Raw genomic sequence first — 265,818 nt, 5'->3', positions numbered from 1 at the left:
AACAAAGCGACTGAGAAAAATTGTGATTTGTTAGACCTACTGTGGTTATCAGACTCTTTTTTTATAGTCTGATTCTTCATGCTTTACAGTCAAAGCATTACGATGACTGTTTTAATAACAACCTCGGAGCCGTGAAAAGTTTAACTACCAACCATCTTCACATAAATACATGGTCCTACTCATGTTACATATAGTCAGAAAGTCAAATGAGTTGAAAAGCAGCAACTCCAGACTCTGCCAAAACACTAGCTTACGGTCCTCTTTCCTGAAATGTCCCACAGCTACATTTGGAACAGCTGAAAAGCTTCTGTGCGGTTGTGTGTGCATGGACATGAATACCAACAAACAGAACAGAGTGAGAGAAAGACAGACAGACACACACACGTTTTTGTGTTTTCATGTTTCATTTTCATGTTTTATGGGGACATTTATTCAATAAACATAATGATTTTTATACTGTACAAACTGTATATTCTATCCCCTTACACAACACACACACACAGAGGAAAAGAGAGCTTTGATCAAGTGTAAATAGGACATATTCTTCATACATAAATATAACTGTTTTATTGCCTTTAAACAATATCTCTTTTCAAATTTTACACTTAAAAAAAAAAAACTTTTTAAAATTATTATTTTAATATTTAATAGGCATATCATACCCTGAGACGAGTCTCTCAAAATTGTATTGTCCACAAGTCAAAATCTAATTTAAACCTGGGTACAAATATCATTTTATGATTAAAAATGAAAGAATAAAATATAAAAATGCATAGGTTGAGAAAAAAAAAAAATATTTACACATGCGACCTGTGCAAGGGATAATGCAATGTGCTGAAGAGGTGTACAGGTGATATGAATAAATAAGAGTGATTTTAAACATCTGATGAAACATTGTTATGTAAGATACAAAATGTAAAATATATTTAAAACGAATATAATTTTTTTTTAAGATTTTGTACAGCATAGGTATTGGAGATTTCGAATCCAGTTTTATATACCTCATAGTGGTATTCATTAATTCTGTGATCTAATTTTACACACATTCCAAGTCAAAATCTCAATCGGTTTAGTGTTCAGATCTCTATGGTTTTAGCACAGATCAGTTTAGCGTTACATAATCTTTAGGTGATTATTTTTGGCTTGGGGTCGGATAGGTTGGATTTAATCCAGTCCTTGACAACTACATCACCTCTCGCTTTTGCCGCCACACAAGACAGAATGTCAGTGGGGATTTATAACTAAAGCTTTGATGAGAAAGCAGTCTGTTGGTATGATTGGCTGTGCAAATAGACACCATTAAAATAGGTGCGAAAAATGTCATGAGGTGTATGTACCTTTGAGTTTGAGTGATTTAGCTTTTGTGGAGCATGCAAGGGATTCAATTTCCACATAAAAAAAGAAATATATACATACACTATTGTCAAAAGTTTTGGGACGTCTGCCTTTACATGCACATGAACTTTAATGACATCCCATTCTCAATCCGAAGGGTTTAATATGGTGTTGGCCCACCCTTTGCAGCTGTAACAGCTTCAACTCTTCTGGGAAGGCTGTCCAGAAGGTTTAGGAGTGTTTTTATGGGAATTTTTGACCATTCTTCTAGAAGCGCATTTGTGAGGTCAGGCACTGATATTGGACGAGAAGGCCTGGCTCAAAGTCTCCACTCTAATTCATCCCAAAGGTGTTCTATCGGGTTGAGGTCAGGACTCTGTGCCTCCACACCAAACTCGCTCATCCATGTCTTTATGGACCTTGCTGTGTGCACTGGTGCGCAGTCATGTTGGAACAGGAAGGGACCATCCCCAAACTGTTCCCACAAAGCATTAAGAGATCCTTTCACTGGAACTGAGGGGCCCAAGCCCAACCGCTGAAAAACAACCCCACACCATAATCCCCCCTCCACCAAACTTTACACTTGGCACAATGCAGTCAGGCAAGTACCGTTCTCCTGGCAACCGCCAAACCCAGATTCATCCATCAGATTGCCAGACAGAGAAGCGTGATTCATCACTCCAGAGAACACGTCTCCACTGCTCCAGTGGTGGCGTGCTTTACACCACTGCATCCGACGCTTTGCATTGCACTTGGTGATGTAAGGCTTGGATGCAGCTGCTCGGCCATGGAAACTCATTCCATGAAGCTCTCTACGCACTGTTCTTGAGCTAATATGAAGGCCACACAAAGTTTGGAGGTCTGTAGCTATTGACTCTGCAGAAAGTTGGCGACTTCTGCGCACTGTGCGCCTCAGCATGCGCTGACTCCGCTCTGAGATTTTACGTGGCCTACCACTTCGTGGCTGAGTTGCTGTTGTTCCCAATTGCTTCCACTTTGTTATAATACCTCTAACAGTTGGCCGTGGAATATTTATTAGTGAGGAAATTTCTCGAATGGACTTATTGCATAGGTGGCAACCTATCACGGTACCACGCTTTAATTCACTGAGCTCCTGAGAGCCACCCATTCTTTCACAAATGTTTGTAGAAGCAGTCTGCATGCTAGGTGCTTGATTTTATACAACTGTGGCCATGGAAGTGATTGGAACACCTGAATTCAATTATTTGGAGGGGTGTCCCAATACTTTTGGCTAATATAGTGTATACACTCACCTAAAGGATTATTAGGAACACCTGTTCAATTTCTCATTAATGCAATTATCTAATCAACCAATCACATGGCAGTTGCTTCAATGCATTTAGGGGTGTGGTCCTGGTCAAGACAATCTCCTGAACTCCAAACTGAATGTCAGAATGGGAAAGAAAGGTGATTTAAGCAATTTTGAGCGTGGCATGGTTGTTGGTGCCAGACGGGCCGGTCTGAGTATTTCACAATCTGCTCAGTTACTGGGATTTTCACGCACAACCATTTCTAGGGTTTACAAAGAATGGTGTGAAAAGGGAAAAACATCCAGTATGCGGCAGTCCTGTGGGCGAAAATGCCTTGTTGATGCTAGAGGTCAGAGGAGAATGGGCCGACTGATTCAAGCTGATAGAAGAGCAACTTTGACTGAAATAACCACTCGTTACAACCGAGGTATGCAGCAAAGCATTTGTGAAGCCACAACACGCACAACCTTGAGGCGGATGGGCTACAACAGCAGAAGACCCCACACCGGGTACCACTCATCTCCACTACAAATAGGAAAAAGAGGCTACAATTTGCACGAGCGCACCAAAATTGGACAGTTGAAGACTGGAAAAATGTTGCCTGGTCTGATGAGTCTCGATTTCTGTTGAGACATTCATATGGTAGAGTCAGAATTTGGAGTAAACAGAATGAGAACATGGATCCATCATGCCTTGTTACCACTGTGCAGGCTGGTGGTGGTGGTGTAATGGTGTGGGGGATGTTTTCTTGGCACACTTTAGGCCCCTTAGTGCCAATTGGGCATCGTTTAAATGCCACGGCCTACCTGAGCATTGTTTCTGACCATGTCCATCCCTTTATGACAACCATGTACCCATCCTCTGATGGCTACTTCCAGCAGGATAATGCACCATGTCACAAAGCTCGAATCATTTCAAATTGGTTTCTTGAACATGACAATGAGTTCACTGTACTAAAATGGCCCCCACAGTCACCAGATCTCAACCCAATAGAGCATCTTTGGGATGTGGTGGAACGGGAGCTTCGTGCCCTGGATGTGCATCCCACAAATCTCCATCAACTGCAAGATGCTATCCTATCAATATGGGCCAACATTTCTAAAGAATGCTTTCAGCACCTTGTTGAATCAATGCCACGTAGAATTAAGGCAGTTCTGAAGGCGAAAGGGGGTCAAACACAGTATTAGTATGGTGTTCCTAATAATCCTTTAGGTGAGTGTATAAATGTATACAGTATATGTAAACATTATGAGATATATGAGCATTAACCTTATCAGTGTTATTTCAGTGTCCATTAGGGCTCAATGCTAAACAAACACTTTTAAAAACGACTAACAACCACAAAGGTAGAAAACAACAAAACTTTAATTAACACAACGCCCTGATTTCTCCCCCCGATTCAGTCTCTGAAGCATCCCATTCAAGGGATGCGACATCGTCGTTCCTCTTCAGTTTCTACAGGAAACACAAGTTTGCAAGAAACTTATGCTGAAGCCAATATGGGTACATAAACACACCGAAAACAACAAACTGATATTGATCAGCGAGAAAACAGTAGTGAAGTCCAGCAGTGTGGAAATAACTTGGATGTTTGTCTTTTTCAGTATTTCCAGATAAATGGATATGAGTATGTATTACAAAGGTTCAGTCAAGCAAAGCCATCCTTTTGGTTATTGATCCAGTCAAACTTCAATCTTATTTCAAAAGGTGATTTAACCCATGGGAATGCACAGGTAATTACATTGAAAAGCACAACAAAACCAAACGTTGCTTATAGTGGTCTCTCTTTTAAAAAAATAAGAAAAAGTATTTCTAACATCAGTGTTTCAAATGTTTAAAAAAAATGAGAAATGCTCTTTGATTTAATTTTGGCAGTTTAAGTCAAGTGAATGCTTCTGAACATGATATGAAAAGTGTTTGCGTTAGTTTGATAACGGAGAGTAAATGAATCCTTGGCATATTTGATATTTTCAGCTTAATACATTTCCTAAATGAAACGGAGCACCTTACATAATATGACAGACTCATATGAGTGTGAATTGTCAGACTGAATGCCACCATATTACAAAGCAAAGCAATTATAGCCACACATTTGTAATACAAGTAATACAAATTCCTAATTCAATCAAAAACAAAAAATGTCACCTGACCTCCAGTCAGATCTAAGAGATATGATTATGAAAGAGAATATGAAAACTATTTTTTTTAAGACAGTGTGGTCTGTTATGCAAAGTAAGTGTTTAACAAAAATTATTCTCTGTGGTGATAATGCACTCCAGTAAGTTCTTTAAGCACTATACATGCATTATTTCTGATCATGGGCACTCATCACTGGTTTAGAAATTGAAACTCTGACTCATTGTTATTCGCTTACATCACTGGCTTCTGATGCTCATAGATCTGTAAATACATTAGGGGCCAATTTCTTCAAAATACTCTCAAAATATTAGCAAAAGGTTCAATATTCAACTTTGCTTTGGTCAAGATTCTGACTTTTGGAATGTTGTCAACTGACTATTTAGCATCTGCTCCCAACATCAGCACCAATGTATGATGTTCATTAAATCTGCTGCTCTTGGTACAATAAGATAAAGACTTTCCATCCCTAAATGGAAAATATTTCATTACCTCATTTTAGCTGGCAAATCGCATTATGCTAGTCCAGCTACTCAGTTTTGTTTCCATGCGACTATCTTGCATTAATCTATGATCCTTTCATTCAGATGCAAACTTATTCTACGATGTAAATCAATCGGCATATCACAAACATGCATTTTAGCAGAGTATCACATCCTCGTAATGGCCCTTTAAATGGTCCTTACTTGAAACGATGTACAACTTTTTTTTTGTCTTTGGAAACCCTGTCTTCAAACTCAAAGAACGGTCTTAAAAATAGAAATAAATAAAAATGTGAAAAGGTGTTTTAGACTGCTTCCTGCTTTCACTCGAAGACACAAAGAAAACCTGCGTAACACATCTGCAATTACAAAACTACACTTCGGTATTGACTAACTGAACAAGAAGTTTTATACCCAGTTTTGTCATTTGTTTTGGAGCACTGCAGATCAAATGTTCATGTTTTTTTTTAATCCTACCAAATGTAATCTAATTTTAGAATATAATCCATCCCGTTCCCTCTTTTTCTTCATGGGCATCCTCTATGAAAGAAGAGCACAGTGACCACTGGACCAAGATCTCTCCCGCCGTCCAAAGGTGATCTTGAACCTCTTGAAAGCTTTGAAACTTCACTGGGTGGATTCCAAATGGGTAAAACTATGTGTGTGTGTGTGTGTGTGTGTTGATATGATTGTCTGTGAATGAGTGTGTTTAAGTCTTAAATAAATTAGATGCATCATTTATTAATAAATATCCTGCAGTTTCTCGCTGTCCCATTCCAACGAGCTTAAGTTCAAATGTCAAACGAATCAAGCTGGCGGGCATTTCAGTGCATAACTGGCATCAAACTTGAGGGTGCGTGTTAATGTCAGTCGATACGGTTACCGCAGATAGTAAAGCGGTCAATCTCCAGCAAGTCTTTTTTGGGCGCCCTGTGTGTAAGCTCAGTATCGTCCTGAATAAGGCTTTTATCTTCTGATTCATCTGGTGTTGTGAGGAACTGATCTGATTCGCTGGTGGGGATCTGAGGGGCGGGGCATTCATCCCTTTGGGTGGGTTGAGCGGTGACTGATGCAGACATGCCCTCCTCCGCTGGTTCACCTTCAGAGGGGGACACAATTAGTCAGAGAGAACAAAACCTTTATAAGACTTTCAAACTATTTTCTCTCTGTTTTCAAGGTTTCTTGTGTTACCTGGTGGTTCTCGTGTGTGTTTGGTCCGGTTTGCTCTGCTGGACACTCTGCTGGGAGTTGCAGAGGGGGGATTTTGAAACAGCTTCTCCTCCATATTTGCCTCTTTCACATACATACAGGATTTCCCCAATAACAATATACTGTTCAGCACCTTCAGGGTGATCATTCTGAATAAACGCACAGAAACACACAGACTCAGTGCAACATTTGGATTTGATACATTACTGTTCAAAAGTGTGCGAAACAAAATCCTTTGGGGTCCAATTTTCACGATTGCTATATCTAGTTGCTTATTAGCATGCATATTACTAGGATATTGGCTGTTTATTAGTACTTATAAAGCACATATTAATGCCTTATTCTGCATGCTCATATTCTACCCAATACCTACACTTAACTGCCTTTCTAACTATTAGCATAATAAGCAATAATTAAGAGTTTATTGAGGCAAAAGTCATAGTTAATAGTTTTTTTAATAGTGAGAATTGGACCCTAAACTAAAGTGTGACCCTGCCTTTATTTGATCAAAAATACAGTAATATTGTGAAATATTAGTTTACACTTTATTTAAAGGCGAGCTTGTTATAGTGTAATTATTAAACATTTAAATACTGAGTAATAATAATGTACTTACCATAGGGTTATAATTAGGGTTTAGTTTAGTTGCATGTAATTATGCATAATTTATAGTTATTACAACAGTAACTACATGTAACGTGTAACAAGGACACTGTAAAATAAAGTGTTATCAAATATTATTACAATTTAAAATAATTTTCTTGTATTTTAATATAAGTAATTTATTCCTATGGTGGAAAAGCTGAATTTTCAGCATCACTACTCCAGTTTTCAACGTCAAATGATCCTCCAGAAATCTGTCTAATATACAGATTTGGTGCTCAAGAACCATTTATTATTACTATGACAGTTGGAAATGGTTGTGCTGTGTAATGAAGCGTGGAAATATTGTTTCCTTTGAGGAACAGAAAGTATGAAGAACAGTATTTATTTGAAATAGAAATATTTTGTAACATTATAAATGTCTTTAGTGTTCTTCTGAATAAAAGTATAATTTAAAAAAATAAAAAGAAAAATAATTGATCCCAAAAATATATTAAATTAAATTGAATACATTTAGAAACTGTTAAAACAAGAAAATATTATTTATTAAAAATTAATGTATATATTTATTAAAATATAATTGATTCAAAAAAACTACTTTTGAACTGAAATAATGTAAACTCATACCCCAGGTAGAAGAGCACGACACATACAATGGACAGAGAGCCCTGGATCTTCACAGAACTGGTCACCACCCGGATCAACTGTCAATCACATATCATGAGTATAACTAATAACAGTTACTACACATCACAGTACCTTCACTGTTAATGGCTTTCAAAGTACTGAAAAATACAACTTGTGTAAGTGAATACAGTGCAGTCTACATAAGTCACTTTAAGTGATAAAAACAACACAATAAGGTATATTAACAAGAGCTGTGCAACAACATGACAAATTGTAAATGAATGCAAACATTGTAAAGGATTTATGTTCTTGCTTTTACATTGTACTGTGTGACAGATGTGGTATTGTGATTAAATAAAGACGAGGCAGGTTACCAGTAAAGCAAGAGGAAGAGGAATGAAGCCCATCCTCCTGGACACACTGTCACTGTAGTCTGTGTATGCCTGGAAAACACACATATTTCAGTATTTGATTAATAAAGCTGGACGAACATCATTCCTCTCAATTAAAATAATCGATCATCTTTGATACATGATTTGATATACACTTGGCTAAACGTTCGGAAGATTACAGTCTTGCTTAAAAAGGGTCTCTGATATGATAAATGCACTTACATTTTTCTGTCTGCTGCTGACCAGATCAAAGGCCAAGCTCGCTCTGTATTCACTGTAGACCTGCACAAACACACGCACGCACACACACACAGTTACAAGGAATTATGACTTGCGATTCAGTAACAAAGTCAAATATAAAATCAGTAAACTAAAAAGGCACATTAGAATGATTCCATCAAATAACTTTTTTTAACCTTTTTTAAAGGGTTAGTTCACCAATGTTAGTATAAACATTCATCAACGCACACATCAGTCTTGGTAAACAGAAGCTCAAGCATGCTTGCTTGACGTACGAGAACCAAACGGTTCAATTCACGTTTAATACGTTTTAAAATGTTATTTATTTCTATGACAGCAAAGCTGAATTTTCAATCTAGTGTGCTGACCTGGTGCTCAAGAAACATTTCTCATTATCAAACATGTTGAAAACAGTTGCGCTGCTCAATATTTTTTGTGGAAATTGTGAAACATTTTTGATTAGAAAGAACAGCATTTATTTAAAATAGAAATCTTTTGTAACGTTGTAAATGTCACTTTTGATCCATTTAATGCGAACTTGCTGAATAAAAGTATTAACTTGCTGAATAAAGTAAATAAACTTTTGTGTAATTGGTAACAATTAAGCGTTTGGCTAAAATGCTGGTTCTGATTAAAAAAATCAATTTGAGCCATTTAATAAAAAATACATAAACATTAAATTGTATATTGAATATGAATTATTCCAACTTGTTTATTTTGGCTAGTGTCCACCTCTAGGAAAAATACAGTACAGGAGAGAGAGAAAAGTGTGCACGTATGTGCTGTGACACTAATCTTCCTGCCTAAACTAAGCAGATCTGTCTCTAATCCCTGCCAGTAACTACACTCCTCTTTCTGTTATTACATATCGCCCCCCCCCCCCCGCCCCCCGCCACATTGTATTTTTCCTGCTTAACCCCTATTTTGTTCATCTGTTCCCTCTATTTTTCCTCTTTCAGACACTTGTTAAGGGACAGTTTAGTTTGTAGTATCACTGATCCTTCATTTGATGAGTATCTCAACAGCAGAGGGGCTCTACACTGGACAGACGCTGAGCTCTGTGTGTGCTGATAGATTTGGGTCAGTGGGTCTGTCAGGGTTACCCAAGACACTGAGAGCGGTGCTGATTTTCAGACACAGCCCCAAAGGAAACCTGTATCTCTTTGTAAAGGCTTCTTCACGACTGAGACAGAGGTTTTTGTTTTTTTAGACAAGAAGGAACAGTCTAGAATATGTGCATAAGGAAACCCTTTGACTTAATTAGGTCATGTCACAGTTCTCATGTTCTGTTTTTCTTTAGTTTATTCTAGATAAAAGTTAGATGGATACATGTATCACTAATACTTATTGTCATTTCAGTAGCGTTAGGTCACCCTAAAAAAAAACCTTCTCTTTGCTCTAGACCTACTTCCCAAGTTACTGTAGTTCACTTGTAGGTGATCCAGTGTTCATATAATCTACCTATAGTGTTTCATATTTAAACTACTGTCTTCTCAAAATATTAATGGCAGAATTTACCCAAAATTGAAAATGATCCCTTTAATCACAACCACAACAACATGATACCAGCAGAAGTATCATGATATCAATTAGTATGATGATACAAGGCCAACTCATGTTGTATGAAGGCAAATCTTTTAGCTCTGACAGAAAGTGGTGTGTATTGCTTTTAGGGTTTGTTATTAAATATTATATTATTTATTTGTATTTAACATTACACAATTACATAATTATTATTATATTTGAATATTAACTATACTACAAAATGATTATATATTTGCTATTTTGGTAAAAAATATTAAAAATGTATATTTCACTGATGCCAAATTAATTAACCTTTTAATCTTTTGTCAGGATAACAAGCACATCAGCATATTTTATTAATATGTTTTTATGTTTATATATGTATTTGTAATATGTCTAACATATAATCTATTTTATGATTACCGTCTAAGGAATACTTTGGCGCTGCCAGTATTTTAAGCCTGATATACAGTGCAACAATAATTTGAACTCACATCTGCTGTGATGTCGTTAAACTTGGTGATGAAGGCATGTTTGACAACGTCCACTGCAATCTCTGAGGCGATTACCATACAGACATCAGGAAACAACACCCACAGGTGATCTATGAGCAATAATCAATGATTAATACACACATCGATGTTGCGTATACACAAATTCTGAGATGTGTCAGTTGTTAACCAGATACCTGGATTCCAGGAGAACTGCTCCATGTTTCTGAGACAGACGATTAGTAAGAGTGTGTAGTTTGTAAATCTTTCTTTAATGTCTGTAATGAGAAAGACAGATAGGAACACTGAGACAATTCATCAGTGACAGTTTGAGAAGACTTTATTTACATGGACCTACCACTATTGGACATCTGGAAGAGGTTGTTTTTCTCAAATTTCTTGAATACGCTTCCTTTGATCTCAACAAACTACATAAAGAAAAACATACATTAATATAAACCCTACAAAAGAAGGTGCGAAAGTATGTGCTGCTGTATAATGTAATATACAGAGACAAATGTAGAGACTAAAGTCATTTGTAGTGTATTTAATTTAACAAACTAACTGTGCACGCACTCACATTATTAGACATCATGATGGTGAGCAGTGACTTGTTATGTGAATTGAAAGCCACGTTCAGTGTGGTGGCCTGAACCATAATTAGAATGGCATGTAGGACTGCATTATTAATTAAGGAAAGTTATAACTTATGACAGATTGCAATATGACAACTGTGACACAAAACTTGATTTAAATTAAATCGTAAAAATTCATAAAAATACAACAGAGCAGTTTCAGTGTAGTTAAAGACACCTTGTGGTGAAAATCAAGCTTTTAATGTTGTTTATATGTTTATGTGGTGTTTTTAATGTGCTTTAAAGGAGAACTCCGGACAATTTTAACATTGAGCTAATTTTTTTGTACATTTGGAGTGCTGCCAGTACAGAGAACAACGACAAAAATCGGGGTTGACTACACCGTGTTATCCTCTTTTTAAAATTTGCACCCTGTTGACTTCAATGGGGCAAGTTTTAAACCTGCTTTTAGCCTCTTAACATCCTTGATGTGTCATTACAAGTGCACAGGTCATGTGAGTGATTCCTTCTGAGTGAACGCGGGTGAATCTGACTGCAGTAGATGTGAAAGAAATATATAAAAAATGATGTTTATTCAGCCAGCGCACATACCTGTATTTACATCCTGTTTTCGGTCGAAGTCCACAGTAGTCGATTGTCGAGTTCACGCGCGTGATCATAGGTACTAAACCTATGCGCGTGAACTCGACAATTGACTACTGTGGACTTCGACCGAAAACAGGATGTAAATACAGGTATGTGTGCTGGCTGAATAAACATCATTTTTATTAATATCTTTCACATCTACTGCAGTCAGATTCACCCGCGTTCACTCCGAAGGAATCACTCACATGACCTGTGCACTTGTAATGACACATCAAGGATGTTAAGAGGCTAAAAGCAGGTTTAAAACTTGCCCCATTGAAGTCAACAGGGTGCAAATTTTAAAAAGAGGATAACACGGTGTAGTCAACCCCGATTTTTGTCGTTGTTCTCTGTACTGACAGCACTCCAAATGTACAAAAAAATGAGCTCAATGTCAAAACTGACCGGAGTTCTCCTTTAAGACAAACCATGTGTAAATTCATAAGTCAACATCATTGCTGAGTATTTTCTCCTTAAAACTGCAGTGAACCAAAGACAGTCTCAAAAACACGGTTTGAAATCGCGGGTGAGTGAGTGGAGGCTAATTTGCATATTCATAGAATTGCTTATACTAAATGAGGCAAGGGTGTACATTCAAGCTATATGAAGAGTTTTTACAGGGGGACTTCAAATATATTTCGTACAGAACTTGTAACTGTAGTTGTGATTACTAACTTGTTAGTTCTGTATTTTTGTATTAATTTTACTATTACACACTATATATTAAATAGCAGAGCTTGAGAATTTATTCAGATCTACATAAAATTGTCATTATATCCAAATATGACTATGTGACATTTAAAACAAAGCTGGTGTGAAGGATACAGACGTAGAGAACAGCCATGAAGAAATGTGGGATGACTCCTATATGAGCTCTCTTTCTCTCTTTTGGTTCAGTGGCAGTCCAGTACAAAGCATCCAAAATATCCTGACCGAAAGACGAAAACAAGCGATCTGCCACCTAGAGGAGAAACACAGAGTGTGTGTCAATTCACCTACTACTGTTAATATAATAGTAACAAATGTGAGTGTTGTGATACTGTACCTCCAGCATGTTGTAGATGATGTAGAGTTTTATGACAGACTGACCCCGGATAAGGTGGTACATCATGGAATAATCCACATAATGCATCATGAAATAACACAGAACCATGATAAAACCCTTCAGAACATCACACACCTGAGCGGGCTGCAAGATACGAGATCCACTGCACACACACACACACACACACACACGCATAGACAAGACAAAACATTTTCTGGTTAAATTGGTTCCATAGACATCTGGAATTACCTAATGGAAGAGTAGCTGATTATAATCACAAAGTTCTGTTGGTAAGATCTTCCACACACACACACAGCCACTGGGTTAGTGATCACGAGTCACACTCTCAGTGGTTCATGCGTCATGCTAAAGATTTTACAACACATGACTTGTGCTGGGGGAAGATCAGCAGTGTAAACGTACCCAAAAACATCAAATAAAGCTGTTATAAAACATTTATTAACATTATTCTAAAACACAGCATTAAAATATTTAGTATTTTAATCCTATCCTAATTAAAGGCGAAAACGGCAAAAATTCATTTCATTAAATTAGTTACTTTATTAATTTTCACTTTAAACTGAGCTAATTTAACTATAATTTAAATATTAACAAAATGTAAATATTTGCTGTAACAAAAATTCCATAATGAGTTTTACTTAATGACCCGATGCATCATTATAGGGTTCTAATTCTATCATCATTTACTCATCCTCAAGTTGTTCCAAACCTGTATGAATTTCTCTCTTCTGCTGAAAACAAAAGAAGAACGTTGGGAACTAACACTATTTTTATTTTCCTACTATGGAAGTCAATGTGGTACATCAACTGTTTGGCTACCGACATTCTTCAAAATATCTTCTTTTGTGTTCAGCAGAAGAAAGAAATTCATACAGGTATGGAACAAAATGAGGGCGAGTAAATAATGACTTGGGTGAACTAAAAGATTTTTGGGTGAACTATCCCTTTAAATATGAAACTTGTCACAATTCATGAATGATTGTTTCAGTGTGACTCATAATTATTTACATAAATATGCTTAAATCATAAAATGTAATTAGAAAGCCTAATGGTAGGAAATAGGAATCCACTGTAGTGGATTACTGATAAGAACAATATAACAAGTTTTACTTTCACATGCTCAAGAATTGTATTAGTTAAGTGACTATTTGCTGCAGATGTAAACGGCACCTGCACTTGCACATAGAACAGGATTATGCACATCAATAATACAAATTTGATGTTGTCAAAGTACCAGGCAGTTACAGCATTTTTTGTGTAAATGACCTGAGCTCTTAAAAAATGCATTATAATAGTACATACGACTACCGTTCAAAAGTTTGGGGTTAGTAAGAGTTTTTGTTTTTAAACACAAATTAATTATTTTATTCAACCAGGACACTTTAAACTGATCAAAAATGACAGTAAATGAATTAATAATGTTACAAAAGATTTAAAAATGTTCTATTGTCATGGTTTCCACAAAAGTATGAATCAATAAAACACTGATAATAAGAAGAAATGTTTCTTGAGCATCAAATCAGCAAGATTTCTTAAGGATCACGTGACACTGAAGACTGGAGTAATGCCTGCTGAAAATACAGCTTTGCCATCACAGGAAAAATGACATTTTAAAATATATTCAAATAGAAAACTGTTATTTTAAATAACTGTATTTTTGATCAAATAAATGCATCGTTGGTGAACATAAGATACATCTTTCAAGGACATTAAAAAAATCCCCAAAACCTCAAACGGCAATGCATATTGATATACTATTATAAAAGTTTGTTTCTAGATAAAATGCACATTGTTAGTATTTACACTGAGGTGCTAACATTCCTTTACACATAATAGGCTTTGCCCAATTATATTTTAAGAAATTAATTGTACGTAATACATGCACTGAATTTCCATCATCAGATGCATTTTACAACCCTAATAATAACATATTACATTAATTTATTGCATTAATCATTTGTTTCTCCTTTGCTTGTTTACTGTGATCACACTGCCATCCTGTGACTGATCATGCAAGTACACCCTAAAGACAGAAAGAACAACATGGCCGTTCTGAGAATGATCCCAGCTGATTTTAGTATTCCAGTGTGAAATCAAAGCACAACAGTGCAAAATTAGACAGCTATGGCAATGGAAGCGAGTGAAAGAGAGTGTGTGTATGAATGTGTGTTTGAACACAGCCGCTGCAATCATACCAGCACGGGTGTGTGTGCTTAAAGCAGCTGCAGTCATTTTTTCTGCATACCTGCTCTTTTTGCAGTAGGGACATATACTAGCTCTGCAGGCAGAAGAATATATGCACAATCATTTTGGGTTTAAGTGTGTGTAGTTGTGTGTGTGTGTGTGTGTGTGTGTCTGTAATAACACTGTGAAAGAAAAAAAGTAGAGCGCTCAGATGTTTCAACCTGTTGGTTTATCAGAATCGTATTACAGTCCTACTTTTGGGAACATTGCTCTGAGCATATCCTGAGTACAGTGTGTGTATTACCTGAGGCCACAGCAGGGCAGTGTCAGCAGTCTGATCAGGGCCAGAAGCACTCTGAGGGGCAGCAGAGTGAACACGTACAGAAACACATCCAGACACAGGAAAAACCCAAAGATCATCAGCTACAGAGAGAGAGAGAGAGAGAGAGAGAGAGAGAGAGAGAGAGAGATCAGTGGTAGTCCTGGATGTGGTATAACTTACTTCAAAGGCTCAGTCTGTCAACCTCCAAAATTACAAAAAAAGCACCATAAATTTCATTAAAGTAGTAGATAAAACTTGTGCGCTTATTGCAAATATTCTTGTAGCTATTTGATAGCTTTGTGTAAAGAACAGACCTTTAGATGCATCATGTCAGGTTTGACAAAAATGTCACATGACTGATCCGTTCCTTCAATTTGAAAACAAAATTCTTGAATAATGTTTCAAATATTTATTTGGTAACACTTTAAAATAAGGTTTAATTTGTTAACTTCAACTAACCATGAGCAATACATTTGTTAAACTTTTGTAAATTTTAGTTAATAAAAATACAGCTATTGATTGTTTGTTCATGTTACTTCACAGTGCATTAACTAATGATAACAAATACCACTTTTGATTTTAATAATGTATTTGTAAATGCTGCAATTAACATTAGCAAAAATTAATAAATGCTGTAGAAGTGCAGTTCATTATTAGTTCATGTTAACTAATGTAGTTAACTTATGTTAACCAATGAAACCCTACTGTAAAGTATTACCATTTATTTGTATATTTATGTACAAATTTAGAAAATACATTATTTTTTATAATAAAAATCTATTTATAAAATATAACACGTTATTATGTTTTAATAAACAGTTAAAAAACTACATTATATTTATAATGAACTTTTTTATAAATAAGACAAGAGTAAATCATTAATTTAATTAAATGTTTAATTTAATTAAGCTTAATTATTTCTACCCATAAAAAAAAAAAAAAACATAAATGTAAACACTGAGAAGAAATCAACATGACATAACCACCACCAAGGGAGTGAGTTTGGGACACATCTGTTTTCAGATGAGGGGAGTGTTAGGAACATATTCTAACATTAATAATATTATTTCATTATAATACATCATTATGGTTTTAATTCTTTTGGTTGGCAGATAAATAAAACAACGCACAGTGTGATGAATGATACTGTACTGAATAGTTATTTCATTGAGTAGTTTGTGCCGATGTGTTTGGTACCTTCTCCAGTTCTTTTGGAATACGCAGGCAGGTGTAAACCTTCTCTCTCCGCTCGGTGTATTTGGCCTCATTGTGTTCCAGAAAATATCCTCTGGTCAACTCAGCACTAATAAACCTCACCAGAGAGAGATCTGCACACAGACACACAAGTAAACACACACATGAATGTGTAGTCACATGCATCCAGCACAATGAAACCATTTTCCTCATTATTTAGCACTATACTGTACACACAGAGAAGTGCAGAGGATGGAAGCTCAAAATGTTCCTGTGTGTGTGAAAGGAGGATGAATAAACAAGTGCACCAGCATCTCTCCATCTCTCTCAAATATGAACCATTATTAAAAAAAATAGTCCACTTGTGAAAATGCCGTTATGGTTTTAGAATTCAGTTTTCCAGTATTGGATTTTGTTTTCCAATTTAGGATTTTAGATCATTTACTAATTAAAATTAATGTCAATTTTATTTGCAAATACATTATTTCTTTAAAACTTTGTGAGTTGTGGATTGTGGGTCTTATATAGTAGTGATGTTGTTTGCATTGCAACAGCGAAATAATTCAGTTGTTTTTAGCAACCTGTAATAATGCTGAAAGGTTAAAACAACAAAACAAAACAAAACAAAAAGTTGGATGCAAAAAATGACCAATAAGCCCTTCGAGTATTTCATTTTTGTGCATAATGATTAATTTCTTTGTTTTACATTTTTAAAAACTCTAACGATTAAATCGTTAAAAGATCATGATCTCGATTAAAACACCCATGCAATCTTATCCCTAAATGACAACGATTCAGTCATGTCTATTAAACCTTTGACGAGTACGATCACAGCGAACTGTTGTTGATCCAGAGAGAGCAGTTGTCAAGTGTTGGTATGAAACAGCTTCACTGTCTTTTTAACCATACTCTATAATTATTTCTGTGTTAAATATTCAAATTGTCACAGAAGTACTCCGATAAAAGTTGACAGTCCGGATATAAACGCTGATGTCTATGGTAGCAATAAAAAAAAAAAGGAGTAAATCACCTCTTGAAAGTAACTTACCTTTACAAGATTGTATCGATTACATTGTTACACCAGTAGGTGGTGACAAGTGACTGTTAACAAATGTACTTGTCATTGAATTATTCATTAAGAGATTCGTTCGAAAACGCTGATTCATCCAGTAATAAAACAAGTGAAGTCTTAATAAGCGAGTCAGTGAATCATTCATTCAAACCGATTTTTTGATTTTTTTATTAACTGAATATTTTTTTTAATAGAATGCTCCAATTCACATTTTTTTCAGAACGTCTAGTAAATGACATGTTATTTTGTTAAGCTGTCTATTCAGAATAATTGGAGAATCATGATCTCTATTTTAAACAAAAATAGAGAAAAATGCGATTCTCAATTCATCCCGAATCGTACAGACTTGAATAGCAATCTTCAAACAAAGCCACAATAAGCAACTTTTTATTATGTTTTCATATCACAGCAGTAAAGGTTTCGTGATTTAATCAGGAACATTGTTGACACAGTTGCTGTGTGACGGTGGTTCTCACACTCGATCTACAGCAGAGCAGATCAGTGACATAAAAGTTCAATTTAAGTGGAACAGAAAGTCCCCGGACTGTTTTTAGTGCATGTTTATGTTGACCTAAGGCCAAACGTGTTGTGATAAGGGCAAGAAAGCGTCCTGAGTTGAACGGCACACATTGCAAATGTGTTCTGTTGCCAACACACACACAGTACTTTCTATTTTTAACGGTAATAGAGAAGGATAAACTTGAGGATGAACACAGTGGAGAGAAAGAGCGAGAGAGAGCCATGATACCGGATTCTCCTCTGTGTGTGAGTGTCTTATAAGTTACATGATAAAATATAAGTACATTTATCATCCAACAAACACCTGTCATCCATTTTGCTCTCTGAGCTCATGACACAACCTCTAAAAGCTTTCTAAAAGAAAAGCACAGAAAAGATGCCCTCGGTTTCATATATTCCATCCATCTAAAAGGTTGAGGAGTTTTTTGGATCAACTTCGGCTTCATGCGTTCTGTTCCAACTCAGGGATTCCCAAAACTTTTTTGGTAAGACAAACATTGCTGCAAAAATAATTAGCCTACTTGAAGTAAGATTTTAAGTTAATTTTAGTCATTTAACAATGCATTCACAAGTTCAGTTTCTATGTCTGATGTTTGCAGATAACTAATACAATCAGGAATGAATAAAATTAGGCTAGAGTGTTATTTTTATCATTTTTATACTATTTATAGGCCTAATTAATTATTAGCATCAACTCACAAACGCTTCACCACAAAAGCCTCTGCAATTCTAGTAGCATTATCCTTGCTTCTTACATAGCCTAAACAAACAACCACACTAAAATCCCAGCACTAATGATAACTATATAAAGACTGTTTTATTTTATGAACATGAAGCAATTCATTTCCTTATTCATTTCCATGAATTTTCCAGGCAGGGAAAAAACTGTTTGGACCCACTTTAAATGGTCTATATACTACTATGTAGTATAATAGCACTTATTGTGTAGCCTAGATACATGTTTTTTTTTTACATAGTTTAGGCTATATTTTTTTTATATGTATTTGTAATTCTATCTATTACAATGTTGACCCTTCCCTTACACATTAACCCACCTAAACCTTACCATACCACCAAACCTGTCCCTAACCTTACCCATATCCCACCGCAATAGCAGCAAGTGTTCTGCAATACAACATGAAAACAATACATTGTACCTAACAATTGTTTTTTACACAAGTACTAAGACACGTAACATAAAGTGGGACTTTTAAATTTCCTGCAGAAATCTTGCTTCATAATAACTTCGATTAATAACCATTAACATATCAGCGATTCATGTGCATTCAAGTATGAATATAAATGATGATGCAACGTTAGGTGATAATTTTGATTATGCATGTTTCCACTAATTATTGCATTACATAATGTTAATACTAAGAGTTACTGTTCCTAAGCAACCTCGTGTAAACAGATCTATAACATCAGGTCGTTACATCTTCACACCTGATCGGCTGTCTTGATCCTTGTGCTTCTAAAGTTAAGTTAGTCTCATTATGCAAGAGGCTGAATGTGTCACATGAGCAACACTGGTAATTGCGGTACCTTAAATAAACAAATGGATGTCGAACTATCTGATCTTGTTAAAGGTAAACAAACTGTAGTAACTGATAATGCTGCAGACAGTAAGTTAGATAGATGCAATGCATTATGGTTGTGGCTGTTGTGTGTGGCAGGTTCAAAAACTGCCTAGCTTCCTAACGTTACCTAGACAGTATTTTGCCGCGTTGTAACGTTTAAATCAAACATTGCTTACCTAGATCTTTGTGACGTGCTTATGATGCTGATGCATACAGTCTATGTAGACAGCTCACTAGATTGAAAATAATGTGTGTTTAGCGCACAGAGCCGCTGTCTGTCACTCTTACCTGACACATTGCTCTTTCTCTCTTTGCATTTCGCCTTCCTCTCGTAAAACCCCAGAGTTTCTGTAACGTCTGACGCAGCGGCTTGCTTCTCCGTCTTTTTGACGCCGCTGAAGAGTCGTTTCTCCTTCTCCTTATCCTCATTTTCAGTCTCATTTTCGTCTCCAAGCCCCGCCGCTACTGAGTCCGCCATCTTCCCCACAGACACAACATTCAGGCGTCACTGCCTACGTCACTACACATGACTACAATTCCCATAATGCAGCTGGACAAATACATACACACACAAGCAAATCCTCTAGTCTAAACCATGTTTTAATGACTTTATTCTTCTTAAATCAGTTATAACAGTTCTTAATTCGGATTAGTATGTGTTCAGACGTTAAATTTCATATGACTCGGATTATGTGAAAAACACAAAAAATGAACAGAATGCTCGTGCACACTCTTCCTTTTCCCTCGAGCTCAGCTGAACGAAATAGCAAGAGCAGAATCAATATATAAATACATATTGTCAATATAATGAAAAATATATCACAAATGTTAAAGGGATGTTAAAGCAATTTTGCATTGCTAAGCTCATCAAGATGGCACATCGATGTTTATATGTGAATAAAATCTTAAATTCAATCTGTTTATCATAAGTCTCTTCAGAAAATGTGAACTAAACCGCTCAATTCATATGGATTAGTTTTACGATCTCTTTATGAACTGTTTGAAGCGTAAAAGTTTTGTAGCTGTCAATGGCTAAACAGAAAGCTCTGATTTAATCAAAAAGATCTCCATTTGTGTGTTCCGAAAATGCACGAAAATCTTATGGGTTTGCTTCTATACTCTTTGGTGAGGGTCAGTATTATTTTTGGGTAAACTAACCCTTTAAGTGCTGTGCATGTGCCACATTTCTTTAACCACTAGAGGGGGCAATAGATTTAGAGATTACTTCGTATTAGCATCATAGAATTACTATTCTCTATATTTAAGATTCATTTCTTTGTAACTTTTTGGATTATTACAATGAAAATCTCTAAAAAAAATTACATTAATATCAATAACCAAACACACAGAATCTGATATCATAACCAAACACATTTTATTAATGCAAATTATTGAAAACCATACATAAAATACACAACTACAGCACAAATATGAATGTTTTTTACAATATGCATTAAACTTTAGAGCAATAAAGATATCTGCGTTTAGGCTGAAAATGCTATAGCGTTCACAATGGGACTTTTTTCATCAAGTTGTAGAGAAACCAAACCATTGTGGTACAGAATGAAGCCAACACATCCACTGAGCTTTAAAAAAAGGGTTGAAAAATGTTGATATGAAATGAATTAATATCTGTATATTTACAAGGCTTGCAGTGTTTTGTTTTTGTTTTGAATACATAAAATGGTTGAAGCTGTATGTCTCAAGTATGGAATACTGTAACATAAACGCAAGCATGCAAACACACACACACACGCACACACGCACGCACACACACACACACACACACACACACCTTCTCTCCAGCAATGTCTCCTTTACAGTTGAAAATACCCCCATCCCTTGACAGCACCGTTACCATAGCTACCCACTGTCAGATCACATTACTCCAACTGCTGCGTTGCCATGGTATCAGGCTTACTGTCCTGGTTGCTAGGGTGCTGGCCATTCCAGGAGCTGCCGTTTCCAAGTGTCGGTGAGTTGGCGAAGTCATGGAGACCGTCATCATGGAGACCGTTGACAGGGTCGAATTGTTCATTCTCTAGGCGTGTGATCAAACGCTCGTCCACGTCACCCAACTCCCCTCCCATTAGAGAGGGCTCCCCTACCAACATCACATCCTGCAGCGAGAGAGAGAGAGAGAGAGAGAGTTGACGTAAACAGAGACGCAGGGGGTCGAGAGAGAGAGGGGGAGAGAGAATGGCGGGGGTGTAGAAAGAGAGAGAAGCAGAATCATTTATTGCTGTTATTCTTGCAATAGGGCTAATGCAAGCATACGGTAAAAATGTGCAGAACTACAAAAAAAAAGGAAATGTGTATGATAATGTATTTATGTACTTTATACATACATAGAAGAATGTGGCGTACCAACGCTTTGTTAAATACGCAGTCATACACACACACACACACACATATATGCACACAAACTCATCTCCAGACACTAGCTCTTTGGTCTTTAATTAGATTTTTTTTTTCAGATAGAGAACACCTAAATAACAACATATGTGCTAATTAAGCAAATTTGCATTGCTAAGTAGCTCGTTAAGACAGCACATGCTGCGTGATAACTGTCTGCATGTGTCACTCACCTACCTAAGCTCCGCCTCCAGCCACCCGCCACCCCTCGTTTCCCCGGCGACACGTTTAGGCTGGGGACCAGAGACGGACAATACTAATTATCATCAAATCAATTTCCGGCTAATTAGTCTCAATTACAAACAAATGAATCAGAATAGACAAATGACTATATATTAAAAAAAATACTCTAACATTACAAATTACAAGCACACTGGAAACTGATTGTTAAACTTATTTATAAACAATACAAACAATATAATTCAGGTATTGATTTGTAATATAAATGTTGGAATAAATAATACATTGCATGAAATATTACAGTATGGAAAAAAATAAGATGGGTTAAATTATTAAGCTGCTCTCTCTGTCCTTCCCTTTCTATACGGCTTATTCTTTATGATATGTCTTTACACACACACACTCTCACACACACTCACACACACACACACACACACACACACACACACACACACACACACACGCACACGCACACACACACACTCACACACACACACGTACAAACATCCAGACACTCTCCATATATTTTAAAATATATCCATATTATATATATATTTATCCATATACATTTTAGTAGATCTCTCCTATATGATCCATTCAGTGTGGACCACTGCTTCTCTGCAAGTGTGCATTTGACTGTTCAGAATAGAATACTTGCTTAATACGTACTGATACTGTTCATTATATACTTCATTTTAAAAATAGTAAGTGAAGCGAGAGGAGTCATAAATGTTTCAAACAGACACTACAATTCTCACGTAACCTCTTAATGTGTAATTCAATTAAAGTTGCTCCAAGTATTGTGGCATTTAAAAATTAGAAATGAGTTTATTTCAATGTATTCATCTAACATAAACACATATACACACATATATTATATAAACAAACTTTCAGTCGATTTACCATGTTCCATGTACCAATTAATCGATTTGACAGCACTATATATATATATATTAGTGCTGTCAAATTGATTACTTGCGCATCTAACATAAAAGTTTGTTTATATAATATGTGTATATATATATATATATTTTGTGTGTATATACTGTATACACATATACACATATATTCATACATATTTACAGTATGTGTGACATGCACACACACACATCTATAATTCTAATATAGATATTTATATATACACACACATATATTATATAAACACAAACTTTTGTTAGATTTGACAACTCTAATATATATATATTTATATACACACACAATTAATTGCATCTATATATATGAACATTTCATATATTTATAGAAAATTAGCATGCTGTCCATATAAATACTATATACTGCAACAATTGTAAGGGTAGTATGGTAGTATGCTATATACATTCCGAACCTAGGCTTCGAGTTAGCATATGTGTGTGTGTGTGATGTACCTGTGAGGGTAGGCTGAAGTTATTGGCTGGACTGCGCTTCTTGCTGTTTCCTGTGCTGTTATTAGATGCGCTACCAGCTGAGTTCCTCCTCCTCCTTCTCTTTGCTGCTGGTTTGGCTGGCTCTGCTGTCAATCACAACATAAAAGCAGCATAATGCAAATGGAATCAACATTGCTTTCCGTAAAAAGTTCTGAAAACAGAGTGAACCTGATTAAAAATGAGTGGTTAGTCAGGTGTGAATACACAGCATACTGTATCTCTGCTTTAAAACACTAATCAGTAATGCAAATGAAATCAGCAAGAGTGGTGGTGAAGGAATAAGCAAAAGTCAAGATGATATTCTAATGATATTCTTTACGATTTATGGAGAACAGAAAAAAATCCCTGACGGAAATGCCAGTGCTTGCAACAGCAGCATAAGAATAGTGTTCATTTTATATTTTAGGCTTCAGTTTTTACTAAATGAAACTCAAGACACTGATCGCAGCATCTCATTTTTCAGTCAGCTGCACACAGTAATCAACACAAAGGCTGAATTAGGAATAGCATAGTACTCTTAATAATGCTAAGAGTAGTATGGTATGTTATTGGAATTCAACCATAGTGCCGTGCATTGCGCAGTGAAAATATGGCTTTACAGTTAAATTTATGCAAGAACTGTAAGATCAATCACAATTCAGTACACAAACAGATGTAAGAACGAAGACCAATCACAATATACTGTAGTATGTAAATATTACATAATGTCTGTTGGCAACATTTTCAATGCAGAACATTCTAGCATCTATATATATATATATACACAAAAAATAATATTTAATATTTAGAGTTATGAGTTTAGAACACACCCTAATTAGAATGTTTAAGGTGATAACAGACATACATACATTTTTTGGAATTAGTGGGAAATATTTCTGTCTTGAAGTTTGGTGAGGGTCCAACTGAAATGAAAGAAATTAATAACAGTTAAAAGACACCACCATGCCATTATTCAGAAACCAACATTACCATATAATTCAGTAAATAATAATGAGGACGCAAAACATTAAAGAAGAAAAATTGAGGAACATAGAAAGAGAGAGAGTTGCCTGAAAATAACATTAATATTATAGTTCAGGCAAAGTGAAGGAATTATTGTCAAAGAACAGCAGGAGGTAGTTATTCTTTTTAAAGAGCAGTAAAATAATACATAAATAACAACGCAAGGTCAAAGTCTTCATTAATTACTGCAGATCACAAAACCCTTAACAGCATGTGCTCAGTACTTTGAAATGTTAATAAGGAATATGAAATATGTTTACAATGTATGAAACAAACTACTGTAAATTTAATGACATTCTGTAGCTCTTAAAGAGGAGAACAACAGAAAGAAATTAAACGCTGGGGGGGGAAGAGTAGCTAAACAATGCTGGTGTTACTGTATTAATCTTTCATGACAGACTTTATTTAAAAGAGAAAGCCAGCTAAGAGGAGCCATGAAACGAGAACTAATGAAGAATGTTGGAGCCAGGGCTGATATAGTTAACTAAAACTAAATCCTAAAAACGATTTTTGCTACTTGAAATAAACGTTACTGAAAATTAGTTTTTCATTTAGTTTAACTTGATGTACTAAAATAATTAAAAAATAAAACGTAAAAAAAAAAATGAACTAAGAAAAATTACACAACATTACTCAAATGTTAACTAAAATTAAGATATACATATAAACAAATTCAAAATATTAATAAAAATTATAATAGTAAATTAGTAGTAATAGTAATATAACTAAAATAACACTGGAGAGACCGTGAGGCTTGTTTGTGTGTGTGTGTGTGTGTGCGGTCCTGGTAAACCCTACAATATGGGGACAAAATGTCCCACACAAAGATGGCAATATCTAAATTCCTTGTGCTTATGGGGACATTTTTTGGTCCCCATGAGGAAAACAGCTCATGATGTGATGTTTTTGGAAAATTTTGGCAGAAAGTTTTCTATGATTGGTAAGTTTAGGGTTAGGGGATAGAATATACTCATTTTTTCTATAGAAAGTCCCCATGAAACATGAAAACCCAACGTGTGTGTGTGTGCGTGTGTGAGACCTGGTGGTGTTGTCATCCTCTGCCACTGGTGAAAGAGGCAGGTCTTCAGACAGTCTCTGGGACTCAGTCCATATGTCTTATGCCTAGACATGAGCTCCTGCATCGGCTCTAGAATCACACACAACTGCACACAAACAAAATAATCTTTTCACTCAGTTGTTTAACGCAATTTAAAGACCATTCGTAAGAGAGTGAGTGCATTTAAATGTGTTTATATGTGATTGAAACATACTCTGAGGTAGTTCAGTGTGAGGTTGGTAAGTCCCACTCGACTGATGTTTTTGGACAGTTGTTCCAGAGCTCCAGGGTCTTGTGCCTGATAAAGACACACACGCACACACGGACACACAAGTCCATTTATTCTCTCTCTTATTTTGTGCTCCATCCAGATAGAGCTCTAATTCATTACATGATATGTTTCCATAGCAACATCCTGACAGCTTAGCTAAAAGGTTTGGATGCTTTCACCTTGATTGATAAAAAAAGGGCTGAAATACATTTTGTTGTACCGTAAACTGCTACACGTGAACATTTGCTAACATGCCAGACAAATGCAGGGTGAACATAACATGAAAGGAAATTGGATTATCTAGAATACAACTAATTCGTTTTTGATTGAAAGTGATGTGTTGTGAATGTTATATATGTAAAATGTTATTTACATTTAAACATTTAGCTAAAAGCTAGCACAACAACACTGCATTCAAATAAGCTGTACTTGGCTCATGTAAAGAGAAACTGACTAGTGAGAATAATATTTAACATACAGTGTCAGAAATAGTATAGTAAAAAAGTAAAAGTATTTGACTTTTACATTTAGCAAAGACACTTTTTTTGCAGCATACATTGCACTCAAGATGTAAAATGAATTATTAACATATACTAGCATCTAGTTGCTAGCATCATGCTCTACTGTTTGAGCTACTGCTTCTCCACTATTTCTCCACTTAATATTCAGCAAAATTGCTGATCTGAATGCACTGACACTATAGGATAAGAACTCAACGTAGCTGGATGAAGACATCACGGTTTTCTGCAGAGCTGCTTTATAGCTGAATTTTCATGTCCAGCTAATTAGCTAATTATAGCTAATTTCATAATTGATGTACTTTACATAGATATTGAACTGAAATTAATCACTGAACTGATTTCAACTGAATAATGACTGTTTACTATTTTCTTTACAGCAGAATTGAAATCTGTTTGCATCAACTGTAAAGCTGCGTTGAAACAATCTATATTGTATAAAGCTCTATGTAAATAAAGGTGACTATCTGAGTTGCAGTTTGAGTTACTACCGTGAAAACTGTATACTGCATATTGTTTTTAAAAATAGGATGTGAAACAGTGTGCAGCATGCAACAATAAACATTTCAAATTTGTTGCTTGCTGCCAAATGACCTCACATTTACATCACTGAGAGGAGGCCAGTTATCGCCGAAAACAAAAATAATAATTAAATTTACATTTTTAATCTAGTTTAGTAAATATTTCCTTAAGTTTGGATGTCTAATCAAATAAAAAATCACAAGCATGGAACAAAATCACCTTTGCCATCACAGGTATAAATTGCATTTTTAAATGTATTATAATAGAAAACAATTTTTATAAATTGTAAAACTATTTTAAAATATTACTGTTTTCAATGTATCTGTGATCAAATAAATGTAGCCTTGTTGAGCATAAGAGACTTCTTCCAAAAGAAGACCCCAAACTTTTGAACAGTAGTGTATGTGACAGAATGCATTATGAAACGATAAATATTTTAAATATTATTATGCTACATTGTAGTGCATGTGCAAGTTTAATTCTAATAAACAATCAGAGTGGTGTCCCTTTATCATCTCGAAAACAAGCGTAAAAATGTGTTTTTGGACTCTTGGCAGTCCATTTCAATCTTAAATGTAATTTTATTTCATTTTAATAATCAAGCTGTTAAAATTGTTGTTGCTATTACTTCTGCTTCATTTGCAGCAATGGAAATCAAAGGTCAAGTCTAGCACATCGTATTAGGATAAAGAAGAATAGTGTGCTCTGTTAAAAGCTGAACATTTTGGCCAGTGTAGATGGTCATCCAAGTCATCTTGTATGAGAAATATTTAGGACGATTAATTGATTCATTGAACTCACATTAACAGCCAAGACACTGCGGGGAATGAGCTCACTGTAGTGTGTGATAGTGAAGTGCCATGTTTTGATTCTCATGAGGTCATCAAAGGTGAACACAAGAATCAGACGACCTTCTGTACAGACCTGTGAAAAAAAAGCAGGAAGAGAATCAGGTCTGTGTTGTGCGACTGTCCCCTCACACCATTCGGTTTGCGTAAAATTTAAATAACTTTTCTTTTTTTTTACTTTCAGGATGCAATAAGACAGATACCACACAAAGAACATAGACATAATCTTCCAGTCTTTGTTAACAATTAACGTGAATTCCGAAATCATAACACCGACTTGACCGGAGAAAAACATGCGAGAGAATTACATCTAATGACTTTTTGTTTTTCATTAATTTAAAGCGAATCAAATTACACGGTTCTCTCATTAAAGCAGTATTTTCAGCACAAGCAGAATTCTGTGTGGAACTCTGAACCCCAACATTCTGTTGCCGGGGGAACGGAGGGTAGCTGCGAGGTTGGCATAGCAACGGGAGGGATGTAATCCCAGCAGACACGCTCTGATCAATGCCTCCAGTACACACACACACACACACTCACACACACACACACACACACACTTGGGAACTGTATCTGTATAACTTAGCTACAACATACAGTCTTCCAAATCAATATTTAATTCACAAATGTTCATTTACTAAAAAGCGAAGTTGGACAAAACTCTCTCTCTCTAATTGAAAACTGAGAGATTCTGCGTCCTATAGTGGCGCACCATATGAATATCGCATAGGACGCTCAGGAAATCACACGTTGCACTGGTCTTATTAACATGACAGCTTTTGGGAACAAAGTATTTATGTCATCTGATACAAATTATAGAGGCAAGAGCATTTAATGAACATCATTGAAATATATAAGAGGTCTCAGAATAGTGCAACTAGCAGACTTTTCTATTAAGATCATATCATTTTAAAACATAAACCTATAGGATAGGGGAAAAAAGAGAAGCTTTTTTGAGAGAGGCAGAACGAGGGAGGGAGGGCGAGAGAGAGTGAGGAAGAAGCCGAGAAAGAGCAGGAGCGGGAGGGAGAGAGGGAAAGAGTGGGGGTTATATTTTCCTTTTTTGTTTTGTGCAGTTCCAGCCCAGAATTCACAATGAGGAATACATTAGTGCTGAAAATGAGGAAGCAAAGACTCACTGAGCCAGACTGGTGCGAGTGCGTGCAGTACCTTAGTGAATGTAGGTTTGCCATGTTGTGTTGTCATTGTACAGTGATGAGAGTCAACAGTAATAGTTGAGTTGTTGAATGACTCCTTTGTTTGTTTCAGCTCAAAAAACAACTCATAGACTCCTCCTTCGAACAGAGAACTGAAGTAACGAGGGATCAGGGTGCGCCCGATGGCTGGGGAAGGAGGAATGAGAGTGAGAGAAACATATGTGCAGAGGAAAATTTCAGTTGCATTCGCTGATTGCAGAACGGAAGGAAAAGAATGGTATGGACTCCGTGCCCAAGCGTTTATTTATTTATGCCCATATGATGAAAGAGACTCGAAGTTAGGCGGCACACTGGTCGAACACCTGAACTGGAAACCATAAATGTGTGTGTGTCTCTGTGTGTGGTCCCCTAAGAGTTAGAAACAAACAGGCTACTGAATGCCGCAGGCATTAAAGTCCAGCAGGCTGTGCGAGCGCACAGAACAGTTAGTGCTCTGAAGCTGTCAATCACTGCAGTAGAAGTGTGTGAAGTCTGCAGGCCCATATTTATTATACACCCCAGACCTGTCAATCAAATCTCACCACATACACAGTGAATAAGGAATGAATGAGAATAAGTGAAATCCAGCACAACTGTGTCCTTGTTTAAATCTGAACAAGCTGAAATTAATCGACATTCAAACTCTACCCTGGAAAGAGAACGAGAGACAGGCAGATAAGAGTGAGCGGGAGATAAAAAGAAAGTGTAGCCTGTAGATTATTTTAATATATATATATAAAAAACTGTTTTATGAGTAATACGCTCAAACAAAAATATGCTCACAGATCTTATTCTCATTTATTTGATTATTAATAATTAGTATGTACACCATGACTTCATAATATTTTGATGTTTACAAGATTTACAGACAAAAACTCAAGGACATGACTGGCTCAATGTCCTTAAAAAGCTAGTATAAAACGTATGGGTAACATAGCATCCTTGTAGTTTACTATATTAACTATAAATTATGCATAATTACATGCAACTAACCCTAAACCAAACTTAAACCTAAACATAAACCTACACTGCAATAAGCAGATGTAATTAGTTAACATTACTAACAATGAGTCTTTAAAATAAAGTGTAACCAAAATATGAGCCAAGTTCTTACTTGGCCATGAATACTATTTATAGTGGTTTTGTCTTTTATACCGTTTTCAATAAAAGTTTTAATTTAATTCATTTTAAATTAACACATGTACACATTTTAATCATTATTTTTTATACATTTTTAAATATATTTCACAAGGTAAAGGTATTTTTGTATAAATGGCATAATGTTTTTGCAATCTTGCATGCCATAAAAAATTCTAAATAGCTGACTTACTGACCTTGACACAAAATCATGAGGGTCTGCAGAGGTCTTATGATTTTGTTGTTTGCACCACAAATATTAATAAGCAGGTCAGCAGTTTTGTTCAAATATTTTCCAAAGAAATAATAATACAAGAATATGCTAAAGAACAAAATTCTATTTTTTTCTTTATTACGATATTAGGACAGATGTATGTCATTTTTTTTACTTCGTGCATCAAAATTAATTTTACATCAAAAATGAAAAACATTAGTCATTAAATGCATTTTAATGTATTTTTAATAAATTAATAAATGCAAAAGAGACAAAAAACAAGCATCACCGACCCAACCCAACCTAAATATTTAAATAAATATAAGACTCTACTATTGAAATGTACCATTTATGATATGAATATTGAGGCGGTTATGGCTCTGCACACACTTACTGTATGTCTTGGGTCCCTCCTCCAGGCAAAATGAGAGAGTCAGCGTGGCATCTTCTTCAAAGAACTCCGTGCAGAACGCATCCCACCACAGAATATCACAGTCCTGTGGGATCACACATTAACACACATTTAACACTGAGCGAGACAGAGGAGAGGCACAGAAGTACTTGGCCCCTGAATGACCCAAAATGACCATAATTAGGCCTGGCACAGTGATTATCATTTCAAAAGCTTACTGTTTATTATAAACACACACTCAAGTTGACTCGCCCCATTAAGGGCAGCAATTTACACCACAAATCCAGCCAACTACCGCTGGCTAACTATTGAGATTCAATTGATTATATTGGACATGATTATACCAGCCCATAAAGCCACAATAAACTGTATTGTGACAGCTCTTGCACTTCAGTCTTTGTGTGTTACAAACGTGTGAAAGAGAATTATTAGACTGTGAGAAATGGGTGTTTCTATAGGTCATTATTGCTATAGTTCAGTCTCTCTTAGCGCTAACCGTCAAATTATTATGTCCAGGTGTGTTGAACAGCATTTTACCTCTGCTGAAACATTTTATTTTCCCCCATTTATTCGCATTCCCTTTTTCTGAGTAGAGGCAATATTCTAAAAGTACAATTTATTATGGATTATTTTTGTACATACACCGACGGCATCAGGAGAAGCAGCACAGTTTGCACTGCAGTTTACATTGGGACCTAGTGAGGAGAAGAATTATGTTTTTTAAATACAGTGTGTCATACATGATGGTACAGCAATACTGGTCACATTGTACTGTTTGTCCGTTCTCTGTCTTATAGCGAGTTCTATAATAAATCGCACTGCTACATAAACATCACAGAACATCACCTTGCTGTTTGTGTTCCTGAAAAAAAAAAAAAAAAAAAAAAAACACACCACGTAATCCATAGTGCATTTGGTATTAAGTCCTTGAATAAGTTCAGTTTGTAACATAACAAAGGAATAAATAGATTTTTAGGAAATTTATTCAATTATGAGATCTTGAAACTTACTGAAATTATGTGTCATCTATTTTAAGACGTGCCTGTGTGGAACATGTCGGATAATAAAGATCTGATCATGGCTTTGGCAACCTTTAAGTGCACTTTTGGTATGTGATATTTCAGTTTTTAGAGATAGTAGTAGTCAATTAATTTATCCATTCATTTAAATAACCGTGACAAAAACAAACAAACAAAAAAAACATTAAAATTGATTAAAATTATGATCTTCTGCTATCCTAGCAGAGATGTGCTTCACTGTTCACTTATTATTTCTATCATATTCAATTATTAACATATATTTTGAAAATTGTTCTCTAAAACGTTATGGAAACGACAGCAGTATTTTGGAACAGATTTTAAGTCCTTTTTGGGAAAACAGAAATTCCGATTTGAACACTTTTTCATCATTTTATCACAAAAGTAATTTTGAAGGGAAATGTTTTTTCACCTTTAAAATCCTCTTAGTGGACAGAAAAGTTGTCCTTAGATTGCGCGATGAATCTATTGATCTATAATCTATTAGCTTATCTAAAATGAATGTTTAGAGGTTGTAAGATTTATACTTTATAAAGGACGTATATAAAATTGCTAAATGCGAAGTCCTGATCTATTGTTTTATGTTTGGTGATCACTCACCTCAGGCCGGGACTGGAGCCGTTTGTTGAGCTCGTGCATCCGGTACTCCGGCTGCACCGGGTAGGGCGCGTGTCTCCGGTAAAACGGACCGAACGGAGAGGAGTAGAAGGGGTCGCGCGGCGCGCCGGTCATGGTTTCTGTTACCGACAGCGCGCGAGGAGCGCATCCACACGCCGCACGTGGAGCACGACGATCGTAAACATACACACACACACGCGCGCGCTCGCGGACACAAGGAGAGATGCGACTGTCAAATCACACGCGTGCTCTGCTGTGAGAGGAGAGCAGGAGAGAAGGAGAGGGGGAGGGAGGACTTTACGAAGGGAAGGGGGGATACGAGGGAGGGGTGGAGGAAAGGACATACGCTTCTGTAATTGGAGGGTCTTTCCTTACTGTACAGTCTGACTAGTTGGCCAATTAGAGCAAAATCCAATGGAATGCAATCACTGTTTGCTTTTATTATGTTTGCTCGGATAAAATCCCCAATACATGTCATCAATATCTACTGTAGTTTGTGCTACTGTAGGTTATTGTAGGTAATAGTTTACTAATGTGCAAATAAACCGCGCACAGCATATCACATATTTAATGCAGAACTGCAACTACAGTGTGTGTGTGTGTGTGTGCGCGCGCGCTTTTCTAGCTACTTGTATTTTTCCATCTCGCTTTCTTTATGACTCACACAAGAGACTTGCTCTCCCACATACATAGAGACACACACACATTCTCTCTCTGATTTTCCCTGTCTCTCACTCTCTCCCATTGTTTGGACATATAGGCTACACATGTTTTTTTAATTTGTTTATTTTAAGATAATTTACTCTTTCTTTAAATGTCCCACTCATTTTCAATAAACAATTATCTTATACAATGATAGAAAGAGATACAGATATGACAGACATGTAGAGAGAGAGTGAGTCCATATGGATTCTATTACTCTCTTGTTTTAGGGGGGAAGCAGGGCCCCAAAAGTTCACCTCCTTTACTTTACTTTCTTTTTTTCCTCTCGGTCTCTCTTTCTCATGCCCAAAATCAAGAAACTCCCAGTGTAGAGTGTAGAGAAACACACATGCACACATATACACAGTGCCTGTTGCTTCATTTTGTGCATGTGTGATTGATAGTTCAATGCTTATGTGGCTTCACAATGCAAACCGTAGGTATACTAGTAAAGAGGATCAGAGGTTCACACACACACACACACACACACACACACACACACACACACACACACACCCCTCCCCCTTCAGGTCAGTTAATAAGAGTGGTTGCTGGGCTCTTTGTGAGCGTTGTGTCTCATGGGGAAAGGCGGGGAGGGAGAAGGGGGTCTAAAGGAATGAAATTTACCCACTCCACTGCAGTAAATGGAGAGAGAGAGTGAACAGGATAATGAGAGGGCTCTCTATCCATGTCTTTGTGTTTATCAATTTTGCTCCCATCTCTATGACGACTTGATCAAAGATGACCACAAGATGTCACTCTCTGATTTCTCTTTAGTTAATAGTAAACGGCAGAAGGATTGAGAGTAGCAGAACTATTAGGAAGGCCAAGGACTGTTTCTTGAACAGGAGAGCACACACATTTTTTTTTCTTTTCTTTTTTTTTTTTTTTACAGTGGGATTCAAACGCCTGATGCCACATTAAAAATAAGAGATAAACAGAAATTAATAAACAGAATGTTTTAAAATGTAAAAAGTTATGATGTAAAATTAATACAAAATATGTAAGGGGCTCTGCACAATTTCTCTATCACTTGCTTCATTTCCTTCCACACAAAACACTCTTTGAGAGATTCTATAATCATGCTGGACAACATGATCATTAGGATTTGTATGAATTCATGCAGCTTGAGTGCTGCTTGCTATGAGTGCTGTGAAACGTATTAAAAATGTATTTTGTCTTGTTCCAATAGCAGGAAACCCTACGGAAAACAACCCCATACTAGATTTTTTATATATGAAATGCCAAGAAAATAAGGATTTTGAGTTAGTATTTCTATTCAATGTTTCAGTTCAATTTTATTATAATATAATGTGTAATAAAAAAGTAAAAAAATACAAATAAAAAAAGTGGTAAACACAAATGTTTGAAATTAAATATGACAATGTGGGGTCCTCATTTAAAAAAAAAAAAAACATTCCATAGTATAGGTAAATTCCAGATAGATGAAGATCATAAAGAATATCAAAAGATGTTGCTCATCATTTAGAGTAGACATGCGCTCTCTGACCCTGCACAAGCAATTCCACTAAGTAGCATGTGTGAGTGTGTTTTCTTGTGCAATTACTGCATGCCTACCCCCCAACACACACACATACAGTATGCATGTATACTGTCTGTCTGCATAAATAAAGAGAAAGAAAAATGGAGAAAGACTGAGTCAGAAAGTGAGAGATCCTCATGGATTTTATTGTTGAATCCTTTGATTAAATATTAATGCAACCTCAGAGATTCTCTAAAAAAGAATCCACAGACACTACAATATATAGGAGGGAATATACGCACACACAGGATCTAGTGAAGAAACTCATACTCATCACAGCCCCAACTGTTTCTCCCCATCTTACACACCAAGACACTCCACACACTGAAAAAAATGTTCAAACTAACACTGAAGCAGTCCACTCAACCAGCTGCAAAAATTGTATTCTTTATCAATTTATTTGTCTTGCTTTACAGTAGAAATATACATTTTTAAAACATGGTTTTACCAGAGAAACAAACTGTACAACATATGAAGACTTTAGAGGACACATTTTAAAAATAAAAATGTATTTTGTTGTGTTCCATTGCATGGCAGTTTGTCTTTTATACAGAAATCAACCCCCACATTAGATTTCATTCTTTTTTTTGCAGATGCCAAACTATATAATGTCATGGTGCAGGCAAGGTAAGAGGAGCAGAGAATCTAAATTGCAGCAGGAAACATGGGAACCAAAGGAAACACAACATTAGATTCCACAAACTGAACATAACCAATACAGTACTCCCCCCATCCTGGAAGGCGCATCCTTGCACCAGAACTAGTCTAACAGCGGAGAGAGGATGGGGTTTTTGGAGGTGGGGCAGGAGTAATAGACAGCAATACCCTGGAGCACCTGGCAGAGGGTGACACTAAGGTGGAGCCGATGAAGGGAGGAGCCAGGGTGCCAACCAGAGCAGAGTCATTAGGATGAAGGCCCATGGCGGAACCAATGGATGGAGAAGCCAGGGTGGAGCTATAGGAATCTGATCGACTGAAGTGGAGCCAGGAGAGGTGGAGACCCAGGTGGAGTCAAGGGGATGAAGACCCTGGGGGACACCGATAGAATGGAGGGCCAAGGAGGAAGTGCAGTCTTGCTGGACCGAGCAGATCAGGGCAGAGCCAGTGGGAGTGAGGACAATGGTGGAGCCTGAAGAAAGGAGGAGCCTGGTGGAGTCGAAGGGGTGGAGAGACGAGGCATAGCCAGAGGCCCGGAAGTCCGTGGAACCGGAGGGATGAGGGAGCAAGACAGAGCCTGAGGGATGACGGACCACGGTGGAGCCAAGGGAGCGTGGAGCCAAGCTGGAGATGATGGGTTGATATGCTGAGGTGGAGTCCAGGGCTTGTAGGCCCAAGGTGGAGCCAGGATAACCTTTCACCTTAGCCGAGCTGGTATCCGGAAAGCCAGAGGTGGATCCAGGCTGAGAAGGAGGGCTTGATGGGACCAGCGAAGGTGGTGGAGGAAGGAGTTGGAGGCTGGGCAGGACCAGTGTTGATGAAGAAGACTTGAGGCTTGGCGGAACCAGCAGCAACTAAGGAGATTTGGGGACCAGTGGCAGAGACAGGGCTTGAAAGGGAATCCAGGTGTTTGCACGGAAAGGAATAGATTTCAGGGTTAGGAGCAGGGTTGGGAACAGAGAATCAGTTCTTATCCAGAACCGGTAGTGTTTTTTGAAAAATACCGGAACCATGCGAAATTCCTAAGTTTCGGTTCTGAAAACCATTCTGGTGCAATGTGTGGGCGAAGTGCTGGGAGCTTATCCTTTAATAGCGACGTCTCACCTCATGAATATTAAAATAGTAATAAATGCACTGAAAAGCCGCATATATAGCCAATTGGTTATAAATGTATTAATTTATGAATTTTACATATGTTAAAACATAATGTTTTATAATATCATATATATATATATATATATAATACAGTATATAGTAGCCTTATATATGATATAATATATTTTATATATATATAGATAGATAGATAGATAGATAGATAGATAGATAGATAGATAGATAGATAGATAGATAGATAGATAGATAGATAGACATCATCTTATTATAATAATACTATTATATGTTGTATATTTATAAATATAACTGTCTGGGGCGTCTTAAGAGAATAGGCGACCTGGGGAAGTTTAGCTTCAGTGCCACTCACCACACACACACACACACACACACACACACCCCACACATAAAAACTGTTGTTTAGTTCAAATGAATACAAACTCGTTTGTTTTGAGTTTTATGGGAATAGTCGGCCTGGGGAAGTTTGTCTTCAGTGCTACTCATACACAAACACACACACATATACTATATAAACTGTATTTGTTTTTGGTTTGGTTAATAATTTGGTTAAAAATGGGCAGAAATTCTGTTGAATGTTATTCTGCTTCTGGTTTGAATTAAATGCTCAAGTTCTTTATATTTGTCACCTCATTCTTTGTAACTATAGCATCTGTGCCAACCAAGTTGGCACAAGTGCACAACATCACTTTAATGATGAATAAAACATTTTTAGGAATCATTTGTGAACATTAAATGTATCTGTTGAGTAGCTGAGATCTTAACCTTTCAGTTGTTACTGGTTAGACTATTTTAACATATAGCATGACTGAGAAATATGACAGAGAGTGAAAAGTGTGCCAACCAACCCCGCTCTACCCTACATCATGAATGCATTTTCCAAACTGTGTCTTATCCTGTCTTATCCTTTGTCTTATCCTGAATCACTACGGTAAGCCTATAGTAAGTGTTTATATTCAGTCTACTTTGGACCGGTCGGGTCGGCAGTGCTACGGAGTAGCCCAGTACCTGCATAACTCGGCATAGACATAAACAGAGAGTAGCTTTAACTCTTTACTAGAGAGCTCTGGCTACAATGTTCTTCTGCAAGACGCATGCAGTTCTGTTTATTAACAACTAGAGCTCTGATTCATCCAGTAATGAAACAAGTGAAGTCTTTATGAATCTGTTTCACCTGTCTGGATCTGAAAATCTACCACCAACACCCCCCCAAGGATGAACATAAATACCGGTTCATACACCTGAGCCATTTTTCAACAGTCGTGCCAAACATTTCTGCGAACAGTAAGGAATGGTTCCAGTTATATTTCCACTTGAGCCTGGTTCGGCACGGCACTATTACAAACTATTCTCTGACCAGAATTCTCAGCATGGTTAGCCAACCATTCTGGTAGAATGTGTGTAGTGCCGTCGCCACTCAGGATTGGTCACATGTCTGTTTCCTGGCTGCCAGTTTCTCTGTAGCGAAGTACACACAAGTTAATAATAGAATTAAAAGAAATATCTGATAATCAGTCGCTAATTTACATCTCATACCGTCTGTAAACTCTTGCGTTACCAAGGCAACTACTGACACCACAGCAACAACTGACATCTTCAGCACCACAGTGGAAAATTTAACTATATCCATAACGGCTGGGCCAGATCGGCAGGGAATGGAAAGGTTAAGCAATGAGAAGGCTTGGCCCAATGGTGGAAAAGCATCAACAATTGATGGGTAAGCACATTCTAACCAAAGGAGAATGGCTTCTTGCCACGTAGGATTCCCTATGTCCGGTAAATCCAGTGGGCCATAATATTTAGCTCCCACCCCCAAAAATAGATTTTAATGTAGCATTATGTAGGAACGCTGGGCCAACTCACAGAACCTGGCAGAGTATTCCAACAAAGGAAGACCTTCTCAGGTGAGTGCAATGAAGGCAGCTTCTAGATCAATGTTTGATCCTGCATTCTGTCACAGTGCAGGCAAGGGAACAATAGCAGAGAATCTATATTGCAGCAGTATTTTTTATTTTTTTATTTACAAAACAAAGAAGGCAATCCAGTGGGGGAAGAATCAACATAACAGCATCACACATGTAAAGACAATGCAGGACAAAGATAAGAACTAAACTGAGAACTTAAATACACAGCTAAATAAGGAACCAAACAACACACAGGTGAACATAATCAATTAACCAATGAGTAACCATAGAAACAAACTAGCAACGCAATAACTAAACACAGGAAGGAAACACTGGAACCTTAAGAAACAACATTTTATACGTATATATATATATATATATATATATATATATATATATCGTGCAGCAAGATGTCGCGATACTGAAGCATGACACTATTTCTCGTAGAGGTGAAAAGATTTCTTATGATATCAGAATTGAGTTTGTGGCAAAGCCTTTTCAAGTGCTTGCATTATCTTGTTCTGTCTGTTACTGCATATGATGAATCATACTCTGAAGTTAGAACTGAAGTGAAATTCATTACAAGATGACTATTTAAAACCTGCATTGTTTTGCATTTTGTGACTTAAGTTGAATAAAAGACTATTTTCCAGTCATATATTTCATCATTGAAGTTTTCTTACAAATGTCTTAAAATATCGTCTTGTAAGCTCTCTCTCAACATACATACATATACACACACACACACGTTGGGTTTCCATGACATGTACAAACTGTATCCACTACCCCTAAACGCAACCCTAACAGACAATTTTATGCATTTTTACATTACAGTTTAAAAATGGGGACATTTAAGAAATGGTACTCGCATTGCAAGCGTACACAGACAGAAATGATTAATGAAATGATCATTAAGAGTTATTCACATCTAATTAGCAGCCACGATTCTAACTAACCAAAATCAGGTTATTTAAGAGTAAACCGTGGTAAAGAAAGAACAAATAATGGCAGGATTTCATCAACTCAGGAGTAACACAAACACAACTTCAGCTTTGCTTGCTCCTACCATTCACTATTCTTTAGATGTGACGTTGCCATAGCAACCTCAACTCAGTGACCTCGTTCTTTCAGCTCTAAAATTATGGGCTGCCGGGCCTGATAACAGGCACAGAGAAAAAGAGAGACCATTTTCCCCTAGTTTATCTTGCCTTTGCTGCAATACGATGACATACTGTAATTTCTGAAATTATGAAATAATCATTTCATTATCAATCAAGATTCAGCTCAGGCTTGTGGTGAATGTTTTCTTGGACCTCAATCAACCCCTTAATACCAACTCCAGCATAATTTGAAAACTGTTTCAGAACGTGTACAACCATGTACGGCCAAAGCCTGAGTGCACTCAGATGCACAGTCGCAATAGATCCAAAAGCAAACATCATCTGACATCACATGACATTCACTCCAGTGCAGTGTCCTCAGATCTTAATTCAGAAGGACTGAATGAGGTAGAATGGGAGGTTTTTTGAAGGCCTGCAAGGTGCACAAAATCCAGCAGCAAACAAACCTGCTCATGAATGTTTTGAAAGGGTTCTTAGTTGTTGCATCATGCGGAATCTCATTATATTAATAAACCTCCAGAAACACTCACTGCGCAATCGTGTAACATTTTACATTGTATCATTATGCACCACAGTCATTTAATTTACATTTACAAAGATGAAAGTGAAAAACCGATCAACATTCATGTTGCAGAACACTTAAAAGAGATGTTAGGCAGAATGTTCATGCTGCTTTATTCCATTTAATGGTGATATGGGGCTGTCAAGCTCTAAAGATGACCATTATAAAACAAAATAAGCCACACAATTTATTTGTGTTTATGTACATCTTCCAATATGATTTATATAATATAGGTCTAGACTTTTGACAAGTCTATAAATATAGTTCAGTTTATTGTATATAGATATTTTTTAACAATAGCATGCACTGTACAAAGGTCATAGATTGCATTACATTTTCAAAACAACTTTCACAACTCGTTTACAGTGTTTTTGTCTACTGAAATTGTTTTGGAAAGATGCTTCATCAGCCGAACATTTGACATGTTGTTAAACTACAGTACAATCCATTAAACACACTGTACTGCTATCCATATAGCCTCATTTTCATTTGTCCAATGTTAAATATGGTGCTACCGGACTAAAGACTATTGGTTTTTTGGGTATTCATTGGAAAAGAAAAAACAGGTGCAAAAACTATAAACCTCACATGGAATCTTTCAGAATTATTTATCTATGATAATGTTATTTAATAAACATACTATAGATCAATGTGAATTCATACTCATTCATTATACATTAACCAATGTTAATTTATACAAATTAAAATGTTATACGTTTTATAATATATGCAGAAATAACATTAACCTAGATTAATACACGCTATAAAGGTATTATTCGTTGTTACTTCTTTTACACACATTATTAATACATAATAAATTAATGTATTATGTTGCCATAATGTTAAAAATGTTTTAAAAATGCTGCTAGTTAAAAGATTAAAAAAAAGTGAGTTTTTTTTTTAATGCAAAAAGTGTGTTAATTGCCATTCACTAGCATTCTTGTTCTGGTGTGTCTGGTTGTGACACTAAATATGATCGCATGAATAAAATGAGGGCATTTCCAGTAAATACATTTGAGTTTTTCCTTCACATACCTATCATATGGCTTGAAGTATAGAGTAAGTCACATTCACTAATATTATGAATTTTTGTATTTATGAATACATTTTTATTTATTTTTTGTGTGGTAATTTTTCATAAAAAATTTTTTTTTTTCATTTTCATGGTAATTTTGTGCTTTTCTGGGTAATTTTTAAGGCTTTGTCAGCCACTGATCACAAGTAAAAAAAATTATAGAAAAGAGCAGCATGAAAAATTTTTAAAGTTCCTTTTGTGTTTCACACAAGACAGCGGTTTGAGACAACATAAGAGTGAGTAAATTACAGACTTTTTTAATTTATGACAAAAATTAGAGTGTGTCTTGATTTTTCTGCACTCCAACACTCATCTGGATGTGTAGTATAGATTTAAAGAGAAAGGTACACTAAATTAAAAAAACACAATATATTCTTTCCTGGAATAGCATTCTTAAGTGACATTAGGCTATACATTATGCAAGGCAACAGGAAAATACATCTCTGTTCTCATTTGTCATGGTATTATAGTGATTTTGTGAGTGTTATGTTAAAGACCCTCTGAAGTGCTTTGAAAAACACAGCACTATTCAATGTGTTAACATAATTTCCACTGAAAAAGGGCAGGGTACTTAGACATAGATCAAACAGCTTCTCCCCTTTTTTAAAATAGCCAATGGCACTTTGTTTATACATCACAGCTCGGCCAAAGCCGTTGAGCTAGGTAAAGTCGCAGTTTCATCCTAATCTCTAACTGTTTCTCCTCCTAATCTCCTCCATATCGCTTTAAAATAAATATAGCATTCTGTGCAGAATTCAAATGGGTCCGATGTTTTCTGGTATGCGTAGACTTGCAGATCATTTCCCATCCCCTATATAGTGCACTATGTGCCATTCACCATGCTGAAAATAGTAAATGTGTTAAGAGTATGAAGGTAAAAGAGTAGCAAAACTCAAGAGCACGTAGTCGTAGATGTGAATTTGAGAACTTGTGCAATAAATATTCGTACTTGTACCTGAACATTTACACTCACAGCTCCAATGTGAAAACTTGTAAAATTAAAATCTGAAGTTAAATGTTAAAATTTGCACTCGCAGACAATAGTCACAAACCTGTATTCTGAATTTGAAGCTGCAGACAAGTAGTCACAAATGTGTAAAATGCCATTCACAGAAATAAAATGACAGACACAAACTTGTTATTATTATTTGCATTTAATCTTACATTCACATTCGCAGTACAGCCTCAATTAGGCACTTGCAACTTCTCAAATCTGTAACTGCAATTTCAAATTTTGCGCCTTGACTTTTGCTACTCTTTTCGTGATATATTAGGTGCAAAACTAATTTATGCACTTGAAACTCAGTGGCGGCGAGAGAGAAAGGGGGGCGGGAGCGGGGGAGTTCAAACGAGCCGTTTTATTGGTTGGCGCCTAGCCAATGAAATGGGACTCCTATTTATCGCGATGATTAGATTAGATTAGATTAGATTCAATTTATTGTCATTACACAAGTACAGGTACAAGGCAACGAAATGCAATTTAGGACCGACCTGAAATTAGTAAGAATACAGCATAACATGAGGAGAGTTGAGGAGAAAAAAAGGCAACCCCCAGACTATGCTCCAATAGGGAGTACAGTTTGGGGACAGTAAAACACCTCAGCAATTTGCACATAATCAGTACACAACATGAACACACAAGACTTGCAACAGGGGACGGGTGAGGGGGGAGGGGGGAGGGGAAATGGGGTTGGAGGTAATCCAGCAAAGGCAGGCAGCCATCCGGTCCTGCAGCCATTTCGGCGCTGGTCACAGACCCGCCTGACAAACTGGTGGTAAAAAGCGTCGAAGGCGTGGGATGGGGGGTGGGGGAGGGTGATTGCATATCTGTATCTATGTAAGAGTTCGTGTATGTGTAGGCCTGAAGAGTCGCTTTGCCTGACATCCCAATCTAGGTGCCTCAGTCCGCAGGATGTCATAGCGAAACACAGCAATTGCCATGGAGACAACCTTGATCAGGTCCCAGACAGAGTCAACAATCAGCAGGTGTCAGTGTGGAGTCGGGGAAGGAACGAGGGCGTCTCGCTGCAGTGCTCTCTCCAGAGGGAGTTGTTGTTCCAGCAGCGGCCTCGGCCAAGGCCAGTGCTGATAGAGGGGGGCCAAAAGATAAGATTGTGGTTGTTTGGTCTTGGGACGAGTAGCCGCATTCCAATTTACACAGCTCCTGGTCCGTTTGGGTCTCCGAAACGATCAATTTGCCTTTGCAAAGCTGTGAGCTTCTCCATGATGTTATCCATATTGTGGTTCATAGTCACAGTCTGAGTGCCAACAGCTCTGCCCACTGCTTCAATCATAACGGGCAGCCTTGTGGGGCTTTGGACAGCTGTCACCGTCTTCTTAATTCCTCGATAAACCAGGGCAATGCCTAATCCAAACAGCAGAAAACCTGTTATCATGGTTCCGAATAGGTAGATATCTTCAACGTCCTCCACGGAAAGAGCCGCCAGACACACGACCCGCCACTTCGCCCATGCGTCCATCGTGTAGCCAGCTGCGAACGTTCCGTCAGGGCAGTTAGGTTCCCCCGAACCCAAGCTTCTCGTCGAGAAGATGGTGTCAATTGCGTTGAGAGACCAGTTGATCAAATCCATAATTTCTTAATTTGTAGAGTAGTGCGGAGAGAGTCTCTCAAAGTACAAGACAGTAGACGAGACGAGAGGAGCAAAGCAGGGAAGATAAGGGAGAGGAGGGTAGAAAAATGCGACCGCCTTCGTTGAGAGCCAAAGCAAGAAAATGAAGATGATGTCACGAAACCCGCATCCTCAGGGATGCTCTGAAACGCTAACACTGCTTAATGCATAAGACTGATATTAAAAGAAAAAAATTATATTAATCAAACTCAGTAAACACCATACTAATAATGCATACTACAGAAAAGCAGATAAGCAGAATGATGTCATCAAAATCAAATCAAGAAGTGAGAGACTAAGTTTTGAATGCTTATATCTTCTAAATGTGAGATTCGTTATTGTTTTGGAGCACACTAGCTTATAGATAACAGTAAGGCTAACATACTAAAAGCCAAAATACTGACATATGGGGTTCGCTCTTGGGAGCCCCAATCACCTCTGGGAATATCAGATAAGGCCAATGAAATTGGCATTCAGAATTTGCATGCCAGGCCAAGCCCCGCACATACTGGTATATAAGCTGGCAGGCGTGCAAGTGTACTCCAGTTTTGTTCTGAGGAGCCGAGGTAGCGTCTCGGCCACTTCAGCGGTCAGTACAGAGTTGTGGCATGAGGGACACGTCATTGTTCCCTCCATCAGGGAACGAGGGTTACCATACATAACCGAGACGTTACCTTTCTGTCAGTCACTTCGACGTGTGCATATGGGGTCCCTATACTAAACGCCACAACAACTGTACCGTATTATGAGATAATGCAGTGCAAATGTAGGCAGGTCTGTGCGTGCCAACGACAACTGCAGCAACACTGCAGCAACCTTCCAACACCCAGGGTAAATTAACTCAGGTATCCGACAAGGACTGCTACTCACCTTTCAAAGAGGCCACGCACCTGAGGCAATAAGCTTAAGCTTAGAAAAAGAACAGCTGTGTACACCTGGTTGTTAACGTTGGGAAGCGTTCTCTTCCCCAGAAGGACAGGAATGCTACGGAGACCACATCCTACCTGAAGAGGAGGTACCCATATGGAAAATACATCCTAAGGACTCCCCAGTGGGGAGTACTACATGGAGAAGTTTCTGGGGTAGGCTCCACCATAGGGGAGGCTACCTATCCCACAGTGACCGGAGACAGAGCTAGCTCTGTTGAGGTGAAGACAGGTTCGCCAACAGGGAAACTGAATAGTGGAAAATGCATTGTATGTGGTGCCCATTAGGGAAACCACTACATACGGAGCACAAGCCAGATTACAAGGTCTCACCTGAAAAAGGGCAGCTCACCAGCAATGGGCCTGGAAGTGAGTTCCTCCACTGAACTCAACTTCTGCAAGGGTGCTAGAATGATGGATAGAGGCAGCCTAGGGTTCACCGTTCCTGGGGAACTGAACTAGACCTAAGAACGTACCTTATCACCTCGGAGAGGGAAAAGGTACTAATGCAAGCACTACACCCAGCCAATTCGTAGAGACTTACCTGGTATCACCAAAAACTCAAGACGAAACTGGCTCCATTCGAAGATTATAGAATCTCACGAAGGTGTTGGGTGTAGCCCAGCCCGCAGCTCTGTCTGCTAGTGAAACACTGTGTGCCAAGGCCAAGGCCAAGGCCAAAGTGGCAGCGACACTTTGAGTGGAGTGAGCTCTCACTCCCAGCGGACACGGCCCACCTTGGGCCAGATACACCCGGAGAATGGCATCTACAATCCAGTGGGCCATTCTCTGTTTGGAGACAGCCTTCCCCTTCAGCTGTCCTCCAAAGCAGACAAAGAGCTGTTAACTGTGTTTGGTTCAGATATATGCGCAAACGCACACTGGACACAACAGAGATGAGGCTTGGTTACCCTCATCAGGAGGGAATGCTTGCAGGTTCAACACTTGGTCCCTAAAGGGAGTTGTGGGAACTTTGGTCACATATCCAGGCCGGGGCCTAAGGATAACGTGAGAGTAGTAGTATCCCAAACTATTCACTAACTGAAAGGGCTTGTAGGTCCCCCACCCTCTTGAGAGATGTGAGCACAATCAGGAGGGCCATCTTTATAGAGAGGGCAGTAAGCTCCACTGACTGCAAGGGCTCAAACAGATCTTTCTGTAGGGCCTGCAAGAGCAGAGAAACATCCCAAAAGGGAATGACACGCGGTCTCTGGGGATTCAACCTCTGATTGTCTCTCAGGAACCTAACTTTCAGGTTGTGCTTTCCTAAAGACCTGCCATCCACAGTATCGTGGTAAGCTGCTATTTCAGCCACATACACTTTCAAAGTGGAGGCAGAAAGGTGCCTCTCGAGGCCCTGCTGTAGGAAGGAAAGCACTGAACTGAGGCCATATCTCTGTGGGTCCTCACCTCAGGAGGAACAACACGTTGTGAAAATGCGCCACTTCAGGGCGTATAGCTGCCTAATAGTGGGGGCTCTAGCCTGAGAGATAGTATCTATCACCGCTGGTGATAGTCCCCAGAGTTCCTCGCCCCGTCCAGAGACCAGACGTGGAGGTTCCAGAGATCTGGGCGTGGGTGCCAGATTATGACCTGGTTTTGGTTGGGCCAATAAGGGGCAACTATTGGAACTTATTTCTCATCCTCCCTGACCTTGCACAGTGTCTGTGCAATGAGGCTCACTGGGGGAAACGCATACTTGCGCAGGCTCTGGGGCCAGCTGTGCGCTAGTGCATCCGTGCCGAGGGGGCCTTGGTCAGGGAATACCACAGAGCGCAATGGGAGGATTTCTGGGAGGTAAACAGGTCCACCTGTGCCTCGCCGAATTGACTCCATGTCAGCTGGACCATCTGGGGATAGAGTCTCCATTTTCCACAGTGTGTGACCTGTTGTGAGAGCGCATCAGCTGTGAGAATGAGGTTGCCCGGAATATGAAATGGCACGCAGTGATTTCAGTCATTGCTGACTCTAGAGGAGAAGATGGTGGCTGAGTTGTGACGTGCGACGAGAGTGTATCCCGCCCTGGCGATTTATATACCTGGATCAACGTCCAATGAATCCTCAGGGCCAATAACACAGCCAGCAACTCTAGGCAGTTGATGTGCCAATGCAGATGGGGTCCTGTCCAGGATTCCGAAACTTCATGCCCGTTGCACACGGTACCCCAGCCTGTCTTGGAGGTGTCTGTTGTGACAACTACAAGCCTGGACACTTGACCCAGTCGGGCTAGGTGCCGAAGGACCTGGTCCCCGTGTTCGCAGACCAACTCCTGTGACTGAGATAAAATAAGCCAGTCGTCAAGGCCTCCGCAACCTTTGTGAAGATGAGAGGAGACAGGGACTGCCCAAAAGGGAGGACCTTGTACTGGTATGCTCATCCTTCGAAGGCAAACCAAAGAAGCAGTTTGTGCCGAGAAAGGATCGAGACAAGAAAGTATGCGTCCTTCAGGTCTATCATCGCGAACCAACCCCGATGTCTGACACGTGAGCATGTTTTTTGACTGTGAGCATCTTGAATGGGAGCCTGTGCAGGGCCTAATTAGTAGTGGAGGGTGGAGGTAGCCTGGCCAGCAGCAGTGTAAGCCCACGCCATCAGAGACGAGGTAAACTAAAGGCCAATGCTCATGGCAGTCCGGGCAAGCATGGCACAACTGAAGTACCCGGATGAACACTTTCGCACTTATTCGTGCACAATGAGAGGACTGCTGAACGTGCCGTATTTCCAGCAGTGACGAGGTGATTGGAATGCTTCTCACTGTTCCCAGACGAGACGCACTGTTTCGGCTCTGAAGAACAAAGCTGGAGTGCACTTGTACGCCGGCCGGCTTATATACCCGTATGTACGGGGCGTGGTCTGGCATGAAAATTTAAAGAACATCTTTGCTGGATCTAAAAATCAGGAACTGATTTCAAATTACCCTTCTCTTTGTTTGTTTTTTTATCATCAGGTGCATCTCTTTTCAAGTAGGTCAGGATCCCATTTTCATGTTTCCATTTTATCAAAATTACCGGAAATTTTAAGCCCATTTTAATAAGATAAGGCACCTACTTCACTACCTCTAAATTAATATCGAAGTTCCATAACTTAAATGCACATTTTTTCAATGCTGACTCACTATTCTAGTCTGATCATAATCCCTTTGTATGGACTCAAATGAGAACCTGTAATTAAATTAATCATCAGCGCCACCCAATGGTGAGAAACAGACTGTGACTGTCAAATAATATTTGATAGAGACAAAAAAAAGAAAAAAAGACAGAAACAAAATTCATCAGAATAAAACAGTTTCATTTGCCATTGCATTTACAAAACAATATCTTTCACATTTTAGAAGACCTAGGATTTATTTACAGTAATTTGATGTTTACATGTAAACAAAAAGTCAGTAAGATACAAAGTATTACTAATGCAGAGACTGTTGAGTTATTGGCTTGGTTTGAAGGGTTTTGATTACCATAGATCATATTGATCATAACATCGGCGTAGTTTCGGTTTTTCCATCTGCAGTAACGAGCTGCATCAGAGTACCTGAAGGGGGTCTGTTCTCTCCTGTAGTCCACTTATAGAACAGCCTAGAATGTAGAAAATGCATCATGGCTTTATCCACACACACACCTAAAAATACAGATGCTCTCAAGTATACAATACATACTTACTCCGTTATGTACTCTAGTGATGTCCAGGAACTGACATCACCATCTGGCATGAACTTTCTATTCATGGGTGTATCCAAAGTCACTCTAAAAGGAGTAATTAATAGTCGTCTTTAAAAACAGAAATTTGCATGGATGTAAATTAGTTACTTGGCATTTTGTTGTTCCTTACGGGAGAATTGCTACTGCAGAAGATCCTGGAGGAAGACCACTATTTGGCCCGCTCAGACTTTGGCACAACTGATGTACTGCTGCCTTAGCCATACCATAACCAATGCATCCTACAATGACAATGAGATCGAATTATACTGATACTGCTATATACATGCAAAATACAAATCCAAAAAAGTTGGGACATTTTGTAAAATGTAATAAAATCAAGATTCTGTGATGTGCAATTCTCTTTAGCTAACTTGCTTTGTGCTGTGAACTTTTTGTCATGCTGAGAGACAAGCATTTGTATGCATGTGAGGAAATATTATATATTATGTTAAAATTTGTATGATACAGGTCATGAGAACAGTATGTATATATAATTAAGCGAAACTAATTTTTTAAGCTAATCTAAAGGTCAGGGAGTAAATACAAGCATACATACCTGCTGTTGGACCCAGTGCTGCTTTAGCCCCCGCCAGTGTGAGCAATCCCCCCTCTCTCAGGTGTTTCGTTGCTAGGTGACTGCAAATTGTGGAGGTCCACACACTCTGCTTCCACATCAGATCAGCATTCTTATACAGAGCTGAGGCATATAGAACACATTCATATGAAGTATAAACTGATATAATTATATACCTGTTCACTTCTAAGACAGAATTAGACTTAAGAGATTAGCGCCCCCTTGTGACAATACTGAGAATGCAATACATTTCAGAAAGCGATAACAAAAGATTCATTTTGCATAGCAGCTAGAATGTCTATGCAGTTGTGAAGAGTGTTTTGGGCTTCTGTGACAAAGTTCTTGACTCGAGATTTACTGTGCAATAAATCTGGTGTTTTCAACCAGGGGGAAGGGGCACACTAGGGAGCCTCAGCAAACTTCCAAAGGGTCCGCAGAATGATTTAAAACGATAGATAATAATAATATATAAATATATAACATTTATATAGCGCTTTTCTCTGCACTCAAAGTGCTTTACATGGAAGGAGAAATCTTCTCTACCACCACCAATGTGCAGCATCCACCTGGATGATGTGACAGCAGCCATACTGCGCCAGAACACCCACCACACACCAGCTTATTGGTTGAGAGGAGAGAGTGATTAAGCCAATTAGTGTACATATGGGGATGATTAGGAGGTGATGATGATGGACAGAGACCAACAGGCAAATTTGGGCAGGATGCCGGGGTTACCCCTACACCTTTTTCATCCTGACATCCTGTTTTTTTTAAATGACCACAGAGAGTAAAACATGTGACAGACGGATAGATGGACAGACGGAAAGATAGACAGATAGACAGACAGACAGACGGACAGATAGTCTGAAAACCTCTGCTATAGATTTTGTGTGGCCTCTGTGTGTACATGTACTAATAAGTATGTACTAACTTTTGGCCTTGGCGCTGCCCCCTGCCCAACCTCCGGCCACACACAAGATGGCATCAACTTTATCTTCACCTAACAGCTCACCGACATCAGCTGTCACCTAACAAAAATAAAAAATAAAGACAGAGATGTAACATGTTTGAATATAACACACAATATTACAAATCAAAAGTATGTTGATCTTTGAATACAGACAGGCAAATAATGACATGAAACACATGAATATCAGCATCGGTCGATAATCACGCCCATTAAGTCAATTAAAAGAAATGGTAGTTACAAAATCTTAAAGCCTTGTTAAGAGACAACTCCGTGAAGGTCCTTGAGTGGTCCAGAGCCAAAAATCTCTGGAGAAACCCGAAAATGTCTGTCCATCGACAGTCCCTATCCAACTTGACAGAGCTTGAGAAGATCCGAGAAGAAGAACGGCAGAAAATCGCCAAATGCAGATGTGCAAAGCTTGTCACGTCATACCAAAAAAAGACTTGAGGCTGTAAAGGTGCTTTAACTAAGTACTGAGTTAAGGATTTGAATACTTATGCAATGTACTTATTTCAGCTTTTCCTTTTTACAGATCTGCTTTTTGCTTTGTCATTATGGTGTATGGAGTGTAGATTGATGTGACAAAAAAGTAATTTAAAGTATTTTAACATAAGGCAGCAACATAAAATGTGAATACATAAAATACTTTCGCAAGGCACTGTATATATAAAATGTCTTTATCAAGTTATTTTATCTTGATGTTGCTAGCGCCATGCTTCATAATCTTCACACATTAAATATCTTTTTGTACCTGGCTGGCTTGCTCAGTGAAGGATTCAGTCATCTTAACTGTAACATTGGCATTGGCTTCTTCATTGGCATTGAGATCTATAGAGGCAACCCACTGTAAATTACAAAACACAGAGCTGAAATTACATTATTAACATATCACAGGCAACAAGAAATGCAACTTATAGGTATATTTAATAAGAAATGCATGACACTGGTAGCTGTGACAAATTAATTAATAATTAACACCATTATCACTTAAACACATGTAGCATGTCTGATGGCACAATGAAAAAGCAATTCATTTTCAATTAGGTGAGCTGTCTTTTGGGTTGAGACAACTTACCCAGTTTTTAGCTCTGAAATATTGCACACATGCAGAGCCCAGAGCTCCTTTTCCGCCGTAAACAATCACTTTATGGGCTTCTGTAGCAGCCATGCTGTTTCTTTCTTTAGAAGCACATAAGAGGCCGTGTTATGCAAAAAATGAAAAATCACACGCGCCCCCTACTGGAAAATATGAGAGGAGCAACCGGAATTGTACTAGAGTTGGTTGTTCAAACACTTTAAGATGTTTTTATGAATTTATCATCCATAAAAAATAAAAATAAAAATAAAATCCCCAATTGAATGCTTGGAAATATTTTACTAAGACTAATTATGTCAAATTCGAACAGCGCAACATATGTAATATTCGGTTTGACCATCAGGTGTCAGACGACGTCTTTGCGAACAACAATTAAAAACAAAGAAGAAGAAGGTCGCCTTTTCCGCAGGAAATTCATGTTAGTCGTGTAGCGTCGCTAGCATTCTTTGACAAGCTTCTCATTTAGCTTTATCACTACGTTGACAGCATATGGTCGCTTCAAATAATAATTAATCTTTATCTGAACTGTTTCTCTCTTTGAGAGAAGGCAGTGAAACATTCAGGTAATTCTTCATTAGTTACTTCTTCATTAATTTGTGAATGATTTGCTGCATGTTTTATGCAATAAGGTGTTTCTGGTTAATTTATTAGTTGTGGTTATTATGGTATTTTATTGCTATATTAAATATCTTACGAACTATGAAAGTTTAAACGTGTTAGATATGTACTGTCCCGCTGGCTGTAAATTAGTCATTTATCTCAGTATGTTAGATATTGCTAAACTTGAATCTTCCTCAAATATTTCTACCAGAGTAATGTACATTAGATTGTCTCTCATCTCTAGATGAGAGATGAAATAATTTTTTGTGTATTAACCACTATGTGTGTAGAATAAACAACTAGGCTAGTAAACAACACATTTCTTGACAAAAGAAAGTGTTTTTGGTTTGTTTGTTTTGACCAGATACTGAATGAAAAGCAGCCAACGTATTTACTGCACACATGCGACCTGTCTTATTGTGATTATGATTATTCTTGTGTTCTTATTCTTAAGTGTAAATAATAATAATAAGGAATAAGAGCGTCCCAACGTTTGACTGGTAGCGTATAACCACAACATCTACTGAGAAGATGTATGTTCAGTTAATAGTTTATATTTTAATAATGCACTGATTTATAGTTGTATTTTGTATTGTTTTCAGTTGTTGGTTTAATAGTGCTCTGATTCATAGTTTTGACTTACACCATACCAGTCAAACAAGCCAAACCCGTTATAGAATTTGTGTAGTTACATAGAGCCTTAATTTTTTATTTTATGGTTTTTTTACATTTCCAGCCTCATTTATAATGTCATTGGTCAAAATAATGTATATACATTTCTAACCACTCGGTCAGTCGAATAATTAACTGTATTGTATGTGTTGTGATATGTGTAGGATGGATCCAGCTCTGCTGAAAGAGCGAGAGCTCTTTAAAAAGAGAGCTCTATCTAATCCTACAGTTGAGAAGAGACCAGCGACCTCTGAGGCCTCCGGATCCTCCAAGAAGAAAAAGAGCAAACCAGACAAAGATGCATCATCCTCCAAAAACAACACAGGTCAGAAAGTACATGCAAGTTTATGGAATCTTTGCAATTGACTCACTCCTCAATAACTCTCTGGCTGTATGTCATTAAATTGTTATCGTTCAAAAGTTTGAAAAAAAAAAAAAACCTTGTTATGGGTTCCACAAAAATATAAAACAACTGTTTTCAACTTTTATAAAGGTCATGTGACTGAAATGGCTGCTGAAAAATATATTATAGGGTAACTCTCACCAAATTGCAGCCTAGGCTGTTTTTGTTAATCTACCCGAGTCAAACATTCGTGTAAAAGCATAATTAGAACGGAAACGCCACTTTTAAAGGGATAATCTTTTTGTACCATGAGTGCAGCAGGCGTAATGATATGACGCAGCGCCTGAAAATCTGTCTAATAGGTTAGACAAACTTAGTCCCGGTCACGTTGGAAGCTGGGGACTATTTTCAGGCGCTGCGTCATATCATTACGCCTGCTGCACTCATGGTACGGCAGCAAATTTTCTTGATTATTACGCAGGAATGAGAGTATAGTTCCTAGCCATATCAGGCTAGAAAATCGCAACTTTACATTTTCCGTCGGTCTTAGTACACGATGTAACTACAGAAGAGTCAAGTTTTAAATAGGAAAAATATCGAAACTCTTTGGTCATTTTTTTGAGAGAGATGCTAATGGTCCTGTCCGATTCAATGATCTATGCTAAGCTATGCTAAAAGTGGTACCGCCAGACCCGGAGATCGGCTGAATGGATTCGAAAACGGTAAAAACTCAACTGTTTAACTCTGGGGGAGTTGTAAAATGAGCCTATTTCCAAAAAAAGTGGAGCATCCCTTTAAGATTGACTGTATTTTCGTTTTTTGGTCAAAATGCCTTTTGAATGGGAGTGCTAGGGGCACTACAGTTATAGCATCAAAATCTCTATTTTTAAAACACTAAGGAGGCTCGACACAACATAAAACTGAGCTTGAAGTAATACGGTCAATCTTAAAAGTGGCGTTTCCTTTCTAATTATGCTTTTACACGAATGTTTGACTCGGGTAGATTAACAAAAATAGCCTAGGTTGCAATTTGGCCAGAGTTACCCTTTAAAATGGAAAAGAGTTTTTTTTAAATTGTACTAATATTTTGCAATATTACTCTTTTTACTGTAGTTTTAAACTTTTGATCAAATACATGCAGCCTTGGTGAGACTTCTTTCAAGAACATTACCAACCCCAAGCTTTTGAACAGTAGTGCATGTTGACCTCTTTTATCAAATGAAGATATTCAGTGTATTGACATTTTATCCGTATTCAAATGGCCTTGGCATATCTAAAGCATTATAAGCTTATGTTCTGGGAAATGCTCAAAACCAACATTAGCCTGAATTATTTTTCAATCTGAATATTTTCAGAGAAAAATATTTTTCTAGAATTAAAATATCTGCATCAGCTTGCAGTGGCAAAGAAACAGCAACCTTCTCTTTCTGTTTAAGTTTTTTAATACCAGTGACAATAGTTAGAATAGCACTGAGGATTCTTAATTTTATGTCAGTGAGCCTAACATCTCTAACATCACGGGCCTCTCGGCTGGTGTCTGGTCAACCTTGGTTTGTGAGAGTTACCCAAGTTGGTAGTTATGAAAATTCCTACACAGTCTTTCAGCAAAATATGAAGATCCATAGACTGGCATGTACAGTTTGATTTAATTTAAGTGTTTTTGCAATCTGAATATTTTGCAGTGTTTGTTCTGGGCCTTGCATTCAGAGTTACATATAAGTTATTTTAAAAGTTGAGCAATGATCCAAACAATATATTTAATAAGTAATTATACTTGTGAATATAGTTTATTTAGAGACCTACCAAAAGGTAAAATTTTTCGGTACTCGTGATATTAAAGAACCAATAATATGCTAATTGTGAATATCAGTAAAAAAACAAAACAATCAGATCATCTCTAGCTCTCGTGATGACTTGTTCTAGACATTTATTGAAGTCATTTAAATGTACTTTTAGCAGCAGCTGATGATATCTTCTGTGACCCTAATGTGAACCACACATTTTTTTTGTGCTTATATGATTTTTATTATATAATTTTAAATACACAATTTTAAGGCATTTGCAAAGATGCAACAATTGGCCTTTAGTGTGCTTTTTGATGAAGAACTATTATTATACATAACAATTATTCACATATTAATGTCACCTAACAGGGAATTTCAACATACACACATAGATCATTCCCTTTACTCCAACTGTAGTGAATGTTTGCTTTAGGTAGTCAATTAATACTGTATTTAGCTTATGAATTGCACAATGCTGACATGTACATTTTGTCATCCCGCACAAAGGCAAAGATTCATGTAAACACATCTCAGAATGTTAAACAGTTTTATATAGTCGACTCATTAAACAATAGTACTGGAATACTGACTGTATGCAAAGGAAACAATGACGTGCACACACAAGCAAATTTTTCCTTTCTTTCTGGTGTAAACCTCATTTAATATTTTAAGCCGTCGAGATGCCTGTGCTGTGTATTGCTGTTGGAGCAAGTGGGAGTAGAGTGCTTCTGTCTCTGTACATGTTTGACGTGTTTTTAAAGGACTCCATTGTGGCGTAGAGCTCTGTCCGAATTTGCAGCCTTTTCCACCAATCTACCGTCGTGGTATCTTTGGAGACCGTGTCCGCTGTCACCATGGTTACAACTAAACCACCTCTTCGTGCTGGCGGCGCAAGTCACGAACGGTTTTGGTCTTGGTGAAGCATCCGCAGTCCAGCAGCTCGTAGAGGAACGCCACTGTGGCGAGGGAGAGGATGGTGAGAATGAAGAGGAGGAGAATGATGAAACAGGCAACGTTCCAGCCATCGTGGAAGGGATAGATTTGCTGGATCAGAGCAGAACTGCTGGATATATTCATACTGCAGAGAGACCTATGAAAACAGTCAGTTATTAAAGAGAAAGATGAGGAAGGGTAAAATAATTAGTGTGGGTACAAACAGCGATCAAAATCAGCTAGAGGCAGAGTGATTGACGGATTTGAATGGCAGTTTCTATATGCAAATTTATATAGTGTATTTTTCGGTGTTGATGAGAAAAAGAGCATCATCAAAGGCACAGTGTTTTTTTCATACTGTACTTTAGCTGTCAGTCAGGCATCTTAAGTCGTTGCTTTGCATCTCATTGTTTTTGAGTATCTTGCAGCATGTGTAGGGTTCACTACACCTGCATGTGAGATTTAGCTTACTACTCCTAAGAAACGCATCTTATTGGGATTAGGTAACCCAAAATCATAACTGTTATTCAGGAATTACGTCAGATTTATTATTCGACTAGTTGTTTACCAATTAGTCGCCTTGGAAAAACATGTAGATTTGCATGTATTAAGACATTAAGTACGGTTTGTGTTCATGCTAAAACATTTTATTATTATTATTATTATTATTATTAATAATTATTATTATTTCAGTATTAGTTACTTTTAGGCTCATACATTTACTCTTACGCTCACTAAGGCTGCATTTATTTGATAAACAATACAGTAAAAACAGTAATATCAAGAAATATTACAATTCATAATAGCTGTTTTTTTAATATAGTTCAAAATGTTTTTGTTTTTTTCTTTGATGGCTAAGCAAAATTTTCAGCATCATTACTCCAGTCTTCAGTGTCACATGATCCTTTTATCCTTTTAAAATAATTTTAATATGATGATTTGTTGCTCATGTAACACTTATTATCTCTGTTGAACACTGTTGTGCTGCTTAATGTTTTTGTGGAAACATGATGCATTTTTTTCAGGATTCTATTATGAATAGAAAGTTCAAAAGAGCAGCATTTAGTTGTAATAAAAAAAAATTTGTAACAATGTAAAAGTCTTTTGTTAATTATGATCAATTTAATGCACTTTTGCTGAATAAAAGTCTTATTTAAAAAATAATAATAATAATCGTACTGACTCCAAACTTTTGAACGGTAGTTTATAGGGCTGCACAATGTTGGAAATATCTGACGTTTCGATATTTTGTTTTGCTGCAATATATATTGTGATATGAACAAATTAAATCACTAGATGACTTTAAATAGCTCTATTTGGAAAGAATTGCATATGCATATATAAATACAATAGAACAAAGATGTAAATTAAATAAACAGTGCTTTAAGTATTCAGGTACAGAAATTGAAAAATCAAATGTAAAATACTATATAAATTAAGTGTAATTCATCTTTGTTACGGCTTCAAAAGTGATTTTCTCTTTGTATTTTGTTTGATTAACATTAATGACACAGACACAAAGCAGTAGGAATATTAGGCTGCTGTCACTTTAAGACCGAATGAACGGATCCTATATAATGATATGCATCTGTTTTCTTTTTCAATTGTTTACGTTCACGTAAGCTGTAAGCGACTGTGTTTAAGAAGATACTAGCCAAGATGGGCATTTTGACATAATTTTGTCTGTATGTGTCCGTTCAAGTACAAACGATCCCTATGCTTGACATCACACATCCTGCATTGTGACTATCGCGGATGCGTACATCGCAGTATCGATGCTAAAACGATATGCCGTGCAGCCCTAGTAGTGTACTTTGATTCAGCCCAAAAAGCATGTACAAATGCATGCTTTGAAAATCCACTGGAAGTATTGTATACCATCCAGGCAGCTTCAGCATACTATTTTCAATGTACTTTGGTTTGGGTTGGACTAATCCTAATCTTGCATGTTATGTAGGACAAATAACATGCAAAATGGGATGGAGCCATACTAGAGACATGAATTGAGATGAATCAGCTGACCTAGTTTGGTTGAGTGGTCATTGTGTTGTGTAGGTTTAGAGCAGAGTGGAAGCTGAAAAATGATCCGTTCCATTAAGCTTTTGGATTTCAATTGCAACATTTCACAGATAATTCGATTTACGGATATGGTGTTAAAAGTTCAATCTTATGATTTTTTTCAAAGGTTTTCTGTATTGCATATATCACCAAAGCAAGATCTGTACATGTAAGGAATGTAATTAGGAACTGAAAGCATTTCCCACGCGTGTCTGATTGTGCACATACGCTGCAGGGATACAGCTTCACTTTCAATTCAACCATGACTCAGAAGAATCCCATATCTCCAAAAGGGATTTAAACTTTTCACGTTCATTTGTTACCAATGTTTCACAGGATTTATTTTATTCTTATAAAGCTTCATTTCGGAGACCTGGTCCTGTGACATTAGTTTAACTATTGTAGACACTAGGGATGGGAACGACACGGGATTTGGGAAATCGACTGTCGAGGACCATGTGTCGACTTTTTGTCGGATTGTCGGCCTTTCTTTTCTATTTTTTTTAAAGGGGGGGGGGGGGGTGAAATGCTCATTTTCACGCAATCTCCTGTTAATCTTGAGTACCTATAGAGTAGTATTGCATCCTTCATATCTCCAAAGAGTCTTTAATTTTATCATATTTATAAAAGACAGATAGGCTGTCCCGAGTCTTTCCGCAAAAAAACGAGCGTCTGGAGGCGGGCCGTGTGCTATAACGTTAGCTGTGCTAACCGAGCTAACAACACAGACATTTTTTTAAGCAGTTTACTCACCGAATGCGATCGCGAACCTTTATCATTGTGACTGCTCGATCCGCATTAGACGATCTGCAAATCCGTCGATCTGGGCTTTGTTTCTAAAACAATCATTGTCAAAATGCAGGGAACAAACAGTCTTACACAGCTCCGTTGATGCTCTGAAAAAACAAACTCCATCGACTGGTCCACTTAACGCTGGGTTCTTTGGGAATCTGTGCAGGGTTGTCTTGCCCTGGCATACAAAAACACACTTCTTTGGTGACATTGACTTCCAAAACCCGAGCACACAGCGCTTTGATGGCGTACTGCTTTCGCTATCTTGCTCTGGTCTACGAGTGCGCGCGCGCGTCTTTCCGGGAGAAGTGGGGTCAACGGTCAAGTGGCGATTCCATTTAGAAAAAATTGATTGTTTTATTTAAAATGTTTTATTTCATTATGGGAAAAGTGCCACTTTATGATGTGTATTTGAATAGGAAATGTAATAAATTAAAAGCCAAAAAAAAAAAAAAATGCAATTTGGAAATCCCACAAGCCCCGCCCCCTCGACATGTCGACACTCTATTTTTTTTGTCGAGTGGAGCATGTGTCGAATGTCGGTCGTTTTGTCGACAAAAAGTCCCATCCCTAGTAGACACACACACACACACACACACACACACACACATACCTAGTCTTGTCTGATACAGACAGATGGCTTCTGCTTCTCCTGGCCTCCAGAGACCCCCACCCCAAGCATCCCTTAGTGCTGTGCTACCATTTCTTTCAAGCTCTTTTCTGGTGTTTGTCCTCTTTTTAGAATTGTAGGTGCTAATGGATGAGTTTTTCTTGTTAAATATTCAGTACGCAATCAGTTTGATGCTGTCTAGTCTAGTGTAATGATTTAGAATTGCACAGTCAGCTTCAGCTGTCTGGATCCTGCTATATCTGTGTGCTTGTATGTATATGTATTACGTACACTCATGACCAAGATCCGATGTCTGAATTTCATTTTGTGTTTGTGACACAATATATGCATTTATTATTGATTTGCAGTTTAGTTCGTATGGCTGCATGCCTTGGTGATGCATATTCTCAATATGAAGAGTCAATTACTAAAGGAATCCTTTGAAATTTGTAGAAAACTAAGATGATGTTTTAGTCTGTGTAGTATTTCAGTGTTAGATGCATTGTGTTGTTCGATATAAAAGCAGGACGTACCTGGGTGTTAGTGTCTGGGATGCAGGGTGATGGAGCAGCCTCTTGCTTCTCTCTGTGTTGTCTTTCTTGCCGTTCACGTTCTCTCTCTCTCTCTCCCTGCCCTACCTTAATATGTAACCGTATATTGCACTGGCTGTTCTTAGTCTCTGGTTTGACGCCATTGGCTGGTTGTCCTGTCTTTCTAAGCATCAGCCATCCAACCTACTGTAATGCATCTGCTCTCAGCATTAGGTCCCGCCCACACGATGAATCATTCATGAGTCAATGCCAAGATGCGTCTGAGACTGGCTGTGCTCCCGTTGCCAGGGGTTGAGAGCAGGGTGTGGAGAAGGAAGAGGATGTGATGCTAGAGCTACATGCTACAGAGGAAATGATTCCTTTTACCAGTTACAAGGAGCTTGAGATGGTGAAAATTAGTTTGGAAATAGGATGAGCAACGACAAAAAAAATCAAAAATCAAATCTGAGAAATATGACATCATTGTTCCATTTTGGCCCAGTGATGATGCATTAGATTCAGGGTATGTTTTTTTTTTTTTTTTTTTTCATTCTGTAAATACATACCTGTACATGATGGATTAGAACAAAACGGACAAATTTTATTTTCAGCACTTATTTTCTCAGCCTCTTAAATAAACCAAAAGTTTTCCCATCTGAATAAACACATTAAAGTCATGAAACGGAAGTTGCAGTAGTCTTTTCTTCCTTATTGTGACGTTTATCTGAGTGAAACTTAATTTGTCAAATTTCACTGGACTATTTACACAGGGGATGAAATGCTTTGTGAAATACTGGTCTTTTTTTTTAACATATAAACTTTTGGTTAATCAGGAAAGGTAAACCCTTATTAAGTTATGTTGTGCATATGCACAGATGAGCCAAAACTTTATGACCACCTAATATGCGCAGTTGTTCCTCTGTATGCTCCCAAAACAGCGCTGGCCCGCCAAGTAATGCACTCTACAAGACACCTGAACGTGTCCTGTGGTATGATGTTCCTCAAACCATTACTGAACAATGTTTGTGCAGTGTAGCAGGGGTGCATTATCCTGCTGAAAGTGGCCACTTCCACCAGGGAACACTTTGGTCTGCAACAATTTTTAGGTAGGCGGCACATGTCAAATTTCTGTCCACATGAATGGCCTTTCAACGGTGGACAGGGGTCATCACAGGCACTTTTGTCTGCAGCTACACATCCCTATGTTTTGTGACACATTCCTGCCGTAACCATCATTAACATTTTGTGTGACTTGTGCCACAGTAGACCTTCTGTTGGCTCGGAACAGACGGGATATCTTTTGTTACCCTCTTGCATCGATGAGCCTTGGGTGTGCGATATATATCGTCTGTGATTTAATATCGTAATTGTTGTTTTAACAATGTGCGATTTGACATTATCGAGTATAGCTTATCCCTCACACACACCCAGAGAGTGCATGCATACTCTCAGGGTTTTTCCTGGGTCAAAATTGGTCTTCGGTGGTGGCTGACCGACATGGTCATCCACACACAGCAAAGAGTCCTCTAGTACCCACATGATCCGCAAGCCCAATATTGACAATAAATGTTAAATTTAAAATAAATACAAAGAAACAGTTTGTGATTTTTTTTCTTAAAGAAAAGAAAGTAATTAAATGAACAAATATGAAAATAAAACAAAACATAGACTTCACTGTATAAATTATACATTGATACTTATTAAAGCTAAAGTTATCAGTGAAGAGCAGTGAGTGATTTTTCTCTTTGCATTTTGTTGTCTTATTAGGGATAGTTCTCCTAAAAATTCTAATTATCATAATTTACTCTCTCAAGTTGTTTTAAACTCGAATAAGTTTCTTTCTTCTGTTGAAAATAAAAGTTATTTGGAAGATTGTGGGTAACCAAACAGTTGATGAACCCCAGTGACTTCCATAGTATATTTTTCTCCTATGAAAGTCAATGGGGATCAGCTACTGTTTGGATAGCCACATTCTTCAAAATATTAATATTAGAAAAATATTAGAAAATATTAGAAGGAAATTAATAGAGGATTGGAACAACATTAGAGTGCATTAATGATGAGATCATTTTTATTTTTGGGTGAACTATCCCTTTAAGGACAAGCGGCAGCGTGTTTACTATTGCTACTGTTTCTTTAAGAGTTGCGCGCGACGCGTCTAATATACACGCATTTGACAAGCAGATTTTCTCTCAATTTTCTCAAGTTTGCTTTCACTTTAGACATAACCGACTCTGTTTATATAAACCTTGTGTGTATTTAACAGTATAAGCACAATAAGACTCGAAAGATAACTTAGTCCAGTATCCAGGCGCTGGTAGACTTTTAGTGCATGTGAGCTTCACAGCACACGTCAGAACAGCGCGTCAGAACAGCGCATCAGCACGCGAATTAAATGTTTAACCGACAAGGCATTAAAGCACATGCAAATTATGAACTGCAGTGTCCCGTTCCGCTGCGTTAACATTTATGTGAACATACGTCGCGTTGTTTAGTATGTTGGGAGGCGCCAGAACAGATATAGTGCACGATTCTACAATATTTCTTCAAAAGCAGATCGTGGAGACGTTTTAATCGTCCACGATCAAAAATCGTCATATCGCACACCCCTAAAAAAAACACTTCAAACTGGATAGATTTTTTTTTTTTGCGTTTATTTAAAGTTATGTCAGCTGCATGTGCGGAATGCTTGTCACAAGCTATAAGAGAAGATAAGGCAACTTTTTTTGACTGCAATTTACACCCAGCGCTAATTCAGCAAAAATATTCTCCGAATGCCCCACGTGAAACATGGATTCGGTCTTCCGCCCTTTATGATCAGTTGATTTTGATGCGAGGGAGAGAGCAAAGACAGAACTGAAGACGGAGAGTGCCCGCGCGGGGGTGGGGCGCTGTGATCGTTCTCTCCGTCACTCCATCAGTAGCCTGCTTCACTCACAAAACCCAATTACTGATCAAATAAGGCTTTGGCGGGACAAAAAATCATTTTGGCGGCCGCCAAAAAATTTTCAATGTAGGAAAAACCCTGTGATGTAGTCTTGTAGATTAGACTAATGCGGGTGTGCATTTAGAGTGCACGCTTTCATTGTGTGATTTAGTCTTTATTTATATCATTTAGTAATAAATATCACAAGTGCAATTATCAGCATAGCAAATGTGATATTGCTTTTATACAAGTTTAATAAACAAGAAGTTAATATTAAGTGACTTATATTTTAGACACCATATTGCTTGTTTTTGCTCTATTTCGCCATCAAAGTAAAGCCACACACGGAGACTACTTACCCAGACATTAATATGCGGCCTTGTTAGGAGATGATCAACGATCTTTGCTTCACCTGTGACTGGTCATAATTTTTTGGATCATCAGTGTGTGTGGATGTGTATTAATTCAGCGAACTTACTATTGAGAGCAAAAACCCTTATTTCTGTGGATTTGGCCATTCATAATGAAACGTCTTCAGTAGCATTTAGCGCACAGGAATGCTACAATCATAACTTTAACAGAAATTAAGCGGAGCCAAATAAAGCAGAGCGGGAGCAGTATGCGCCCATTTTGCAGTGTTTGTCACATGCAGCTGAACTGCAGCTTGTGTACAACAAATACAGATGATTATCATCCAATCTTTCACCTTTTGACTGTTTTCCTCCGACCACTGTCTGTCACATGCTTTGATTGGGCAGCATACTCTGCTGCGATGCGACCGTGTTCTTCTACTGTCCCACACATATAACATGTAGTATGTATGTAGTATACATGATAAAAGTAATCTTAAAGGTAACCCTTGTGTATCCTTATGGACATTTTTGTCTTATTTGAGTTTTTCTTTGCCTGTGTTAATGCTAACTGCATAAAATCTGGCACAGGTCTGTATTTTTATTGGAATTTTACTATTTCACCCCCATTTCCACTAGGTACACAAAATACTTCCTCTCAGCGCCTTTTGGTCAAAAATGTCCGCATTGAAACCCATTAAAACTGCAATTTTTTATCCCAGGGTCATTTAACTATAAAATGATGCAATCTTTGTTAAGAGGCTTTCATTCTGTTGGCAAGGCTTCAAAATTAAACATTTAAAAAAAAAAAAAATCAGTTTTGGCCTATTACATTGTACTTATTTTTCGATGCAAGTACATAGTACTTAAAGCCACTTAATATAAAGTGGGACCAAATGGAAATATAATATAATGTTAATGTAGACATTGATCAAAATAATTTATGCTGGGATGTGTAGGTTGTGCGGTGACCTGTAACTCGAAACTATTTAAAGGAAATCTATTTAAATGTGTGTTTTTTTTTTGTGTGTGTGTTTTTTTTAAAGCACATCTCCTGCTCAATGGTGTTTTTAGCCCCCAATGGCTCCTTCCAGGCAGCTAACCCTAACCTCAACCTCAACCTACCCATCCCCTCGCTGCCTGGAAGGCGCCGTTGGGGGCATAAAACACCAAACACCACATCTCCTTACCCTGGAGTTGGCTCACCCTCTGCCTATGTTCAGAGAATTCATATTTAACGCATTATTACTCAAAATGGAACTTGAAACATGGTTATATTTATAAATGACTAATTGGCTAACACTCGGAAACCTGCCGCCTTCAACAATTTACATCTTTTTACGACTATTAAGAATGCATAAATAACTGGAATATTCCACATTGCGAACAGATGTTGATATATTTATACTATTCTTGCCTAGAAAAAAAAAATTCAACATCTTATTATTATTTATCTTTGTTATTGTCATTATACTGTTATAAATTCCTATCTCACACTATCATTACATACATGTTTTTAATTTGATTGCCCCCGTTTAGAACAGGTGGGTTGTCTGGTGAATTGTAGGCATGCAGATGAAATCTGTTTTTATCAGAGGTTTTATCCATGTTTATCCATGTTTTCAAATGGATTATATAAAAGGAATAAATTAAGGCTTCTGACTGGCCAGAGCGCTTTTTCACTTTACACTGGGTCAAAATAGACCTTGTTGTAATTTTCTTTTCATTTTACTCTTGGTTTCTGGTGTGTCTCTTTAGGATGAAATTGCCTGCTGGCAGCAGAGAGAATTGTAAATGGTGTGGAATATACCTGGCAGAAACTAACTTTGTGTTTGAACACAACGTGTGTTATTATTTGTTGTCGTTTGAGAGGGTTGGTAATAGTAGTTCTACATTAATAGCCTAGTAGTTGCTGCACTTACTTATTATAGTCTGTTATCTCTTCTTCTCCTCATTGTCCTCCTTTCATCTTTCAGATCCCAGTAATGGCTCCTTCAATCTCAAAGCACTTTCCGGGAGTTCAGGATATAGATTTGGAGTTTTGGCCCGAATTGTCAACTACATGAAGGTAATACAAAAATTAGCACATTTTCTAACATTTCCAAAGTCCAATAGTCAACAAACAGAAATTTGCTGCAGTGTCTGTTATCTGTCATTTTCTTGCTGCTTTATGATCAATTTCTTCTTGCATTCGTGCACATCATAGGCTGAATTATTGTAATTTTTTTAGTAAAAAGGTTTATTTTAACTCAGAAGGAGACTTCTGCAATTCAGAATACCTAGAGAATGACACATGGAGAATTAAATTATCCTGAGCTGAGCAATCCACACTGTCATTAAACACATGCTCCCTCCATCAGATGCCATGGGAAATGTCTTCCAAACTCAGCTCATCTATTGCCAGTCTTGTATTAGTACCAATATTGTGATCTATAATGAAGGTTTCTTCTGTTCATTTGTGAAGGTTTTCATATTGTCTGCTTGAAAAACAGTCCCTTGCTCTCCTAACAAGTCTCTCCATTTGACGTAATTAAACATTGTGTGAAATTTCTTACTAATATGACTAATACACATTGTCAGAGTAATTTTATAGTTGTTTTATATTATCGTAAGCAGTCTTTTTTTTATTTGTTTTTTTATCAGGCTTGGCAGTTCCCCACAGTGAAATTATGTACTCTCTAACATGACAGTAATTGAAGGCTGTCAGCCTGTAATCCACAGATGTAGATGTAGCTGTGACACATTTAAACTCTTTTTACATCTCTTTGTCTTTCTCTCTCTCTTTCTTTCTCAGACAAGACACCAGAGAGGAGATACTTATCATCTGAGTCTAGATGAAATTCTGGATGAGACCAAGCTGCTGGACATTGGCATGAAGCAGAAACAGTGGCTTATGAGCGAGGTGTGTGTGCATAAGAGGAAGACATTGGGTCTCATTCACTAATTATTGCGTAGATTATTCGTATTTATATGCACAGAAGAACTTCTCATGAAAAAATTATATTTCACAGCACAACATATTTCACAAAAGTTGTTCTTAACTTTGAATTTTGGAGTATTGTAAATGAGTGACTGCATGTCCAAGGTTAGTAATTTGCATAAAATACATCCATATAAGGAGTTTTTGCACAGCCTTTCATCACTCTCAGCAAACATAAAACGCTCTATAAATATGCACTCTTGCCTGAGATTTTTCCATAAATTTTAGTAGGGCTTGGTTAAAAATCGTTTCTCATGTTGATGAACCTATATCGATTATCAAACCCGATCTGTTCAAGAATCGATCTTTTGGTCTGTGCTGTTTTCAGTTGATGAATGAACAAAACTTTGTAGCGTGCCTCCCAACCAATATATGGGAACTGAACTGATCTCTTCCTCTTTACTGTTAGTTACAGCATTAATTAAACATGAATGAACATCAGAAGGTATGTTGAAAGATATAGAACGACTTACTGAAATGTATCTTGTCTCATGTAATCGCTTAATCAGTGTTTCAGCTGCAGAAAGATGTCAATAAAACAGCTTGTAAACAATGTCACGTAACATTACATTTACCTTAGAAAAGTCATTCGATTTCCTTAAACTCGTTAGTCAGCAAAAAAAAAAAAAAAACTCTAGAGAGGAGCATTTTGATAAATATAGCACTATTGCATATTCATTTTATTTTTTACTTAACCTGTTCGTCAATATTATGTTTGAACAAATTGGTCATGTTTTTATGATAGCCACCATTCAAATGTTTATATTTTCAAAAAACGAATAGAAACAAATGTCATTATCATAACATTATTATTATTATTATTATTATTTAACTTTAACTTATTATTATTTTAACTTTATTATTATTATTTATTAAACTTTCTTATGCAATTTAAATGTGAGCAGCCTATACAAATCACTTCATTTTAACCTTTAATATTAGAGTAATGTACCAACTGGGGTTTCCTGTATAGTTTACAGCATTAGTTGAGCGATATTTATTTTCCTTGAGAAAATTTGTCATAATACCTGATATGTGCCCCAATGAATCAATATCGAATTGAATCAAATATAAATTGGAATTTAATTTAATTGCGAGCTTGTCAAAATCGGATCGTGACCCTGATATCACACACACAATTAGTGAATGACACCCAATGTTCCCTTGTTAAAGGAACATTGGAGGTTATTTTATGCTTAATGTACATTATTTGAACAGCTTGTATATATCATACTGCTAATTACTACTGACTGTGTCTACAGCACACCATACATACATACATTCATAGATAGTAGCTTGAAAATAAGAGATAATGTACAGACAACCAGTCATTATCATTAAATTTCAACTTGAATCAAATTAATTTCTGAACACCCTGCCAGGTTTATTTCATGATGTGAGAAGAGACTGTAAAGATTTAACTAATAGTTTTGTGAGAAATCATTTGCATGGGACAACATTCAATTATATGGTTTAGCCATCTATTTATATATATATAAAATTTTAATCAGTTGTAATAATTAAAATGATTACATGATATGCTAATCACAATTAGTCACACACATCATGTTTGCCGAGAAAAGTCAGCAGAGAACGATAATTCAATGACATTGCTGTGGCAGTTGAATGAAGCATTGAATAGACAAAACAGCTTTAAAGGGATACTCCACTTTTTTTGGAAATAGGCTCATTTTACAACTCCCCCAGAGTTAAACAGTTGAGTTTTACCGTTTTCGAATCCATTCAGCTGATCTCCGGGTCTGGCAGTACCACTTTTAGCATAGCTTAGCATAGATCATTGAATCGGATCATCACTCTCAAAAAAATGACCAAAGAGTTTCGATATTTTTCCTATTTAAAACTTGACTCTTCTGTAGTTACATCGTGTACTAAGACTGATGGAAAATGATATGACGCAGCGCCTGAAAATAGTCCCCAGCTCGGTAGACTATAGGGTCGACTATTTTCAGGCGCTGTGTCATATCATTACGCCTGCTGGACTCATGGTACGGCAGCAAAGTTTCTTGATTATTACGCAGGAATGAGAGTATAGTTCCTAGCCATATCGCAACTTTTCATTTTCCGTCGGTCTTCATACACGATGTAACTACAGAAGAGTCAAGTTTTAAATAGGAAAAATATCGAAACTCTTTGGTCATTTTTTTGAGAGAGATGCTAATGGTCTTGTCCAATTCAATGATCTATGCTAAGCTATGTTAAAAGTGGTACCGCCAGACCCGGAGATCGGCTGAATGGATTCGAAAACGGTAAAACTCAACTGTTTAACTCTGGGGGAGTTGTAAAATGAGCCTATTTCCAAAAAAATATGGAGTATCCCTTTAAAGCATAAAGGCCCGTTTACACCAAGAACGATAACTATAAGCGTCCACACCAGCGGAAAATATCCTTCTGTTTATTCTAAGCGTGTGTCTGTCACTTTAAATGCTCAAGCTCATTACACCAGGATGGATTCTGATTGGATGTCTATGTTTTTATCATTCATCAGCTGGATAAAATCATTCTTAAAGTGATTCCAGTGATATCGTTTCTCTGTGCCATTATTGTTATAGCTGTGGTGTGGCTCTGTTACTCTTTAATATGGAGAACGATTTTTAGAGCTATATCTTTATCTTTATAGTTCTCATCCTTGGTGTGAATACTAACTTAAAGGGTTAGTTCACCCAAAAATGAAAATTCTGTCAGTAATTACTCACCCTAATGTTGTTCCAACCCCGTAAGACTTTTGTAGATCTTCGGAACACAAATTAAGATATTTTTGATGAAATCTGAGAGCTGGCTCACTCCTTCATAGGCTGCTAGGTAAGTGATATCTGCCAGCCCAAGTGACTACAGTGGCTCAACCTTAAGTTTATCAAGCGACGAGAATACTTTTTGTATTTTTTTTGTATTGTATTGTATGTATTTATTTATTTATTCATTTGTTTTTTGATAAAAAAATAATAATAAATAGTTTGCTTTAAAGTGTGGTATTGATGCATGTTCCCTTAAGTAGCAGCTGGACGTGCACTGATTGCTAAATTTGCAAAAATATGCTTTGTAATTTGGTTGCTCTTTAATTGCTTGGGTGGTGGGAAAATTTCTTATTTGAATTTACTTACTTTTTTATTTAATTTTTTTTATTTTACTTTATTCTTTTTCATTTTTCATTACAAATTTTTTACCGCAGAATACCAATCAAAATCATATGTTCCATAGAGCCTTGTAATAACACAGCATATTCCTTTTCAAGGGAAAGAGATACATTCAAACCAAAATAGTAAATCTAACCTCTCCCTCTCTCCAGGCATTATCAAGTAATCCTAAGATTGATGTGCGGGAAGGGAAATATGCCTTTAAACCCAAGTATCATCTGAAGGATAAGAAAGCTCTGCTAAGACTACTGGACAAACACGATCAGCTGGGACTAGGAGGAGTGTTACTGGATGATGTTGAAGAGGGTCTTCCAAACTCTGCCAAGGCTATTAAAGTAACGCACTAATGTCACTCCTTAGAAAAAATAGGTGGATAGAATCTAGACCATTCATTTAAATAATCAGTAGCACAGAAACTTCAAAATGTATCGGGACATCGTTGAACAGACACACTGTGATTATTTTATTTTATTTTATTTTTTTAGATTTTCAAATACTCCTTTTGTTTTAGCACTTAATTTGGATATAATATTTATTTGGAAATAATTAATTAACTCACAACATTGTGTATTTAATGTGTAGGTTTTGATTAGAAAGCAGCAGATGAGCTTTTTTTAATATTTGAAATATTACTATTATTTATTTATTTATTTGTTTATTTATTTTATTTTATTTTTTTGTTCAGGCACTTGGAGATCAGATTATATTTGTGACCAGGCCAGATAAGAAGAAGATTCTATTCTACAATGACAAACACTGCCAGTTTGTTGTTGATGAAGGTGTGTGATGATTATCATAATTAAAGAGTGATTAATATTGACTTAATCCAGAATTGTCTGTTAGAAGAGTTCTGGTGATGTGGGTTGAGCTTCTCTATCGTGACGTCAGTATCATTCGTTCTCCAGAGTTCCAAAAGCTGTGGCGCAGCGTTCCTGTTGATTCCATAGATGAGGAAAAGATCGAAGAGTATCTGAAGAAACAGGGCATATCATCCATGCAGGAGACAGGACCAAAGAAAATGGTGCGTTCTATCTCTCACATATTCAGATAAACATTTACACACAGAGATACAAACACACACTCTCCAGATTGGCTGGTTCATGCATATTTGTGTGGAAGTGAACGGTTGCCGTGAGGTTGACGTGATTTGTGATTGGCTGTTACAGACGCCCATTCAGAAGAGGAAGAAACCTGGAACACAGAGAAAGAGACGGTTTAAGACTCATAATGATCATCTGAATGGAGTACTGGAGGACTACTCTGAGGGAGTTCCCTCCAAGAAGTGACACACACACACACACACACACACACACGGCTGAAAAGACTGATATTTGTGTGATGTTTGTATATCCGATCTAACGTCTTATTGCCAAAACCATAAAGACATGCTCATGCAGACACACACACACACACACACACACACACACACACACACACACACACACACACACACACACACCTTAGAACTGTACTGAGTGACACAAATGTGAACAGACTGTAAATATTTTGTTTTACTTTTTGCTAGTGCTTTAAGCAATGACTATTAAGCTCTTCTTTTTTTTAGAATTAATGATTAAACAAGAGCAATCAAACCACATCTATTGTTTTCTTTCAAAGTCATTCATCATATTTAAAAATGCCTTTATATATTCACATACAAAGTGTCTTGAAATGTAGCGTGTGTGTATATAATATATACTACCATTCAAAAGGTTGGGGCCTTGTAAGAATTTTTTTTTTTTTTTTTATGAAATCAAATTTCAAATCAATGCTTTTATTTTGAATTCTAGAATCCTGAAAAAATGTCTAGTGGTTTCCCTGAAATATATTAAGCAACACAACTGTGCAATAACAATAAGAAATGTTTCTTAAGCACAAATTATATTTCACAATATTAGTATTTTTACTGTAATTTTTTTCGCCCAATTTTGGCTTCAAAAATGCTCTTCAGAAACCTACGGGTGACGTCATGGACACTACGTTTATTTTTTTTTATTTTTTTTTTACAGTGTATGATTATAACCCAGCAAATTAGACAGTTATAGAACACTGTTGTAAGAATTAAGGACTTTCAAGTACTTCACACAACTTTTTCCAGCACTTCAAAGCTCAAAAGTCTGAATATTATTCCATTTAAATGTTATTTTTAATGTGATGACCAAAAAAAAAGTGTTCATCCTTCAAAGATTGTCCGAATTTGTCAAACTAAAAGTTTCACGATGTAGGAAAATTAACACTTGGTGAAATACAAACACATTTATTTATAATATAATCAGTAGATGAGGAGTACTTATTGGCAGATTAGCCATTTCCTCTTCCTAACACTTTTTTTTTTTTTTTTACAAGTTTTGCTTTTTAATTTATTTTTAGAGATTATCAAAGCACTATTATAACATTTAAAACAATCTGTTTTTGTCTTTTTTTTGGCACTTTTTGTACTGAAGTGTGAAGTATATATTTGTAGGAAAGGTCACAAAGTCTCATGAAAAACTAAAACTTTTCTTAAAATTGCAAAAAAAAAAGTATTAATTTAATTATTTTCAGCAGAAATCCCAGTAATTGGCTACAATACTTAACGCTGCAAAATCGTGTTGTAAATAGACACATTTGCAGCACCAATTATGTATAATTTACTTGATTTTCTCTTTTAAACAATTACAAATTATATGTTATAGTAATTTAACTCCTTGTCATTGTAATATTTCATTGCATTGACCACCTGACCAGGAAGCTGAGGTATGGCAGCCGCCTTACCCTTCCCTTTTTTTTTTTTTTTTTTTGCACAACTTATATTTAGTTGTTTTTTTCTTATGTCGTAACAATGTATTAAGGCAGTGTTCACAAAACAATCATGAGATTTTAATTATAATTATGATTATTTCATTGTTTAAGATCCCTAATATTTTAGTTTGAATCATAATGTCTGCTTTATAGGTTTAACAATGCAAAAACAAAGTCAATTTCCCCCTGGAACCTGCTTAAATACCCCTGATTGGGATCTCTGTTATAGAGAATTAATTGTATTGAAATTGCACAAACAAAATTCCAGTTCTAATCTAAAGAACCCATGGCTATGAAAAACAAATTATCTTACACAAAAGCGGTTCTAGCACTACGCAGACTCGCACAAAGAAAGTGTTTTCCAATGAATAGATGCACTTGATCAGAACACTGAGTGTTGAACGTCAGAAGGTTCTTAACAGTGGTTTTGATGGCATGTTATACGGCTATGCAAGGGTTCTGCTTTTTGTCAAATTGATTATGTGTTTGTTGGCTGAAAGGTTTCATATAATACAGTGTCTTCATTTTCAAGGCCCAGGCTCAATGGAAAAAGCATAATTGCTTTGCAGGCTGATGTTTTGTTTTGAATGTTTTGTCCCAAAATTCGCCGGGAAGAAAATAAATGCTATTAAAGGCAATTTATTGTAATTCAACTGTTAAAAGCTGACTTTCATGTGGAAATTCAAAATATTCTAGTCAAATATTTCTCACTGCTTGCAACAATATAGCAGTCTCCTTAGAATTATGGAAATGAATCTCCAGTTTATTAAATGTAATTTCAGATTTAATGAATGAAAAAGCAATCTTCATAAAATACTGCAAGTTCTTTGTGTTTGCTGAATAAAATGTCTGTTGGATTCCTGTATTTACAAGGGGTTTACCAAGGGGAACATTAACATGACTAAAACTTAGTGTGCCTTGGTGCTTCCTGATCCCTGATGGATTTTGAAGCCTTGTTTGTGGATCTGGTCTTGACAATGAATGCATTAGTTGGAGTTATGTTTCTCCATCTGTAAGGAGACTTTCCTCATGTATTGCAGTTGTGTTTAAGGATATCTAAGGATGTTGTCATTATGTGAAGAATATTTACAAGGTTATCTGACACAAAACAGGGTAGAGTATGGATGTGTGAGTATTCCTTTTGTTTTTAAATGCTTGTCTGTCTTATTCAGTTCTTTCAAAAAGGGACATTTGCGTTCAAGAGTTGGTTCTACACAAAGGCAACTTGAAAGAATGACAGCTCTTTCAGCAAATATGCAGTACGCTTTTTAAGTTATAGATTTTTAATGAAAAAATACCTATCTATCGAGATTTTAATTATTTACATTAAAAAAACGAAATCTTTTCCTCATCTGGAAATTCCTCATTCCTCATCACTCACGTGTGTTCCCAGTCAAGATGAGGTAAAGATGTTAAAAAATGTCTGAGTGAGTGTGAGTGTGTGTGTGTGTGTGTGTGTGTGAGAGATTTTGTCCACTCAATTGCAAAAAGACATAAACGAGAGCTTAGTTTACGATTCGCGCGCTGTCTGATGTGTGGGTGCGCGCTTCAGATGTGTGTCCACACAAAACTTTCCATGCAGAGCGCGAGTAATGAAACGTCTTGTCAAAGTTTAAACTTTCTTTACGATCAAGCTCTGGTCAGTCAACTGTTCCGAGCGTCGTTCACGTTTGTTCACGTTCATGCATTATTAGAACTGATACAAATTTTATAGGCAAACTGACAGGGTTTCATACACCACTTGGCAGTGTTAATTTTAGGCCCGCGCGAATAGGCCTACTAAACTGAGCTCTCGTTTATGTCTTCTTGCAATTGAGTGGACAAATTCACACAAAATTGTCAAAAAAGCGAGTATCCCTGTAAAGAAAGTCGGTTATGTCTTGTATGTGCATTCGCTCTTAAAGTGACAGCAGCCCAATAGTCGTGCTGCTGTCTGTGTTTTTAATGTTAATCAAACAACAAAGGAGTGGACAAAGAAAAAATCACTCTTTGCTCTTGACTGAATAACTGTAACTTTATTAACGATTAATTAATAAGGATGTTTTATCTACAGTGAAGACTATACAGTGTTATTTTACATTTGCGTAGGCCTACTTTATTAAATTTCTCTAGGCCTATAGGCATACATGAACTCAGACCTCCCTGAAAAACGTACTCGGTTACCAAAGGTGGGCATACACTGTGCGATGTCTGTGCGATTTCAACGTAAACATAGGCTATATTCTCGTTGATGTTGTTGTTCATTAAAGCTTATAAAGTAGAGTATTGTGAGAGATCGAGTAAGCGAGTGTCAACATTCACAGTAGGTCAAGGACCATTTTTTTCCAGCGGAAGGAAGACTTTTAGTGATTTTACTTCATGAAAGTTGCATAGATGACATTACATATTTTTCGGCTTTAATGTTTGTATTGTGTGATCATCGTTTTATAAAAGCAATAAGGTACTCGAGGCTAGTGCTGTATCGTGAATAAGTCACGGCTGAAGGGATTGTAGGCACTCCCTTATTGCTTTACTTAAATTGAAGCAAAAACATTCTACAATTTATTTTAGCTTTACATTCATCACACACCGTCACATCAGCACAATCCTCAGTTTGCCTCTGGCGGACCTTGGACCTTTGGGAAAATTGAACTTTGTAAGAACAGTTGTTGAATCCACTTTCATTTTTTGGCTCGTCTGAATTTTCACTTCAATTTCAATCTCACGCTAGTTTTTCTGATTCTGAGATCATTGAGTGAAATGGAAACTTGACTTCCTTTTTGTTGTCAGTGGTATCATTTCACAGAGGTCATTTTCCATTACCCCAGCCTTTCAATGATGTAATCATGTTCAGTTGTGAACCGTCCTCATGTTTTGAAGCTCGAAATCAAATAATAATACAAGGCTATACAAATATTAAATTGTTTTTATATGATGCACATGTTTGTAATTTTTGTAATTTGGCACCTAGGCCTATCTGAATTCTTGAGCATTTTTTAATTAATTCTAACAGTTTCTACAGACCCTTTCCAAAAAATGTGAATATCATGGAAAAGTTTATTTATTTCCATAATTCCATTCAAAACGTTAACCTTCCATAGATTATAGATTCAGGGCCCACAACTTAAACGATTTCAAGTATTTAGTTGTTTATTTGTACATAATTTGGGCTTCCAGCTCATAAAACCCACGAAAACAGGATTTCAAAAAAATTTGAATATTACATGAAATCACACAGTAATTACACAGTGATACCATGGTCACTGAACCAGGTTTTGGTTATGTTGGCAGTGTGGGCAGGTGCAAATCCTGCTGGAAAATGAAGGAAGCATGAAGTGCTCTGAAAATGTCCTGGTAGACGGCTGCGTTGAGTGGACAGCACAGTGGACCAACACCAGCCGATGACATGGCTCCCCAAACCAACACAGACTGTGGAAACTTCAAGCATCTTGGATTGTGTGCCTCTCCATTTTTCCTCCAGACTCTGGGACCTTGGTTTCCAAATGAGATGCAAAATTTGCTCTCATCAGAAAAGAGGACTTTGGTCCACTGTGCTTTATTAAATCTGAGTCAACGCAGCCGTCTACCAGGACATTTTCAGAGCACTTCATGCTTCCTTCATTTTCCAGCAGGATTTGCACCTGCCCACACTGCCAACATAACCAAAACCTGGTTCAATGACCATGGTATCACTGTGTAATTACTGTGTGATTTCATGTAATATTCTAATTTTTTGAAATCCTGTTTTCGTGGGTTTTATGAGCTGGAAGCCCACATTATGTACAAATAAACAACTAAATACTTGAAATCGTTTAAAATGTGGGCCCTGAATCTATAATCTATGGAACTTTAACGTTTTGAATGGAATTATGGAAATAAATAAACTTTTCCATGATATTCTAATTTTTTGGAAAGGGTCTGTATATCAGAATGATCATTGCTGCTGAAAGACACATGTGAAGTCTTTCAGCAACAAAGAATATAAAAAATATTGTCAGTACTGGGTCTCATCCTCATTAGTCACCATGCCAACAGTCTCACAGCTGATTAACCCAAAATACTGGGGCAAAGCACCGGTAATCACTACAGCAACGTTACCAGCATAGCAATGCAGCCACACACACACACACACACACACACACACACACACACACAGGATCATACGCGCGCACACACAAAAGCAAACCACAGGTGTCTTCATCTTTTAAAAGAAAAAAATATATATCTTTAAGAGTCTGTCGGTAATGACAATGGCCTAATAAACTTAACTGATGAATAATTTATGGTGGGTCGCTTTTTAATATGCTGAATGATAACGCATATTGGCTACATCATTTTGCAACAGTGACAGTTTGATTAATGGATATATTTGATAGTGCTTTCGTGAAGATTGGATGTTTTGAAATTAATAGTTCTGCCAAATAATTGTGATTTGTGCTATAGCCTACAGCTCGCTGATATAAAAAGAAATGTTTTATTTGATTTAATCCCACAAATTGTCCTATTACCAGACAAATAAAAATACATAGGCCTATATATAGCCTACATAGGCCTATATAGCCTACATAGGCCTAAAGCACATGTTAAAAACATAATTTCGGCGTAATTTCAACCCAAGCAGCTTTCTGGTGGTCAACGAGGCGAATTCGAGTGACCAACTTAAATACGAGCGAAATGTGCGCGGGGAACTTTTTCTCTCTCCAGCGAAACTCACTTTGAAATCCGCTACTGCCTCAAGCCTGGTTTATACTTGACGCGTCCGCACGAGCGCGAAGGTGCGCGCGGCAAAAATGACGTCATCGCGGAGTGGGCGGTCGCGCGCGTTGGGTGCGCAAGGGCCCATTTCGCCTGGCGGTGTGCACGGCAGATTTTGTAACAACGCGCGCGGCGCCGCATCCGAAGATGAACGACTTCGAACCGAATCTGGCCGAGCTCGAACTTCTCACCACACTGGCACCCAGTTTGCACGTCTAAATGAGTTGCTTACATTTTAAAAATGAGCATATAATAGCATAAAAAGTATTTTTAAAGAACATAAAGGTCCATGTTTAATAAAAATGTTCACGAAACTTAATGAAATGTTTAGTGAAATTAGAAAATATGTAAGAGATCGTTAATTTAGTTATGTTGTATACACATTCTCATATCCATATATTTTGTTTTATTGTCACTAGCAATAATCTCAGGGTTTACTGGGTTTTACACGATTCTTTTTGTAGTGTGGTATTGGTGGCCATGTACTAAAATAAACATTGTCACGTGTGTATAGCTTTCTTCTTCTCATCGCTGATTCCTGATGGTTAGAGGATAATTACTGGAGTCGCCCCCTATCGTTTCAAAGAATAGTACAACGGCGAGCGCGTCGAGTATAAACGCCTCGTCCGTTTGGGGAGGTGCGCGCGCAGTCTGCGGAGACTCGCGCTGCGGAGCCGGGCGAAAGTATAAACAAGGCTTCAGTTCACCCGGTAAAATTCGCCCAACACCGGTAAACGTGACCGCGCCTTAACGAGGGAATATATAGCCTACGTCATTCAGAATGTGGGGAGAAACGGAGAAACTCACACGCTTTAACTAAGCTTAAATTACTCTTCTTTAAGTTTGGGTGGATTAAACACCTGCATCATGGTTGTGTGTCAACAAAAGAACAATATCATTTACATATAATGGCTGTTTTATTTATTTATTAGGCCAGGTGTTTCCTATTTAACCTTTCACACGCAACTTGACCCCTTCAAAACATAGATACAGCTCTATTCTCTCCACTGAAACGCTTCACATGTCTGTAGCCTATGTTCCTTCCTGTTTTAGGATATGCTGTTAGACATAATGGACTAATAATAAATCCCATATAAACAGTGGAAATGGTTTTATGAGTTATGACATCCGGCTGATTGTGACCTGCTCTAATCTACAAGCGTCAAACTGCCCGATACAATGTCATACTTGAAAACCAAACTATTGCAAATCTGTTTAGCTAGCCTATATAAAAACCTGATATCGCTTTTAAAGCACTTGTTGCCATTTCATTTCAAGCCTGACCGCAACCACACTGCACATTGTGTCCACTTGGTGGCAGTGTTGCTGTTAAATTTCTTGCGTTTGGTGCAAATGAGGGACTAACACTAACAGCCAATAGTAAATTGATTAAAAAGAGATTAATTCAAAGTTACATAATTATTAAATTGGTTAAATTTCTGACCTATTTTGTTAATCAGATCCAGGAAACCTGTGTGCGCTCGTTACTTTAGAGGTGTTGTCGAAGTTCAGGCTGGCCACTTCTTGAATGCTTTTCGTTCATATGCTCCAAATTAATTAATTAAAGTAAACACAACAACAAATGTAGTTTTTATAAAGGACATGCAGAATTATTCACGCATAGACAAAAATGTTATGTTTTTCCACAAAACCAGTTTCAAACATTTAAGGATGTAAGTCTTCAGACCAGAAGGCCTTTTTAAGATTATGAAACATTCAAAAACTTTTGACTGGTCGTGTAAATAAAGAAATATATATATTTTAAATCCTACATTCCCAAGTGTTTGATGTACAGTTGCTAGTAACACTGACAACGGCTGTGATTTGGAAATGTATTTATAAATATTAAATAATATATAGGCCCAACATAAATATTTGATTTCTGTTAAACCTGGGGTTTCATCATGCCAGTGAAAGCGAAACAGTAGCATAAAATAGGATACGTTTGTGCTTTCTTCTCAGTGTATCATGAAAAGAAAAGAAAAATTGTGTGTGTATATATATATATATACACACACACTATATATATATATATATATATATATGAAGAGTTCAGATGCAAAAGCCTCTAAGTGCCATCTGAAATTTTCTTCTAGAATGATCATTTTTATCAAGCTTGTATATTTAAGTTCAGTAATTTCACTTAAATGATCATTTTCATTGCTATTTAAGTGAAATGACTGAACTTAAATGTACGAGCTTGATAAAAATGATCATTCTAGAAGAAAATTTCAGATGGCACTTAGAGGCTTTTGCATCTGAACTCTTCATATATACTGTGTATATATATAAACTTTTTTTCTCACAGTCACAGAAAACACTCATTAAGTTCTGTAAAATTGGATCCATGACATCCCAAGAGTTTTGATAGGATCCCCTGACCCTGTCTAATCCAGATTCATTATGAAGATCTCTTAGCAGCAGGAAGCCCACCCGGACACATGTGACCTTTCTGAATATGATGCCATGAGAGGCAAATACTCTGACCCACGGCCGCCCTGCTGTGTTTATCTTTGTGTCTTTCATTTCATAGCATACGCTTTTAGGTGCACATGGGAGTGAGTCTGAATGGAATAGCAGGGTCCTTTCATATATTCAGAAAACGCGTTGTGTTTCCTGTTCTCTTTCTCTTTTTCTCTGTCAAACTGCAGCAGAACATATGCCGTGGGAATGCCTCAGCACACACTAGTGCAGATGTTGCTTATTGTTTTCCTTACAAGACAAAATTATTTTATATAGCCTAGCATTTTCTGTCATAGTGCACCTCTCGTACATTTTAGGACCCATTTTGTAACTGACAAACTCAATATACTTGACCTGACATTGGCTGACAGCAGGACACACAAGCATGGCTTTGCAGATGTAATAGCCCCTCAAAACTGGTTTCAATGAAAATCAGAAAACGGATGCTTGTGAAGGCTTAGGAAAGTTTTAAAAATAGACCTTACCCATTTACTTTCTTAATACATGGTTCCTGGTCTTAAAGTCACCATGAACTCAAAATTGACAGAGTTTTTTTTTTTTTTTTTTTATGCAATATTGCAGTGTTTATTATAAAGGATTTATCTGTGCTCAATCATTGTATTTTTGTATTTTTGTTTTTTTATTTGTTTTATTCATGTGCCCTTGTAATCTTTAATCAAATCTTCCCATCCCCCTCACAACAACATCTGATGAAGGGCTGAGCGATCTTTTTTTTTTTTTTTTTTTTTTTCTCCAGCAACCTGTTACTCATATGAAATCACAGCAATTAGCAAACAACGATCCAATCATCTCCCTCTTGGACAAAATCAAGTCCCGTCCTACATTCTTGTTTTCTTGTTCAAGAAGCCATTTTCATCACAAAGAAAGGATTATCACAATTTCCATTTCATGCCGACTTTAAAGGGCGTTCACATTGACAGTGATTTGCAGCAAGAAAAGAAACAAGACATCTTTCATTTTCAGAGCTGGCAATCTGGTGTACAAGATTCTACCCCCCCCCCCCCCCCCCCCCCTATACTATACTAAGCTAATAGACTGAGCTGTTTGCGTACTAATTGAAGGCTAACTGAAACCACAATGTACTAGAACTTATTATTTTGACTTTTTTTAGCTTTAAAGGTTGTATCAGTGATTTCAGGCCCCAAAAAAAGAGATCACATTCATCTAATCTTTCCTAACGATCCGCTAGCTGCCCGCCCCATAAGTATGCCGTCAAAAAAACGCGTCTCTGTAGGCAGCCTAGGCTCTGAGATCTGCACACAAAAACAATTGGTTTCACCAACCACTCAAAACCAAAACAAATAGTGTTCCAACCAATCACCATTAGGGGGAGGGTGTTGTGAGGTTTTGTGCTCGTGCACGGCTGCACGCGAAGTCGGAGCTGAAGAAGAAGCTGGCTCAAAACCTCACAAGAGTCACAACACCCTCCCCCTGTCGGTGATTGGTTGGAACACTATTTGTTTTGGTTTTGAGTGGTTGGTGAAACCAATTGTTTTTGTGTGATACATTTTTTTTTCAGCCTGAAATCACTGATACAAACTGTAATGTCATATGTACTACTTTTAAGACATTAACATTTTGTCATGATTAATACTAAATACAGGAAAAGCAATTTACTATTTATAATGGTGGTAGCATTGCAGTAGGCTAGTGTAACCTTGGTGTAGATTGTTTAAAACGTTAGCTTTTAAACTTCTGCCAAATGTGTTTAGGTGTTAAACCTTCATTTGTGAAGTTTGTCTTGATGAACAAAACGTAAGAATCACAAACTGGTTTTTGTTAAGGGAGCAGGGTAATGCTAACTTCCAGGTTGGCCTACAAAAATATGTCATCCCTGCAGCACTCTATTCAGTGCAGAATCATTTATTTATGTTATTATGAGCATTTACGTATATTTAAAAGAATATAACATATGGCATGCTTTGCAAGCTAACTGCTGCATATAAGCGGGGCACAGCCTAGTTGTAACACACTTGTTTTAAATACTTCCACAAAAGCTAGCATGACAAAACTTAGTGTATTTACTAGTTGCCATATCAACACTATATAGAGAAAAACATGCACCAAAATTCAGAAATCTTTGGAAGATATCGCTGAACATTTATTTAACCATAGCAAATGTTAATTTCTTACGTGTTAATTTTTCATCTAAAATTTTTTTCATCAAAATTTGAGAAATCTCATATTATTTTAAATCCCAATCTGTTATTTACCAGTTGAGAGTTCTTTAATGCTTCGCTAACTAGCAGAAGACACTGGCCAGGTTTAAATCCCAGTTGTGCAGGTGGGGCATGTACAAAAACACGTACAATGTGCCCCTAATAGAACTATTCTGTGATGTTAGCGATATAATTCACATTAACAACGTTTATGAATTCTTTTAAGAAACCATAAAAAGAGGTGAAAAAAGACTGAGAATCAATGTTTAGAAATTATTAATTATTATGATGTTTTGTATGTTGTACCCTGTGTGTCCGTTGTCAAATTCAAAAATTAGTTTTTTTTTAATTATTAAAATATGCCATTATTTTATATGAAAAAGTAAATGATTGTATTTTATTGAGAAAATATTTTAGTTTGTCTTTTTTTTTGTTTAGATCAGATAACATTTTAAGCTGTCATATGGTTATGTTACAATGTGCCCCTCACATGTTACAACGTACCTGTGGGGCATGTTGTCACATTTCACTTCCATTATTTTGGGGTAAATCAAGAAAAAAGTATACATGTATTAATGAAACAAAAACAAAAAATTGTACTATGTGTGAAATGAATGCGGTAAAAAATAAATACACTGAACCCTAAGTAGGTTTATACAAACTGAGCAAGTCAAAAAGCGTTAGGTTGTGCCCCGCTCTCCCCTACTTGCTTAGCATATTGCTAGCACAGTATAGCATGCTAGCTTAGCCTATACCCTTAACATACCCAACACATAATTATAACAGTCCTTACGGCTTTTAAGGCATTGCAAATGGCTACCCCCATGGGGTCCTAGGCAGACTCGACTCATTGGGCTGACAGAATGGACGGACTTATCTGTGGCATAAGTGACATTTTTTGCAAATCTGCATTTATACAATGTAGCAACTACTAATGAGAGTGCAGACAGTTATTCGCCAGAAACCAACAGCTCAGCGACCTCCAGAGATTAAATCACTGTCAGTTTGAACAGCTTTATTCATTGGTGCATGTTATTCAAAAAAAAAAAAAAAAAAAAAAGAGGGAAAAAAGTATAAACTTTTCAGCTGATGTCATTGATATTATTCAACCCCCTGTCTCCAGCCATCTGGCTCCATCTTAGTATGTAACGCCCACTTTTTACAATCCAATCAATTCCTGATGGATAAAATCAAGTCCCACTTAATGTTTTTCTTATCTTGTATATATGTTTTACTCAGCTCAGAAGTACATCAGATTAACGAAGTGAAATGGTCCTGAACACTTTTCCATGAATTAAAAAATTGAAGGCAATCTTTCGATCTTGTTTCAATCAAACACATACCAAAGATTATTTAGGGGATATTTTTCTTCCAAAGCAACATATAAGACATCAATGACAGGGGCAGTTGGCCTGGAGCAGTGTAAGTTAAGTGCCTCACTCAAGGGCGCAATAGAGATAAAGATCCTTTAGTAATGCTCTAATTCACATGTCCTGCTATCTGGGATCAAACCTGTGACATTTGAATTACTGTCCCAGAGCCTAAACCAGTAAGCTACAAGCACCAGCTGACCTGCCCACTGACCCACTGACGCAAGCCTCCATCCCAGCCGTCAGTCAAACACATTTATATAAAAGTCCTCAGTGGTTTTCATTTAACAAAGGGTTAACGGAATAAAAATGTTTGTGAGGTGACATGTACGAGACGCTTGAAGAGATTGAGTTTGATGAGCTGAAAAAAGAAAATCTGCTTTACACAAGCTGCCAACTGCAGAAACAGAACACACACTCATATACACACACGGGCTGCCAACTGTGATATGGAGACAAAATCGTCTCTCACACTGAGTTGTTTTTGCCTGTAGGCACATCAATACTTAAACACAACATGTTTATATCTCAATCTTTACACAAATAGACACTTTAAAAAAGCATTAGCAAAAAAACATTATTTTATGGGCACGCATGGCACATTGGCATTTGCGCACTGCCACACTTTAAGGCTTTGCTTGTTATTTTCTAACGCTGGCTCAGGCAGTCACCTTTGACCTCTTGAAAGCTCTTCTGACAAACGGAAACCACGACAACAGGTGAATAAAATAATCACCATGGAAACCAGAAGCATATTAAACCCTTCACTTTGGAGGAGGCTAATTCTTTATTTTCGAGAGGCTGTGCTCTATGGTCACATTAAGAATTCTGCATGTGTATGTGTGCCAGATGTCAGCACATGGGTCCACACTGCAGGCCTCGTGATAATAAATGGCACTTTCTACAAATTTAGTGTAAACTATTACACGCGTTAGACAGAAAACATAACCTTAGATAACATAACATATAACATAACCCTGTTACTGATTTTCACCCATGCATTACAAAAAAAGTAATAAAGTAAAAAAAAATATTGTGACCCCCAAGAAGGCTCTTTCAACTTGTCATTTAATTATTTTTATTTTTTTTACACGACTGACTGAATTCATCACGTGCAAGCATTTTTCTGTAATTTATGGGAACTTTTTATCAATACTTCTACAAACTAACTAGCTAGCTCCTGAACTGATCTTGATCCTGCTCCGCCGTTGTCCTCACTCCCACAGGCTCCACCCTGATCCTTTGGTTTCACCACACTCCCACAGGCTCCACCCCGATCCTTTGGTTTCACCACACTCCCACAGGCTCCACCCCGATCCTTTGGTTTCACCATTGTCCTCACTCCAACAAGCTCCACCCCGATCCTTCGGCTCCACCATTGTCCACACTCCCACAGGCTCCATTCCGTTTCTCCGGCTTCTCAGTTGTCCTCACTCCCACAGGCTCCACCCCGATCCTTCGACTCCTCCATTGTCCTCACTCCCACAGGCTCCACCCCGATCCTTCGACTCCTCCATTGTCCTCACTCCCACAGGCTCTACTCCGGTCCTTCGACTCCACCATTGTCCTCACTCCCACAGGCTCTACTCCGATCCTTCAACTCCACCATTGTCCTCACTCCCACAGGCTCCACCCCGATCCTTCGACTCCACCATTGTCCTCACTCCCACAGGCTCCACCCCCATCCTCTGGTTCCACCATTGTCCTCTCTCCCACAGGTTCCACCCCATCCTCTGGTTCCACCATTGTCCTCACTCCCCCAGGCTCCATCCCGATCCTCCGGCTCCACCATTGTCCTCACTCCCACAGGCTCTACTCTGATCCTCCGGCTTCTCAGTTGTCCTCACTCCCACAGGCTCCACCCCCATCCTCTGGTTCCACCATTGTCCTCATTCCCACAGGCTCTACTCCGATCCTTCAACTCCACCATTGTCCTCACTCCCACAGGCTCTACTCCGATCCTTCAACTCCACCATTGTCCTCACTCCCACAGGCTCTACTCCGATCCTCCGGCTTCTCAGTTGTCCTCACTCCCACAGGCTCCACCCCATCCTCTGGTTCCACCATTGTCCTCACTCCCCCAGGCTCCATCCCGATCCTCCGGCTCCACCATTGTCCTCACTCCCACAGGCTCTACTCTGATCCTCCGGCTTCTCAGTTGTCCTCAATCCCCCAGGCTCCATCCCGATCCTCCGGCTCCACCATTGTCCTCACTCCCACAGGCTCCACTCCGATCCTCTGGCCCCACTGCTGTCCTCACTCCCACAAGCGAGTGTTTTCATTTGACAGTTGTCTGCTGTTCCTTACCAGCAGCCATATCACCCTGTAGCCCAAGACTGGTTGCCCACTGAAGCTAAGCAGGGCTGAGCCTGGTTAGTACCTGGATGGGAGACCTCCTGAGAAAACCAGGTTGCTGCTGGAAGAGGTGTTAGTGAGGCCAGCAGGGGGTGCTCACCCTGTGGTCTGTGTGGGTCCTAACGCCCCAGTGTAGTGACAGGGACACTATACTGTCAAAAAAGAGCACCGTCCTTCGGAAGAGACGTTAAACCGAGGTCCTGACTCTCTGTGGTCATTAAAAATCCCATGGCATTTCTCGTAAAGAGTAGGGGTGTAACCCCGGTGTCCTGGCCACATTCCACCATTGGCCCTTACCAATCATGGCCTCCTAATAATCCCCTTACATTGAATTGGCTCTATCACTCTCTCTCCTCTCTCCACCTATAGCTGGTGTGTGGTGAGCGCACTGGCGCCGTTGTACTGTGGCTGCCGTCGCATCATCCAAGTGGATGCTGCACACTGGTGGTGGTTGAGGAGAGATCCCCTGATATGATTGTAAAGTGCTTTGGGTGTACAGTAGTACATATGAAAGCGCTATATAAATGCCCGATTCTATTCTATTCTATTCTTGTCATTAATCAATCTGTGTTAATGGAGTCAAATTATTGTTTACCCACTGAAGGACTGGAAAAGTTATGTCTGTGATGTGACTTCATTTGGCTATTCTCCGAATCCTTTGTCTGAAGTAGAACTTAATATACATATATTTATTTATTTTATTTTCCTTACTTTCAGGTGACGCATGAGAATAATCAACTATCATTGGAGGATGTGGAGAAGATAATAAAAAGCATTGTATAATTTTAGAAAAGTGTATTGAGAAATATTCTCCATGTGAGCCTTTCCTTTTTCATTATGTTAATAGATGTTGCCTGTTAAAGGCCTGCTAAGCAATGTCACACATTTTTTAGGCTGAAACATTTTTAGTCACAAACAGCAAACATCTCCTCACTATGCGCTAGCTGCCTGTCCCCTGAACACACTGTAAAATTAACACGGTCTCTGTAGACAGCCCAGGCTCCACAAACGGCAACAAAAACAAACTGGGCCAACCTGCACCACGAAACATAACAAACAGTGTTCCAGCCAATAACCGACAAGAATGATTTGGGGGTGGGGGTTGGGGGGTTAGTGCGCGTGCACATGAAGGGGGGTGTGGGGAGTGGAGGAGAGAGAAGCATGAAGAGGGAAGTTAGCTAGAGGAGAGATGTCCTAGACAACGACTAACGTTAGAATTATATTTTCTTGAATTTTGATATGGCCGACACACGACCAAAGAGACGACGTTCCGATGAACAAATAGCAAAGAAGAGGGAAAAGGAGAAGGAACACGCAAAGTCCCGAATTCATGACTGTTTCAGGGAGCACGGAAGGGAGGGGGAGGGGACGGGATGAGGAGGAGGGAAGGTCGAGCTACCCTCCGTTTTGTTTGACAATACTTCGAACGTCAACAAGAAGTGACGTCACCCAACATTGCTTAGAGCACTTTTAAAGACCACTTGTTAAATGAGGAGCAGTGCTTTTGTGCAGCTACTGAAAAGGGTCAAGGAGGTATTCACAGGGTTTGGTTGACTTATTTACAAAAACTTTGATGGACATTCTGTGCTTTAACCTTTATGATTCAAGATAATGGATGCACAGTAGCAGTATGGGGTGTGATACTGTGTTTATGTGCTTGTTCTCAATAAAATGCTCTCATACCAAAAACAATACCTTGCAGCTAGGGCTGTTGTTTTATGAGCAGACAACTATTTGAACAATTGCATTTGGCAGAGTTTATTAAGCATACTTTACAGTTGGTGAAAATATTAAATATGCTAGCCTCAAATTACCAGCCCTACTTTATTATACCTTATTAAAATACTGTACAGGTTTCTGTTTAGGCAAGTGCTAGAAAGTCCTGTACTTCGTGTGTAAACATGGTTGGTGCATCTTTTATTCAGTGTATGTACATCTGTGTTTAAAAAAAAAGCAGTTTCACCAAAGTATTTATTTAATGAGCTGTTTTCAGTCATATTAGACAATTATGTCTAAATAAAAATGTGGGTTTTTTATGATGTGACCATCAGTGGTGGAATGTAACGAAGTACAAATAGTTCGTTACTTTACTTAAGTACATTTTTCACGTATCTGTACTTTACTTAAGTAGAATCAATAGTGCATACTTTTGACTTTTACTTCGTTACTTTTTGCAGCAATTATTATACTTTCTACTCTACACTACATTTCTACAACGTTTCGTTACATTTTCGTTACATTTTCTGATCAGTTTTTCCCCTGCCAAAACAGGGATTGAAAGAAATCTCCATGTTTTCGGTGCTGTCACAAAGAACCGGCAAAAGTAATGAATATGTCAAATATAGCAAGGAGACATTTTAATTGTTTATTAATAAACAAGTGTTTTCTGTGTCGGCTGCAAAGATGAAGTTGACGATACTGATACACGATCTTCGCAGTAGTGAACGCGCCAGAGAGAAATGCGCATTTCATACGGATTACATAAGCAGAGAGCAGTCTGTTTTCTTTCGTTTTCAATTGTTCTGTTTAAAAGTACACATTTAAAGCTGTCTAAATATATATTTATCAGGTCTGTGAGGCAAGTAGGTTACCTTATACGCTGAGTTTCGGTTCATTTATGAGACGCGCTTCAGTTCACACACCGGCGCCTACGTGTTGTGATTATCTATTTTCTACTATATTTACTTCTTATTCATTAAATCCTGGCAATTGTTTGATGAAACATTGATTAAAATTAAGATACAATTAATACAAAACGAAATTCACTTTAAAAAAAGGCTTTGTGCTTTCTGTTTGAGGTCTCTGTGAAAGTTTTAAAGCAGTCTTTTAGTGCCACTTTCAGAGCGGTCACGTCTGTAACATCGTTTTTTCCTCATAAATGCGAACACGAAAAATAAAATAAAATGAATATTTTATGTTCTGTGGAGAGCCAACCCTTCTTCATCCGGTGGGTATTACTTTTGGTTTGCGCAGTGTAATTCACAGAATTACTAAAAAATATTTTGCTACCTAAAAGTTAAAGATTTTTTGTGTCCCGTAACGCATGTGTAGCCTAGGCTATTTCCCTCATATTAAATATAAAACGCATACTGATATTTTTCAATATGTATTAAATGCATTTTCTGAGAATTTATATTTCAAGTTTTTACTGCAAATGTCCCGTCCATAACGCTGGAATTGCCCAATATTAAATCATTTATCCTCAACTAGTTTTGTGGTGTAGGTCTACGTATTGTATAATGTTAACTTCAAAAAAGGGGTGTGGCGCGATTCTGCCTTCTCACACCGCGACACAGGTTCGTAGATCTGAGTGTAGCGATGTCGGATTCATATTGCATATTGGTTCAGCCCTAATTATTAGAATATAGACATTAAGAGAATAAATTGTTATGCAAGTACTTTTACTTTTAATACTTAAAGTACATTTAAAATCAGGAACTTTTTACTTTTTACTTAAGTAGGGTTTTCATTGTGGTACTTCTACTTTTACTAAAGTAAATATATCTCTGGTTATTTGTACTTTTACTTAAGTACTGAGATTCAGTACTTCCTCCACCACTGGTGACCATAAATACAAAGTTCTGTCATGAAACGTCTAGATGGTTCAGGCTAATAGGTCCATAACTCAACATATAGGGCACAGCTGAAGGCCAATAGCTCACATGCTCAATCTTCAAATACTTGGTTAGCATTTGCCTTAGCAGTGCAGCGCCCTTTCAGAAACCATCTATCCTCCCCAGCTCCACCTGTATAGATCTGCTATGGGAATTCACCAACGCTATATTGTACAGCAGCAGCAGCATGTCTTACTTGCTCATAGCAGCGTGTTGTGTATGTAATGGCAGTAGCAAGTACCAGATCTACTCCACCCAGACCAAATATATCAACACTGTCATCCCCATTGCCATGCCAACCACTCCGAAAGTTGTCATGACAGAACTTCCCTTTCACCAAACAAATATATGTTTGATAATTATGTAGCTCATATAATGTGGTTTTACATACATGTTTTAGAGTATTTATTTTTTAATATGATTTTCACAATTTCACATTCACTGATTGTTCAGTTTAGAAATATCGAACATGGACAAATGTGCAGAATATGTGGGACCTGTTGAGGCGCTTAAGTGGATTGGCCTGAGATGTTAGTATGATGTCTTGTTCTAGTTTTGCAGCATGTCGTGTCTTAATTCCTTAATTGAATTTCTCAGGTTATATTATGAATTCAGCTCAATATTGTATAACTGTTGAAGTACAGTAGCTGATAATCAGACCATTGTTTATGGCCAGATGTGTAACACCATTAATAAGAATTTTGGTGTGTAGTAATATTTTCACATAATTGTATGTTTAGGCATATCTCATGTTAACAGTTGAACTTGTCCTGATAGATGATTTCCATCATAGTGTGCTCCAGTTTTAGGCACAAGTCCTGCTATTTAAAACGAATTTTTTTCTTGTTTGAGAAGCCTTTTCCCTTGGATTTATAATCCACAATAGAGAAGAAAAGACTATAGCAACTTCTGATTCATGCTGATTTAAAGATTAGATCTTTACATCTTTCCATTTCTTAGAAAAAAAAATGCTTGAAATGGGTTCATTATACTTAATGAAAAACACAACACCAATAAAACAGTATAATGACAACAGTGTGTTGTGTGTGTGTGTGTGTGTGTGTGTGTGTGTGTGTGTGTGTGTGTGTGTGTGTGTGTGTGTGTGTGTGTGTGTGAAATTAATACAAAATGTATTTAATTTTTTTTTCAAATTATTCACAAGTCATTGCTAATGGTGCCTATTTGTTTTAAATACATAAGTTTTATCTATAGTACTGAATACTGTTTCTTACAACAACACACACTGCATGATACATTCACTCAGCTAAAGACCTGCTGTGATGATTTATGATTTATATGAAATGATTTATACTGTCAACCTTTAATGATCAAATTTTTTTAATGCCTTAAAAAAACTTTTTTAAGGCATTGTACTCTGTGTATATACAAATGAATCATTTTCTGTGACATTTATCATTAAGACTTATCCAGAATCTTTATTTTTAGTTATTGGTTATCCACGATCAAATCTCAGTTTATTCATTGTCACTTCACATGGAAAAAATGACTCATTTATGAAAAGTTTCATTTCATTTCAGAGGAAAACCATATAACTATGTAGAGATGGACAAAGTACACAACTTCCTTACTTGTGTGAAAGTAGAGTACAGATACTACTGGTCAAATATTACTCCATTACAAGCAAATGTTGAAAAGACAGATTTTTACTTAAGTAAAATACAGAAGTAGCCTACTTGTTTTTAAAGGTACTTGAATATCAAAAGTAAAAAAATAAATGTCAATGCATTGTTTTATTATTGTTGCATTGTTACAGTACCTTATGCCTCTGAAGCAACCTAGTGAATACACTGACCAGTTTGTAGTAATTGTGGAATTAAGAACTTTTAGCATGTTAAAAAACCTATAGAAATTAAACAACTGAATTGATAAAAAAGACGGCCATAATCATCTTCATTTTTTATTTATTTAACACTCCTACCACCCCCACAAAATAAGTACATATCTATGTGTATCCATTCATGCACATTTGAATCAAGTGGTCTGTAAATACAGACTGATCAGAAAAATAACCCAGCTACACAACCATAGCTGTATAACTGCCCAACAGCAATAATGCTTTAACAAAGAGGAAAACAGAAATACTTATTTGCCATGAAAAAAAAAAACATTTCAAACCATTAGTTGACATGACCATACAAGAGTGTTTACTGATAGGCTGTATGTCACCCGCAAAAAGCCAATCACGTTTTAGAGACGAAAAAAATCATGCCCTGACAAACATAACTACTTTCTACTCAAGGACCTTGACAGAAATGTAGTGGAGTAAAAACTACGATATTTGTCTTTCAAATAGTGAAGTTAAAGTAACAAGTTTCCAGAAAAAATAATACTAAGTAAAGTACAGATAGTCAAAAAGTGTACTTACAGTACTCAAGTAAATGTACTGTCCACCTCTGTGTAGATCTATACTGAGGAAAAGGTGTTTCAGATTCAAGTTTCATTTAGCCAAATCACATAACAGGTTTCCCATAATTTGGTCATAATTAATTTAGCTGACAAATTTAATTCTTGCAAAATGGGTCCAATTACTTCTAACTTAAATGTAAAAAAGATTGAATGCCTTCCCGGTCCACATGAAGTTGACTCATTAGTCACCATATATAAAAGATAAATGTTCATTCTTGAAAAAAATCAAGTACATGATTTAATAAAATATGAGACCATAATATGAGAGCACTTTCATGGTTTCTAATGCCAAGCCACTTATTTATAGCAATATAACACTCACCGGCCACTTTATTAGGTACACCTGTTCACTCATTAATGCAAATATCGAATCAGCCAATTACATGGCAGCAACTCAATGCATTTAAGTCTGTAGAGAAGTTCAAACTGAGCATCAGAATGGTGAAGAAAGGTGATTTAAGTGATTTAAGTGGTTGTTGGTGCCATGATGTCTGAGTATTTCAGAAACTGCTGATCTACTGGGAATTTCACGCACAACCATCTCTAGGCTTTTCAGAGGATCGTCTGAAAAATATCCAGTGAGCGGCAGTTCTGTGGGTGAAAATGCCTTGATGATGCCAGAGGTCAAGTGTAGAATGGCCAGACTGGTTTGAGCTGATAGAAAGGCAACAGTAACTTAATCGCTTGTTACAACCGAGGTATGCAGAACAGTATCTCTGAACGTATAATACGTTGAACCTTCAAGATGGGCAACAGCAGCGGAAGACACACCGGTGCCAAACCTGTCTGCTAAGAAAAGGGAACTGAGGCTAGAGTTCGCACAGACTACCCAAAGAATATTTGAAAAAAGTTGCCTGGTCTGATGAGCCTCGATTTCTGCTGCAACATTCAGATGGAAGGGTCAGAATTTGCCATGTCACAAAGCTCAAATCACTTCAAAGTTGTTTCTTGAACATGATAGTGATAGTGAGTTTACTATACTCAAATGGCCTCCACAGTCACCAGATCTCAATCCAATACAGCACCATTGGGTCATGGATGTGCAGCTGACAAATCTGCAGCAACTGTGTGAGGCTGTCATGTCAATATGGACCAAAATTTGAGGAATGTTTCCAACACCTTGTTGAATCTATGCCGCAAAGAATTAAGGCAGTTCTAAAGGCAAAAGGGGGTCCAGCCTGGTACTAGTAAGGTGTACCTAATAAAATGGCTGGTGAGTGTGTGTATATAGCATAGTAAACTAAATAGCAAAATATATAGATTTGGTGCTTTGTATCTAAACAAGACCTAAGAAAAATGATCAATTATTTAAAGTATGATTTTAAAGTGCCATTGTTCATGCATTACTTGATGGTCTTAAAGGCAGGGTAGGTGATTTTTTCCAGAAAAAATGTTTGTTATGCTAAGTTAAGTGATCTGAATAGTCTGTGGAATGGCCTGGACCAAAAAATGTTCGTCCAGTCAATGCATTTGGTCTGAATGCAATGATACGATGTCCTACCTGCCTGTCAGTATATGTATTTCCCTACCTCCACGCTCCCTGCTCGCACAGACGTCACAAGTCATCAGCGCGTTTCATGCTATGCAGGGTTAGACAGACGTCAGTCACCAAGCACCGCAACAACCTTTTACATTTACTCCTGAACCAAAACAATGAGCTAATGCTGCATTCACGCCATAACTACCGTAATTTGGAAGAGAAACACATGCTGTTATATTCAGAGCGGTTCGTGACTTGAATTTATGTTTCAGTAGTGAACACTATCAACGGCGAAATGATTCTGCAGCAGTCAGGTGCTACAGTGCTCTTTAAGTTGTTTATGTTCTTTATTATTGTAATGTCATGTGCTTTGAGACATGAGGTAGTTAAACACCGTCTCTCGTGACACTTTTGTTTGCTCCTTGCTGTACACTTTCATGTGTTATGGAGGAGGCGTGGCTTTGTAGAGCGCTCTGAAGGGAGGGTGGGATCTTATGCTTTCAAATCTTATGCGCTAGCTCAATATTGCTAGCCTCTTTGAAAATTACCTACCCTAGCTTTAAATGATTTTAAACTTAACTTATTTCTCTTTTTATTTTTGTTGTAAAGCATTTTAATTGCCATTATGTGTGAAATATAACATAAACTTGTCTTGCCTGTCTGTTTTGGTTCCTTTCTAACTCATGATGATGATGATGATTGATGGTTGAAAGTAGATAAAACAAATTGTTTCCACTGAGAGCAGCAGATGAAGGAGATGAGAAAGAGATGCTTTCACACTGTGGTCTTGAATACAACTTAATGCTTTGCCGATTTTCTTACGCTATTTAAAATGTATTTGAAAAGTTATTGGACCATAAACTCGAGTGCCACTGATATCCATAGCTTTTGTACCCTTGTCTAAGACACTTCACTAAAGGGGGATTTTGATGGCAACTGCTGACATGTCTTGATCACAATCTCATCTTGTCATTTCCTGTTCATTGACACTGTCAAAAAACTGCAAAAAAAGTATTAGATCCACCCAGCAGAACTGTGGTTTTCATATTGCAACACGTGTGCTAATTTGGATTCGTCACTGGAGTTGTTTAACTGTGTTGTTATAATTGGAATGCAGCAGCGTTCCGTACTACTGTGTTCAATTTACGTTTTCTGCGGTCGAAAAAATGCAGTCCTTTTTTTGTAAGGGTGTGGACACGAGCGTAGGAATGTTAGAGTGCATAAGTGATGCTAAGAACTCTGTTATCTCAGTAAGACTCCTGTTCCTTCCTTTGTTGTTCCTTTACCCAGAATCCCTGCTCTCTGTCTCCGTCTCTCTCTCTCTCTCTCTCTCTCTCTCTCTCTCTCTCTCTCTCTCTCACACACACACACACACACACACACCATTCTTAACTCTGCTGGCTGCGAGAGCTCTAGCAGCACTGTTATGATTCTGCCTCTGATATCCTGCTGTTGGCGTTTCCATGGTTACTCTGCATTTCCTAAATCCTAAAGAGAATGAAAAATGGAAGTTAGATAAAGTTTAATAAGCGAGAGATAGCATAGGGAGAGAATTAGGTATAGCTCACCCCCATCAGCATTTACAATAAAGCTTGTTGACCCTTTGTGCTCACAGAACACTCCCCGCATGCCTTTGCACCTGTTCAGAAAGACCGGAGGCTAGTTTAAGGTACTAATGTCCTCTGTGCTAATATTGGTTGATAACCATAATATAGAACTAGACGTCTGAGAATTTGCACATTTACAGTCACTTGTCCAACCTGAAATATTTTTTTGAACTAAAGCAATGATTTTTTTTGCCCGATTTCATTGGTGATTTGACAGATTTTAACCTAAGCCCTATTCGGAGAGGATTAATTTTACAAGGGTAGATGGAGTAATATAATTTTACCACAGGACGTCTGTAATATTAATGGCCAATTCGCACGGGATAAGAGATCTCAGTAAAACTAACAGAAGTGGGAGGGGTAACTCGATTCCTTCCAGTCGTCATGTGCGTATTACGTTGCTTACTGATATCATGAGCGCAAACACATATAACCTATATTTCTATATATAAAACTGTTAGGTCCGGTCGAACTTTGTACTGTATTAATTCAATTCAGATTGGATTATGTTGGTAATAGGCACTTACCTAACGCTAAAAGAAGTTTCATGCCTCTAACAAGTGCTTTCGACCTTCTTTTTGATCTGAATGGTTTGTGGAAAACACTTGAGTTTTGCCACAGACTTTTCCCACCACCTAGAACGCAACTGAATCATTTTTAAAGTGCTTCCATACCGAGGAAAACTACTTTTAAACAGTAAAAGACTGAATATTTACGTATATTTACAGCGGGTCTATTTGCATGGGATTAGTATTACCTGAGGTAATTTTTCCTGACCTTTTTACAGAAAGTATAAAAATCACCGTAATCTTTACTGACATTGTCCATAATGATTACTGAGATGGCATATTCGGATGGGACTAAAATTACAGAGAAGCTCTGGTAATAATTACTTTACCCTAACAAATCCCATCCGAATAGGGCTCTAGACACCATCAGTCCTGTAACCTGGGGTCATCGGGTGTTCCGGGTTTTTCAACATCATACACCCTCACCCTCACCCTCGCCCAGGCGACCCAGCGATCAGTCCTTGACTTGTGTCTAGGTAGCTTGTGGGGTCCACGGATCATCCCTTTTGATCCACAGCCATCTAGATGCCTTCTCAGCAGGATCTGTGATGTTCCTGATGGCTTTCTTGTACAGTCCCTGATTCCCAGTAGCTTGAGTACTATGCAGAGTGACTGGCCAGTAAACCCTCGGCAGCCAACCTTAATGGGGAGGCAGCGGGTCTTCTATCCCCTGCTACGGCAGTCAACTGCCAACTCCTCTTACTTGGCCCTCTTCTGTTCAAACGCCTCTTCCATTTGGTCTTCCCAGGGCACAGTCAATTCCAGTAGGACCACCTGCCTTGATGATTCTGAAAGAAGAACCATGTCAGGCCTAAGCGTGGTCTTGGAGATGGTTTCTGAGAATTTGAGCTGCCTGCCCAGGTCGACCTTTAGCTGCCAGTCCCGGGCTGTTGCCAGAAGTCCCCCTGCTGGGTTCTTGCTCCATGGTGGTTTCTCTCCAGTCTTAATAAATGCGATTGAGCGCTGTGCTGGCTGCTGGTGCCTGCTGAGAGAGAACCCTATGCTGATGGCTTCTGTGATGACCCTTAGCACCTGGTCGTGTCGCCACAGATAACGTCCCTCCCCCAGGGCTTTAGGGCAGCAGCTTAATATGTGCTCCAGGAATCCTCTTTTTAGGCATAGGGGGCATGCAGGGGTGTCTATCAGGCCCCAGGAGAAGAGGTTGGTTGGGCTGGGGAGGACATCGTAGACTGATTGGATAAGGAACTGGATCCGGTGTGGCTCCGCTTTCCACAACTCAGACCACGAGATCTTACAGTTCGTCACCTGTTCCCATCGAGTCAACAACGAGGGAGACCCAACCACCTAAGCAAAGAATGGCTGTTCTTCCTCTCAAAGCCCTTGACGGTGGTTATGGGGATGTTCCTGGCAGCCCTGACTTGTCCACTGCAGCAATCCAGCAACTCTTTTCCGGTTTCATAAAGTGTCCCTATATATATATATATATATATACAGTACTGAGAAAAAGTAAGTACACCCCATGAAAGATTTTGTCCTTGTGATAGTGTTATTTTCTAGCAAAAGATAAATAATTTATATACATTCAATGAAATGTAGGAAATGAATAAACTAGAATGGGTGTATTGTGTATTTGGCCTAATTTAAGCTGTCACTCGGTAGGGGTTTGCTACTTTGTGATCAAATGCTGGTTTGAAGTTAGTGATAAACTTATATTTTCCAAAAATTAAATACAATGTATAAGTTTAATGATAAAATTTGGAGAAACTAGAATGAGATTATTTGCCTAATGAATGACTTTGCTGTAGAAAAATTGATACACACCATGACTAAATACAATTTATAATTATAATAAAAAAATAAATAAAATAAAAATAGAATGGGGAACAGAGTTGTGAATTTAGTGAAATTTAAGCGGTCACTATAGGTGTTTGCTAGTTTGGGACCAAATGTTGGTTTAAAGATAGTGATTAAGTAGGCACTGGAAGTTTATTTTTACATTATTGATTGGTGAAGGTTCAACAAAAATAAATGGTATTTTGTGGGATTTCCCCTTTTGGCAGAAACAAATTCTTCAAATTTCTTCAAATAATCTTAAAGTCTCTTACTTCATTTTTTTCCATGCAGAAGTCCTTAAAGTGTTTGATATTGTTAAAGTTTCCTCCATGTTTAGGTGCCGGCATTTAGATTCAGAACTTGATTTTCAGTTTTTCAGGTCTGCGTATGTGTCAGGATACAGGCAAGGAGACAGAGGGAAGTGAATCCAAACACAGCTTTATTCAAGTTGACGAGTGCAAAGTGAGTATTCGGTGAGTTCAGGTGCAGATTCAGTGAAGATCACTCACCTTTCTCTTTCAGATGCAGTCGATAGCAAGCAAGCTCGGAAGCACTGGAAGCTCGGGAGAACACAGGATCACAGGTAACATGGAATCGAACAGGATTTCTGGAGACAGCAGAACAATGACACTGAGGTTAGTGTTTCACAGGTAAGTATACGTTACGTCTCGGAATCTTGATGCATCAGAGGCTCAGGAGACAACAGATTATGGTCTGGTTCTGTTGGAGGCTTGACAATGAACTGAGCTGATGGTGAACAGGTGCGGGTGATTAGTAATCCGGGGACAGTGATCGTTGTGTGGTGGATGGGACCGAGCTTGATTGGTCCCTGACATTACCCCCCCCCAGTTGTCCAGGTTGGTAGTTAGGAGTCGGGCGGCGATGGGTATCTGCAAAGTGCTGTTGGCGATTTACAGCTTGCTGAAGGTGATGGTGTGCTTGATTCCACACTCTTTTACTGTCTTGGAACCATGTGTTGACCGCGGGTACCTGACGGCTCACCGAACCAGGGAAAGAGTGGTGGCTGGTAACCCAGGACACATTGGAATGGTGTAAGGTTTGTGGATGCTTGCCGGAGGGAGTTTTGGGCATACTCCGCCCAAAGTAAATATTGTTTCCAGATGTTTTGGTTGGAATGGCAGAATGTGCGAAGGAAACGGCTGACATCCTGGATCTTCCGTTCCATTTGACCGTTTGACTGCGGGTGGTAATCTGAAGTTAAGCTGACTGTTACATTTTGTAGAGCAAAGAACGTTCGCCACACTCTGGAAATGAACTGGGGCCCTCTGTCAGACACGATATCCTCTGGAATACCGAAATTACGAAAGACATGTTCCATTAATAATTCTGCGGTGTCAAAGGCTGTGGGTAATTTCTTGAGGGGAATCAACTTGCAGGCTTTAGAGAAACGATCAATGGCTACAAGGATGCAGGTATAGCCATCAGAGGCTGGAAGATCCGTGACGTAATCTACCCCGACATGGGACCAGGGCCGATGTGGGACGGGTAGTGGTAATAGTTTTCCAGTAGGCAGATGATGTGGGACTTTAGTCATGGCGCAGAGAGTGCATCCTTGAATAAATCTCGTGATGTCGGGTTGCATGTTTGGCCACCAGTATTTTTGTTGGAGACTTGAGTACGTTTTCATGATACCTGGGTGACCTGATCCAACGGACGAATGGGCGGAGGAGATTAGAGCAGTGCGGAAATCTTCTGGTACATAGATCTTACCAGCGGGACATTCTGGAGGACCAGGGATGCGCTGTGATAATTCGAGGAGTTGTTCGTCGAGGTCCCACTGGATGGGATTAACAAATAGTTTCGCTGGTAGGATTGATTCAGGTTCTTCCTGGGATGCTTCAAGGGCATGGAGACGTGACAGGGCATCTGCTCTGATGTTCTTTGAGCCTGGACGGTAAGATATCTGGAAATGGAAATGAGTAAAGAATAGAGCCCATCTAGCTTGACGTGGGTTGAGTCTCTTGGCTTCCTTCAAATATTGGAGGTTTTTGTGGTCTGTGAGGACGATGAACGGATGCTTAGCCCCCTCAAGCCAGTGCCTCCATTCTTCCAGGGCAAGCTAAACGGCCAGGAGTTCTCGATTGCCGATGTCATAGTTAATGCACATGGCAGGGGTTTGGAAGAGTGTTCTGAGCATTATGACAGGATTGCTCCTACCCCAGTAGTAGAAGCATCAACCTCGACCAGGAATACCTTTTCTGGATCTGGGTGACGAAGCAAGGGTGCAGTGGTGAATGCGGTCTTGAGAGACATAAAGGCGTGTTCGGCGTCAGAGTTCCAAAGCAGGGTCTTTGGTTTTCCCTTTAGGAGAGAGGTTAATGGAGCTGTCAGCATGCTATAATTGTTGATGAACCTTCGGTAAAAGTTTGAGAAGCCTAGGAATCTTTGCAGCTCTTTTACTGACTGAGGAGTGGGCCAGGAGTTGATGACTTTGGTCTTTCGGTCATCCATCTCAACTCCTTGTTCGTTGAGGTGGTACGCTGGTGGATGGGACCGAGCTTGATTGGTCCCTGACAGTATGGTTCAGCTTCAGCTTTTATTTAATTTTTTTACAGATGGCCTTATGTTCTCCTCATGCTCTCTTTGGTATAATGTGGACTTTATAGTTGGTATTATAATGGCAAGTTTGTCTGGCCCTGAAGCAGTCAAACACCCCCAAACCATAACACTCCCATCGTGCTTCACAGTTGGTATGAGGTCTCAAATGCATGCACAAATGTTTGGTTTTCAAGAAACACACTGTAACATTTGAAACTGTGGCCAAACAACTACACCTTTGACTCAATGTCTATAACACATGTAGGTGTTGGATCACATTGGATTTTTTGATAGCAGAGGCTTCTTCCGTGCTGACCAGACATACACAGTTTCTCTTTCTAATGCTTGATGTGCATATTGATTGTTTCCAGAGTTGCCTGTGGATCCTTTGACAAGCTGGAGCTTTCTGAAACTTTCTGAAGCATCTTGCATTTTTTAGGGTGTTGACTGTTTCGCATTATGGATATTTTATAGTGTTTGGCACTTCATTTCTGCGTATTTGTGCTCTGTATTGTTGCTGATTTATTGAATTTTTTTTTTACATTATTTTTAAAGTAGCCTATATTGATTTTGTTTCCTCATTTTGTCAGACTAACATACAACCAGATATCATTTCAGTTTATTTTCGTTTGTTTGTAGAGCTATCAAGTGTCAACAAAGTCAAGTCTCATGCCATTTAGAGGAAGGGAACTTTATTAGACCCCAACAGTGCATTAGGGTTAAGTGTTGACTCAGTAATGGTTTGCTAGTTTGAGACCAAATGTTGGTTTGTAGATGGTGATAAACACATTATCCATAAATTAAATTAAATATTAGTTTGATGACTTGGGTAACAGGGTTGATTGTGAGTCTGATAAATGCAGTCAAAACAATTTTTGTAAAAATAAAATTAAAATATTTAATAAATTGTTATGCAGTAGAAAGTGTTTCTTGATTGGTATCACAATTTTAAGTAATGGCTTGATAATTGGATAATATTACCCCCCCCCCCCCCCCCATCCCCCCCTTTTAACTATCCAGTTTTCATATCCACCATGTATATTTACAATATGCGTAGATTTATTTTGTGACAATTATATTTTCCCAGCACACTGAGGGTATTTTTATTTCATATTCGTGTCTAGTGCACTGTGACAGGAATGGGCTTGTGTGGTTAAAACACTTTTGATGTTAGATTGGGCAGCATGGGTAAAAATATCACAGGCATCACTAAGTGAACACAGAGCCCATGCTGTGATCCGGCCCACATCTTCTCCAGTCTCATTTAATTACCCTAAGACCAAGGCGAGAGAGAAGGAGGAGAAGAAGAAGACTGCAGTCTCTGCCATCTGTCTAGATCAGTGGCTCTCAACCGGGGGCAGGGGCCCACTGGGGGGCTTCAGCAAACCATTCAAGGGGGCCACGGGATGACTACAAAATTATTATATGTATATAAAAAAAAATTGAAAAGCATTTGAATTCAGTTCTTTTTAAATAAATAAATTGTTACATAAATAAACATTTTAAAATTAAATGTAATTAAATATAATTAAATTAATTCTATTATTTAATTCTATTTTAAAAACTAACTTAATTCAAATACAAATAAATTTGAATTTTTCTTTTAATTGAAAATTATACCAAATCAGAATCTCCTGGAATTACAGAATGAATTGTGGTCAGTTATTTTTAATATACCAAAGTTTGAGGAAGTATATCGGAGGAAATATATTGCGTGTGGGGGGGTGGTGGCCTTTGAATATTGTGTTGGACCAATGAAGGACCTTTAAGTCAAAAAGGTTGAGAACCTCTAGTTTAGATCATTTTCCTCCTCACCCTCTAGTAACCAAACTTTTAGATTTCCTCTTCTCAATTTGGGTGGTATGTAGGCTGTAGGTGGTTAAAAGTTTATTTAGTAAAAAAACAACTTTTCAATCTCATAGAGAACGAACACACACACACACACACACACACACACACGTCAAAGACAAGACAGGGCTCTAGAGTATGGAGCTATAAGTATGGAGTATGGAGATGGGGCTGCATCTTTCCTTCATTTCAAAATGCTCAAGTGCCTGTCAAAATGGCTTATAAATATTCATGAAGGTGGTAACATTTGGCAGAGCGAACTCTCCCTGACACTCTCACACGCGCAGACTGTCTGACATTTGGGTGTGTTTGCAGACGGACATGTGTCTGTTTGCATGGAAAGACATGAAAATCAATAGGTCGTAATTACACTGTTTGTGCTGGCGCTCTTCTCAGATGTGCATAATTAATTGGTACCGCGTTCGTTTGATTGGTTCCGGTACCGAAACTGGGTCAGTGAAGAACGACTGACTGTTAAAGTCTTCCGGCTGGTTTCCCAGACAGAGATTAAGTCTAGTCCAAAAGGATTTTCAACAGAGAATCACAATCCACAGTACAATTTACTCCATGACAATCCTTCCCTGAAAAACTGCCCAGAGGAGTCATGACCATTCCTCGTCCTGTTGAAAGTGTCAGTCTATAAGTGAAAAAAGTGAATTAAAAAGCAAAAAAAGAAGCAGAAACTCACACCTCTACCCTGTGAAATATTGTAAATATTAATTCAGTCATTTTATTTGTTGGCAAACAACTTTCACTGTTACAACAAATATTAGTAATGAGTTCATTCAGTTTAGAATGCATATGAAAAGAATAAATAATAATTTCATTGATATTGTAATAATAATAATAATATTGATGATAATAACAATAAAAAAATGTCTCAGTGCCGATCCGATTCTTTTCCAGACGCTCTCTAAGATCCTACATTTCTGATCTGTTGGAAAATAAAAAATAAAAAACCGAGACTGAATCACAGGAATAAATATGCAGTCAATTTTCTGAGGGTGGGTTAACAAGGGATAGATGTGCAAGCTACAGGGAGTCTCAGTTTGAGAACAAGTAAACAGTAGTTTCAGAAACCGACCTTTACAAGGTTGTTTCCATCTTCCAAACCACTCCATTAAAATCCTATTCCTTTACATTGTATATGCTCCACACATGATTTTTAATCATGATTCCCACACTTTCATTTGTGACTTGGCCTCGACTCTGACCTTTTCCAATTCACATCCCGCAAGCCTTTCTTACAGTTCTTAATTAAACTGTTAAAAACAGACTTGATATGTAAAATCATCACAATAATAGACAATAATTAGAGATCTTTTAGCCTGAGAACAATTTTAGCTGTGTCAACACGTACGACTGGAATCTTCAACCTGCTTCCAATGGGCGATTTCTGCTCTTACACGTTAAAGATGAGGCGTTCAAGGGTAAACGCTCTAGAACTCATGACATGACGACATCCCAGCACCATTGGGATCCCATCTGCAGTAGCTGTCATTCACACAACAGTCAGTTCCCCAGAGTCTCTTGGATATCATCGACACAGTGAGAATTAGAATGATGAAGTGTTGCATTTGGAAAAAAGGAGGAAGCCATGGTCATGCTTCCAAACGAGAGCGTGTATGCGTGTATATGTAGGTATGTGTGCATGTGTGTGTGCTGTGCGGTACTAAGGGATAGTATTTTGGAGGACCAGCACAGCATTGTGGGATTGCTCTAGTCTACAAAAACACATACAAGGGGCAAAATATCTCAAAAAACATGAAACGCATACGATCATATGCAATATATCGGGAATCTGTACATTTTACATGGAAAACTGTTCCATTTCTTTGTAATTAGTGAAGATTACCTTTCCCATAACTGAGAATATTACTGAAAAACAAACGTAAGAAAACAAGATGCGTCCTCAGTCTTTAAGATTAGATGCGCCTTTTGTGATTTCACGCTCAAGAAACGAGATCGGTGCTAAACGAGAAGGAATGTGTGCAGCAGAGAATCATAGAGAAGTCTAGAGACTTGTGGGTGTAATGCAGTTCAGTACGACAGAAGAGTTCAGAGTCTGGGTCGGTGGTCTCATTATCATACACGGTCATCTAAAATGGCAGCTAGTTTTCCACAGTCAGTTCACACGCTCTCCACAATCCGTGGTGAGTTTCCAGGAGAATCAGACAGCCATTGGATGAAGGTTTTCGTCAAGGAGAGCTATGCAAATGATCAAGGGAGCAAAAGTTTGTCCACGTCTCCAAACTGACTATCCACAAGAGTTTTTACTCAGCAGATCGGAAAGAAAAAAGTCCACGAGACCTACCTACACGCGGTAGTCCTTGTTCTAGCATAGGAATGGATTACTAGTTCTGGTTATTGGTTCTAACTGGAGCAGGATTTTGGTGACGGGATACTTGTATGTACTGAAATCGGGGGGCTATCTGGGATCAGTCTCTCTAGGGGCTTCCTATCAGTGCAGTAGGTAGTGTATCCCATGCCTTGTGCATTGTGTCACACACACAAACACGCTAACTGAGAATGTGTGTGTGTGTCGGTGTCTATAGGCTGGTGACCAGCTGTGAGGGGTCTGGTGGCTGTTCTTCAGGTGACGAGTCTTCTTTCTCAGGCGGGCCGATGAACCCGTCACTGCCACCGCGTCCCATCTGATAGTAGCTCTCCAGTTCCTGTATGTGGTTCCTGGAGCCCAGGTTCGGCATGCTTTTGTAGTACACGTCGTCCGCCTCCATGACGACCCCTTTGCCGTTGGCCAGGTGCAGCTCGCTGCCCTCTTCCTCCTCGCCGTCGTCATCCTCATCGTCTTCGTCGTCATGGAGACCGTTGATGAGGTCATCGGTGCCGTGAGGGAGGTCAGTGAGCGTGGGCATGCTGGTATAGATCGAGTCTCTGAGGGGCGAGTGCGAGTGCGTGTGTGTGCGGGGAGTGTGTGTGTGCGAAGAGTGCGTGTCGTTGGGGAGCAGCGGGAAGAAGCTCTCGCTGTTCTCCTGCGGCAGGCGCCGATGGGCTGAGAACGTGTGCATGGGGGCGTGGTTTTCCGGAGGGGGCGGTCTCGGTGGGAGGAGCGGCGCTTGTGACTCCTCCCTAATGAGCTCCAGGCTTAACCCGCCCCCGTCGTCATGCCGATGAAACGCTCCGGGGTTGTCGAGCACCATGACGTCATCCTTTGCGATGGATGAGGACCCCGCGACCCCTCCGTTGGCCAGGTGGTTGTTGAGTTTATTGGTCAATGTCCCCTGGTGGGATTTCCCTTGTCGCTCCTGGGTGTTCAGGTACGATGGGGCGTAGTTTGCCGTCAGCTCTTTCAAGATCTTTTTCTCAAGCGTGGTCGGCGGCTCACTGCCACGAGAACTGTAGGTAAGGTAATCGCCTGCTGCCACACCGTAGCTGTTGCCGTGGTTACCGTTAAGCGGCAGCGTATCCATGACACTGGAGTCTCGTGCGTTGTTTAGAATGCCCTCTGCAATGCAAGAAATAGTACAAAATTACACAGAATCACACACATAACCTCATTTACAATTGACATTTTGGTACATAGGCACTAATATTCTTTTATATATAGTGTTTATGATTGTTGGTAATATGAATTGGTTCATTTACAGTATGCTTTATGAAAGATGATATCAAATAGGATATTATATTTTATTAAAAAGAACAAAACATGAATACAGGTGGAATGTGGATTTAGTGGGGGAAGGAGAAGAGAAAGGAATGGGAGGGATGAGGAAAGAGAGAAGATTAAAGAAGAGAGAAGCAAAGGAGAATATATTATAAACATGGAGCTGTTGTGAAAGTAAATGAATCATACTTGAATCTCTGTAGGAGGCTGCAGACCCGCGTGAAAGGAGAGACAGAGAGAGAGAGAGAGAATGATTACACACATAAATGCTTATGGAACATGTCCACAGAGAGAGAGAGAGAGAGAGAGAGAGAGAGCTCTAGAAGAAAGAAAGAGAAGTATTATATTCAGTTCAGACTGTGACAGGCATTAGTGACTGAATGCTAACCTGCTGAGTTTAGGACAGATGCTAGGCTGAAATGTTCTTATACCACCAAATTATTAAACAGAACAGATGGACATAGAAACAACATAAACAAGCTCATTAAACAGACACGAGAAGTTTGTATGCAGGATATCACTGCTAACTCAGGACACAGAATAGTTTTTCAAATGTGAATTTTTGTTTGTGTGTGTGTGTGTGTGTGTGTGTGTGTATACATATATATATATATATATATATATATATACAAATCCAAAACAATTAATTTCAGCAGAGATTTTAATTTTCTTATACTGCACCATAAAATTATCACTGCATAAATAATACATTAATCAAAACGATAGGATTATAGGTAATTAAAGAGTTTTCTAAAATAAAAGTTAATGTATTAAATATAATCAAATTAAATTTCAATTACATATTGTTTTTTAATAGATGGCATTTTAAATACTAATTAATATATTTAATATTTCTAGAAATACACCATATGTTTGTGTGCAAGATGTTAATCAGTAAATCATACTAAATTAAAACATTTATTAATATGAATTATTATTATTATTATTAAGAACATAAAATAAAAAAACTAATTCTACATAAATATACATTAATATAAAATGTATATTTGTAAAAATGTATATAAATCTAAATAATTTAATAATTATAAAAACATTATTAAAAAGGCAAATTATAGCCGAATTTTAGCTTGACAGTGTCTGTCCCACTTCACTTTCATTGTATGGAAATGAGCAGTGTGAATATTCTGCCTAACATCTCCTTGTGTGGTAAGGGGGGGAAATAATCATACAGTTTGAGTAAATGATGACAGAATTTTCATCTTTGGGGTAACCTAATACTTTTAATTGCAATAATGAACACTTTTTTTTTTTTCAAGGAGGAGCCCTGTCAATTTTCCATTGCAGTTGTCACCCTGAGAGACAATTAGTACCGCCCGAAAAGTGCTAAAGTTTGTAAATGTGTATGTGAGAGGCAAACCTTGCGTGTTGAACATGTTGGCAGTAGGGTTATTGTACACAGCAGACTCTCCCAGTAGTGTGTTATAAGGATTAGTGCCATGAGGACGTAACAAAGCATTGGAGATGAGATGGTTAGCCATGGTACCTACAGACCCACAAACAGAGAGAGAGAGAGAGAGAGAGAGAGAGAGAGAGAGAGAGAGAGAGAGAGAGAGAGAGAGAGAGAGAGAGAGAGAGAGAGAGAGAGAGAGAGAGAGAGAGAGAGAGAGAGAGAGAGAGAGAGAGAGAGAGAGAGAGAGAGAGAGAGAGAGACAGATATGGAGTTGAGAGAAGACAGAAGGAAGGAGCAACAAAGAGACAGAAAAAATATGTACAATAAACAGTTAGAATGATGCAGACAAGAAGTCAGTAAACTTGTGTTTAAACAGCTTTAAACAAAAGCAGTCGCAGCATGTTAGTTCGAGTGGACAGGAATGTAAAACCTCCCACGTGATATCAGTACAGAGCTCCGCATAGATGATGTTTATGTTGGACAGCTGTTGATGTTTGACATTTTGTCTTGCCAGTGTGACTTGATTGGGAGCGTTTTTCCATGGCTTCAGCTCTGATGTCGCTGGAAGACTTTTAAAAGCTCACATTCTTGTTTACACAGGACAGAGAAGACAAAGGAGCTCAGAGGAGCAAATCATATTAACGTTTGGACATAACAGAGGCAGGCAGGGTTTGAGAATGAGCAGAACATGAGCACACACACAGATGTCTGATCCATTTGGACTCCAGGGTCAGAAAGTTGGAGGACTTCTCTGTTTCGCTCCAGATTCTTCTGCAGTCTCTCTTTTTTCTCTCTCTCTCTCTCATGAAACAAACATACACTCAGACAATTCATTATCTTTTGCCACTTTTGTCTTTGTGAACTCTTTTAAAATACTTTTCACACTCTCACTAGTTTATTTTATTTGTCTACTAACAAAGTCCAACAGTGGACACACACGCATAACAGGAAAATTCTGAACGTCATGAACATTTCCACCACAGTGTCATTTCCAATTGTGTTTTGTGTTTAATTGGATTCTGTGGTGTAAATAACAGTGATGGAAATGACATTTGCAACATTATTGGATACACCCACACACACACTTTTTGATTGGACATTTTGTCCACATAACCTACGGTTTACCAGGACCACACATATACACACACACACCAACACACAAAAACTATTGTCAGTTTTTGCAAAGCTTGATCGGAAATGAAGCGCATTAAAAAGTTGTGTTTATATTCACCATAATTGTTTTCTTCACATATCACATGTCAAGCATACTCTTCACTGACAATTTTGCTTCTTCGGTAAAACAAGCACTCTATCCAATTTATTAGTGGCAAAAATATTGGTATTGATAGAAATGACAAGGGAGAATTGCTGTGTAAAAATGTGCATAAATCCTTTCCACACAATGAATATTGAAATGGTTTATCTTTTTATCATTCTTTGCTTAGATTTTCTTAGTTTTTAAAATGTAATAATTCATATTTTTATGATGGATTTGAAAAATCTAGCTCAATGACAGGTAAAACAATAAAACCTATACATTAAAGGCACTCAAGTACAGCAGAAAATAAATGATGAAGGCCTGGTTTTTGAAATGTTGAAAGGCAAAAATAATGTCCACGGAACAAAAAAAACAATCTCTATTTTCAGGGTAAACTTTTGTTTTTTTGCCATGGCAAAGTTCATTGGTCAGAATTAATCTCTAGGTGTCAAATGATAATTGAACTGGTTTCTGTTCCACTTTTCTCATATCAGATCCAAACAACGTGTTTGTATATATGAAACAGTTTCTGTCAATATGTGAATGAATACGGTGTACATGTGTACACATGGGTGCATGTTTGTGTGTGTGTGTGTGTGTTGGCTTTACCTCTATTGAGAGTCGCTGAACTGTTCATGTCAGCGGTGATGAAAGATGACTCCGACTGCTTCCTGACAGTGTCATTCCACATCCTACGAATACGACTCTGACAACAGAGGAAGAGAGGGGGTCGATTTTTAGATTCTGAGCAAAGAAATTGTGCAATGTATCAGTAATAGTGTAATGCAGCTCACTTATTTTACATACTCTATCTTATATCATGCATATTACAGACATCCCATTATTGAGGTTGGTTTTGTTTCCTTTTTTGTCTACAGTTTGGCACTGAACTGTTGATTGTAAAATGGTACTGAAAACCTTTCTGATTATATTCACAAACAGTAAGGTGAGCAGAATGCTGAGTGCACCGTTTAAAATAAGGCTGAATGTGAAATTGGGTCATGTGGGACTGTATTTACCCATGAATGAGAAAACGCCAGCGCTAAAGTGCTTTCTGTGCAAAGAAATAACAAGCCGATGAAAGCATCGACCACTGACAGCTTCAACATTCACTGGCCTAGAAAAATCACTTGAGATGGATTTGGAGGATCCCCTCCAGGTGTGTGTACGGTGTTTGCATGATACCTGTGAGTTGGTGGAATAGCGTCCAGGTGTGCGGGCCGTACTGGTCTTTGTTGAAGTGGAGATGGTTGACTCCACACTCTTCCCACTGCAGCAGTGTGTGCGGAGACATCGGCCATACTCCTTACGCACCTGCAAAGAAACACACAGACAGTTTGGTTAACCAAGGTTTAGGGGAAGTGAGAAATGCTTCAGTTAACAATTACATTGAATTGAATTAAATCTCAATTTAATTTTGTACAAATATATATAAAAAATGTGTGCTATCAAATCGATTAATCGCGATTAACACACATCTAACACTCACACACTCACACATATATATATATATATATATATATATATATATAAATATATACAAACTTATGTTAGCTGTGATTAAATGTGATTAATCAATCATACATACATAGATACATTAAGTACTGATCAAAAGTTTGGAAACATTACTATTTTGACCCTCTTGAAGATTGACACTGAAGACTGGAGTAATGGTTGATGAAAATTTAGCTTTGCATCACAGAAATAAATTATAGTTTAAAGTATATTGAAAAAGAAAACCATTATTTTAAATTGTAATAATATTTCACAATATTACTGCTTTTTCTGTATTTTTGATTAAAAAAAAGCAGGCTTGATGAGCATAAGATACTATTTTCAAAAACATTAGTAATAGTAATGTTTCCATTTTTTGACCGGTACTGTATATACACACACACACACACACACAAATACAAATGCAGTTGATACATGGCTTGAATGAACCTCTTCTATGATAAGCATGTTTTTTTTATTTATGAATGAATTTAAGTTTTTTTTGGTTAGTTCAGGTTGAAAAATGTCATGTGGTACAACTCCCTAAAACCCAATGATATTTATGGATTAATAATATGTGATATTGACTAACACAAACATGTTTTAAGGAAATATGTTATTATTTTCTAATTGTCAGAAACATTAAGCCTTCATTTTCTCAGCAAATATCGATGTATGTGATTAATTGCGATTTGATTACTTGGTCAGCATTTCTTGTACTGTAATTAGATTGCATTTTTTTTAATCGATTGGCCATTCCTTGTGTCCTTGTGTTAAAGAGTTCACTCAGTTTATCTCAGTTCCAGCAGGTTCCAGCATGTCTGTGTGAGCGCATTTGTGTGCTTGCGAACAGCAAAGTGAACTTTCGTGTGCATGGCAGGAACTTTCATATCATTTTCATGACCTCAATAGTTAGCATGCTGGACGACCTTCCTAACGCTGTAATCTTAATCAGGAAAAACACACATATACATTCAACATCACGACCTTTACCTCAATTCTCAAACAACAAGGAACAAAACTTGTATTGCTCCATCCAAAAATCTAGACATAATAACAATAATGACCAATATCAGTACAAAATTCCCCATTGTATCAGCAATAATACAGCTATAATTGCTTTTTAATGTTGTTAACATGGATGCCGTGTTATTGTTTGCGCAGCTGTTGAAAGAAAACTCTCTAAGATCGGCCAAATAAAATCTCAATGGATGACTGCACACCCAACTCCTCAAAGACCTCAACCAAACAGGACTTACGGCTTTAGATTTATATCACTGCTGTCTCCACAAAACCCAAATAAGCCTAGATCAGTCCCTCGTATTGTAAAAACAGCTTTGTGTGGGTCTTTGAGAGAATATATACTACGTCAAGAAGATCCATTAGGTATTTAGTCCAATTTATTAGTTAAAAATGTTATGAAATCATTCACTTTCGGCTTAGAAGTTGCCTGCACGCACATGTATTTAATGCGAAAGAAACATGATAAATTGGCATTTCAGCTTCAAGGTTGGCCAGCGCAATACATAATCAATTTTAACAACAGTCCAATTATTCTGTCCGTCAATACCTAAGAAAATTCATACATGCACATATTATTTTTCTCTGATCGATATCTGTTTCCTTCTACAGCTAAAATTCACCGGTGTAATGTGTACTTGTACATGAGCATTTTCATGCTAAATGACTCTGGAAGCTATCCATCGGTCGGCCATCAGATAATTAAAAGGTTTAAAATCTATCATGAGCTAAATAAATCTGATGAGCTGAGGGTCTCTAATTGAGCATGCATGTGACAGAAGGGTTGATTAATGAGATCATTACTAATGAGAGGCCAGTAAACCCTCAGTAAAAATGCCCAGGAAAGAGGTCAATTGAGCCTCAGTATGAGTGTGTGCACGTGATTGCAATACTGCAGATGTTTGCATAACATACAGTACATGGGTGATTCTTCAAGTTAGGGGGACTTTTCTGTCAGCTAGGATGATTTAATGGAAAAGAAAATGCTTTAAAAAAAACTTTCAGAGGAGAGATTAAATTAAAATAACAATTTTATTTATTCTACATTTATTAAGAAAATCAAGGGAATTCTACTTCCACATTTCCAAGACCTTCGGTCGGTGTGATATACGGTGTGATTCGGTCGGAAATATATTTTTTATGTTTTTGAAAGAATATTGAAAATCTTAAGATGCAAAGAGAAAAAGCTCTCGAGTAGTCAAAAGTGCCCCTAATTGAAGAATCACCCTTATGTGTATGTGTGTTTGTGTGTGTGTCACCTTCTTCTGCAGGATGCAGTGAAATATGAAGATGAACATTCCCTGCAGCGAGTTAAAGACGGTAAAGAGGTAGGCCATGATGACTGTACTCTCGTTGATATACATCAATCCAAACGCCCAGGTCAACCCCAGCAGACACAGCAGAGCTATGGCACCTATAACCCAGGACCTAAGAGAGAGAGAGAGATAGAGAGAGAGAAAGATAAATTAAACAGATAAAGTGCATAACTCTCACTCGAGCACAGTTGACACACTTCCATTTATGACCTTAGCCAGTTTATATTATCCAAGTTTATTAAAATGTTATAAGTCTGTGTATGTTTCCTCAGTTCAACAATAGTAGGATGAAAATAGAAACTGTCTCAGAGAAAGGCATTATTCTACAGCAGTCAAATGTCAAGCTGGCTCCAGCCATAATGTCTACTAGTCTGTACTTAGCACTGAGCCTCACACTCATTTAGTGATGTCATTTACTCTTTGGGGTCACACACACACACACACACACACTTAGACTCACATAATCAGCTTGCAACCCATTTATAGTGTGAACTGAGCTAATGTGACAGGCTAATGTTTGGCACCGAAACAAGATCATTAGAAAGTATGAGAGAGAGAGAGAGAGAGAGAGAGAGAGAGAGGAAGAGGGAGGGAGGAAGACATACAGACAGACAGACAGACAGACAGATGGGGAAACCTTTGAGACGATATACAGAGAGACAGTCAATATTAATTATTGTTTCCATCAGAGACAATAATAATTAAAAAATAATGGCGGATCAAGGTGGCAAGACAGACAGACAGACAGACAGAAGTGTTGATTTTGAACCAACTCGGGACTGATGCAGTAAGAGAACACGCACTCATGAAGAATTATAATGACATTGTTCATTTCAAAGAGCCACGTTGCAGAATTGATGAATCACTTAAATAATTTTAACATTCAGAGAAGCAATCAAACAGTGGAAGAACTACACAGCTAAACACTCCAATCAGAATGCATGATTCAGAAAACTGGCACTCTGATTGGCTGGAGACCCTTACCAGTGACTATCCATAACAAGCCATGCCTCAACAGAATGCTGAAATGTAAAACAGAAAAAAAGGATGGAAAAGGAAACAAAGAAAAAAGACAGATGAGGCTGATGAATGATTCATAAACATCATAAATAAAACAAAACAAACTCAAGAGTTGGAAAACACAAACAAATAAAATGAAAACTTTTTATGATGATGATGAGGATTATGAAATATGGTTGAATTTTCGCAGTCAACACAGTTGTCTGCCAGTAAATTTAGGAGTACCTTGTACCTTGTGATATTTCAAAGTGAGAACTGCGATGGTGGGTGGAGTTAAGCTCTCAGAAGCCAATCACTTCACTGGAGCCAAGATAATCTATTCTATGCACGCCAACTTCAGGACTTCAGATGGAATTTGAGCTGAGGCAAAATTTCTAACTTTCTAACTTTAAATTTAGAGAGAGATACAATGTAATAAATCAGCCATGTATCCTGTGCTTGTAGAGCCATTTGTCTCTGCTCTTTTTTTTGTTACTGATTTGGTGACAAAGAGACTAAGGCCCCGATCAGACAGAACACGTTTTTTTGCAGTGAGAGGATCCATTTTTAAATTGTTTTCTATTGGCAGTGAGCGTTTTGCGCGCTGTTTATGCGCCCCTGGGTGCATTTTTTTTCAAGAACTTTATTGAACAATATAAACAACCATAAGCCGCCTGCTGTGCCTCGCATTTTTGTAGGAGTGCTCTGAGCGGCTGAAGTTAAACATTTTTTTTTATCTCTGAGCAGAAAAGCGCCAGACGTCATTCACACTTTTTTTTTTCCATTGTCCAATCGAATGAATGGAGAAGCGGGCCTTCCGTTGTGGTGACGGAAATGTACATTTGCTTGTCTTTGGTCCAGAGACTGCAATAGTGGAGGAGAAACTTGTGGTGGCTGTCGTGGGTTACGCGGAACAGTATGACTTCACGAGCCCTCTGCTTGTCCATTTTTTTGTCCAAGTTGCTGCTAATATGACAGTTTACTTAAAGGTATAGCGGAGGATTTTCCCGAATTTTAGAAAAGAACCGCCCTCTCCACTTTTTGAAAAAATGCACATGCGCAACACTCTACCTGCTCCCGAGAGGGAACGCCTATTAAACGTGTGCACGAGAGAGCATGCACGAGCTAATCATAGCTTACATTAACTTTTACTAGCAGTGATTTTAAATGGATTTCTCCAAATAGCATGCCAAACTTTACCTGTCAAGTAGAAACTTCGCGACTGAGGCATCAGTGGGAAGCCCAACCTGTGTTTTGAGCGCACGCCATCGTGTGAATCGTGTGCACGAGCACGTACGACGGCCTTACGTAAACATATCACCAGAATGATTGACACTCAGGAGGACCAATAGTCTTGATGATCCACCCGGAAAAAGAAAATCCTCCGTTATACCTTTAACTTACTTAACTTTACTTGCGCTATAATCCTTGATTAGACTGACTAGGTGCTAGGTGGTTGCTAGGTGGTTGCCACAGCACACTGCTATTTTCTAAATTTAAGTCAACCAAAAAAAAGGCAGTGCGATGCGCCTCGCGTTTTCAAACCTGAAAAACATGTTATGTCTGATCGGGGCCTAAATAGTGCAAAGGTTAGGGTTAGATAATAACACACACTAGGACTTTGTAACAATGCTTATATGTGATTATTATCAAACAAATATTATCAACGATTATGTAGTATAGTATGTATGCTGAGTACACAGTTGCCATAGATAAATACCTAAATGCCTAAATACTTAAATTATATATATTTGCACTATTTGAAAGAAATTTTTACTTTTATTCAGCAAGTATGAATTAAATTGATCAAAAGCACTGTAACAATGTTACAAAAATATTTCTTTTGAATATTCATCAAAGAATCCTGAAAGAAGTATCACAATATTGATAATAAGAAATGTTTCTTGAGTACCAAATCAACACATTAGAGTGATTTCTGTAGGATGAAACTGCTGAAAATGTCAGATTTGCCATCACAAGAATAAATAAAATTTTTCTTAAATTTTTTAATTAAAATAAAAAGCATTTTTTTTAATTGTAATATTTCACAATGGTACTGTTTTTACAGCTTACAAACCTATAGTTTTGTTTATTGTTTCCTATATGTTTGTTATTATGGTGTTGGCAAACATTGTTAAATCAAAGACACATTAACACATATTTGTCCATTAATATCTGACCGTTAATTAGAGGTGTTTAAATGACAACTGGTTTTTATTATCTAATGTACTGACATACATTTTTAAGTGTGGTTTAAAAAATTCTGGTGGCAAATTACTTTTGGTAGCTGTTAAAATAAAGTTTTGTAAACTTATAAATATGGCAAGCAGTTATGTTAACTGTTAACTCTTGAAGTTTATATTTAGTAGTGATTTCAGGCACAATACTGGCAGTTACATTGTCTATTTTTGCTACTCCAATGAAAATAGTTTCAAGTAGAAATGATGAAAAACAAACTAATAAAAATGATGAAAACACATAAAATGACTAAAATATCAACTAAAATTAAAATGAAAACTGAAAATATAAACATAAAAGATCATTCAAAATAAAATAGCTAAATAATACTAAAAGACCACAGGTTTGTTCATGGATAAATCAGTTTTTTAACAATTGGGTTAAGTAAATGATTCAATGACTCACTTAAAAAGACTGTAGGTGTGTTCGACTTGAAGGGGTGCTGCGCAGACCGACTGGTGCATGACATCAGAGTATAGCAAGAGCGATTCGAAAGCATACGGAGCCATCTGCTCTCTAATCGCTCTTGCCGTACTGTGATGTCATACATCGATCGGCCTGCGCAGTGCCGCTTCAAGTCGAACACACTTAGGCTGCATCCGAAATTGCATACTTCCCATTATACTATATTCCCTACTATATAGTAGGCGAAAAACAGAATGTGACAAAAGAAGGATGTCCGAATTCACAGTATTCATAAAAGAGAACGCAAAAAGTCCCTGGATGATCTACTACTTCCAGCGAGATTCTGAAGTGCGCATTCGATGGTCACTTTACTATCCCATGAAGCCACGGGAGGGTATTTATGAATGGAGGTGAAGCGACGCAACTGACGCTGGTAGGTCACATGATAATGACAACATGGCGAATGTAGTACGTCCAGATTACATTCATACTACACACATTCATACTATTTAGAACATACAGTACCTTTTTAGAGGTCGTGAAGTAATAAGTACTTATTCAAAATAAATACGGTTTTGGACAGCAGCCCTAATCTCGTTTCGTTCCTGAATGAAACAATGTTTTGAACCATTCCTTTGTGTGAATGAGTCAATGACTCACTCATAAAGCAGTCACTTGCTGCCACCTACTGGCATATCGATGTAACCTACAGAAACCCCCACCACTAATGCACAAACTGACATTTCGGAACATCCCAGTGCTGTTGTATGTATCAGCAGTTTTGGAACAGCGCTTGTCCAATCATGTAAGAGTACTGTAACTGTTGTATAACATGAACATCTGTTCAGAACACTAGAACTACAGCAGAAAATCTGCATTTGGGTCACAGATTTGAACAGTGACTCCTCTGCCTGTGTTCTGAACATCAAAAAGAATAATCAATTACTGGAATATGCTAACTAACCTAGATTCAGCATGTACTGTCTGCCAATGGGCTGCTGTGTATAGATGAGCCATACTACACGCTGTGCACTGCACAGTTTCTGATCCCCCACATTACTGGCTGTGTTTTAATACACCCTAATATGCCAGCCCCTTGTGTCCTAGCACTCTTAAAGATGATGCTAACTTAATTTGAATAAATAGCACAGGGAATGTGATTTATGTCAAGTTTTTTTTATTTAATCATTACAGATTCTGTCCCATGAGAACTCAAACTTCAAGGAGAAAGTGGCAGATGAAGACACTTTAAACTGCGTCTAACTTTAGATATGCAGTAGAACATTCTTCTCATTTAAACACCTCTAAGGAGCGGTTTGAAATTAAAGGACAATTGTGTGTATAGTGAAAATGAAGACAGTTGCAGTGCAAGCAAGAAAAGCAATAAAGTACACACACACACATTGAAACACAGAATAAATGCCTTACTTGATGTTGTCCAGGCAACCAGAATCAGGTTTGAGAATCGCAGTATGGTGAAACATCTTATATAGCGCAATGCCCAGGAAAATAACATTTAGCTGCAACACAAAATCATAAAATGCATGAAATAATATAAAAGAAGACTCTAACATCATTAATTAACCAATGCATTTCCAAGACTTTGCTATTCATTTGTAATCGGTGGATACGGATATTTGAAATCCTTACTGGGCATATTTTCATTTGTATGTCAGGAATGAATAAACAGATTTAAATGAATAAAATAAAGCAGAATCGCTCAATGGAGGATTCATCTTTCTTGCACGCTCATTTTCATGCCTTTACGAACCCTGGAAATCAGTTTTATAATGGGAAATACTAATGCACCAAAATGAACTTTCTTGGCAAAATCTGAAGCTACTGGAACTGAAAACCCTAATTTTAAAGACTTTGTTAGAAATAATAATGTTTAAACAGCATTTATGCATGTGTCAGTGTTGATGAATGGGATGTTGCCTATACCAAACAGAGATCTTGCTTTTTTGACACATTATTATGACCAAAACTGATGTTTTTTTTTTCAATACAAGCACATCCTTACCCTACAGTATAATAATATAGCAGCATAAGATTTGTATAACGCATGTACAAGACAAGTGCATGTGTGCAACCTGTTCGAGAAAAGAAAACCTCTGGATTAAACATCTAATATCCAAGGGGAACATCTTGGAAAATGCAAGCACATATATACGTTACATTTTTTGGTTTTAATATTTTATTATTACAATGGTGTTTGAATTGTCTCACACATTGTGTGTGCACAGTTAGAAAAAAACTAACAAATGTAAACTGCATTCATGTTTGAAATTTTGTCTGCGTACATTTCATCATGAGTTTCATGGTAGAATATCAGTAGCTGATGTTTATATGACAGGTATGATTCTTCTCCATGTCAAACATCTGGTTATCTGATAAAAAAGTTTTCTCATAAAATGTCAGTACATGCCTAATAAGAACCCTTTTGGGAATGTTAGGTTTTCATGTTTTATGGGGACTTTCCACAGACATTTATACTGTACAAAAAGTATATTCTATACCCTAACCCTAAACCTACCCATCACAGAAAACTTTCTGCCATTTTTACATTTTCAAAAACATCACTTAGTATGATTTATAAGCTGTTTTCCTCATCTGGACCAAAATAATTCCCCAGAAGGACAAGGATTTCAGATATTCCCATTTTGGGTGGGACATTTTGCCCACATAATGTAGGGTTTACCTGAACGAACACACACATGCACGCACACACATATCCCTCTTTCTCTATATATAGCAGTTGGGTTGCTCAGCTTGTTTTGAAGGGTGACTGTGACTTTCCCGTAATTGGGAAAATGCCCTCGACACACTATTATCTGAACCCCCCATGTGGGAGTGTGTGTGTGCGCGCCAATGTGGAATTGGCTTTGCTCTATCATTCTCCAAACCCCCAGCGTGTGTGTTTCTGTGTGTTAAACTCACCATGATGATGAGAGTAGCAGGCCCAATGAAACTCCAGATAAAGTAAGTATCTAACCTGAGCCAGCACCTATACAGAAAAAGAGAGCAAGAGAGAGATTTCCAAATGAAACTGGTCTCCAACCCCTTCCAATTAAGAACAAAGCAGGTTTAAGTTTCAGGAAGGAATGTTAATATGTAATGTTCTGATGTTTGGTTGATCATCGCATTCAGAAAGGGCTCATCGCCCACATAACATTCGGAACCTCAAGGGGTGATTGACAACCCAGAGCTGAATTATTAAACTCTTCATCTCTGCTATACTGAAATCACATCTAAAGCCCAGCAGGAGTGGAACATATACACACACTGTTTGAGTGTGTTTATGTATGTGTGTGTGTGTGTTCCAGGCCACCAAGTCAGACATGCTCCCTCTTTAAAGAACAGATACCATATGCTAGAGAATGCAGAAACCAAATAGGATTATAAATATTTTAGGAACTTCAATTCATGTACGCTGGGATTAGGCCAAGCATACATGCTCTTTGTGCTGTATTTTAGCTCTTACCAGCCTGGCACTGATTTCACCAACCATCTGCCATGACAACACCTTAATTTATGCTCCTCTCCACCATGGGGACATGGTCTTTAAGGTTTGTGTGGAGTTTAGGAATAATACGAAAGTGTGGGAGACACATTAAGGTTTGAAAAGCACTGATTATCTGCCAAAAACTGGGGGGACGAATGCTCTAAAAGTGGCATGGCCACGTTCCCCCTGCATAAGGATCCCTACTCCCCTGTTTAGATATCCACTGTTGGCTTATGTTAACAGGATCTGCAGTAAAATAGTGTTCTTCTCCTTCCCTCCCTCCCTCGCATTCAATTCTTGTTTTTAAATGAGTGTGACCTAATTCTGCGGTCTGGTGAGACTGTGTGCTTGAGTGACCACCACTTATTCATATGCCACATTCAGCATCTCATCTTTAAATGATGATTTTTGCTGAAATATTTATCTGAGTGAACATCCCTCATGGCTGTGTCTGGCCACTAACTGCAGTAATGCCAGCTGAACAGTTTTCTTTATGAATATGAATTAGGGCAATTTCACCAGTTTGCCCATTTCAGAACTCGTGAACACACAAGCGACTTTAAGCACAACCTAATCTGATGTGCTTGGCACTTGCAAAACATTTAGCTGGAGTAGACAGCATTAGAGGGATTTCTGATCTCCTACACTCACTGATCAGAAGTCATTTTGTGGCTTATTGCTTTCAAAGAGAGGAGCATGTTTTGACTGTGTATTTGTAAACTTTATTTATATTTGGTGTACTTACATTAATGTTCAAAAGTTTGGGGTGGGTAAGATTTTTTTTAAAGTCTTACTGTATGTATTTGATCAAAAATACAGTAAAAACAACAAAATATTGTGAAAGATTTGTACAATTTGAAATAACTGTTTCCTATTTTAATATATTTTAAAATAGAATTTATTCCTGTCTTGGCAAAGCTTTGATGAATAGAAAGTTTATTTGAAACTAAAAACCTTTTGTAACAAGTCTTTACTGTCACGTTCTTGCTGAGTAAAAGTATTAACATATATATTTTTTTTACTCCTTGGAGTTTAAAACTTTTGGACCCCATTGACTTTCATTGTTTGTACGAAAACAGCCGAACATCCTTGGTTTAGAATGGCATGAGGGTAAGCATATGATAAAGGAATTTTCATTTATCAGTGAACTACAATATCTCTTTAATGAAATCATTATATATGATTTGAGTCAGGTTATTTGTGCTCATGAAGTCATTTGCCACAAAGCAGCCGTGTTTTTATCCAAAGTGACTTTCAGGGCACTAATTGCAAAGCCATTCCCTCTTGAGCAGTCTGGTGTGATGTGTCTTGCTCAAGGGCACAGTGCTAATAGAGCAGGTCTGTGATCTCAGTAACTCTTTTCCTGTGTCACTAATTCCTGAGATTGGACCTGAAATCCTCCTTAACCATTAGGGAACACTGCTAGTAAGAAAGCAACTGGGTCTTTGCAAGCAAAACTGGAATGGAAGCCGACAGACGCCTTTTGGACATCACACTAGTGATAGACCAATACATTGGCCAGACAGATTCATTGGCTGATAGTTGTGTCCGCTTGGCCAATTCAAGTGTTACCTCCCCCTTATGTTTGTTCCAAAATCTACAGAGAGCTGTCAATGAATAATAAGTGATATGTTTTTTGTTGTTGTTTTTTTTCTAGTGGATTTTGAGTAAATATTGTGTGGAATAATTGTGTAAGATTTTATTTGAATTATGTAGGGGAGACTCTGTAACTAAAAGGTTTTGATTTTAAAGTCCTATTACATAAATGTGTTTTCTTTCAAAAATTGACTTCAATTAAAATATTTGTATGAATTTTGTTCTTAAAACTAAAATTTCAATATCATATTTTTGTAAGAGCTTTTGGATAAACAAGTGAACACAACAAAACCACCCTGGCATACATTCAGGCAACTATAGGGGCAAGTTGTCACATTTTATACTGAAAGTAAAAAAATAAAATAAAAATAAAGTATATATATATATTTATATAAATATATATTGCTAACATGTGTTCAATTTAACTAAAAAGGTTGTTTAATGGCACACACTTACACACATGCTGCATGTTGAATAAAAAAAAATTTATGTGCGTGTTCAGTCAACTGTATCTTTTTTCCTGGGCAACAATGGTGCAAATGTTTAAAAAGAGTAACAACTAACCCCTTTATGCGCATTTTATATTAGCAATTGCCCACCATGCACCCTGTATGTGCCATATACATACACTCTTTCAGTTCCATAGCTGCGATAATCCACGGCTGCAGAAACAGCCACTATAACAGCAGGCACTCCGTATCCAGTGAGATAGAAGTACTTGGTGCGCGAATACTCGCTTTCGAACACTTCCACCAGCATGATGTACAGCTGTACGCCTTCCAGAAACATCCATGTAAACGCAGCCAAGAAGAAGAAATGCAGCAGGGCCGCAAACACCGCACAGACGATCTGTAACAAAGACACACACTGAGCACAAACGGTGTTGAAATTATCCACCCAGTATCTGTGTGATCTGAGCTGCTCTGAGTATTAACCGTCTGTTCTGTTATCACTTCAGAAATTTCCCGACGGATTTTCAGTACTTTATCTTTGTCATTTTCCATTTGTCTTTGCTTATATTCTCCTCTCTCACTCTAAGGACACAATGAGGTTTTTTTTTTTATTAACGAGAGGTCAAAGACCCACTCTATTTCTGTAATTAACAAGAGTCAGGTGCCCAACTTGGCGACTTAAGGAATTGTGTGTGTGTTCTGCAATAAATCTAAGTCCATCAAGTGTGTATATGTGGGCCTTTTCATGTGGAGCAGGTGTGTGTGTGTGTGTATCGTACGGGCTGGTCTGCACGGTTGATCCCGGTGAGGAAGAGCGTTTCAGCGATAAAGAGGGAGATGCAGAGGTTCTTATGGATGGTGTTCCTGTCGCTTTGGAGACCACGGAAGAAACAGAAGGTGAAGATGCAGATGAGCAGACAGACCAGTGACAGCAGGATCCCCACCCACGTTATGACGTCCAACAGCAGCTCATGCACCTGGTCTGCTTTCTGAGAAGCAGAGAGAGTGGGAAGAGGGAATGATGTTAGACAAGATCCATATAAGAATTTACAACATTCAGTAACTGTTACCCGTGCTGGCAAAATGAGTCACAATGAGCAAATTTTCAAATATGAGTTATCGTTATTTTCACATTCTATTAAAAACCTTCAAAATGATATATAATTTGTTGGAATCAGACAAAAAATGACTGAGCCACAGAGTCAGCAAAGTCAATTTTGAGAAAATCTAGTTTTCTGAAGGTTCCAAAACAAAATCACCTAGCAACCCATACCTTAAAATAATATCTATAGGAAAAATATATATTCAACTTTTTTTTCCCATGATACCACAATTGTTTGATTTAAATTAATGAAACAGACAGCCTTTATATTAAAACCTACTGTACCGCACAATCTAATATAATATTACACATCAATGTTTCCCCAACAGTTAACCCAACGTTCACTTAAGACATATCAGAAAATGTTTGCGTGAATAGTCTGCAAGACAGATGTGTACACTGGGATTGCGCACTGTCTGTCTTTGTGCACACGCTTTGGATCTGTCAGTCAGTGCGCGTAAGATCATGTTGTTTACATCAGCATGAGTTTGAAAATCACATTTAATTGGTTCAGACTCATGCCATCGAAGATTCGCTATAAGAGAATATTCACAAAGTTGGAATGCTGCGTTTTAAAACGATACGAAACTTGTGCTGAGGGGAAGCGCCAGACGTCGAGAAGCGAGCAGAGAGGTACTCCTCTCAGAATACGCACAAATAAAGATACTTTTAGTAATATTATGAAATAATGTATATGTAAGCTTGACTACAAAATTTCTCAACAAGCCTATTCCTAGTATGGAAGTTCCTTGCTGGTAGAGTTCAGACAAGATGCAGAACTTGATCGGTCAAAGGCCAGGGGGAATATGCAGACCTTTTTATTATTATTATATTATTTTTTTTAATTTTCTGCACTGATTTTGGAGGAAGATCTGCAAAATGGACTTAAACATGGTCAAATTTGTTAAAAAGAGCTGATACTGCAGTACTCTTTTTTGCGGCTGAAAGCATTATAAAATACATACAAATATTTAATAATTGAACATAATGTTACACTTCTTAAATGGTGAGCATTCAATTTTTGCAGAGTCACAGATTGTGGGCCTGGGTTTGTCGGAATGATCCATTCATTTCAGCGGTAGAGTGAGAAATTTGCCACTGACAAGACTCAGTGTTCAGTGAATGTGTGCAGTCAGGCCTGAACACACAGAAGTATACACACACTAAATGGTTTTATTAATCATTCATACATATACGCAACATCCATTAATGCAGCCTCAAGGGTGTGGGTCCAAATGGTGTGTGTGTGTGTGTGTGTGTGTGTGTGTGTGTGTGTGTGTGTGTGTGTGTGTGTGTGTGTGTGTGTGTGTGTGTGTGTGTGTGTGTGTGTGTGTGTGTGTGTGTGTGTGTGTGAATGTTTAAGGTCACTCCTCCCCTCTGCACACAACATTTACATTTATGTATATCCTGACCTTTTGCCTTTACGTTCTGTGCATAAATCATTTCGGCAGTCTTCTATTGACACACACATGCATACACCTCATGACATGTTCATGCATGTTCAATTCATTAGTCTACACTATATTTGGACTTTCCACATCTGTTTTGTCCATGTATTACTGTTTGCATGTGTGTGTTTGTGTGCAGTGAGAGAGAGATGAGTGTCCTCTCTGAGATACTGTAACACACATTACACAGTCTTATAGCCCAAGGCAAGAGCCGAGTGGCTTCAGGAGACCTGTGAGGTCCCTCCTAGTGGTGGATAACGTAACCTATTGCAGTGCCAGTGAGTGCAGTTAACATTTTTATACTGGGTCTGGTTGTAAATCTCAGGTTAGCTGTAAAGTATTCCATTCTCAACCGAATTACTAGAATACAGCATCAAATTCAATGACCACCACTTCACCAACCAATAATCAACTTATGCTTACTGTGGCCACATAAATTACTATGGATGAAACTCAACATGACATTCACTGCCCAACAGCTCCAAGTCCTCAACCAGCTCAATCAGTTCCCCACCATTAAAGCAATGGTGGTCCACCAGCTCAAACTAGGTTGATCAAGATGGTACCAGGTCAACGTCTGCTCCGCCATAGCCTGTCTAGCTGGGAAACCACTTAACTAGTCTGGACTAGCTAATAATGACCAACTTTGACCAATTGGAAACTTATAGAGTTACCTTAAATTAATTTAAGCTGGGTTTTCAGTTATATGAAGTCATGGGTATATAGTTTGTATAGTTTAAATCTATAGTGGGCACTGTTAGTTTTTTAAGCTTTGTCTTTTGATGAAAATGAACTTTAAATGTAGTTAATATTTTGTCATGTCATTTTCATTCATTTTAGCCCTTTATACAAGGCATATACATTTGATTCATTTTGATATATATTTTTTTGACAACAACATTTCAGCTGATGATAATGAGCAAATCAGTGTTGATATTAACTAAAACAAAATATGTATATATGTATATATATATAAAACGTTCCATTTATTGAAATAAAGCTAAAATAAAGCAAAGTAAAATATAAATATTAGATGAATTTAAAAAAATTAAAATAACTTGAAATGTTGCCTTGGCAACTAACTAAAATAAAAAAGTTTAAGACTAAAGTTGACTAATGTTAACTAAAACTAGATTAAAAAAAAAAGAAAGCTAAATAGATAAACTAAAAAAACATTAGCATATAACAAAATTAAAAGGAAAAGAAAAACAACAACATTAAAAGGAAAATTAAAAATAAATTGAAAATATAGATAAATGTAATAGTATATAAATAATGCTAAAATAACATTGGTGCTTGAAAATGTGTTAATCTGTAAGAGACATTCTGATTAGCAAGTACCTTTTTTTCAAATTCACCTGTTAATAGCTTGCAGTGTCTTCTTGCTAATTAAAATTGTTTAATTACTTTCCATCTTTTTGTCTAATTTTCTTTCATTGTCACTGAACAAATCAAGAAATCATTTGTTAATATACAGTATACATTTTCATTAGTAATTTAATTAATGAGATTAGTACTGATAACGTAACAGACATACCTTGACCTCCACGTGGGCCATGAGCACGGCAAAGTTCGTGAGGTGTGTGCAAGAACAGGACGTGTGAGTGCGGTTGGTGCCTAGTAGTCTGCAGTCCTGAGTGGACCAGTATCCGGTCATGGTGCGTTTGGAGTAACTCCAAAAGGAGCAGTTCGGATTGAAGTTCTCGTCCGACTGCTGGAATAAGGAGATGCACATCATACACTCCATTATAGTGACAGAAATCACTAGAAGGCAGAAAAACTCAAAAAAGAAAGATGAAAATGTAAGTGTATAAAATACCTGTATGTGTCTGACAGTGAAGAACACAGGTTCAGAAAGGTAGACCTTGTTACTGTCTTTATTAATAGCTGCAGTAATAACAGGTGAGTTGACTATAAGTGAATAGTTTGGATAGGCCGCTTCACTGCCGAGCCGCACGCTAGCATTCTCCGTAGACAGGTACTGGCCGAGGTTCTTATAGAGAACCAGAGCCAAACGGATCTCACCTGAGGAATAGAAAATACAGAAGCGGTCAGTCTGGGAAGTGTCAGATTGTGAATTAAAAAGAGGCAAATGGACAATGACAGATTACCGTTGCGTCCTTGCTGTTTGAGTGTGTTGGCTGAGAGATGAATGGAGTTGCCGGATAATCCAGTTTGAGGGAAGGTTAGATCAGCCAGATTAACATCTGTACTTAGACGCGCCACCTCCAGTTCTGCAAAACATAAACATGTTCATAATAAGATGCTGCTGTTATCAGGCACGAGGGGAACTGTAAGTTTAGCTCTTTTCTATTAGAAGTCCTGTGTTTTCAGAAAGCACAAAACCGAATTTTATGAAAAGATACTGATAAAACATTGCCAGTCTATGTAAAATTATGACACACGGACACGGTACCCAGAGATGATGCACTGTATTTGTACCCTTTTCATAGTATTGAGAGGTTCACGCTATGGATTAAACTCTGTCTCACCCCTCATTTTAAAATGAATATATTTGAGTGCACATCAGTAAGAACACCCACATTTGCTTCAAGGTAAATTAATGGTAATAACATAATGTTAATTCATTTACGTATGGATTCAGGTCACATTAGAGGTGACAGCTACTAAAAAGCTCACAGTACCGTAGATGTGTGAAGCAGTTCTGTTCGCTTACGCTAATGTTATCATTTGTAATCGATTTCAAATGAGGCTTCTCTCTTTTCAGTTGACTGCGATAAGCGCTTTTCTTTCTCTTCTCGAGTCAGTTTTCAATTTAACAATTTCTTTAAAGAAAGACAAAAGATGTTTTGCAATCTCACACTTCATTAGATTACAAAGAATAATACAAGCATATTATACTGAAAAATTAATTCCTATGGGATGTTCTATAAGGCTAGTTTGAGCCAGAGCCGCTGAAAAACAAAGTTGCGACATGCTTTAATCTCGCCGCCACGCTGTCACGTGGTTCATGGAGCTCCCAATAGTTCCAAAAAACTCTGTGCTGTCAATCTGTTTGAATGGGTTTAAGCAGGATAGACAGAAGTTTCACTATATTTGCAGCAATTCCTTGAATATGCATTGATTGTGCATTGATTATATGCTGACAGTAGCATTTTCTTCTGGGGAGAGATAAAGAAACAACATTAATATGCTTTTCATGAGTTTAGGTATTCCTTCGAGGGTTACACTCATACTCCTTAAAGGGATACTCCACTTTTTTTGGAAATAGGCTCATTTTACAACTCCCCCAGAGTTAAACAGTTGAGTTTTACCGTTTTCGAATCCATTCAGCCGATCTCCGGGTCTGCACTTTTAGCATAGCTTAGCATAATGAATTGAACCGGACAAGACCATTAGCATCTCTCTCAAAAAAATGAACAAAGAGTTTCGATATTTTTCCTATTTAAAACTTGACTCTTCTGTAGTTACATCGTGTACTAAGACCGACGGAAAAGGAAAAGTTGCGATATGGCTAGGAACTATACTCTCATTCCTGCGTAATAATCAAGAAACTTTGCTGCAGTACCATGGGTGAAGCAGGCGTAATGATATGACGCAGCACCTGATAATAGTCCCCAGCTCAGTAGCCTATTATCAGGCGGCATGCGCTGTGTCATATCATTACGCCAAAGTTTCTTGATTATTACGCAGGAATGAGAGTATAGTTCCTAGCCATATCGCAACTTTTCCTTTTCCGTCGGTCTTAGTACACGATGTAACTACAGAAGAGTCAAGTTTTAAATAGGAAAAATACCGAAACTCTTTGTTCATTTTTTTGAGAGAGATGCTAATGGTCTTGTCCGATTCAATGATCTATGCTAAGCTATGCTAAAAGTGGGACCCCCCCAGACCCGGAGATCGGCTGAATGGATTCGAAAACGGTAAAACTCAACTGTTTAACTCTGGGGGAGTTGTAAAATGAGCCTAAATTTCCAAAAGAAGTGGAGTATCCCTTTAAGTGTAACTTTTTATCTTTTTGGTACTAAATAATATTTGTGCAAATAATTATGATCCATTAATGACCATTTAAAATAATATCATTTTTTTCTAATATGTTTATTATTCATGTTACAATTAGTGTTGTATTTAAGGTTAAAATAGAGAAAAAGTTCTAATGCACATTAGAGGCATCTGCTGGCCAGAAAGATAATATTAATATATAATGCTATGGTTAACCATTAGATGCCTCTATGGTTCTTTAATAAATATACATGTATATCGCTCTGGTCTAGTTGCTCAAAACTCAAGAGGGTTTTGTATTTGAATATATATTTAGACATGATCAAACACTAGATTTTTTAAGTTTAGATTTTTCTGTTACATTTAAAAGGTTAATTATTCACATCCTAATGTTTTTTTTTATACTCACAGTATACACAACAAGTGAATATTAATGAATGCAAGCAAATACTGAATTTAACCCATGAAAGAAGTTTAAAATACTGTTAACAAAACCAATTTATTACAAACAAAACTCTTTATTAGGCTATATACTATATCCAGTGAGGCACTAAAGTTATTTCTTGAATGGGCAGTCTTCATAGAAACTCATTCAACCTCCTACAGGGAGAGAAAGATTGTACATTATCTAACCGCAATTAGAGTCTAACTATCTGTTATGTAACGATAAACATTAAAGTGCTTCATAAAATACCACTACTTTCTACATTCCTGAGAGCTCAACTAATGTGTTAAAATGTAAAAGAAAAAAAAGTTTACCAGTGAGTGCGCTTGAGAGACACTGAAATCAATGGGGTTCAATGCTGGAGCTACAGTATTGGTTGTTTGAACTATTGCTTGCTCCACGACATGCGTTGCTTCCACATTCCTCAATTCCTATGGAAATCTTTGGGAGTGTCGCAACTCTGTTTTTTTAAAGGCTCTGATATGACCTGGCAACAGTGACAAAGGGGGTGGGGCTTAGCAAAGGGTCGGTAACACCCGTCACAGTAGGTATAGGACTTTCTGCATTAGGTTAATGTGAGGAATAGAAATTCACATGTTATTTACATCAAATATGCAAATGTGTTGTATAAATTTTTTAACACATATGTAGAAAAATATTTTTGAAGAATTAAAGTCATTTCCCCATCGAAACATGCAGACAGCCTTGGGATTTAAAGATGTATGTTTTTTTTTTTAAATTACATGAAAAAGGAAAAACATGTCCGCATTCACAAATCAGTGTTTCTGTAGAAACTCATAAATCTATCAAAGACCATCTATAAATCAGTTTATTGATTGTCCAGTATGGGCTTAAGACACTGCATTGCAAACAATGTTTATTTATTGAGTAAAGATGAAAGACACCTTTGGCTGGCCAAAGAGCTTTATAAATTCACTCTGAGACATGAAAGTATGTGCCTGCATGTGCGAGTGCGGTATATCACATCAGCGTGTGAAGTCTACAGTTCCCTAGAGGAGCGATGAGTTATACAACAGGCGTGTGATGAAGTTATACATCTTTAAATCACATCTGAATCTGTGTGTATGTGTGTGTGTGTGTGAGCATTATTAAAATCATTTCCCTCGTATCTGCAGGTGGTCTCTAGGCCAAGCTACAGGCGGTTTATGTAATTTTCTGCCCAGGTTTGTAATATAAAGTAAAAAAAAATACAGCTCTGTATGTGTCTGTTCATGCACAAGTGTGCGTTTTATGAAATACAGATTTCTGTTGCATCTTAAACTAGATAAAATCCTTATTAAAGGCAAAATGTAACACCCTTCTGATCTCATTTAACAGATGATACTTTTATGTCATCATTACATACATTTATTTACAGACTACATCACATTACACCTCTCTAATAATCAAAATCTAATAATCACAATGATGTTCCTGGAATGAGTTCTAATTATGCAAGTCAGATGGTGCAAATTTTCTCAGTAGTTTTCGGATGAGATGTAACATATTGTATACCCTCATCTACAGATGACTGAATCAATGAGCTTGTGACAGATTTGGAGTGCTTTTACCCTCCTCAGACCTGTCTTAGAGCTGAACGCACCATGGATTACCTGTTTGACACTTTTTTTTTTCTGGTCTGACATATAAGAAAGGATATTTTCAGGTGGAAAGTGAGATACTTGCAGAGAAAACACAAAGAAAACCTGAAGTAATAAACTCACACTCCCCAGGGTAATGATCAGAGGGATATGGTGTGTGTGTGCGTGTGTGTGTGTGAGAGAGAGAGAGAGAGAGAGAGAGAGAGAGAGAGAGAGAGAGAGAGAGAGAGAGAGAGAGAGAGAGAGAGAGAGAGAGAGAGAGAGAGAGAGAGAGAGAGATCCATAAGAAACAGAACAGCCCAGTTATATAAAGCACTTCAAGCACTGCACAGCAGATATGATGCCTTCAAAGCAGACACACGCACATGCACACGCACACACACACACACACACGCACACACACGCACACACACACACACACACAGGCTGCAGGGGTGCTCACACTGTGCTAACCTAATTAGCTGAATCTAGTCTTCACAGAAAACTAGCACTGAAACACACAAGCGTAATCTATAAGCATGCTCTATTCAAACCAGACAAGTCATTTGGATCGTTTTTCTGGTATTCTGTTTTAAAAAGATTTAGAGAGCATATTTTTCTCCTAAAAATGACAATATCTGCATTCAGTCTCTAAAAAAAAGCAATTTCCCACATATTCTTCGCTCTTTAGTGTACACATTAATTTAACAAGAACAGCTCACAGCATACAGAAAGCCTTAAAGTAGGATGAATGGAGAGAGGGAGAGAGAATAAGAGGAGGAATAAGTTTCTCATTTGAATAAACGGATAATGGTAGGAGATTTTGTCTGCGAGATTTAGATTAGCTTTCGGCTAAGATTTGAGATTGAAGATCAAAAAGGAAGAATATAATGATAAAAACACTATTTTATTTTTACTGAAAGGCTTGTGTATGCAAAAAAGGATTTGGGCTCACTGCTGAAAAGCATCTAAGAAGTTCTGCATATTCATTTCTTGATTAAGTCTTATGTAAAATACATAAAACACATCAGATATGTATGGTTGCATAAATCCATGTTTCATGACTGATTTTTTAGCACCCCATCCACAACAAGTTTCCAGTCTGTCTTCAGTACACATTAGAAACGAACATGCTGAACAAAACGGCACAATCACATAAAATCAGAAGTTATTTGATGTTTAATGTACAGTTACGTGGAAAGGAATTTTGGAACAATGAGATGGCAAAATGGAAAGAGAAAACAAGCAATTTACAAAATGTTTTCACAGCCAATGGGTCAAAAGAAAGTTTAGCTGATTAGCATGGTTAGACGCAGTACAGTTTGCTCTGATCTACACTGTAAAAAGTGAACATGTGCAGTTGTTGTTTTAAGGAGATATTTCTACCTGAATCTAACTATAAAATCTAATTTTGTAGTTGCAACCTGATCCAAACCGGTTTTGGGAAAAAATACAACAAGGGAATGTAATTGAGTTACATTGACCCAATATACAATTTCCAATAAAGCTCAGGATGGACACGTTCGACACATGCGCACTAAAACCACACCAGACCTATAGAGGGCAGTATAACCGTAACTCATGTCAGCTACAAGACATCTGCTCTGAAGGACAGATAAGAAGAAAAGGTTTGTGTTTGGCGGCTCCTTGCTGATCTGCGAATTTTACTTCAAAGATAAATTGAGATTTGACGTTATTATACACATTATGTTGCATCAAAGTGAAAATCACAATTGACATAAAATGAATATACACAAAAAATATGTTGTTATTTAAAATGAGCTAAGGTAACACAATTTAACATTTGTCACAACTTACTTTCATTGTGTTCAATCCACCCAATATATTTAAAAGTGAAGTTTACTTAATTCATTTGTGTTGAAACTATGTGAATATTTTTTTTGACATAACTAACTGGGCAGTTGATCTGTTCCCAACATGCTTTGCATTAGGAGAGTAAATTTAGGGATTCATATAGGGTTATTTTATGTTTTTCAGTAAAGAGAAAGATGTTGGTAGTTTATGTTAATGTTTAATGTTCAGTTATGTTGGACATTTAGAGGAGTTTCTGTTATTGAATTTTATGATTACCATTGTGCTGAAGAGTAGCGCTTGTGGGCGCTCAATGTCGGTACTGATACCTATCTTCTCTTATTGGTTCATTATATATAATGATGAACAACACTACTTGTTTGAAACTTAAGCCTCAGTAAATTAATAAAAAAAAATGAGGTTGGATCACCATAAAAAATTAAGTTTGACTAAAAGTTAAGTTAAACATACTAGAGTAAATCAATTTGACCTAAACCAACTAAATTGTGTTGACCCAAATAAACTGATTTATTTTGAATTAACTAAATTAAATTGTTTAAACATTTCTTCCATTAAATTAAGTAAGGGTAATGAATTGATTTTTGAGAGTATTTATATCAGGGTGGAAAAGGACTTGCAACATATACATCAAAAAAAGATTATATCAAACTTATTTTACCTTGCTGGAGAAATCAGGTTATATCTATACTGACAGTTATGCTTCAGTAAAATCTTGTTTTTTTCAGGTTGGTTGAATTCAGTTATAATCAGTAATGAAACAAAACACCACATGGAGTTGAACAGACAAAACATTTGTTCTTCGGTGTAGGATCCCAAAGTGATTCTATTGGCTCAAAGAACTTTTAATTGGCATTCTGTTGAGTGTCTGATTAAAAATCGTACAAAATCACTTGATGTTGTATGTCGTCAGAACTATGTTATGTCTTTCAAATTGTTAATAAACTGAAACTATAGACAGTGAAATAAAAACAAATCGTATTACTTATTTATTTAACTTACATTTTGCAAGCTAACCGCAGCGTACTAGCTTATCACACTGCTAGTCGATTATTATGTTAGCTTAGTCTATACCAGTGTTATTTTAGTATTATTTTCAAACTATTAGTATTTATAATTATTTTAAATTAGCTTTGTTTTTTGTAATTTAGTACTTCAAGTTCAACTTATTTTATTTTAATTAGTTGGCAAGGCAACATTTTTTGTTAATTTTTTCATCTAATATTTAAATTTTATTTTAGTTCAGCTTTATTTCAAGTAAAAAACATATTTTTTAATGTTTTTAACATTTTCAAATGTTTTATACAGTTTTATACATTTTTGTTTGATCAAGCATTGCAAATGGTTAGGCAGACTCAACAAGTCCAATTTCATATTATTACAGTTAATGTTTTACCAGTGCCAAATTTTGTTATAGAAAGCTCTTAAACGCCTGAAATGGATTTAGATTTTTCCCTGTCTGGTGTCTTTCGCATCCCAGCCAATGATAACACTAGTGATTGGTTTGGAACTGTGCACATTCTCGAGATGCATCAGCCAATCAACATTGTAATAAAGTAATTTTCCTCTGGCTTTCAGAGTGAATAGTTACAGTACACGCCATTTATGGCTCAGGTGATTGGCTCCAAACAATTTGACAGCAGAACTAAGTGCAAATGAGCAAAGACTGCCCACCTCTTAGGGATCCAGCACAAGCCAAGCAACTACCATCGAGATGAATTGCCATAGTGTGATATTTTAATTCCTTTCTATATAAAGCACTTTGAATTGCCATAGTGTATGAAATGTGCTATATAAATAAACTTGCCTTGCCTTGAATGGGAATGCTAACAGTTATCTTTTTAGGAGTTTTTGATGTTGCTTATCCTTTAATGAAACCCTCTAAAACAACCCTGTAAAACATCAAGGCCAAACAAGTAAAGCAGATGATCAGATGCAACAACAAAAAAAGTGATGAAATACGCAGAGAGAAGGGGGGGAAAAGACAGGCTAGAGGGCAATCCCATGGAGAGCTATTTTTCTCAAACGAGATGCATGTGAACTGGCCTTGAGTGGTGGAATGGCGGATAAATTGTTTGCCAGGAACGATAAATTTCCCCCTTTGCACTGTGTGAAAGCACTGGAGCAGAATAGAGCGGTTAGCATGGATCCCTGAGCACCATCCCCCCGCCTCGATTTCTCTCATTTTTATATTTTTGTTTTCTTTCATTTATTCTATTCCTCTCTATTTCATCCTCTCTTTTCCACTCTCTGTCTCACTCTTTCTGTCTCCGGTAATGTTCCGTTAATTCTGTCTCCTCCTTAGTATTGTTCTTCCAGCTGTTCTCATGTCCCCCCTTATTACGTTTCGAATCTTTGCCACCGGCTCCCTCACTTTCTTCCCCTCTATTCTTTCTCTGTAACTGCGAACTGTAAAAATTTGAGGAACAGTTAATCAAAAAATGAAAATGCTGTCAACATTTACTCAACCTCATGTCACTCCAAACCTGCATGACTGGAAATACAGGAAAAAAGTATGAAGATGGTATTGATCACTTATTACAATGATCAGGAACTGAAGCTTTCAAGCTTTAAAAATGCCCACAAAAGAATAAAATAAAGTAACATAAAAGTGGCCCATACAACTTTTGCACATGCAACTTTAGCAAACTCATGAGCAAAGTGGATTTTGAAAATAAAATAAATAAAATAAAATGCAGGTGGCTATCAAGTTAAGTTGCAATTGATAGAAAGAACTGCTAGGTTGTTAAGTCATGTCTTATCTGACCTGGCAAGGACCGCACTTTCAGAATGAACATGTGCATGTCACCCCTGCTTAAAATTGGTTTCCTCTGTAAAAAACAACAACAAAAACAGTTGTTTTCCTGTGGGTCATAGTGTCACTCACAGCATCTCACAAAAAAATGTCACCACTCACAAAAAAACTGAGATCGTGAAGATTTAGATTTTGTTCTTATTGTTCTTGTGGTGGCTAATGTCATAATTTTGTTTCTACATGAACGCATTAAGTTAAATTAAGTTCTGGGGTTATTATGACAATAAAAAAAGTATTCCAGTAAATATTGGTCTCTCAACAGTCACTGATCATAGCTTAAATAGAAATAATCATGCATTATTCTGCAGTTCCTAGAAAAGTAACAGGCCAACTGGCTGTCATTTATTTGTCAAATCCAATTTTTAGTTGCATTTGGTGAATGTTAATTTTAAACCCTGTCTGTAAACCTTGTGTGTGTGTGCATGAGCTCATGGTTTTGAGTGATTGTTGCAGCTATACAATTTCAGCACAGTGTTTTGATTAATGTCATGGTTATAGGTGTGTGTGTGCACATGAATAAGAAAACCTGTCAGTGTATTTGTGTATGAACGACATTTTTTATGTTTTTTTATTTATGAGATTTTTGCTTTTTATTAGGACAATGGGTCTTATTCACTAAGCATACGTATGCACTAATTTATGCATGAAATCTACATTTTCACTAACAAATCATAATTCATCAATAGGTTTAGCTCATTTAGAACACTCCGAATTCATAAACATAGAACAAGGTTAAGACTAATTAATGTGCGTATACGCACGTGTGTGTGAATTAGGCAGAACGTTTTTGTGAGAAGTTCAAATGTGCGTATAAATACGAATAGCATACACAATGTTTAGAGAATGAGACCAAATGAAAGAGGAAATCTCATTAGTATTAATTGTTATTACATTTCGGCTGAGTAAATAAGGGTGCAATTGACACTGTAAACCCCCAAGGTACTCCTGTCCACTCTTTCTGACTTGTGCATCCAAGGTACGGCACTTTGGTTACTTCAGTCTTACCTCACAGGCAGATCTTTCAAGAATTCATGGAGAGGAGGGGTGTCTGAGTCACATCAGCTAATCACTGGGGTGCTTCAAGGTTCAGTGCTCGGTTCTCTTCTTTTCTCCATACACACAACCTCAGTGGGCACGATCATAAAGGCACATTGCTTCCTACCACTACTATGCAGAGGATTCACAGCTCTATCTGTCGTTTCAACCTGATGACACCACTATCTAAGCTTGTATCTCTGCTTCGGCTTGGACGAAGGAGCATCTTCTCCAGCTCAACCTTGTGAAGATAGAGCTTCTTGGAATCCCTGCAAACCCATCAGTTGATCATCACTGTTCAACTGTACACTAAAAGTACATTTAGTTTTGGCTTAAATTTTTCTTGCATCAACCTTTTTTTAAAGAATCTAGTGAAATAATGTTCAACCATCAAACTACACAGAGTTAGAGGAACTTACTTTGCGACATAAACACACGTTTTTAAATTGATTACAAAAAAAAAAAAAACTGGAACTAATTATTCTTATCTACTTCAGTTTAAATTAACAGCTAACATAGCACATACTAAATGTAACTTATTTAAATTTGAAAGCAAGTAAGATATTACTTGGCACTGGCATTAGCACAGTCATGGTCATTGCTCATATGGTCAAAGTAGTGTTAACCTTCATGGAGCCACCCAGCTCCGGAGCAAAGTTTCATAACTCCGGGTAAAAATCGGTGCTAACCTTGCTTCTTAATTACACGCGTGAAACGTTCCTCTACATGGGTTAAAGCGATGTTTAGAACAACGATAGCCTAGGATTAAGCGCATTGTGAAAAGCCCTTTGGTGGTCCTATGACAAATAGAGTACCACACTTCATCAAGAAGCACCAGCTTATCGTCGCTGTTGGGAGGAAACCCCATATCTCCATATTTTTTTTTCATAAATAATTTTTATTGGTCAGCCTTTACATATGTTTGTGGGTTTTGCAAATATTTAACCAGTGAAAAGTATTAAAAAGAGCTTGTGACTAAACCTCGTAACTCCACTGGATCCTCAAACTGTCAGTAAAACCTCATAACTCTACCCCGCCTCTATCGTGTACGAAGTGTTGCATGCAGTTTGGACCATCTCTGCTTGTTTGCAATGCAAGGATAAATAAAGAATTGGTTCTTTGAATAAGTACAGCATTTTCTTTACTCAAGAAACACTATCAATCGCTTAAGCCTAGTCTCAGACATGCATGTTTGAACTGTTTTAACTGAAAGTAACTTGCACTGACATATATTTCACGAGTTTGTTTGCCCATATAATCTTTAAGCTATTAAGGTTAAACGCATCTGGCTTGCTGTCAGCAGTGGAGGGGCTCGAGGAAGCAGCTTCAACTCAAGCTTACATATACCCCCCAGTGGGACTAATAATGCTTGGATGATGAGTGTGGTAGCAAGATGCCTAAATTATGTTGGTGGAGTTGGGGAGGTGAAGGGATGCCAAAACAGCTGATGCCGGAGCAAGGTGAGAGGCTGCTTATGGCAGTTAATTGAAAGATTACATGGGTTCACTTCACTCATCCTGAAATTACATTTAGGAACTTCACTCAAATATATCAGTGCCATTATTATTGTTGACCATAAATAAAGCCACAATATCAACTTTGACAACACAGTATTTAATAATAAATAAAAAATAATAATAAAAAATAATAAAAAAATTGTTGAAAAGTAGTGTTTTTGGGGATACAAGGTTTCCACCCGACAACAACGATATATAATACCATCAAAGTTTAAGCTAAAAGGTTTGTTTCTCAAATTTCTAACAGTTACAGGACCATAAATGTGCCATTATGGCTACATTTAGCAGTAAATTGTGACTGCACCTCTGGAGCATTTATGATTCAGCAAAATTACCTGCCTCTGTCATGTATATAAACTGAACCGTTTTTGGTTGTTTTACTGTCTAATTAGGTAGGTAGGTAGGTTATTTTTGACAGAATACATTGGATAGTCTGAAGTAAAGCTTTAGGAGATTAATTACTAAATGAGACCATCCATAAAATATGACAGTGAAAGTCTGTTTTCTGTAATTCTCTTTGGTTTTTCTGTAATTCAAACTTTTTACTGCTAGAGTTATAGAGAGAAAGAGAGAGATTGCTTTGTTTTGACAGCCCTAAATTTGCAACATTCTTTTTAGCATTGGTTTGAATATTGATTAGAGAATGGATTCATTTTTTTAACTGCACTCTCACGGTTTCACAGTGCCCATTTATTCCTAAGCAGTTTGGAGGAAACTGCCTCCTACCTGCACTGACTGACAGCATGAGAGCAGTTAACGCTACGCTAGATCGTTCCACAATTAACACAGCCATGGTTCCAAATGTCACGTTTGAATGCCTGTATTGATCCATAATTATAAATACCATCAAGCTGGAGAAATGATGCCATGTTGAGTGCATACTTTCTATGTATGTCTATACCTCTGTCCTTTACATATTTTGACCAATCCTGTTCTGTTTCTCAAGACAAGGCATGGATTCCTCTGCATGAGTCAGACAGTATGAGACCCCCTGTGTGGTCCGCTCTTGTGGTCCGCTCTTTCACAGACACGCTTCGTTACATCTAGCTCGAGTGCACTTGAAGCGTGTGTCCCCGCTGTTACCCTCTAATGTGATAATGTGTTTTTTATGCATCAGGTCTTACATATGAAACCTTAGTTTATGTGTATTATCTGGATTTTTTTGTTTTTATATTCAAAATATAGTATACATAACCAATTTACATTAGGGCTAGACTACAACAGAGGTAATTCGTATTTTCTTTTACTTTTTGACTAAAAATATCTGCAAAACAAAGATATAAATTCTCAGAAAATCACTGACACACAGTTGCTGTACTGGCAGTTCCCTATCAGTCGCTCATGTTCGACGTAACGTCGACGTGATGACGTAATTGGGATCACTTCAGGGAGCCCTATCATCTTCGAGTGTCTACAGAACGAGCCAATGAACGTTGGCGTGCGTGAATCGTGTCACGCGCACCCGCCCTGCACCGCGGGTATAAACAGGAAGCGGGAGCCAAGAGGTTGTTAACTTCATAGTGCTGCAAGAAGAGACTCTGCAAGGTTGGAAATATCTTGGTATCGGTGGGCGTTGCTTGAGTTTACACTCTTTATAGCCACGGCCACCCCTGGGTGCCTCAGAGTTTTTATTTTCTCTTTTTTATTTTCAACTAAAAGAGCAACACAAAAGCGTGACCCTGCATCCTTTTCAGGATGTCATTCCGCTTGTGCGTTTTTGGGTGCGGTCGTTCCCTGGCGCCAGCAGACAGCCACAATAGTTGCCTCTCATGTTTGGGCATTCAGCACGCTGAGGCAGCTTTTGTGAATAGTTCATGTTCCCATTGCGGGAATATGACTATGGCAGCGTTAAGATCAAGACTCGCTTACCTCAAGGGAGGTGCAGTCCCTTCGCCTATGCCCCGATCTAGTGCCTATTCTGGACCTCAACCTGTTCTTAGCCAGGTTGATCTGAGGCTTCCCCGTCGAGGCAATCTCCGTGGTCCTTCTCTGGGACGACCAGTCGTGTCTTTTGGGGCTCCTCCTGATGATCAGATGTCGGTCACAGCATCTCCGGACCTCTGGAAACTACATGTCTGGTCCCTGGACGGGACACAGAGGTTCTAGGTGACCTACCCCAGGTGGTAGTTGACACCATCACTTCCCCTCTACGAGGCGCCTCTATGTGTTGAAGTGGAACCTGTTCGTTGAATGGTGTTCTTCTCACGAGGAGAACCCCTGATCTTGCTCAATCAGAACTGTGCTTTCCTTCCTGCAAGATGGGTTGGAGCGAAGGCTGTCTCCCTCCACCCTGTTAGTGTATGTTGCCACTATCGCCGCACATCACGATGCAGTTGAAGGTAAGTCGCTGGGAAAGCACAACCTGATCGTCAGGTTCCTGAGGGGGACGAGAAGACTAAATCCACCTCGCCCGCTCTCTATACCCTCTTGGGATTAGTCTCTGGTCCTTTCGGCACTTCAGAGACCACCCTTTGAGCCTTTGCAATCAGCTGAGTTAAAGATTCTGTCCTGTAAGACAGTTCTCCTGCTTGCTTTGGCCTCCATCAAGAGGGTAGGGGACCAGCATGCATTTTCGGTCGATGAATCATGCCTCGAATTCAGCCCGGCTAACTCTCACGTGATCCTGAGACCCCGGCCAGGATACGTGCCCAAGGTTACTACCACTCCCTTCCGGGACCAGGTGGTGAACCTGCAAGGCAGACCCAGTCCTGGCTTTTCTCTGTCCCGTTCACGCTCTGCGTCTGTACGTGGACAGAACGCAAAGCCTCAGGACCTCAGATCAGCTCTTCGTCTGTTACAGAGGCCAGCAGAAGGAAAAGGCTGTCTCCAGGCAGAGGATGGCCCACTGGATAGTGGATGCCATCTCCTTGGCTCACGAAGCCCAAGGCGTGCCCTGCCCGCCTGGGTTGAAAGCCCACTCCACTAGGAGTGTCGCTTCTTTTTGGGCACTGGCATACGGCGCCTTGCTGACAGACTGTAGAGCTGTGGGCACGTTTATAGCCTACGTGTTGAGCCGGTTTCTTCCTGTGCGCTCGCTTCAACTAGCCGTTAACACAGAAGTTCCCACTCTAGTGTCGGCTTGCTGCGCCACTCCCCTCCACGTGGAGCGGATACGTGCGCTTTTTGCTCCAGTCGAGTTCCCCACTCAGGCAAACCCTGTAGAGTTCCTCCGCACCCTTTGGCAGTCGGACGTTGCGGAGCGTCCGACGCCAGGCCTAGTGCTTGTATGCTTGTGTAACTTGTGCTAGGCTGGGTTCCTTATGTAGTGATCCCTGCGGCGATCCCATATGCGTATCCTTCCATGACCAGCTCCCTGCGGTGAGCCCGTGTCTTTCCCTTGGCAGAGTGTGCTCTGCCGTCACTGTCCGGTGTAGTCTCCCCCTTCTCAGGCTGGAGCCACCCAAGTGATATTCCATATGTTGCACTGCCCCTAACTGGCCAGTCCATATGTGTATTCTCCACATGGTACCTCTCTTCGGGCAGGATGTGGCTTCCGCAGCGTCCCTCACCCCTGGAAAGGCACGCTTTCCCAGTGTTATCCAAGAGTTCCACTGTGTGGGATATTACGGAACAGCAGTTCTTCTAAGCAGGCCTTCTGCCCCAGGGGGACTGAGAGTCTTGCATATGGCGCTGAATGTGGCAGCAACCGTGGCATTTTCCATAGGGATCCCAATTACGTCGTCAAGTTGACGTTACGTCGAACATGAGCGACTGATTACTAATGTAACCCTTGTTCCCTGAAATAGGGAACGGGAGACATAACGTTGCCGACCATCGCTGTACGGCCATCACGATCTCGGCTCCTCAGCGAAAAACAATGTGTGCATGCGCCCGCTTCCTGTTTATACCCGCGCTGCGGGGCGGGGGCACGTGACGCAATTCACACACGCCAACGTTCATTGGCTCATTCTGTAGACACTCGAAGATGATAGGGCTCCCTGAAATGATCCCAGTTATGTCGTCACATTGACGTTACGTCTCCCGTTCCCTCCTTCAGGGAACGAGGGTTACATTACTATGGTAACCGACACGTTTTTTGATGAATATGATCTTTACTAAATCATTCAAACGCTAACAAAATTGGAAATTCACAAAAATATGTTGAAAACTCAAATGTAAGAAGAGGAAACTGCCCCTTCTTCCAGTAGAATTGATACTGTAGTGGGATAGGTTACATTCACATGCTCAAGAATTGTATTTTGCAAACAATTGGTATTATTATAAAATAATAAAATAATTATTGTTATAATATATACAAATATTGCATTGAATTTCCATGCACAAAGTGATGTATTGTAATGCATTAATGCATTCTGACACCTTTTTTAAGGTTTTAAAATTCATAGCTCTAAGTAAAAATCCTACATGGTTGTTTTGAAGATTTATGCACATTACTGTGATTTTTTACAGTATATGAATAAACTGTGACATTATTATTATTTTACATATACACATCACACATTATCCAACAGGCCTGTGAGATCATATAGACTGTTATGGTTCTTATCCGATCACAAATCAGCTGTAGAAATTCCCTGCCTTTGCACAAAAACATCTGATTCCTTCTCCGAAAAATGGTTTACCCATCTGTTGTTTAAATTGTTATTTGTCTCCTCGTGACAAAGAGAAATCAGAACGAGCAGTGTGAAATCTGATTAGATCAATGAAATATGTGCATACCCTCAGATTTGCACGTAAACGTTCAGCAAGTGCGTACAAGGACTCATTTTGTAAACTCACGAATGTTGTCGGTGCTTTCTTGTATGGTGTCCGTTTTGAGGAGGTTGTCTGCGAGCATGAAGGCGCCCGTCTCCACCGTGTCCAGCAACATGGTCGCGCATCGCAGCTGCTCGGTCACGGACAGCTCCCTCCACGCCGCCTGGGATCGCACCTGCAGAAGGTTATTCACCGTTTCTACCATGGCCTGCGGAAGAGAGAAAAAGAGAGATGTCAGTGTTCCAAACGACTTCTGAACCCACACACACATACAATCTGACATCTGAACTTCACAATAAGGACATATTTCCCAAAGTGCCCAGCTCTCCCATAAACCATTTCTCTTCCACTTTCACCCGCTCTCACACACTACACGGGTCTCTGTGCTGGAGTATAAACCTGTCAAACTGAAGAAAGATCCACGGGGAGCATGAGACATTGTGAAAATGAAAGAAGCTGTCATCACGCGCGCACACACACACATCCGCGCAAACAGTCGCATGCAAACACACACATGTTCACACAAGTCAACGGGTAATTTATGGGTCTATAAAAGCACTATATAGGAAAATTAAATGTCTTGGCTGTGCAGCGGAAACTAATATAAGGGTATTTAAAGAAAAGTGCGATATTAAGATATTAAGCCTTTTCAATTTGGCAGTGAATATTATCACAGGGATATTAAAACCACAACCTTGATATACAAATGAAGGTTTAAGACTTAAGGTGGTAGTTTATTAAAAAGCTTGCTGAGTTTATCGAGGCACATTACAATTTTGTTTATCATTTGAAAAAGTGCAGCATTCAGCAACATGAGCATATGGACTAAAATGATCCACACAAAGCAGGCCAAATATATTTGTCACTTTCACAAAGATGCTGATAACAATAATTCCAGGTCAAATTCCTTTTATTTAAAATAGATCATGTTTCTATGGAAGTTCATAACCTTGCATTTTTATTACAACTGTTACAGCACATATAAAGCGTATAATATCTGTGGAGAAGAGATATGTAATTAACTTCTCTCACTGTGGTGCACTCATCCGTAGGGATGGACAGAGGGTTGTTTTGTCGTTTGTCTTTAGGTTTCTGCAGGCTAATCTGGCCATTGGGTTGAATCATTCTGCCCCAGTTACAGTAGAGCAGTGTGTGTGAGAGAGAGAAAGTGTGTTAAAGGCAGTATGAGTATATTCATTTTGACACCACTAAAGTAATGACCCTTTTACGAGAGAGAGAAAAGGAGAGACTGAGATGAGAGACGACTGGGATAAAAGCTAAAAAGGAAGAGTTATATTTACTTCCTCACAAAACTGCTTATGAAATCTTCTGACAGATTGTGTCAAGAGGTCAGGGGGAAAGTGTGTGTGTGTGTGTGTGTGTGTGTGTGCACTTGGGGGCTCGCACTGTGGAGACAGATAAGAGATTTTTTAAAAACTCTTCTTACATTCTGTTTCCTCACACACATAGCGGCAATACTCTCCACACACTTGGTAAATGGAGCAGAACTGAAGTGCTTTGAAGCTGAGGAGCTAATCCAGCGTGAAGAAACACACACACACACTGCATTACATATTAGATGACCACTGAGAATCCATATTTGCTTGATGTCAGCACCGGGAGGCTTCAGACAGTTGTCATGGAATCCTGTAATTCTCTCTGTCTAAATCAGCAGGATCAATTGATGTTGCGATAGACTCATTTCTTCTCAGCAGAGTATTTGAAAAAGCACTCTGTCATTTTTTTGGTTCAAGTTGCTCTGGCCAATATAGCAGAAATTGGAGACTTATGCTGACACCCACTGGGATGCGGGATCATGAAAAAGCCATACATTTCGGTTACCAGTGCCATTGTAAACAAGTTGCAACTGGCACATGAGCCAGATTTTTTATCTATGTGGATTTTGAAGAAAAAAAAGAATAAATTAAAATAATAATAAAAAGGAAACTAATATTTAATGTCAATTCATTGGTCATGTTTTATCTTGCCAACGCTAAGTCATAATTTCCACTGATGCATAAAATATAATAAAATAATACAAAAATAATATGATAAAAAATACTACATTAAAATACAAAAACATAATAATAATAATAATATCAAAGAAAATCAAATGTGCAAGATGCCCAATTGCAGAAATGCGGGATTCATTTTGTTAATTATTCTAAGTGTTGGATAATAGGTTGATTACTAAGGTAAACTGAGTATTTATCTGGTCATGGGGTTTTAATTTAAAATATCAATATAAAATAAACAAGTTTTAGTAGGCTACTAATATGACTGAAGTCTTTGTCTCAAGTGAGTGAAAAAAAAAAAAAAAAATCTTCAAAATTAATATTCATTTCTTTAAAACCTTTAAACCAGAAAACAGAATACTTGAGCAACATTTAGACCTCAATTATTTCACGGAGTAAAAATCGGTCTAAATCTGTCATGTATTGGCAGGGTTGACAAAGCGGTCTGGCTCAGTTTGAGATATGCATCAGTCATTTTCTACCTCTAAATCAGTTTTTCTCATGGTTTTCCTTTCGATCAGTTTGCTGAGCTTTACGCGGGCTTATCTACATTATTCTTTGCTTTTTTCCACTGTCTCTCTCTCTCTATCTCTCTCTGTGTGTGTGTGTGTGTGTGTGTTTATCAGTCGCCTGATGTGACACTGCTGACCAGTGCTGACATCACTACTGCTTTCTCAGGAGAAAAAATTGCTCTGCTTTTATAAATGCAAAAAATGCAGCCCACGGGCACAAGCGCAGACGCACAGACACACACAAACAGCCAATATGATTCATATGGTGCGACAGATACGGCTTCACACAAGTATAAAGTAGTATTTCTGTTGAAAACTTTACCCATCTATGTAGATGTTGAAATGATATGGAACATGAATAAAAAAGCAATGATAATTATATGTGTGTCTACACACAGACACACACGCAACATGCAAAATAACTTTACAGAATAAAGTACCTGTATGAAGAACCGGCATGATCGCTCTCTCTTCTGGAGCTGAAAGACACATTATTAAAAAATTACAATAACTCACATACACAAACACAACTACACACATAAAATCACAGTGCACATTTAATCATTCAGAGCCCAATGAAACAAGGCCTAATTAGCTGAAATAATCTACAATCATTTTGTAATAAATAATAAGGAATCATAATTATATTATGTATCAGAGTAGAATTAGGAACAAAATGAATCTGTTAATGAGTTACAGTCACCGTGTCGACTCATGAAACTGACACTGTACTCTCAAAACATTCTACATTCTGGCCAGGGCAATAATACTGTAAACATACAAACAAACAACATTGAGATGTATAAAGTCTGAATGGACTGCAGGTGTCTGACTGCAGATGAGCTGGTGTTTGTGTAATTGATAACTTTAGCTGGATGCAGGTAATAGGAAACTGACAGGCTGGCCGTTCAAAGTCTGTAAAGTGATATTCAGGCACTGTAGTGTGTGTGTGTGTGTGTGTGTGTGTGTGTGTGTGTGTGTGTGTGTGTGTGTGTGTGTGTGTGTGTGTGTGTTCAATTGGTCCAGAGAGAATGAATGAGATTCACAGCTCTATGTTTAGATACATTAAAGGTGATGTGTGTCATTTTATTGACATTAAAATACTTTCTCCTATAATGCGCAGAGAAAGGATGGCCGGCTATTGGGGACAAACAGGAAATTTGCTCTGGGCCCTATGATAAGTTTCACTATGGCAGTAGTTCTCATCTGGTTTTACTTCAGGACCCAGATTTTGAATACAAAATGCCCTTAAAATCAAACATAGAACTGTAATAATGATTATAAACCACAAAGGTGCAACCAGATGCAAAATAATTGAAAATACATAGGCTTAACAAGAATTTCAATAGCATCATGTTTTCAAAACTATTTAAAGTGATGTCAAGAGCTCAGCATATTTAATGTAGTTTCAAATTATTATAATTTTTTTGAGGATGAATGTTAAGTATCTTTAATATGTTGTCATTTGATTAATTTAGCTTAAACCAAGTGACAGATAAATATGTGCCAAAATATTGTTGTTAATATATATATATATACTGACTAGCCAAAACATTATGACAACTCATAGGTGAAGCGAATTTTGTTTATTATTTCCTAACAAGGACACATGTCATGGTCTGGGTACAGCAACTTCAGACGACTGGGTCAGAGTATCTCTGGAATGGCAAGGCTTGTGGCTTGCTCCCGGTCAGCAGCAACCTACTGACAGTAGTCCGAAGAAGGACAAACCACAAACCAGTGACAGGGGGTTGGACTCCCAAGGTTTCTTGATGCGCAAGGGCAACAAAGGCAATCCTGTCTGGACCAAACTGACAGAAGACCTTCTGTGGCACAAGCCACACAAAATTTTAATGATGGTTATGGGAGGAATGTGTCATAACACGCAGTGTGTCGCATCCTGATGCATATGGTGCTGTGTAGCCACAGACTGGTCAGAGAGCCCAAGATGACCCCTGTCCACAGCCGAAAGCCCCTACAATTGGCATGCTGTCTGATCAGACTTTGGAGCAATGGAAAAAGGTTGCCTGGTTCTACGACAGGCCGGTGAAGGGAGTGTGATGCTGTGGACAACGCGGGTGACCAACAGCATATTTAATAATAATAATAATAATAATACATTTTATTTATAGGCGCATTTCATGGCACTCAAGGACACCTTACAAAATCCACATTTGTATGGATCGTATTTGGCAGGTGGTCATAATGTTTTGGCTCATCTGTGCATATTTCAGTGCATTAGGTGTCTGACAGAACTTTTGTTGCGTTCATCTGTGCGTATGTGTAGTGCTGTGCAGTCGACGTGTGCATTTCACCACTTTGAAGTGTATATTTTGTTATTCTTTTATGTTGCGGCTTCTTTTGTTAATTGGAAAAACTCACCGGGGCTTTATGAGCTGCTTTAATTTGTGTGTCCTTATTTATAAGAGTGTGTGGGTGTGAGTGAGTGCAAAGATTTTCTGTCTATCGAGCAGTAGCTGTTTTTAACAGGAAGTTTTCCCATTTGGGCCTTAAAGCCTTTGATCTGAGTACTGCCACAGGTTTACTGCCTAAAACACTGTACTCTGCACAGAATTAGAGCACTGTTCTCTCTCCCGCTCCCTTTCACACAAAAAATACGCATGAGCTTTCTCAAAATTAAAGTGCAGCAATGTAATTAACATGTAATAAACGTGTAATAACTGTGTAATTACTACCTATGCTGTGTGTGTGATTTATTAACAGCTTGGATACCTTGTTTAAGCTACGTGCCGCTGTGTCTTTTCCCCCCGGGGTGAGATTTCGCAGCTGTACGTCCAGTAGTTCCACCAGTTGTGCCATGGCTTTGACCGTGGACGGAACATCTCCGGGTCTCAACTCTCCCTTCGTCTGTTCAGCCAATTCCCGTGCTACTATAGCCGCAGTTTCCCCTGATCTCATCTACAGAAAGAGAGAAAGAAATGTACGTGCGCATATTGATTTTATTCTCTCTGTCCCTTGATGGCCGAATAAGTGGATGAACAAATGGCTTCATAGATTTGTGATTCTGCCTATTTTCTGATTTGCTCTCTGTAGTACAAAGAAAACCATTTCACATTACCATTAAGATTCAGTCATCATCACATGTTACACACACATGCACTCTCACTGCACACACACACACGCCACCTTATTTCAAGCTGCTGTCGCAATACATTTTGGCTGCTCTTCTGTCTTTTCCTTATTTCGCCACAAAGTGAACAAATTGCGGCTGATCCTGACAGTTGAATTTTGGCTCTTTTTTCGGTTGTAACTAAATTACCTCTAAGCTGTTTTGCTACAGGCTGCTCTTTGTGATAAGCTTCAGTTAAAAAAAGCTGCAGGCCAAATTATGTTTTAAGAATATTTGCAATAGGCATATCGCTCTCTACTGAATTTTTTAAATAGGCTGATATGCCATTAGCATATTTCCCATGGTGCCATGTTTTTACTCACTCTTTGAGTGATGTGATTGGTCCATGGTGAGGTGCAGTTGCTCAAATCCGGTCCCTTCGGATCCCAGTAGCCAAGCAAACAATTAAATGTGGCTACACCTGTAAGATAATAATAAAGAAAAACATGAACACAGCACAAAGCACTGAGAGAAACCTGGCCTGGCAATTTCTGTCAAACTAATCACACACACAAGCAGGGCAAGAGATTTACGAGCAATACATAATGTGTCAATCAACAGCTGGCAGCTGCCCACATAATGAGGTGGCACTGACACAACACCTGAACACTTGTTTTGAAAGATTAACTCAACATACACAGAGGTAAATAAATATCATTCATAACTTATAAGAGTTCATGTCTATATACAGTGGCCTGAACAAGTATTTGTCACAGTTAAGTCACACATAAGGGGATAGTTCACCAAAAAAAAAAAAAACGGCCGATAATCACATTCTATGACTCGATCGGGTGTCACTAAAATAGGCCGATCTCACCAATTCTCTCACAAATTGATGACGTCAGACTTTAGCGCCGCAGTCATGTCATCACCAGTGTGGAGTTATTACACGTTCTCAAGAAACAATGCATTTTTAAGCCTTGCTATTTAAGAACAAGTGATTTGAAACCGCTCATGCACAGTAAGCGGCGAAACAGTGCTCATTCGATATGTGCGCTCTCTGTCTGAGAGAAGAGTTCTGAGTGTACACACACCTGAAACACACGCACATAAAGCTGCTGCTGCTCATACAGTGCGTGACAGTGCGTGAGTACTTATCTTACTGGGCTTGAACGGTCAAAGATACACACAAATGCCTGTCTTTTATGTCTTGTGAATGTAAACAGTGCATTCTGTGTTAAAATGAAAGCAGGCTTATAAAGCTGCTGCCCTTCTTGCCATTCATGTTAATCAATGTTTATCTCTCATTGCTCTTAACTAAATCACTTTTGTAAAGATTATGCACTGTTTTTAAACATTTGATTACTTTATACAATTTATGTTGTATTTCTGTTTCTAGTGCTTGAAGTTTAGCGCTCGAGTGTTGATGGTGAGCGGCTATTCCGTACAACAGCATACTGTATGTTCTGGATAAAAAGAGGAATGGACTTTCTTCTCCACAAAACGCATAAAAGCTCGAATTTATAAAGCCTGATGGACGAAGGAATGAAGGACACAAATACTCAGCACTTGCTGAATAATATTTCAGATTTTGTTCATTTAGGAGTTGCAGTGTTTCTATTTGTTTTCGTCCTCAGTCACATATTAGATAATGCTTAATTACACCTTATGGGTTGTTATTATGTTCAGTTTGACATTAAGTCTTGTAGGCTCTTTAATAAGCCATAGTATCCTAAAACGCATAGTGTTTTGCAAAATCCCTGTTTTTAAAAGCCTTGTAAAATGTTCATTATAAAAATATTTGTTGTGCTTATTTATTTGATTCTCAATTAAAACAACAATCTACACAATTACTGAAAATAAACGTCTGTGGTATTACAAACAGAGAGCTTAATTATTATTTATAAAGCTTGAATGATCAGGATCGGGATCGGTATCGGCAGATCACGAAGACAAAAAATCGGTAATCGGTATCGACTGCAAAAATCCTGATCGATATTATTTACTCATCCTCTTGTTATTCCAAACCTGTATGATGTTCTTATATTCAAGGAATTCAAAAGGAGATGTTTGACAAAATGTTGATGGTGTTTTTTTCATAAAATGAATATTAATGGCGACCAACGGGATACAAAAATGTCCACAAAAGTGGTTCATTTGACGTGAGCACTGTATTCCAAATCTTATGAAGCCTTATGATAACTTTGGTACATACCAAAATGTAAGTTATTATAAAGTGATAATCATATTTTCTAGCTCTTAAATCTCATTTATTTCTATGTATATTCAAAAATAGCTACTCTTATGGTAATTTTATTATTTATTTAGTTTTACCATTGACTTTTATTGTATGGACAAAAAAAAAAAAAAACACACAAACATTTCTTGTCTTTTATATTCCACAAAAGAAATAAATAGGTTCATACAGGTTTGGATTGACAGAATGACACCAGTTGTCATTTTTTGGTAAACCATCCCTTCAATGTGAAATGTTTTGCAAATGTTTTTGAGATCTTTATCTTTCTAACAATAAATGACACTTTGGTTTGGTAAATTGACATATAATGCATTCTGACAATTTTAATCATGCTTTAGGTGTCCAAATACTTTTAGGGGTCATTTTAATTAGGTTAAATAATGAATTGCTATGTAACTATTTGTACTGTGGTAATTCCTATTGTTGAACATAATTATAAAGAATTACCAATGATGAGTTTAGCTCTAAACACTGGGATGATAAATTAATTACAGGCTAGAATTACAAATTAATTCTTTCATTCGTTTTATCAGGAGCCTTGTTGCAGTGGTGAAGTGTATCAGATATCTCCAAGAGCGCTACACAGCTAAGCCCAAGCGTTGATTTATGCAATACACATTAAACAAAACAAACCTCCACACACACTGCCCCTAATAATAGATTAATCACTCTCTTACTAACCTATGGTGCCAGGTGGGCACGGTTGCTTAGCAACCTGTCCCTGGTGTGTCCGTGGCCAGGAGATTTCAGCAGTGAGACGTGGGGCACAATAGTCAACAGCGACTGGAGTCTGCAGGGAAGGAGGCGACCGTGTCAGGGCTTCTGGGAGGATGTTGTTATGGCGGCGAGGCGGAGCCATGGTGGTTGTCGTGGTAGTAGTGAGAGAAGGACGGAGCGTGCCCGTGTATGGACGTGGAGGAGTCGTGGAGCTGCGCACTGGAGGAAGAGCATCAGGAAGCAAGACTGAAGAAGGAGGATCTGTAAGAAAGAGAAATATATGTAAAACTTAGTTTATTACATTTGACATTCATATTTATTTACATTTCACAGTCACATTATCATAGAAACTATTACAATTTAAAATAATTTATATGAATTTATTCTATAACAACTCTATTCATTAATACAAATTCTAATTTATTCAATTACACACACACATATATACAGTATATATCTATAATATATATTGATGGATGATATATTAACAGATGACATTTTATCTATTTATCTGCAGTTTAAGCGCAGACATTTGCCCAAAATGTACCGCTAAAACAGAGACATCTTCTATCTCTGTCTCTCTCTAGACATCTCTGCTCTTTCAGGGATGACTGAATGAGTCAGGTTTCTGGAGAGTGTTTGTGTGTGTAAATGTGTGTGTCTTTGTGCCCTGTGCAGCATTTGGGAGTGTATGTTTTGACAGGCCCGATCCCTGAGTGCAAGGACTTCAGAGAGGCAAAGATAGATGATGTTTAAACGTCATAACTCCCCATTGGCACGCTCTGTTCCTGTCTGTCTCTCTCTCAAACACACAAGCACACACCTTAGGGCCTGAATCAGGCATATAGCAGTCAGATGCATATATGTAGCTTTGTTTATTGGTATAAAGTTAGAAAGAATCTGTGTCAGAAGCTCAGGATATCACATGACAGGAGTAAACATCCCTTAAAGCATGGGCAACTATTCTGTAAGAGTTCTGTCTACAATACATGTGTGTGTCTTTCTTTTCCTGTCTCTCTGTCTTGCCGTGTTTTTCTGGAGATGAACTTGCAGCCGCAGCAACTGCTGGAAAAAAGGACTGAAGTGCACTAAAGGACTGAAGTGACTGAAGAACACTAGAGGATAGAGATGCTACCAGAAAAAATATTTTTTTTCATTTTCATATTGGCCATGGTGATGTACTTCAGTAAAAGTGGATATGAAAAGAATGCACAAATACATCCTACAGGGCTCTGCTGTAGGACCAATTCAAATATTTGTTAACTGTAACTGAAATATATAGCTTTATATTATATCGTTTTTTTCTGCCTTTATATTAGATTCAATATATTTTTCAATATTTATGTACTGTTTTAGCTCTCAAATGGCATTCAAAGGTGATTTTATTTCCCAATCAGAGGCACCATAATTTTAAACAAACAACTACAATCCAGTACTAAAACTAATTAAACCTAGTTAAAAAAAAAAAAAAAAAAATCAGGGAATGTTTTCCACAGTGTTTTTCCTTTTAATGAACAAAAATAATATTTAATATTTTTCATGTCTATGCACCATGTTAACAGAGTAATAAACACCAAAATTACATACAGTTTTTACATATATATTTTTACTGAAACTTTTCAATATGCCTATATGACTAGACAAATGAATGAATCAGAAATCTGAAATCGATTTACTGACAGTTTTGGGTGGGTTTTAGTTATGTTTCCTAGTTTTGAGTTTGTTTCTATGGTTTTTCATTAATTTGCTTATTAGTTGCACCTGCTATTCATTTCATTGATTGGTTTGTCTGTGTATTTAAGCTCTGTGTTTCTTTCAGTTCATTGTCTGTTCTAGTCCGGTAAACACGGTTGTTCTGCTCATGGTTTTCTAGTCAAGAGTGTTTTGTTTTGAGTTCCCTTTTAAAGGGAACATCAACGCCTCATCATGGTGTTGATGCTATGGGAACGCCTTCAGTGTCAAGTGTAGTAAACGCTTAACAATTGGCCAAAGATGTTTTTATAGTGAGGACGCTCTGCTCCCACCTCGCTTCAATGATGAAGGACACTTTGTCTCTGCACCCCATGGTTCGGGTCCCGCGTCCACCGAAGCCGCGCATAGACTTAGATCACGGGGCTCGCAGATGGAGCAGTTAGAGGAGTCTGAGACGGGACCTGCCCTTTCTCTCGCTCTCTCTACAGACTCAGAGGGTCTCGTTCAGGATCTGGAAGCTCGCTCTGCAATTTCTTCCACTCTGGACATGGACCTGCTTTCAGGGGAGTCCAGAGGTTTGCTTTTGGGGAGAAGCTTACCAATATCAGGTTCTTCTGTTCGGCCTAGCCTTGCCTTCTCGAAGTGCATGGATGCAGCTCTGTCTCCATTGCGGCTCCAGGGAATCCTTTTGCTAAATTATATCAACGATTGGCTCATTCTAGCTTACTCACAAAAAGATGGCGGTTTGGCATTGAGATGTCCTTGCTCATCTCAAGAATTTAGGTTTGAGGTTGAATCGCGAGAAAAGTGTACCGACTCCAAGTCAGAGAACTAAGTTTCTTGGGGTGGTCTGGGTTTCGACCACGATGTGGGCACAGTTGTCCCCAGCTCGGGTGAATTCCATTCTCACCATGGTAGGCAGTCTGAGGTTAGGCCAGGAAATTTGTCCACCAATGCCAGGTACTGCTGGGTCTCATGGTTGCAGCCGCCAATGTAATACCGTTAGGCTTGCGGCACATGAGGCCCTTCCAATAGTGGCTCAAAAACAAGGGGTTTCATACCCTCTTAAAACCCATAACCACCCACGTGGTTGAGCCCACATCCACACTATAAAACCTGATGAATGTGTGCGGGAAGGACCAGCCTACCACAGCACAAACATCCCACAAAGACGCTCCTCTTGTACTTGTTTTGTGCTTGTGTAAACTTTTCACAACTTTTGGTGTTGATTTAGCATCAACACCATGGCATTGATGTTCTCTAAACAGGGAACATGTCAGGGTTATCTATATACTGTAACCCAGCTCCCTGAGAATGGGAACAAGACACAGCGTCATGTTGCCATACTTGAGGGTATTTTTGTTAATAAAATCTCATCGATATTGCAACTGTTGCTGACATTGTGATTGCAAAGCTGAATTTTCAGCATCATTACTCCAGGCTTCAGTGTCACATGATCCTTCAGAAATAATTCTAATATGCTGATTTGGTGCTCAAGAAACAGTCCATATTGTTATCGACGTTAGAACAGTTGTGCTGCTTAAAATATATGAGGAAACCATGATAAAAAAAAGTCAGTATTCTTTGATGAATAGAAAGTTAAGTCTTTACTGTTACTTTTGATCAGTGCGTCCTTGATGAATAATAATATAAAACAATCTTACTGACCCCAAACTTTTGAACGGTAGTTTATGTATGGTGACAATAACCCTTATACTAAGTTTTAAAAAATACAAAGTTTTATGTAAATAAAGTCCTGCACAGAGAGCTGCTCAAAATGTTACCTGTTATTTCACAACTAATTGTCAATGGGGGAAGGGGTGGGTTTCAGAGGACGTCACCACAGTACTGCCTACATTGGGGATCTGCCACTTAACCTGCCCTAATACCTTTTGTACATGAAGTACTTGCCTGTGCATAAATTATACCTGAAAATGTGCACTAACAAAACTGTGCAATCATTAGGCAGCGTGAGCCCTCGTTAGCATTTCACAACGAAAGATAGTTCCTCTTTCTTAGACTATATCCCACCAGACAGCTCTGGCTTATTATAGAGATGCACTGATCCAAATATCCCCTCACATCTCCTCTCATCACTTTTCCTGCCCTCTTTTCTCTCTCTCTACCCCCCACCTCCCTCTGTGCGGCAAATCTGACTGTGAATTTAAAGGGCCGCTGAGTGAAATGAAAGCACTTCCTGTTTCTATTTCTGTAACTGTCTGTGCGAGGAGCTACTGAGGCAAGACTCCGAAAGCAGCAGAGCATTCTACAGTGACTAATCGCTCACACACACGCTCACAGACAGGCATGGCACCCTCCCTTCCTTTTTCTCACAGAAGCCATTAAATGACAAACCAGCCCTTTCATCCACCTTCCAAATCTCCTCATCGCTCCTTTCTTGCCGATGACCGCCTGTCTGCCGTGCCCTCCATGTCTCTAGATTGTCATCTCTGTGATACAGCCCACTCAGACACAATAGGGGCACAGATAGAGGGCAACGTGTGTGTTTTCCAACGGAAAGGGAGCTTTGATTGGCAGCTGATCAAAGGAAGCCTTCTATTCTCTGCATCGTTGAAAAGATGACTGACTCACTCCTTGAGGGTAAAGGTCATTTATCATCTATTACTCGAAACACTTTTAAAGGCAGCGTGACTTTAGAGTGGGCTTCCAGTGTGGTCTGTTAGACTAACATGAAAGAGAAGGCAATTTATAATCGGACGTCTATTTCCGACAACTGGCCTGTCGGAAGACCGCTGTATGAAATCGGGTCATTTGATGTTTGGTCATACTCTCAGGTGTGACCGGAACAGCGAATTCAGGGCTGCTTAATGCACAGAGTCCTGTTAAATATGCCTCAGCTCACACAGAGACAGGATACAATGTCACCTTGCTGATCAGGACCAATCAGAAGGCAGCGTCATGGCAACCACACAGGAAAACGGTGATTGGTGCAAGGTTGTGCGTTCACGATAAATTTTCAAACCCGGTAAAATATCCACACAACTAATTGAACAAAAATGCAGCATAAATAGATACATAAATAAAAGTTTATGAGCCCCAATTACGTCACTTATAAATATATGAATGTCTTTGCATTGTATAACAAAATATCAAAGTAGTATTTACTTTAAGTAAATATAGAACAAATACTTCATAAAAAACGCTATCATTCAGTCAGTATGTTTTTTGTTTAAAGTGTCCCTGTAGTCAATCATTTTATCCCTTAAAACTCATCTTTGATCACCCAAAATGACACATTTAAACGTGAAAAAAAAAATGTCTTCATGCCTTGAAATAGCTTGAATGTAACTCTACACCCTTGCTTCATTTAGTATACGCGAACTTGCGAAGCAATGAATATGCTAATATTCCCCGACTCCACTCACTCACACCAGCTCAAAGATCCACTCGCTCGGTCAACTTACTGAAGTAAACGCTGCACAATGGTATCGCTCTTTACAACGTCGATTAGCCTTTTGCTTGACTACGTTATCAAACAGCTAATGATATGTTGCTAATGTTACACAAACCATGTTCCCGTTCACCATCTCAGAGTCAGACAGCTGCCTTTTAACAATCAGTATCCTTAGAAACACTTTGAACAACTCAGAACGTCAGTGGAGAAAGGTATACAGCTCATCATAACATCGTAATATACATCATATACATAATCCACCCGCTATATTGCTAAAAGTGCCAGGTTTTTCATATCAACAGAAAAATATACCAGGATAACCTGGATTCTCTAGAGACTCCTACTCCTAGATACACGCGGTTCATTCAGTCAGCAGCCTTCTCAACAACATAATTTCTCCAAGATGCTTCTGTAATGCACATAGCATCTGAGGACTACTTAACTATTTTTGTCATAGTTGGTTACCAATGCTTTCGAGGGATGCACCCCAGCATGATTTCTGAAGGATCATGCGGCACTGAAGACTGGAGTAATGGCTGCTGAAAATGTTGTTCAAAATTAAGACAAAATATCTATAACCAATTGGTTAAAGTAATTGCAAAAATGGCTCACTGACATTAGTTCTGAGAAAAGGTCAAGAATCATTTGAATGCAAATGCTATTTGGTTTGATATTTTGTAAAAAATGCAGCAACATTCACACATTTTTAAAGGGATACTTCACCGATTAGCATTAAGCTTTGTATCAGTAGAAACCCGGTAGGATTTTTCAATGACCGTGCTTCCCTCCCCCTGAGACGAGAGATTTCTGTATTTTGTGTCTAAAAAAAAAAAAAAAAAAATGCTGATGACGCAAAAATCGGCATTTTGCGTCATCGGAGGCTTTTTTGGCCAGAGGCTAGAGACTTCAGCCAGTAGTAGGAGCTAGTTCCGCATGTTTTCAACCCGCCCATAGGGGGTGGGATCTCAGGATAAAACGGCGTCTTTTCAGTTTCAGTTCGAGTCAACTAGTAGCCTAGTTGTATCATTTCTTCCGATACTGTCCTCTAACCTGTAGGCGTGGCTTGGGAGTGGCCTCGTAGGTCAGCGAAGCAAGTGCATTCTGGGAGTTGTTGTCTTTCATCCTCATGAGCCAAAAATACATTTTCTGGCTTTTTTCAGTCTAGAAGGCACCAACTTCTAAAATAATTTCACATTTCTACTACATAAATGACCCAATTTAAATACACATTCATCTTTCCCAGCGGTGAAATATCCCTTTAAGTGTGACTTCAGTGTCCAAATACTTTCCACTGTTTAAAAGAGAAATATAGAAAAAAAGAGTCCTAAAAAGAGTGAGTTTAGCAAATAAAGAATCAAAAAAGAGTGAATCTATAATCACAAAGATGCTAAATATACATATAGAGCACAAAGAGAGAGGAAAAATGTAAGCCCAGTTTCATCTCCTCTTCCCATGTTATCAGCAGTATGGTAATAGCAATGCAAGTCCCCTTGGTGGGGTTACCACTGTAATCCGCACTCTTATCCTCTCACATCTACATGGTAAGATGCTCTACTGTAGGTCAGCAGTCTGTGTAAATGTGTGTGTGAGTACACGTGTGTAAATGTATGTGTGAGCAGGGTCCAAAATTAACTCTTGCCAAGCAGCAAATGTGAGTAAAAATGTGTGTACCCAAATAAACAAAACAGTAACTTGCTAAGGAACTGCAACATAATCAATTATTTAAATGGACTGGTTCTTTTGCTTCTCTCATGTCACCATGCGGTCCCTGACATCCTGGTGTGGGATATTACACGCACAAAAAGGTTCCAATAAAGCCATGTGTAGACACACACTGCTGTTTATTACAGTTTTATTAGTAACAGTGTTTACTGTACTTTTTATATGTCGTAAGTTTGTTGAAACCATAATTCATAAGGCATTTAGAACCTAAATTTGATTTGGATTTAAATCTTGGCTGAAAAGGGTATTTTAATAAAATGCTATTTATTAAAACCAACTCCTTTCATATGTGTGCTGATAAAATGTTCTTACAATCAAGTCTCAGACATATTTCCAGCATATATTTAATTCATAAAATTTTCATAATTCAGCTATTAAAGTAACTTCCTTTTTAACCCCATCAGGCAAATTCTCAAAACACTTCCAACTACTCGGTTACGAGTAGTCAGTGAGCTGCTAACCTGGCTCACTCTTTTGTCCAAATGAGATGGTTCTTGGTTCAATCAGCTAGAATGATTCAGTCTGATTCAGAAACAAATTCTTTAGACTTGTTTTGTGAAAACATTCAACTGATTCATCAGACTCAAAATAATTATTTGAACTGAACGACTAAATAATTGGACATCAGAAAGAAAGAATGATCGCTAGTAAGAACCTGTACCCTCACTGATGTAAATAATGTGAGCTATTCAAATCAAGTGGTTCAGAAAGAACATCTTCTTATTACTGTCCTCAGTGGAAAATTCACAATTAAAGGATTATCTATAATGCCTACAGCAGCAATTCTCAACAGTTTTGACTTGACAACAATAATCCAAAATCCTGGATAGGGACTTGATATGAAATGTTGATACTGATTTGTAGTTTTTTTTTTTTTCAGCTTATTTAAAATCCTTTCAAGTCATCTTGAGGCCCCCTTAGTGGTTTGCTGAGGCCCCCTAGTGGGCCCCAGGCCCCTGGTTGAGAACCACTGGCCTAAAGTTTCATTTTCTCCAAAACTTAATGCGGTGACCGCCTTACATTAAGCTATCCAAACAAAAATATGAGGAACAAAAAAATGACGTGTCTTCACATTTAGTGACACTGTGACACAGACAACAGCTTGTTTATGATGTGAGTGACTCAATGATCTGAGCTGTTTGTTAAAAAATTTCAAGGAAAAACAACTCTGTACAACTGTCATAGGGAAAAAATAAAATGATTAAATATCTAATAAAAATATTTTAAGTATTCTAAATGTTTAAGGGGAAAAAATACAAAATACGTTCAGTTAGACACATTTTTGAAGCGGTAAATATTTCCAATTCACCGACTACTGGTAGGTGTAGAAAAACATTAATTTTGGACCCTGTGTGAGTGTATGTGTGAGGGTGTTACTGTGAGAATGTTTCTGAGCTCTGAAGAATGTGTACACAAGTGTGAGTGTGAACATCACTCCATTACTGATTGATCTGTGTGTTAAACTCCCTGCTGGCAGATCCAGGTGCATTCTTCCTGTGGATCGGTTTAAATAAAGTTTTCCCCCGCGCTGAGCTGTAATTGCCAATGGAGAGAGTTATAACAGTATGTAAGACATGCTCTCATTTAATAAAAGCAGAGAACAGAAGTCTCCACTCCACTAAAGGAGCATGGAAGCCATTCCACTTAAACTGTACATAGTGCCAATCCTAACATATTACATTAGCATTAGAGTTTAAAGCAAACCTGGAGGAAGGGGATTCTGGGTATGAGAGGGAGAGAGTTAGTCTGTTGAGAGCACGCTTCAAAGTAAAGCAGATTAAACCGCTATCACCTCTGCAGTCAGACTTCAAGATGTGTTTAAGTGGGAGATGTTGAGTGTTACATGTGAAACACGTGCATGTTTTTATTTCACTCTACATAGGGTTGCCAACTTTCTGAAATGGAAATAAGGAACGGGGGGGGGGGGGACTAATGTATACAACTAAGGGGGAGGGGGGGGTATTGTGAAAACTAATGGATACATTTAGATAAATATATTTCCTACATTATAGCATATTATAATACAATATTTATAGAATATAGGCCTAATCAATATACAAGACTGAACCACATAGATGTGACATATAAAGGCTATCATGATCATTTTGCCAACAATGAACCATGGATTTGTTTAGTTTATAATACGTTTTATTTTTAACTTAAACAAATACAACTTATAACATTCAAAACTCATCGGCTTTAGACTGCATTTGAAGAAAAATAAACACAAAAGTTTTCTGTAGCCTTGTGCGAACTTATTCAATAGAATTAGACTTCTAGAATGTTCTTTCCAGTGCAAAAAATAATATTTTTAATTTAATTAGACAACATTTTAAGGAAGTGTAGTGCAAATATCTTTATATAATTATACTTCCATTATAGTTAACTTTCTTTCCAGTGCAAAGCAATAATACATAAACAAAAAACAGCTAATAAAGAAATTAAATTTTTCCCGCTGTTGTCACTTGTCATCATCGTTGCTACGATACGTGACTCACAATGACTGAAACGACCAATTAAAAGGGCATTCTCTGATGATGTTCCAAGATGTTAAAAACGCTACGCTGATCATAGACAAACGGAGAGAAATTAGTATCTACCGCACCGTCTGGGTTTTTTTTTTCTTCTTATCATAGCCTACAAATGTCTTCGTTCATAATCTGACATATATCAGAAGCTATGTGTCTGTCATGGATTTGCACTGAATTGATTCTCAAAAATACGGAACAAAGTGCGTTCCGTATCAGTTCAATACGGAACAAGACTTTTATGTGTCAAATACGGGACGATTCCGTATTATACGGAACGGTTGACAACCATAAGCCCCTTTCACACAGAGATTCCGGAAAATACACGGATAAAGTGACCCGGGATTTGACCCGGGTTCGTTTGATTTTGGTTCATTACACTGCCAGTGATTTTCTGGAATCAGTTGTTCACACACAACCCGTAAAAATGCCGTAAAGACACGTGACATCGATGTGACTTGTAAAGTTGTAATCTCTTAAGTTTGCTGATGAGCTGCGATTTCCACGCTTGTGCATTTTTTTCTCTGATTCGATCATAAACTTGCGCTTTACGTACCGTTTGACAGCTTGCGAACGATCCCGGATTTAGCGTCATCACTACGACACGGCAATATTACGGCTTTTGTTCACACAGCGCGCGTTCCGGGACTGAACACGGCAATGTTACTAGCAACACGGCATCAATCCCGGGTCGTGTTTGCGTTCACACAGAAGGCAATTTGCCGGCAATTTCCCGGGTTCAAAGCGCTGTGTGAAAGGGGCTTATGCTTAACGGTGCAGAAATCATTTCATTTCTATCAACCTTTAAAGCAAGTTTTTGTATGTGTCTCTGATATTTTGCAGGAAAGTTGTATATGTGAGAAAAAAAGTATTGTTTTAGCATCGTATTCACAAAAGGAACTTCGCAAATCAGGTAATAACAATGAACGCTAACAATTTGCATGGCGCGATTGGCGATCTTGTTGGTCTGTTCTGATTGCTACATTGTGGAGGATGCAGCAGATCATCCCAATCGGCATACTTTACTGAGAACGCTTAGCATCACTCCACCACTGTCATCCAGACACCTGAACTGGCTCTTTGAAAATGTTGATTAAACGCTTGACTACACAGCTGGTCTGGAAATATGCCCAGTTATAACACTTTTCTCCACTATGATGAGCTACTACCATGATTAATAGAAAATGTACACAAAATGTTCAACAAATTCACTTTACTTTTAATGGGTATTGTAACGCTAATGTGAAAATTTGATGCGATAAATGGTTTAATTTGAATGTATACACCTGCTAATGTCTCTCCCATCGATGCAACATTTATTTATTTTAAGAGGTGCTCTAATCTATTTTCGATCACACTGTAAATAAAGCTCGCCGAACAATAAGATTCACCACTTTGGTCACATGATGCTGTTGTTACATAAAACTACAGGTGTGTTCATATACAGCACTGCGCAGGCCGATTGGCATCTGACTTGAAGCAGGTTAGAAATTGTATCCATCTTGAGACGACGCTGACACTACGTCACTGTGAAGTATGCCATCAAAGTATTTGCCAGAGCGGTTTAAGAGCAGACAGCTGCCTCATTCTGCACAGTTTTATTTTAGAGAGGCAACACAAGCCCTGATGACAACACAGCTGTTTTACGATTGGTCAGATTCACCAAAAACAATGATGGTGTGTGTATCGTTCGTGTTCATTCTGACACCTTCAGTGTCACCAAAGTCATGTTTATAAACTAAAACCTTTGAGACTTTCTCTTTATGGACTTACAGTTGGCTCCACAAATATTGGCACCCTGGTAAATAGAAGCAAAACTGACTGTGAAGATTTGTTTTTGCAATTTCTCCTCTCAGTCTTTCATTCAAAATATTTACAAAAAGCTAACCTTTAATTTAAGCCAAATAGTTGAAAGAAAAAAATGCTTATCATAAAACATTTTTTATTTCTTTCTGAAATGTATGCATTCCACAATTATTGGCACCCCTTCATTTAATACTTTGTGCAATATCCCTTTCCCAAGATAAAAGCTCTGGATCTTCTCCTGACTGTTTTAAGAAGTATTTAAATTCTTAGTAAAATTTTCCCCGTGACAAGCTGGTGTCAAAAAAGGAAAGTTGCATAGCACTTTGGTTAACCCCACTAATGTCAGACAGTAAATTTACATTTTCGTTCAGCTCGTCTGCCGTTTTTTACGCATTGGTCTGAACAGAAAAATCACATGCGAAAATGATTTTTTTTACAGGAATTAATAGTGCTAGGCTACACAGCAGAGCGGTTTCAATGCATTTTGAGGCTGCTTAAACTGAATTATGTGTGGCGGTGTATAAGATGCTGGTTTTTGTGCTAAAATATTGGGTGGTAAAGTACTGCAAATGCTTGAGTTTGCACCAAAGAGTGACAATGAGAGACCTATAAGGAGAAAAAGAAAGGTGAGAAGTAGCAAGAGAAAGTCAGAGATACAAAGAGGAAGGGAAAGCACATAACCGGGCAAATCTAATCTCTTTCAGTCTTTTCATCTTCTCTCTTTACTGTTTTTGTAGATCTGAATCCTTCATGTCCTCCCAGCTGACCTGAAAGGCAGAGCTTTCTCAAGCACTTAAACTCTTCCATGAGAAACACTCTTTGTTCAGGGACATGCAGCACACATACAAAACTTAGGCCCATTATCTATTTATAGTTGATAAAATGGTATCAGCTCTCAATGGTATGTAGCACTCAATATGCAGGGCTATAGGCACGGTTTTATAAGCACCGAGGTCCAAAATTTGGGGGCACGCACCCCAGAGAAAATTTGTATTTCTCTGATCTACATATGTGCATTTTAAAATGTTTGAAAGCCAAAAAATGGAGAAGAAATAGCTTTAAAACCATGTCAGTGGGCAGTAGATTATATGTCAATACATGCTCTCTCCATAATCTCTATCTCTCTTTTTTTTTTCTCTCAGTCTCCTTATCTTGCCCTGTCTCTTTCCCTCCTAAAGCTGAGCTTTGACTTATAGTCAAACGCACTTTTCATTTGCGTATGTCAGTGAAGAAAGTAAACATAGGGTCAACTGATATTTAGCCAATATGTTTTTTAATCATTTAAGTTAATTTACTGAAGCCTATGAACGCTAGGTAAATAAGTTGATTAAATTAATTCACAATATGTACACATTCATTATTAATCTTATGCCTAATATGATGAAAACGGTCCTTTCATATTGACGGTTAGTAATAATTACATTACATGAATCACGTAAATTATATAGGCCTATTTTCGATTCAAAATAGCAAAATTAGTCAAACATTTATTAGTCTGCCTGATTTTTTTAATCTGTCGTTGAACATTTCTATCCTAAAACAGCTGTCAAATATGAAATATTTAGTTTAGCAGTCTATGACAGTTTGAATTCGCACTGGAATTCGCACTCAGCAGCTTCTCTGAACATAAAGCCCGCCTACTTTGATTTGATTGCTCAAATATTTTGACATTTACGAGTGGTGACAGACTGTAGAGGCAGCTCTTCTTGGTGCTGTGCAAAATCCTTGCAGCCCTAAAGTGGTGTTAATACTATATTAGGCAATTATTTAACAGCATTTTATTATATACACCTCGGAAAAATACAGAGGTCTGTATAGCTGGCTACGGCCATGTCAATGTGCTAGCAGGTGTAAGCCCTCACATTTCCTATATTATCCTTAGTTTCCGTCAAATAACATTTAAATTAAGAATTTGGTACAATGCACAATTGAGTAAATGTTTTTAAACTGTACTTACATAAAAATAAAAAAAATACCTGTATGTAGTTACATCTGTAATTACATCTAATTACACTGTTTACCCGACTCGTACCCCTTAACCTACACTTAAACCACACCATGAAACCTGACCCTAACCTTACATATCCCACCTTGATAGCATTAGCAGCAACAGCATTTTGCAATGCAACATGAACTGTACATAGTAAAGTTGGGACCAAAAACCATAGTTACCGCAGTTGTTGTTATGAAGAACATAATTCATTTTTTTAAATAAAACAGCAAGACATTTTAAGAATCCACTTAAACCAAAGTCTACACAGTATAGGGAAAAATTGTAACACTCAACATGGCGGCTGTAGAAAATGAAGTCCTGCCTTTCAATAGAAAAAAGGTTTGTTGGCAAAGGCATTGCTTGCTCTTTCTGATCTACATACATGTATGCATTAGCTGGACAAACCTGAAAAAAAAGGTGTAGCCTGAGCATTGCTTAAGCACTGCTGTCAGTTTTTTATTGTAGAACTGACATATGTTATTGAAATGGCACATAGTTTTTGTCATTTCAGTCTTTTCCCTTTCCAGTAGATTGGAGGTGTACTTGCGTGATTTGAAGAAAGCTGCCCTGGGCATAATGACACAATGACTGCAGAGTGAACCAACATGCTCCAACAGGGACTTAAGATAATACCAAGTTATTGCAGTTTTATTGCAGTAAAAATAACTGTAGCTACTATAGTATTTGGAGGGAATCTATGGCTACGACAGCAAAATGTTGTAAGGCAGTCAGTGTTTGTGGCAACAAACAAAAAAAATAGAAGTCAAAAGAGTTGCATGATTAATTGTTTTCGTGACAGTGACGTGCACTCCATTAAGGCTGTGAATGCTCTCCATATACCCGAGCCATTTGAGAAAATGGATGCAGGGATTTGCTTTTTTAATGTAAATTTCCTTGTCATTAGAACATGCAACCTAAAGCTTATTGTCCTCAAATTATTTTATTGTCAAACTGTAGTTTTCTGAAATCTATTCCCGTAAGGATTCGGGCGAGGAATCCACAAGTAAATTAAATGAATAAATAACCAAATAAAAACAAATTGTATATCCTTGTCTTTTGTCACACAAATTTGAATTTGATACACCTTTAGTTTAGTTTATTCATTGTCATTTGAATTATTCACTCAACCGATTCGTTATTTCAAATTCAAATTAATAAATGTATGTATGTAAAAACTAGTCATGATTATTAAGCTTTTCTTAATGTAGGTCTGACATATGTAAACTATTCATTTATGCTTTTGAAATATTACTATTTCCATATGTATTTTGATTTACCTACCTGTATTTCTATTTGTGTCTTGCATTTTAGTAGATTAAAGCAAAGAACATTTTGTCACTATTTTGTCACAATCTCTGCTCTGTTCTAAGCAAATAATCGTGATTGTCAAATGAATTAAGAATAATGCCATTATAACTGAGTTATGTTTTGACTACGCACAAGCCTCTATTTCTAGAACATTCTCTCCTCTGTTTTACTTGACAAAATGCCCATGTTTTTTTTTTTTTCTGTTTTTCTCCTTCAAAGCTGACAAGCAGACGAAATTAAAAACTAATTAAACCAAGATTAAATTTAATTAAAACCTGAACTACACAAAGATTGTGTCGTTATAGCAATACTCACTTTGATATGACCACTAAACAGCGTCTGATCTGCATTAGCTTAGTTAGCTAACACTCCCACTCTAACTCATGCTTTACAAGATCTTTGATGCGGAGTATTTTAATAAAGAAAATCAATGCAGGCAGGGTCATTAACAAGCACCTCCATACATTTGCACCTGCAGGTGAAGGTTTAGATTTTAAAGCTATTTACACCTTTGGAGATCTGTTTTGAAAATGAAGTACTAAATTCAGCAAGAATCAATGTGTGCGATTCAGTATTTAGTATTTGCTTGTTGTGTGAGTTGTTCTGTGATGAACTGAAAGTGCAAGTGAGAATGTATTTGCAATTTATTAAGCAAATCTCACAATATGCTCGATTTGGACCCAGTTAAGAGCAAAGAGATACACTCTGCTCTGCTCTAATGGGGATGTTAGTAGATGCTGGAGATAATAACTGTTAGTTTACACTGTAGATAATGATTAATTCAGCTGCATCTCAGCTGAGCTGGCAAGCTGACTAAAATTGCAATACAATACTGTGTAAGTAGTGTGCCTGAACTCTAAATTTGAAGGAGGAATAAAACAAAGTGAAAAATAACCTGACTAATGGACTGCGATAACCTATACAATAACATTCTCTGGAAATGGAAGTCAGGGGAAAATCCTGAAGGTCTCTTTTATCATTGACATGAATACTTGTATGAGTGAGTGAAAATGACAGGGCTTTCTAACTCTGCCAGTTTAGTTCTTCAGAGTAGATTTGTGACTGACAATCACAGAGTAGTACAATACTTGTAAAATAAATTCTGACTGTGTGGGCGCAATCAATTTTACCCCTGACGGCACACATTTAAAGGGATAGTTCACCCAAAAATGAAAAATGTAAAAAATCAAAACAAAAGTAGCACTATATTCCAGGTCTCCTTAAGTAATAAGATTTGCGTGATGACCAGACCAACACTTCAGCCATTATTCACTGATTCACTTAACTCAAGAACCCCTACAAATGAATCAGTCTGTTTGATGAACGAATCGCTCAGTCTGATCTGTGAACTGTTTCTGTTCTCAAATTCAACACAGATTCAATGATTGCAGCAGTTCTTGATTAAACAACTCACTTGAGGGGAACACTTAAAAACTTACATTTTGGTCTGTTATAGTATGTATTGTAATGTAGTGTACTGTATTGTAGGACTTCCAAAGGCATGGAATATAGCACACAAAATGTATGGACCACTTGTATGGTTCTTTAGAGGATTTGTTGGGTGAGCTATTCCTTTAAAGCTTGTACACCACTTTATACTGCCCATTTGTGGACAAATTATAGAACATCTAGCTAACAGAGGCTTCAAGTAGCGTTCAATGATGTAATGAGAATTTTATTAAGGAGACCTAGATGGCATTGAGCAAGTGAGATGTTTGTAACTGTGGGAGTTAACACATTTAAAACTGTTACGGAATCTTATGTACAAATTTATTTGCCAACTTTATGCTTCTAAAAATGAGATTATCATGGGTCTATCAAATATAAGGTTTAGCACTACACGATATCAGTCTCAATTGTGGACACACTTGAGTTGTTGTGTTATATGTTGGGTGTGTTTGATTGATTGATTAAACCCCTTACTTTGTTGTATGAACCAAACCCAGTTCAGTTAAATTAAACCAGTAAAGGAATAAAATGCAAATGACCTCAGTGCTATTGGTGTTCTCTGAGATAATTTGGATTAGAAATGGTCACAATATGAAAAATATGTAGCACAAATCTGTTTAAATTAAAGGGAAACTCACCAAAGCCCAATCTGTTGTCATTGTTTCCAAAGTCGAGAGAATATATGACAACATGGTAGTTGTTCCACACGTACAGCAAATTGTCTCGGGGGTTGTAGTCCACAGCTGCGATGTATTGGTAGGAATTTGGGAAGGGAATGCTGAGGTGCGTTTCACGGCTCTTTTCTGTGTTGTACATGTAGTCGATTTTATTCCCCAACGCTTCATTATCGTCATCTTCATAAACGCTCTTCACTACATAGAGGATTCCGCAGATCATGAAAGCATTGGAGGCCGACCGCTTATCGTATGTCGTATCCCATGACCCCTCCACTCGTAGTGTGTAGGGGTTGAGCTGACTGACCACAATTCGTCCATTGTTCTGTTCGGTGGCGTAAATTACCCACAGTCCGTTTTCATCCACTGCTAGATCGATGTCAGATTTCCCACCCCAGCGATACGGCGAGGTGTCGTGGTAATTAGCGTTAGCGATAATCGCCTCACCGCTTTTGATACGAGTTCGCAGGTCGAATTTAACAATGTTGCGTGTACGTTCCTTGTTGAAGAAAAGCGCACCATCGAACACCACAAACCCAGTGCCATCTACCCGATGTGGTAGTTTGTATGTTGTGGTAGGGCGACCCGCAATAAAGTCCTCTTTTGACGAGTACTCAGTCAGTGTATCTGTGCGGTAAGGTGTCCAGGGCATATAGTAGATCTTATTGGATGACTGTAGGGGGTCTTTACACCATGATCCAGACTGATGGTCCGACTCAAAGAGGTGTTCACTCTGGTACACACCTCTCAATACACCTGGACAGAGAAAGACTGAAAGAGGAAGAGATGGAGTGAGTTGCAGTCGCATATTTGAATGTAATTTAATGCTCATTTTGTTGTCCTATCTATTAGTTTATTAAAAGTACATGAAATGCAGTTCAAAAATGACCTACTCTCTTTTATGATGAGCATGTTTTACATTTCTGAATTAAAATGAATTTTGATATTTTTGATAAGTCAAAATTGTCAGGGTTTATACAATTGCCCTGATTTAATGAAGAAAAAATAAATACTTATTAAAATACTTAAGATAAGCTTAAGTAAGCATAATCTTGTATTATTAATTCTTAGAATTATCTTGTATTATTATTTCTTCAGGCCTTTCTTAAATATTGTTTAGATAATTTGACCTTTTTATCATAATTTTCATCAAATTTAAACTTTTCTTTGAAAACGATTCAAATACAAAGAGCATTTTCCTAAGAACTTGTGTTTTAGATTTCTTTCCAAAGAGTTTTCCTTTTTTTTTTATTGTGAACACTTCTGTATGTCATTGACCCATAAAACATGCTAACAAATGCAATGATCCACAACCAAAGTTATCAGAAAGCTAAATGCTTTGAGCCTGAGAGAGAGAGACATCTATTAAATCATATCTGATGACTAGTAACCCGATTTATAGTTCATGACTCCGGCAGAATCCCTCAGGAGGTTCTGAAAATCTGTCGCACCGACTTCTCTAACCCTGAGGAAAATTCACACGGTGTGAGAATTTATGTGGGGGGTGGTTAAGAACCATCACCCTATTATTCCTGGTACATTAAATGTGAAGATGAAAATAATCATCTGTTAAGCCTTATGCAAATCAACCTTAATTTGTCCTGCAGAATTGCAGCTTGTAATACAAACATTCTATTTCACGAACTTACCCACAATATATTGCTGGGAAAAATAGCAACTATATTTGCTAACCCTGGGAAAAATTTTCTGGGAGTAATTCAAATTACATTTTAAAGTACTGTGAAAAATCAATGACCAATGAACACAGTTGAGACTGGCTTAAAATCAGGGCTGTGCTGTCATGCATATCTTATAAATGTGCGCTCTTGTGACTAAACCCGCAGTGTGTGTGTGTGTGTGTGTGTACACATCTAATGTTTTCACTTTCTTTGATTTATAATGATATCCTGCAAACCATGCAGATATTCTTACATGGTCACACACAAATAGAGAAGAGAGCGCACAAACAGTCACACGGAATGCCTGCCATAGAAACGGCCCTTTCCCACCATTCCGTTCCCAGAATGAGAGACATCCTCATGGGAAGTGTGGCTGGTATTTTAACTATTACTGGATGTTTCCTTTTATTGTTTTAGATGCATTAATTTTCCACAATATGTCTTAATCCAGGAACTTCTCTTGGCCTTTGATAAACTCAAGTATATTTGTGTTTATTATTTTATTTTATTACTTGTGACTGTCAAATGTTTTGGTATAGCCTATTAAACCACTTTTCATTTTTTATTTAATTTCTAATTCCTAAAGTTGTATCCAAATATTCAGTTCAATTCAAGTTTGTTTGTAAAGTACTTTTTGCAATACATAAGTTTCAGAGCAGCTTTGCAGAAATAGCATGCGTCAAATATTACAATCAAGAAGCCAGAGTTGATTGTGACAAGAAAAAAAAAAATAGAGATGAGGTATTAGGAGAAAAAAAACCTTGAGAGGCTTGTAATGACATACACAGTAAAAAATGACAGCTATGTTTCTGTTTTTGTCAACTTCAAAATTGCTTTGTAATGTGTGTATATTCTATTCCAAATCAGGGCAACCTGACATTAAAAGCTCCCATTCAAAGCCAATTCACTTGATTTGAGTGTTCTCGCCATTTGATAAATCGGATAACTGTTTATGCGTCAGCTTTGCAGAAAATAAGCTTTTATGTTAAGGTCTAGATTCATCCCCAGGTCATTCAAGACCCACAACATCGCAAGACATCAGTTTCATACTGCCACGTCTTGTGGTCAGCACAATCGGCAGCTTAAGTTTTAAACAGTGGCAACACCTCCCTGTTCATCTGATACATGGTAAACCACCAGATACACTAAGAGAGATCAAGAGAGAGGAGACAGTGAGAAATAGAGGTCTAATTCAGGGAGTACAGCCTTGGTCTGAGATCAAGTTTCTCCTCCGCATTCCTATTATAAACCATTATGAGCTACTGATCGCCAATCTGTCATTAGTATCAAATAACACCATAACAGCATGACAGTGAATTACACACTTAAATTACATTAAAGTAATGGACCTACCTCTTTGCTCCACTTCTGCATTCAGAAAAGGGTGGAAGAAGAAGAAAAGAGAGAGAGAGAGAGAGAGAGACAACAGATTAATGATGCAATATTAAATACTTCACAGTAATTCAATTCCATATTATCCATGCAATGTGCGACGTATCTTAACACAATCTTTTGAGTTAGTGAGTAGTAAAATGTGCTTCATTTGTACTCTAGAAATTCCATTAACAAAGTGATCATAATTTTTGAAAACAAATATAGTGTCCATGTGATATTAGACTATTAACCAGAAAAATGAATGCATTTTGCAAAAGAAAAAGGGTTTGTTTCACAAATATTTCTCATGTGTCTTGGGTGCTATGATTTAGATACAGAGCCGCTTTCTTGGCTAGCCTTCTTGGCTGATGAATAAAAGACACAGACTTAAGATTTATCATTATTTATTTATTCATTTATTTGGTATGATATGAAAACAAAGTTAACATTTTTGGTTTTATTCCAATTTAAACTGAACGTTGCCTTTTTTATTATTAAAAACTTGTATCCTGACACAACTTCATTGGCTTGACCAGTGTTGTGAGTTAGAGACAGGACTATTTGATTGGCTGATTGATGGAGGAATGGGAAAGTGGTTTAGAAATATGTGAAAGTAATATGGAAATTGTAGATTTTTAAATGAGCTGCTTCTTGCTTTTATTTATGATGGTTTAAAATACAAATCGTATTAGTTTTACTTTTGTATATTTCAATCTTTGCATACATTTCAATTTACATATTCTTTTCATCTTTATTTCTTGAATTAAATTTGAGTTCCTTTCTTTATTTAAACATTATGCATCAATAATGGAAGACAAAAAAACTAAAATTCATTGTACTCATGCAATGGCAATAAGTGCTTGATTTGCCTTGAAAAAAATACAATCTAGACGGTTGCAAAAATTTATGTCCTTTGTGTATGTGTCTCTGTGTGTGTGTACTTCTCTATGAAATATGCATGAGGATTAACTGTTAATGCATCACTCAATAAATCCAATAAATAAGCTGCCACACAAGAAAAAGAGACTATGTGGGTATGTGAATGAGGTTCCAGGAGATCTGATTTAGAAGCAATTATGTCTCCCACACACACACCTAGTCAAGTTTCAGTCACATTGTAAATGGATCAATAACAGATAGTCATTTGCTGTCAGTGATAATAAATAAAGAACAGCCTGAACAGACAAGCACGCGCCTAGTCCTACTGGGAGGTTCCGACTTCCTCTACTAGATCCTATGCATCCCAACTAACAGACAGGTCGATGTGGATAATGTAACACGGACTCCTGCTGTACGTTTACCACAATCATTACCATAGTTGCAATGACACTGTGCTATGACAGATCTTTTTTGCTTATTGTTAGTGAAACGAATAGTTGAAAAAGTAAAAATATAGAGCAGGGACAAGGTCATCACCACCGTTTGTTGATGGAGACAAATATGAATTTGAGCGTGCAGTTGATTGCAAGTAAAGAGCAGGGTTTAAGCGGACTAAATGATTGGAGAAGTCAAGCATATGTCACTGGAGAGAAGTCGGTCGTTTCACAAAAAGATTTTTTATGTGGGCAAAAAAATTTTTTTCATTGTGCATCAATAAAATGCATTTAGAAAATAGATAGACTCAATCAAGTGTACAATTTCTGTGCTTCCAGCACCATCAAACAGAACTGAAAAAATATTGATTGTTTGGTAACACTTTATAATAAGTATAAAGTGATAAAGTACTTGCAAATCATTTGCAAACTATTAGTTTATAGTTAATTCATAGTTAATATATTGTAGTCTTTGCATTGTTAATTTATTAATAGGCTATATACAAATAGTGAGTTATAGTTATCTTAACTGAAAACTATTATCGTCCTTGGTGTGAACGGGCCTTTACTTACAGTTGTCGAAAATATTACACAAAAATTACAGTGTGCCTTTAAATGGATAGTTCACTCAAAATTGAACCATTTACTCACCCTCATGTTGTTCCTAACCTGTATGGCCATCTTTCTTCTGTTGAACACAAAACTATATTTTGAAAAATGTCAAAAAAAAAATTGTTGTTGTTCATACAATGCAAGTTATCGGGGTCCAATGTTGTTTTGGACCCCATTGACATTCACTGTACGGACAAAAACAGTTGAAACATTTTTCAGAATAACCTCTTTTGTGTTGCACAGAAGAAGAAAAAAATCTCTGAGTTTGGAATAAAATGTGGGTGGGTAAATGATGACAGAATTTTTCATTTTTGGGTGAACTGACCCTTTAGCGTACTGTAAATAATACGACTTACAGGGACGTAAGATTCCTAGACTATAATTTCAAAACCACTTTATTTCCTCCATAAAGACAGTAGTTAATCACACAGATCTAAGGAGCAGGTACTGAGTATCTATATGAAGTGAAGTTTTCTGAGTGTGTAGGTAAAACAGACGTCCCACATTGAGGCCAAAGCAGAAAGGTTGACTGGAGTTCTGCCAACTCCTCCATCACAGGGGAGAAGAGAAAGCCAGAAAAACCTCAAGAAAACATTTGGAACATGTTCCCAAGGGTTTCTAAGCCCAAAGTAATTAAATTACCTGCATGTGTGTGTGTATGTGAGACTGTTTATGTGTGTGTTCGTCCGTATGATGGACCTCCCCACTAATTAGTGGGCCTGTGGAAAAAAATGTTTTAGGCTTTTTTTTGACCAGATGGTCACAAACACACATGTATGCACTTATGAACACTCACACACACACACCATGACCCCTATGCGCAGGACGATTTATGGTCAAAAGGCCAAAAAGAACCGTGTGTGCATCCTGCCTGTGTGTCCTTTGTGTCATTTAGCTCTGTGCAAGAAATTCCACAATGTCTCTGCTATTCCACCCATTTGTGAATCAGTGTGTGTGTGAATGTGTAGGGGAGACAAAGTGTGTAAGTGTATTCAGGCTTTTCCTGCTGCCAGTGCCGCAGTCATACGATACTGATTTATCGTCACCGTTGCCATGGCCACCCCAGATTGGTACACCAACCCCACAGAAACCGTGAGAACTTGAAACCATATCACTCTGCCCTCAGATGATTGACAGGCTCTTTTCCCGTGAGTCATGGCAAGGGACAAGGCCCGACAACAGCAAACAAATGCAACAGAAGTTCATTCATATGTATTTTTCTGTCAGATACAAGTTCATTTTTGGTGACAGATCTGATTGAGGTGCCAGGTATCACTGCAATCCTAAGCTGTTAGGAAAGTAGTTTCTAATCAACAACTCTCAGAAAAAAAGGTACAAAAGCTGTCACTGGGACAGCACCCTTCAAAAGTGTTCTAATATGTACCATTTAGGTAATTATATGTACACGTTTGGTACTAATATGTACCTTTGAGGGACTCAAATGCACTCTTTAGGTACAAAGGTGTACCTTTTGAAAAGGTACCGCCACAGTGACAGCTTTTGTACCTTTTTTTCTGAGAGTGTGCCATTGTGAATAAAAACCTGAACTAATGGAGTCATTATTGTGGACTAAAGCTCTTGTGAGTGCACATGTACTTTTGAGGGCCAAATTTCAGAAAATTCCTGTCTTGAATGTTCAAGCTCTATAGAAATTATTTATGGCATAATGTCATTATTAACGTCTATTACCACAGTTTGAACACCAAAAAATAAGGCACTTAAAGTACACAGGGGCCAGGCAAAAAAAGAAAAAAAGAAGTGAAGTACAGCCACACGACTCAAACGTTATATGTGTTGGCATGCGAACCGTGTACTGGCCATCTGGCTAAAGTTACATCCAATATTTCAACTTGCTTGTCATGATGACTTTACCTCAGTAAAGCCAGTAAACCTGATAAATATCACACTATATGTGCAATAATACCAGAAAGGGACATGACGTAACTATCTGTAAAGCACTGTTTACAGGAATCACATAGGAATTACATCAGGAATTACAGGGAAAGAAGTATTTCCACCCCAAAAGGACAATTTATAGACCTTCACAGCTCAAATTATAAACAGGATTTCACTGAATAGTTCTTTTTCTTTCTTTTTTAAAATGTAATCTTCACATTTCATGTGTTTCTATCATTTCGATTTGAAAAAAAAGATCTAAGGTACAAAGTGAAATCATTTTCATTTATGCCACAAATGATTATAGAGCTCGATATAGAGCTTCACTAAAACCCGGAACATTTGTTTCAAACAACCTGAGGCCGCTATCTGCACTAGTAAAAGGGTTTATAAATGAGCCCAATAATGCATTAATTAAAATGAAAAAAGAAAAAAAAAATGCCAAAAGGGTTATGTTGTAGTAATTATAACTTGATTTTTAAACCTGGATATTGTCTGTGGTTGCTATGTAGTTGATAAGCTGTTCTGAAGGGTTTTAAATGGTTTGTTATGTGGTATGGGACGTTGCTTAAGTTAAAAGAGCCCACCCTCAAGTATGATATCATGTGGCCAGTTGCATAAACTTAGCCACTATGTTCAGACTGTGTCTTAAGAACTAATCTGACCATTTAGAAATTAGTCAAGAGGTAATCAGTCTTACTTTTCTGATTCAAATTAGACAGATCTACCTTATGTAACTGACTTTAAAAAGCTGGGACTAGTCTTGAAGAATTTTTTTTTTTAAGACTAGTCTAAGCAGTTTATGCAACCGACCCTGGTCCTTGGACATGACTTGAATCCCTCATTCAATATACGTTTATGGGGTTTTTCATTCAATACAATACAAGTTATGCTCAGCTGACAGCATTTGTGGCATAATTGTAATTACCCAAAAATATATTTACCAAACCCATGTATTTTGACTTAATAAAAAAAAAAGAAGCAAAAATCTGGGTTACATTGAGGCACTTACAAGGAGAGTAAATGGGGTAAATTTATAACTGTTAAAAACCTTACTGTTTCAAATATATAGCCAAAAGACAAACAATATGCGTCTTAACACGATTTCTGTGTAAAGTTTGATCCAATTTTAAAACTTGTAAAGTAAACTTAAAACTAGTGTTACATCTTTGTTTAAAACTTTATAAGGTTAAATAACAGAAGAATTGATGCAGGTGCTTTCATTAAATTATAACCACCCAAAATTGGCCCCATTCACTTGTATGTTCCTCACTGTAACCTCGAGGGATGAACCAAAATGGTTTTTTGTGGTAATCAACACTATGCCCCAAATGCTGTTGATTGAGCTGAACTTGAATTTAGCCCAGAATATTCACAGAATAGTCTGAAGCATATATAGATCTCTCAGAAGAACCACCGCACAATTTAAGATATAATTCATGTCTATAGCCTGAAGCACAAAGGAATGAGTTATGCATCAAAGTTTAATACTTAAAGTTAGAGATTTGTTCGTATGAGAAATAGCAATAGCGATGTTGTAAAAAGCTTAAATTAAATCTGTACGTGTGTGAGAACTTACTGTATGGCACACACTCATACTGAACCTCAAGGTATTTGTACGTTCCAGGACACGGGTCAGGAAAAACATCCGGGCCAGCAACGACCGCACACTGAGTTCGGTTGTTACACCTGAGAGAGAAAGAGAGAACAATTTATGTAGACAGATAAAGCAAGGCTATTTGTTCAATTCATTCAATATCAATCTGACATTAGGCATATGAACCATATGTACTCGTTCAATATGTACAATAAAAGTTAATGAGCCCTGAAATACCATTTTCATCAAATGAAAGAAGAAAAAAAAGATACTTTTACTCAACAATCTCAATGAAGCTGAAAGACTCAAAATGTGGGCTCCCCCGAAGGCCCAGGAACACATGCTGTTGTTTAAATGTAATTTATATGTATGTCGTATGTACATGTAGGGCTGAAAATACAGAGCAGAACGAATTCTGGCAGGGGAAAAAAAAGAAGAAGAAAAAAGGCAGAGGAAAAAACAGTTTTGACATATCCTGCTTGGCAGGAACACATGCACACATATACGGATGACCACCACATGACATCGCTGTCATATTTCATGATTATTACACCCTATAGAAATACAAATGGACACACACACACACACAACACAACACAACACAACTGACACATGTACAAACGCACACAAGAATCTTAAAGCTCAGTTATATCTCGCTCAACGGGTAACCATGGAAACCTTCCAGTCCGAAACCATGGGGCACTCAAAATGCACACATACACATACTTCAGTTTCTTAAGTTTCCAAGATTAGCTTCACAAAATCATTATATGATGACAAGCAGCAGTCTCACAGACTCAGGTGTGTGTTCGTGTGGGTGTGTGTTTTTGCCTCTTACTTTTCAAGCTGTCAGACAGTGGGATAATGTATAAGATTGGTCTCTTGACATTTTTTATATTTGTGTACAGATGCAGGTATGTTAAGTGTGTGTTACAGTTTGACAGTGTGTGTGTGTGTGTGTGTGTGGGCCCTAATTGCTGTGCTGAGTGAGTGTGACAGTCATACTCCCAGAGTGCTGTGGGGCATCTCTGGTTTCCGGGGCGACAGCTCTTGGATGGCATTGTGCTACACTCAGATATGACCTAATTTAGGAGGAGAGGACAGAAGAGGAGATTCTTTTGTCTTTTTCATTAGAGGTAAAGATTTGCATGCACAAAACAGCCATTCAATGTCCCACCCTATATTTTGTTCAAGGTATTGTGCTTTAAAGATTTGTGTTCACAGTTGTTTGGGTGTATGAGAATGGTCCGATCAGACAGGCTGCAATGAGGAGATGACTGAATGAACTGGGGCAGTGTGTGTCACATGAATATATCAGCATCATCCAGATGTACAGAGACACTGGCCTTGAAAAAAGTCACCTGACTGAGATTTCTGATGGTTTCCTAAGTGTGTTAATAATTTATTTCCTATTTTGCTCACAAACACACACAGGATGTCATGTCAGGTTTAGTAATCATCTCTTTTGATGACATGAGTCCTGCGAGGAGGGGTTTTTATAGCTATGAGTTTTTGTAACCCAAACAGTAGAGCATGACGCTAGCAATGCCAAGATGATGGGTTCGACTGTTGACACTCACAGCAACAAATATATATCTGTCATTAATTCAATTACCATATGCTTTAAGAAAGATTTTCACATTGTCCCTATACTTTGAACAAATCACTGAATAAATATGTAAAATGTCAACATCAGTAATATAAAATAGGCTTAAAGAAAGAGCCCATGAAATTTTCAAATAGTAAGTTGGGAAAACACCGTATGGTTCGTCCCTTTTGGAAACAGTCAGTTGCTTTTATTTATATCACAGCTTGGCAAAACCACAAACCCCCTTTCCTCACAATCAATTGAAGATTAGGAAAGGAAATCTCCAATCAATAAATAAATAAGCATGAGCAGCACACCAATGAATCTGAATGAACTTGCATTGAATTTGCTACTTGCAATTGCTAGTTTTATTATTTACACATTTTATCTGTAAATGACAAATGTGTAAATGTTCAGTACACGCATACAGTACAGTAAGGCGAGTACTCACTATTTTATTTTCATTTTCAGAGAAGAGAGGAGATCTAAATGCATATACTATATTTACTAAACGAATATATAGTGAAATCTATACACACACAAAAAATTTGTATAATAATTTTGTCAACCTTGTCAACCATTTTTGGTCTTATTTTTACCTCAAAATCAAAAGAAAATAAGAAATTAGATTAGGCATGTATGCAACATTGTATGTATTTATTAAATTAGTTAGTTATTGACATTATTGTCATGACAGTTAAGCACATTCATCACTAAAATCTCTTACTGTAATGTAAAAGAAATGTCATTTTTATCCTGTAATACTGTAATTAAAAGCCTCCAGTATGGACAGAATAATTTGATTAAAATCATCCATCCATCCATTCTCCACACCACTTATCCTCTCTAGGGTCGCGGGAGACTGGAGCCAATGATTAAGATAAACTAATTAAATTAAGTACAAATTCAGTACAAACTGTGGTAACAGTTTATTTTACAGTGTCCTTGTTACATACTGTATGTTATATGTACTTACTGCAGTAGAATTATTGGTAACACTTTATTTTACATTATCCTTGTTACACGTTACATGTAGTTACTGTAGTTATTTTATCATTTATAATAACTATAAATGATGCATACAGTAATTACATGAAACTAACCCTAAACCAACCCCTATTACTAACCCTAACCCTAGATTAAGTAGTTATTATTATTATTAGTATTATTAATAACTACAGCATTATTATTACTCAGTACTTAAATGTGTAATTAGACTGTAACATGGACACCTTAAAATAGTGTACAGAACTTTAAAATAAAATATATATATACACTTATAATAATGATATGCAACTAACACTAAACCAAAACCTATTCCTAACCCCAAACCTATAAATAAGTACATGTTGTTAATTAAAGTGTTAGTTGAAAATTCTATCATAAATTACTCACCCTCATGTCGTTCCTAACCCGTAAGACTTTCATTCATCTTCGTAACACAAATGAACATATTTTTAACCGGTTAGGAACGACATGGGGATTTTATGACAGAATTTTCATTTTTTGGTGAACTATCCCTTTAATATTAGTCAGTGCTTAAATATTTGATATACTGTATACTTTTTTATATATATATATGAAAAAAAAAATCATTCGGTTTGGGATAAATATGAGATTTGATGGAATTGTAATTTTTAACCAAACCAACAACATTTCCACATGCAATGTAACATGATCAATGATAGGAGAAAATCAAATATCCTGACCAATCACAGGCTCTCTTGCCGTTTTCATTTCTGGAACAACTGTTTAGCATGCAGCATCTGAAATCAGTTCTATTCTCTCTCCTCTGAATTGCATCAGACCTGCTAGTTGAAATCTCTTTGTGTAATATATTATGTCTGCCAATAGATCTTGGATAAGGGGCTCCCAAACAATCACCTTCCAATTACCTTCCCTCATTGATTAGAGCATTAGCCCGCCATGGCACACACATACACACACACTCTGTGAATACATTAGCCCAAACTGAGTGAGATGTAAAGGTCAGACAAAATGAGAGAGAGCGAGTGATAGAGAGAGAGGGAGAGCGGGAGATGAGGTGGAGAATGATAAATGATGTGTGATTCCAGCCACAGCTTCTATAAAAAGCAGCGGAGCAGGACAGAGAGAGAGAGAGAAAAAAAAGGCGAAATCTTTCTCGTCTTCTGTTTCATGGAATGTTTCCTAATTCCTCTATGGGAATTATACACTGCTACATTCAAAGCGTGCCTTGCACATTAGTAGCTCAGAGTTATATATACTCAAACATGTATCTCTTGTGTGTTGATAAAAGCAGGCTACCAGCATCCAAACATCTAAATTGTCTCTCACAAGAGAATGTGAGCGTGTGTTACAGGTATATGTGCGTGTGTGTACGAAAGAGAACTCATAAATGGTAATTTCCTCCACATTGACTCTGGGCATGGTCTATGGCCTTACTAATTGGATCTTACAGTCTGGTCTACCCTGAGGCAGTGTGTGTGTGTGTGTGTGTGTGTGTGGGGCAGCTGGCAGGTGGTATAACAGGCAACCTCAGGGCAGGATATGGTGCTCTCTGCCTTACACGTTTCCCCTGATTACACACACGGAGCAAATTCTGAATGAACAAAAAACTGTATAATCAAATCTGTCCAGTTCAAAATTAAAACCGTACAGTAGAAGCCACCATTTTTATGAATGTTTTATGAGGGCAAGGAATGGCGTTACACAGCATGACACATAGTTTGTGATAATTATCATACGTAGCCCATTTCTCTACATCTTAGTTCTTCTGCCACGGGGTGCTAGGTTGTCATCCCCAGTCAAAGTCAAGGTCAGATGGATAGCAGGCTGTGCTCCTGACATTATATCGGAACTGAAACGATAATGTTTCTTGTGATGACGCAGTTGCTAATGGGGTTTGTTCTGCATGGGTTCTTTTTTTTCTCTGTAGCTCGGTTTGGAGGCAAATAATTCATTTGTCCTGCCAAACTACATTAAAAAATGCAAAAAGGGTGGCTAAAATGTTGAGGGCTCATGTTTGGGGTGTTATGTAATGTGGACAACCTCAAATTAGTATATCTGATTAATTCCTTGAGCTGTTAAAAAAAAACTGCTGTGGAGATATACACTGGCATTGTTCTGCATGGTGAACACCTGCTTTTGAAGCACAGTCTCTTTTTCCTGTTTTTTTATTGCGCTCTTATGTGCTAATTATGCCCACAAATCAAAGTGTTGACAGTTTAGCTCTCCACATTGTGCTCAACTGAAACATAACACACAGGCCGCATACACACTGCAAAGTTTTGGGAGACAACCACATTTAAATACTTGAATAAATCCCCTAAATTATTATTCCATGTGCGTTGGAATGCAGGATTCACTCCAAGACTTGACAGTGTGATAACTCAATAGCGGCACAGCATTACCAACTAGTTTAGTTTGGGTCTGTACATGCTACTCATATTTAATGAAACTGCAATTGTCACTGCCTGAATGTTTCAGCAACATTGGTTGTAGAATGTGGTATTTTTAAGTTTTAAGCATTATATCAGACACATAATTTCAGACACAATTAGTGTTAAAGGTATAGCGGAGGATTTTCCCGAATTTTAGAAAAGAATGCATGAGCTAATCATAGCTTACATTAACTTTTACTAGCAGTGATTTTAATTGGATTTCTCCAAATAGCATGCCAAACTTTACCTGTCAAGTAGAAACTTCGCGACTGAGGCATCAGTGGGAAGCCCAACCTGTGTTTTGAGCGCACGCCATCGTGTGAATCCTGTGCACAAGCACGTACGACGGCCTTACGTAAACATATCACCAGAATGATTGACACTTAGGAGGACCAATAGTCTTGATGATCCACCCGGAAAAAGAAAATCCTCCGCTATACCTTTAATGTACTAAATTGTGCTAAATTAAATCAATACTTTATTTTTACTAATAAATTATACTGTATGTTTGAATATTTCAAAGATATGTGACAAGGTGTTTCAAACTCAAAATGTTATCTTCTTCTTCATCCTCTCGTATTGTACACTTGTGAGGAGTCCTCTCTTTGCATCATGGCACGTCACATGAGTGCACCATTCGGGTGGTTCAATCATATCCTCCCATCTATGCATTGGTCATCTGCGTGGTCGTTTGCCATCCACCATGAAGTGGCAGGCAGTGTCAGCAACAGTGTCTGGTACCGCTTGTAGGACGTGCCAATACCACTGAAGACACCATTTTTTTCCATAATTGGCAAAACACACATTTGCCACCAAATTGTATCATTACAGCAGTAGTCAAAGAGAGACACACCAGCAAGCCATCGGCGCATGCACATCATTATGAGATCTCCATCAGTTGACACCATACAGCACAGCTGGGCGTACTACCATTCGGTATATCTTTGATTTAAGATGGATTGGACTCACTTCTTTCCAGCACATCCAGGCCACATTCACCCTCCCACACACATCGTCATTAATACCACCGTCAATTTGCAGACGCGATCCTGGGTATTTAAAGCTGTTCAGCTTCGTCAGGCCCTCGCCATTGACCAGGATATTGCCATCAGACGAATTGGTCTCCAAGTATTCAGTTTTCTTGACGCGGTGGCCATATTGGCTGAGGCGGTCATTTCATACCTGGACTAGGGGTTCCAGTCAAGTTATGGCCAGTGTTATTTTAGTATTATTTAAAAACTATTTATATTACTATTATATTTTGAATTAGCTTTTCTTTTTTTTTCTTTCTTTTTTTAGGTTTAAGTTTTAGTAATTTTGTTATGTGCTTCTTTCTGTCATTTTATTTAGATGTGCTTTTTTATTTTATTTTATTTTTTATTTCTGTTTTGCTTTAATCGTTTTTATTTTAGTTTTAGTTAACTTATCTATTATGGCCTCCTATCATTAGCATTCAATAGCCAACAACATGATTTTGTCTCCTTAAAACTCTGTGAAAAAAAAAAAGCTGTGATTTACTTAATGTGTTTATATAAATTGATTTGTTTATATAAATGTGACTGATTCAGTGTGAATGGTCAACCCAATACACACTTTATCACAGCATAAATTTGGTGTTAAAAAGGGATAGTTTGCCCAAAAATGAAAATTCTGTTCTCATTTACTCATCCTCAAGTGGTTCCAAACCTGTATGAATATATTTCTTCTGCTGAACACAAACGAAGAATATGGGTAACCAAATAGTTTCTGGGCCCCATTGACGTCCATAGTACGGGAAAAAAAATGCTATGGAAGGTCAAACTCTTTAGGTCAACATTCTTCAAAAGATCTTATTTTGTGTTCAACAGAAGGGAAAAAAAATAGTCACAAATAGTCCCTCCTTCATTGGAATGACTCATTTAGCTGCAGTGTGTTCGTAGCCATACACTGACACACACTATACAAAGACGCACACATTAATACAACCTCTGAGACAACAATAGAGTACAAAGCATGTGAATGTATCTCTGTACCTGAGGCCCATAATCTTGTAGGCATCAGGCAGATAGCAGCGAGTGTTCTCCATTTGAGCGGGGTCCGAGTCACAGATCTTGTCATCTGTGCGCCCGTAATTGGCGCTCTCGATCATAATGACATCGGTGCCCGGGCAGCGCAGTTCGATAGGATAACCCTCACACGACAGCTCTCGGCGCACCACAGCCATCGGCACTGGAGCACGACTTAAAACTGCAAAGAGAAAAAAAATATATTGCATTGAACAAACTATGCAACAAATTTAAGCACATTTTTCATTCACGTACGCTCTCTCTCAAACATAAAATAATCCAGTTTTTGAGTGTGTTAGAGGGAGACGGCATGTAAATACAGTTATTGTGAGCAAAACAATTCTTTCATTATACAATAGAAAGATCTCATATCCGCATCCAAAAGTCACATCTATCTAGTTATCACGTCCTCAGTAATAACCTTTCTTTAAATTACACACACACAGACACTTAAATAAAAAATTACATTCTTTACCGCCACCCCTTTCCTGTTACCGTAGCAACACACTCCTTTCCCCGCATGACGTATAGCCATAGACAAACACCAACACAATAAACTGCATTCTAATGCGTACACAGACAGAGACAGATACAGACACACTCAAACACACTCGCTCTTATGAAATTAATCTAAGGGACGTGAATGACACTTGACTGTGTGCATGAGTTAATTTCATATTCCGCTTCTGATTAGCATACGTACTGACAGTAGAGAAAGCAAATCATTGTCCAATCAGGATCCAGCATTAAGCTGTCACCATCGCAATCGTTTCCGTTGAGATTTAACAACACACACACACACACGCACAGAATAACCATTCTGATTCAAATAGAAAGCAAAGGCCAGCAGAAATGATGGTGCATAAGTGTGTGGGCAGGGCTGATGCATAGAACTGAAACGGCGTATGGTATAATGTAGGTTATTGGTTTAAACAGGATTGAGTGCAGGGAGGAAGGCTGCTGTCGAGGTGGAACTGTGTTTCAGCGCCCTTGAGACTGGTGGAAGGTGAGTGCCAGAGAAAAGAGGCAATCGATGACAGTGAGAAAAAAGGAGCGCGGCTGAATGAACGTGTGTGTTACTGAGATACAGAGAACGTCGATGAGGGAGCCGAACATTGCCCTGATGTTTTTAAAACGTTCCCCAAATGGCCAATTCCCCAGTGTCCTCTGCGCTCAAAACGTTACGCCAAAGGTCCCCTTGGGGGAACGGCTCGCACACACGGGGTCGCGCTGACATAAGGTGCACACACATTGAGCGTCTAGACGTCTGCATCTCTGATTATTGATCTGTCAGATCCTCTTACATCTGCACTCGATCTCACGCACTTTTAACAGGTTCACACACAATTTTTATAGTTATGGATCGGCCCATAAAAAGGCTCGTTCAAGGGAAAATAATCCAGCTATATTTCACATTTCACCGTGGTGTTTGGAAAAATGCAGCCATCTATTAAAAGGCTTTGGAGTTGTTTTTGTTTGTGTGTTTCAAATTTCTCTCCCCCGTATGTGCTTGAGCGTGTTTTCGCGTATGTGTGAATGTTTTGATCATAACGGATGTGCAGCGGTTGTGAAATTTTGTGATTGCTCATGAATCATTTATCGCTGCAAGAAGAGATGTCTCAATTAATAGTTTCCAAAACTTTTAATAAGACGCACAAACTTTGTGGAATTTCCACTGAAGATTTGAGAGCAACGCGCTTCGCTCTCATTTGGCTCGTCTTCATTTGACAGTCTGCACTTCAAGGTTGGGGGGCCAACTAATCAAATAAAAGCAGTAAGACATCTCATTTATCCATCTCGCGAAAACAACACAACAAGGAAATAATTGGCTTTTGTGTGTGTATGTGCGTCCTACCGAGCGTGACGGGTGTGAAGAGGGCGAAGAGGAAAAGTAGGCGTGTGGACCACATGACCGCCGATGACCCTGATGACCTCTGCACTGACTCGCTGAAGTTGCGTCTCGCACACCTTAGAGCCATGGAGTTCCTCTCTGACGCGCACACCTAAAGTAGGAAGGACACACAAAGAGAATGTTAATATTACAGCTAAAGGTCACTTTTGTTGTACACAGTGTTACAATTCAAAAATAACAGGAAATCAGAATTGATCGTTTATTTTCTTAACAAATGCTGTTGGTGTTCTTGTGCATCGCTACACATTATTCAAAAAAAAAAACATAATCTTTTATCAAACAGTAATGACTTTCTCCTTTCCAAACCAACTGAGAACATGCAGCACGGAGTGTGTTCTTGTGCTCAAACAGAAGAAAGCAGAACGTAAAGATCTCGAGCAACGTCAAGGATGACCTACTTTTAACTTCGCATGTGGCTCTCGTGGTCTGAAAGACGTTCATCTGCATTAAAAATACTACAGACAAACGTAAAAACACATCTTGTGTGAACCTAATTCTACCTCACACAGATTGCGGACTGTTGGCCAGTGACAGGTTTATGTAATATATTCTGTCCGACAACTGTTAAATGAGTTGTGAACGCTGACATGTTGTCTTTAACCATGAGAAGTTATTCTGAAATTACGGAATATTTTATAGGGTTAGTTTAGCTAAATATTTTCATTAATAACAAATATGTCTTACAGCTCAAAAAGCAGAGAACTTGATACAGCTGAACCCAGATGAAATGATCCATCATATCTCTTGACAATCTTGCTGGTCTCTGAATCATGTCTGTGTAATGAATCATGTCTGTGTAATGAAGTCAATGACATTGAAAAACAAATCCATAAGGTTTAATAGAGAATATTGACTGTCGTGTGTGTTTGACCATGGAACCAGTTAATCACTCGCCATAGAAAGGATGAGTGTATGTGGGTGTTTCTTTAACTTCGGGCACTTTTATGCACCTAGAGTTGATTTTCATTAAAACAGATTTAAACTTTTGGCTTCTGTCATATGAAGGTCACACCATCACATTTAAAGTCTCTTGAAATTTGATAATTTATTTCAGCTACTTTTCAAATGGCAAATTAATTATTTTATCGTCTTAAGTCTAAAGTAATGAAGATCTAAACAGAGAGTGCAATAAAGATGAACCATTTCAATATTTATTGTGTGAAAATAAAGCTAATATAACTTATTTAAATTATAATAAAATTATTCATATTTTTATTATGCATCTTTTCCAAACAAGCAAGTAATTTGCCAAAATCTGCAAAAAGTGTGAACATATTATTGTGTGTATTTAGTATCCACAAATTGTAGCTTTGACAATGAATCAACTAATTTATTTTCAAATATGTTAAAAATGTCATTTTACAGACATTTTGGAATCACTACTTGGAAAATACATTGTGGTGAAAATGTAAAATCTTCTGTATATATTCTGTTGGATATGATGTGAAAAGTGTATTTTAAGGCAGTTTATTTTCTAAACGTCCACATATCCGAAAGTGCCAATAGTTGTGTATTGTGTAATGTGTAACATTAAAAACAGAGGCATGACAGCATAGGATGAAAATCCAGTGACAATACTCTTGAGAAGACACATGTGGAGCTCTGCAAATGCCTCCTACAACAGCTTAATGCATCTGTCCTCTTTCCCTCTCCCACACACACACACACACACAGATAGTTATATATGGCCTGTCTGCACTGAACATCTTTACCTTATTAAAAATAAAGCACTATACAGCCACTGTCTCATTAAACTTACATAAACACTCAACAATGCCTCTCAGTCAAACACACTCGGTCTTCCTCCTTATGCACATAAACACACACATAGCTTAAAAACTCTCTCTTTCTTTGTCTGAGTGATTGATGGCTGCTTAACTAAAGTGAACAGGAGGGTTTTGAGCAGATGTCCCACATTATAAACAGGAACATATGGACATATGCCCACAGTACCAGTGTGTGCGTATGTGTGATCAAATGACCATGTAATCAAGCTACCAGTAAATTTCTGGTCAAATGAGTCTGCGTCTTAGATGCATGACTTTCAACAACGCTGCAAGGAAATTTGTGTCATTCATGTGAGTGTGTATATCTGACAACTTCTTCACAAAAAATAAAAAGACATAAATAATTATCCAAGCTTAGATACTTTAAGGCAATCATTTTGCATGCTTTTTTTAAAGGGATAGTTCACCCAATTATGATTATTCACCCTCATGTCACTCTAGACTTGTACTGACTTCTGTGGAACACAAAAGAAAACATTTTGAAAAAGGTCATTGTGCTATTTGACCATATCAATGCTTTTCAAACTATCTCTTTTGTGTTCCACAGAAGAAAACAAGAGGGTATAATATAAATGATGAGAATGTGTGTTTTTGAGTGAACTCTTTCTTTTTTAAGTATTTCATTTTGATTTTATAGTGCAGAATGTGTTCATGCTTCTAGTCAGTTATTTCATTGCTAATCTTAACCACTTAATGACCCAATTAACTATTTCAGCATAACCAATGTGTGGCCACTCAGTTTGTTTAATACCGATTAACCAGTGGGCATCTGAGGGTGAACATCAGGGGTGCCGTTACTCACTCATTAGCTTTTCAGTTCCTTAAAGAACTCATGATGTGTGTGCAATATGTAGTTGGCTGCAAGTCAATTTACCAATCAATGTGCAGAACGAGAGTATCAGAAATGAATTCTAAAACATAATCCAACGTCGTTATTTTTTAGAGATGACAAACTTCAACCACTCAGTTTGAAACTTCGAAAGAATATACTGAGTGTGAACATTTATCAGTTATGTCATCAGATATAATTAAAATAATTATTGGCATATATTACTATCGGGGCATTCCTATAAAGCTCGGCACACTGTGGTATACAATTAAAGCACTGCTGCCAAAAACAAGAACTATATAAACCAGTCGACTAGTAGGTTTTTGGACGATTAGACCATCGTTTCCCATCCCTAATACACAGTCAGGTTTGACCAACATTCCTTCATTTCACTCTCATACTTTGCAGATGTTAAGAACAATAGTATCTATTCTACTTCATCACCTCACCATGACTGGGCTGATCAAGTGCCTAAACACTGAATAGGTGGCGTTGGCGTGTAAATGTGGGCGACCACGCGTTAAAGTATACATCTCTGTGACGTCAGCCATTTTCCCAGCTTAGTTTCAATAAAGGATTTTAGAGTCAGGAAGGGGCAGGAAGTTTAGAGTCATGAAAGTTTGAGTATGTGTTTTTATAGTTTGAGAGTCTCTTTTATTTCAAAAGATCATGGACATCATTTTCTCACGAACAACCTCTTTGAAACCTAACAAACATGTTTTGAATCAAAAATACGCTTGGGCTGTCTCTCTTTAAAATGAACGCCACTTGGTGTGATGTGTTGTCATCTAATGCAATGCCAATCAGAGAGTTTCAAGTGTGGCTGAAGTGTCTGAATCCATTTTTGATAGAGAGTGACAAGTAAAGTCAGCAAGTCATTTCCAAGTTCATATCCTGCAGCCATGAACTTAACTTACTCTTAGTGCGGTAGACTGCGTTACTTTACGAGCTGATATCCAATCCCTCCCCCAACACACGCTTGCTGTCACCCTCACTCTCCCTCTGATAATCTATAATGCCATATGGCATTTTTCTTACTTGATTGTGCTGTAGGACGTGGTACACACTTGGTGGAGTTTGGCAATAAATTATGGCACAGAGATGCTTGCATGCCTCAGACTCGTTCTGGCAATTTCTGTCTGGCATGGCATGACCTTACGAGCTCCCATCAACCCCTGCAGCTCTGTGTGTCCAGTAATGAGAGCAGCAACCTCTCTCTCTTTCTTTCTTTCTCTCTAAATGAGAGTCTGCCTGAACCCTCAAATCAGGGAGTCTCACAGTAATGACACACAATTAGAAAGACACGAACATGTAACCCCCCACCATCTCGCTCTCCCCATTCCTCCCTGTGTCTCTTCCTATTTCAATCACTCTATCTCTTCCCATCTCTTCTATTTTTATGCCTCACATTCTTCCTAATGTATTTTGGTGGCATGTAGAGAGGGAAAAAACAACTGACCCCTTTTTTTATTTTCCTCCTTACAATGAGAGAGCAAATAACTACGGTAAGTTTTCATCCAGCGTGGTTGATGGACATTTGGTAAGAGATACATACTCATTTTACCAAGAATGGCAAACCAATAAGACTTTCGTTCATCTTCGGCACACAAATCCTTTTTTTTTTTTTTTTTTTTGACTATTCATTGAAAGTCCACAACCAAAAAAAATTTTCAAGCTTCAAAAAGTTCATCAAAACATCATTAATGTAATCCATACTGTATGAATTGAGCGGTTTAATCCTAAGTCTTCAGAAGAGACAGATTTCATTTAGACTCAACACATAAAATATGGCTTGACACTCATGAAAAAACGTAATTGGCTCTTGCGAGTCTTCAATTGTGTTTCGAAGATGAACTAAATTCCTTTGGGTTTGCAACGACATGAGGTGAGTAAATGATGGGGGGGGGGTGAACTAACTCTTTAAGACACAACATAAAAATGAATGCTCCAGCATACAAAAATGTTACAATTATGTAACTAGATTGTAATCGGCTGACTTTTTTTTATAGGTATGCACAATATATCTGTGCCATATAATGTACATTTCCATTTATCAGTATTTACTAAAATTGGATATTTAATTGTCCATGCTTATTTCCTCTATTTTTACATTTACATATAATTTAATAACGTAATGTAAAGCAAATAACAAAATGACTATCCACTTTCATACTGTACATTATAATATTGTGATACCTACATTTACTTGCAGAATTTCAAACAATTATTTTTAGTGTTTTATCTTTCATTTATTTTTGACAAAATACTGTGGAATTTTAATATGGGTCATTTATCATAATTTAATTACCAATAAAAATAATGATCAACTTATCACAATTGACCAGAATTCTAATATCATTGCATGTCCACTTTTTTTGTGTTGTTTTAGACTGAATCTGTTTCAGAATGCCCTTCAGCAACTGGAGCAACTTCTGAAGTTTTAAAGACTCTTTCAACTAAACACCTTGCTGTTTGGGGTGTTTGACTTTGAGAATTCTAAGGAGAATTTGAAGGGGTTGTGCAGTTCACTCCAGCCACAAGTTCATAGGATTTGTAATGCATGCTGGATAGTTCAAATTGGCCTGCACGGTCGAGATCGTTCAGCTGGATAGTGTAGTTTCGGCCAGAGGCTCTCTGGTTTGGCATCCCATTGCCGATAATATGTCAGCACAGGGGCATTAAATGGGCCAATCAGATTTCAGCTGGCCCCACCCTAAACTCAGCAGAAAAACTTTAAAGGGAGTTTTTGATTTATAATGATGATGCGGGTGACTTTTTGCTCTGATAGAGGGCATGTTTATGAAACTCTTTCTGAGCCTCAAAGAGTCATAAATCTTTATTCACTTTCCCCATGTTTCAATAATTCAGAATTCAGCATGCTGAAATCACTATTAATCTCAAAGGCACACACACACACACACATACACATACAAGCATACACTGAGAGCTTATGACTGAGTCTCTCTGATTTATCTTTTATTATGTCCCACAATCTACTTCTAAAGCACTGTGCTCTCTCACACTCTGTCTCTAAAACACACAGACACACACACACACACACAAACACACATTCAAAAGCCACATTCATGTACTCACAAATTCTTACAGTTTCTGATTACACACATATGCACAAACACATAAAATAAAAAACCAAATCACTAAGGGTGTGACGTGCCACGAGATCTCGGGAGACTAAAATGTGATGAGATTTCCCGTCAAGTGAAAAGCTGTCACGCGATATCGCCATGACGTAGCGTGAGGATAAAATAAGCATAGAATATTCCAATTTCCACTGCTACACTTACATTCGACTCAACTGTCGTTTTGCTGTTTTTATAAAAAATATCGAGTAAAACACATGCTCCTGATGCGTGCAAATTAGGCTGCATAAATACAATCTGTCTCCCAATTTCCATCTCTGGACAGTTTAGTTGTGGCTATGGTCTCTGTTTGCACTTCGAATATTGAGAGAGTACTGTAACGTCTTAAAGGAACACTCCGACTTTTTGGGACCCAGAGTTAGATAAGTCCAGACATACCGTTTTCATCTCCGTGCGTGCCGTAACTCTGTCTGACCGCTAGCCTAGCTTAGCACAAAGACTGGAGGTAAATGGCTCCAGCTAGCATACTGCTCCCAATAAGTGACAAAATAACGCCAACATTTTCCTATTTACATGTTGTGATTTGTATAGTCACAGCGTGTACAAATAACAAGGTCACATGGGACACAGCCATCATCTAACCGTATACATACTGGAAACTATATTCTCAGAAAGCGAAGCACTGCTACTTGGGCGGAGTGATTTACTCCAACTCTGAGCGAACTCTCTGCTCCTCACCACAGGGTTTCTCTGGTGCTGCAAGCAAATCACTCCACCCAAGTAGCAGTGCTAAAACTCGCCGCATTAACCCTATAACTGCCGGTGCAAAATAAAACTGCAATTTCACAACAATGATAAAGAGTCTGTGCGCTACAGTACTTTGATTATGGTTGCACTTGCACTTATTGTTTACACTTATTAAGACTAAGAGGAAACTTATTTATTTTTGTTATTTATACTGTTTTTATTTCTATGTTCAATTTGTGTAAAGGAGTTCAGTTAGGAAGTCACACACAGCCTCAATCGTAAGTTCTGAAAGCTCATAAATGTACAGTAGGCCTAAGGTCTGAAGAGACTCATGTGAAATCATACAGGAGGAGAGTCAGTATAAACCTTTTACAGTGCTTGTATATTGTTTTCTTTCAATGCATTTGATAATTCATACTCATAAGTAGACCTGAAATGACATGCATTAGAAGATTATTAGTTAAAAATTTTCAAAATGCACCTGCATACTATTTTTCCAGTCATGAATTTTGTCATTGAGGATTTCTGAAAATTTGTCTCGTCTCGTTCTCGTGATCCCAATCTCGTGTCTCGTCTCGTGAGATAAGCGTCTCGTCACACCCCTACAAATCACTGATAAAAGACTGTGCACTGATAAAACGATTGTACATAAAAATACAAGCATACAGTCTTGCATGAATATATGCATAATGCAGACTATACAAACGCAAAGTGCACTTTCTACAATGGGGAAGGAATATAAAAACCTTTTTTTTTTTTTTGTAACACTTTAGTTTAGGGTCCAATTCTCACTATTTACTAGTTGCTTATTAGCATGCATATTACAGATTTTAGCTTTTTATTAGTACTTATAAAGCACATATTAACACCTTATTCTGCATGATCATATTCTACATCACTTAATCCTACCCAATACCTAAACTTAACAACTACCTTACCAACTATTAATAAGCAGTAATTAGGAGTTTATTGAGGCAATAGTCATGGTTAATAGTTCGTTAATAATGAGAATTGTACCCTAATCTAAAGTGTGACCTTTTTGTCTTTAAAAACTGTAATTAAACTACTGTAATATGATACACAGTTGTATTCCAACTATTGTATTCCAGACATTTTGTGACATTATCTATGGGTGTTTTTCCAACTATAAGTGCTTTTCTGTTGCAGAGATTCATTTTTATTAAAACTAAGTGTTTACATTTAACTTTTAACTTTTTTAAAGGTGCCTTAAAAATGTATGGTTACACTTTATTTAAAGGTGTCATTGTTACAGTGTAATTATTATATTTAAGTACTGCGTAATATTAATTAACAACATGTACTTAGTATAGGGTTAGGGTAGTATTAGGGTTTGGTTGAGGGTTAGTTTCATGTACTTATGCATAATTTACTGTTATTACTATGGTAAGTACATGTACCTGTAACATATGTAACAAGGACACTATAAAATAAAGTTTTACCAAATTTAGTTATTTTTGCTTTTCAAATGCCTTTTATGTCAAAATCAAATAGTTTGACCCTTGTCCCAAACCCAGACTTGCAAAATTAAAGTAAAAAGAATTAAATAAATCTCACTATGATCAAATCAAAAATCAAAAGTGCACTAGGCTGCCGACAAAAGTGTCAGCATAAGAAATATGGGGCATATTTCTTTTGAAGAAAACAAACAATAATTTATATTCTGAAAATAATATTGTTGTTGTCTGTCATTTCATCAAATCATGAAATAATTATATTTCAGATACATAAAATGTTAATAAAATTACACAATTTCCACTACAATGTCATTTTTTAAATGTCATTTGGTTATGAAATTAAACATAATTCCACCACAAATGTCATTTAAAATATGTATAATGTAATTTCACCACTGATTATTATTAAACACAATACAGCTGATAAATGATGATCATTCAGCCAACAAAACACTGAAAATGTCCACAAATTTCCAGTCAGGGAAAAAATGCTAGATGAAGCTATAGATTTGTCCTTTTCTATCAGATAGCAAAACTCTCTGATTTACTAACTCAATGTTGAAATGCTTTGTCCTGATTTGCTGTCTGCTGGGCACTTCAGTGGGCAGAGTGGGGCACTGGCACGGTCCTGTCACTCTACATTCATCCAGAGTCAGCTACAGGCTAAACAACACTACTACAGCCTATATGGCTAACAGAGTAGAGTTTACAGAGACGCGGGGGCTTATACAGTAGCATCATGGATAAACTAAAGGAATAGCATAGCTTCAGGTTTTGAAAGGCTTCAGACGGTATTTCAAAGCTAATGTAGATTAAGCTATGGTTTGTGGTCTAACTTTGCAAACATGGCCAAAGGTTACGATAGTATAGACTACATTTTGCCACAAAAAAGCCTCATTCAGAAAGAGATCTCTGATAGCTTGTTACATTCAATGGGCCTTATTCAACATAAGCAAAGTGAATTTGGTGTAAATCATTCATGAATACACAAACAATTTACACAAAAATGTGCTCTAATCGTGCTTTATGAATAGGCCCAGTGTGTGTGTTGTCATCTGCAAGATGTCATTTTAAACCATTTCACGTTCCCTGAAGTTAAAACAACATTCAGCAGATGTTTATTCACAAATTGAAAATGTATCTATTAAGTTCACTCTTAAGATAATAAAAAAAAATTACACAAAAAATATGCTTAGAGTAGGCATATAACACAATGCTTTGACGATATATTAATCATTCAGTACTACTTATCCAAGCACCCTATTACCATAATTGTACCATGGTACCACCTCCGATTGACCTGAAATTATCTAAATGATGATATTAGGTCACCACCATGTATATTTTCTGCCAACGTGTGATCTAGCAATCTAATTATGCAATACTAAAAGTGCTCAATATGCTCAGCCTGATTCAGCATGACGGAGCTGATAATTAAGGCCATTTCATTAATTATTCAAGATGAATATTCACTATTGTGGATTTGGGTGAAGTGGTGAAATATTTACGTGTTTTCCTCTCCAGTTCACTAATATTTTATGCTGGGCCTAAATTCATCACTGTATGACAGAGAGAGAAAGAGAGAGAGAAAAGCTGGATATAAAATCAGAAAAATGCTGTTTTCACAGGCAGTATGCGATGGTAAGATCATGGCAACAATTTATGTCTGAATCTAGTGTTCGCGTAACATTCTGTTTACTCCCTCTGGTCGTTTCTGAGCAGAACTGCTCCAAATTCGTTCACTCCAAGTTCATTCACTATATAGTTCACATTTCTATACCTACAACGCATTCTGATTTACAGTGTACATCCAATAATTAACCTTTAGGTCATGACTTCATGTCTAATCAGTTAATGTTAGTGATGTCTTTATTACTGATTTAGCAATGGATGCGACACCGCGTGGCTAGTAAGTATCTCTTCTATGAGTGCAGAAACATTGCAGTGCATTGCACAGCATGGGTGACCAATTTCAGACCCATCATAGATTGTATAAAATAATAATAAATAAAAATATAGCTGCAAACAGCAATTTTCAGCGCCAAGCAAGACGATAAGACATGCCAACATGGCTTAAAGTGTCAGACCAAATGCAACAATGAGCAATTAAAGACATTTTATGAGGATTTTAGGCAAAATGGCTGAATAATGCACCGCCTGGAGATGATACGATCCGATTTTGGTGAAAATCGGACAAATGGTCTAGGAGAAGTTCGAAAAGGACGTTTTAAAAGGAAATAAAGATGGCGGACAGGAAGTCTGGCTGACTATGGCAAAATTGTTATCTATGCTTTCGGCATAACCCAAGGAATATATTAAGACCAGTGTCATTACAATATAGGCACATTTATTCAAAAGTTATTCGTATTTTGAACATTTTGTTGTTTGGAAACTTTTTGAGTACCTTCAAGGCATGGTGCCGATGACTCATAACGAGTTTGTAACGATACGCTAATGCGTTCATAAAGTATACAATTTTATATCACAATACTGTATTGAAGTCAAAGGCAATTTCATGTTTTGTTTAATTATAGCACCACCAAGTGATGCAGTTCCACCGATTTTTTTTATGTCTCCTCAGTGTGAGCCCATTCATGTGTGTGTCAAATTTGGTGAAAATTTCTCATTTCGTTTTGGAGCTACAGACATTTATGTCTATATGTATAAACACATAAAAAATTACTCACACCTGACTTTGTTTGCATTTTCTTGCCACTTACTATTAATATTTTGACTATTAATATTTTGGGCATAAGCATTTAGCCAACGACCTATGTTTCCAAAATTCTGACGGTGGTTTCGTCTCAATCAGTCTAACGGTTTCGAAGATATTGGCAACAGTTTTTTAAGCGATAAACTACAACGCTACTCAAACCGTAAGGCAAAACAGCATGTTTGGTATCGTTGGACTCGGCAAGGATTCAGGAATCTAAGGAGATGACTCCCGTGAAAATAAGTCAACCACACCCATAGTTATAAGAATTTAACATTTTAATTTTACCACAAGGTGGCGCTGGTTCGAAACTTCTCAGGGTCCTTCAGGGCATCGTACTGATGGCCCATACCGAGTTTCGTAACGATACATTCATGTGTTCATAAAATACAGGATTTTATGTAACATTTTTATGAAACTGAAACATTGTTGCCACCTTGTGGACAAAAAAAAAACTATGCTGATGATGAAATTTGTCATGCGCACTGAATGCATACCGTAACGTAGCCATAATAAGCAAAGTTTGGGCTTAAAGTCGCAATGAAACGGAAGGTAGCTCTTTTCTTCCATATTGTGACCTATATCCGAGTGTAACGGATAATCGGAAAAGACGAAGACTTGGTTCTATCCAATGGTTGTCGATTGGATTTTTGGATTTTTAGATGTGGGTTTCACACTTAACAACATAGGCAGATGAATGCGAGTATGCAGGGACACAGTTGAAGAGGATTAAAAAACATTAATAACATGCATTTTAAAAATAGATGTATTTATAGATAAATGTATATACATTTTCAATTCATGCTCAGTTTTCAGACCCAGCCAAAGATAATACGAGTAAAACATGCCATAAAAAGAGGCAGTTGATAGGGTGAGAGAGAAAGAAAAAGAAGGAAAACATCCTTTCAGGAGTGTAAATATAACACTGCTTTGCTCTTCCTGCAAGTCGGGCTGTACAGTGTCAAAAGCTGGGCAGCATCTGTGCGCCACTCACCCTCACACATACACAGCTCAAAGACAGTTAGAGCAAAAGCAGCATCCGTGTGATGAAATATTCAATGCTGCCGCTGTTTGAGTGTGCAGACAGAGCCCAATGCTGCGCTAAATTATGCATCCAACGCACACACACACACACACACACACACAATCACCAGCCTAGCACTTAACAAAGACATACTTTAAATATGAGTCGAAACCTGCAAGAAAATCTGCAATGTATAGCAGGGTGTGGTTGAACATATGGAACAAATAGCAGAGTATAAAACAGCATATGGTGCTTACAAATGGCATTATGGAGCTAGAGCTAGAGCTTTTGTTATCGAATGAGCTCTATGTTTTACACACTCCCTCTGTTCGTCTCTAATCAGGTTGTTTTTCAGTTGGTGAGCAGTTATTGTTAATAGTGTGTCGTTCCCTCCTGGAATTAAACAAGTTCAAATGCAGCTCTACCCAAGAGCCCTGCTACTAACAGCAAATACTCTCATAGTCCCTCAGCAGGTGTGTGTGTGTGTGTGTGTGTGTGTGTGTGTGTGTGTGTGTGTGTGTGTGTGTGTGTGTGTGTGTGTGTACGTTTGTGTGTTTAAGTGTGAACTTGACTTTATGTACTCCGTGTCAGAATGGATGTTTGTCTTGGAGAGCTCAAGTTCAATTCTATGGGGTTTCGCTTATCAACGGCTGAAAACCTCTGAGAGTTGGAGAAAAGATGGAGAAAAGGAAAAGAATTGCCCAATGAAGTGTTAGTGCACAAGTGGATATTTAAAATGATAATACAATTAAACACTGTTTTCAACATGAGAAAACACATTTGTGCTTACACACTCTAAAGTCTGTCTCCACTTTCTGTGTCTCAAAGGAAAGGCAGTCGCTCTGCCTCATTGTTTTGGCGGTGTGTGTGTGTGTGTGTGTGTGTGTATTGTTTTGGGCACAAAGGCTTCTGCACCCCTGGCAGAGACGACTAATGGAACACAATAGGACTACTTTAGCATTTAGCTCAGTGGCCTGTGAAGACAGAGGTCCTGACAGCCGTGTGAGCGTGTATGTGTGTGTACGGAGAAGCTGGAAACACCTGCCACTCTTTTAATAGTGAAAGATGCATCCTGCCTTTCGAATGCCATTTGCTCACTCTGAAACATTTACTCAGTTTCCACTGTTTGACAGCATAGCAAACAGCAAGTTATGTAATTCAAATGTCAAATGATACACGCATCAGTACCATACACTGTAAAAATGGTAACATGCAGCTATTAACTCATTCCTAGCTGATCTAACCATTAACAAATACTCATTGTAATACTCAAGTGTAACCTAAATATAATTAGGATTTTTCAGACATTTTAAATAATATTTTGGACTTGACTGAAACCAGTTTATTTAAAGCGCTTTTTTAGGTAACGTGGTAAAAAAGAAAAAGTTTGCATTATGCATTACACATTTAATTCAATTCCTGTCAATCAAAAAAAAAAAAAAAAAAAAAAAATCTTGTTGTTATTTCAATCTTTTAATATCTGGGAAGTTTGTATTGTTTTGCTGTTTAAAAAAAAACTAGCCCCTATGCAAGTTTAATGTGCAGCGAAAACTCTGAGAAAAATTACTTGTAGGTTGGTTTCCCCAAAGGGTGTAAACACAGCAGCTCTGAGACCTTTTCACAACACTGCTTTGTTTGAGCAGTACAACATATCAATTATTGGTACAAACAACAGCATGAGTTTAGGGCAAGACTACTAGTTTTAATGAGCAAAAAAACAGACTCCTCTTTTGAAACTGCTATCACTTTCCGAGCCCCCCGATATAGACCAACAGACTGCAAGCTTGCATTCAGATCTGCTTCCATCCAATCAACAACCGTTGTATTGAAGAAAAAGTCCCCACCCAACATTGCTTTTTCGAAAATCCACTTCACTTGGATGTACACAATACGGAAGAAAATATCCGTCTCTACTTCCTTTACATCACAACTCCAACTGATGATAACCCGTGCTCAGGGAGAAGGGAGCAACACTGCGTCAGGACCCTGTGAATCAAAACGCAGCACTTTGTCTTTGTTAAAAATTTCCACAAAAGTCTATAGACTTGTGCATTCTGCTCCATTTTGCACACTGTCCAACTGTTTTTAAACGCAGGAATGCATCTTATATAAATACCCCCTAAGAAACGCATTAGATCTGGGTCAGCTGAAACTTCCTAAGGGCTTCCTTCCCAGTCATTCAGGCAACAGACCAGTCAATTGTGAAAATATGTAGTTTTAGCAGAGCACTAATTGCAGAGCCATTCTCCCTTGAGCGGTCCAGTGTGAAGTGTCTAGCTCAAGGGCACTGCGCTAATAGAGCAGGTCTGCGATCTCTCTAACTTTCCTTTCCTGTGTCACTAATTCCCAGGATTGAACCTCCAATCTTTTGTTACCAGCTCTGATCTTTAACTATTATCCCTCCACCACCCCAAAGGGAGGAAACGCGGAAACATGAAAGCCTGCGGGTCATGTCATTGTAAAACACTGCGCTGAACGTGGGCGGATGCTGATTCAAGTTTTTTTTTAGAGCACTTCACATAACCGCACAACTACCTTCCCGGTCACTTAGAAAGACATCCATTTGTTGCTCGTTCAATAGTCTTTAGAGCCAACTCGGTTATTATATACACAGACATCTGAAGAGCAATTCGGCTTTATAACAATCCACAGAGCTTTTGTTTAATGGCATCTTTCAGTGTGTAATGGGTTTAAAATGCGGGGCGTCTGTGCGCATGTGTTCAGAAGACAGTGATGAATAAGACTCCACTTCTCGAATGCCGTTCTTACAAAAAATATTGTTTCGCATAAACATTGTCTTTCTGCTCATGGCGTTATCACTCATTATGCATTTTTTCTTTTTCTGTCACTCATCCTGGCCATTATTTATATATTTCTTTCCTTAAAGCTCAAGCTGGCAGCATGAAAAAACGAGTGTGTGTGGTTGTTCTTATATGCACGCATGTACCATCCGTGACAGGAAGCACAGGGAAAGGGGGCCGGAGAGATCATCATTATCATGCTCCACCATTACAAGGTGAATTGCATCGCTGCCACCCAAACATCCCTTACTCCCAGTTTCTGATATTCAAGACCTCGTTCTGACAAAATAACACGGAAAATGTCCTATTCCCATCCATCTATCCTCTCACAGCTCTCTCTCTCTCTCTCAATGGGTGGTCATATTTCTTGCTCTGGTTCTAACTCTCTATTTCCCTCTGTAATTGGATGTATTACGGGACTGGAGGCAATGAGCATCATGGACATGGCTCAATGCGCACAGAAGAGAGAGAGAGAGAGAGAGAGAGAGAGAGAGAGAGAGAGAGAGAGAGAGAGAGAGAGAGAGAGAGAGAGAGAGAGAGAGAGAGAACAAAATGCTACAGCAGCTTCAGGCAATAACAAGAAGAGATTGCGGATGAGAAAAACTGGGCTTTGTCCGAGAAGAGAGGAGAGGAGAGAAAAGGAGAGGAGGAACGACAGCCGTGAGAGCGAGACATAATATAGAGATGAAGACAAGCACTACAGGATCATCAGGGGAGAAAATTATTGCGTCTCTTTTTGGATCCAAAATGGACACCGTTGGAAAAAAGCACTTGATCTGGGAATCTGCTATTTGGAAACTGTTCTTTAGGAGCTTTGCAATAATCCCAACAGAATGAGCTCTACATATCAACCTGAGTTACTTGCCACAGAGAGACTAAACCTGAGCCAGACTTAAATAAATCAGGCTGAACTGTGTCAGCCACAGAATATAAGTTAATGTTACTTGTCGTGTGTCCGTGTGTGTTCATGATATACGCTACAGCGGTGCATCCAGTTCGCTCATGCGTAAAATTAAAGAGTCATATCCTGGAAACAGCATAAACGTGACACACATTCATACACGCACACACCCCTGACATGGCAGAACTAATGGGGGTGTTGGTCCATTGGTAACCAGTCAGCTGTGTGTAACCGCGACGATAAGGCCAAGACACCTCGGTTTCACTGCTTCATTATGTCACACATAATACCTGACCTTCAATGCACTGCACATAGTCCAAGTGTGCCACTCACGTACTGAAAAGTGAAGCCAAATTTTGATCGCCCCCTGGTGGCTGGCTTCTAATAAGTTTGGTTTTAGTTCGTTTTTTGATGCTATAAAAACGGGGTGTGACTTCCCAGTAAGCAACAGCCATCATTTCACCGTCTAGGTTAACTATAGACCTGATATAGTCCGGCTATGAGTGACCCACTTCTAGCCAAAATAATCTTGAATTTGGTTACATGTCGTTTGTGCCAAAATAACTTGTGAGATGTATGATATTCCATCATACATAAGCAAAGTCAACAGTGATTAGAAGGTTTCATTTCTTTGACATGTTCTATGCGTAGCCTGTGCGTCTTTTCTTGGGCTATTTTTAGACATCTATTCAGTTTTCACTGACAGCCCAGGGCTGTGTTTGGACGGCTATTAGACATCTTTTAAACGTAAATTTGCTTACTGGGGTCATGACTGACAGCTGTGTTTGCGACTGAACGGCTCCGAACGACGTAATCAGCAACGACCGTTTTTGGAATATTTTGGTAGGGCTGCATGTTTAATCGAAATCAAACCGAAATCGGGAGTTGGCTTAGTGCGATTATGCAATATGTATATTTTTTTATTAAATAAATATATGCACAGCGTGTTAGTGAAGAGCGTCTCTGTGATCAGTAGTACGTGCTGCTCCATCTCTCGCGTGCATTTGAAAAAGCAACAAGCGTCAAACATCTTCCCAAACTTGTAATGGTCATAAACCTGTTGTCCAACATAAAGACAACATTTAATAACATGTTTTTACTCCAAAACCTCAAAGTGTTTGAAATAACTTCCTTTTTGTGAGTTGATGCGACTTTTTATCATAGAATGAGGCAGACCATATATTTTGTAGTTTTCTATACAGTGATAAAGTCTTTGTCAATTAGCATTGCATTATAAATATACTCATTATTATAAAAATACCCGAGAAGGCTAGAAGAACTCAAATACAACATATATCGCAGCAGTCATGTGTTTATTGTCTTCATGTTTAATCAGTCAAAGCATTTCAAAGCGTAAAAAAATTCTTTCTTATATAACAAAAAAAAAAATTCAGGTTCTCCAAAAATGTCTATTTAATATCATGTTTTAATAATTACTAAGTATTACTACTTGTTACTTGATAGTTACATCGTATGTGACCCTGGACCACAAAACCAGTTTATACATCAACTGAATAAGCTTTCCATTGGTGTATGGTTTGTTAGGATCGGACAATATTTGGTCAGGATACAACTATTTGGAAATCTGGAATCTAAACATTGAGAAAATCGCCTTTAAAGTTGTCCATTTATGTTCACGATTGTGCTGCATTCACTCACAAAAATAAATGTTATATATATTTACGGTAGGAAATTTACAAAATATCTTCATGGAACATGATCTTTCCTTAATATCCTAATGATTTTTGCATTTGGTTTTGTGATCCAGGGTCACATACGGCATTTTTATACTGATGAAATGTACATTTTTGCAACTTTGAACTGACGTATAAACAAAGAACATTTCTGGACGCCAAATTCCTTAATATGCAGGTTAACAGGCTAAAAATGGTATAAAAGTTTTTCAAAACCATATGAAATTAACATTATTACAAAAATACATTTCCATGTGTGTTTTAACTAGGTTCAAAAAAAATATTTTCTTCATCATGGACACACTTATACAAATCAAACTTGACCTTTTTAACAGGAGATCACATAAATACAGGTTTTGATGGCAGACCCTCACTAGTGTATTTGACCAACACAAATCCAAAAAAATTATCTTCGCTGGAATCTCAGTTCCCACAAGCAATATAACACAGTACTATAAATGTGAGCGATGACGATGAACTCTTAATGGAGGCCAAAAACAACATATCATAGGAGGGAACAGGGGCACACACACTGGAAGAGCGTATTTCTCATTCACTGGTTTAATGGCTAATTAGACAAAAAGCTGGATGAGGATGAATCTCTCAGCCCAGTAGATTCCTCTTTTCCATTTCTCTGTGGCTCAATAAAACAATGTAATGGACACTCTCTCACTCTCTCTTTTTTTTTCCCTCCTGTATGTATAAAACTATGCAGGAGGCTTTATCCATGTGGGGAATATTCCAGTAGAGCAGCAGTTATTTAAGATTCAAACACAAGGATAACAGATGGCTACCAGAAAGAGAAAAAAAAAAACATAGAGAGCATGAGAGAGAGAGAGAGACAAAGAGAGAGAGAGAAGGAATATGGCAGACAAGAGTTGGTACCTCCCAGTAAGCTGGCCTCTAAGGACAGCCAAATCCAGTGCTTAGTGATGTTTAAATTAACAACAGCAGTTTATATGCCACCCACTGTCACTCACCAGGCTCACATCAATGCAAAAGTTCACATGCCCTCTTTTTAAATGCGTCTGTGATTCTAATCATATTGTAAGTGCTCAAAATAGAGCTTTTGACAGTTTGAAGATGGTTTGAACTTTGACCGCTTGAAAATGGTTCTAAGGCCGACATGAAATTCACCCTATCTATTTTGTAAATGCATGTAATAGATTTTATTATGAATGATTAATGTTTCATTTTCTACATTTTGTTTGACCCTGTAATTTTTCACAATATAATAAGAAAAGATCTGTCACTAGTTCAGTTACTTTAAAGGAACACTCCACCGTTTTTTGAAATAGGGCTTATTCACCTTCTTTCCTACATTTAGATAGGTGGGCAAATGCATTTTTGTCTTAGTGCATGCATTGTTTTAGTTTGACAGGGTCGGCGCTAGCTTAGCTTAGCTTAATGAATGGAATCCTTTGTTGCCAGCTAGCATGTCCTGAGTAAAAGTGATAAAAAATTTTTTTTAAAAACACCTAATTAATTCTTGTGGCCTGCGTATTCACAACAAGTACAAATAGCGATGCAGATTAACACTAGGTGATTTCCTATGCAGATATTGACTTGGGACTATATTAGGGGGAAGCACAGGCAAAGCACTGCTACTTGGGCGCAGAGATATCACGCCCAAGTAGCAGTGCTTCGCCTGTGCTTCCCCCTAATATAGTCCTTAATATATAAGTTAATATCTGCCTAGGAAATCGCCTAGTGTTAATCTGCATCGCTATTTGTACTTGTTGTGAATACGCAGGCCACAAGAAGTAATTAGGTGTTTTTTTTTTTTTTATATCACTTTTACTCAGGACATGCTAGCTGGCAACAAAGGATTCCATTCATTATGCTAAGCTAAGCTAGCACCGACCCTGTCAAACTAAAACAATGCATGCACTGAGACAAAAAAGCATTTGCCCACCTATCTAAATGTAGGAAAGAAAGTGAATAAGCCCTATTTCAAAAAACGGTGGAGTGTTCCTTTAAGATCATGTAAGACTTTAAGATAATTCCAAAAAATTTACATTTCATTTGTAGGAATAGGATCCAAAAATCTCACTTTGAGGTTGTTCCAAACTCATACAACTTTTTTCCCATAGAACACAAAAGAAGAAATTGCGGACAATTTTAACACGGATTTTACAATAAAATGTGAATGGAGACAGGAGCTGAGCTCTAAAGAACGATAAAGATCTCATTTCAGTGGAGCACATCTTATTTGCGTAGTCAAACCTGGCACATTGTGGCATTTTACACCATTAACGTCAAGTTTTCATATGCTGTATTTGAATATACACAATGGTCACCCTGCTCCCCCGTTTACTTTAATTGTATGGAAAAGAGCGTTTGTCACAATATCTCCTTTAGTTTTCGAAGAAAGCTAGAAAGCAGACATTAAGTAAATAGATGGAAATTTTATGTGCAATTCAACGTAAATCCTAAATTTAGGCCAAAATATTTTGAAAGAAAGAAAGAAAGAAAGAAAGAAAGAAAGAAAGAAAGAAAGAAAGAAAGAAAGAAAGAAAGAAAGAAAGAAAGAAAGAAAGAAAGAAAGAAAGAGAAATTTGTGCAGGATTGGAATGACATGAATAAATGATGACAGAATTTTCCTTTTTGGGTGCACTATCCCTTTAAATTGTCGCCACACTATAAGGTAAATCCCCACAGGGAGCAGATGCCTGGCTTAAATTGTTTAGCAGTGAATGAACAATAAATGTTTAGAGAGAAAAAAATACCCCACACCAATCAAGACCGCATTGGACAAAAAGCACCCATTGCTAAGCTAAACACTTTGAGCTATTTTTTCACTCTTGAAATAGCTCACATTGTCCAAAAACTGAAATAGGAAACAACTGGAGGTTAAAGTTTCCTGTGCCATTCATTACTTATCAAGGAAAAAAATCCTGCCATTGACTTCAACAATGAATGGTGCCAACACAGCCAGGAGGAGCAATCGATCCAAGGAGCAATCAAACTTCAGGGTGATCATCAATCAATCACAGAGCTGCTTTATCTCAGAGGCTGCTTTACTCTCTCCGAACCTGTCACTACAGCAGACCTGAGGGGCAGTCTGAGAGACCGCTAGACATAAGGATTTAACATTAATGTCATGCTGATCTACACTTGGAAGGAGGCTTGCATGTAAAACAGTTGTAGAAATTTTTGATTTATAACACCATTATCTTATCTTTGGCTGTGGGTTCGATGGATGCACAAACTGATAAAACACTTACCTAATGTATAACTGGGCAAAAATGCTTAAATGCACTAAGATATAATTGCATTAAAATCTATATCTCTACTTGCGTTGCCTGCAAAATGGCATAACTATGGTCTCTTAAGCTGTGGGCAAGGGCATAACGCATGAGTCATTTCTCACAACGGTTTCACTGTGCAAAACGACAACGCATTAGAGGAAGCATGATGATAATGAACAAATTTTACAAGCAAATTTTCCATTCATGCAAATCTATGCCACAGCAATCTAACTTCCCACAGGTGTGTCTCTCTACTACATCTCTATGGCCTCTACAGCCTGTTCAGTCTTTACCGAAGTCAAATAAATTGCTTATATTAGTTGGAATGAGCGTTTGATTAAGTCACAATAAGAGCAAACTGGTCAGTATTTGTTCAATGATTCATGCAATGCAGACAGAACACGGGGTTCTAAAAATACATATTTTAATATATATTTTATTTCTAATATGGTGCTGAAGATGTTCTGCATAAGAGGATTTTGACAATGCCATGAATTGACAGGGCTATGTTTGTCTTGTCATGCTATGGTTCATGGGATTCATGGGACGGTTAGAAACATCATGGTGAGAAAGCTGTGTTTGATGACATCATCATCACTATTTTTGTTCTAACTTTTGCTTGAAGCACTTGACATCACACACTGTGACTCATGGCATGCTATGAACATGTAAGCGTGGGCTTACACACACACACATAAGGACGTGCAAAACAGCATATTTTCAAAACCGACTAGTTGGTGGGTTGTCTGAACGACAAGGCAGTTTTTAAAAAACGCTGTATAATTAGGGTCTACCAGACTCAGAACCAATACATTTCTCTGGCGTTCACACAGGATGTCTCGAAAAACATTTTCAGCGTGTTTTTAAATGAGACATAGCATCTTGCGAACAGACAGACCAGTATTGTCGAATAACAGAGTGAATCATAAACGTTCAGAGGTACCAGTGTCCGACCTGCGAACAAATGACTCTAATGAGTTGGTACTTTCTAGTCATTTTAACATTGAGAAATCAGCACATTTATTGACTGCTTCTTCATATGACAAAGTATGCACATTAAAGAGTTTTATCAGAATAAATGAATTAGGCCTAAATGTTACCACACTTTTTTTTTTTTTTGATTAGTATTGTAGATTAATAACTTGTGTTGTGAAAATTATCTGACTGCATTACACTGCCTTTAAAAAGACTATGAAAAGTAATAATTAAAAAAGTCTGTATAAACATCATAATTTGGCAATGAATTTTAAATATTTATTCCATGAATAAACCAGAATCACTGAGAAGAAATAAAACCATTAGATTTCCGAAAACCTACTAGTCAATTAGTGAGGTTGATTTATTTTTTTATTCCCATAAAAATTCCTTAAAACACTTAGGGCCAGATTTCCTAACAGCTTGCGCCATAGCAAACCCTCTTTTTGCATTGCTGTCAGGATTTAAAAAAAAAAAAAAAAAATGCTGCAAAGCAAAAATTGGCGCTGAAAAGGAGTGGACAGGGTTATTTTTGCAGCTGACCTTATTGGATATGCATTTGTAGGAGTTTCCCTTTCAGACAAATAAAAATGTATGAGAGGATAATATTTCAATAAATCATGCAAGGTGATTGCGCTAGTCAATTTACTTGTATTTGCGCCATTATTTAGCACCCAGAAAAAGCATGTCTTAAACCAGATGCTACTTTGCTTCGCTGCTCTTGGTAGATTGCGTTGGTCATTATGGAAATGATCCGGCTGCATCTGTGTTCTTTAACTTCACGCGCAGAACTTTCCATTTTCATCTGCTTTTTTTCTTTGGGGGGGGGGGGATTGCGCTCTCACAGGGATTTGCCATGTTTAGTAAGTCTGGCCCTTAAAATACAAAAAGAATACTCAAATTAAGTCATCCCCTTTAAAACAATGCAAAAAAGTTCTATAAAAAAAAAGTCTAGATGAAATAGTCAGCCTCAGTAGTCGGTTGCTAGTCATTCTTAACAAACTTTCCTCTTTTCTAGTGCTTTTGTGATACTACACCGCAATAATTTTCTCAAACACTCAAGCCCACTAAAAACCTTTTAACCTCGTAAATGGATGAAAATAAAAGCATAAAAACACTTACACACATGGGATCATTGCTCTCAATTTCCTGTTGGGACTGAAATAAGCAAAGTCCTTCTGAAGATCATTCCAAATCCCATCGTCATTGTTTGGTGACCTCCTTATTCAATCACTATAACACACACACACACACACACACACTTCCCACTTTAAAAGACGGCCTGTACACACTCAGCAGCTCTCTGTTCCTGCCCTGAGTGTGTATAAAAATGGATGAATTTGTAAGTGAGAGAGAGACAGAGAGAGAGAGAGAGAGAGAGAGAGAGAGAGAGAGAGAGAGATCGAGATGAGAAAGCTGTATTATTCAAGCGAATGACTATTTTAATTTGAAGGACATTCAAAGAATGAAAAGAGGAGCACTCCCTAGACCACGACTATGCACTCAGTGCTTTGAGCAGCTGCTACACATCCAATCAAACATAGCATTATGATGAGATGCATTTAATACGTTTATATTCAAACGGTTGTGAATGATTGCGTACATGGACTCTCATTCAGGGATCTATGACATCAGGATGCAGCCACAAAACACTGCTTGTTTATTGAGCAATTAAACCCATAACACAAAGCGAGAGGCATCCTGCACGCTGAGCTTGTCGCCCTTTGATGATGAAAGCATCTGTCGGAGCTTGTGTCCCACAGGCCTCTGTTTGATAATGAGTGAGTGTTGCAAATTACACTTTGACCCATGCTGTGACATTCAAAACATATACCAACAAACACAAACCCATCCGGTTTTATCAATGTTTTAAAAGGATAGTTCAACCAAAAAAAGACAATTCTGTCATTATTTACTCACTCTTATGTTTTCCAAGTTCCAACCCCATTTGACTTTCTTTCTTCAGCAGAACAAAAAATTAAATATTTCAAAGAATGTTAGTAACCCAACATTTTTGGTCACCATTGAATTCCGTTATATATATATTTTTTAAAGGGGTGGTTGATTATGATTTCACTTTTCTAACTTTAGTTAGTGTGAAATGTTGCTGTTTGAGCATAAACAACATCTGCAAAGTTACAACGCTCAAAGTTCAAAGCAAAGGGAGATATTTTCTTTTAAATAAATCGCTTTTTAAGGACTACAACAAACGGCTGGAAGGGACTACACGACATTCCTCCCGGGTTAGTGACATCACAAACCCTATAATTTACATAAACCCCGCCCCCTGAACACGATTTATAGATTATCAAGACAGAATATGCTAATCAATGACTAGAAGATAACCACACATCAGCTACATAAATTCATCCACCATTCAGAAATGTCCTGTTGCTTCTACATGTTGTCTCTTCTTCTTGAGTCTCTCCATCATTGTCTGAATCCGGTTTAAACATAAAAAGGCTAAAAGATTTTGAAATTTTCAGTGCATGTCTGTGTGAGGTAAAATGACACAAGCTGTTGAAGCTCCGCCCCCTGTGCCGGGAGCAGCAGCTCATTTGCATTTAAAGGAACAGGCACAAAAACAGTGCGTTTTTGCTCACCCTCAAAAAGCGACAATTTTAACATGCTATATGAAATATCTGTGGGGTATTTTGAGCTGAAACTTCACATACACGCTCTGGGGACATCAGAGACTTATTTTACATCTTGTGAAAAGGGCATTATACCACCCCTTTAATTTTTGTGTGAACTTTACTGTACCTTTAAGAACGTTTTTCCTTCTTTGCAAAAACATTAACAGAATGTTACGAACGCACCATATACACATTAATTAATCTAATAGTCTGGCTCTGCTTAGCTGACCAAGGGTTGGACGGTGGTTTTGCTGAAATCTATTTGAAAACAATCATTAATTTTTGCAATTCTATTTGGTTATGTTAGTGGTACAGAAATGACACAGTGGAAATACAAAACACCCCCATCAAGGCAAACAGAGCAAACCACCCAGCTCCACCCTGCGTGTGAACTCTTTACAAAATTCAGCACAACACCCACTGACAAAACAACAGAGGGAGCATCTTGATGGAAAACAGAAACTCACACAAATCTAAAATTGCCCCATTTATCCGAAGAAACCCGCTAGCACCAACACATGGCTGTTCAAACTAAGTTTCACAAATGAACACTGGTGATCCTTCACTGGCATCAGCAAAAGTTTGTTAAATTGACCTGTTATCTTGCATTTAAAGTCATACACTAGTATCAAATATTCACACAAAAAAATATTGTTACATCAAAAACGATCAACTGTTTCTTGCTAGCTAAAAGCTAGTAAGTAAATTGCAAGCGTCTTCCCATTATTCAACAAAATGCAGCAAAATCAAACGTAACGGGACAGTTCACCTAGAAAATGCTAATTCTGTCATTGTTTACACACTCTCATGTTGTTCCAAAACTGTTTAACTTTCTCTCCTCTGTGGAACACAAAAGGAGATGTTGTGCACAATGTGAGGGAATGACAGCCTCAGTCAGCGCTCACTTCTATTGCATCTCTTTTCCATAAAATGAAAGCGAACTGAGGCTGTCATCCAGCCTAACATCTCCTTTGGTGTCTCATCGAAGAAAGAAAGTCATACAGGTTTAAAACGACATGAGGGTAAGTAAATGATGACAGTATTTTCTTTCTTTTTTGTCTGAACTTTCCCTTTAATGTGTCATTTTTTGCCAAATGTAGATTTGGAATGGAAATGTTTTCAAGCGAACAAGTAGGCTACACCTGATTTTTTTTTTTTACTTCTGTCTGCTCATAACTTATCCTCTGATGGAACACTAGAAGTTAATATTTAATAATTAATAATTCCAAGTTTATTAAGTTCAGAAATTGACTCAGGGCCAGCAGGCCTGGACTCAAACCTCTCATTTTATATCATGCAACAATTATACTACACTAAACAGATTATGCAAAATCCAACAAAACAGGTCTGATAAGTTGGTTCAGATCTTCGATCTGGTGATACCGAATTACTTCATGTTCCCAGGACTAAAGTTGTTGGCTGTTGTTGGACCTCAGCTATGGAATAGCCTCCCGGCTTACAATAAAACTGCCCCAACTATATCAATTTTTAAATCTACTCTTAAAACATATTTATTCTCACTGGCATTTAATATTCCCTGATTCTCTGTTTTATGAGTTTTTATCTAGAACCTTACCCATTTTTACAGCTGGTGATTACTGTTTAGTGTTTATGTGTGATATTGCTGTGTTTTTTTGTTACACTATGCAGCACTTTGGTCATCCTCGGTTGTTTTAAATGTGCTATATGCATAAACATTGTATTGTATTGTATTGTATTGTATTGGTTGTGGTTGTGACTTCAAAAGCCTTTGATTTTTGATCCGACCTGGGTGAACTTGCCTGTAAAGTAATCTGTCCATTCTTCCTGCCTCAAACTCAAATTTCAAACCAAATATGAATGATGAATGTGTTGCAATCAGTAGAACACAGGGATTGATCGTTTCCTCCTAAAATGGGTCATCCACATGAGATCAACTATCACTTAATATCTATCACTATCACTTAAAAATAAAGTCAGTTGACTCCAGTTATAATTTAAATCATCTATATTGGCAAAAGCAAACAATCCTGTATGATTGGCCGTATATATGATGATCCAGCGAGTAGGCTACTGCAATTTTCATGACATCAAGTTGACATGAATAGCAGATGTGTCTTTATTAGTGAATGAATCAAGGTCATATGATCTCTGTAGAGATCTGACGGTGTTAGTTGCATGATCGCTGTTGATGTTTTCAAGGCTGTTTATTTTGAAGATGCTTTCTTTCTTTTTTCTTTTAGATTATCTCATACCAACGCATCTCCTGTTATACACACACACGCATTTAGAGAAAGACAGTCCGCTGGCACTAAGTCGACGTTGATAATCTTCTTCACCTATAAATGCTGAAGGGATGCTGTGAATATGCCTTCTATATAATGTCATTTGCGGCACGCTGCCTGTTATAAACAAATTAAATTATCGTTTCGTTACGTCAAGAGCTGAGGGCAGCGACTTGTACACTCAAACACACGCGCGCGCGCGCACCGACGCCCATTAAAACACCACGCACGGCACACGGCAAAAAGCATCCTGTGTCCAAAGCCCCCCTCTCTCACACACACACACACACACGACATAATTCAGCTGTACTAGGATATGGAGAGTTTGCTGAGTGAAACAACGGCATCTCACTGCCACTGCCACTAAAACGTCCATCGGTTATTGATTTATTGGCCCTTAAGAAATAACGTCACCACGTTTAAAAGCATTGACTTACCGCATCTTATAAAGCACTGGAATAATAGTCAGCTCCGGATGTGCTCAACAGCATCGGGCTGTATGATCTCAGAATGCTCCTTAATTCCCGTGACAGTGTGTCCGTGTGTGAATAAAACACGCAGATGATGTTTAGAGCTTCCGTTCCCAGATGCGCCTTTATGATGCTTGAAGCTTCCCGAAGACCCACAGTGAGGATCAGTATCGAGTATCCTTCGTCCCCCAAACCCAATGGATCTGTGGTGGACACGGGGTATCAGAGCCCAATGTTGTGTCCCGATCAGTGTTTTTTTTTTTTTTTTTTTTTTTTTGAATAAGAGGAAAATGCGCAGAGTGGGTCCAGCGATAGAACAATCCGCGAGATCAGCGCCAGTCCATCGCTAGATCGTCCATTCGACCCGACAGCTAGGGAACGAGCGCCGAGAGAAAATGACAAGCCAATTTGGAAGCAAAGTGATGCTTGATTCAAGGATGGAGGGTGGGAGGGGAAAAGAAAGAAAAGGAGGATAAGAGAGGGGCGGTGAATCTGGAGCTGGGATGACGGGAGGACTTGAGCACGCTCTGGTGGCCGAGAGCGCGCACAGCACAGCAGTGAAGGGTCGACCTTCCTATCACCCTGCGGGGTCACTGTCATTCAGCGAAATAGGTGCAGTGTGTGCCATTTTGAAATGTGTTTTTTAAAGTCAGTTTTAAAAGCAGGCCTACGTATTTGCTTAATAAACTACAATTTGCCGTCTTAAGCTAAACTGTAGGCTAAATGTTGCGATACATCTAAAAAAAAGTAACATGTTGACATTTAGCCATTGTCTTGTGCTTGTTCGAGGTCATTACACTACCTGTTTTTTTGGGGGGGTTTTTTGTAATGAGGATAGTTGTACAAACATCCAATTTTTAATAATCAGCCATATGTACAAAATCTTGGTAACATTACTTGGTATCTTGATAATTTTATACTGACAACATAAAATAAAGTTATTTTAAAATACACTATACAATGATTTGTTCTTGAAGAGTTCACATCCTGAAAGGAGGATGATTATTTATGGAATTTTTATTTATCTCTTCATGATATTTTTATTTATGGAATTTTCTTTACATCATTTTTTTAAGGAGGAGCTGTGATGGTAACAGCATTGATGCATAACCCAGTGACACAACTTGAAGTCTTTTAAATAAAAGGCTGTTATAAAGTTAAAAAAAAATATATGGCTTGTATTTCCATATTGGAAACATGATGTAGGCCTATCTACATGGAGCGTTAAAAAGAAGAATAAAAAAAGATAATAAAAAAAATAATAATAGCATTATATGCATTGACACACACCTGACAATATTATAGGCTATGTGGACAGGACAAATGTGTGCCTTTCTAAATCATGTCCAATTGAATTTGCCACTAGACTCCAATTACAGAGTAGAAACATCTAAATGCTTATGTCAATTTCAGTTTGTCTTCTTAATAAATTCACTAAGTTATCACAAATCTGTTTTCATTGTGCCATTATGGTGTATGGAGGTGTAGACTGATGTGATTTAAAAAAAGGCCTATGGCTGCAACAAAATGTGAAAAAAGAGAATATTGATACTTTCTGAATATTTACATTGTTCTCAAATATGTTGTGTATACGGTAGGCCTATAGGTTAGAAGGGACACAAGGAACCTTTTTTGTGAAATGGTCGTGCAGTTAGGTCTATTTAATGTTCATAATTACAAATAAAACCACTATATTAATTCATTTAAATATATTGATAGATAGGTTGACATTGGCTGCCATCAGTTTTAGTGAGGGCTGATATAAAATAACACATTGGCGAATTTTATTTTGTGGACATAGACTTATTAATGTCTCTCATGAGCAGCAGTAATGCGAGCTGATGTCTGTGTTATTTCATTAAATGAGGGGGGAGAGGCCTGGGCATCCGTTTACATTAAACTCACGAGCATCAAAGGCGCATCGCGGACATGCGCGCTGACAGTCGGTAATCACTCTCACGCAAACCCTAGGCTGTCGAAATAATGTTGGATGCCTCTAAGTCGACTTTCGACATTCGAAAATGTTTAAAAGAGAACCCAGGCTTTTGATCGTCATCCGATGAGACGTCCGCGAAAGAGCTGTGGGGGGAACCTGTTGATCTGAAGGTAAATGTGCGATGAGAAATCAGCATATTGATCTTTACGGCACAGAGAGAGAACGAAACGAATGAAGACTGATAGACAGCAAGCGATAAAACATTCAAGGAACGGCATATCGCACCTGTCAGTTACACCTGAACCATAACATGCTGATTTTACCTATTTTTAGATATCGTATGAACCCATATGATATAGCCTACTCTTATAACAGACTTGTTTTAACATCGCAATTATTTATTTATGAGATATTTTTATATTATATGATGGATAACAAGTAGCCTAGCATGTTGATCACCTTCCTTTTTTTTTTTTTTTTGTCCGCCATGAGGGTTAAATAGCTAGTAATGCGAACACGTTTTAGACAAAACTATTGTTGTGATATATTTGAAAGGTGTAAATCTATAATAACTTGATAAATAATGAAAGTAGATAGCCTATGCATATGATATGATCCATCCGATGCAGACAACAGTCGAACATCTGTTTCTATGGTTACCTCCTCACTCAAAGATTATTTCTGTTCGTTTAACTTGTAAAATAACTTTTGTGGTTACTGAAACGTAAACCTTTTTCGTTTTTCTTTGGCCTCATTTGTGCTCCCTCACTCCATAAAAACTCATCAAAAATTTGCACCCTGAAATTGTTATATTGAAAATAGTATACACCATTGTGTACACACTTGCCAATATAAGGTTGAATGCGGGGGTTGAATGGATTGCAAGAACGCGTAACGTTAGGCCTATGGGCTATAACTTTTCTGGGACCCCATTGGAAGTTTGCTGAGGCCACCTGGTTGAGTCGAGAACTAGACTGTCTACTGCTGTATTTACATATTTGTTTTCATATTTACATCTATCACTCATCAATACGCTTCACTGCGATTCGCCCGTTTAAAAATAACCCTCCTGCTTTGTTTTCCATTAGTTACTATTGTTGTGCAACTCACCGCCCACCACCAGGCGTTTAAAGCCCTATCAGGTAGGTTGTAAGGACATCTGTCCCGGGTAATTACCGTCGTTCACAGTTTAAGTCCGTTTACAGCTGCTAAGCTTCCCCGGTAAGCGCATTACCGGAGCAGCGCAGCGCAAACACGAGCGCTCGCGCAGTACATGATGAGCGCGTGCCGACCGCGAGAACCTCCCGTAGAGGCGCGAGACTATCCAACCCAGATTACATCAGCATGAATAACAGATTACAGCTGGCGTTATCAGAGCATCAGCGAGATATGAAGTAAACCGTCAGTACAATTCATAAAGCCTGTCATCGCTTACAAAGACTGCCGAATTGCGTCACTCTCACTTCCTGCCAAACGTCACAGGTAAGGACTGTCAGGTGTGCATGTGCTTGCCAGTTAGTGATTAAGATGCTGCAATCCACGTAAGTCCCTCTTGAGGATGAGAAAGTGACAAATCTGTTTGTTTTTGTTGATTTGTATCTTGAATATGTTCATGAGTTTGATTGACATTGTGTCTGATGTTAATTTGCTTCTCTTTTTGCAGATGTCAGAAAGAGAGTGGTGGTAATTCATTACTCAAATAGTTGAAAATGATGGGTATGTATGAAGTCTTAACACAATATTATTTTTAGCCATCGTGTGTGTCATTCAATCTGAGTTCATCATCTGTATGAATATTAAATGCGGCTTGTTGTACACACTCTGGTGTGAGGTGTAGAGCTGATGTCATTGCATGTGTCCATGTCATTAATATATTTATGTGTGTGCATAGACACACAGCGTGCTTTGCTGGCGGTGGACCGTCTGCAGCAGAGGCTGAAGAAGAGGGGAGAACTGCCTGCTGAGGAAAAACTCAGTCTGCTCAAGAGTGTCTTACAGAGTCCTCTGTTCCATCAGATACTCATCATGCAAGAGACTGGACAACAGCATCAGCAACAACAGGTCAGAGAATATAGCATCATCATCCCAGTGCATGACAAAAACCAGGCACACATTGTTGCAGCAGTGGGCTTTACCGTCATATAGCATTTTAAAAAATTAAATAAAGTAATCAATTATTATTAATCCATGTAAATACTGTAGCTCTTAAATCTGATTGGCTGATAATAGTGGCATAGTTATAAGGGTCTCTTTCATTGTCATAACTAATCCTTAGTACCCAGATGTGAAGTGCATTAAACAAAAGTACAGTTTATGCTGATATTCAACTCCAGAACTATTACTTGAAATAGAATTTTACATGTAAGTCCACTTTATAAAGCATTTATGGTGTACATTTCAGCATCATTTCAGATTTTCCCTGATGCAAACAGCGCTTTGACTCACAGCTTGTCTTTCTACATCATGTCTGGCTCAGGGTCTATTCTTAGTTGAAATAAAACATGATGCAAACCTGTCTTAAAGGAATATTTCGGGTTCATTACATGCCAAGCTCGATGGACACCATTTGTGGTGTAATGTCCCTCCTTTTCTTAAAAAAAAAAAAGAAGAAAAAATCCGGGTGACAGTGCTGCAAAAACAATGGAAATATACACAGGGCCAAAATACTCGCTGTATCAATGACAACACATAAATAATATCCATGTTTTTTCAATATTATGATTTTAGTGTGAAACCATTTTTATTACTAACCTTTTCCGAGTAAAGATATACCCAGCTTTGTTGCAATGACGATGGAGTACCATCAACCGTAAAAGCTGTAAAAATTCTGATTTTAACAGCTCAAATAATAAACGGAATCAGCTAAATTTATTCAAAATTTTGCAAGCCAATAGTGCAGTGATGCATGAAACATCACTCACTCAGAGGTCACTTTTTAAACTGTGCAGCTTTACATTGGTCAACACAGTAAATTTTTATGTTCAAAGTAGTGCTGCACGATTAATCATATCGCAATCGCGATGTCAAGCCTACGCGATTATATGACGCAAAATGCTGCGATTATATTAAATAAACAAATTAGCGCTGTTAACGCAATTAACGCAGCATCTGTTCATTTTTGGCATCCTTTGGCTAGTGTTACATGATCCCGCTCTTATTCATGCTTTTAAACCATTCATGCGCCATAAGACAAAAATGAACGCGCTGCCTGTGAATATCCTGACTGTGACACACAGAAAGACTCGCGCTAATATCGTGCGTGCGCACAAAACAGCATGCCAGAATACAGTTCTCTTTCGAGCTTGAATGAACAATAACACACACAATTATGCCAAAATGTATTTTTTTCGAGTATCTTCATAACATAAGAGCAGTCTTATGATGAACGTGAAGAGTTGTGACTCGTGAGAGAATGAGGCGCGTGTGAGATCCGCGTCTCTGACAGCAGCAGCTGGTCTTAAAGGGACAGTACACATTAGCCACTAATTATATCTGTCGCTAAAGTTAATCAAAGAACAAAGGAAACAGAGAAAAACACTCACTGCTCTTGACAAAATAACTTTTTTCTTTAGGCAGATTATCACTAATCTGTGTGCGCATTTATTTTCCTTGAGAACCAAGCAAGTTGACTCATGAAACCATTTGTTTATTATATCACACAATCGCAATATTGACTTAAATTATCGCAATATGACATTTTCCCCAAATCGTGCAGCCCTAGTTCAAAGTCTAACAAACTTGAATTCGATGCAATATCCATGTGGAGAAATGTTTAGTCTTTCACGTCCTTCACATGGAATTCCAGACAGCACGGTTTCCGTTTGAGATGACTGCGTTTTTTGACATTTAAGTGTGACCACACCCAGTATATACTGTAAGTGCTTTCATTAAATTATTGGTTCAAATCACTTTCATTAGAAGTGCCATATTGCACCCTTGATTTTTCTTCTTCTTTTTATAATAAAATGAGGGGCATGTTAAAATATTTTTTTTGTGGTCATCATCATTATCCCACAAATGTTGTCAATTCAGCATAACATGTATTGGGCCCCTGAATATTCCCGTAAGAATAGTTGAATGTACCTTGAGCTTGTATATGACATATTTTACTGTTCTCAGTGTAATAACCATAATGACCTAAGGGGCTGCATTTCCAGAGCATAAAGAGGTCAAAGAAACCCAGAAGATATGAGTAGGAGGTGTGTGAGGTTATTCAACAATAGATGAGTCTGAAAGGTGGTCTGGTTTCACAGTATGTGAATTAGGTGTGTATATGTGTCTCTGCGTGTGTTACAGTGCAGGATAATGAGGGGAAATATTTCTTTGAAAGTAGCCTGTGTTAGCCCAAGTTTTACAAAGAGCAGCTCAGGTAATTTAGCTTCTCAGAAATCATCATAAAAATGGACACAGTAGATGTTACATTGAGATTTATTAACTACAATTGATTTAGTTAGAATCTTCTAGCAGGCCAAAATGAGAAGAGCAGCAGACGCCAGATGAGCGACTCCAATAAATGAAATTCTAAACTGGCTGTTTGTCATGAAAAACTGCATGTTTATGGGTGTACTAATATGCCATGAGATGTAGCTACTTCAGCAAAACTATATATCAGATAATCCTCGTGCTTATTGTGCATTGGTCAGGCCACTTGCCATGGATAATCATAAGCTTTATATTAAGTTGCTTATTATGAGTCATTCTTTAATCAAGCTTATCACTTCCTGTCTTGCTACATTCTTTGATGTACACACATGTGTTTGTGAACAAATGTAATGAGACTATTAAATATAAAGGAAAATCGCTGAAATCAAACAACAAATATATTTATATTTCAAACACTTATTTTAATTATTGGTTTTAATTATCATTGAGCAGAAATAAAACCAGAGTTGCCAGCTGTGCTGTTATCCTGCTGTTGTTCCATATGGTCAGCCATAAAAGACCTTTATTTTTGTAGTTAGTTTTTGCCATCTTTCTGGAATATCCATCGTCACATCTCAGGCAAGATGATCATGATGCAAAAGATTGCATTTAGTCAAACAAACTCAAATAGTCCATGGTAATCATGTACACACAAACCATACCAGACAATAAAACTGGAAGAAATGAGGAACTTAAATACACAGTGATGATTAACTCAAAGACTAACAGGTGTGAATGTAAATGAGTGTCCATGGTAACTAACACAGTCAAAACTTGACATCCATAATATTTGTCTTTTGGCTTTTTGGTTGACAAACAATTCATTCTGTGAATTAATGAACTGAACCTAGAGAGAGAGTACCTTTCACGAGTTCACACTTACATATAATGAAGGGGTAAAGTTTAATGCGTATTTGGCGTGCTGTCCGGAGGGAGGGCTCCGAGCTCGGAGTTCGGCCCGAACCCAGAGTACTCCCCCCGTATGTAAGTGTTTAGGACTAGAAGCGTGGAGAAGGGGTGGTGGAGGGATACTGCAAACTGTCAATGGAATGAGGTGAGACTGCTGAGTATATATACACACCTCTTACCATTGATTGCTGAGTGCTCTCCACTTGTGTTAATTATCTGAACGTGTTCCTCCCGAACCTTGTTAATAAAACATCATTAAAAATCATAAAAATGTATTTGAACAAAATAGACAATTTATACAATGTATGCAATGTATTATTTCTAAATCAAAACATAGATTTGTATATTTGGTCTAATTGCGTAGCATGTGTCTGTGTTTGTGTGTATTGTGTCTGATGTATTTAGAGAAATGATTCTTTGAAACAGCAGCAGGGACCAAACTGGGATTGTATAAGCTACTTACCTAAGCTGACCAATTAATCTGTGCTGAAAGGAGAGAGAGGCAGTTGTCAACAAGTCACAGACGTTTCTGTAATGGTGTGGACTTTCCATTGACATCTCTTTTTTTATACTGAGCTATGTATTTTCTTTCCCCTACCCCTAAACATGACCTTTGCAGAAACAAATCTGCATTTTTTATATTTTAATTAAGATTATTTACTATGTTAAACCTGACCGCGACACACCAAATAGAAAGTGACAGAAATGCCCTGAAGGCATTGTAGTCTGCAAAACTAGCTAAAAGTCAGTAACTGTGTAAACCTCCAAGAAATAACATTATTTTTAAAATCAATTTTAGAGATGGCACTGGTTTGCGCACTTCTAAATATTTGTGCTTAGCACCCATTAAACTTGAAACACTGAAATTTAACCCCATGTTTAAATTAAATGTATACTCAAACTACCGACCAGGTTGGTATAAACAGTTGGTTGGCAAACCGACTGAATTACAATAATGAGGTAATGCTATACCCGACAGACTTCGATAATTTAGACATATGTTACAATGTTCACTTGTGTATATTTTGAGTGAACATTATGTGAAAAACTGAGCTGTTAGTGGTTCTACGCATGAAACTGATCTAATCACTGCACTTTCTTTGTTACGTTGCCCCTAAACTGATTACATTTGTTATAATATAATTTTTTTATGTTTTTGAAAAAAGTCTCTTTATGCTCACCAGAGCTGTGTTCATTTGATCAAAAATACAGTAAAACATTTTTTTTTTTGCCATTACTCCAGTCTTTAGTGTCACAGGATCCCTCAAAATTGCATTTTAATATTCTGATTTGGTGCTCAAGAACATTTCTTATTATTATCAATGCTGAATTTTTGCTGCTTAATATTTTTAAAGAAACTGTGATATGATTCTTTGATGAATAGAAAGATCAAAAGAACAACATTTATTTGAAATGGAAATCTTTTGTAACGTTATAAAAGTATTTTCTGTCACTTCTGATCAGTCTAATGCAATGTTACTCACCCAAAACCTTTTAATGGCAATTTTTTAATATTTTATCACTTATTTAAATATGTAAATGTACTATTTTTATATTTCATGATCATTTTTTATCTATATTTTGTTTCCTGTCTATCATTGTTTATACTCAATTTTAATTAATACCATTGATAGTGAGGTTAAAGAAGATCAAACTAAAGTGCACAAGGATCAGTAAAGATAAACACCATCTAATCTGATAAATCCTGTCTTAATAGTGTGACTTTTTACATCCCAGTAAGGCCTTGCAAACTGCTGGTGCAACCCAGCTACCTACATCACTCTAGCTGTGTGTTTGTACAGGCTTCCCCCAGAACGCCGCCTCCTCAGTCTATGAGTGATGATGCAGATGGTGTGAGAACGTCCCACCCCTCATGCACTCTGAGATACAGAGATTCTTACCTCTCGGCCCAGCGGCACTATGACCGATGTCGATCCTCCAATCATATGACTTTTGCCCCTTGCATCACAGAGGACATTTCAGTGCTGCAGTCCATGGCCCAGGTACTGTTCCTCTAAACATCATCCAGGAAACACAAGCCGTTAAAACCGACTGGGATACGTTATCATGCATACTTTTAATAAATACCATCATTTCAGTACTACTTATCTCCTAAAACCAACAGATTGAATTCATTCTTTCTCATCCCATGTATTTATTGCTCTTTCAGGGTCGATCTCTGCTTAGTTTTGATCTGGAGAAGGGTGAAAGTGCTTTAGGCATCAGCATTATTGGCTTGGAAACTGAAGGCGGTGGAGGTCATGGTATCTTCATACAGAAGATTCAGCCAGACTCTGTAGCTTACAGGTATAAACTGATAAGGATGCAAGTTCAGTATAGCAAAACTTTACTGATTAGAATCGTATTATTCTGGATAGGGGCTTAGGATGATTTGAAACCATTCTTTACCTCCTTTACCACATCTCCTGTCTTAGTGATGGACGTCTCCATGAGGCTGATCAGATTCTAGCGGTGAACGGCAAGCTGATTGAGTCCTCGGTAACACAGGAACAAGCTGTCCAGATTCTTCAGGAAGCTGCTTCCATGGTAACCTTAACTATAGCCAGGGAACCAACCTCATCATTCAGCCCCCCACAGATGAGCCACACTCTTCCCAAAAATCTCTCTGGCCTTGATGGACAATTCAGTGTAAGACTTTTTTTTTTTTTTTTTTTTATCTTTATTATATCTTTGAATTTCCCAGAATGTGTTAAATAGCCTGATTATGAAGCATATTTTGCTTCATATCCTAAACTGTATCTTATACGTATGCCTTATAGCTGCCTCACTTTGACACGCAGCTTAAATCTGTTATTGATCCACAGTTATTTGATTACATTACCACAAATGCATTACATCTAACGTTTTAAATGTTATACATTAGCTTTTTTTTATGTGAGGTTGATAGGATTGGTGTTTGCTGTGAAAGCAGAGTCTCATGTGACTGTACTCCACTGAAAGATTTACTGGTAATGGTGGGAGTCAATCAATTAAGATAAAATGGAGCCTTCTCCTATTAGCAATACTATTATAATACACTACTGTTCAAAAGTTTGGAGTTGGTAAGATTTTTAAATATTTTTGAAAGAATTATCTTATGCATTGCTGCATTTAAAATAAAAAATACAGTTTTTTATATTATATTTTTTAATATTACAATATTTTTAAATACACTTTAAATTAACCTTTTCTATTTAAAATATTTTTTTTAATGTAATTTATTTCTGTGATGGCAAAGCTGAATTCAAAGCAGGCATTACTCCGCTCTTCAGTGTCACATGATCCTTCACAAAAGAACAGCATTTGTAACAATGTAGAAGTCTTTACTGTCTCTTTTAATCAATATAATGCATCCTGATTCTGAATAGAGGTATTCATTTCTTTTTCTTTTTTAAACCATACTCCAAACTTTTGAATTGGTATTGTGAATGTGTAAATGGTTTCAAAAGTCTGAGATAAATTTTTTTGATTGGCTACTACAGCCAGGTGATATCACAGGCAGAGTATTTAAGGGTGCCTAGAAATAACATCATCAGAAAAGCTCACTGGAGTGGGATGCTTATGACCCACGAGGAATCGCTCATCCAAACTGCGTGGGGCAGATTCCACTCTTTCAACTGACCAATCTAACTTCAGCTTTGCCATGGCACTGGTCATTACATCCACTAGCTCCTTGTATATGGAAGTGAGGGAGAAGATGGGTTCACTCAATACATCCGCCTCAACTCCCATCACATCTAGCTCCTCAAAACTAGATTGGGCCGATAGCATACTCATTGCCGGATTGGAAGAAGCCGCTGAGCGGGCTTCCGGATCTGCCCTGAGAACCTGCAAGTGATGCTTGAGAAAGGGTTAAACCAGTGTCAAGTTCATCAGCTAGCTCAACCTGTGACCTCTATGATCGCAGTCACCGGGTTGTCTCGGCAGCAGCGGGACCTGATCCATGGGGTGCGGATGCCCGGCTCTTTTTAAAGAGTATAGACCAGGTCCCGCTGCTGCTGAGGCAACCCGGTGCGGAGCAACCAAGACATTTAACGCACAGATCGTGGCCATCATCATTTTTTCACTTCAAACCACTAACACGGAGATCGAATGCACTGACAAACAACAAGTTCCTGAAGACAAAGAAGCTGATGACGTTCTTTCTAGGCACCCTTATACTCTGCCGGCGATCCTGCGAGATCACAGGACTGCAGTAGCCAAAATTGGCATGTAACAGGCTTACGAGGAACGTTCCCTTAGCATCAACTCCATGATGCAGTGTTGAGTTCCACTTCGAATGGAAACCGATAATAGACTCTTAATGGCAGGTTCCACTGTGACAACCTACCCGATATAGTGTGACATGCACCGCTAATGGGGAACACAAGGTCAACATCTGTTAAATGAATTTTATATGTTTTCATTGGCAACAATGGTGGAAATTTTTTATTGTTTTGTTTTGTTTTGTTTGTAGCTATAACTAAGGTATTTGGCTATACGGAAAATGGCTTCTTATAAAATGGCTATATTATAAAATAAATGGCTATATTTTAAATTTGGTTCAGCAGCCTCGACAAATTCATCACATTGAGTTGCAGAATGACGGATCGGGTCTGGGCTTTGGCATTGTTGGAGGGAGGACTACTGGCACCATGGTTAAAACCATCCTACCTGATGGTGTAGCTGGAAGGGTATGAGAGAATTGTCATGGATACACATACACTAGAATTTATGACATTATTTGGATTGTACAAACTGATTCAAATTAAAAGGAGTGTGGCCAAATCCCTCGACGTGTGGTTGTGTGTTTGTGGACACAGGACGGGAGATTGCGTAGCGGCGATCTTCTTCTCAGAATTGGTGATGTGGACGTGTCCACCATGGGCAGTGAGGAAGTGGCACGTGAGCTCCGTCTGGCTGGTTCCCATGTGAGACTTATCATTGCCAGGGAAACCACTGATGGTGACCTCTCACCTACTATCGCCCAGCAACAGGACACTCAGAAGAAACAGGTGCAGAATGCTTCTGATCTTGAGTGTGTTGTGTGTGTGTGTGTGTGTGTGTGTGTGTGTGTGTGTGTGTGTGTGTGTGTGTGTGTGTGTGTGTGTGTGTGTGTGTGTGTGTGTGTGTGTGTGTGTGTGTGTGTGTGTGTGTGTGTGTGTGTGTGTGTGTGTGTGTGTGTGTGTGTGTGTGTGTGTGTGTGTGTGTGTGTGTGTGTGTGTCCTGGTAAACCCTACATTATGGGGATAAAATGTCCCCAGAAAGATGCCAATATCCGAAATACTTATCCTTGTGGGGACGTTTTTTGGTCCCCATGAGGAAAATAACTTATGAATCATACTAAGTGATTTTTTTTTAAATTGTGTGTGTGTGTGTGTGTGTGTGTGTGTGTGTCTATGCATCTATATGTACATTTTGATATTAACAGAAGAGCTCACCCAAAAAATGTTTAATGTTTATTCTTCCTCCCTCACCACATTTATGGTGCTTTTTAGTCTTTTTTTTTAAAGCTTGTCAGGTCACTCTGAACTGTCATTGTATGGAAAAGAGCTGTGTAACAATCCTTAATTCTCTTGTGTTTCACAAAAAAAAACAAAAAAAAAAAACTGATGTCTTTTAAAAATACAAATTAATAAAAAAATTGATGATGAGCCAATAATAAATGAAACATTATCCATCTGCAGCATTTAGCAGAGCAAAAGGAAAGAGAATTCAGTGTCAGATTCAATGACAGCAAAAATGGTTTGGCCATCAACATCTCTAAATCTGTGGAAAACCTGTACAAAGGTATGATTTCATACTGTTTTCTTTCAGTAAGATGAGAGATTATTTTCCCATTCAGTCTAAAAACGTGAAACATTAAATGAACAATGGGTGTTTTAGAGGCCAGTGGTTTTGAAGTAAAGAGCATTCTGAAAGGAAGTGCAGTGAATCAGGATGGAGATGGAGTTACTAAATTAAATCTTATTTTTCACAGCTTTTTAGATATTTTTAATTTCCTTGTCTGTGCATGCAAAGTACAGTAGTTCAATGGTTTTAACCAATGTTTTGACTTTTTTTATTCATTTTTACTAATCCTGTTGTTGCTGAAAATTGTGTGTGTGCGTGTGTGTGTGCGTGCGTGTGTGTGGGAGTACTGTGTGACGGGATGTTTGCATTGTAGTGTTTGCTTTTAGGCTAAATGGTGGCACTATGTAAGATTAATTCCATTGTTGCTTGTTTTGTGTTTGTATTTGTGTTAATATGTCATTAGTCTAAACCTCATGTTCTGTTTGGGGTCTCTAACAGACCCTAAGGCCATTTTGTTATCTTGAAGTAATACTTAAAGGTAGGAGAGGTAAAACACTTTTTGTTATACAGGTTGAAACTCTCTTTACACGCTGATAACAATCAATAATAGAAGTGGTTTAAATATTAAAACATGTACATGTATCATCTGTGTAAGTCTCAGGACTTATGGTATGGCATCAAACCATCATACCGAGGAGGTATGGAAATACATTTATTGACAGGCTTGTCAATATATGTATTTCCATACCTCCGCGCACCCTGCTCGTGCAGACATCACACGTCATCATCATGTTCCTTAAGGCTCTGCAGAGTTGTAGACAGACATCCACTGAGTGCCAAAAACAAACAGCTGCTGCCTTTTACAGTTCCTGAACCAAAACAAAGAGCTTATGCTGCATTCATGGCATGTCGTAACCGTAATTACGAGATGGTAACCCGTGACTTTCTACCCGGAGATGTTCATGTCCTCAGACTCTGATTTATGTGTTTCTACAGTAGGTCAACACTAAATGAATCTGCAGCAGTCAGGTGGTACAACTAAAAGTTTTGTATGTTGTTTACATTCATTATTATTGTAATGTTATGTGCTTTGAGACATGAGGTAATTTAACGCCGTCTCTCGTGACGCTTTGCAGACTTTGCTGTGTGCGTTCATGTGTTTTGAAGGAGTTGTGGCTTTGGAGACGCTCTGAAGGGAGGGTGGGATCTCATGTTTTCTAAGCTAACTTGCTAATGCTAGCTGCTTGAAATTGCCTACCCTACCTTTATCAGTAGGGTATTAGATTAATACTTAATGACTTTTCTAATGAGAGCTTATTATAAAGAGAATTTGAACTTGCCTCATAACACACTTAAAACATCTTTGATAAAAAAATGTTGCATTACTTATGTTTAGGGTTTTAGAGATCTCATATATGAAACTTGTATAATAAATAATTCAATGGCTTTTCACATAAGATACTCTGACTGGTGCACAGTGTACTGTAGAAATACACTTCTGTCCGTTGTTTATTGTACTTTCATTAGTTGTATTTTCTACATACATGTGTTTTACCAAAGTCAAATTGACCACAAACAATGTTACTACAATGTATACTAGTCACATTTCGGAAAAATTAATGCCTGCTTTGTGGTAAAACAGAGAAGCATCAAGGCATGGGTAGATCATTCCTGAAGTATCAATATTTTCAATATGTTGTAGCTAGAGTTATTTAGCATGGAAATCAATGCTTTGAAGTGAAAAAATGAATTGTGTTAGCCAATGGTTGTTTAAGATTGGAGCCATTTATCTTAACACACAGAAATGCTGAAAGACATAAGCACAGACATCATCTGGAGCTATTTCACATTAAATAAAGATGAAGCTAAATGTGAAACTATAATAAAAATGTGATATTATAATGGGTTTTCGGAGAGAAAAAAATTACAAGATTGAACAGTTCTATCATTTTTGTTAATGATAAACTAAAACAGAAGCAGTTTAGACCCCTTAAATGATAAAGGATGGATGTCAAATATAATGTTAAATGGCTATAATTACCCTTTTTATCCTCAAAAGTTGTTCATATTTTCCATTTAATATCTGCATTATTGGCCTTGTAGTACTTGATATCAGATCGCACTGAAAATAAGGGATATTGCCCATCTCTAAAGGCTACAGTAATAAAAACTGTCTTCTGGGTTTTGATTAGGTCAGTGGAACTTATTTGACATGTAAATAGGATGTTAAAGAACATTAGGGATAAGACAACAATAACTGTGAATAATAATAACTAATGAGTAACAAATCACAGATCACTTTTTGGGTTTAAATATGACAAATAAATCTTAACATTCTAGGATTTTTTTTCATTGAAACTGAAAGACAAATCTTCAAATATCTGAACGTGTGTGTGTGTGTGTGTGTGTGTGTGTGTGTGTATTCAGGTGAATGGGCAGTTCTGCAGTAAACAGAAAGCGGAGGAGATTCTGAACATGACTGGCCAACAAGTGGAGATCTCTCTTCTGCGAAAAGGCTCACCATCTGAAACACAAACAACCCCCACCATGTCCACAATCTCCCAGAGACCCTTAACCCCTCTGGGTCTCGATCCCCCTCCACTGCCTCCATGTCTAGTTGAGCCAAAGCCAGTTCTGGCCCTAGGGAAAGTTTTCTATACTGAACGCCGGGACCTCAACTTCAACAGACAGTGCTGTTAGTGAAACTCTTGTCACTTTGGTTTATTTACACTCATTCACACTGTGTTTGATTCATAAGTTCTGTTCACTCTCTGTGTGAAGTCTCAGTAACTTTGTGGCCCTGATTTGGTTCTAATAACAGCTTCTGTTTCTGTTTGTTCTTTCTATGACCTCAGTTGAGTCGAGGAAAGCCTGTTATTTTGAGTCCAATATGGAGAATAGAAACCACTGGTCCTCATGTAAGAATTGAACACATTGTGTATTATACGTTAATTAAATTTTAATGTCTATGGACTAATTGATTAACACTCATTTTGACTCGTACCTCAGGTTTGTTAGTACACTGGTAAAACATATACTGTAATATAGTGAAATATTTGCTATTTAAAAAATAAATAATTTTAATTTTAGCTAGGCGTCTTACCAAGTAACAGATACATGTTTTTACTTCAAAATACTGTTGTTTAATTGTATGAATTTGACAAAGAAGGCATGACAAGCATTTTGTCCATGTTAAACCTAAAGTTAAACCTTAAAAGATAAACATAGATTTATTGTGATGTACTAACTGTGCACCATTATATTGTTAGCATTTTTATTTAGATTATTCTTTTTTTATTCCCTGCTGCCTGGTCAATGGTAATCGACAGCATGTCGCAAAAAAAGAAAAAAAAAGAAATACTGTCCATAGACATTAAGCTGTAAATAACCCAGAAAGTTCCTGAAAGTTTTTTTATTATTATTATTGGTTTGCATGCATTGCAAAAATTTCTAAATTTCAAATGCATTGTCTTTCCAAATTTGTAGTCTGTTCTCCACAGTCATCTTGTCATTTATTTATTAGCTGTGTGACACAATTTTGTTTCAGTTTGTAAATTGTCTGATGAAGAGGAGAAAACACTGAAGGAGAAGTGGCAAAGCAAACTGGGTCCGCAGTACGAAGTGATGGTGCGTCTCATTTGTATTCTCTCCTGTTTAGCTGACAGTTATTTTCCACAGCTAAGATTTGTGAGTGTGTCTCTGCATATATTTATGTTCATTGTGTGCTTATTTAGTATATGCCTTTTTGTTTTGTTTTCCATCCATCTATCCATCCATCTGTTAATGTGTTACTGTATATTTACATTGTATCATGTATGTGTGCAGGTGGCCCAGGTACAGAAATTCATTGAGAGCGGTGGTCTTGGTTTGAGTTTGGAGGCTAAGGAAGGTCACCACTATATCTGCTCTATATTGCCAGAGGGTCCGATAGGACAGACAGGAGTCATACGGCCTGGAGACGAACTGATAGAGGTTCACTTGATATTATAATTGAAAGGGAATGTTCACATAGTTATGCAGTATATTCCACATATTTTTTCCCATACAAACACTAGCTTATTTTTTCAGGTATATACATTTGATAGTGTATATTTGGTTATACTTCAAAGTCAAACAACCATTACACACAGATAATACTGTTGTTTATAGATTACGCTGTTGTAATCCCTTATCATAAACCCTGCTAACACATGCATGCATAATAACCAAAAGTGCTCATCTTCCTTTCTGCTTTCTGTTTTTATGCATAGCACTTTATTCAATGCTGACTGCACATGAATATCAATCATCACAGCTGCTTAAAAATAGCCCTTCCTGTCAGTAGAAAAGCCCAGAGGATCAGTTCAGCAGAATAAGCGAGTTGGTGTGTTTGTTCTTTCTGTAGGTGAACGGGTTCTCTCTGATTGGTGAGACACACAAGGAAGTTGTGTGCTTGCTGAAGGAACTTCCTGTGAATGTTTGTGTGGTTTGCAGTCGTCTCATCCCACCCACAGTCAGTGAGGAAGACGATGATGATGGTGATGATGTACAACTCACCCTCAAGGAGCTGCTAGCAGAGTTTAATGAAAAGGTTTGCTGTGTGTGTTTGTTGCTTGTGCAACTTATTACTCTTGTGAAAAAGAGTAAGAGTAAACTCTTAATTGTAAAGTGCGCTTATAGTGTACTTCAAATCTTAAAGGTACATTTAAAAAAAAAACTGTTCTTGCAGATTAAAGACCATACACTTTCATGACTATGTTTCTTAACACACTTAAGTACACTTTTAAAGAGTGCACTTAATGTCAAATTAAAAGTTTTGCTTTAAAGTATGTTTTAAATCATGTTCTAATAATCTTTTGACACTTATTAAAGCACATGTAAAGTTCTTTTAAAGTTTTTCTTCTGTGGAACACACAAGGAAACCGAAGTCTGAAAAGATTTACTGGGTATTCTTTTGAGGAATTACAATGAATAGAGTCTGGAGCTTTGAAACTTCGAAAAGGACAAAAAAAAAGCACCATTAAAGTATCATACTTACTGAAAGCAGAATGCCTTAACCACTCAGAATCAAGTATTCCCAAGAAACATGTAGTATACAAAAAGATAAATTAAATATAAATTGATACCATTTTCCTTTTTCAAAAGAGCAAACATGATGGTTTCATTGCAAAATAATACTGATTTGTCCACTTTTTCTCACAGGCCGAGCAGAACTCATTTGGGAGAACTCGTGAATGGAAGACAGAGGCTCCTGTGCTATCCCATAAGGCCATGTGGGAGAATGAGATTGAAGTCTATGAGCTGCAGAAAGGCGATTCTGGCCTGGGATTCAGTATACTGGACTACCAGGTATGTGTGTGTGTGCGTGTTTATATACCAGTACAACAATAACAAGAGAGCAGCAGAGTATGAGCTCCACATCACTTGGTTTGGAGAGTCCCAGTTGGTTTGAAATCCTTCAACAACATGGCAGCAGTGTCTCTGAATTTATTACTATCCTTCTCTTTCTCTCTTGCGCTGTCACTTTCTGAAACTCTCTCAGGACCCCATGAACCCAGGGCATACTGTGATAGTGATCCGCTCTCTCGTAGCTGGCGGTTTGGCAGAGAGAGATGGCCGCTTGTTGCCAGGCGACCGGTTGATGTTTGTGAACGGGACTGACTTGAGCCACGCAAGTCTAGCTCAGGCCGTTCATGTCCTGAAAAGAACTGCTTTGGGCACTGTACGCATTGGAGTTACCAAACCCTTACTAGTAAGTATCTCCATTCACAAGCCAGACAGCAACAATCTCAACCTTGGGCAGTGTAGGAGAAACCTAGAATCCAAGATATTGTATGTCATCCAGATCATCATAGAATGTCAGGTAAAGTTTTATTAAGAAAATTCAATCTGACATGTATAATTTGCAGCATGATTGGCATATTCGTCAGTTATCTGTGACTAATGGCTTCTTTGACGCCTTATTAAACGATTGTAAAGTATAAGTATAAAAGTATATTAAACTACAGTTTCTTCAACTACAAGCACTTTTAGGTTTAAGGAGTTGAACTTGAGGTTTATTATTTGGTGAATTATGTTTTTATAAATATGTATTAAACTATGTCTGTCCCTCAGTTGTGGAGCCAATTTTACAATAATAATAGTATTATTATAAGTTTAATAACATATACTAGTTATAAGTTACTGTACTTGTATGTAATGAAAAATCAAGTAAAATACTCTTGATAAAATTATTGATTAAGTAATTTTTTATAAAATTACAGCCAGCACAACCATATGACCCTGTAGCCCAAGACTGGTTGCCCACTGAACCTAAGCAGGGTTGAGCCTGGTCAGTACCTGGATGGGAGACCTCCTGGGAAAACTAGGTTGCTGCTGGAAGAGGTGTTAGTGAGGCCAGTAGGGGGTGCTCACCCTGTGGTCTGTGTGGGTCCTAACGCCCCAGTAAAGTGGATGAGACGTTAAACCGAGGTCCTGACTCTCTGTGGTCATTAAAAATCCCAGGATGTCCTTCGGAAAAAGAGTAGGGGTTTAACCTCGGCATCCTGGCCAAATTTGCCCATTGGCCTCTGTCCATCATGGCCTCCTAATCATCCCCATATATACTGATTGGCTCTATCACTCTGTCTCCTCTCCACCAATAAGCTGGTGTGTGGTGGGCATTCTGGAGCAATATGGCTGCCGTAACATCATCCAGGTGGATGCTGCACATTGGTGGTGGTTGAGGAGATTCCCCCCTTCCATATGTAAAAGCGCTTTGAGTACCTAGAAAAGCGCTATATAAATGTAACACATTATTATTTATTATTATTATAAAATGCTAGCTATGAAATTCGCAAGATAAAGTATTCAGCCCTTTTATTCTTATGTAATTTTCTTCATCATCACTTCCACCATAGAATGAATGGTAATTTGTGATTTGGTGGACATGACTTCAGGAAGTGACTTCATTCACCATTCATGTACTATTTGACATTGATAGCAGACAATTAAAGTTAATTTAATTTCTTAAAGATCCAAAGTTCCCACAGAAGAAGCACTCTATTTATGTACTGAACATTTTCTCATTTGTTTTAGAATGATATCACAGAGTTGCCTGTGTCATCTTGTATATATTCCAAGTCAGGTTACTGTTTTTGATCTGAGCTCTGGTATTATTAGTTTAGATCTACTTTAGTTTGATGGTGGTTTTTGGTTTTAGTCTCTCTTTTGTGAACCGGGTCTCAGTCACTGTGGCTCATGAGTCTCTGATTACTGGAATCTTTCAATAATTAATGTCTCTTGAATTCTAACACCAGCCTCCTAAAACAAGAGGTGCATTTGTGTTTATGTGTCCCGTGGCTCCGTAATCGGGTTTAGCTAGTCCTGGGGAAACGTCTTTTCTGTCTGTTTCTCATTGGAGTTAAGAGTCTGCATATGTGATTGTATCCAGGCAGAGAGTTGAGTGGAACAAGAGTTCTGAGTGGGAGATTTAATATGGCATTGTCATTGACAGGAAAATGACACCCAGGACACAGGAGCAGATGTAACAGGCAACTGCTACTCAGAACATAACAACCAGCACAGCAATTTGCAGGTGGGCTACATATTTGCTTTACCTGTTATAATACTAATGTGATCTGTTTCGTAACAGTTCTGTGGTGTCGTAACATCTGACCACCAGCTGCTTTTCACAATGACTCTTAACATTTGTTTTTCAAGTTTCAACATGGTATATTTGTTGGATGTTTAAAGCAAAGTCTAAAGTTTAGATTTCCCACTTCAAAATGATAGACTATTGTGGTGTCCCACAGCCGTCGATTTTGTAAACATTGGTCGTTTTTAATTATTTGCACTTAAGCAGTTAGTAGGCCAAAGAGAAAGTTGTTTTTTTTCCACTGACCTAATTTAGTGTGGTCATTCTAGCTGCCAGGGTTTAACTGGGGAGGATATTTGTTGACAGGATATGTGTGACATCATCTCTTATTCACATGATGGTTTTGGTTTACTCAAGAACGCAAGTGTGCACTTGCCGTCTGATTGGCTTGTTGAGAGTACATCTGAACATTTTGACTGAAACTTTTTGCTACTTCTGGGCCAGCCGTAAACATAAATGAATGTGCACTCACAAAGATAATGCTCAAACAAATACAAATTTATTAACAAAAATATAGTGAAAACCAGAAACAAAGGGATTCAATTCAGGAGTGGACAAGGCCAAAATAACAAACAAAAATAACTCGTTTTAGTACCTTCTAAATTCCCTAAAAGAAAGAAAACGCATCAAAAGTAAAATACATAATATGATTTCACTTTTCTAACTTTAGTTAGTGTGTAATGTTGCTGTTTGAGCATAAACATCTGCAAAGTTACAATGCTCTAAGTTCAAAGCAAAGGAAGATATTTGCTTTTAAACAAAAATTTTTTTACGGACTACAACAAACGGCTGGTAGGGACTACATGACATTCCTCTCGGGTTAGTGACATCACCAACCCTAAAATGTACATAAACCCCGCCCCCGGGAACATGATGACCGAATATGCTAATCAATGACTAGAAGATAACTACACATAAGCTACCTAAATTCACCAACTAACCATTCAGAAATGCCCTGTTGCATTCTACATGTTGTCACTTCTTCTTTAGTCTCTCCATCATTGTCTGACTCCGGTTTGAACATAAAAGGCTAAAAGTTTTTGAAATTTTCAGTGCATGTCTGTGTGAGGTAAAATGACACAAGCTGTTGAAGCTCCGCCCCCTGTGCCGGGAGCAGCAGTTCATTTGCATATAAAGGGACGCACACAAAAATGGTGCGTTTTTGCTCACCCTCAAAAAGTGTTAATTTTAACATGCTATATCAAAATATCTGTGGGGTATTTGAGCTAAAACTTCACATACACACCCTGGGGACATCAAAGACTTATTTTACATCTTGTGAAAAGGGCATTATATCACCCCTTCAACCCAAAACATAAAACAAACAATATATGCAAAAGAAATGGCATCACACTCCCTACTTCCCTTAAACTGAGTATTTACAAATAATATTTACGCAATATAAATGAAAGTAAAAGTAATTCAAAACAGCAAACTAAGAATTATAAATTGAATGAACAAAAGAAAATTTTACAAAGTGCACACAAGAGAAAACCAAGATGGCACGCATTCGACCTTCATAGAGTGTTTTGGGAGGTCTTTTTCACCGGAACCAAGACCAGACCAATCAGGATCTCTGCTGGCTTGAGTGCAGGCTACACCTTCTCCTGCAATAGGCACACTCAGAAACACAACAAACACACACTTCTAAAAGACATAAGACATAACAGCCCCACTCTTAAAATAAAAACCATAGGTTTTTAAGAATGGACACGTGAAAGAGTGGCGGCGATCACATTTTCAACTCCTTTTTTAGGCTGGATATTCAAATTAAAACCTTGAAAAATCTGTTCACCAAATTATCACATTTAACAGGGGCTCACATGCTGTCACATATTGCAACAACATTTTAACATTTCGTGTATGAACATTACAATTATGCTTAGTATGTGAGTACGCTTGGGTACACAGTGAGTGAGCACAAATTCATCAGAGAAAACAGCTGCCTCTGTAAAATAGACACTTTCTGTTCATTCAAATAAACTACAATTTTCTCTGGTAAACAATTTTTGAATTCTTCCTGAAAAATTAACTCATTGGGCCCTATCTTGCACCCAGCGCAATTGACTTTGTACATCGACGCATGTATCATTCCTATTTTGCACCCGACGCACAGCGGACTTTTCCCTCGACAGACGCACGTCGGTAAATTAGGGAATGAACTTGCGCTCCCAGGGCCGGCTCAGCGAAAAGAGGAGGCATGTTCCCGTGCAAACGTTCCCTGGTGCTATTTTGCAGTTCCAGAAAACAATTCCGCCACAGACCAGGAAAAACCTAGTCTAAAGTCAGTGGCGCGTTATTCAGATGCTATTTTAAGGGTGCATGCTTGGCCATAATGTAGCGTGTGCACAACGCTTATACACTTTGCTTCTCTCATCTACACAGACGCAGCAGTTGCCATTTTTGCAAACCATACATTATTACAAGGAAAAATATTCCCAACGAGGGAAATCATTGTGGTGTCCATGAAGATGTGAAAAAATAGGCATAAATCTAGCTTACACATATACCAAAATTATTATACGCCTGTTTAACCTAAGCTTATTTGGGTGGGTTTCTCCCATCCCCATACAATGTCACTTCTCTGTCTTTTACGGCCCTGACGAGAGCGTCGGTCTCCTCGGCTGTGAACCGCTCCTGGCGTGCGCCTGCAAATCTGCCGTTATAATAGCAACCCGCCATGGAACGAGCGCGCCTGCTTTTAAAGGCAATGTGAGATGACGCTCTGATTGGTTTACTTCACGTTACGCCCAAACCACACCTATGAGTAATGTAGCTACTTCAGACCAACCCATTTTAGATTTGCTTCCCACAAAGTTACTTGCGTTTCGCGTTTGATACTTGCGTTTCAGATCGTTAAAATAGGGCCCCTTGAGTTGTTCTAGAGTTGTGACTTTATTCACAGTTCACCCACTTTTCAAACAAAGTTGCCTTATCACTAGCGAACTCAAACGTTTGTCCTGGGGATTTTACATGATTCCTACATTTTTGATGGTACATTTAAGGAACTAATTCGTAGGAGTGCAACACAGCATTCTTCATCGCATCATAATCTAAACTCTACTCAAGAGCCAACGCGGAACAAACTTCTTGAGTTTACACATACAGCAGCGGCCAAACATTTCGCGGCCATTGAAGCGTGGTTTATTAAACCAATCTCTTTGTTGTATTAACTACATTTTTTTATTTCAATGAACTCAAAATTTGAAGGCAACCACACTCAAAAAAATTATATGTTGGCTTTAATTAACTTTTTTTATGTCAACAGGTTCCAAGTAACTGGGTTGCGTTGGATTTATGTAACATTATTTATTTCAATAAACTTAAGTTAATTACATAAGTTTAAAGGGATAGTAGGACGTAGCGTAGGAAGCGTCGTGACGTAGAACGAACGTGACAGCGCAGCCAGAGAGCAGAGCAAAACAAAACTCTACGTTCGTTCTACATCACGACGCTTCCTACGCTACGTCCTACGTCATACGCCAACATCCATCTCCGTGAACGCGCGTCGACCGCGACCGGAAGCCAGTTATTTTCGTTTATAAAGTTTTAAATATGTATATTTTTACGACAAAACCGCACGGATTACCCTCAGAAGGCCTTCGTTTATCCCCCTGGAGCCGGATGGATTACTTTTGTGAAGGATGCATGCACATTTTGGGACTTGGAGGAGGTGGACCCCATAGCTTCACATTATAACCACTGAAAGATCTAAGACATTTTCTAAAATAACTGAAAATGTGTTCGTCTGAAAAAAGATTGACATATACATCTCGAACGGCTTGAGGGTGAGTAAATCATGGGTTAAATATCATTTTTGGCCGAACTATCTCTTTAATCCAATGCCGTTTAGTTGAATAAGGTTAACAGTCTTAATTTTGTCCAAAACAATTAAGTTAATTAAGTTCAATTATCCTAAAATTTATATTTTACATTCAACCAAAACAAATAATCCAGTTTCATTATGAGTTTATTCAATGAATACGTTCACTTTTTCTTTTTTACAATTTTGTTTACATTTTTACAAACATTTCCAACGTGAACATGTACAAAATATTTACTCTGTAAAGCCTGCCTTCACTTTTCAAGAAAAATAATTGTTAATTAAATAATAAATAATTAAAAATAAAAGCATGTTGCGTTTAAGTGAATGAATTGATCAAATACTTATAAATGTGTTCTGCAAAAAAAGCAGCAAACAATTTATCAGTAGTTAAAAACAAGACTATTATTCAAAGGAATGTAACATGGTTGAAATTGAAACAAAAGTACTGTCTGTAACAGTCAACAGTGCAACATTATAGAAAGAGCAGAAATGGTCCTGACCTCAGATTACAGGAGTTTATTTTTCAGGCGAAAATAAGACCTTCGAAGAACACCAATCTGCTCGTTGTTCAGGTTGTCATGTATTTAGATGCCTTAAATCATGATGCCAACATCTTTGTAAGGATCTGTAGCCTCTGCCCCTTCATGTCTGACCACATAGATTCCTAGGGTGGTCTTGCGTATCGAGGTTAGGGCTTCATCATGTTCAACATCCTAAAAAAGAAACTATTAACAACAGATCAGGGGTGAAAGGGAGAGTTGGTTTTAAAGAAACATACAATCGTTTTTATTGTAAATAATAATGTAAATAATTTACCTTGCACTCCTTCACAAGGTTTGAGGGGCCCTCGTCCAGGCAAACGGCAAGTGCTTTCAGGATGCACTCACCTTTTCCCAGTGGTGTCATTCTGAACAATGAAACAAATAAGCAGTGTTCAGAAGAATTAACACAAATAATCTAAAGTTATTTCTACAAGAACCAAAAAAATTATTATCTGCAATTGCATCTGTGAGGGCCTCAAAATTCAGAGAACCAGTACAAGAAAACTAATAAGTGGTTCTAAACCAAAAGCTTTGCTACAGAAAAGCTATTAAATAATCTTGGATGTCAGAGCTGTTCCAATTGTAGGTGCATAAATCACAAATCTGATGCTGCTGAGAAATAGGCTAAAGCGACGAACAAGCTCTGAAATTAAAACAGAATTAATCATGTACATATTAACATTCCAGAGCTTATATACCAAGCTTCAAGGGATACTTCACCCAAAAATTCAGTATTTTTTTACTGACACTTATGTCATTCAAATTCCCAAAGTCTTTTTTTCTTCCTAGGAAATTGAATTTTGACCTGTTTTTCCTGCTCATTTCTGTCATTACATTGACAGTCAATGGTGAGTTCTTCTTCCGAAGGTTCAATAGCATCAAACAATTCCATGTGACTTTTGAAGCTTTAGAACAGGAACTATTTTTCATAATTCATAATGTATCTTAATATATAATTCCATATATACAAGGCCATAATTCACCTTTTTAGCTAGAACAGCGAAAAACAAAAGGGATTCGGTGACATAAAGCTGAGTAAATAATGACTGAACTTTCATCTTTGGGTATACTGTTTGAATCTATAGTGAATTATTGTCAGATTTAAAATGATGATGAATTTAGCAGAACATACCAGATCCATAACTGATAGGATGCTTCTGATCTTCTGTGCCGCTGTTCCTCCCGTCTTTTTGAAATTTTTGAGGAGCTGGGTTCAGAAATGATCAGAAAGGACAAATCAGGTTGGTTGCTGATAAATTTGTGAGTCTTTACAACATTATCATACACCAACACTTATAGTATTTCTTTAACAGCATTTACCTGAATTACATCTAAAGGACTTCAATTTATAATTTGTAATTGCATATAATAACCGTCCAAGTAATTCATCACAGCTGACATTACATTATAAAGACTTGCATCTAAAGAGTGCTGGCTATCTGTTATTAAATTCAGCGATGAAACGCAAATCTTCGATCATCTCATGCCTCCTGTGCGTAAATGTTCCGTCCATCAGCACCTTGATAACCTGCATAAGAGGGACCACAGCGAATTCCATGTTTTAAAACTGTGTCTGTGTCCATGTACCAACCTGAAGTGTTTTAAAAGCTTAGATCTGAATGTGTGAGAAGAGCCACAATCTCTGCACATGTTACATGTAGGACTCCAAAATTCTGAGGAAACAAAAAATTAAGATGTGAGTCATCAAAGAATAATAATAATAAAATAAAATGCTAATGCTGATGAAGTATTGTTCATTCTTAGTTCATGTTAACTAAGGTAGTTAAAGGGATAGTTCACTTTGAAATTAAATTTTGGTATGTTTTAGCTTACCTCAAGGGCATCCAAGATGTAGGTGTCTTTGTTTCCGCAGTAGTTTCAATTTTGATATTTTTAGGTCAATCCGTTCTTGTCTGTCAGTCATATAATGCAGGTCGATGGTCACTGTCTCAAAACACAAGCACAGAGTCCAAATTAAAACAATTCCCCATCGTCCAAATGAAACAATTCCCCATCGTAAGTACACATTGATGGCCTAAGACACGAAACGAGCGGTTTGTGTGAGAAAACGAACAGTATTTATATAGTTTTTACCTCTTATAACACAGCACACGTCCAAGTGATCTGAGGGCGCGATCGCATCCTGGTGTGTGACGTGTGCGCAGACTGGTGCATGACGTGGCTGTGTTACAAGAGTTAAAAACTATATAAATACTGTTCGTTTTCTCGCACAAACCGCTCGTTTCGTGTCTTAGGCCATCAATGTGTACTTACGATGGGGAATTGTTTAATTTGGACGATGGGGAATTGTTTTAATTTGGACTCTGTGCATGCTCTTTGAGACAGTGACCATAGACCTGCATTATATGACTGACAGACAAGAACGGATTGACCTAAAAATATCAAAATTGAAACTACTGCGGAAAAAAAGACACCTACATCTTGGATGCCCTTGAGGTAAGCTAAAACATACCAACATTTTATTTCAAAGTGAACTATCCCTTTAACTAATGTTAACTAATGAACCTTATGGTAAAGTGTTACCAATATTTCTTTAATATTACTGTTTCTACTGTATTTTAGAACATTTGAACAGTAGTGTATTTTTTGTCTGTATTCATCTGTTTATTTTTCAATAATCTAATAAATTAACAATTTAATAATTTCTTACGTTTTTAGACAATAATAGCTGTTTTTAATTTTTACTGTATTTTGATCCAATGCAGCCCCGATGACACTTTTTTTGAAAAACATTTAAAAAAATCTTAGACACCAAACTTTTTAATGTTAGTTTATTTACCAAATACATATTACTTGCATTTGGCCCTTGTCAAGAGGTCATTTTGGAACCTGACTATGTTCTGGGTTTGATACATTGAGCCAGGCATTGGATTTGGTAGAAGTTTGTGAGCATTAGAAAATTGCGTTTCTTGCCTTGACAACAAGATATATATCTGACATCATCTGTTGATGACTTTTAAAAAAAAGTGTAAGAAATTACTCATCAGAAGATTGTTCTTGTTGCAATGAATGTCATTCAGTCACACATTTGCTGGCACCAACTCTCCTGGGATGTCTCTCGAGATCTGGATGCCTGTGTACTAAATAAACACTTTCAACACTGGAAATGAAGCATGGCTGAAGGACAGATGTTTAAAAGGGTCCTTAGCAGCTCCGGAGATCCTTTTTGCTTTCTGTTTATCGCATATGCAAAGGAAATAGGCAATTTCACTGAATAAATATGCCTGATGATTTTCTCTGTTTGTGTTCCAGACAAATTCCCACTGTCAGAACAGCAAGATGGAGGCTGATGCTAAAACTGTCTCCATCCCCACTAGTGGCTATGAGAGAAGCATAACTGTAGTCAGGGGAAACTCCAGTCTGGGTATGTTAACCCTGTTCATTACACTCTTCCTGTCTGTCTTCTTATACATCCTCAGTATGTTTCACAGAGAAGTGAGCTCTGTGAGAGATCTGTAAAACATGTGTTTGCATGTGTGTATAGATGTTGTTTATGTGTGTGGTGCAGCTCTGGGTGTGGATCTTAAAACACCTCACAAACTATCCCAGATGAAGCTACACATGCATTATATTAAGTAGGGATGAAACATTTTGTATTAGTATATGATATGATGGTTTGCATAATGATTTTGCTATTTAGCATGTACTTTAGTTTGCATGTTTGTATTTATGGTTTTAAAGAGTAGTGATTTTTCTCTCTGTTTTTCTGATGTTTTCAGCCAAGTCAAAGTATACATAATGCATTGCAGAGCTCAACAAATTTATTTATTTTTATTTATTTATTTTGCTGGGTAGTAGTGCCATTATTTTCCCTGTTCCTACCACAATATTTATATATTCTTATTACAAGAAAAAGTAAGATATTATTAAAGGGATAGTTCTCCCCAAAAAAATTATTCTGTCATCATTTTCTCACATTTATGTCGTTCCAAACCCGTAAGACTTTCGTTCATCTTCAGAACACAAATGAAGATCTTTTTAATGAAATCTGAGAGCTTTCTGTCCATCCATTGACAGCTACGCTACTGAAACGTTGATACTTCAAAAAGTTCATAAAGAGATCGTAAAAGTAATCCACATGATTTGAGCGGATTAGTCCAGATTTTCTGAAGAAACTCGATCGCTTTGTATGATGAAAAGATTTAATTCAGTCTTGTATTCACATTTAAACATTGATCGGCAAAAATAAACAGAAGCTCAACTGAACCTGCTTGACGAGCAAAAACAAACCTCATTGGTTCTTGCGGAAGCTCAAAGGCGCTGCGTAACACGAGAATGAACCTCATTGGTTCTCACGCGTCAAGCAAACATGCTTGAGCTTCCTTTTAACACAACTGATGTGTGAGTTGATGAATGTTTAAATGTGAATAAAAGCCTAAACTCAATCTGTTCATCATATAAAGGATCGAGTCTCAAGAAAATTTGGACTAAACCGCTCAATTCATATGGATTCGTTTTACGATCTCTTTATGAACTTTTTGAAGCGTCTAAGTGTCAGTTGCGTAGCTGTCAATGGAGGGACAGAAAGGTCCTAGATTTCCTCAAAAATATCTTCATTTGTGTTCCGAAGATGAATAAAAGTCTTACAGGTTTGGATTGGCATGAGGGTGAGTAATTAATGACAGAATTTTCATTTTTGGGTGAACTGTCTCTTTAAGTATAGTATGGTATTCCTTTAAAAATATTAAATTGGACACATTCAATCAATCAAAAAAGACATTTAAAATGTCACAAAATGTTTCCAGTTGAAATAAATGCTGTTCAATTGAACTTTCTATTCATCAAAGAATTTAGAAAAAATAAAAATGTATCATGGTTTCCTCAAAAATATAAAGCAGCATAATTGTTTTCAACATTGATGATAATAATAATAATAAATGTTTCTTGAGCACCAAATCAGCAAGATTTCTGAAGGATCATGTGACACTAATGACTGGAGTAATGATGCAAAAAAATTCAGCTTTGCCAGCACAGGAATACATTACATTTTAAAATAAAATAATCCAAATAATATTGGAATTATATTTCATAATATTACAGTTTGTACTGTATTTTTTAACCAAAAAATGACGGCACACAGTGATTTGTTAAACGTCTGCAGCCTATTTTTACTAATGCATGTAAGATTTTGACAAATCAATCACTTGCAATTTTAACAAAACTTTATCAATGTCAGCTCCACAACTTTACAATGGAGACATATTTTAGCAGAATTTGCAACAATGATGTTGAATAAATCACAGAATACATGTCCTAGCAGGGTAAGTGACACTTCAGCTGCCCGAAGCACACACTGGCCTCAGGCCATCCAAATTGTTCAGCCCTGCAGTGTTTATAAAGCTACACCATCATTGAGGCTCAGTGAAGAATATAGAAGTTATGGCTTCCCATTAAAACTTGATCTTTTTCTTTCTTTTTGATCAAGTATTTATTCCAATGAATATTCATCCAATTTGACACAAAGCTCTGCATGAGTGTTATTTAATTCATCAATTCCATCATCCCGTTTCATCTTAATTTTTTTTTTAATTGACGTTACAGTCAGTTATTCATGAGTCAGTTATTTATGTTGGATGATGAAATAGAGATTATAAATCGTGATGTGTTGTGTGTCTTTTGTTCTGGTGTTCTCTTGTGTCATCTCTGTCCTGTGCTGTGCTTTACATGGTCAGATGTGCACTGCTGTAACTAGCGCACTATGATTGTACTGTAATTTGACTGTTCAGACACAAAACATGATAAATGGATGTTCAAATTGAAAATAAAAACTTAAAAATCAACGAATCTCAAATTCTTTACGACCATAGTGTTGTCTCCATGTTTGGTGTGTGTTTCCTTGCATGTTAGCTCTCACGTCTGTTTATGTTGCCTGTCTTTTCTCTTTGCGTGGACTGCTAATTATTCATAAATCAGCTGCATATTAGATTTAAAATAGGCTTGCATGGTGCATTATTCAAATTGAGAGCAATTTAGACAGATTGATCACTGCTGAAATGTAGGCTAGCACAAAGCCAACCAGTCAGTTAACACCCACAATGATGTCAATGGCATTGGTTTGAAGTTCATTATGTAGAAAATAAGCTCAGCTTAATAATCGTAAAATTAATTGTTGAAGGAACACACTGTGATTTTAATACAACACTGAGTCAAAGCCACCATTTAATATGTCATGAAAGGTGAGGGGTTTTAAAACCCTCTCAAACACACTGACTCTGCATGGTGCACCGGCACTTTCACTGTTTCTAGGAGAAAAGAAATATCATAAGAGAGTATGAATCTGTAAGACAGTTGAGAGGTTCATGGGGTATGTAAATGACATTTAGCGGATGATGATATTCCATTGGTAGTTTTAAAATAAGGAAATGTCTGATGTGGTTGAGATTCCCCTGTCACACCCACACTCACTGTCACACTTTAACACACACTTTTGTTAATGATATACGTATACAGTTAAAATAACTCATGTGGGATGGCCCGGGGCTGATTGTCACACTTTTTACTTCAGTGAATATTTTTCAATGTCGGTTTATTTTTGAAAGCCTATTTTTGTACAGGCACATACCTTATAGTCTTGGGTACACAAAAGCTATTTCTACTGTTACTGCCCACAAAACAAAATCCAGTTTATTGGACGGACATTGATCTTTTTACACTATATGGGGTAATTTGTGACAATAGAACCTGCCATTAAACAGCCTATTATAGGCATTCAAGTAAAATGTAAATAGTGTAACAATTAAAAAAAAATCAACAAAGATGTTAAAGGTAATGAACAAAAAGATAAAATCAAAATACATTTGACAACAAAACAAGCACATAGCCTTATGTTACTTTGTAAATGTGTGCATGACACTTTTGTGTCGTGTGTATGTGTGCGTGCCCGTGCGTGCGTGTGTGTGTGTGTGTGTGTGTGTGTGTGTGTGTGTGTGTGTGTGTGTGTGTGTAGGAATGACAGTGAGTGCTTTAAGGGATGGTTCAGGCATCATAATCCGCTCTGTGATTCATGGCGGGTCGATCAGTAAAGACGGGAGACTGGCAGTGGGAGATGGAATCATAGCCATCAATGGAGAATCTTCCACCAACCTGACCAATGCACAAGCCAGAGCTATGCTACGCAGACATTCACTGATTGGACCTGATCTCAGGTGCTCACACACACACACACACACACACACACACACACACACACACACACACACACACGTGTTTACCTAGCTTTGGCTAAATGTAACATTGATTTCTAGTTCTGTTTTTATATAAAGCTAATTTAAATGACTACAAGATAACCATAACATGTAATATTTATAATATATTTAAAATAACATTTATTGTTTATTTTATTATATTAAACAAATAGTGTTATTTTTCTTTCCACAAAATAAGTTGGTAACACTTAACAACAAGGTTTAATTTGTTAACATTTGTTATTAGAACTAACAATGAGAGATATTTCTAAAGCATTTATTAATCTCCGTTAATGTGAATCTCAACATTTACTAATTCATTATCAAAATCAAAAGTTGCATCTGTTAACATTAGTAAATTAACCTGAACTAAAATGCTCATTGTTAATGTATTAACAAACCTTAACTAATGGAACCTCATTGTTAAGTGTTACCAATAGGTTTGTTCAGATATAAATGAACAAACAAACACATTTTTATAACAAAACATTTTTATGTTTTTGAACGAAGTCTCTTGTGCTCATCAAGGCTGCATTTATTTGATCGAATATACAGTAAAAAAACAATAATACTGTGAAATACTATTACAATTTAAAACAATTTTCGATTTGAATATGTTTTAATTTACTCCTGTGATGGCAAAGCTGAATTTTCCAGTCTTTAGTTTTACGTGATCCTTCAGAAATCATTCTAATATGCTGATTTGGTGCTCAAAACACATTTCTCATTATTATCAATGCTGAAAATAGTTATGCTGCTTAATATTTTTGTGGAAACCATGAACATTCTTTGAAATATATATATTTTTTACATTATAAATGTTTTTACTGCCTCTTTTGATCAATATAATGCATCCACGCCGAATAAAAGTATATATTTATTTAAAAAAATAAAATAACTTCCTGACCCTAAACTTTTGATTGTTAAAGTAAAAAAAAAAAAAAAAAAAAAAAAATGTATTAGACTACATAAGTACTTGAATCTTTATTGATTTATTGAAGTTGGAGAGATAAAACTAATTTTAAAAAATGTAAAGAAAGGTGATGATCTATCAAGTAGCACATTTCATTTGTTGTTGGGATTGTATTTTTCATCAATACAGCTTCAGTCAAACAATTTTTTAGCTTGTTCTTGTGTGTTTTGGTGTATTTCAGAGTGATGTACGTACCTGCTGCCTTCCTGGACATGCACAGAGCCAGCTACGTCCAATCAAAAGAGGACATGGAAATACACAGAACAGCTACTGTCCAATCCCGGCTCTCACAGAACCTTCCTTTTGAACCCCTGTAAGGAATCGGAGAATTTTTTTATGTTTTGTTGTTTCTTATGGCGTTTTAATGCATATTTGCTTTGTGTTAGAGAATGCATTTCAGAACAACAAAGTACAGTAGATGGAAAAGGAGTAAATGGAAAGACTCAAGCTGAAGAAGAGAATGAAAGAATAGATAACCACAGTCAAATAGAGCAAAGAGAGGACGGTGAACGACTGGGAAAAAAGGTGAAGGATGAAAAAACGGCCTTGAAGAGTGAGAACGGACAAAGACGAGGGAGAGGAAAAGATGAAGAGGAGACACATGAGAAAGATCGTAGCTCATGGAGTCAGCCTAGAAGGTATCAATTAAATAACAAAATAGTCCAGCATTCACATTTAGTGTGTTCATGTGTAACGGGGATATTTTCCTGTGTCCTAGAGTAACATTATTTAGGGCTAGGGGCACGTGCCTTGGCTTCAGTGTGGTGGGGGGTCGTGGTATGGGCAGTCGACTGAGCAATGGAGAAATGAGACGGGGCATCTTTATAAAACATATCGCGGAGGACAGTCCAGCTGCACACAACAGCACTCTAAAGAAAGGAGACAGAATTCTTCAGGTGTGTGTGTGTGTGTGTGTGCTTGTGTTTTTATTAAAGAGTGGCTTTTCACTATTGGCCTGCTCTACTTTAGTGCTTATTCTAGCCAAGAACAATGTCTGAAATACCAATAACAGAAAAAACTTGCTCAAATAATGACACAGCAGTCTATTTGTATAAAAAACATTGAAGAAACTGGCAATAAAGAATTGGGATCAGAAGAACTCTGAAAGTACCAATTATTTCTCAGACATAAATCAAACATTTTAGTTTAAGGTTTATTTGTTACTATGTAATTACACATATAAGTACTAATTTAACAGCATTTACTTATTATAGGGTTAGAGTTAGGATTAAGGTTTGGTTTAGATTTAGTTGCTTGTAATTATGAATATGTCGCTGTTACTATAGTACATGTAACCTGTATAACAAGGGCACTGTAAAATAAAGTGTTACCCAAAACACAAAGCAGAATATAATTAATATCCTCTCAGATTTGATGCCATGAAAACCTTGAAAATAATCCTATGATTAAAGCTAGCATGAAACGGAAGTTGCGATAGCCTTGCCTTGCGACTTAAATCTGAGTGAAACAGCTTCTCGAATAAAAAAATAGGGCAGGACTTGATTTTGTCTATTGAATTGATGGATCATTTTAGTTTGTTATTGCTGTGATCTCATGTGAGTGACAGGATGTCCCGCCCACGTCCCAGTAAACACGTCATTAGATAAGAAAAGAGATGTTGTTGAAAGAGGGAGAGGAAGTTATTTTAATTAAAGATTTTGAGGGCTCATGAATTTATATATATAAAAAATTATGTGCACGGACAAATTGTTTATTAAAAAAACTTCTGTTTTCCATAAAAAATAAGAATTGTCCATTTTAATTTCAAGATGACTTTAAAGTATGATTCACCAAAATAATTCAGAAAATTCTGTCAACATCTGCCTCATTACAAACCTGCACCAAAAAAAGTGTTTTTTTATTGATTTATTTTTATTATTATTCTGACCACTCTTAAAAAGAAAGTAAATGAGAACTCAGGCTGCCAAGCATTTAAAAGGATGCAAAAAGCACCATAAAGAAATCATAAAAGTACATTCTCAGTTATCTGATGAAATGCACTTAAATGTATTGAATGTGCGCTTGTACTGTACTTCAAATCAAAGTATATTTTTTACAAAAACTGTGCTATGCAGATTATATAATATTAATTAAAAAAGCCACTTAAATGTCCTTAAGAGAATAGACTTTCATGTCACATTAAGTTTTACTTTAAAGTACATTATAAATCAGTATGCTTTAATCCTTTGTTGTGTTTTAAAGACACTTATTTGATGTGTTGATTAACGTACTAAAGCACATGAACATGCTTAGTTATACATGGCATAGAAGTTTCAACAGAAATTACATGAAAGTATTTTTAGTTAACCATATATGCTTCTAGTGCATTCGGCACGACACTTAAACAGTATTTCAGAGACAATTGAAATAATTATGAAATGACGTATAAAGACGTACTTAAATCCTACTTAGCTAATTGCATTTAATATAAAAAAAATTAGCAACTAAGTATAACACTTTATTTTATGGTGTAGTTACACTTTACAGTGAAACAGTAAATTATGCACTGTACAATCAAGTCATTTCAACTTAAATTACATTAAAACTGACTTTAAAAAATGAGTTGAATCTTGTATAACTTTAAAAAGTTGAAAATTGCTTAATTTATTTTGATGAGTTAAAGCAATGCAAAAACATACATTGTCATAACTTATTGATCATATCATTTTTTTTCAGTGTGCATAATTTCAAGCAACTAGCCCTAAACCAAACCCTAACCCTAACTTAACCCCTATAGTAAGTACATGTAGTTAACTAATGTTATGCCTTACATGTTGTGTAATTACACAGTAACAACGTCGCATTAAAATAAAGTGGGTTACACTTTATTTTAAGGTGTCATTGTTACAGTGTAATTATATATTTAAGTACTGAGTAATATTAAGCAACTACATGTACTTACTATAGGGTTAGGGTAGGATTAGGCTTTGGTTGAGGGTTAGTTGCATGTAATTATGCATAACTTACTGTTATTACTATGGTAAGTACATGTAACATATGTAACAAGGACCCTGTAAAATAAAGTGTTACTATAAAGTGTAACCGTATATTCTCTTAATGTGTATTATTTCTGTAATAACTACTCTTTTTCTTTTCTTTCTTTTTTTCCCTTTTTTGTAATTTTGGAGCTTGACAGCCCTAGTTCATTCCCTTTCATTATACTGAAAAGGTCAGGCCAGGAGACTTTTCAAAAATGCACTTTTTGCGAAAGGAAAAAAAATACAAGTTTGAAACAACTTGACACTGGGTATAGAAAAAATCACAATCAGATAGTCAGATTGGAATTGGTGATTTTATTCTGCTCTTGCAAATTTTGTGTGAAATATTCATCAGACAGCATGAGGCTGAGGCTAGTTAGTGTTGATGAACAGCGATGGGAATTGGGTGACGTATAATGATCTCCATCTGCTGGTCATAATAAGCTAATGCATCACTCCTACTCTGACCTAAATAAACTAGATAACAAGCAGTGTTGGGCAAGTTACTTCGAAACTGTAATGCGTTATTTATTACTTATTACTGTCATTTCAAAGTAATTCGTTACATTACAATATTACTGTATTTAAAATGTAAGGCATTACACTACTATTGCATTACTTTTAAGTTACTCTCACCCAAATAACTGCAAATATGGATTTGGAAATCTAAATGTAGCTTATGATGCTCAATTAGCTCATTACACATCCAGTAGAAGGTGATGTGGTATCCGACTGAGCTTGGACCCATAAGAAATTTTACTATGATGTACTATAGTACATACCATGGTATACCATAGTAGTACCATGGTATTCCATAGTAGTACTATGGTAGTACCATGGTACCTTACATATAACCATGGTACTATATAGTACTTCAGATATTATCATGGTACCATGGTACATTGCATGGTACTGTAGATGTTACTATGGTACATAGTATGGTACCTCAGATTTACCGTGGTACCTACCATGGTACATACCATAGTACCTCAGATATAACTATGGTACATACTTTATAGTACTTCAGATATTATCATGGTACCATGATAATATCTGAAGTACTATACTGTACAGTATGTTACTATGGTACATAGTATGGTACCTCAGATTTACCATGGTACATGCCCTAGTACCTCAGATATAACCATGGTACATTCTGCCGTACATATTACCATGGTACATACTTCCTCAGATATAACCTTGGTACCTCAAATATTACCATGGTACTTTGCATGGACGCATGGTACAGAAATCTTTTTACTTTTGCCCGGGCTAAACTTTAGGGTTAAACTTTAGCAAAAATAAAAATAACTAAGCCAAATATTTTTATTTTATTTTTATTATTATTGTGAGTGACTGCAGTAGTGTGGGCATAGGCCATTTGGTCTATGAACGAGTCATAGATCTCCAAAATCAGTTTTAAATGTATAATGTAATATTAATGAGATTTTTATTTAAGTAATGTTCTAATTCTAGATGTTTGTAAATGCTGCATGATTTTGACGTGGTTTAATCAATGGCCGTGCGCGTGAACTTTGAACATTCATGTCGCTTTCAAACCCATACTGTCTATTTTTCAAACACTGGAGCGGCCGCGGCGCAGAGTTGCCATGGAAACGGAGTGAAACATTTTGCGCGGACGTTTCTCCTCTGCTGATCTCGCGGTGATTTTGGCGAATTTGCATGAAGGAAAAAAAAACTACCACTTTATTCCAGGTTAACTGCTTGTAACGCGCGTTACTGACATTTGTACCGAGTAAAATATTACATTTTCCCCCCCTGTAATGCCTTACATTACCGCGTTACAGCAAAAAGCAATGCATTACAGTAATTAATTACTTTTGTAACGCGTTACTCCCAACACTGATAACAAGATTAGTTTAAAGAAAATCTGGGGCAAACTGGTTAACTTGAAAGTAGAAGTATATTGAAAGGAATGAGAGACTCGGGAGAAAGAACTTCACACATTGCATTTTTAATGTGTTTTGGCAGGTTCAAGGTGTAGATGTGAGTGATTTCACTCATGAAGAAACCGTTGAGGCAATTCGTCAGGCAGGAGACAGAGTTGAGCTACTAGTGCAGAGTCCTCAGGTAACACAGAGACACACATGCACACACATTATCACTTCACAAATACTCATACTCAGTGCTAGAATATACAATAGACAAGACAAAACCTGAGTACATAAAACATTTATTTCCTCTCTATGCCCAGGTTTCAGCCCCTGGCAACTGTGCTGAAGATGACAATGTATCAAAATCAAATTGTCAGAATCATCAGGTATATTTCTGCTTATGCTATTGTGTGTATCATTAGTGTCTTTTAGGAGATGTATATGGTAATATGAAAGTTTGTCTCCTCTTTAGGATCCCAAGATCCCCAATAATCTCTCCCCAACCTACCCCTTCAGCCCCATTCCCTTTAAGGTCTGTAATGTGTGTTTGCATAGTAATAATCTAATATATGTATGTAAGTTACATATTATCTGCATGCTGAAAATAAGTACTCTTAAAGAATACTTAAAAAAAAAAAATAAAAAAAAAAATAAAGATACTTAAGTTTGAACTAATTGTAATATTTTGGAACACTTATGTTAATTACAATTGAATTGAAAATGTAGTTTTCTTAAAATGTAAATTTATATTAAATGCAATTTAGAGTGCTTTTTGACTCACTTAAGTATTACAGCTTTATAATTTCATAATTAGGCTACTTCAGTTGTCTTTGAAAGGTGGTTATAATGTAATGTACTTACAAGCATTTATGGCAAGTTAAAATATACTTTTTCATTTCTATTAAAACTTGTGTGTAATGTATTTAAATACATTTCTAATTACACATTTGTATTGATGTTTTATTGAAGTTGCAATTTATTATAAACATATAGTCACTTTAAATGTAATATAAAAAAATATGCATCAGTTTTACGTACTGTTTATATGGACTTAAGTATGTTAGTCAACACACCAAAGTATGTATGAAGAAGCATGATTTGAAACATTATTTAAAATGTACTTTAAAATTATACTTTTAATTTTACATTATTATAAAGTGCACTTTTTAAGTGTACTGAAGTGTGATAAGAAACATAGTCATGGAAGTGTACTTCAGGCCTGTTCACACCAAGGATGATAATTAGAACGCTAAAGTAAAAAAAAAAAAAAAAAACTGCAACGATATCGCCACTGTGAAACGATATTGTTGGACTCACTTTCAGAATTATTTTTTTCCATCTAATGACTGAAAAACATTGACAGCCAATCAGAATCCATCCTGCTGTAAAAGCTCGAACATTTAAAGCGGCAGATGACAAAACTGCAACACGCTTATAATAAACAGAGCGATGTTATGCGTATGGTTATCGTTCTTGGTGTGAAGGGGCCTTTAAAGAGAAGTGGCATTTTATTTGAGTAATATTGTATTATCTGCAAGTACCGTTTTTTTTTAAATATATCCTTTTAAGATTTGAAGGAGACTACACTAAAAGTACACATTCAATACAGTTGCGAGTACTTTTTTTTCAGAAGGGTAAATAGCAATAAAACACAACCGTTCCTGATCCATGAGATGACAAAAATCTAATAAAGGCTGTTCCCTTTCAGTCGCTCACATTCCACATAGGGAGCCTGTCATCTTCAAGTATTGATAAAACTAGCCAATGCACATTGGCATGCGAGATTTGCATCTCGTGCTCTGCCTCGCAGCGCGGGTATAAACACGGAAGCGGATGCACACACCACTTGTCTTTCACTTCGGAGCCGATCGGTCTTCATGACGGTGTCTCTGAAGAGTGTTGATTCATTCAACGAGCGAGTGTGTCGGTGCTCCTTCTGGAAGTCTCTCCCGGTGCTGGTGGTTCTACAGCGTGAGTGCAGCGGTGGTCGCGAGCCTTCTGAGCTCTCAACAGCTGTTCTAACAGCATTTTTGTGTTTGTTTGTCTGAGTGCTTCACTGGTGCTTCACCATCCCTGTCAGTGTTGCCGCAATCATTCCCCTGTGTGCTCCGGCACTGGTGAGAGTTTTCATTCCTGAAAGAGGAACACGGGTGCATTTGCGTCTTTTTCAAGATGTCATTCCACCCTAGGGTGCCGTGTGGGATGGGTGATCGGAGAATTATAGTGAAGGCTTCCCCACCCGGTAACCAATCCCTGTGGGCCCCTCACTCCTCTATCAGAGGACAGAGGAGGACATCCCCTCTGGAGATGATGACTCGGCTGCCTTATCTCCCTCTGGGAGCCGAGCCGGATCCACAGTTGTCAGCTATGCTGAAACGGGCCACCCAGGCTGTCGGGCTCGAGTGGAACCCTCCACCATGTCCCGAACAGTCTCGGTTGGATGACAGTCTCAGCCCACTGCCCCGGTTCCTTTCTTTCCCGAAGTGTATGGAGAGCTTACCAGGTCATAGACGGCACCTTTCACTGCCATAAATTGCCTGAGTAGCTCCTCCCCCCTCACTACCCTTGACGGAGGAGCGGTGAAGGGTTACTAGGCTATCCCTCCAGTGGAGCGGTCTGTCATGGCACACCTGTGTCTGGCGGCCGCTGCCTCTTGGACGGGGGATCCTCGTCTCCCCTCTCAGGCCTGTGAGTTCTCGGCCGTCCTTACGGGCAGAGCTTACAAAGCCTGTGGGCAAGCCGTTTCCTCTTTGTAGGCCATGGCGTTGCTACAGGTCTACCAGGCCAAGGCACTCATGGACATGCACGAGGGTAGCCCAGACCGTGTGCTAATAGGTGAGCTCCGCTCCACAACTGACCTCGCCCTCCGGGGTACGGCCATTGCGGCTTGCGCGATCAGTCTGGCGATGTTCACCTTAGTGGTCCAGGAGCGCCATCTCTGGCTCAACCTGGCCGTTATGGGAGATGCGGACAAGGTTCGGTTCGGTTCCTGGATTCCCCTATTTCCCAGGTTGGGCTGTTCGGCGACACGGTAGAGAACTGCGCCCAACAGTTCTCTGCCTCCCAGCTGCAGACGGAGGCCATTCGGCACATCCTGCCCCAGCAGCCCGCCGCCGGTGGCAGATCCTCCGCCTGCTCGGAGTGTGGATGGATGCAGTGGATGGGAGATCTGTGGGAAAGCACGACCTGATCGTCAGGTTCCTGAGGGGAGCGAGGAGACTGAATCTGCCTCACGCCCCTCTATATACCCTTTTGGGACTTAGCTCTGGTGCTGACTGCACTGCAGAGACCTCGCTTTGAGCCACTGTAGGCAGCTGAGTTAAAAGTTCTGTCTTTAAAAACAGTTCTCCTGCTTGCTTTGGCCTCCATCAAGAGGGTCGATGAATCGTGCTTGGAATTCGGGCGTGCTAACTCTCACATTATCCTGAGACCCCAGCCTGGATATGTGCCCAAGGTTCCTGCCACTCCCTTTCGGGACCAGGTGGTGAACCTGCAAGCGCTGCCCCCGGAGGAGGCAGACCCAGCCCTGGCTTTTCTCTGTCCCGTCCGCTCCTTGCGGTTGTATGTGGACAGAACGCAAAGCCTCAGGACCTCAGACCAGCTCTTCGTCTGTTACGGAGGCCAGCAGAAGGGAAAGGATGTCTCCAAGCAGAGGTTGTCCCACTGGATAGTGGATGCCATCATCTTGGCGAATGAGTCCCAAGAGACTCATTCAAGTGTAGCCGCTTCCTGGGCGTTGGCGCAGGGTGCCTCACTGACAGATGTTTGTAGAGCTGCAGGCTGGGCGACACCTAACACGTTTGCTAGATTCTATAGCCTACATGTTGAGCCAGTTGCTTCCCGTGTGCTCTTTTCACATAGAAGCTAGTTAACACCGTAAGCCCCGCTTGAAGATACGTGCGCCATTCTTGCTCCAGTTGAGTTCCCCTTTAGCCAAACCTGTTGTGTTCCTCCACACCCCTTCGGCATTGGATGTGGCGGAGCGTCCGATGCTAGGCCTACCACTCGTATGCACTGGTGGAACTTGTGCTAGGCTGGGTCCATATGTTGTGATCCCTACGGCGATCCCATATGTGTATTCTTCCACGGTACGGCTCCCTGTGGCGAGCCTGTGTCTTTCCCTTGCTGACCGGATGAGTCTCCCCTTTCTATAGGTTGGAGCCACCTCAGTGACATTCCAGATGGTGTACTGCCTGGTAACGCCCCTTCCATATGTGTATCCTCCACATGTTACCTCCCTGCGGGCTGGATGTGGCTTCCATAGCATCCCTCCTTCCATCGAAAGGGCACGCTTTCCCAGTGTTATCCTAGTCTAACTGAGTGGGTCTTGCGGAACAACAGTGACTTCCCTGGTCTAAGCCCTGTCCCATCTCCGCCTCAATAATGCGGGTGGATCAGGAGGCTTTTATCTAGGCACTGGAAGGTGGCAGCACTAGTGGCGTTTTAATTGGGATCCCAATCAGTCGAAACGTCAACTACGTTGAACGTGAGCGACTGAAAGGGAACATCTCGGTTACGTATGTAACCCTCGTTCCCTGAAGGAGGGAACGGAGACGTAGTCCCGTCGCCACTATTGCTGGACCACCGCTGACTCCGGGCTCCACTCGGCTCCTCAGCGAAAAACAAGAGGTGCGTGCATCCGCTTCCGTGTTTATACCCGCGCTTTGGGGCGGAGCGCGAGATGCAAATCTCACACGCCAATGTGCATTGGCTCGTTTTATCAATAGTCGAAGATGACAGGCTCCCTAAGCGTGATCCCGATCAGTCGTAACGTTGACTATGAGGGTATGTAATGAGGGTTACATACATAACCGAGATGTTTTTTTCTTTACATGTTTTTTTAATGAAATGTTTTTTATTTACCATGTTTCTTTGCACAAATCAAATTGCTGGGTCTGTATTTATTAACAAGAAAATATATATTTGGAATTTTTGGATTTGCTATACTGTTGAGATTTTAAAAGAGAACAGATTAAATAATGTATTTTCTGAAGAATATAACCACTCTTTATATTGCATTTGTAGCGTACAGAAGACTGGAAATTGGGGAAGCCTCCACATTCAGTTCCTCCCCTCCTGAAACTGCCCTCTAGGCCAGTGAACTCGGAAACAGATGGAGTGCTGAAGGTTCCAGAGAGACCACCCCTGCCAGAAGAGGCTTCACATCATCACAGCGAGCATGAGCAAGCCTCTTACTGGAGTATGTTTGTGTGTGTTACACTAAGGGGACCAAATGTCCCCTAAAGACCAAACCTGAAATCTCCTACTTTGTGAGGAGCAGGGAACCGTCTCGACGATGAAAACTGCTTGCAGAAATGCAGAAAGGTTTAAATTAGCCTTAGGAGTAAATCATAGGGAATCAAAAATATCCTTAGCTCAGAATACAAGTCAATGCCTCTATTAGTGTGTCCACTAATGTGTCTGTATTGTTTTGTCTGGATGTTTTGACATGTTTGTGTGTGTGTAAGCAGGCCGTATGCAGCAGAGGTATGGCAGTCTGCCTGGAGAGCTTCACATGTTTGATCTGGACTGTGGCTCATACAGCTCTGGACTGGGACTGTGTTTGTCAGAAAACAGAGATGGAGCGCGTGGAAGAATGAACGTGTACGTGTCAGAGATCAAACCAGACGGGGCTGCTGCTGCAGATGGTCGGGTTAGAGTGGGAGATGAACTACTGGAGGTGAGAACCACCTCCTGAACTCTGACTGAATAACAGAAACTTTTCATTTGGCCATTCAAATTATTCCAGACTTTATGCTGTATATATTTTTTATTAGAAAGCAAACCCATTCAGTTTCTCATGATGCACGGGATACAGAAGCAGGCACGGCTTTATGGGTGGGCCTTACGGGCCTTGGACCAACAGGCCCACCCAAAACTTTTCTTCAAAAAAATAAAATAAAAAACTTTGAATATATTTTAATTTTGTCAAGAATTATTAAAAATAAGCAAATAAGCTCATCATTTGTGCTAAAATAGTCTAAATGTTTAGTTTTCAAAGTTTCATAGCTTTAGACGTCCTCCCTATTATAAACGAAGCATTTATTTAATCAAGCTCTAAATACAGCTCGTTGTGGATCCAATGGGGCAAGGTGACGTCACCTAGCACCAGTCGAGTTTTAAAAACAATTTTAAAAAGCTGGTTATGTCTATTTTGATGTTTCTGCGCAAGTTCAGCAGACAGTGAGGTTCGGGATCGGATGTAGCTGTTAATCTTCGTGGATGACCGTGAATTGGCGGTAGCCTATTGTATTAGTTATTATCTCGTAGTAGCCTATAGGCTACATTTTAATGCATCTTCTCTGTATAATAAGCCAAGCTCAGTCTGTTGTTAATGAAATCGAAATAAATTAATGTTGTATGAAATCGTCAAAAAGGTCTATTGCCACTTATGACCGGATTTGATTGAAACTGTCGGGCAGTGCTGTTGATCTGTATTGTTGAAAACAGAATTGTGAAATATTCGGCCTCATGTTATACGAGCAGAACTAAACTATGTTTTGGGGAAATATTAGATTCCTGACCACTTTTACAGTCTATAGGCCTTAGGTCTATAGAGAGATGCGCTAAAGCACAGCCAGGTATGATGCCTAATGGAGATTCCAAAGTGCTCTTCTTTGGTCAGAACCAAGGAACTCCTTGTACAGTAAAATTTACATTTTAATGTAAATTTTCCAATGTTTAATGTCTTTGAATTCAACTATTATCGTTTTTTCTGTAGGATGTTGATTAAAAGTTACCATGAACAACTTATACTGTCACTGGTAGCTACCATCAAATATTTTATTGAGGTTTGATTGTAACAAAAGTAATGCAACAAAATTTGAATTGGTCAAGTCTTACAATATTTTAATTATCCAAATAGTATTAGTATTAGAAATAAATAAAGGAATAGTAGCACATTTTAATACTACTAGTCTCTTATTTAAGTTTTTTTTTTTAATATACACGTATAAATTAAATATATATTTTTTCAAGTGTTACCATTGTACACACTGATTTTTTTTGTGATTGGTTTATTTATTAAATTTGATAATATTATCTAGCCTTTCTCTTTATAATTCTATTAATGTTACATGTATGTGGCACATATAAAAGTTATAAAACATGGTATGTAGAGTTGAATTAGTCTGTGAGTAATAAAGGACAATGTAAAATGTTACAATTGCCCCCAATCTTCTCAACATAACTAAAAGAGCAAAACTCGTGAAATATGTCTCTTATCAAAGGTTGAGGTTTTGTCTTCTTCATGGTAATGTGTATATTTTGCAGATAAATGGACAAGTGCTGTATGGACGCAGTCACCAGAATGCAACAGCAATCATCAACAATGTTCCAGCTAAAGTTAAGATTCTGCTCACAAGGTGAAACTTTTTCTCATGAAGGCAGACTAACACATGCATTATAATATACTCATCATATACTGTAGGTAGCTTATGTATATTATTACTGTGATGTCCAAAAGTGTGAGATCGAGATGAATGTAAAATTTTAAATAGAGGAAGAGATTCTGCAATATTTCTAGACCAGATCAAATGCATAGTGCCATGAAAGAATTTCAATTCAATATTTCACTAAAATTTTGATGCTGATATTTGTCATTTGTAATGAAAATACTGTATGAAATTTGAAATCAAACTAGAAGTAATTTCACCAAAAGTCTCTTTTTTTGGGGATTTTTATGTGTGCATGTAACATATTTTGATTCACATTTTTAATTTTCTCGTCAGGAATAAAGATGCACAGAAACAAATGACTACAGGACCAGTAAAGGAGGCAATGGAGCCATACACACACACATAAATAAACTAAAATACTTCTTAAAACAGTAAAAGGCATAATAATTATAGAGCTATGCTCGATTAACAAATCAAATCATTGTCAAAAAACAACATTCTGAACAAGTTCATTACAATAATTTTGCATAGCTAGCTGTATGTGTCTGACAAGTTCATTGAAATTCTTTATTTAATTATTTAATTTACTCTGAAATACTCTTTAATTTACCACATGTCTGCTTCACTGGACATCTATATCTTATGTCATCTCATGACAGTTTTATCTGTTTAGATGGACAACTGTCCTGTTAAATCTCCTGGCATGCATATGAATATGGTCAGAGAAGGTCAACATTCAGTTTTATCACAGGTAAAACAGTCAAACCAAATGTTAGACAAACACATGACACAAAATATCTGCCTGCTTCATTCTCATTCTCTTTGTTCTCATGATTCTGTTTGCCGATAGGATGGAAGGATCAGCAAAGAGGATAAACTGAAATCTCGCTCCTCAGAGAGCCTCAACATTGGTCTTCCTGCTCCAGTCAATGCCACATCCAATCATAAGCCTTCCTGTCATCCTGCCAGTCACATGCCCTCCAGCTGCTGTGTTCCTCCATCATCTGGCGTTTCATCAGCTGACTGCGGCTCAACAGCCAATCAGAGCTCTCGCACTGGGCCTCACAGCACTTCTTACTTGGCCCAGTGTTCTGTGAGCTCGGACCCCCTTACATGTCCAATCATAGCTGGCTGTATAAATACTATTGATATCTGCAAGGGCTCCACGGGGCTCGGCCTCAGCATAGTAGGAGGCTGCAACACACTACTGGTGAGAAATTAAGGAGTTTTTTAGAGAAAAAACTGAGTTTATTAGACTACACAATGTCGAAACTTGAATTACAATGAAGCAACTTGAATGCAAACCTGAATTTTCTTTCTTCCTTGGAACACAAAAGGAGTTTAGAAGAAAGTTACTTAGATTGAATTTAACATATACATTTTATCAGTTCATGCACTGCTTGGGAACTGAACCCAAGACCTTATCATTGTTATTGTCATGCTCTAATGGAATTCACCTTAAAAGTGGCTCATGCACTATAGCGCAGGTCTTCAGAAGCCATACAATAGCTTTGAGTGGGAAACTGACTCAATTTAACATCATCACTAATTGATGTTCTTCTTGAAACTACTCTCATTTTTTGTAATTTTTGAGTGAACTATCCCTTTAAAGAAATATTCCAGGTCAAATGGAACTTAAATGATGAGATGCTGTTGATTAGTGCAGGAAATCATTTCAACTCATCTAATTCACTTGCATGCTGACAGAAGGTTTTTAAAACCAGAACAATGAAGTTTGTATTTTTTTTTTTTTTGAAGTACTTTTAATTATGGAGTACAAAAATGCTTATTATTTGATCTGTAAATCCGAGTCTTTTTTTTTTCTTTTTTTTTTGTGGCATTGACAGAAGGCTAGAAATACTCTTGATAAAACATATTAAATATTCCTTTAAATAAAAAAATTATTTTGAAGCAATGTTGCAATCACCAGAAATCAAAATGGGAGCAAAATCAATATTCTTTCTTTCCCCACATATCTGGGGCTTTTTCATGTGGAGATAAACAAAGCTTTTGAAGTGAAATTTTTTTTTTTAAATATATATTGATTATTTTCCAGCATGTGTTAAAGAATAACTGTCAAATTTTCAATTCAACTTTCCACTTAAATGCTGACAATATAATCTTTCTTTCTTTCTTTCTTTCTTTCTTTCTTTCTTTCTTTCTTTCTTTCTTTCTTTCTTTCTTTCTTTCTTTCTTTCTTTCCTTCTTTCCTTCTTTCCTTCCTTCCTTTCCCAGGGAGTAATAGTGATTCATGAAGTGAACAAGGATGGTGCGGCACACAGAGATGGCCGGTTGTGGGCAGGAGATCATATACTAGAGGTACAGAACTTCAACATTGACCAGTGAAGTTGAACAGAATGTAGTTTATTGATTTCTTCAAAAATAACTTCCATTGACCCAAAGTGTGCACAAACGTAGTACACAGAGGAACTATCATTACTAGTGTAAACTCATGGCTTAGGTTATAAAAAATGACATCAACAAAGTACAGTGCACATATTTATGGACTGATTAAACTGAACTGAGTATCCAAACAGGCAAATATTGAATCTACTTGTCCTTTCCAAGGTTCTTTGAATGGCTCTTCTCCATTCTGTTCTCTCCTTCAGGTGAACGGCATTGATCTGAGAATGGCCACTCATGAGGAGGCCTTGAGTGTCCTGCGCTTGAGTCCACAGCGTGTGCGATTGTGTATCTACAGAGACCCTGTGACAGAGAACCACTCCACACACACCCTGCAGAACCACACACCCGAGGACATGTGGGACCTCTTCAGTGTGGAACTGAACTGCAAACCAGGACAGGGACTAGGGCTTTGCATTGTGGGTAAAAGGTGGGTTATTCTATAGGAATAATTACATTACAGAACTGCACACTATACAGTAGGCCATGAATAATACATAGAATCAAGTGTTTTCAGAATTCATAATTTTCCGCATGTCTTGCAGGAATGACACTGGAATCTTTGTGTCGGAGATAACAAGAGGAGGGGTCGCAGACTTGAATGGAAGGCTGTTGCTAGGTGACCAGATTTTGTCTGTGAATGGGGAGGACATCCGAGCTGCATCCCAGGACTACGCCAGTGCGCTATTGCAGGTGCACCCAAACACACTTCACTCATGAATACAGTAATTAATGCATTTCTTTCAAAATCATAATAGGACTAATTATGTCCTCTCCGTGTGTGTGTGTTGCAGAGCTGTAGTGGCTCTGTGTTGTTAGAGGTGGCACGCTTTAAAGCTTCATCATATGGAGATCAGGTAAATGCATTACACAACTGGATTATTCCTGCTATGCAGTACTTCTGAACTCTGTGATCTAAAACAATAAATATTCATGTGTTATAATTTAAGAAAATATTTCTATTTAAAATATGCTCTGTTTAAGTTCAGGCTATTATGTAAACAATGAACTGAGCTGGACGATGACATCACTGTTTTCTCCAGAGCGGCTATATATAAATTAACTTTTTTTACAACAAAAATGAACCATCACTGAACTTGTAAGCTATATAAATAAAGGTGACTTGACTTGACAATGGCAAAACAAATAAACTCCCAACAGAATTGAAATAAAGAGCTTTAGTAAGCCATTACTCTCAGTCACTTTGAGTTGACATTAGGGTGTCAACTTTTTTTGTTAATGTTGATATATTTAACCATTTATTGTTGTTGTTTTGTTATCAGATTTTTATAATTCTTTCAAATCATGGTGGAGTTAGACCAGCTGATAACACAAAAAGTCTAATATGATCATTACAAATTAGAAAATATTGTATATCTACATTGTAATTAAAAAAAGTCATTAAGATTTGTTTTGTTGTTGTTGTTAAAATAAATTAATACTGTTATTCAGCAAGGACGCATTAAATTGACTAAAAGTACGAAAAAAGACATTTATAATGTTACAAATGATTTCTATTTCAACTTTCTATTCTTAAAATAATCCTGAAAAAAAAAATCTGACACTGAAGACTGAAGTAATGGCTGTTGAAAATTCAGCCTTGCCATCATAGGAATAAATGATATTTAGAAAAAGATAGTTTTTGATCAAATAAATGCAGCATTGGGTGAGCACTTGGTGAGCCTTCCTTCATTAAAACAATCTTACCTACCCCAAATCTTTTGAATGCTAATGTATGATGGAGATTAAATCTTGAATCTTAACAAAGTATGCATACCATACCCATGCCATACTGTATATACAGCACACAAGCACAACTTATCAGATCTACACGGTGCACAATCTATACGCAGTGTTTGAGAGCCAGTGTTCTATTTTTGTTGTGGCAGGTGGGCGAGGTGGACGCCCCTCTTCTCTCTTCTCTCAGCACACATGACTGTAAGAGCGTCTGTCGCATGATAATTATTCACTATTCAGTTCTATTCATCAGTACCATCAATGAGTTTTCCTCTTTTTCCACAGCTTTGGACGGGAACGTTGACATCAGAACTGTCACCGTTCAGAAGGTGGGTTTGGTTTTCTGAGCACTTTTAAGGCATGTTGCTGCAGTAACCGTATGATCCAGTAGTAAATATAAGGTTGGTATGATTCTGTCCCAGCATGAGTGTGAGTCTGTGGAGTTGAAATTGAGAGACACACTGGGAGATCCAATGATTTACATCTCCAACCTGGACCCTACCACACCTGCAGCACGCTCAGGACTACTGCAGGTAGAGAGAGAGAATGAGAACGCTTGAGACTTTGTGGAAATTGGGCCTGAAAGCCTTCTTTATGTTTAGAAAAGCTTGATGTTGGAGCCAATAGCCTTGTGGGCAGCTCTCCAAAATGTAGTGCACTTGCACTTTGGGAAACATGAGTTTGAGTCCCGGCTTGTGGTTCTTTCCCAGTCCCTTTTCCCTTTTTCCTTTTTCTCTTTCTGTGTATAGATACATTTCCTAGAATTTCTCCATATACCCTCAAAAATAAAGGTTCCGGCATCTATGGTTCCATGAGAAACCTTTAAAATCCATGGAATCTTTCCATTCATCTAAAGGTTCTTAATAGTGGAAAAAGTACTTAAGATTATTAAAACGTTCAAACCAAGAAAAGAGACGCACTCTTTAGTGTTCTTTTAAGAACTATTCATTGAAAAGTTCCTCACTGACACAAAAATGGTTCTTTTATGGCAAAAACTCTTTTTTTCGAACCTTTATTTTTTAAGAGTGTACTGTCCTATCCCAAATAAAGGCAAAAATACCAAAACATCTAATCTAAAAAATTAAAGTGTGGATCATCGGAAACCTCAAGATATACAACAAATTGTATGTACAATACCATTCAGAACTTTGGGGTCAGTAAGTAGAATGAAATTCTTTTTATCCAGCATGGATGCATACAATTGATTGAAAGTGACAGTAAAGACATTCATAATGTTACAAAACATTTCTTTTTAAACAAATGCTGTTCTTTTGAACTTTCTGTTCGTCAAAGAATCTTGAAAAATTGCATTTTCAAATACATTCAAACAGAAAACAGTTATTTTAAATTGTAATAATATTTCACAATATCACTATTTTACTGTACGTTTGATCAAATAAAAGTAGCCTGTGTGAGCATTAGAGCAGTAGAGACCCAAACTTCTGAATGGCAGTGTGAACATTTGACAAACGAGCTACTTTTCATACCAGCTTTATTTTATATTACAAAAAAAAAACACCAAACTGAATACCCTATTCATGGAAAGTGGCAACAACCCACTATTCACAAATAACTGAATTGAATTTTCAGTTGGGTGCCAGAGTCATCAGCATTAACGGTACATCAACAGAAAGTCTCTCAGTCACTGAGGCAAGTTCCCTCCTGAGAAATAGCAGCGGAGCCGTCACACTGCAGGTGTGCATCATCAGACACATATCAAATCATTTCAGATACAAAACATAATCAAAATGTTCAATCGTTGTACACAGAGCTCATCTTTCCATGAATGTCACACTCTGTGTGTTTGATTAAAGGTGATGCCAAGTGGCTGTGCAGATGGAGCTAGCTTCAGTAAAGATCACTCATCTTTAATTCACTCCTCACCTGGACTCGCAGAAAAGTACACTACCCTCAACCACCAGAGGTACTCCAAATAAATATGTATAGTTTCCAATATAGAAACTGTCAAACTATTCTGAAGTGGAGTCCTATTTTATAGGCAATAGACTCATAAATAATTACACATTTTCACATTTCCGAGGTTCTCAGAAGTGGAAGTCGTCATAGTTCTATAGCGGTGAACAGGAGACAATAGCAAATATAATTTTTTATTGCCATCACTCCCTCATTCACTCCCTGTATTTTTGGTGAGCCTTCATCCTTTTGGGTACAATCAAATTTATTTCATATTCCATCTGGGGCACTTGGTACCTCATACATTAAATTGTAGAAGTTAAAAACAAACAATATCCCAAATTATATTTATTCACCCATTATTCATATGTAAAGAACTCCAATAAGATTTAGAAAGTAATTCTATTTAACTGCCAGCTGTATCTCAGTTTGCTTTAAAGGTACAATACGCAACATTTTCTGCCGCTAGAGGGCGCTACATTCCAAACAACAACAACGGCGTAGCTTGATGACGATGTGAAGGAGCGTGGAATGATGGGAACTGTTGTTTTCAACTCCACCGTGGATGTAAATCAGTCAGACGGGAATCGAAAAATCATGTTCATGGATGAGGCTAAGTTCTATTTTTATAAATGTTGCGTTTAATGACATGCTTTTTGTGGCGAGGGCGGCGTGGTTCAGCGCGGTCTGTAACGGGAGAGAGAGAAACGAGACGAGCAGGACGCAAGTAGGTCAAGTCCAAATGACGAACACCTGTGGCTTATTGCAGTATTATTGGCGTGGAGAGACCGTGCTGGAACGAGAGAGAGACTGAGGATTCGTACGAGAGACTGGAGAGAAATTGGACGCAGAGAAAGAAAACCGGTGGATCCGAGCTCTCATTTTTGAACTGTTTTGTGCCGTCGCGGTTGCCACGGTGAATGCGCGTTGTGCGCGACTTTTGTTTGTTTTGTTTTATTTTAATAAAGTACGAGTCCCAGTCACGCCGACCCCTGTCTTCTTCCTTCCTGACTCTTGAACCTCATCACACTTTTATTTCATTAAAATGAATTAACAGCAATCAGCTTGGTAAGGCTTAAAACTAAATTAGTTATCATAACGTTAGATGTTACTGTATTTGTCGAATTCATTGTTGTGATAACGCGGCGCAGTTTTACGTGTTCAAAACAAGCTAACGTTTGTTGCTTGATAGACGCTACAACTACAACTTCCGCATTTGTCCAGGACTCCACGCAGTACGAGCGGAAACCGAGGGTAACGCGGATATGACGCAATTGACTGGCGACTCCCAGCTCCCCCCTGCTCTAACGCCCCGTTTCCTTGGTTAAAATCGCAATTTTCTCATGATTTAAAACTAGTTGGAAACATTTGGGATATTGTAAGTAATCAACACTGGCCTTGAGATTTTGGGATATTTTAATGCAAAATTCTTACATATTGTACCTTTAATTTTCATTCAATATTACACTTTCTATCTGAAAAGTTTCATCACTAAAATTAATGCGGCCCAGGACAATTTTTTAATGTGTGGGTCACTGGAACAAATGAGTATTTTATATCCTACAGAACCTTTAGTCAACTATGCTCACATTATGCTGACGATGGCTCGGATTTATGCTAGCATTTAAGATTTATTACTGGTTTCATCCCAACGCTGCCTTCAATGAGTCCATGAAATATATTAAAATTGCCCTTTTTACTAAAATGTCTGCTTGTGGATATTTCGGAGCAAGTTTGCGAGTGCAGGTCTTTAAAGCCGTGAGACTCTAGAGTCAGCAGAATTCTACACATAGATAAAGGACTTCCCCCTCCAGGGCACCCAGACTATTCAGACAACCCTGTTCAATAGAAGTGTTATGCTTGCTTTTCACTTTTCCAACTGCACTAAAAGATTAATCTTTGCTCCTGTTCTCCTGTTTTCCAGTAGGGTGTCTCTGTAAAAAAAAAAAAGGGTTTAATTCTATTTGTCTTTTGTGTGCGTTTAAGTTCTCCTCAGTTCCAGACTATCGCTCTTGAACGTGGCTCTGCTGGGCTTGGCTTCAGTATTGTAGGAGGATTTGGCAGTTCCCATGGTGACTTGCCCATCTATGTCAAGAACATATTTCCCAAGGTACACAAGAAAGCTAGAAATTGTGAGTCGAGTAAATCTATTGACTGCAGTGAGCCACAGAGATCAATGCATGTCCTAACACACGTCCAATTTGCATGAATTGCAGCATGTGCACGACACACGGTCCTCTGACTGAGAAAGGAATGTTATTTGTGTATCTGAGCGTGAAGTGTATGTGACAGTGCTGTTTCCACAGGGAGCCGCGGTGGAGGACGGGCGTCTGCGTCGCGGTGATCAGCTGCTGACAGTCAACGGACAGAGTCTGGAGGGTGTCACTCACTCTCAGGCTGTCGAGCTCCTTAGACAAACCAGCGGGACGGTTACTCTACAAGTACTTCCAAAAAGACTACCAACATGCTGATAATGTCACACAATGTCACTTTCCCTTGTCGCGACGATTCTTAGGAGCAGATGCATGATTGATTGTTAAACACAGAGGGAGACAGATTCTACAAGCTGTATTTCTCAGAAAACATCTAATTCTAATTTAAAAAAGAAAAGTATTTCAGATAAAATGTGAATCTACATAGTGTGTAAAGTGGGAGAAGCCAATAGAGATTAGTGCTAAACCAGTGGTTCTCAACCATGACATATTATTAATATTTTTTAATATAAATAATATTATTAATATATTAAAGGGGTCATGAACTGCATTGTTTTATAATGTTTCCTGGGGTGCACTTATAATGTTAGTATGATTTTTACATAAAAATTGGTCATGATTTAGAAATAAAAGGCATTTTTCCTAGCCTGATTTTAGCCCTCTGATTTGAACGCTCCGTCTGAAGGTCTGCTGTGAGAAGTCAGTGTAAACGCCCACTGCTGTGATTGGCTAACATCTTTGCATGTGAAATAGCTAAGCATCACATGTGGAACTCTCTCGAAAACTTGTAGCACATTTTTACTTTTACAGCTCTCAAGGTTAACTAATCGTGAAAAGTGTTGATTTATAGCATTATATTTAGATTGTAAAATGTTGCAGTGGATGAGCATCGTAGCCGATCAGACATGTTGAATGCATGAATAAACTAGTGATTCTTCGCCTCATATACCCTATTCCTTGTTTGTTATATGTCGCTTTGCCCTGTTTATAAAATGTGCTATTGTTGATCTCTTGCACTTCATGAAATTGCACTGTCGATTGATGCTCTAATGTAATCTCGTTGTATCATAGCAATGCCAATAAATTATTATTATTATTATGAATGCAGAACATGAATCATTACAACTTATTCTGCACTCTCGCGAATGCGTTCGTCATAACTAAAAGTGCAATCACGATGTAAATAAGAGATTTGTTGATTCTAACGGGAGTTTTGGCGAGAGTCCAGAACTCAGTCACTGATAAACTTGCACTGTTTGATTGACAGCTCCAGCGATTGTAAAGGGAGCGTTCTTTGATCGCTTTCTATATATAATTTAATCACAGTTTAAATAACAGAATATTAACATCCTACTAAGGGAAACAATGTGAAGTTGACCATTTAGTCACTGGTTTGATTTACTGACACATAGACAAAGAACATCTTACTGTACATTAATCATTACATATCTGAAATCACTGGTCACAGATCAGGCATTAGAATTAACACAGTTACTTGCATGTTGTCGCATTACTGTCGAGTCCATATCGTAAAAGCAAAGTCTGCACCGAAATTGCGACTGATTTACCATACTGATATGTACCAAATACATTAGCTTTAGGATCGTCAGGAAGGTAAAGTTATTTTCAGGTCAGTGATCCTGTGCTCTTCTCTCTTTGTCAACTCACTAAAACGCTAGTGGGCAATGAAGTAGTAGGCGTTTATTATATATTTTTATTTATTTGCCCTTTATTTAACCAGATAAAACTTTCTGAGATTAAAAATCTCTTTTACAAAAGTGACCTGGCCAAGATGAGCAGAACAACATTATCAAAAAAAGTAGTAGGCGTTGATTTTCTCTTTCACCTATCTATGACGTCATAAATAGGCACATTCCACGATTCATTTTCTGAGACTGGTTTCCAGTAAAAGCTGTTTTTGGACTAACAAGGAAGTTTTCATTTCTGAAACTTACAGGATATTCTTATAGTATGATGACCTCTTACATGTCAAAAGCTCTAGGAAAATTGGATTTCTCAATTCATGACCCCTTTAAATCTTACTTGATTTAAAAAGCATACAATAAAAAAATAAATTATTTTCCCTCAATAAATGTTTTTTTTTTGAGGAAGAAACAAGAAACTTTAAATTGCTTTAAACTCAAGAAACAAGAAACTTTAAATTGTGGATAATTAATCCTCATCAGAGGTTGAGAACCACTGTGCTAAACTATGAGTCATATTACTACATATCAGCTGTCTTTTTTACTGTAGTGCTTCACTACATAGATTTGTACCATTGTACATTATTTTTCAATCTTCAGTACGAGTTATATGAATATAACTGGCATAGCTTATGGCATAATTAACTCTGAGAGCTCACATTAAGGATAATTATTTGTAAGTGTGGTTCAGTTACATATTTAGGTTATCATAAATCATGCAAAAAAAATGTTTATGAAACTATTTAAAGCAAGACTGATATCATAAAAGTATTTTCTGACTGTAACTCAGTAATGAATCATAAACATTGTGTTTGCATATGTTGTCAGATGCATTACATGTAAATCAGCACTTCACTGTGTCCGTTAGAATGACATTCAACGTTTGTCTTTTTCTACTGTAAATTTACCTGTATACAAAATACATTATTTGA

The 265,818-nt window shown here is 37.8% G+C and overlaps 7 protein-coding genes across 12 annotated transcripts; 2 read left to right on the top strand and 5 right to left on the bottom strand.

Annotated features, from left to right (window-relative positions):
- Nucleotides 1-3,953: 3,953 nt before the first annotated feature.
- Nucleotides 3,954-20,001, bottom strand: tapt1b (transmembrane anterior posterior transformation 1b). The gene is made up of 14 exons (XM_084394167.1): nt 19,756-20,001; nt 16,300-16,430; nt 15,085-15,203; nt 12,576-12,738; nt 12,356-12,491; nt 10,891-10,988; nt 10,669-10,738; nt 10,508-10,588; nt 10,314-10,423; nt 8,278-8,337; nt 8,038-8,106; nt 7,664-7,740; nt 6,416-6,582; nt 3,954-6,323 (listed from the first exon to the last, which is right to left on the bottom strand). The coding sequence occupies exons 1-14, from the start codon at nt 19,943-19,945 to the stop codon at nt 6,091-6,093; spliced, it is 1,704 nt and encodes a 567-aa protein (XP_084250293.1). The 5' UTR covers nt 19,946-20,001; the 3' UTR covers nt 3,954-6,090.
- Nucleotides 20,002-20,825: 824 nt separating this feature from the next.
- On the bottom strand, nt 20,826-32,589 carry ldb2b (LIM domain binding 2b). Of its 3 annotated transcripts, none has more exons than XM_084400689.1 (10): nt 32,301-32,589; nt 30,646-30,748; nt 28,875-29,047; nt 27,658-27,780; nt 25,760-25,843; nt 25,528-25,651; nt 24,335-24,388; nt 23,448-23,572; nt 22,060-22,115; nt 20,826-21,587 (listed from the first exon to the last, which is right to left on the bottom strand). In XM_084400689.1, the coding sequence occupies exons 1-10, from the start codon at nt 32,430-32,432 to the stop codon at nt 21,581-21,583; spliced, it is 981 nt and encodes a 326-aa protein (XP_084256815.1). In that variant the 5' UTR covers nt 32,433-32,589; the 3' UTR covers nt 20,826-21,580. The 3 variants fall into 3 exon arrangements, with proteins under 3 accessions (XP_084256815.1, XP_084256816.1, XP_084256814.1); XM_084400690.1 differs by having other exon boundaries at nt 22,056-22,115; nt 32,301-32,575; XM_084400688.1 differs by lacking the exon at nt 22,060-22,115 and having other exon boundaries at nt 32,301-32,584.
- A 15,248-nt stretch (nt 32,590-47,837) lies between these two features.
- qdprb.1 (quinoid dihydropteridine reductase b, tandem duplicate 1) lies at nt 47,838-51,029 on the bottom strand. The gene is made up of 7 exons (XM_084402344.1): nt 50,881-51,029; nt 50,557-50,649; nt 49,767-49,863; nt 48,818-48,958; nt 48,392-48,500; nt 48,223-48,306; nt 47,838-48,138 (listed from the first exon to the last, which is right to left on the bottom strand). The coding sequence occupies exons 1-7, from the start codon at nt 50,971-50,973 to the stop codon at nt 48,036-48,038; spliced, it is 720 nt and encodes a 239-aa protein (XP_084258470.1). The 5' UTR covers nt 50,974-51,029; the 3' UTR covers nt 47,838-48,035.
- A 233-nt stretch (nt 51,030-51,262) lies between these two features.
- On the top strand, nt 51,263-70,228 carry gtf2e2 (general transcription factor IIE, polypeptide 2, beta). Its single transcript, XM_084402343.1, has 8 exons — nt 51,263-51,464; nt 52,338-52,498; nt 64,476-64,567; nt 65,294-65,401; nt 68,784-68,966; nt 69,317-69,410; nt 69,537-69,652; nt 69,798-70,228. The coding sequence occupies exons 2-8, from the start codon at nt 52,339-52,341 to the stop codon at nt 69,915-69,917; spliced, it is 873 nt and encodes a 290-aa protein (XP_084258469.1). The 5' UTR covers nt 51,263-51,464; nt 52,338; the 3' UTR covers nt 69,918-70,228.
- On the bottom strand, nt 54,525-59,323 carry smim18 (small integral membrane protein 18). The gene is made up of 2 exons (XM_084403113.1): nt 59,227-59,323; nt 54,525-55,390 (listed from the first exon to the last, which is right to left on the bottom strand). Exon 2 carries the CDS (start codon nt 55,375-55,377, stop codon nt 55,165-55,167), a length of 213 nt encoding a protein of 70 aa, XP_084259239.1. The 5' UTR covers nt 55,378-55,390; nt 59,227-59,323; the 3' UTR covers nt 54,525-55,164.
- A 32,585-nt stretch (nt 70,229-102,813) lies between the features above and the next one.
- Nucleotides 102,814-209,653, bottom strand: adgrl3.1 (adhesion G protein-coupled receptor L3.1). 4 transcript variants are annotated; one of them, XM_084401828.1, is made up of 24 exons: nt 209,414-209,653; nt 182,722-182,869; nt 180,834-181,047; nt 173,794-173,903; nt 168,373-168,387; nt 165,305-166,111; nt 148,718-149,014; nt 146,163-146,260; nt 145,443-145,628; nt 143,150-143,188; nt 140,207-140,390; nt 124,393-124,515; nt 124,101-124,306; nt 123,819-123,995; nt 120,511-120,720; nt 119,908-120,128; nt 117,119-117,185; nt 115,607-115,698; nt 110,480-110,648; nt 107,892-108,020; nt 107,316-107,412; nt 105,416-105,541; nt 104,227-104,244; nt 102,814-103,878 (listed from the first exon to the last, which is right to left on the bottom strand). In XM_084401828.1, the coding sequence occupies exons 2-24, from the start codon at nt 182,843-182,845 to the stop codon at nt 102,962-102,964; spliced, it is 4,626 nt and encodes a 1,541-aa protein (XP_084257954.1). In that variant the 5' UTR covers nt 182,846-182,869; nt 209,414-209,653; the 3' UTR covers nt 102,814-102,961. The 4 variants fall into 4 exon arrangements, with proteins under 4 accessions (XP_084257954.1, XP_084257955.1, XP_084257956.1 ...); XM_084401829.1 differs by lacking the exon at nt 104,227-104,244; XM_084401830.1 differs by lacking the exon at nt 105,416-105,541.
- Nucleotides 209,654-211,369: 1,716 nt separating this feature from the next.
- On the top strand, nt 211,370-263,515 carry LOC311285938 (multiple PDZ domain protein). The gene is made up of 41 exons (XM_084401824.1): nt 211,370-211,552; nt 213,046-213,098; nt 213,274-213,443; nt 218,516-218,716; nt 218,884-219,020; nt 219,149-219,362; nt 221,264-221,386; nt 221,516-221,707; nt 224,913-225,180; nt 225,341-225,403; nt 226,033-226,112; nt 226,311-226,457; nt 226,870-227,055; nt 227,667-227,813; nt 228,007-228,216; nt 229,960-230,040; nt 237,742-237,853; nt 241,436-241,634; nt 242,828-242,959; nt 243,033-243,284; nt 243,365-243,542; nt 247,617-247,715; nt 247,840-247,905; nt 247,992-248,051; nt 252,545-252,719; nt 252,991-253,199; nt 254,792-254,883; nt 255,250-255,295; nt 255,590-255,667; nt 255,767-256,126; nt 257,152-257,235; nt 257,526-257,749; nt 257,865-258,012; nt 258,114-258,176; nt 259,209-259,257; nt 259,342-259,385; nt 259,479-259,589; nt 260,647-260,751; nt 260,871-260,980; nt 262,957-263,080; nt 263,277-263,515. The coding sequence occupies exons 2-41, from the start codon at nt 213,092-213,094 to the stop codon at nt 263,439-263,441; spliced, it is 5,511 nt and encodes a 1,836-aa protein (XP_084257950.1). The 5' UTR covers nt 211,370-211,552; nt 213,046-213,091; the 3' UTR covers nt 263,442-263,515.
- Nucleotides 263,516-265,818: the final 2,303 nt, after the last annotated feature.

The sequence above is a fragment of the Rutilus rutilus genome (genome assembly GCF_951802725.1).
Source record: "Rutilus rutilus genome assembly, chromosome: 2".
NCBI classification, from domain to species: domain Eukaryota; kingdom Metazoa; phylum Chordata; class Actinopteri; order Cypriniformes; family Leuciscidae; genus Rutilus; species Rutilus rutilus.
This window is presented reverse-complemented; position numbering and strand designations above follow the sequence as displayed.

Bases quoted from the DNA above. Each gene is read 5' to 3' on its own strand.
- tapt1b (XM_084394167.1), bottom strand. From the start codon at position 19,945: ATGGCGGACTCAGTAGCGGCGGGGCTTGGAGACGAAAATGAGACTGAA. The intron at 12,739-15,084 runs GTAATACACACA...GTGTGTGTGCAG, and splicing joins CTGCCCTGCTGTGGCCTCAG to TGGATCTCGTATCTTGCAGC. The intron at 10,589-10,668 runs GTAGGTCCATGT...TTCTCATTACAG, and splicing joins CTTCCAGATGTCCAATAGTG to ACATTAAAGAAAGATTTACA.
- ldb2b (XM_084400688.1), bottom strand. From the start codon at position 32,432: ATGACCGGCGCGCCGCGCGACCCCTTCTACTCCTCTCCGTTCGGTCCG. The intron at 25,844-27,657 runs GTGAGTTCAATG...TGTCTTTATCAG, and splicing joins GCAGTGTCTTGGCTGTTAAT to GCACAAGACCCTGGAGCTCT. The intron at 21,588-23,447 runs GTACATCACACA...CTCTCGCTGCAG, and splicing joins ACTTCAGCCTACCCTCACAG to GATGTGATGTTGGTAGGGGA.
- qdprb.1 (XM_084402344.1), bottom strand. From the start codon at position 50,973: ATGGCTGCTACAGAAGCCCATAAAGTGATTGTTTACGGCGGAAAAGGA. The intron at 48,307-48,391 runs GTAAGGAACAAC...TACTCCTTTTAG, and splicing joins TCTGCAGTAGCAATTCTCCC to AGTGACTTTGGATACACCCA. The intron at 48,139-48,222 runs GTAAGTATGTAT...TCTACATTCTAG, and splicing joins TCACTAGAGTACATAACGGA to GCTGTTCTATAAGTGGACTA.
- gtf2e2 (XM_084402343.1), top strand. From the start codon at position 52,339: ATGGATCCAGCTCTGCTGAAAGAGCGAGAGCTCTTTAAAAAGAGAGCT. The intron at 52,499-64,475 runs GTCAGAAAGTAC...TTCATCTTTCAG, and splicing joins ATCCTCCAAAAACAACACAG to ATCCCAGTAATGGCTCCTTC. The intron at 69,411-69,536 runs GTGTGTGATGAT...TTCGTTCTCCAG, and splicing joins CCAGTTTGTTGTTGATGAAG to AGTTCCAAAAGCTGTGGCGC.
- smim18 (XM_084403113.1), bottom strand. From the start codon at position 55,377: ATGAATATATCCAGCAGTTCTGCTCTGATCCAGCAAATCTATCCCTTC.
- adgrl3.1 (XM_084401828.1), bottom strand. From the start codon at position 182,845: ATGGCTCTAAGGTGTGCGAGACGCAACTTCAGCGAGTCAGTGCAGAGG. The intron at 143,189-145,442 runs GTATCCAAGCTG...TGTGTCTTTCAG, and splicing joins CGGCACGTAGCTTAAACAAG to CTCCAGAAGAGAGAGCGATC. The intron at 124,516-140,206 runs GTGAGTTTACAA...TATGTTTTGCAG, and splicing joins AGAAAGCACCGACAACATTC to AACTGGAGGTGGCGCGTCTA.
- LOC311285938 (XM_084401824.1), top strand. The intron at 226,458-226,869 runs GTTCACTTGATA...TTCTTTCTGTAG, and splicing joins CTGGAGACGAACTGATAGAG to GTGAACGGGTTCTCTCTGAT. The intron at 242,960-243,032 runs GTAAGGAATCGG...GCTTTGTGTTAG, and splicing joins AACCTTCCTTTTGAACCCCT to AGAATGCATTTCAGAACAAC.